The 255099-nt window shown below is 42.9% G+C and overlaps 9 protein-coding genes and 2 non-coding genes across 25 annotated transcripts; 7 read left to right on the top strand and 4 right to left on the bottom strand.

Annotated features, from left to right (window-relative positions):
- Positions 1-10934: 10934 nt before the first annotated feature.
- NUP160 (nucleoporin 160) lies at positions 10935-63659 on the top strand. Of its 2 annotated transcripts, XM_042904171.1 has the most exons (36): positions 10935-11043; positions 11312-11423; positions 16173-16383; positions 16695-16917; positions 18226-18304; positions 19152-19266; positions 19764-19922; positions 25849-25926; positions 26183-26280; positions 27897-27981; positions 29558-29626; positions 32918-33001; positions 33520-33690; positions 34447-34546; positions 34819-34984; positions 35443-35570; positions 35660-35820; positions 38861-38994; positions 39700-39770; positions 40873-41032; positions 41631-41700; positions 43106-43204; positions 44143-44262; positions 48505-48600; positions 48700-48794; positions 48890-48986; positions 49076-49181; positions 53908-54068; positions 55489-55549; positions 56507-56617; positions 56808-56931; positions 57859-57960; positions 58582-58723; positions 59907-60032; positions 61550-61654; positions 62125-63659. In XM_042904171.1, exons 1-36 carry the CDS (start codon positions 10944-10946, stop codon positions 62212-62214), a joined length of 4209 nt encoding a protein of 1402 aa, XP_042760105.1. In that variant the 5' UTR covers positions 10935-10943; the 3' UTR covers positions 62215-63659. The 2 variants fall into 2 exon arrangements, with proteins under 2 accessions (XP_042760105.1, XP_042760106.1); XM_042904172.1 differs by lacking the exons at positions 59907-60032; positions 61550-61654; positions 62125-63659 and having other exon boundaries at positions 58512-58673.
- A 1203-nt stretch (positions 63660-64862) lies between these two features.
- LOC122201510 lies at positions 64863-64964 on the top strand. The gene has a single exon (XR_006194213.1). It is a non-coding gene; the product is annotated as a U6 spliceosomal RNA (small nuclear RNA).
- An 8822-nt stretch (positions 64965-73786) lies between these two features.
- On the top strand, positions 73787-118100 carry FNBP4 (formin binding protein 4). Of its 3 annotated transcripts, none has more exons than XM_042904291.1 (17): positions 73787-74062; positions 75172-75264; positions 81945-82081; positions 82427-82613; positions 84846-84993; positions 85147-85267; positions 88777-89118; positions 90453-90663; positions 93720-93841; positions 95628-95732; positions 97040-97173; positions 98154-98341; positions 103765-104075; positions 104205-104349; positions 104873-105213; positions 113595-113752; positions 117033-118100. In XM_042904291.1, exons 1-17 carry the CDS (start codon positions 73834-73836, stop codon positions 117121-117123), a joined length of 3063 nt encoding a protein of 1020 aa, XP_042760225.1. In that variant the 5' UTR covers positions 73787-73833; the 3' UTR covers positions 117124-118100. The 3 variants fall into 3 exon arrangements, with proteins under 3 accessions (XP_042760225.1, XP_042760224.1, XP_042760226.1); XM_042904290.1 differs by having other exon boundaries at positions 73787-74068; XM_042904292.1 differs by lacking the exon at positions 73787-74062 and adding an exon at positions 74143-74481.
- A 1063-nt stretch (positions 118101-119163) lies between these two features.
- Positions 119164-164844, top strand: AGBL2 (AGBL carboxypeptidase 2). 6 transcript variants are annotated; one of them, XM_042906283.1, is made up of 18 exons: positions 119164-119637; positions 119824-119956; positions 120218-120281; positions 121465-121599; positions 125259-125312; positions 126050-126235; positions 134038-134145; positions 141301-141454; positions 144239-145021; positions 146524-146680; positions 150878-151004; positions 151598-151698; positions 152718-152848; positions 156351-156417; positions 158685-158810; positions 159291-159410; positions 162477-162566; positions 164117-164844. In XM_042906283.1, exons 2-18 carry the CDS (start codon positions 119921-119923, stop codon positions 164288-164290), a joined length of 2613 nt encoding a protein of 870 aa, XP_042762217.1. In that variant the 5' UTR covers positions 119164-119637; positions 119824-119920; the 3' UTR covers positions 164291-164844. The 6 variants fall into 6 exon arrangements, with proteins under 6 accessions (XP_042762217.1, XP_042762214.1, XP_042762212.1 ...); XM_042906280.1 differs by lacking the exon at positions 159291-159410 and having other exon boundaries at positions 119824-119944; XM_042906278.1 differs by lacking the exon at positions 159291-159410.
- Positions 164845-166042: 1198 nt separating this feature from the next.
- On the bottom strand, positions 166043-166154 carry LOC122201498. The gene has a single exon (XR_006194205.1). It is a non-coding gene; the product is annotated as a U6 spliceosomal RNA (small nuclear RNA).
- An 18891-nt stretch (positions 166155-185045) lies between these two features.
- Positions 185046-223117, top strand: MTCH2 (mitochondrial carrier 2). 5 transcript variants are annotated; one of them, XM_042904695.1, is made up of 13 exons: positions 185047-185229; positions 187551-187635; positions 187792-187898; positions 193345-193371; positions 193806-193868; positions 195949-196006; positions 196281-196332; positions 196879-196938; positions 199310-199403; positions 200447-200494; positions 201155-201222; positions 202514-202589; positions 221599-221840. In XM_042904695.1, exons 1-13 carry the CDS (start codon positions 185143-185145, stop codon positions 221752-221754), a joined length of 981 nt encoding a protein of 326 aa, XP_042760629.1. In that variant the 5' UTR covers positions 185047-185142; the 3' UTR covers positions 221755-221840. The 5 variants fall into 5 exon arrangements, with proteins under 5 accessions (XP_042760631.1, XP_042760629.1, XP_042760630.1 ...); XM_042904696.1 differs by lacking the exon at positions 221599-221840 and adding an exon at positions 222971-223117 and having other exon boundaries at positions 185048-185229; XM_042904698.1 differs by lacking the exon at positions 221599-221840 and adding an exon at positions 204419-204624 and having other exon boundaries at positions 185054-185229.
- Positions 223118-223831: 714 nt separating this feature from the next.
- On the top strand, positions 223832-227982 carry C1QTNF4 (C1q and TNF related 4). The gene is made up of 2 exons (XM_042905379.1): positions 223832-223890; positions 226849-227982. The coding sequence occupies exon 2, from the start codon at positions 226854-226856 to the stop codon at positions 227826-227828; it is 975 nt and encodes a 324-aa protein (XP_042761313.1). The 5' UTR covers positions 223832-223890; positions 226849-226853; the 3' UTR covers positions 227829-227982.
- Positions 227983-228641: 659 nt separating this feature from the next.
- Positions 228642-230623, bottom strand: FAM180B (family with sequence similarity 180 member B). The gene is made up of 3 exons (XM_042904690.1): positions 230482-230623; positions 229577-229647; positions 228642-229360 (listed from the first exon to the last, which is right to left on the bottom strand). Exons 1-3 carry the CDS (start codon positions 230618-230620, stop codon positions 228965-228967), a joined length of 606 nt encoding a protein of 201 aa, XP_042760624.1. The 5' UTR covers positions 230621-230623; the 3' UTR covers positions 228642-228964.
- Positions 230624-231767: 1144 nt separating this feature from the next.
- On the bottom strand, positions 231768-236963 carry NDUFS3 (NADH:ubiquinone oxidoreductase core subunit S3). Of its 2 annotated transcripts, none has more exons than XM_042904689.1 (7): positions 236873-236963; positions 236576-236641; positions 235383-235480; positions 235022-235171; positions 234058-234183; positions 233806-233925; positions 231768-232016 (listed from the first exon to the last, which is right to left on the bottom strand). In XM_042904689.1, exons 1-7 carry the CDS (start codon positions 236889-236891, stop codon positions 231849-231851), a joined length of 747 nt encoding a protein of 248 aa, XP_042760623.1. In that variant the 5' UTR covers positions 236892-236963; the 3' UTR covers positions 231768-231848. The 2 variants fall into 2 exon arrangements, with proteins under 2 accessions (XP_042760623.1, XP_042760622.1); XM_042904688.1 differs by lacking the exon at positions 236873-236963 and adding an exon at positions 236742-236866.
- Positions 236908-242357, top strand: KBTBD4 (kelch repeat and BTB domain containing 4). Of its 2 annotated transcripts, none has more exons than XM_042904685.1 (4): positions 236908-236971; positions 237895-238512; positions 240207-240313; positions 240763-242357. In XM_042904685.1, exons 1-4 carry the CDS (start codon positions 236953-236955, stop codon positions 241621-241623), a joined length of 1605 nt encoding a protein of 534 aa, XP_042760619.1. In that variant the 5' UTR covers positions 236908-236952; the 3' UTR covers positions 241624-242357. The 2 variants fall into 2 exon arrangements, with proteins under 2 accessions (XP_042760619.1, XP_042760620.1); XM_042904686.1 differs by lacking the exon at positions 236908-236971 and adding an exon at positions 237213-237433.
- A 349-nt stretch (positions 242358-242706) lies between these two features.
- On the bottom strand, positions 242707-252501 carry PTPMT1 (protein tyrosine phosphatase mitochondrial 1). The gene is made up of 4 exons (XM_042904687.1): positions 252037-252501; positions 251856-251936; positions 244421-244612; positions 242707-243046 (listed from the first exon to the last, which is right to left on the bottom strand). Exons 1-4 carry the CDS (start codon positions 252430-252432, stop codon positions 242888-242890), a joined length of 828 nt encoding a protein of 275 aa, XP_042760621.1. The 5' UTR covers positions 252433-252501; the 3' UTR covers positions 242707-242887.
- Positions 252502-255099: the final 2598 nt, after the last annotated feature.

The following is a 255099-nucleotide window of genomic DNA, read 5'->3' as shown; positions in this document are numbered from 1 at the left end:
TTAAAAACAAAAAATTTAAAAAAAAAAACAAAAAAAACTAAGATCCATATACATGGAGAGTAGAACTCCTGACTTATTCTGATGCTTCTTAAACTGACTATATCATGGAAATAAAGGTCAAAGAAGGCTCCGTAGTCAGGAAATGCTGTGCACTAATAGATACATATTTTTAAAGTTTATTTATTTGGAGGGGAGAGGCAGAGAGAGAGAATCCCAAGCAGGCTCCACGCTATCAGCACAGAGTCTACTGTGGGACTCAAACTCATGAACCGTGAGATCATGACCCGAGTCAAAATCAAGTGTTGGATTTAACCAACTGAGACCACTGAGGCACCTTAGATATTTTTAACATATTGGGAAAATGACAATAAAACAGTGTTTCTGAATTTTTTTCCCATAAAACAATGATCCAATAAGCTGTTCCCTGAAAAGAGTATAAAGTGTCTAGAAAACATCACGCATAAGCCTCTCTCGCAGCTTCACAAAGCACGCTATCATATTAATGTCTCTCAAAAGTTCTGCAGAAAAGAAATATGTTTGACTGTGTTAATCATCATTTCCCATACTTACTTAAACCACCAAATTCTTTTTTTTTAATTTATTTAAATTCAAGTTAGTTAACATACAGCGTAGTCTTGGTTTCAGGAGTTGAACCCAGTGATTCATCTCTTACGTATGACACCCAGTGCTCATCCCAACAAGTGCTCTCCTTAAGGCCCATCACCCATTTAACCCATCCCTCCCCCCAGCTCCCCTCCAGCAACCCTCAGTTTGTTCTCTTTATTTAATAGTCTCTTATGGTTTGCCTCCTTCTCTGTTTTTGTCTTACTTTTCCTCCCCTTCCCGTGTTCATCTGTTGTGTTTCTCAAATTCACATATGAATGAAATCATATGATATCTATCTTTCTCTGACAGACTTAATTCACTTAGCATAATACATTCTAGTTCCATCCACGTTGTTGTAAATGGCAAGATTTCATTCTTTTTCATTGCCAAGTAGTATTCCATTGTGTGTGTAGATTTGTTTTAAATTTTTTTTTAACGTCTTATTTATTTTTAAGAGAGAGTGAGAAAGAGCAAGCGAGCAAACAGGTGAGGGGCAGAGAGAGAGGGAGACACAGAATCCGAAGCAGATTCCAGGCTCTGAGCTGTCAGCACAGAGCCCGATGCGGGGCTTAAACTCACAAGCTGTGAGATTATGACCTGAGCCTAAGTCAGGCACTTAACCAACAGAGCCACCCAGGCGTCTCTTTGTGTTTGTAGATTTCATTCTTTTTCATTGTCAAGTAGTATTCCAGTGTGTGTGCATGCGTGCATCACATCTTTTTTTTTTTTTTTTTTTTTTTTATCGCATCTTCTTTATCCATTCATCAGTTGATGGACATGATAGCACTGCTATAAACATTGGGGTGCATGTGCCCCTTCAGATTAGCATTTTTGTATCCTTTAGATAAATTCCTGGTAATGCAATTGCTGGGTCATAGGGTACTTCTATTTTTAATTTTCTGAGGAACCTCCATACTGTTTTCCAGAGTGGCTGTACCAGTTGCATTCCCACCAACAGTGCAAAAGAGTCCCCTTTCTCTGCATCCTTGTCAACATCTGTTGTTTCCTGAGTTATTAATTTTAGCCATTCTGACAGGTGTAAAGTGGTATCTCACTGTGGTTTTGATTTGTATTTCTCTGATGATGAGTGCTGTTGAGTATCTTTTCACATGTCTGTTAGCCATCTGGATGTCTTCTTTGGAGAAGTGTCTATTCATGTCTTCTGTCCATTTCTTCACTGGATTATTTGTTTTGGGGTATTGAGTTATAAATTCAAAATGGATGAAAGACCTAAATGTGAGACAGGAAACCATCAAAATCCTACAGGAGAAAACAGGCAGCAACCTCTTTGAACTTGGCCACAGCAACTTCTTACTTGACATGTCTCCAGAGGCAAGGGAAATAAAAGCAAAAATGAACTATTGGGACCTCACCAAGAGAAAAGCTTCTGCACAGTGAAGGAAACAATCAGCAAAACTAAAAGGCAACCGACAGAATGGGAGAAGATATTTGCAAATGACATATCGGATAAAGGGTTAGTATCCAAAATCTATAAACTACCAAATTCTCCTTTCAAAGAATATCTCTTAGGTTAGGAAAATCGGCTTTAAACTTCAATTTATAATACCGTTCACTTCTACTTACTTATTAGTGGTGATCTAGAAAACCAAGACATTCTCACAATACAGTGTCAAGTGATAAAAGTATTTTCTTACAAAAGTATCTTTTAATAAAATTTGCTGCGCAAATAATAATCTTAGCAACATTCTGCATTTTGCTTCTAAATGAAGTCACCAAATAACCACTAGATGGCAGTATGATTCCATTTATATTACAGTCATCCCACAGCAGCATAGTAATGGTTCAAAAGATATTTGAGTTTCCTAAGGATTCCTTTGCGGGCTTATTCATTCATTTAGTAATTCCTTCAAACATTTTTAGGTAACTTCTAAGTTTCAAGGACTCTGATGGATGTTGAAGATCAGAAAAGGAATGACAAAGCTCACTGTAAACACTATAATTATTGGATTCCTAGGAAACTGTAAGGCGACACCCATCAATTTAACAAACACTTTTGTGGAATGAAGAGAAGAGAAGAGAAGAGAAGAGAAGAGAAGAGAAGAGAAAGGGAGGAAAGGAGAAAAGGAAAGGAAGAAAGAGATAGAAAAGAAAGGAAGGAAGGAAGGAAGCAAGCAAGCAAGCAGGGAGGGAGGGAAGGAAGGAAAGAAGGAAACTACATAAAACATGCACACTGATTGCATGACATTTTAAGTTATCAACACAGAAATGAGAATACGGCACATGTGGAAAGCCTGGTGATAGACAAGCATCTAAGAAATTTTCACTGTCTGAACTAAGTGTCCCAAAGGCCACAAGTTGTGCAACTCGAGAGTCAATTTTGACCCAGGAAGGACATGCCTGTCCTCAGTCCTGGGGAACTTCTGGAGGGGACTCAGTTTCGAACTCGGAAATTAGGGAGAGATGAAGGTGAAGATCCAGCCTGTCTCTGGCTTTTGGGCCACAGGTCTGGAGCTTCAGTGCCAGAAGAGAACTTGTGGGCGCCTGAGCGGCTCAGTCGGTCAAGCGTCCGACTTCGGCTCAGGCCACGATCTTGCAATCTGTGGGTTAGAGCCCCGCATCGGGCTCTGTGCTGACAGCTCAGAGCCTGGACCCTGCTTCAGATTCTGTGTCTCCCTCTCTCTCTGCTCCTCCCCCACTCACACTCTGTCTCTCTCTTCTCTCAAAAATAAATAAACATTAAAAAGAAGTACAATACCCTCTCCCTTAGAGGCAGGGAGATGGGCAGCAGCAGGTCAGTGAGGCAGGGCTAGAGCTTGAACGCAGGCCTTCCAATGCCCAGCTGACGTTCTTTTCAATATTTCATCACCAATTTTGGAACTTAGAGTAGATCCTCCCCTAAACTCTTTCTCTCCCCTCAACTTTTTTTTGCGGATTCCCAGCTGGCTGAGCATCCTTGGACAAGATGTCATGTGCATGTGTCTCATGTTGGATTCCCCAGGAAACAGACTTGGAGGCAGAGATTTGCGTGCAGATTGCTCTCAGGAACAGTGCCTGGAAGGGACTAAGGGAAGCAGGGTTGGGCAGAAATAGAGGTTGAGGCCTCAGACCCATCCCACTCAGCACCCTGGAGCTGAGATGGTCCTTCAGAGTTGTCCTAGATCAAAGCAAGAGGGGAGGATCTTTCCATGTTGGCCACTCACTGGTTGCAGGGGGCATAATCATAGACAAGGCAGCTCCCTTCAGCTAAAAGCAAAAATCAATGGACTCAAATCAAGGAGTTGGCAGGGTTCCCATTCCTTTTTGGAGGCTGTCGGGGGAAATCTGTTTCTGTGCCTTTCCCAGCTTCTAGAGGCTACCCACATTCCTTGCTCCTGGCCTTCTTGCTCCATCTCAGTCCCTTTCCATCCTCAGAGGGAGATGCTCTCTCCTTTTAAGGACTGTGTGATTAGATAGGGCCTACCTGTGTGATCCAGGCTCACATCTCCACCTCTAGTTCCTCAACCTTACTCACACTTACAACGTCCCTTTTGCCATGTAAGGCAAAAGGCACCCTTTTCAGGTGCCAGGGATTAGGATGTAGACATTTGTGGGGGCAGGGAGGGCATTATTCTACCTACCACAATCTGGATTAAACATTTTTGCAAGAATACTTTATATATTCATAGCAGCATTATTTATAATAGCCATAAAGGAAAACAACTCAAATGGCCAGTAACTGATGAAAAAAATGTAGTATATCTGCACAACGGAATACTGTTTGACCATAAAAAGGAATTTAGTACTGATTCACACTATAACACAGATGAACTTTGAAAACATTATGCCAAGTTAAAGAAGCCAAATGGCCACGTACGTAATATTCCATTTGTATAAGATGTCCAGAATAGGCAGATCTATAGACACAGGAAAGTTGACTTCAGTAGTTTCCACACGCTGAGGAGAGGGGAAATGGGCAGTGATGTTGATGGGTATTGGATTTCTTTGGAGGATGATATAAATGTTTCAAAATTAGATTGTGGGGATGGTTACATAGCTATGTACATATACAAAAATCACTGAACTGCAGACTTTATAGGGGCAAATTTTATGGTATGTTAATACCTTCATCAAGTTGTTTAAAAATCTTCTACAGATGATGCCATATTCTTTCACTTTGCATCACCCAGGAGGCACGTTACACCTGGTTGTTCTTATTAGTGAGTAATGCTAAGATTGAACTCTGGGTTAAGATAGTAACAACTGATAGGAACTATATTTTTAATAAGTGCTTCAGAAAAGTTATCTGTCTTATAGGAATAATCTATCATACAAGGATGTTACAAAAATGAAATGAGAATATGATATATTTAGTAAATCGTAAATATGGTACATAGAAAAATGTCCCCTTTCCCCACAACCCAAGGAAGATGTCCACATACTAATCCTTGGAACCTGTGACTGAGTACCTCACATGGCAAAAGGAACTTTGTAGAATCTAGAGATGAGGAGATTATTCTAGATGATCTGGGAGGCCCAACCTAATCACAGCAGAGAACTTTTCTCTGACGTCAGAGAGAAATGTGACATTGCTGGCTTTGAAGATGAAAGAAGGGGCCACCAGTCAAGGAGAGGGTTGGCATCATGAAGCTGGAAAAGATACGGAAAGGGACTCTCCTATACAGTCTCCAGAAAGAATACAGCACTACTGACCCCTTGATCTTAGCCCAACAAAACCCATGTTGGACTTCTAACCTATGCAACCATGTAAGCCACTAAATCTGTGGTCATTTACTGTAGCAGCAATAGAAAACTCATACAATAAAGCACACTGAACTCTAAGAGCATGACATACACGAGTGAAATAGTTCAATACAGTAATATCCAAATTTCCCCAACCAATGGGTAAAAGTACAATTACATTAAAAACATGAAGAGGGGCACCTGGGTGGCTCAGTCAGTTGAGCACCCGCTTTCAGCTCAGGTCATGGTCTCACGGTTCATGAGTTCAAGCCCCGCGCTGGGCTCTGTGTGGACAGCTCAGAGCCTGGAGCCTGCTTCCGATTCTGTGTCTCCCTCTCTCTCTGCCCCTCCCTGCTCACCCTCTGTTCCTCTCTCTCAAAAATAAGCATTAAGATTTATATATATACATATATATATATATATGTATATGTACATATATGCATATATATGTGTGTGTGTATAAATATAAATATATATATATATGATATATATACACACACACACACACACACACACATATAAAATGAACAAATTCCACTGACTTCTGTGGAAATATATGTTTATATATACATAAATATAAATATATCATATATATATATATGATATATATATATATACACACACACACATATATAAAATGAACAAATTCCACTGACTTCTGGTCCCACCTACTCCAGCTGGCATATTTTCAGTCCCTGCTAAAGAGCCCCGCAAGCATTTCTGGGAGTATCCAAGGAGCATGTGTGTTCATGAAATAATCCATCTCCAAGTAATCCAGGTAATTCCACCAAGTTACTATTAAGAATTGCTGTGCTGGCCAGGCTCCAGTCTCCTTGGGGGAACCACCCCTGCTTTCTAGGACACAAGTCCTTCCCAGGTACTCACCCCACTCCTTTGGTCACCAGACTTCTGGAAGGCACCCCCTCCAATATGCCGGAGGCTTTAAACTGGAAAAACTGCTCTGGGGTCATTTGCACAGGAGGAAGACTGGTTCTCCTTTTTGTGTATCCTCCACATGATCAGTCTTGACGCAGTACTTGAGGGCGCTCAATGTTTTATAGATTTTATAATGTACTTAGTCTTTTTGTCTTCCTAGTTCCCCACTCTGCTCTCCATGGACATCAGATATAAGTCCAGTAGGAACCAGGGAGGTAGGCGAATCACAATGTACTCACAATGATCCCTCCACTACAACTAAGTCCCAAATCAAACTACTACAGGTTCCTTTTGCCCTAAGGCAAACTTTTTTCCCCAAGTCCCTTTTCAGTCCCCTAGCAAGTAGGTTTCGGGCAAACCCATCACACAAGTTTGACAGATGTGCCCAGATATGACCAAATCCCACTTGGACTCAAGTTAAGACTCCCACTGTATGAACAAGGCAGTCTACGCCTGGGACAGTGTAAGTGTTTCTCCCTCAAGGAGATTCAAGAATTTCAAGAAGGTAGATAAGCTTAAATTAGGACAAAGACCTTGGAAGTCAGGGCAACAGGGAGCCCCTGAAAGGCTTTTTTGAGTCCCCGAAACTTTTTAAGAAGTGTTAGAGACTGAATGTTTGTGTCCTCACCACCACCTCCCAAATTAGTATGTTGAAACCTAATCCCTACTGTCATGATATTTAAAAGTAGACTTTCCAGAGGTCCAGTGTGTGGGACTTTTCCACACCACCAGGCAAATTAACTCAACTCCTGTGGACACTGACCAGATATCCCACAAATTTAACTCAATTCTGACACTATCTACCTGGAAATAACATCAGATTTCATAAGTTAAGGGCTCAGTCCCACAACACTGCTCCCATTTCAGATGCCAATTGCAAGTTCAGGTTGTCGCATGTGCTTCTGACCATTGGCTATAAACTGGAGATTCCCACAACCCCTTCCTTCAGTTTGATTAACTGCTAGAGTGGCTCACAAAACTCAGAAAACCAGTTTACTTACTAGATTTTGGTTTATTACAAAGGATACCAAAGGATATGGATAAACAGCCAGATAGAGATACATAGGGCAAGGTCCTGAATGCAAGAGCTTCTGTTCCCATGGAATTTGGGGCACAGTACAATGGGTTTATTCTGGTTCACCAATCTTGAAGCTCTCCAAACCCACCCTTCGGGGCTTTCACGGAGGCTTCATTATATAGGCGTGGTTGATTAGATCATTGGCCATTGGTGACTGAACTCAATCTCCAACCTCGCAAACCTCCCCAGAGATTGGGGGCTGGGGTGGGGCTGAAAGTTCCAACCTTCAAATCACACGGTTGCTTCCCCTGGCAACCAGCCCCCACCTTTGAGTTACCTAGGGACTTTCCAAAAGTCATTTCGTTAACATAAAAAAAAGACACCTTTATCCTCTCATCACTTAGGGAATTCCAAGGGTTTTAGGATCTCTGTGCCCAGTATGATTCCTAGATTTCTAAATCAGGTCACTGGGTACTGATAGGCACATAATCACATAATGGTGTAGAGTGAGATAAAATGAATTAAGTCCTGGATATGTTGAGGTTGAGAGGTCTGTGGGGGAATCCCAGTGATGTTTGTAGGCAGATGAATGCAAAGACTGAGCACTCAAGGGACTGGGTGCCTGGCTGGCTCAGTCAGTAGAGCATGTGACTCTTGATCTTGGCTTCGTGAGTTCAAGCTCTATGTTGGGCCTAGAGCTTACTTTAAAAATGAAAACTCTAAAAAAAAGAAAAAGAAAAAGAATAGGCAGTTGGATGCATAAGGTTGGAGTTCAAGGGAGAAAGGTTTTTACACTGGAGATCTGCATCTGGGAATTATCAGAATGTAGCAATCTAGTATTTAAAGCCAGAAGACTGCATGAAATCCTCAGGGGAGTTATTTGTAGACAGGCTCAAAAACTGAGCTCTGGGGCACTCCAACATTAAGAGGGTTGGGGAAAAGAGAAGCAAATCAGCAAAGGAGCCTGAAAAGAAACAGTCAGTGAAATGGGAGGAAAACAAGAGAGTGTAGTGTGGTGCCCTGGAGGCCGTGTGAAGAAAGTGAGCAAGAAAGCAACTAATTGTTCAAATGCTGCAGATGGTCAAGTTCAGGGTTAAGAATTCAGGGGTGTCTGGCTGTCTGAGTCTGTAGAGCATGCAACTCTTGATCTTGGGGTTGTGAGTTCGAGCCCCACATTAAGTGTAGAGATTAATTTTAAAAAAAAGAAAAAGGAATAAGAGTTCAGAGTTAGATATAATGGATGTCATTGGAGATCTTGAAAAAAGCTGCTTCAGTAGAGCAGCAGGAGCAAAAGCCTGATAATAGTGGGTTTAAGAGAGACTGGAAGATGGGACTGCAAGCTGGTGCAGCCGCTCTGGAACCTCAGTATGGAGGTTCCTCAAAAAACTAAAAATAGAACTACCCTACGACCCAGCAATTGCACTACTAGGCATTTATCCAAGGGATACAGGTGTGCTCTTTCAAAGGGACACATGCGCCCCCATGTTTATAGCAGCACTATCAACAATAGCCAAAGCATGGAAAGAGCCCAAATGTCCATCGATGGATGAATGGATAAAGAAGATGTGGTACATATATACAATGGAGTATCACTCGGCAATCAAAAAGAATGAAATCTTGCCATTTGCAACCACATGGATGGAAATGGAGGGTGTTATGCTAAGTGAAATTAGTCAGAGAAAGACAAAAATCACATGACTTCACTCATATGAGGACTTTAAGACACAAAACAGATGAACATAAGGGAAGAGAAACAAAAATAACATAAAAACAAGGAGGGGGACAAAACAGAAGAGACTCATAAATATAGAGAGCAAAGTGAGGGTTACGGGAGGGGTTGTGGGAGGGGGGATGGGCTAAATGGGTAAGGGGCACTAAGGAATCTACTCCTGAAATCATTGTTGCACTATATGCTAACTAATTTGGATGTAAGTTTTTTTAAAAAATAATAATAATAATTAAACTAAATTTTAAAAAAGAGAGAGATTGGAAGAAAAGAAATTAAACAGAAAGCTCTTGAATTCTGCTCTAACAGTGAAGAACAGCTCTGAGGTAGGAGATAGTAGCTAAAGAAAGCAGAGATCAAATGAGGGTTTCTGTGTGTGGTGAGAAGGAAAAATAACAGCATGTTTGTGTGCTTAGGGAAGCAAGTCAGTAAATAGGAGCAGGGGTTGAAGACGTAGGAGAGAGGATATAACTGCTAGAATGGTGTCCTTGAGTAGGTGATCTGGAAAAAATGTAAAAAGGTTGTCCTCCCGTAAGTTCAGGGACGGTTCAATTTATAGTGGTAACAGTACAGGAAGATAGAGTATGTGGGTACAGATGAAGGCAGGTAGAGAGAGGTGGTAGTGAGGGAAATTCTCTTTCGATTGCATCAATCTTGTAAGTGAAAATGCAAGCTGAGAGTGAGGAGGAGGGAGGAGGTGTTACCGGTTAGAGAAGTTGTGAAATACTCATATCTTGGACCATAAGTGGACAAAGAAGTACGATGTGTTTGTTGGGCAGCAATATGGACCCACTCAAGGTTTAGAAGCCTAATGGAGGTAGAGGAAGTCATCTGTATGATTGCGTTTATTTTATTCCAGCCCTGTTCAGCTGCAGACTTGGATTCAATCAAAGCTGTAGTTTTTACCAGAGCATAATGAAGAGGAAGAGAGCTAGGCAAAGGAGTAATTTAAATGGAACTTAAGCAGAGCAAGAAGGAAACCTCAAGGAAATGAGGGACAGTGAAAAGGTGGAAGAACAATGGACACAGTAGGTGGGATGGAGGGATGGCATCACTAGCGTTGGTGTCCTAGGAGCAAGCTGGAAAGTTAGGCGGGAGTGGTCAGCATAGGATCAATGAAACAGAATGACAGCGAAAGGTTGCAGTCACTGGTAATAGCAAGAATAACAGAATTGCTTAACAAATGTTGACTACTGAGGAAAAAAGAAAAACATTTTCCCCTGAAAATCAGCATTTTCCCCAGTTCTGGGCATCTATTGTGCCCTAGATATGGGCAAAGTCACAATATCTTCCAAACTTCCAGATGAGGAATGGAAGCAAAGGCAAATTCCCTTCACGTACGCAAGTGAGCAGTATTTAGGTAATCTCAGCAAGTTGTATCAATGTTTTATCGAACGCAATATGTATCATTACACAAGATTACAGGAATACAGCCTCTTGAAAAGATTCCAATACAGAAGATTCCCTCTCCCCATTCCACATGTCAACCGAAGGCCAAAAGGGAGACCAGGAGACTTACGGACTGCCCGCCCCAACGCAGGGAAGGGTGACCGCGAACTCGGAAAACCCGGCAGAGGGCGCTCAGCTGCCCCGCCTCCCCGGACCTCGCCCCTCCCGGGAAGCTCAGCTCCACCGCCGCCCGCGCCCGGGTTTTCAAAATGGAAACAAACCCGGCCCCGCCCTGCTCCCGGAGGTCGCCGGGAAAAGGGCACCGCCCCCTGGGGGGCATCCCAGCCGGCCAGGCGAAAGTTCCCGCAAGCAGAATCGGCTCGCGTTTTCCCTTTCCCTTCTGACTTCCTCCCTGCCCACTTTCGTTCTCCAGCCAACTGACTGGAAGCCTTGCAACGAACGGTCTTACCCTCTCTTCTCCTCTGGCTTCCTCACCTGTCCGCAACTCCGCCCGCCCCACCCCCGGAAGTGACGATGGCCTCCCATCCTTGCTTGCGTCCCGTCGAGCCTTGCGGCGGCGGCGGGAAGATGGCGGCGGCGGGAGCCCTGGAACGGAGCTTCGTGGAGCTCAGCGGTGCTGAGCGCGAGAGGCCGAGACACTTTCGGGAATTCACAGTGTGCGGCATTGGTACGGAAGCAGCTAAGGAGGACGCGATCCGGTCCTTCCCCTCGGGCATCTCCTATGGGTCCCTACATGTCTGACCCCTCGTTCATACTCCTAAGTCCACATGCCTATAGCCCCGGGATCAGAGCTTCCGTAGTGTCCTACTTCGCCCTCCTTTCTTCCCCTTCTCTTTGTATGGATTGTCAGTCGTCACCCTCTGCTTTCTCAGTGCCTTCAGTCCCTGTCATCCCTAAAGAGCTAGGTGTGCGGGCTGACCAATCTTCTTTTGCAGGGACTGCAAATGCCTTGGCTGGAGCCGTGAAATACAGTGAGAGCGCGGGAGGCTTCTGTTATCTGGAAAGTGGCAAGTTGTTCGCCGTCACCAGAAACAGGTTCATTCATTGGTAAGTGCTGTGTTCGCCAACCCCCCTGGCAGGTTGGGCTGTTGGACTTCTGACTTCTCATGGCTGTTCCCAGAATGTCATTCTCCGAGGCGGTAATAGACAGGAAAAGAGGACTGTTTTCACATCTGAATCAGGGGAAAATTAGGGAGACGCAGAGTACTAGGAGAGCTGCCCTTCCAGGCAGCACTAAAAGCAGAGGAAATGAAGCTTATGGGATAAAGCCCCAAAGTCCAGTCTTAAACTTGAACTCATTGTGTTTTTATAGTGTTCTACAGCTTCCTTAATTCTTCAAATACATTTGAGCTCTTTCACATCAGGCATCTGAGCATGTCTAGTATCTAAGTTTGCTAGAGATGGAGTGGTGAACAAAAGCAACACCATTTCCATCACGCAAGATGTTGTAGCTGTTTGAAGACGGGTATGGACCTGCTTTTGATGGTGCAGTTTTATGAAGGAAAATACACTAAAGTAAGGGACTGCGACATAGGTGTATAAATACAAATTTTTCATACTTGCCTCATAGGAAAAGTATAGGGGCTGTGAGAGGCTAATGAGAGGACCAAATGTTATTAGTGAGACAGAGAAGGCCTTCAAGGATATCACATTTAACCCGAGATCTGTAGGATGAAAAGTTGGCCGGGCAGGGAGGGGATTGGGGGACAGAGCCGTCCAGCACACAGCATCACCATATGCAAAATCCATGAGGTAGAAGGAACTGGGCAGGTTTGAGGAACTAACTGGATGGAGATCTGTGTGGCTTAAGTACAGTGGGCGAAATGGAAAGTGGTGTGAAGATGCTGAGACAGGGAGTAAGCAGGACTCAGATCATGGAGGACCCTCAGATCCTTTCTAAGCGTTTTGGATTTTTTCCCCCCGAGCACACTGAGTAATCACTGAAGGATTTTAAAGAGTTACTCTTTACTAACATAACCAAAATTGCATTAAGAAAAAAAACAGTTTAGGGGTTCCTGGGTGGCTCGGTTGGTTAAGCGTCTGACTCTTGATTTCAGCTCAGGTCTTGACCCCTTTTCTTTTCTTTAAAAAGAAAAAAAATCATTTTACTCTATGGCAGGTGGATTTCAGTTAGATAGGTATAATACAAAAAAACTGCTTGCTTTAATGATGGCCCACGTGAGAGATGCTGGTGGCTCACTTACGGGAGTAGCTAGGAAAGGAGAAATAGGTGGATTTAAGATGCATTTAGAAGGCAGTTTCACTAGGACTTGGTGACAGAGTGAATATGGGGTAGAAGATGGGAAGGGAAATGGAGGGAACAAAGTCAGTTCCCTGGTTTCTGGTGTGACTAACAAGATATTGGGTGGGCAAGTTGCCTTTTACTAATACAAAGAAGATGGAGAGATGTGAATAATTCTTTCCGATACATTTGAAGTTACCTGTGTAGGAGCCCTTCAGAAATGTCATGTAGGCCTTGAAATGTATAGGTCTGAGGCTCAGAAGAGAGACCTATGTTTGACATACAAATCTCATTTAAGAAATACTTTTTAGTACCTAATATTTTCCAGTCAGTGTTCAGGGACTGAGAATATAGCAGGGAACAAAACAAAGTCCCTGCTCTTGTGGAGGGAAAGAGGCAATAAACAGCAATAACCCCCCAAAACAAATAAATACAGTTTGTCCAGTGATGAGTGGAATAGAGAACAGGGAGGCAAGGTGAGAGGAAAGGGAAATGCCTGCAGGACATGCCAGCAGTTACCTTTCATAGAAGGTAGTCAGGGAAGACCCAGTGAGAAGTTGGCATTTGAGCGGAAGAAGTAGGTATCTGGGGGATGAGATTTTTCAGGTAGAGCCTTCCAAGAAAAAGGAACCAAAAATGCAAGGAACCTCAGACAGGAGCTTATTCATTGTGCTCAAAGAATGGCAAGGGGCCAGGAGTCTGCAGCTGAGTGATCAAAGGGTAGAATAGGAAAGTAGCCACGGGTCAAATCAGGGCTTTGTTGGTAACTTTAAGGCTTCGACTTTTGCTCTGAGTTAGATGAGAAGAAGCCATTGAAGGGTTTTAAGTGGAGGAATGACCTGATCTAGGTTGTGTTTTTAGAGGATCGCTGTGGCTGCTGTATTGAGGACAGGGTATAGTGGGGAAAGGTTGGGAGCAGGGAGACTGATTAGGAGGTTGGTGCCACGGTCCAGACGAGATGCTGGCAGCTTAGAACAGGGTGGTATTGGCAGAGGCAGTGAGAAATATTCTGTTTGTGGATATGTCTTGAAGGTGAGTTTGTTAGAATTACCATTGGTTCAGATATAGGGTATACAGAAAGAGAAGCATCAAGGGTGACCTCCAGAGTTTTGTCTTGAGCAACTGGAAGTTACAGAGATGCCATTAATTGAGTTGGAGAAGAGTGAAGGTGAAGTAGGTGTTTTGGTCTCTTTGTTTTTCAGGTTTGCTAGTCTAGGTGTTCTGTAACAGGTTTCATTTGAAACCCCTGTTAGATATCCAGGTGGAAGTGTTGAGGCAGTAGCCAGTTCAGTGGAGAGTTTGGACTAAAGATATAGATTTGGGAATTGCTGGCATTAGATGGCATTTAAAGCTATTACACTGAATGAGATCACTTAGAGATTGCCAGAAGTATTGGCATTTGGGGCCAGAAAAACCTTTGTTGTGGGGAGCTGCCCTGCACATTTTAGGGTATTGAGTAGCATCCCTGGTCTCTACCCACTACAGGCCAAGAGCACCCCCTCCCCAGTGTGACAAGCAAAAAGTTCTCCAGGTACTATTAAATGTTATTAAGGAGTGGGGTAGATCGTTCCCCTGTTGAGAACTTGTGTAGTGGAGGAAAGTTAAGGTCTGAGGACTAAACCCTGGAGCACTCCAATATTTAGTAAGATAAGGAGACTAGGAAGGAATAGGAGGGAAATAAGAGTTGAACAAAAAGAGAGTGTTATCTCAGAAGCTAAGGGAAATATTTCAAGAAGAATAGTGAAAAACTGTTAAGTACTGCATATAAGTCAGAGAAATGAAAATAGACCTCTGCGTGGTGGAGGTTTGTCAGAAACTGCTCCCACTGTGGTACAAACATCCGAAGTGGCTGGGCTCTGGAGAGAAGATGACAGGAATTGTGAGTACAGAATAGCTCTCTTAAGGAGCACTGCTGTGAGAGAAGCAGAGAACTCCAATTCTCGAAGGAGGGCAAAGCAAGTGTATGGAGGAAGTATAATAGTGTATGTATACACAGTCAAGAGCAATCACTAGAAGGGAACTGCGGAAAGTGAGATATTAGAAAAAAATATAGATACGGGAAAGGAAGTGTGGGAGAGTAACAGTGAGCCAGGAGCTAGTCTTCAAGGAATGAAAGAGACCTGCAGATAACTGCGGTGGGCAGGGGTCGTAGGTGGTATCTGGCTGCACATGCCTCAGAGCTGAGTAGTTCGGGCAGGGAGGGAGGAACAGTGGCGCTGGAGTGGCAGTGGGGAGCAAGCAGGACAGCTGTGCCCCACTTTGAGGCCCCAGCACAGAGAGTGTGGTAGAGAGAGCTTACCACCGTTAGAGAGGACTCTGGGGGGTGTCCTCAGGGCAAGATCCAGGACCCAACTTTAACCATAAAGCAGGAAGGCGAAGCAGGTTTTCAGAGACGAGGTTGAGAGTCCAAAAAATTGTGCTGATGACGTGCCGTGAGTTACCAGAAGCAAAGCAGCCCTAGGAAATTAGAGTTCACATGGTGCGTACAGCTTCGGGGGTGGAAAAGATGCGCTTTGAGAGAATGGGTACAGTAAGCAGATAAGACACCCGAAAATCAAGGTTGGAGGAAATAAAATGCAAGCGTCAGGTCCAGGAGAAGGAGAGGGAATGCCTGGAGACACAGGGAAAAAGCAGGAGAGGGTAGTATCATCGAAGTCAAGAAAGAAACTCTCAGAAGGACAGCATTGTCAAGTATGGGGAATGCTACTAAGAGGTCAAGTAAGAACAGGACAGGAATCCACTGGAATTGGTGTGGTGACCTTGGTAAGAAGAAGGCAGGTTGAAGAGTATGAGGGAGATGAGGAGATAGAGAAGACATGGCCATGGAGGGGAAAGGAGAGATGGTGATAGCCGGATAGTGGCAGGAATGGGGTGATGGAAAGGGAGAGGCCAGGGAAGAGCGTATTTGAATGTTGAGGGAAGGCTTTGGCAGAAGGAGAGAGATGGACACAGAAGGGATATACTTGAGAACATCAGAGGTTGCCCTCGAATTGCTGGAAGGAGACTTGCTCTTCAGGGGAGGATGCAGGCAGACTGGTAAATGAGCCGATGAGAAGGTAGGGCCCTCCCAGCACGGTGTTTTCTATGATCCAGTGCTACCATATGGCAGAGTTGCGCCTGAAGAGGTCTTCCCTGCATCCAAGAGGAAGTCACTGAAAGGGAAAGAGTCACATTTGTTAGGGTCACCGTAGTATGATGCTGTAGTACTGATAGTAGAGGCATTCCACTGTAAGTAATGGGGGTGCATGGTGTGAATTTTCTTTATAGTGGGGTTCAGTTACTTTGAGTATCATCATCCTAAATAAATAAGCCATCAAGTTTGGAAATGCCTCCATTTTAACAGAGAATCATATAGTAAGATTGGAATTTTATATGGTGTTGTGGTTGGCAAATGAATGTATTGTGATGGTTTAGATTCTAAAAGTTGATCTGAATTTGTTTACCCAAAACTTTGAAATTGGGAAAGTTCATCTGGAAGCCACTTCCATATATTTCAAAACAACAGTCAGTTAGGAAAGCATAAACTGTTTAAACAAATGTCTCTTTTTTAATAGGAAGACCTCTGGAGATACATTGGAGCTGGTGGAAGAGTCACTGGACGTAAATCTGTTGAATAATGCAGTTCGCCTCAAATTCCAAAATTGCAGCCTCTTACCTGGAGGGGTTCACGTCTCTGAGACTCAGAATCATGTGATAATCTTGATCTTGACCAATCAGACAGTGCACAGATTACTTTTACCACACCCTTCCCGGATGTACAGGAGCGTAAGTTGGTTAAGAGTAATATCCTTTATTTCCCAAGTTACTCTGGTTGTCACACATCTAATGCTGGAGCAATATCCTTTAGAAATTGAAGGAAAATTGGATTTCTTGGTAGCTCTTACCAAGCATACTTTTGATAGTTACAATTTAAAATGATCAGACACATTTTTAAGTTGAAATAATCTTGATGAAAAAGAACAGCTTTGTTTCCAGGCTCAATTGTTTCTTTTAAAGCTTTTGTAGCCATTGAAAGGAACTGAGCAAAATTCAGCTTATTTTGATTTAACAGATTTTTCTTTTTAATTACTCCACAGGAGTTGGTAATTGAAAGTCAGATGCAGTCAATATTTACTGACGTTGGAAAAGTTGATTTCAGGGATCCTTGCAACTCTCAATTAATTCCAGCAGTACCTGGACTCTCCCCTAATTCTACCTCCTCGGCAGCTTGGCTTGGCAGTGATGGGGAGGCTCTGTTTGCTCTTCCGTCTGCTTCTGGGGGAATCTTTGTTCTTAAACTACCGTCTTATGACATACCTGGTAAGAGTGGGAGCTGAACTTGGATTTAACTTTAAGCAAGGAATGTTGGCAGTAAAACAGACCTTAGAAGACCATACCCATCATACAAGGCAGGAATTGTTTCCCTACTCCCCCTGAAATTGATCATTCAGTGTTGCTTGCCAAAGGAGTCTCTAGTGCTTTTACTGTTTTGTTTTGTTTTGTTTTCTGAGAACGTAAGATTTTATAGAGCGGATGAGGAATTGTAAAGCTTTTTGGAATGTGGGAAGACATAACTGTAAGACAGCCTAGTCTAAGGCCTGTAGTAGAGACGAGTTGACTAGTTATCTACCTTCAGGTTGAGGTACTATAACTAAAATAAGTTAATTGACACAAGGAAGTTCGGCTGCTGATAACCTGCTCCAAGTCACCACTGTCTCCTGCCTGGATTATTGCATTATCTTCCTAAATATCCCTCAGATCTGTTCTTACCCCTCTACAGAAACTTCTGAGATACACTTAAATCTAAGTAGAGTCATGTCACCCCATTGCTCAAAGCCCTCAAGTGACGGTTTGTTCTTCATATCATTCTGAATAAACCCAGAGTCCTTACGTTGGCTTTCAGGGACCTCTTTTTTCCCCTTCGCCTTCTCTACACCAGCCTCATGCTTCTCGCAATTGCAATTCCTTGAACATACCGGGCACACTCTTACATCAGGGTTTTTGCCTGAGATAGTCTTTCTCCAGCTGCCAGCTTGGCTCATTCCCTTAACTCCTCAAGGTCTTCACTCAGTGTTCCCTCAGTGTGTGAGGCCTTCCCTGACCACCCTTTTCCAAATTGCACATACACACGCAGCATTCACTGTATGCTTTCTGTTTTCACTTATTACCATTCTGCTTAGTTTGTGAGCTGTCTCGGCTTCTGCCCTTCTCCCAGTGGAATGTAAGTTTTATGAGGACAGGTGTTTTTTTTTTTTAATGTTTTGTTTACTGCCACATCTTCAGCACCTAGAACTGTGCCTGACACGTGAAAGGAACCCAATGATTCTTTTGGGAAGAATGACTGTTCTGAGCAGCAATCAGGTTACTATTTGTAACTGTTTGGCAAAAATTTTCCCTAGCAATATGTTAGTGCTATTTTTATTAATGCGATAATGATTCAAGATATTTTAAGTGTGATGTATGTGGAAAGGTACATCCTAAAACTCTCTTATTCAGTATGGAAATGGAGAAGCCTGTCCACCTGTTGTAAGGAACTTGTTCATGATTGGATGGATCCTTGTTTTTGAGTTTCTCTGAGTCTGATCAAGAGGTGCCTTGGATGTCACTGGTCTGTTTTCAATCTCGTAGGGATGGTGTCAATTGTGGAACTAAAACAGAGTTCAGTAATGCAGAGACTGCTTATAGGCTGGATGCCAACAGCTATCAGGTAAGTGGTGTCTGGTGGGCAAACCAAAGGGCCCAAGAATTTCATTTTTGCACTGGGCAGGAACTATTAGTGATTCTAGTCTTACTCTAAGGCAGATAAGCATTATACTGGAAAGGAGAAGAGTCTGCAAAATGTCACAGTCCATCTGAGGAGAGCCACACCTCAGACATCTTGATAGCAGAAACTGATTTTTTCTGTATTTTCTCATGATATTCAACTCAGTGCTCTGCCCTGACTCACTAATTTTGTGTAAAATTAGAAGTAGAAAGTTTCTGATGATTAAAACTCTATTCCTTTCTTATGTAGAGCCCTTTAAAGTATATCATAGTGATTGGTTATAGACCAAGTAGAAAATATAGTTATCTGATACCAGCATGTAAACTCTTGGTTCCTTGTGTTGACTAAGAGTGTACATTTATAGGGGCACCTGGCTGGCTTAATCGGTAGATCATGCAATTCTTGATCTTGGGGTTGCGAGTTCATGCCCCATGTTGGATGTAGGAAATACTTAAAATCTTAAACAAAATGGTACATTTATAACTTTATTTTATCTGTTTAATTACAAGTTCTAATAATCTTGGGGTGCCTGGGTGGCTCAGTCGGTTAAGCATCCGACTTCGGCTCAGGTCATGATCTCGCGGTTTGTGTGTTCGAGCTCTGCGTCGGGCTGTGTGCTGACAGCTCAAAGCCTACAGCCCGCTTTGGATTCTGTGTCTCTCCATCTCTCGGCCCCTCCTCTGCTCATGCTCATAATAAATAAATGTTAAAAAAAAAGTTTTTAAAAACAAGTTTTAATAACCTGATAGTTAGAACACTACGAGCCTAAAATTGGGCTTTATGTTTTTAGAGGTGACCAGGGGCCTTCAGATCGTCCCCTCGCTCTTGCTGTTCATTGTGTCGAGCACGATGCCTTCATCTTTGCTCTGTGCCAGGATCATAAACTACGAATGTGGTCTTATAAGGTAAATGCTACATTTATAGTTACTGTAAGTTAAAATAGCCTTGCGAATTGTAAGAGAATTGAAGTCAATCTTGCTGTTTCTGTCAAAGATTATTAAGATCACTGAAGTTTGGAAATTGCAGGCCATTTCTACATTCAGACAGTTTCATTTAGCTTTTTCATACATTTCTCCCCTTTTTATATATTTTTAAATTATGAATCCTACAGAATTAAGATAGTACAGAGAATAATCTTCACTTAAGAGGAATGAATGTGTTTTGTAAATGCAAGTTGATAAAACAGTTTTCAGGATTCATAAGCAAAACAGTTAGATGATCTTATTTATCAGACTTAAGAGACATTTTCATCTCAGACTTTAAAAAAAAAATCTTTAGTGTCCCTCAGCAGATAAAAGAGGAGTGCTAGGTGTGATGAGTGCACATCCTTTCAAAGGGGAAGAAGTTTGTTTTTCCTGACTTGGATATTCTTTGATACTACTTGTTGACTTATCTTGAGCAGGACCAAATGTGCCTGATGGTGGCCGACATGCTGGAGTATGTTCCTGTGAGTAAAGACTTTCAGCTCAGTATTGGAACTGGACATAAGTTACGGCTTGCTTATTCCCCTTCCATGGGACTCTACCTAGGACTGTTCATGCATTCACCAAAACGCGGACAGGTATGAAACAAATAAGACCTGTATCAAGCTACACTGTATGTACTGATGTGGGCAAGTAGCGGGAGATACATTTGAGTCTATTTAAGCTCTTCCCACCAACCTAGGTGTTTCATGTGTTGTTTCTGTGGAGATGATGGGTTTTGTGCTAATGTGTGAATCAAAAAAATCGTGAAGAAGTCGTGGTGAAAGGGAGTAGAGAGTTCAAAGGAACGTGAAAGGTAAAGTTAACCGAAGCTAAATAAGAAAGAGCCAGTTTGGACATCTGGGTGGAAAAATGGAGTTATGAAAGGGATGCAGGTGTTACTAAGTGGTTGGAGGGAAGTTAATTTTTAGAAATAATTTTGCTCGTCTTCCAAACACTAGCTGTTGTATGTAGATGAGGTATTTCGGATGTCATATAATGGTAATCCTGTAATAAACAACCATTCGTTGGATATTCTGTGTTTGCCATGATGCCGGGCCCCTTATGTACATTAATAGCAAATACTTGGACAGTGCTTACTCTGGGCTCACACGCTTTATGCATGTTATCCATTTAATCCGGATAACATTTCACTGAGGTAGGGTCTGTCCTCACTGTGCTGGAGGTGCCCATCCGGGTGCCTCTTCACCCTTGTTGGGCTCTGATGCCCAACTACAGGTTGCCCCTCCATATGGATGCCTTGTTCATGCCTTTTGAGCTGATACTCTGCCACCCCTATTGAGTGGTCACCTTCCTTCCCTGCTTGGGCTTTAATCACCAATACGGACTGCTACTCTATGTGAACACCCTCCTTGTTCTGCTTGAGTTTCCACCCTATACCAGGCCTTCCATATGTGTGGAAGCCTTCACACTCTGCTCATGCACCTACACTCTAAGCCAAATGTGGATACTCTTTTTACCTCCTTGGGCTCTTGATTCATCCATCCTATGACCCTGACCTCGGTCTCAGTTTCCTCCAGTAGTCCACAGAACTCAGGGAAACAGTAACTTACATTTGCCAGTTTACTATATGACAAAGGATACAGGTGAACAACTAGATGAAGAGGTATGTTGGGTGAGGTCCAGAAGGATCCTGAGTTCAAAGGCGTCTGCCCTGTGGTATAGGAGTTTGCCACCCTCCTGGCACATGGATGTGTTCACCAATCTGGAAGCTCTCCTTATACCATACTTTAGGGATTTTTATTTTAGGGATTTTTATGGAGGCATCATGATGTAGGCATAATCCATTATTACTAGATTTCCAGCCTCTCTCCCCACCCCAGAGAATGGGGGTTGGGGCTGAAAGTTCAAGCTTCTAATCATGGCTTGGTCTTTCTGGTGACCAGCCCTAATCCTTGAAGCTATCTAGGAGTCATCTCATTAGAACAAAAGGTGTTTCTGGGGCGTCTGGCTGGCTCAGTAAGTAGAGCATGAGTAAGTAGAGACTCTTGATCTCAGGGTGAGTTCGATCCCCATGCTGGTTGTGGAGCCTACTTGAAAAAATAAAAGGCGGGGGCGCCTGGGTGGCTCAGTCGGTTAAGCGTCCGACTTCGGCTCAGGTCATGATCTCACGGTTCGTGGGTTCGAGCCCCGCGTCGGGCTCTGTGCTGACAGCTCAGAGCCTGGAGCCTGTTTCAGATTCTGTGTCTCCTTCTCTCTGTGACCCTCCCCTGTTCATGCTCTGTCTCTCTCTGTCTCAAAAATAAATAAACGTTCAAAAAAAAAAATTAAAAGAAAAAAGAAAAGGCATTTATCACCCAGGAAATTCCAAGGGATTCTAGAGCTTTGTATAAGATGCTCCTATCATCTTCATCATTTAGGAAATTACAAGGGTTTTAGCTTAGTGCCAGCACCCAGTGGCAGAGACCAAAATATGTTTATTATTATTATTTGATAGATTCTGATAGAGATTATGTTGGTTCTGTAGATGATGCTGGAAAATATTGCCATCTTTGCAATATTAAGTCTTTTGGTTCATAAACATGGAATGTTTTCCCATATATTTACATCTTTAATTTCTTTTTACAATGTTTTATAGTTTTCGGAGTAGAAGTTTTGCAGTTCTTTTGACCAGTTTATTCCTGGGTATTTATTCGTTTTAATGCTAGTGGAAATGAAATTATTGAAATGAAATTATTTTCTTAATTTTATTTTGAGATTATTCAGTGAACGTTTATAGAAATACAGTTGATTTTTGTATCATTGGTCTTGTATCATGCAACCCTGCTGAATTATTTTATTAGTCCTAATAGGGTTATAGTGGAGTCCTTAGAACTTCCTGTATACAAGATAACCTCATCTGCAAATAAAGATAGTTTTATTACTTCCTTTCCAATTGAATCAACTGAATGCCTTTTTTTTTTTTTTTTTAATTGCCCTGGATAGATATTCCAGTACAATATTGAATAGAAGTGGGAAGAGCTGGCATCTTTGTCTTGTTCCTGGTCTAAGGGAGAAAGCTTTCAGTGTTTCACCACTGAGTATGACATTAGCTGTGAATTTTTCATAAATGCCTTTTATCATGTTGAGGAAGTTCCTTTCTATTTCTAGTACTGAGTGTTTTTCTCATGCAAGGGTGTTCAGTTTGGTGCCATTGCCTTGATTCATTATAAGGCACCAGTAATTTTACCCTCTTATTTAGGCTTGTGCATCATCAATGCAAAAATATCAACACAGACATTGCAGATAATGTATTCTTATGAAAAGAGTTTTGGCCTCACTGATCCCCTGAAATAGTCTATGGTCTACATTTTGAGAAGCACTCCTCTAAAAGACTCAAAATTGAGTGTAGGAGTGGTGTGAAATTGAGCAGAGCTGTTATCTCCTTTCTTTTGAGCATTATGATTCTATTAATGAAGCCTAAAATCAGATAAACCTTTTTGGCAGTTAGACCTACTCATGTTATGGTGAACTTGTAGACTTTTTTTTCCCCCTACACATATCCTGCTCTTCAGCCTGTATTTTCCTCTAATAGGCACAGTTGAAATTTATTTTTCCTTTGTCTCTAATATTTATATCCATTCCTATTCATTTATTTCTGGTGTTTCCTTTGGTTCTTTGGATTCTAATTCTTTAGTAAGTGTATTACTTCGGTTATTTCCAGGATCTTGTTCTCATTGATGATACAAGCTGCCGTCTGTATTCCATCTAAGACCTTAATACAACTCTCAAACAGAAGTCCTGTAGACTATGGTGTGTGGTCCACAGACTGGTCCTGGGCCACAAATTCTTGTTTACCAGTTTGCAGTAAGATAGCTACAGAACATGAGAGTGAACTTCCAGATACTTTTATAGTGGTTTGACATTGCTACAGACATCCACATTCAAGATTCCTGTATGTTATAAATAAAGTATCAATCTGCAACAGGTTGGAAATTAAATAAAACAAAAAACTAGTCCTTTACCACAGGTAATTTGAGAAGCACTATATGCTTGGCCAGCATTTTTCCAACAAGAAATACCTTGTTCTGCTATCTACTATACACATATTGTGGTGTATGTGTATACAAAATATGTTGTTACAAAATATGTAACAAAAAAAAATATATGAAACATGTTTACCTTTACTATGAGTGATGAACTGATGAACTTTGATACTTTGTTGTTGTTGTTGTTGTTTGAATGCTGGTTGAGACCTGCTAAATTGATTTATATTCCACTAACAGGTTGAGATCTGCAACTTGTGAAATACAGCTCTAGACTAGGATGAATATGAACACTGCATATATCTTTTGTATTTCATACACTCCAACTTTTTCTCAGAAGGGACTCTCTGTATATTTTTCTTTTTTTTTTTTAATTTTTTTTTTATTAACGTTTATTTATTTTTGAGACAGAGACAGAGCATGAACGGGGGAGGGTCAGAGAGAGAGGGAGACACAGAATCTGAAACAGGCTCCGGGCTCTGAGCTGTCAGCACGGAGCCCGATGCAGGACTCAAACTCACAGACTGAGATCATGACCTGAGCGGAAGTCAGACGCTCAACCGACTGAGGCACCCAGGCGCCCCTGTGTACTTTTCTTTTAGTACTACCCTTTAGTAACTTCTGTGTTATAAAGAGAGAACCATTGTCACTCTTACCAGTTTATAGTGAATTTTCTTTTTCCAAAAAAATTACTTAAAATATCCATAAAGTATCATTTTTGAGTTTGAAATTTTTTGTTTTGGCAATAGAGTTAAATACTACACTTGAATTATTTTACAGAGTTTTGTTTTTAGTAGAAGTTAACTAGTGTTGATTTGTATTGTGCATATGTTTTAAATTATCTCTGGCACTTTGGTAAAAATATAAACTTAAAACAGGCTTCTGACCACAATGAGATACCACCTCACACCCGTGGGATGGCTACTATCCTCCCCAAAAAAACAGAAAATAGCAGTGTTGACAAGGATAGGGAGAAATTGGAACCCTTGTGCACTGGTGACGGAAAGTAAAATGTTGCAGCCACTGTGGGAAACAGTATGGCAGTTCCTTTAAAAGCTGATTGTAGCATTATCCTATCTATGGTCCAGCCATTCCACTTCTGGGTATATACCCAAAGGATTCAAAGCAAGGTCTCAAAGACGTATTTGGGGACACCTGGGTGGCTTAGTCGTTTAAGCGCCGACTCTTGATTTCAGCATAGGTCATGATCTCGTGGTTGGTCATGAGATTGAGCCCCACATTGTGCTCCATGCTTATCATTCTCTCTCTCTCCCTCTGTTCCTCCCCTGCTTGTGCTCACATGCGCATGCGCTTTCTTACTTAAAAGATAGTGTTTTCTTGTAGACAGTCCAAAAAAAAAAAAAAAAATTGTACGCCCATAGTCATCATACTATCTACAGTAGCCAAAAGGTAGAAGCAGCCCAAGTGTTCCTTGACAGATGAATGAATAAACAAAAATGGTATATACATAAAATGGGATATTATTCAGCCTCAAGGAAGGAAATTCTGACACATGCTACAACATGGATAAACCTTGAGGATGTTATGCCAGGTGAAGTCACAAAAAGAAAATACTGTTAATATTCTACTTATATAAAGTGCCTAGAGCAGTCAAGTTCATAGAGACAGAAAGTGGAATGGTGGGTGGAAGGGACTGGAGGGAGAAGGGAGTGTGGAGCTATTTAATGAGTATCGTTTCAGTTTTACAAGATGAGAAAAGATCTGGATTTAGGTGGCACGATAATGTGAATGTATTTAATACTACTGAACTGTGCTCTTAAAAATGGTTAAGATGGCAAAAAAAAAAAAGGGGGGGGTTTACGATGACAAATGTTATGTGTATTTTACCACACCTTTATAAAAATTGGTTTCTAGGGGCACCTGGGTGGTTCACTCGGTTAAGTATCCCACGTAATCTTGGCTCGGGTCTTTTTTTTTTTTTTTTTTTTTTTTTTTTTTTTTTTAATGTTTATTTTTGAGAGAGAGAGAGACAAAGCACGAGCAGGGGAGGGGCAAAGAGACAGGGAGCCACAAAAATCTGAAGCAGGCTCCAGACTCTGGGCTCGAACCCATGAACTATGACCTGAGCCAAAGCCAGACACTCAACCTGCTGAGCTACCCAGGCACCCCTCGGCTCAGGTCTTGATCTCAAGGTTATGAGTTCAAGCCCTGCATGGAGCTCTTGCCATGCAGGGCATGGAGCCTACTTAAAACATTTTTTTAATTGGGGCGCCTGGGTGGCTCAGTCGGTTGAGCGTCCGACTTCAGCTCAGGTCATGATCTCACGGTTCGCAAGTTCGAGCCCTGCATCGGGCTCTTTGCTGATGGCTCAGAGCCTGGAGCCTGCTTCAGATTCTGTGTCTCCCTCTCTTTCTGCCACTCCCCCACTTCTGCTCTCTCTCTGTCTCTCAAAAATAAATAAATGTAAAAAAAAAATTTTAATTAAAAAAATAATTGGTTTCTGAATGCTCATAACTTGTTAGAAAAGTAGCATGTTGATTTTTTTCAAGTTATGAATTATTAATTTGTGTTTTAACAGTTCTGCATTTTCCAACTGGTAAGCACTGAGAATAACCGCTATAGTCTAGATCACATTTCGTCCGTTTTCACTTCTCAGGTAGGTTGGATCATCCTTTGCATATCACTCAAGTATAAGAAAGAATTGGCTGACTTAACTATGTTGTAAAGGGATGGAAATCTTAAAATGAAATATTTACTGATAGATGCAGACCAAATTTCATTTGAGTTTTACCAAGTTCGTGTGGTACTATCTTCTGTTTTTATGCTTTTGACCTCCTATTAATACAAATTTAAGTTGCTGTAAGCTATTCCTCTTTCATATTTTAACCCCTTTCCCCCACATTTCCTCCTAGGAGACACTGATTGACTTTGCCTTAACCTCAACGGATATCTGGGCCCTGTGGCATGATGCTGAGAACCAAACTGTTGTGAGATACATCACCTTTGAGCAGTATGGATCACTTCCTCTGTCGTCTAGCCTCACCCCTAGGGGTTCCATTCTAAGAAAGCAAGAGAGCTTGTTATGTAGAACCGAAGTCAAGTGTTTGCATTTAAAGGATTCAGTCCTGGGTTTGCCTACTGTTAACTATTTTCCAAAATTCCTCCTTTTACATTTTGTGATGTTTCTTACCTTTTGGTTTTAGAACAAAATGAAGGATTCTTAGGGTTGGAATGAGATAAAATGCCATATTTCTTGGGAGCAATAGCACCTATCTAAAATACTTCTAATTTGGGAGTTTACTCTGCTTCTGAGCAGACTATTTCCAGTACCCACAACTTCCAAAAGATACTGCAGCCCCTTTGGGTTCTCAATTTTCTCATCATAAGAGAAATTGATTGCACAAGTATAGTGCTCCTCAAACTTTTTTGTTTTAAACAGGAAACCCTTTTTTTCAAAAGATAATGAACTCCAATATATAAAACTAGTATTTTGTGAGAATAAAATTATAACACAATTTAATGTTATTGTTGGTTATCTCTAATAATAGATATATTTGGTCTCTAATATTTTAATGTGCATAATAGTTTTAAATGTTTTAATAGCTACAAAATACATTTGAAAAAAATTTCTTAATCAGACACTTACATACTCCTAAAACACCCTGTGCAGGATTCCCTGGAATATAGCTTAATGTCTTTGGAACTAAACTAATTGAACTTTAGGGATCCCTCATAATCAGTCCTATACTCTAGACTAGAACTATAGGGATAGTTGCCCCAGATGGTTGAGCCACATCTCAGATAATATGAGCGTACTCCTTATAGATGGCATTCAAACAAAGTGGTGATAAGCAAAGAATCTGGTATCAGATAAGAGTTTGAGTCCACTTGTGAAATTTAGCTGTGACAAAGCCTTACTTTTCCCATCTACAAAATGTGGGTGATACGTCCTTCAGAATTACCATAAGGCTTATAAGAATAATATCCTTAACTGTGCCTAGCATAATATCTAATAATAGTAAATGCAAAATAAAAGTTAGCTATTGTTTGTAGATTTGTGGTTAGAGTGTTCATTTCAGGAAGATGCCTGTTAAAACTGGTAAGAGCAAGGGCACACTTGGCCGGCATAGTGGAGCGTGGGACTCTTGATCTTGGGGTTGTAGGTTCAAGTCCCGTGTTAGGTGTAAAGATTACTTTAAAATAACATTCTCTCAAAAATAAACATTAAAAAAAAAAAAAATTAAGGGGCCCCTGGGTGGCTCAGTCGGTTGAGCGTCCAGCTTCGGCTCAGGTCATGATCTCACGGTTTGTGAGTTCGAGCCCCATGTCGGGCTCTGTGCTGACCGCTCAGAGCCTGGAGCCTGTTTCAGATTCTGTGTCTCCCTCTCTCTCTGCTCCTCCCCCGCTCGTGCTCTCTCTGTCTCTCTCTCTCTGTCTCTCTCTGTCTCAAAAATAAACATGAAAATAACATTAAAAAAAAAAAAAAAATGGTAAGAGCACTTCTATAAAGCCAGACTGTTGACAATAAATTTTACTTATTTATTTTGAAATCTTCAGTAGATCAACAGCATCAGCTTTTAGTCATCATTTTTATGTAGACTGATGGCCTTTTTTGTTTCCCTATAGTAATGTTGCAGGTCAATGGAATTCAGTTTTTATGCACTCTCTGCCAGAGGAAGAGATCATTATCAGAGATGATCAAGACCCCAGAGTAAGCAACATTAAAGTCTTATGTAAGAGGATGATTTACCCTGATCATTAGTTTGAGAAGAACCAGGTGTATTAGTCCGAATCCTTTCAGCTGCACGTGAAAGAAACCCACCTCAAACTGACTTAAGCTTAAAAGGAGAATATTTGTGCAGCTGAGAAATGGAGAGTTACCTGGCTTCACCCAAGGCGGGAACAGTGCCACAATGCCTTCAGGGCTTGATTTCTCCTTTGTATTTTGTTTTCCTTCTTGTTGGATTTATTCTCAGGCAGGCTCCCTGAGCCTATGCATTGTGTGAACTACGCATTCTATGGACCCTAGAGAAGAGGGAGAACCACTGTCCCTGGTCCTGAAGTAGACTCTCATTGGCCTGGCTTGAGCAGTGTGCTGATTTCTGACACAGTCACTCTGATCAGAAAGAATAGAATAATCTGCCTTAGCATGAGAAACATGTCCAATGTGCACCTTGTTCTTGTGGAGGTGGTGAAGTCAGTTGAGTATGGGGAATATGGGTAGAGGAGGAATGGTTCCCCCAGAGGAAGGTAGGGATTTGTTAGTAAAAGAAGGGTAATGGATCCTGGGTAGGCATAAACACTAGGTGTCCACTAGTGTTTATAACCATGTTGGTACATGCATATAAGCTAGAAATCAAATAAATTCTAGTAACAGTATATGCTATGAGGAAAATAACTTTAAAATGCAATTGGGGTGCCTGCGTGGCTCAGTGGGTTGAGAGTCCCAACACTTGATCTCAGCCTTGGTCTTGATCTCAGGGTTGTGAGTTCAAGCCCTGCATTGGGCTCCACACTGGGCATGAAATCTCTTTTTAAAAAGATGATAATTCAGTAGAGAGCAAAACAGGCCAGTCTCCCTATTTTTCAGAGATATCCTCAGGTTAAGAAGAAGAGAAAAAGGCATCAGTTGATGCCTTTATGTTAAATGAGGTAGAAGATTATGGGCCCTGGGTCACCCCCCAGAACCCCAGGAGAAGGAAGGAAACTTGAGTGAAGATTAGTCCGATTTGCTACTTCCTGGCAAATCTGAATTGTGAAATTTGGGCAAAATATTTGGGCAACTTAAGACTTTCCGTTTTTCTTCTCTCTACTTAATCTTCCAAGTAGTGACAGTTTATTGCATTTTTTGTTTGTTTTTACATGTAATGCCTATTGGTTCCTTTTATATGTGAGACATAAGATGAGTACTTTATGGATGGTGGAGAAACCAGTTTAGCTTAATTCTTCTCTTACCAGTGTGTATCACCAATAAACCTGTGTTCGCCTTTCCATATAAGGCTGGCATTTCACAAGCTATGTTTTCCAGTGGAACCCAGTAAAGTACTCCATGAGGAATACGCTGATTTCCTTATAGTATGCCTAGTTGGCTCAAACACACTGTAGTCTCTTCCTTAATGTGAAAATATAGAACTGCTCTAGTACTTGGTATTGCTGAAATACAGAAGGGCCATGTTTTTATAATGGAAACTCAAGTGTTGGCGCTAATGTGATTAATTCTTCCTTCAAATTTTTCCAAATTTTACCTATTTAGGATGATACTAATTTTTGTTTTACTGTTCTAACAGGAGATGTATTTGCAGACTCTATTTACACCAGGACGATTCATAAATGCAGCTTTATGTAAAGCTTTACAGGTCAGCAGGAAAAGATTTAATGTTTATTTAAGACTGTCTCTTGTATAGTCATTGTATAATTAATAATTACTATTAACTTTTGTTTTATATACACAAAACAAACATTTTTGCAGTTACATATGCGTGTGTTTATAAATGTCAGTGTAATTTTTTTGTGTGTTTTTTCCACTAAATAAGACTCCCAACAGGAAGGTAGAATTGTGGGTACTTTCCCAATGACTACTGAAGCATACTAGTAGTTGAAAGAGAAATGTGTGCTTACACTATTGTAAAAAGATACCGTACTATACTGCATATAATCTCTGTACTTGAAAGAAATTGAAAATGTTTTCTTCGTTAGTTTTGATAGTACTCTACATTTACCTTTTTGTTAATACAATGGAGGTCTGACATGTTCAGATTCAAGAAAAATCTGAAAATTGAATCTTCAAAGTCACATGGCTTAAGAGATACTTAATGCTTTATAAAAAGATTCTTTACCTTAAAGTCACTTAGAGGGGCACCTGGGTGGCTCAGTCAGTTAAACATCTGACTCTTCATTTTCGGCTCAGGTCATGATCTCACAGATTGTGAGTTTGAGCCCTGCATTGGGCTCCAAGCTAACAATGCTTTGGATTTTCTCCCCCCCCCCCACCCCTCCCCTGCTTGCACACCCTCTCTCTCTCTCTCTCAAAATAAATAAACTTCAAAAACAAAATTAAAGGGGCGCCTGGGTGGCTCAGTTGGTTCAGCATCTGACTTTGGCTCAGGTCATGATCTCGCGGTCTGGGAGTTAGAGCCCCACGTCAGGCTCTGTGCTGACAGCTCAGAGCCTAGAGCCTGCTTTGGATTCTGTGTCTCCCCCTCTCTCTCTCTGCCCCTCCCCTGCTCACACTCCATGTGTCTGTCTGTCTCTCTCTGTCTCTCTCAAAATAATAACATTAAAAAAATTTTTTTAATTAAAAAAAAAAGTCACGTAGGCTTCCTTAAATTGCCAATTAGTTCGTGGATTTGAAATAGAATAGTGGGGCACCTGAATGACTCAGTCACTAGAGCATGCAACTCTTTATCTCAGGATTGTGAGTTCGAGCCCCATATTGGGTGTGGAAATTACTTAAAAACAAAATCTTGGGGTGCCTGGGTGGCTCAGTAGGTTAAGTGTCCAATTCTTGGTTTTGGCTCAAGTCATGATCTCGTGGTTCATGGGATCGAGCCCCAAGTCAGGCTATGTGCTGACAGCAAGGAACCTGCTTGGGATTCTTTCCCTCCCTCTCTGTCCCTTGGTGCCCACACATGTGCATTCTTTCTCTCTCTCTCAAAAATAAATAGGGGTTCCTAAGTGGCTCAGTCAGTTAAGCACCTGACTTTGGCTTAGGCCATGAATTTGGGTTCATGAATTTGGTCCCCACCTCGGGCTCTCCACTGTCAGCGCAGAGCCCACTTCAGATCCTCTGTGTCCCTCTCTCTCCCTCCCTCCCTCCCTCCCTCCCTCCCTCTCTCTCTCTCTCTCTCTCTGTCTCTCTCTCCGTCTCTCTCTCTCTCTGCCCCTCCCCAGCTCATGTGCTCTCTCTGTCTCAAAAATAAACATTTAAGGAAACATTTAAAAATAAATTAATTAAATATGATAATCACTCATAGACTTGCAAGACCCCTTAGAATCTCCTAACCTGACCCTCCACACAAAGAAACACCTTCTGAGGCTTTTAACAGACAGCTTTTCAGCTTCTAATTGTCTCTGCCTCCAGTGACAAGTTTCTCACTGGCTCTTGTGGAGTTCTTGCTCCTGAGCTGTATAATTTAAAGGTTCTTCCCATTTGGATCAAATTTAGTCCCCATCCTTTTGGTGAATTCTTTCTTTTGGAACTTCATAGAACATGTCTCTCTTCTAGAAAGCAACTTTTCAAATATTTCAAGAATCTTTCCGCATTGTCTTTCTCCAAGTACACGCAGTGCCTTAACTTTCTCTCAGGTGATACCGTTTATAGACCCTTGACCTTTCTGTTACATACATTCTTAAATATCTGGCTATTACATGTTTTCTGTTTTCTCTCTGATAGAACTTCAGTGTGACATGATCACTCTCTCCGAGATGGTTCGTTTGTTTGTTTAAGTTTATCAGTTTATTGGGGCGCCAGGGTGGCTCAGTCGGTCAAGTGTCGACTTCGGCTCAGGTCGTGATCTTATAGTTCGTGAGTTCTAGCTCCACTTTGGGCTCACCGCTCTCTGCACAGAGCCTGCTTCGGATCTGCTCTTTCCCTCTCTCTTTACCTCTCCCCTGCATGTGCACGCGCGCGCTCTCTCTCTCTCTCTCTCTCTCTCTCTCACACACACACAAAAATGAATAAACATTTAAAAATAATAATAAAGTTTATTTAGAGAGAGAGCACTCCAGCAGAGGAGGGGCAGAGAGAGAATCCCAAGCAGGCTCCATGCTGTCAGCACAGAGTCCCACATAGAGCTGGAACTCACAAACCATGAAATCATAACTTGAGCCGAAGTCAACAGTCAAATGCTTAACTGACTGAGCCATCCAGGTGCCCCCAAGGTGTTTTTTCTTTTCCTCTCATCAGCCTTCTTCCTTGTTAACAGCAATTAAATGTGTATTTCTTATGATATCTCTTGCACACGGAGATATTAAACAATCACTAAAGACATTTATTAAATGCTTTCCTTTAGGAGAGTCATTCGTAGTAGAGTGGCCAGCCACATGACTACTCTGGCTTGCTTTTATACCAGTCTCGGAGTATGTGTTTAACATCATTTTATAACTTCCCTCCAGCTAAGCAATGGCCTTTCCAGGGCTTTTTGCTTTTTTTAGTAATCCAAATGTATCCTGTTATAATTCTGTCAGATTCATGGATATCTATAGTTCGTTCTGGTCTATAGAAATGATTTCAGAGGTGCCTGGGTGGCTCAGTTGGTTAAGCATCTGACTTCAGCTCAGGGCATGATCTCACAGTTCGTGGGTTCGAGCCCCACATTGGGCTCTGTGCTGACACCTCAGAGCCTGGAGCCTACTTTGGACTCTTTGTCTCCCTCTCTCTCTCTGCCCCTATCCCCTCATGCTCTATCTCTCTCTGTCTCTCAAAAATAAATAAATATTCTTCAAATAATTTTTTAAAAAGAAATGATTTTAAACTTGCTATGATTTTACTTACAGAAATTATTTGCACAGCATTAGAAGTAGATGGGTATTTTAGGCATGTTCAGTTTCTATTGTATAGTTACGTATTGCCTCCATGCCTTCTAAACTGAAGTTTTTTTCATTCAGTTTTGGATGAAATGTCTCTAAGATGTCTCTCTTAATTTTAGATTTTCTGTCGAGGAACTGAGAGGAATTTAGATCTTTCCTGGAGTGAACTGAAGAAAGAAGTCACTTTAGCTGTTGAAAGTGAGGTGAGGGGGGCACCTGGGTGGCTCAGTCGGTTAAGCGTCCGACTTCGGCTCAGGTCATGATCTCACAGTTCGTGGGTTCGAGCCCTGCATCGGGCTCTGTGCTGACAGCTCAGAGCCTGGAGCCTGCTTCGGATTCTGTGTCTCCCTCTCTCTCTGACCCTCCCCTGCTCATGCTCTGTCTCTCTCTGTCTCAAAAATAAATAAACATTAAAAAAAAAAAAAAAAGAAAGTGAGGTGAGGTTTGGGTAGAGAACAAATGATAATTTCTTGATATAGGGTAGATTGGTACTGGGGAATGCTTCAAATAGTTCACTGCACCTTGTTAGTAGGAAGTATAAATATTTAAACCTTTTAATTAGAGAATATATATATACACACATATATAATCTATGGCATGTAAGGCCTAAGGGATATTCATTTGGTTATAATTTAGTAAAATGATATTAGGCAGTTAGGTTTTGGAGGAGAAAGATCCCAAATGGTATTAACAGTTTCTTTTTTGTCTTCTTCTTTGCCAGCTCCAAGGAAGTGTAACAGAGTATGAATTTTCCCAGGAGGAATTTCGAAATTTACAACAGGAATTCTGGTGCAAGTTCTATGCCTGTTGTCTTCAGTACCAAGAAGCCCTCTCTCATCCTCTTGCCCTGCATTTGAATCCACACACAAACATGGTGTGCCTACTGAAAAAAGTAAGGGAGCTAAAGCTAATCCTTAATCGTCTAATCCTTTAGACGATTCAGTGGATCTTTCAGAGTATCAGTCTGTTGTATGTTGTAGTTAGCTTTTTAGGACTTTGTATTTTTTTTCTTAGAATTCTAGTTCATTTCTATTTAGATAGTCTCCTGCGTTATTTATAATTTTCTTGCATTTTATTTTATGTTATTATATATTGATTTCACATTTAAAGAGCTACAGGAATAGCACAAAGAACTTTTGTATACCCTTCTTCCAGATTCATCGTTTGTTAACTGCCATTTGCTTTCCTTCCTTCTATACGTTTTTTTCTTCCTGGGCCACTTGGGAGTTAGTTGTAGACATTATGCCCCTTTGTCCTTAAATATTTTACCACGTATCTTAAGAACAGAGTATCCTTACGTAACCACAGCACAATTTAAAGATCGGGTAACTCGATACTGATATTGTATCATACAGTTACATTCTGATTCTACCAATTGTGCCCATAATTTTTCCTCTTGATTAGGGTCTGATCCAAGATCTTGGATATATTTGCTTGTCATGTTCATTTAGCTTAATCTAGGGCTTTTGTCAACCTTTCTTAGTCTTTCATGACCTTGATATTTTTTGAAGACCATACCTGTTTTATAAAGTGTCCCTCAGCCTGGATTTGTCTGGTATTTTCTGCTGATAAGAATCTGGTCTCATTTTTTTTTACACCTATAAACATTAATTGAAAAAAAGTATAACTGGAAGATTTATATTTCCAGGGGTACCTGTCTTTCCTTGTGCCTTCCTCCTTAGTGGATCATTTGTATCTCCATCCTGATGACGACCTTTTGGCTGAGGATGAGGCCGCCATATCTGATGGTAATAATAATTACTGTGTCCATATTTAGCCCCTTCCTACATGAACCCTGTGCTTTGTTTCGACTGGATGCAAAAAAACATTGATTGCCACTATGACCTCTCCTGGTCAGTTTACCACAATATAGATGCTATAAGGAAAACTGAAGAGACCTAAGCATCTCTAAGACTTCAGATAGATTCTTGGCATTTAATTATTAATATTTTATTTTAGTATAATGTTAATCAGTAGCTCTTCATTGGCTTGAGTCATGAATATTAACTTTCTCTTATAGATGTGGAGGTTGCTCGGGACGTCATGTGTCTTATAAAATGCCTTCGGCTGATTGGAGAGTCAGTAACTATGGACATGTCAGTAATGATGGAAATGAGTTGTTACAACCTACAGTCTCCAGAAAAGGCTGCAGAACAGATTCTGGAAGATTTGATCACTATTGACGTGTAAGGAGAATTTAGGGTAAAGTGCATTTCCTAATGAAAATTCAGCAATTTTTAGTGCCAGTGTCAGGTTTTTAATGTACATTCAAGTACGGACAATAGTGGCTTATGGATAAAGTGAGCTGTCATGGTTCTAAATAGGTGTTTCCCCTTTTAAGCAAAATCTAACATATGAATTCAGATCTGGAAGCTAACTCATAAGTTATGGTCAGTTAAACTACTAACTGAGCTATGAATTCTAAAACAGAAAAGTATTTTCTCACATTCATTTTCTGTCATTTCTGAAAAAATGAGGAAAAATTCTCTGTATGAAGTAAAGGTATCTTATATGCCAGAGTGATTATCTCCATTTCTTTATTGTGTAGCTGGTCTTCCCGTTTCGTAGAGCATTTAGTTTATGGAACATAAACAGTCTGCGTTACATATTCTCAGTAGTAATGGTTTTCTAATTGTCCTTCTAGAGAAAATGTGATGGAGGATATTTGCAGTAAGCTACAAGAGATCAAGAACCCAGTCCATGCCATTGGGCTACTTCTACGGGAGATGGATTACGAGACAGAAGTAGAAATGGAAAAGGGGTTCAATCCAGGTAAATGGCAAAAAGCAAACATGTCTCTGATTTAGAGAAAGCAATTTAACTTCTTCTAACTTTTCCTTTTTTTTTCCTCTTAATCATAGCTCAGCCTTTGAATATTCGGATGAATCTTTCCCAGCTATATGGTGGCAGCACAGCAGGATATATTGTGTGCAGAGGTGTGTGCAAAATTGCCAGCACTCGCTTCCTCATCTGCCGAGACCTTTTGATCTTACAGCACCTATTATTGAGGCTGGGCGATGCGGTAAGTATGGCTTGAAGGAAAACTTGTAAAATCTACTCACACAGAGCAGAATGTCAGCCCTATGAGCGCAGACTTTTGTCTTTGTCCACTGCTCTGTCACCTATGTTTGACCTGTAGTAGGTGCTCTATAAATATTCGTTGAATTAAGAATGAGTAAACAGTATAATCTAAAATTACAAATTAAGAACGTATATGAAGTGGGGCGCCAGGATGGTTCAGTCAGAAGAGCCTGTGACTCTTGACCTCGGGGCCATCAGTTCGAGTCCATCCCATTTGGGGTATAGAGATTACCTTTAAATAAATAAGTAAATACATACATACATACATAAACAAACAAACTTTTTTTAAAAAAGTACATAAAGGGGCGCCTGGGTGGCTCAGTCGGTTAAGCGTCTGACTTCGGCTCAGGTCGTGATCTCGTGGTTCATGGGTTCGAGCCTCGCGTCAGGCTCTGTGCTGACAGCTCAGAGCCTGGAGCCTGCTTCGGATTCTGTGTCTCCCTCTCTCTCTGACCCTCCCCTGCTCATGCTCTGTCTCTCTCTGTCTCAAAAATAAATAAACGTTAAAAAAAAATTTTTTAAGTACATAAAGCAGATTATTTTATAATTAGCCTTTGTATATATAGCAGTGGGGAAATTTCCCCAGATGGCTTTCCCCAAATTTAATATTGTCACTAACTACTCTGCATGTGGTAGCCAGGTACCATTTAGTGTGGAGAAAAGAGGAAAAAGAAGAAAAAGAATTCTCTTTCTGCAGTACAAAATTTAGCCTAAGCACATTTTTGAGATGGCAGTGTCTTTGGGATCCTCCCAACTCTATTCTGTGCTTCCTTTTCCATCCTAGTCTTGTTAGGCCACCAGACTCTTGTCCGATAGTCCTTGTCTCTCACCCTACTGAAAGTTCCATGTTTGAAGATTGCCTTTCCACCCTCATGCAAAAGTCCCACTTGTCTCTCAGGTGGTCATCTCACACGAACCTTGACCTGAGGAAGCAGTCTAGTTATCTCATGTTAATATGTAAATAACTGAAAGGCGTTTGGGGCTCTCAGAACTAGTCATACTTTTTTTTTTTTTTTTAATGTTGTTTTATTTATTTTGAGAGAGAGCACGAGTGAGGGAGGGGCAGAGAGAGGGGGAGAGAGAGAATCCCAAGCAGGCTCCGCGCTGTCAGCATGGAGCCCAACTCAGAGCTCAGTCTCAAACTGAGATCATGACCTGCGCCAAAACCAAGAGCTGGACACTTAATCAACTGAGCCACCCCGGTGCCCCTGTTTGTACTTTTTAAGTCAGAATTTATTAGCCCAAATATATTGATAATGGTAGAATTTCAGGTAAAAATAAGGAAAAACATTTAGGAAGATGATTTGTTTCTCCAAAGAGAAACAGGAACCTTTCCTGAGAGGCCATTACTTAAGGCAGCCATTATTAAGTTCTTCTCAATCTTTGTAGAATCTTCCATTTCTTCAGGGTTTTTAGTGGGGTTTTTTGTTTGTTTAATTATAACCATTGTTTTTTTCTAAATACAGAAGTAATGGATGTTCTTTATGGAACCTTTATATGTAAGCCTCTCTGTAAACAAAAAGAAATTAAAATTCATCTGTAATTGACGCAGCTGATAACCGCTGTTTACTTACATTTTAGTGTATATCCTTTTTTCTCCTATGCAAATGTTTTGTTTCCATTATTTCTTTTTTTTTTTTTTTTTTTTTTTCAACGTTTTTTATTTATTTTTGGGACAGAGAGAGACAGAGCATGAACGGGGGAGGGGCAGAGAGAGAGGGAGACACAGAATCGGAAACAGGCTCCAGGCTCCGAGCCATCAGCCCAGAGCCTGACGCGGGGCTCGAACTCACGGACCGCGAGATCGTGACCTGGCTGAAGTCGGACGCTTAACCGACTGCGCCACCCAGGCGCCCCCATTATTTCTTTTTTTAAAAATTTTTTTTTTTAACATTTATTTATTTTTGAGACAGAGAGAGACAGAGCATGAACAGGGGAGGGTCAGAGAGAGGGAGACACAGAATCCGAAACAGGCTCCAGGCTCTGAGCTGTCAGCACAGAGCCCGATGCGGGGCTCGAACTCACGGACCGTGAGATCATGACCTGAGGTGAAGTCGGCCGCTTAACGGACTGAGCCACCCAGGCGCCCCCATTATTTCTAGAATTAGAATATGCTACATGGTATTTTTGGAATCTAATTGTTTTCTACTTTACACACCTCATCTGCATTTTCACATGTCATTAAGTATTCTTCTACAAAATTATTTTTTAAAGTTCCCTACACAGTTTTAATTTATTCAGCCATTCCCATCTGTGGCCTGCCAGGTTGTTGCCAGTTTTTCCCTCCTACCTAAATACTTTTGTACACCTCTGACTATATCTCTAAGATAAATTCTCAGAACTAGAATTGATTGGTCACACACTATGCCCCTTCCTTTTTTTTAAATTTATTTATATTAAGAGAGAGCACGAGAGAAAGGGAGCAGAGGGGCATAGAGAAAGGGAGAGAGAGAATCCCAAGCAGGCTCCACACTGCACATCCGTGCAGAGCCTGATGCGGAGCTCAATCTCACAAACCGTGAGATCATGACCTAAGCCAAAATCAAGAGTCGTAGTCTTTTAACCACTGACCGAGTCACCCAGGCACCCCAGGCTATGCACATTTTTAAGGCTTTGGGTGGTTTTGCCAAAATTTTCCTCTAATGTTCATAACTGTCTTTACCCAAGGCTAGTAGCATAAAGAAAGGCTAGATATCCCTGTTCCTGTTCTTGAATTCTGAACCCACACATTCAATGAAAGTTACACTTTTGTTGTTTTCTCTTTCACTGTCAGCATTTTTGCACTATTAAATATTTGGGTAGCTATTTTTGCTACGCTAAAATTTAATGAGTGTGTTGCCTTTATTTATGTACATATGTTGCTTTTTTTTGTATGCCCTTTGTAACTGTGTTTTGTTATTTATTTTACCTCCACCTGACCCTTAAGAGTTATCATCACTAATCACTGTGTCCCATCTCACCCACCCACCCATCATGTATAGGCGATCTTGGGAGCTGATCAGCTCTTTCAAGCCCAGCAAGACCTACTACACCGAACCTCTCCTCTCCTCTTATGTTATTATCTCATTAAGTGGGGAAGTCAGTGCTTAGCAACTGATGTTCCAGTTGACACACTGTGAGTTTCATTATTCTAATTATTTTTAAAATAAATTGCAAGTTTGATTAGTTTTTTCATCATTTTCAAAAAGCTGTAAACATAATGCAGTAACATGATTTGCCTTTAAAATTCAGAGAGCTTTAGATGCTTCATTTTCTAAAGGTTGAAGACAACTTATAAGAATCAAAATACCAAGTATGTATTTATTATACGTATGGCATTTTGAAAAGAAAAAATGTTTATTCTGAAGTGGAAGTGGAAAATATATGTCATTTCTAAAATTTGTCTTAAAAACTGTCGAGATAGGTGACTTTTCACAAATACCCACTTTTTTAATGCTTATTTAAAATTGAAGTATAGTTGACACAATGTTACATTAGTTTGGGGTGTACAGTTATTACATGTGTGTGTGTGTTTAACGTAAAGATAAATCCTACTGAGGGCGAAATAGTTAGATGAGGTCGCAGGGAAAGTCGGACCACACACAAAAACATACCAGTTATTAAAGGTAGGCTGAGCTTCCTTAATAACCAAAATAAAAAGGGAAATCTATTACTTACTAGATTTACATTTTCAATATAAGATAAACCATCCTGTTTGGCAGTGTTCTTTCAGTAGAACTTTTATGTGCAACTTACTAATCAAATTGACAGTGTTTCTGGTAGGAGAGCTTGTTGAAGCAATGTTTTTGTACAACTACTGTCTCTTTGTCTGTTCTCACAGGGAGTCCAACCTCCAACACTTGTCAGTACTGGAACTAACAGACTCTGGTGCTGTAACGGGAAATAAGTTTGGTAAGGACTAGTCTGTGCATGCGTTTGATTTTAAATTGGGCTTTTATTGCATATTCATTAAAGTCCTTTGCCACCTTTGCTGCAGAAAGATTAGGTAAGCTCTGCTTTCATTTGGGGAGGTTAATAAGCTAGCTGTGGCCAGAGCCCTCTGGCTGTGACAGGGAGTCCATGAAACCCCGTGAAGCCCAAATCAGGCATAAATTAAGGGTGTTGCGTATATGAAAATATGTACGTGTGTATTGCTGCTTTTCCATTGTTTATTAATGCTCCAGTGATTAATTCAACAAAATTATTTTTTAAATTTACTAAGTTCATGGGAGCTTTCGTAATCTTGTCTTAATAAAAATTCAAGAGGCGTCATCTCTCATGCTTAAGAACCATTCTGGAGAATTTGTTTTATATTATTTTGGTAAAAGACTTGGAATCTTGGGGCACCTGGCTGGCTTAGTCAGGAGAGCATGTGACTCTTGATCTCAGGATTGTGAGTTTGAGCCCCATGTTGGGTGTAGAGATTATAAATAAATAAACTTTAAAAAAAAAAAACAAAAACGTGGAATCTTGAGACCATATTTATTTATTTATTTTTTTTTTTTTTTCAACATTTTTTATTTATTTTTGGGACAGAGAGAGACAGAGCATGAACGGGGGAGGGGCAGAGAGAGAGGGAGACACAGAATCGGAAACAGGCTCCAGGCTCCGAGCCATCAGCCCAGAGCCTGACGCGGGGCTCGAACTCACAGACCGCGAGATCGTGACCTGGCTGAAGTCGGACGCTTAATCGACTGCGCCACCCAGGCGCCCCTGAGACCATATTTAATGTAAACACTTCCTAAGGAAGATGCTTAGCTGTAGTGAGGTCAGTGAAAAAAAGAAACGAGTGCAATGTTGATTTAAGTGACTTTTTTTTCCGTTTGTATAGTACTGCACACTTTACAAACTGCTTTTATTTATGTTGCCATTAATGACACCCATGGCGCATTTCATGTTTTGAAATAATAAATGTTCTTTATTACAGATATAACATGAATTGGTAGACTATCTTAATTGAAAATTGATATTACTGTCATAAATTGGTGATTGTCATAATTTTTTTCTTTTTAAGTATCTAGCCCTCAGACAATTGTGGAATTATTCTTCCAAGAAGTTGCAAGAAAACACATCATAGCCCATCTCTTCTCTCAACCAAAGGCACCTCTGAGCCAAACTGGGTTGAATTGGCCTGAGATGATTACTGCAGTTACCAATTATTTATTGCAGCTTCTGTATCCTTTTATTTAAAAGCCAGTTAGAAGGCTTTTTCTGTCTAAATAGTCGAAGGCTCTTCTATTCTCCCTGTATAATGAAGTTTTTTAATGAGGTTGAGTGCTATTCCCCCAACAAGAAATGATAATATTTACTATCAGATGTCCTAGTTTTTATTTTCCTCAGGAGTTAGCCAGATTTTATTGGTACACAAATATGTAATACTTAGATCTCTTTTACAACATTATACGTGTATCAGGTGTTTATTGAATGGCTCTGTACGTCAGGCACTATATGCTAGATGCTGGGTGTCCCACGGGCATCAAGAGTATGTGCAATATGCCAGAGTTAGAAGTGATCGTCCAGGGATGAAATATGTGCTTTAGCCCCTAGTTAACTGAGGTCTGAGTTAGGTAACTAGGCTTTTAGTGTATAGCCTTTAAACTATATTTGTCTTATATTAAGGTTATATAGTTATGTGGAAAGAACATGTGCTCTAACCCCTTCTCTTTACCTTCTTTTTTAAAAATTAAGTCATTACATGGAGTTTGATGCCCAATATGTATATGATTTAAAGTTTTGCCAAAAAAAAAAAAAATCTCCTTATCCAGTGACTAGATGGCCTAGCAATCCTGGTTGTCTCTTTATGGAATGTTTGATGGCCAATTGTCAGTATGTACAGTTGCAGGTGAGTACTGTTGAATACTTCTGGTTTTGTTTTGGTTTTTGTTTTAGTCTTTATTTTTGAGAGAGATAGAGACAGAGTGCAAGTAAGGGAGGAACAGAGAGAGGGAGAGGGAGACACAGAATCCAAAACAGGCTCCAGGCTTAGCTGTCAGCACAGAGCCCGACACGGAGCTAAACTCATGAACCGTGAGTTCATGACCTGGGCTGAAGTTGGATGCTTAACCTCCTGAACCACCCAGGTGCCCCAAGTATTTCTGGTTTAGACGTTCTTTTAAAGAATGGATTTCTGGAAATTTAAATGTTACCTGCATTTTAATTGGCTGATAAAAAGAGCCACAATAATTTAAACTTGACTTCACCAAAACATACTCCAGAAAATCTATAGAGAGATTTTCTTTATGTACTTCTCTCTTGACATGTCATTCCTAACATTTTTTTCTAGAGTATCTTGTTTTTTAATCCTATTAGCCTCTCTTAAAAAAAAAAAATTTATGTTTATTTATTTTTGAGAGAGAGCAAGCCGGGGAGGGGCAGAGAGAGAGGGAGACACAGAATTTGAAGCAGGCTTCAGGCTTTGAGCTGTCAGCACACAGCCCAACATGGGGCTCGAACCCACAAACTGTGAGATCAAGATCTGAGCTGAAGTTGGACGCTTAACCGACTGAGACACCCTGGCACCCCCTATTAGGTTCTCTTTATAGTAAAACAAACATAACGTTGTCTTCATATAAATCCTTTACAGGATGGGCACCTGGATAGCTCATTCAGTTAGGCAGTCTGACTCTTGGTTTCAGCTCAGGTCATGATCTCATGGTTCCTGGGTTCATGCCCCGAATCGGGCTCCATGCTGGCAGTGCAGAGCCTGCTTGGGCTTTTCTTTCCCTGTCTGCCCCTCTGCTGCTCGCGTGCACTTGCTCTCAAAATAAATAAATAATTTTTTTTTTTTTTTAAGTTTTACAGAGTGTGTGCATGCAAGCGTGGGAGGGACAGAGAGAGAATCAGGGCTCGAACTCCAGAAATGGGAGATCATCACCTGAGTTGAAACAAGAGTCCGATGCTTAACCAACTGAGGCACCCAGGTGCCCCGATAAATAAACTTTAAAAAAAAATCCTTTACAGGAATCTAGTCATTGAACCAGTAAATAATAAAGTTGGGAAATTGCTGAATTGGAAAAGCATGTGTGTGTTTATATGTGTTGGTATTGAGTTTTGTTCACGTTTTTAAAGTGTCCAACTTAATACAAGAATAGATTAACAGAATTAGATTTTAACTTCTGGATGATTTCAGGAAATACTTTTCTGTTGATTGACCACTATCTTTTCTCCCTCTGTGAAGAGCTTGGGGGTGGTTATCGCATTAAATAGCACTTACTTTCTAATCAGAAAACACCTTTTATGCCTTTCAGGATTATATTCAACTGCTCCATCCCTGGTGTCAAGTCAACATTGGTTCCTGTCGATTTATGCTGGGACGATGTTACCTGGTTACAGGAGAAGGACAGAAGGTAAATTGTATTCAAATGATGAACCTACTTCAGTGCAAAGAGGACAGTTAGTCTCCATCTAACTAGGTGAGGGGGGATGGGGTGGCACAGAATCCTCTAAATAAGGATAAAGACAACTAATTTCAGCAAGAGCCATGTGGGGGTTGTTCAGCTTTCTTGTACTTTTGCAAATTAGTTAGAACATAGGAAAACATGAAGAAGAAAACATTAAAATCCTTTTGCCCCAGGATGAATTTTGTAAATCAAATTTATTACTCGATTACATTGTTTTTATTACATATTTTTTAAAATGTTATGCTGCTTTCTTCCCCCATTATGGTAGTTTATCTAATTTGTTCCCTGACATCCTATTAATGTACATTTTCAGACATGCAGGAAAGTTTAAAGACTTATAATAAACCATCATATACTCACCACTCAAATTCTACAAATATTAACATATTAGTATGCTTATATTAATTTTCTTATTAAAGTTTACCTTTTAATAGCATTTAAGTTAAAAAGTGAGATAAAGAAAAATATTAAATAACGTGTCAGAGGGGTGCCTGGGTGGCTCGGTCGGTTGAGCGTCTGACTTCGGCTCAGGTCATAGTCTCACAGTTCGTGAGTTTGAGCCCCGTGTCAGGCTCTGTGCTGACAGCTCAGAGTCTGGAGCCCACTTTGGATTCTGTGTCTCCCTCTCTCTCTGCCCCTCCCAACTTGTGCTCTGTCTGTCAAAAATGAATAAACATTAAAAAAAAAAAAAAAAAAAAAAAAAAACCTTTAGATAACGTGTCAGAATTTAGAACAGCAGAAAATGTAAACGTAGTCAACAGTCTTAATTTTTCTTTTTTGGCTTTCCTTTAGCACCTGAACCCCGCACCCACCCACCCTAATTGTTAGCACTTAGAATTGAAACAGTCCATTATAAGTCATTTTGTATCCTTTTACTTCTCCAGGCTCTGCAATGCTTCCGCCAGGCAGCATCTGAAGTGGGCAAAGAGGAATTCCTGGATCGCTTGATTCGCTCAGAGGATGGGGAGATTGTATCCACCCCCAGGATGCAGTATTATGATAAGGTACATTGTGGCTCGGTTTGGTCTTTCTTACCTGTGTAAAAATGTATCTGAAATAATGGCTTTGGTACTGGGGGAGAAAAATAATGTGAAAATTAAGTCATTCCCGGGGAGCCTGGGTGGCTCAGTCGGCTAAGCGTCCGACTTCGGCTCAGGTCATGATCTTGCGGTTCGTGAGTTCGAGCCCCGCATCGGGCTCTGTGCTGACAGCTCAGAGCCTGGAGCCTGTTTCAGATTCTGTGTCTCCCTCTCTCTCTCTGACCCTCCCCCGTTCATGCTCTGTCTCTCTCTGTCTCTCTCTGTCTCAAAAATAAATAAACGTTAAAAAAAAATTAAGTCATTCCCTGAAATTCCAAAAGAAGAGAAATGAATTTGCCTTGAGAAATTTAAAGAAATGTGTATTTTAATGAAACTGGTAAATGTTTTTAACTTCAGTGAAATTCCCATTGTGATACCATTTTATTAGCCAAGTCATCACTAGCATTTTATTAATATCAGTCTTGCCGATATCTCAAAGAATTAACTTGAATGTTGTATTCAGCCTTAGTTTATGATTTGGCCCTCCTCTTCTGGCCTTTTTTGCTCTGGTCACTCAGTTGTTGCAAGGGTGGCCTATTATTATCTCATGCAAGCCAAGCACACAGTCTGCCCTCCAAGACCCTTCTACCTGCTGTTCCCCTTTATCCAAAGAGTCAAACCTCAAGCCCGCGTTTCATTGAGATCTCTGTGCATTTGTCACCACCTCAGGGAGTTCCTCTCTGTCTCCCCGTTTAGGATAGCTGTGGTGCTCGTGGGCTGCGTGCTGACCCGTACCACCCCCCCCTCCCACGTGCAGATTGAGGCACTGTGAGCAGTCTCTGTCCTTGCCATCCTTTATTATTTTCCTCATAACATTTAACCATGCTTGTTGTCATATTTTGAGTATCTATTTGTTGTTATCTGAGTTCCCCACCAGAAAGTAAAGGCAGGCTTAACTACTTTGTTCATTGCTGGTTAAAGAGATAAAATGATTTTTTTTTTTTAATGAACTCTACACCCAATGTGGGACTTGAACTCATGACCCCAAGATCAGTAGTCGCATGCTCTACCGACTGAGCCAGCCAGGCACACCAAGATAAATGAAATAGATTTGTAACTCTTCATAACCTTCCCCATCCTACTAATGGGAAAATTATTTTGAATTCTAAGGATTTTTTTAAGGGTTTTGTTTTGTTTTATTGGGGGGTGGGGTGGCGCACAGATGAATGAGGGTCAGGGAAAGAGAGAATCCCAGGACGGACAGAGGGAGAGAGGGAAAGAGGGAAGTGGGGCTCAGCCAGTGTGGGACTCCAACTCACAAACTGTGAGATCATGACCTGAGCCAAGGTCAGATGCTTAACTACTGAGCCACTCAGGTGCCCCAAGATACGCCTATTGTTTTTCTTAATGATCTCCACACCCAATGTGGGGCTCGAACTCATAACCCTGAGATTAAGAGTTGCATGCTCCACCAACTAAGCCAGCCAGGCCCTCTGAATTCTGAGGATTTTTAATCTGAGACTAGATAGATTTGAGGGATTGATAAATCCCCTGAAATTGTGTGCAAAATGTTGCTTGTATTTTTTCTGTGGAGAAGCTCCATAGCTTTCATCAGAAGAAACTTACTGATTCAAAACACATGAAGAATCACAGCTCCAAAAAATGCAAAAAAAAAAAAAAAAAAAAGGACTTAAGAATCACTGCTCTAGTGAACCCCAAAGTGGGCCTTGGGAAGAGAATACTCACAGAAGAATTAAATTAAGATGTGCTAATGTTTAATAGAAAGATCAACCTGGGGCGCCTGGGTGGTTCAGTCAGTTGAGCATCACACTGCCGCTCAGGGCATGATCTTGTGGTTCGAGAGTTTAAGCCCCACATCAGACTCGCTATTTCACTGCTGTCAGCGCAGAGCCTGCTTAGGATCCTCTGTCCCCTTCTCTCTCTGCCCCTCCCTGGCTCATGCGCTCTCTCTCAATAATTAACATTTAAAAATATGTATATAAGGATCAACGCTGGTTGATCCCTGGTGCCCTTATTTGGACCTATTACCAGGTGGTCATTTATCATTTAGTCTCAAAGCAGGTGTCTGAAAGAGTGACGGTGTCACAGCTCGGGTGGGGCACATAGTGGCACCTACACTCCTATATTTCATTTTAGTAGATTATGTTTGATTGGTTAAATTAATTTGCACATTATATTGCTTAATTTTAATGAAAATCACCTTCACAATTTTTAAAAATTCCTTCAAAGAACCTAGATTAAGAAAGTACAAGCAGGGGCACCTGAGTGGCTGGATCAGTTGAGCGTCTGACTTCAGTGCAGGTCACGATCTCACATTTTGTGGGTGCGAGCCCCTCATCGGGCTTTCTGCTGGCAACGTGGAGCCTGTTTCAGATTCTGTCTCCCTCGCTCTCTGCCCCTCCCCCCACTCATGCGCTATCAAAATAAACGTTTTAAAAAAAAAGTACAAGCAAATGAGGACAAAATAGGGCTGACACTTCTGCCTTTGATCAGCCATATGGGAAGGTAAAAACAGTGACAGTCTAGAATCAGGTTTGATAAGAATCAGCTGATAACAGTTGAACTTCTCAGGAATGCTATTTTAAAATAAATGTACCTTGAAATAAAATTTCAATTTAAGATAATATGAAACCATGAAAATTATCAAGGTATTAAACATCCTACTTACCTGTGGTGGAGTGTAAATTGGTGTCAACCACTTTGAAAAACTACCAGTGTCTACTAGCTGCAGTCATTGACATATACCCTCTGACCCAGTAGTTCCAGTTCTAGATCTACCCAGAAACACGTACATATTTACCAAAAGAGATGTGCAGTTATGTTCCAAGCAACATATTCATAACACTCATACACTAGAAACCCAAGTGTCCATTGATAGAATGGATCATTAAATTACGGTATATTCTTTGAATGGAATACAGTATCAGTGAAAGGAATTACTGCATGTAATAACAGATCAGCCTTATAAACATGTTAAGCAAAATAAGGCAGACACACAAAAGAATTCATACCATAAGATTCTGTTCCATGAAATTAAAAACAAAACCAGTACAAGTCAGTAGTGGCTGGAAGGAGTCACATGGGAGCTTTGGAGTACTGCCATAACACAATTCTTAATTTAGGTGCTTGTTAAATGGATGTGTTTACTTTGTGAACATTCAATTAGCTACATACCTAGGATTTATGTACATTTCTAAATATGTTCTTTCAGTGGAAAGTATGAAAAACTAAGCACCTAAAAGATAAATGTGTTTTATACTGTTAATAAAAGAATAAGTACTAATAAAGATAATTTTAAACTGTTTTTTATCTTTATCTTCTATAAATGTATATGTTGAGTGTTTTATATGTATGTATTAGACAGTTGTGTGTATATAAGTAAATACATGTGCACAGGTCTAGGAGAGTATGCACATTGGTTTTTTTTAAGATTTTTTTTTTTAATGTTTATTTTTGACAGAGAGAGAGAGAGACAGAGCATGAGCGGGGGAGAGGCAGAGAGAGAGGGAGACACAGAATCCGAAGCAGGATCCAGGCTCTGAGCGGTCAGCACAGACCCTGATGCGGGGCTCGAACTCACAGACCGTGAGATCATGATCTGAGCTGAAGTCGGATGCTCAACCGACTGAGCCACCCAGGCACCCCATGCACAGACATTGTTAATAGGGTGGACAGTCAGAGAAGTTTGAAGAGCACTGTTCTGTCTTGTTTTAAAAATGGGTTATGTCAAACATCATTCTCTTTAGGGTTTTATAAGGCTATGGCGGCCATTTATTTATTGGGCTTTAAATTCGTCTATGACCTAAACAGTAGGAAAAGTTAGTGAAATTGCCAACCAATACTTACTGAGAGCCCTAAACATTGAGGATGGAGCTGTGAACAAAAAGATCAATAGGAAATTTTACAGTAAGTCTGTTGACAGTAGAATCTAAAGGAAAGTCTTTTTTTTATTGTGTTTATTTATTTTAAGTAATCTCTACACCTAACATGGGTGGCCACCAACTCACAACCCCAAAATCGAGAGTTACATGCTCTTCTAACTGAGCCAGACAGTTCTCCCTAAAGGAAAGTCATAAATATTAACCACATAGTCCTGTCTTGTAGTCAGTATCTTTGATCTTAACTAGTCTTTCTGATTGTTTTAAATCCTATTTCAGTTTGAAGTGCACTACCATATTAATTTTCATGGACACTCTATTTCTCTAGATTTTGCGTCTACTAGATGTTATTGGTTTGCCTGAGCTGGTTATTCAGTTGGCCATGTCAGCAATAACTGAAGCAGGGGATGATTGGAAAAGTCAGGTAAGAACTAACTGTAATCTAGTTATTTCCCTTTAGATTGGTCCTGGATGTAGTATTTCAATTTCTACTCTTCTTTTCCCCCCTATATTTGATATTTAGGCTACTTTAAGGACATGCATTTTCAAACATCATTTGGATTTGGGTCACAATAGCCAAGCATATGAAGCCTTAACCCACATTCCTGATTCCAGCAGGTAGTCAATCCTAGTCTTTTTTTAGAGAGGACAGTTTACCAGCTCTATTTAATCCACTGAGACAGTTTGCCTTCACTCCTTTTTTTGCCTTCTAGGCGGTTAGATTGTCTGCGGCAGCTGGTGGTCGTTCTTTGTGAACGCTCGCAGCTACAGGATCTTGTAGAGTTTCCCTATGTGAATCTGCATAATGAGGTAATTTTACGTGTCCACTGCTGACTGGACACAGCTGTGGTGGTTGTTACACTAGCTACTTTGAAATCTGATTGCTTCCCCTTCCTTAGGTTGTGGCAATAATTGAATCACGTGCACGAGCTGTGGACCTTATGACTCACAATTACTATGAGCTCCTCTATGCCTTTCACATCTATCGCCACAATTACCGAAAAGGTGAGCGGTTGAAGCCGACGGCTTTGTTGGGGGCAACCTTAGAGTTTAGTCATGTTTACAAAAATACTGTTAGACTTATGTAATTCTTACCTTATTTTTACTATTGAATGAGTGTTCTCTACAAGCATTTGGGAAAATTATATTTAATTACAAGATTGGCTTCACCCCTTTGAGATTACCAGCTAGCCTTAAAGAGATGCACTTATCCCATTCTAGAACATTCTTGAGGTATTTCCAGCGAGATGTCATTCCGTCTATATCTTCTGTCTGATTTTAAGACAAACTAACTTTTTTATTAGAGGCGTCTTGAATTCTTGTGGCTGGTGGTGACTTCTTGTGCCAGCTTGCTATTGGCCTTTTCTTATTTTTGTTGATTCTTTTGAGAATAAGTTATGGACATCATTATCTCATGCATAGTTAAGATGTATCTCCTAAGGACAGCTTCTTATTTAATTTCAATACAATTATTAGATTAAGGAAATACAACTAATTTCATGAACTAAATGTAAATATAATACTATTGTGATTTTTTAGTTTATTTTGAGAGAGAGAGAGCGTGCATGTAAGAAGGGAGAAGGGAGAGAGAGAATCCCAAGCAGGCTCTGCACTCACAGTGCAGAGCCCAATATGGGGCTCAGTCTCAGGAACTGTGAGATCATGACCTGAACCGAAATCAAGAGTCAGATGCTCAGCCCACTGAGCCACCCACAGGCCCCTATCATGACTATTTTTGTAGCACATTCCTCCTATACCATCCTTACCCCCTGGTCTAGAATCACAATATTTCAGGGCGCCTAGGTGGCTCGGTTGCTTGGGCATCCAACCCTTGATTTCAGCTCAGGTCATGATCTTGCAGTTTGTGAGTTTGAGCCCCACATCTGGCTCTACAGTGACAGTACAGAGCCTGCTTGGGATTCTCTCTCTCTCTGTCTCTGTCTCTCCCCCACTCTCACTCTCTCAAAATAAATAAACTTAAAAAAAAAAAAAATAGAATCAGAGGCACCTGGGTGGATTGTCGGTTAAGCATCTGACTTCAGCTCAGGTCGTGGGCCCAAGCCCCACGTCGGGTTCTGTGCTGACAGCCTGGAGCCTCCTTCAAATTCTGTGTCTCCCTCTCTCTCTGCCCCTCCCCCACTCATGTTCTGTCTCTCTCTGCCTCTCAAAAAAAAAAAAAAGGTTAAAAACAGAATCACATATTGCATATTTGTGATGTCTCTTTAGTCTCCTTTAATCTGGAGCCCTTCTTTTGGCCTTAATTTGCCCTTGGTGTCATTGATATTTTTGAAGAGTACAAGCCAGTTATTTTTGTAGAATGTATCTTAGTTTGGATTTGTATGATGACTAATGAAGACTCTATCAGAACAGCTAAAATGAGCATAGCATAATGTATAGAGGAGTTGAATCACTGTGTTGTACACCTGAAACTAATGTGGCATTGTGTCAACTACACTTAAATAAAGAGATTTAAAAGAAAAAAAAATTATGGGACACCTGGGTGACTTGGTTAAGCATTGGACTCTATTTCAGCTGAGTTCACGATCTCCCGGGTCCAGGAGATCAACCCCTGCCTGCATCTGGCTCCCTGCATTTGCTGACAGCACAGAACCTGCTTGGGATTCTCTCCCTTCCCCTCTCCCCCTCTCCCCCTCTCCCCCTCTCCCCCTCCTCCTCCCCCTGCTTACACAGGCACACACACCCTCTCACTCTTTCTCAAAATAAATAAATAAACATTAAAAAAAATTTGAGCCTTGGAGGCTTAAAAAAATTAGTCTTTAAGACAGGAAAAAAAAAGAACAGCTAAAATGAAGGGATTACATGTCTATTAGAAGATCTTATTTTACAAGATCACCATTGTGGTTCCCCTTTGGAAATGGTTACATTTTTATACCATTTTCACTCAGAAAACTTTTTTTTTTTTTTTTAATTTTTTTTTTTTAACGTTTTATTTATTTTTGAGACAGGGAGAGACAGAGCATGAACAGGGGAGGGTCAGAGAGAGGGAGACATAGAATCTGAAACAGGCTCCAGGCTCTGAGCTGTCAGCACAGAGCCCGACACGGGGCTCGAACTCACGGACTGCGAGATCATGACCTGAGCCGAAGTCGGCCGCTTAACCGACTGAGCCACCCAGGCGCCCCTCGCTCAGAAAACTTTTAATAAGGTTTCTTGCTGATTTTCATTGGCAAGAATAGATGCAAGTAATTTGTAGACATGCTCTTAATTTTCCTAATGGTAAAACGTGTGTGTATTTCTTATCTCCTTGACCCATACAGAGAAATATAGGTGATTAAGTACCGCTCCCTGTTTGCTTTTATAGTTACAACATCCATTACATCAACTTGTTTAAGACCAGTTTAGCCTGATTAATGTCGAGGTCTTTCTGAAGCAAGGCTTGTTCTTCTAACAAAATGTCTTACATATGGCAGGCACTCAGAAACATTTGTTGGGGAGAAAAAGTCAATTAACTTCAATTTAAATAAAATTGTATAAACTTTAAAACTTGGAATGAAAAATAGTTTCATTTGAAAACTAAAAGATATTTTTAATGCCCTTTGATTTCTGGAGTCTCATGCTGTCTCAGAACAAGGTGTTCCTCAGTATCTCATTCAACCTGTGTAACTAAAGTTTTATAAAAATAATCTGTTCTTGAGCAGAGCATCCAAACATTTCTTGGTCTCATGGTGTGGAATTAGGTAACAATGTGGCTGAAACTAGCCTTCTAAACTAGTCTTCTGTACTGTTTGGGGATGTAGTATCTAAAAGTCAAAAATCGGGGCACCTGGCTGCCTCAGTTGGTAGAGCTTGGGACTTTTGATCTCAAGATCGTGAGTTATCACAAGCCCCACATTGGATATAGAGATTACTTTCTGAATGAATGAATGAATGAATGTCAGAAATAATATTTACATGATCTTTTGTCTTTTTTTTAATTGTAGTAAAATACATACAAACTTTACTAACGTAACCACTTTTAGTATACGGTAATGCTAAGTGCATTCACATTACATGTAACCAATGTCCAGAACTTTTCATCTTGCAAAATGAAAACACTATACTCATTAAACAACAGCTTCCTATTTCCACTTCCTGCAGCCCTTGGCAACCATCATTCTTTCTGTCCATATGAATTTGGCTACTGGAATCATATAGTATTTTTTGTGTGTGACTGGCTTTTTTAAGTTTGTTTATTTTGAGAGAGAGATCAAGTGCAGGAGGGACAGAAGGGGGCAGGGAGGGAGAGAGAAAAATCCCAAGCAGGCTCTGCAGTGTCATTGCGAGTCTGATGTGGGGCTCAAACTCACTAGCTGTGAGAACATGACCTGAGTCAAAGTCGGACACTTAACCAACTCAGCCACCCAGGCACCCCTTTTGACTGGCTTATTTCACTTAGCATAATATCTTCAAGGTTCATCCATATTGTAGCATGTAACTTCTTTTTGAAAAAAAATTTTTTTTAACATTTATTTATTTTTGAGAGACAGAAAGAGACAGAGCATGAGCAGGCGAGGGGCAGAGAGAGACAGGGAGACACAGAATCCGAAACAGGCTCCAGGCTCTGAGCTGTCAGCACAGAGCCCGATGCAGGGCTCGAACCCACCAACTGTGAGATCATGACCTGAATTGAAGTCAGACACTTAACCGACTAAGCCACCCAGGAGCCCACATGTAACTTCTTTTTAAGACTGAATAATATTTCATTATATATATATATGTCACATTTTGTTCATCCATCAATGGATGCTTGGATTGCCATCATCTTTTGGATAATATGAGTAAAGGCTGCTATGAACAAGGGCATACAAATATCTCCTCAAAGCCCTGTTTTCCATATTTGGACTATATGTCCAGGAGTGAAATTGCTGGGTCACAAGGTAATCCCATTTTTAATTTTTTGAGGAATTGTCAATACTGTTTTCCATAGCAGGTACACCAATTTACATTCCCACCAGCAGTGTATAGCAGTTTCAGTTTTTCCACATCCTCACCAACACAGGATTGTGTGTGTGTGTGTGTGTGTGTGTGTGTGTGTGTGTGTGTGTGTGTGTTTTAATGTTTGTTTATTTTTGAGGGAAAGACAAAGCATGAGCAAGGGAAGGGCAGAGAGTGAGGGAGACACAGAATCCGAAGCAGGCTCCAGGCTCTGAGCTGTCAGCTCAGAGCCCAACGCAGGCTTGAACTCACGGACCATGAGATCATGACCTGAGCTGAAGTTGGACACTCAACCAACTGAGCCACCCAGATACCCCAGGATTTTTTGGGGTTTTAAGTTAAACTCAATCTTGTTTTAAATTTTAATATTTGAGGGACGCCTTGGTGGCTCGGTCGGTTAAGCGTCCAACTTCAGCTCGGGTCACGATCTCACGGTCCGTGAGTTCAAGCCCCGCGTCGGGCTCTGGGCTGACAGCTCAGAGCCTGGAGCCTGCTTCCGATTCTGTGTCTCCCTCTCTCTCTGACCCTCCCCCGTTCATGCTCTGTCTCTCTCTGTCTCAAAAATAAATAAACGTTAAAAAAAACTTTTTTTAATTTTAATATTTGATTAGTATAACAAATTCTCTAAAACACATTTTTTAATATTTTATTTTTTAAGTAATCTCTACACCCAACATGGGGCTTGAATTTACAACCCCAGGATTAAGAGTCACATACTCTTCGGGCAGAGCCAGCCAGGCGCCCATCTAAAACACGTTTTTGAAGTTCTGATGTCTGACTTACTATTGCCTCCTAGCTGGTACAGTGATGTTTGAGTATGGAATGCGTCTTGGCAGAGAAGTTCGAACTCTGCGGGGACTTGAGAAGCAAGGCAACTGTTACTTGGCCGCTGTTAACTGTTTACGACTTATTCGTCCAGAATACGCGTGGATCGTCCACCCAGCATCTGGTGCAGTGGTATGAAAACTTTCCATCTTGGAGTTTGGAGATCATTTGGCTTATTAGGGTTGGTCCTTTTGAAACTGGTTTGGTCGTTTAGAAAACATCACCTCATTTTGCTTCATTTCATTTAAAATTTCTGCTGGGATATTTGTGAACTTACCTATTTTTGCAACAATTCGGTTCTGTATTACTACCCCTTTAGTTCTCAAGTTTAGAATTATTATAGGAAGAAGTATTGCAGTGTGGTTTTGGAATTAGACCTAACTTCAAGCAGATTACTTAATGTTTTGGTGTCCAGTTACCCTTTTGCATAAAATAGGGATGATGATGATGTCTACCTTGTAGGATTTGGGGGGTGCTAAATGAGATCATTCATGTAGATTGCTTAGAACAGTGACAGTGCCTGACCTGCAAAAAGTGCTCAGCAAATGGTCACTGCTTCCATTTCAGTCATTTTTGTTAATTAAATCTACAATTACTGTTTTAAAGAATGTGCACTTTGAGTTTTTCTTGTCATGCTGATGGGGTCATATATGCACAGCTACTTGTGCTTTGTATAGTTCCTGCATTACTAGGCTGGTTAGGGCTGGAGAATATAACTCTGGAACCAAGGAAAGTCAAGTCGTTTATATGGGGGTTAAATCCATGTCCTTAGACCCAATAACATGTTAGAGCTAAGTTGTCCAACTTGGCAAACAACTCCTGTGTCTGATAGTTACAGTACCTTTGTAAGAAGAGCTGTGCTGGTTGAAATAAACATAATTTATGTGGAGAGAATTTAAGCATGAGAGCTCTGGATCAGTTAATGATCTCAAAATACAGCTGACCCTTGAACAACACAAGTTTGAACTGTACAAGTCCACTTATACACAGCTTTTGTTAGTAAATACAATAATGTAAATGTATTTTCTCATGATTTTTTTGATTTGCTTCAGCTCATTTCATTGTAAAAATATAGTACATAGTACAGGTAACATACAAAATATATGTTAGTCAACTCTTTATGTTATTGGTAAGGCTTCTGGTCATCAGTAGGCTATTAAGTTTTGGGGCGAGTCAGAAGTTATATGCAGATTTTCTTTTTTTTTAAACTTCTTTTTTTTTTTTTTTTTTTTTTAATTTTTTTTTTAACGTTTTTTATTTATTTTTTGGGACAGAGAGAGACAGAGCAAGAACGGGGGAGGGGCAGAGAGAGAGGGAGACACAGAATCGGAAACAGGCTCCAGGCTCCGAGCCATCGGCCCAGAGCCTGACGCGGGGCTCGAACTCACGGACCGTGAGATCGTGACCTGGCTGAAGTCGGAGGCTTAACCGACTGCGCCACCCAGGCGCCCCAGATTTTCAACTGTACAGGGGTTTGGCGTCCAACCCCCACATTGTTCAAGCGTCAACTGTACTAACTTTTCACATTTAAGCACTTGTTTTGTCTTTACAGTGTGATCGCCCTGGCGCGTCCCCTAAGAGGAATCATGATGGAGAATGCACAGCTGCTCCAAGTGAGTTGGACATCTCCCGCGGATTCTTTGCTGGACAATAATTATATTGTTATGTTACAGTATTATTTGTATTAAATGTGTGTTTTTGTATAGTAGTTGTAAATTATGTACAGTACTGTAAAAATATTGTGAAGTTCCTTCTTTTAGCTTATTTTCAAGATTTTAATCTGCTAGAAGTTGGCTGGTAGCTCTTGGAAAACTTCGTATGGCTGCACGAGAAATGAAGATGCTCAAAAGAGAGTGCTTGTTTTTGTTGCTTGCTGTATTTGAATCAGCTTAGTGTCAAACTTGTTTTATCGGGCTCCTTGCATATTACCATGGAGGCATTGTATTGGTTCTTAAAAAGCCTGGGCTCCAGAGTTGGACACACCTGGTTATAATTCTGCCTTTCTCACTGTGGGCATGTTCCTTTCATACTGATGTAGATAACTGCATCTCAGGGTTGTAAGAGTTAAAGGAAATTCTGTGTAAAGTACCTTGTAAGCATCTTCTCAACTGCAGCTGTTATTTGAGTACTTTGATTTGGCTCAGCTGCATGCTGGACACAGGGCTATTGCTTTATTTATTTATTTATTTTCTAACGTTTATTTATTTTTGAGACAGAGAGAGAGACAGAGCATGAACGGGGGAGGGTCAGAGAGAGGGAGACACAGAATCCGAAACAGGCTCCAGGCTCTGAGCTGTCAGCACAGAGCCCGACGCGGGGCTCGAACTCACGGACCACGAGATCATGACCTGAGCCGAAGTCGGCCGCTTAACCGACTGAGCCACCCAGGCGCCCCCTGTTGCTTTATTTTTAAGTTCACTTTTATGGAGCCCTGTGTTTTCCCTCCAGTGCCTTTGGAATTGACACTGAATTCATGTTTAGTGGAAATTGACAGACTGAGTTAATAGGCACTGATGAGACACACTTCCTTTGTACTTTGGGAATTGAAAACATTTTTCTTTGGCTTCTAGCCAATCGGCAGATTGAAATTCTGGAACTGGGAGACCTGGAAAAAGAGTGTTCCTTGGCCCGAATCCGCCTCACTCTGGCTCAGCATGACCCATCAGCAGTTGCAGTTGCAGGTAGGAATGAGGCATTCTGGGAGCACTGGCAGCACGCTTCGCTTCAGGCCGGGCGGTGGACACAGTAGGCTAGACTGGCCAGAGCCTCTCACTCTTCCTCTGAGATGCTCATACCAGGGGCGGCTTTGGGGCTTTGGGTCATCCACATACACCATTGTTTGCACTAAAAAGCTCTTTTCCATTTTCACAGGAAGTTCATCAGCAGAGGAGATGGTCTCTCTCTTGGTTCAGGCTGGCCTTTTTGACACTGCCATATCCCTCTGTCAGACTTTTAAGCTTCCCTTGACGCCAGTCTTTGAGGGACTTGCTTTCAAGTATGTACGAAATTGTCTTTCCATGGTCTTCATTTTCTTTCTTTTTTTTTAACGTTTATTTTTGAGAGAGAATGAGTTGGGGAGGGGCAAAGAGAGAGGGGGACAGAGGATCTGAAGCAGGCTGCACACTGTCAGCACAGTACCTAAGCCAGTTGTGCTTTATTTATTTTTTTTAATTTTTTTTTTTAAATGTTTTATTTTATTTTTGAGACAGAGAGAGAGACACAGCATGAACGGGGAAGGGTCAGAGAGAGGGAGACACAGAATCTGAAACAGGCTCCAGGCTCTGAGCTGTCAGCACAGAGCCTGACGCGGGGCTCGAACTCACGGACCACGAGATCATGACCTGAGCCGAAGTCGGAGGCTTAACCGACCGAGCCACCCAAGCGCCCCCCAGTTGTGCTTTAAAGAAATGCCTTTGTCTAGTCTACCACAGTGATTTTTATAATTTCTTTTAATTATGATTTTTTTTAATCTTGATTTATAGCTTCTCTTGAGAACTCAAAAAACCTGGCATTCCTAGGCCTACATTCCCACAGGACAGTAGATAATGTGGCGTCAACACTGGGGTCCATTTTAGAAAAGGCATGTATTCAATCCTTTAGGCCCCTGTAAGCATTATTAAAAAGTACTTTTTATTGAAGTAACTTGTACCTAAATATTAGTCAAGTAGTTTGTGAATTGGAAATATTTTTTAAACTCAGAATTTTTCCCTTAGAAGTAAATTCTCTCTTAACACTTACCAATGGCCTTGTGGGTCCTCCAGTTATGTGGCTTTAAGGAGAGGAAAGAGCCAGTATTCCCCAGTAGTGAATTCAGCAGCAGACCAGAGCTAAAGTTATCACCTTATCTCTAGTTTTGGTAACAAAATAATGTGATTGTTTTCAGCAGATTAGTTTATGGCGTGTGGAACCATTTTCGTTGCAGATGCATCAAGTTGCAGTTAGGGGGCGAGGCAGCCCAAGCAGAAGCCTGGTCCTGGCTAGCAGCCAATCAGCTCTCATCAGTCATCACCACTAAGGAGTCCAGGTACAGCTCTAGTGCTCCTCTGCCCCAAAGGGCTTACCTTCCAAACACTTCCCCTAGTGCCCAATTCATGTCTACCTGAATGCACTTCAGTTTCTTTAGAATCCTTCTCTAACCCTAACCCTCAGTAAAATTCCCTTCCTTGAATCGCATTTACAATTTGTATTACACAACTTTAGAATTGGGGCGTTTAACGATTTGGCAGTCCTCTGACATTAGTTTTCAACCCCTAAATTAGCATACCAATATCACTACTAAAATACAGATCTATTGCCCTCATTTTCTAAAGCAGAACTTCTGCATGATTCTAATGCTTGATCGGGTTTGGAAACAGTGATGTGAGCCTGTTTCCTTGTTTTAGAATCCATAACAAAGAAGTTCAATGAATTGTGTAGTTGAGTAAAGATGTGATTAGTGGGAGAGATACAATCCATGTCATTTGGTTTCTAGTACTACCCCTAAGTCACATTGACCCTGATGATATTAGTTGCCATGTAGTTATATTTTCAGTTCAGTTGTGAGCTTCTAAAGATTTTTTTTCTCCTTGTAAATAGATGCTTTGAATGGCGCTGTAAATATCTGTTAAGAATCTGGAACTCATTAGTCCTTTCTGCTTTTATCAAGTGCTACAGATGAAGCATGGAGACTATTATCAACTTATCTGGAAAGGTACAAAGTTCGGAATAACTTATATCACCACTGTGTAATCAACAAGCTCTTGTCTCATGGAGTGCCTCTACCTAATTGGCTAATAAACAGTTACAAGGTAAGTGGTATCTTAACTCGTATAGAGTAAGAAGCTGGTCGTTATCAGTATGAATAACTTCATGAGATGATTAAAAAGTAGAGGTGATAATTTATGGAAACATACTGACATATACTTTGGGCAACTTCTTAAAGTTAGCTAAAAACACTAAGAACAGCTGAACTTGAATTCTGTATGAAGTACTGGGTGTTTAGAATTAAAGTTCTACAGGTTAGTGATTAAGTTCATGCCTGCTTGTGTGCTCAACTGAACAATGACTATATGCATGACACTGTATTTACTGTTCGTTACGCAAAAAATTCACGGGAGTGAGTGGAGTTGTTTTCAAAACTGCAGCAGGGTTTAAGTTTTGTCAAAATTGGGTTTTTGGAATGCCTGCATCAGAATTATTTGGGTAGTGGGCTTCTTCAAAATACAGATTCCTGAGCCCCATTCCAGACTTAGAGAATCAGGTTATCTGGAGCCAGGATCTGGGATCTATATTTTAACAAGCTCCTAATTTGAAATAATGCACGCTGAAGTGTGAAAGCTATATCTGAAATACATAGAGTAGAATAGGGAAAGAGAGAAGGTAATGCTTAAAATCAGGAAAACTGATCTTTTTTTTTTCTTTTTGGGTTTTGTCGTTGTTGTTAAATTAGAAAGTAGAAAAGCAGCTAAGATGATGAAAGTTACAAATGTGATCATATCAGAATATGGAAAGCATAATTACATAGTTAGTAGAGCCCTTCCAAACTGAGGTTGTTTTCACTTTTGTTTCACCCTGAGTTAAAAAGATTTAATTCAGGTACTGAAAGTTGGTAATTCTTTTAACTTCTTTTGCATTTGTCACTCATATATTTCTGGGAATTAACGTGAATATATCATCTCTTCAGTACTCAGCATTTCTGAGGTTTGTTGACTTTTACTACTACTGTGGACACTGAAGTAGAAAAATAATAAAATGTGTCTTAGATTGCAAAACAGGGCAGGAAGACCACTTAACAGATAAAGTCTTACAAGGTACCCAGAAGTAATTGGGCTCTTAGGAATCCAACCCTTGTCCCAGGATAAGTAAACCAAGATGCTCATTTACTTATATTGAGAAGTATAAATCCCAGGGAATTAGACACTCTGCATCCTTTGGTCACTGCCCAGGTAAGATGGAAATAGGTAGATGTTCTTAATCTCTGACTCTTTACAGAAGGTCGATGCCGCTGAGTTGCTCCGTTTGTACTTAAATTATGACCTTTTAGAAGAAGCTGTGGACTTGGTTTCAGAATATGTAGATGCTGTATTGGGGAAAGGACATCAGTACTTTGGAATTGAGGTAGGCATGCATACGTGTTTCTGTATTATCACTCTAATAAAGTCAGGATGTGAAAGTAGATTGAGCTATAGAATAGTGGATTTACCCTTTACTATTTGTAGTTGAACGATTAGTTATTTCGTTTTTGTTGTTTTTTAAGATTTTATTTTTCGGGTGCCTGGGTGGCTGAGTCAGTTGAGTGTCCAACTCTTGATTTCAGTTCATTTCATGATTTGACAGTTCATGGGATCGAGCCCCACATCAGCTCTGAGGTGCCAGCTTGGGATTCTCTCTCTCTCTGTCTCTCTCTGTCTCTCTCTCTGTCTCTCTCTGTCTCTCTGACCCTCACCCACTTGCATGCATTTGCACACTCTCTGTCTCAAAATAAAGAAAGAAACTTTAAGAAAAAAAAAAAAAAAGGTTTTATTTTTAAGTAATGTTTATACCCAGCATGGGGCTCAACTCACAACCCCAAGATTAAGAGTTGCATGCTTCACCAACTGAGCCAGCCAGGAGGCCTCACGACTAGTTTTCCTTATAATCAGGAACTGGCACTGTAGGATTTCCCAATTTCCTGTTTATAAAATGGAAATACATTTCATTTTTCTCCATCAAAGGAACGTAGCTTTAGTTAGTATTTAGAGGAAAGAGGTAATTAAGAACAAAATGCTATTTTCTGTGTTCCAAAACTGTGCTGAATTTCTGCAAGTGTTTTCTCGTTTAATCCTTACAGCCACCTATGGGAGATTGTTTTACCCCCCCCCCCTTTTTTTTAAACCCACAAAGAAACAGAGGTTCAAAGGTTAAGTAAGTTGCCAAAGCTCACACAGATGGTAAATGGAAGAGCCAGGTCTAAAATCTGGGTCTACAAAGCCAAGCTCTTAAACTCTCAGAAAAGTATTCAGAACTTTGAAAGGTGAGCTTTCCTTTTCCAAACTTTTCTTTCCAGTTAATTTGAATCTATATTTCAGACTGCAAATAGAAGCATTCATTGACAATTTAGAGTTTTATTGAGTGTATTTTTCCTTGATAGGCCTTAGGGTTACTTTAAGAGGTGACATGAATTTAAAAATACATTTGGGGGCGCCTGGATAGCTCGGTTGGCTAAGCATCCAACGTTGGCTCAAGTCATGATCTCATGGTTTGTGGGTTGGAGCCCTGCCTCGGGCTCCATACTGACAGCTCAGAGCCTGGAGCCTACTTCAGAATCTGTCTTTCCCTCTCTCTCTCCCTCCCTTCCTCTCTCTCTCTCTCTCTCTCTCTCTCTCTAAGAATAAAAATAAAAAAAATAAAACATTAAAAAATTTTTAAAATACATTTGATTTCACTAAGAAAAGGACAAGTTTCCCAGTTGAAAAGAGAAGCGAGGGGGTGGGGGTGGTACAAATGTGTGTCTGTGTACATGTACATACATACACACACAGTTTCTTACTGTGAAAAAAAATTAGTAGTTTATGTTGTCCAAACCTATGAAACTACCCAGAAGAAATGGTCCACTTTTGAGATTTTCTTCAAATAGAAGATATTTTTCTTTCCAGTTTCCATTGTCTGCAACAGCTCCGATGGTGTGGCTCCCATACTCTTCTATTGACCAGCTTCTCCAGGCTCTGGGAGAGAACAGTGCCAACAGTCACAACATTGCTGTAAGTCGGTCCTTTCATGTGGCGGGGCAGGTGTCTTTTATGAGCCCTTGCACTAGCACTCCCACCTGAAGCTGGCTCTTCAGCTCTCAAGGATTAAGGGGAGAACAGAAAGCATTTGTTGCCCTTAACATGCTGCTCCAATCCCTTTATAAAATGATTAGTTAAATCACATGTAGTCTCTCCGGTTCTGAGAAGATAGCCAGTAATGCATTTATTAAAATACTGATGTGATTTGCATGTTTAGAAAATTCATTAGAACAGGAGTGGGATAGTGTGTGTGAACAGTGGAATCCAATTTTATCAGTAGAATCACAGAACACACTCCGGTACTGAATGTTGAGTAAGTGAAGCAGAGTGGCGGACATCTTTATTAGGGGGAAGCTAGTTGGTGAAGTCAAAGTGATGACTAACTTCAGTCTTTTGTTAGTCCTTGACCTATTCTGTAACGATTCCCTTCTTTTCTCCTCCAGCTGTCCCAGAAAATACTTGACAAATTGGAGGACTACCAGCAAAAAGTTGATAAAGCAACACGAGATTTATTATATCGTCGGAACTTGTGATCTGGATGATTGCCTAGCTTTTGTAACCGCTTGGTGCCTCTTAGGGCTTAAGACTTTACCCTACAGGAACCCTGGATTCCAGGACAATTTTTATACCTGCAAATGGTGTGTGCAACATCGAGTCTGCATCCTGCACAAGAGAAGAGGGCAGATGAGTCACAGAACCTGTGCTTGCTGGCGGTGCTAACACACAATTTCTGGTTCTCAACCTTGGTCTCAAACAGCTGCTTTTGTATATGATTCACAAGCTTTTTTAGAGTTTCTATTTTTTTAAACAACCGAAGACATTCTTTATCTGCAAATTGAAACCCACCCTCACTTGCCACAGTAGCTGATGGTGGTGGTTGGTTGTGGCCAACCACTGGACGCAGCCACTACAGACCCTTTCATTCTTCCTGCCACTGTCTGTATTTCAGTGGAATTATTTTGGTCCAGAACTGACATGTATTTTCTGTATTGCAAACAGAGGCTAATGATTTTGCATACTCTTTTCATTATTTATTGTGGAGTTTTTGTATGATCTTCAGTAAAGTATTAAATAACTTGCCTAAATTAAACCTAAAATTATGATCAGCTGTGAAAGAAGCTGGTTTTGAATCTGGTTCTGAGGCTAAAGTTGAGTAAACTCTTAGCTAAGAAAAAAATAGGGGATTTTACCTACAAAAGTAACCAATTTTCAAGGTAAATTCTGTTAACTTCTATGATTTATGATAATCAAGCCGGACTTGATCATACAACTTGTCTAATAATGTATTGGACCAAAATATAAACTTTCCTGGTCGGATTCAGAGTATTCATGTCCACAGATTTGGGGGGATCATGAAAAGTAAAATCTTGGATTTTATTCTGTATATTAAAATGTATCTTTTAAGGAAATGATCTGTATATTACTTACTTGTATGCCCTTTGACCTCTCTTGAGTTTTTCATAAGCCTTTAATTTTTATACTATCAATACCATAATTACATTATATATTTTAAATAACAATGTGAGCTTCACTGTGGTATTGTTATTGGTAGATATTGAGATGTATGGCTCTTTTTTCATTTTAGCTCTGCCAAGATTAATGTGAAGTGTTTGATGTAATTGGGACTGGAAGAGCCCTTGCCCTGCCAGAGCTTCATAAACCCGTGTGGCTCCCAAGTATAGCAAGAAATACACATTTATAACCAAATATACACATATAAAACCAAAAGAAAGGTTTCACAGAATATGTATTTGTTGCTGTGTAACCTAACGCTTTCATGAATGACTAATGGATCATAAGCCACAGTCTGAAAAAATCAAATCCTCTTGTAGCCATTTTGGAGAACAGGAAGTAGCTTGAGACTGGCCCTGTTCCAGAAATTTAGCCACCTGTGTTGCTCATCAGAGCAGTAGCTTCCATGGTGGCAGTTCACAAGACCCTGACCAGTTTTTCCTGTTGTCAGTATTTTGGTTCAAGACCCCACCCATGCTGGAGCAAACCCAGCTCTTCTGTCCTTTTCCTTCCTTTCTTTCTTTCTTTCTTTCTTTTTTAATGTTTATTTATTTATTTTGGGGAGAGACCATGGCTGGGGGGGGGGGGGGGGCAGAAAGAGAGGGAGAAATGGAGAATCCCAAGTAGGTTCCACACTGTCAGCACAGAGCCCAACACAGGGCTCAAACTCACAAACTGAGAGCATGACCTGAGCCAAAATCAAGAGTTGGATGCTTAACCGACTGAGCCACCCAGGCACCCCTCTTCTATTTTCTCCCACCTTCTTCACTTTGGTTTCCAACCAGAACAGATGATGGAAATTCTTTGGCTTCACTTTTCTCTCCACTTTAGTTCTGCATTTTTGTTTTCCTGGACTATGTGATGTTTTCATAGTCCATAGTAGCATCATTATTCCTTGTTTTTCCCACACCAAAAATTTCTGATTACAAAATGTTACTAAAAGAGTTCCTCTTGGGGAGCCTGAGTGGCTCAGTCATTAAGCATCCAGCTCTTGGTTTTGGCTCAGGTCATGATCTCACTCACGGTTTGTGAGTTTGAGCCCCACGTTGGGCTCCACACTGTCAGTGCTTGAAATTTTCTCTCTCCACTGCTCGCTCTCTCTCTCTCTTTCCCAAAACTTAAAAAAAAAAGCTCCCTCTTAACGGGCACATAGCTAGCTCAGTCAGGGGAGACACAACTCTTGATATCAGGGGATATCAGGGTTGTGAGTTTGAGCCTCACGTTGGGTGTAGAGATTACACTAAAATGAAATCCTAAAAAAAAAAAAGCTGCCTCCTGTGCTCACTTCGGCAGCACATATACTGAAAATTGGAATACAGGATACAGGGGCACCTGGATGGCTCAGTCAGTTAAACGTCCAACTTCAGGTCATGATCTCATGGTTCATGGGTGTCAACACAGAGCCCGCTTCAGATCCTCTGTCCTTCCCTCTCTCTCTCTGCCTCTTCCCTGCTGGTTCTCTCTCTATCAAAATACATGAATAAACTTAAAAGCCACCTAGATGGCTCAGTCGGTTGGGCGTCCGACTTCGGCTCGGGTCATGAGCTCACAGTTCGCGGGTTCGAGCCCCGCGTCGGGCTCTGTGCTGACAGCTCAGAGCCTGCAGCCTGCTTCTGATTCTGTGTCTCCCTCTCTCTCTGCCCCTCCCCACTCATGCTCTGTCTCTCTCTGTCTCAGAAATAAATAAACAAAAAAAAAAAATTGGAACAATACAGAGATTAGCATGGCCCCTATGCAAGGATGACACAAATTCGCGAAGTAGTCCATTAAAAAAGAAAAAAAACAACTCCCCCCTTTTTAGTACTTAACTGCCATTAAATAAAGATAAGACTCTCAAACGGAAATTTTATCATTCTTCATGTAACAAGGTGTAACTGATAAGGTCCCTACCTTAACAGCCTGTGACAATAAAATATTTCCTGTGGTTAATAGAATTAATGATACACATGAGTTTCATATTGACCATTCTTACCAAGTTTATCACTGATTTTTGTGACCTTCCAAGAAAAGCTAATCTGTTCTATAAATACATTGTGCATTGTCACCTCTGCCAGTCGTCCTCACTAAAACACTCGAGAATCCCGGGGGTCACCTCTCACCAGCTCACTATGGGTTTTTCTCTCCCCATTCTGATTCCCTCCCAAAGTCCAGGCTGTGTTGTCTCTTAAAACTGAAACTGCGCTGAGCACTTAGGAGTAAAGAAAAACAAAAGCTTAAAAAAAAAAAAAATTGGATGTAAATTTTTAAAAATAAAAAGTTACAAGATATGGAAGGTTCTAGAAAATACGGACTGTGTGCATCCCCATAGATTGTACTATTTGCCCACCCTTTGGGTGCCAGGCTGTTCTGATGTGGCTGATACCAATATTCCCCTCATGGGGGGGGGGGGGGGGTTAATATAAATGTAAATGAGATTTCTGTTTAATCAATAAGTGAAAAGTCTTATTACAGTCTATAACAATTACCCTAATTTACCTCAACCTGGTGCATTTAAAAAAAAAAATTTTATGTTTTTATTTATTTGAGGAGAAAGAGAGGGAGACACAGAAACCAAAGCAGGCTCCAGGCTCTGAGCTGTCAGCACAGAGCCTGATGTGGGGCTTGAACCCACAAACCTCGAGATCATGATCTGAGCTGAAGTGGAATGCTTAACCGACTGAGCCACCCAGGTGCCCCCATTTTTATAGATAGAACACAGTATGATAGAATACAGTATAATAGAAAGAACACAGTATAATAGAAATTTCTAAAGTGTTCTTTAATCTTCACAGTTCTTTCCAATTTTGTCTGTACCTAGAAACAGTCCTGTATTAATGTTTTTTCACAAACTGAGACCTTAATAAGTAACTCATTAACCCCAATCTACAAGAATATACCTTTCCACATCTGTATGGAATTCCGTCATCAAAAGACGAATTTATTGTTCAAATAACCTATGGCTGTCTGTATACACTAAAAATAGCTATTTCTTCCAGTAAGTGAGGTTTCATGGTTTAAATGAACTTCTATAAAACAAGTCAAATAGTGTAGTATAATAAAGAATGTATCTGGTTGGGGCACTTGGTTGGCTCAGTCAACAAAGCATGGTGACTCTTGATCTGGCGGTCATGAGTTCGAGCCCCATGTTGGGTGTAAAGATTACTTGAAAAATATTTATATATATATGTTTGTGGGGTGCCTAGATGGCTCAGTCAGTTAAGTGTCCAATTCTAGATTTTGGCTCTGGTCATAATCTCACGGTTAGTGAGTTTAAGCCCCGAATAGGGCTCCACACTGGCAGTGTGGAGCCTGCTTGGGATTCTCTCTCTCTGCCCTTCTCCAAGTCACTTTCTCTCTCTCTTAAATAATTTTAAGAAAAAGAATATATATATGTGTATATATATATATATGAGTATATATATATATATATATATGTGTATATATATATGTGTATATATATATATGTGTATATATATATGTGTATATATATGTGTATATATATATATATATATATATACACACATATACATATATATATTTGTGTATATGTATATATAACATATATATGGGTGCCTGGGTTGCTCAGTTGGTTAAGCGTCCTGCTTTGGCTCAGGTCATGGTTTTACGGTTCATGATTTCCAGTCCCATGTTGGGCTTGTGCTGATGGCACAGAGCCTGCTTCAGATTCCCTGACTCCCTCTCTCTCTGCCCCTCCCTTGCTTGCGCTCTCTTTCGAAATAAACGAACACTTAAAAAATACATGTATAGGGGCGCCTGGGTGTCTCAGTCTGTTAAGCCTCTGACTTTGGCTCAGATCATGATCTCATGTGAGTCTGAGCCCCACGCTGGCCTCAGCACTGAAAGTGCAGAGTCTGCCTAGGATTCTCTCTCCCTCTATCTGCCCCTTCCCCACTTGCGTGCTCTCTCTCACACGCACAAAACTAAACTTAAAAAATACACGTATATGTATACACATATAGATAGAAGTCTTTGTTATGCTAATCAGGTGAGTAGAGGGGGACCCTTAGATAAGTTCAGAATAGGGCCAGTTACCAAGAAGACCAACCCTGTGATGGTGAATCTAGAGTTGGAACTTTGGGCCAGGCCAACCTCCTGGGAAGACCGGGAACCGGAGATGGAGTTCATCGGTCACACTGGGCAATGATTTAATCAACTGTGCCTGTATAATGAAGTCCCAGTAAAAGCTGTACACCAAGGCTGAACAGAGCATCCTGGTTAAGGAACATTTCGTTGTGCCTGGAGGAGTGATATGCCCTAACTCCACGGGGGGGCAGGCAGCATGGGAGCACTGTGCTCCCTCCCAGACTTCCCCCCATGTTTATCTTTTATAATAAAAGTGTAGGGGCACCTGGGTGGCTCAGTTGGTTGAGCGTCCGACTTTGGCTCAGGTCATGATCTCACGGTTCGTGAGTTCGAGCCCCACATGGGGTTCTGTGCTGACGGCTCAGAGCCTGGAGTCTGTTTCGGATTCAGATTCTGTGTCTCCCTCTCTCTCTGCCCCTCCCCCGTTCATGCTCTGTCTCTCTCTGTGTCAAAAATAAATAAACATTTAAAAAGAAAATTTTTAAGTGTAATTGTAAGTATAGAGCTTTCCTGAGTTCTGCGAATGGATCTAGAGAATTATCGAACTTGTTGAGGTCGTGGGAACCCCCAATCTTATAGCCAGTCCAAAGTGTGAGTGTCCTGGGAAATCTGAGAGCTGGCTTCTGAAGTAAGGGCAGTCTTGTGGGGAAAGTGAGCCTATAGAATCTGATGCTAAATCCCTAAGGGGGGGGAGGAGTGCTTACTGTCAGAATTGAATTGATCAAAGTGCACCCAGTTGGGAGTGAGACTGATAAAATTTAGATCACACACACACACACACACACACACACACACACACACACACAGCTTCATTCTACCCTACTAAAGCTGAGACTTCTGTAGACAGTCCATTTCTATAGGTGACCTCCTGAAGTTCCAAAACCTAGAGCTTTAAAAATTTTTTTTTAACATTTATTTATTTTTGAGACAGAGAGAGACAGAGCATGAATGGGGGAGGGTCAGAGAGAGAGGGGGACACAGAATCCGAAACAGGCTCCAGGCTCTGAGCCATCAGCCCAGAGCCCGACGCGGGGCTTGAACCCACGGACCGCGAGATCATGACCTGAGCCGAAGTCGGACGCTCAACCGACTGAGCCACCCAGGCGCCCCTAAAACCTAGAGCTTTAAAATGAATTCAGGAAGGTCAACTTTTGACGTTAACATCAAATACTGAGTAAAGACATCACCCCATTGCACATCAAATAATAATTATAATTAAATATATATTTAATATGTAAACACACATCTATTTATGGAAGTTTATTTATTTTGAGAGAGAGAGAGTGAGAGAGAGAGAACACATACAGGTGGGAGAAGGACAGAGAGAGAGGAAGAGAGAATCCCAAGCAGGCTCTGCACTGTCAGTGCGGGGCTCAATGCAAGGCTTGAACTCAAGAACTGTGAGATCATGACCTGAGCCAAAGTCTTACACTTAACTGACTGAACCACCCAGGGGCCACTGAAAATGTTTGTTTACTTAAACGATTGTTCTTCCTAGGTTTTACTTGTCAAATGTCAGCCCTGATCATTTGGTTTTACTGAAACAACATTATCACCACAACCAAAAAATCTCAGTAATTCCAGAGGTGCTTAAGTCCCCAGTAAACAGGAATCAGGCCTGATTTTTCTTTAAAGGGAGTAACTTTGACCACTTTTAGTCTAGATATATGCAAACTTTTCTGTAAAGAGCCAGATAACATTTCAGCCTTTGTAATCTAAATATGGTCTCTCTCACACATTCTTTGATTTTGTTGTTTGTAGGACCCTTTAATTTTTTTTTAATGTTTATTAATTTTTGAGAGAGAGAGAGAGAGTGAACAGGGGAGGAGAAGAGAGATAGGGAGACAGAATCAGAAGCAGGCTCCAGGCTCTGAGCTGTCAGCACAGAGCCCAATGCAGGGCTCGAACTCACAAGCCATGAGATCATGACCTGAGCTGAATTCAGACGCTTAACTGACTGAGCCACCCAGGAGCCCCTTTGTAGGACCCTTTAAAAGGTCTGCTTTAGGGGTGTCTGGGTGGCTCAGTCGGTTGAGCTTCCAACTCTTGATTCCAGCTCAGATCATGATCCCAGGATCATGGGACTGAGCCCTTCATCAGGCTCCGTGCTCAGTGTGGAGACTGCTTGGGATTCTCTTTCTTTCTCTCTCTCTCCCTAGAATAGAATAGAATAGAATAGAATAGAATAGAATAGAATAGAATACAATACAATACAATACAATACAATACAATACAATACAATACAATACAATACAATACAATACAATAGAGGTGCCTAAGTGCTCAGTTGGTTAAGCATCCAACTTTGGCTCAGGTCATGATCTCACAGTTCATGAGTTTGAGCCCCGCATTGGGCTCTCTGTTGTCAGCACAGAGCCTGCTTTGGATCCTCTGTCCCCCTTTCTCTCTGCCCCTCCCCTGTTCATTCATTCTCTCTCTCTCTCTCTCTCTCTCTCTCTCTCTCTCTCTCTCAAATAAATAAATATAAACTCTAAAGGGGTGTCTGGGTGGCTCAGTCAGTTGAGCATCCGACTTTGGCTCAGGTCAGGAGCTCACAGTTCCTGAGTTTGAGCCCCGCCTCAGGCTCTGTGCTGTCAGCTTGGAGCATGCTCTCTGCCCCTCCCTCACTCATTCTCTCTCTCTCTCTCTCTCTCTCTCTCTCTCTCAATCTGTCTCTGTCTCAAATAAACATTAGGGGCGCCTGGGTGGCTCAGTCAGTTGAGCGTCTGGCTCCAGCTTAGGTCATGATCTCATGGTCCATGAATTCAAGCCCCTCATTGGGTTCCGTGCTGACAGCTCAGGGCCTGGAGCCTGCTTCGGATTCTGTGTCTCCCTCTCTCTCTGCCCCTCTCCCATTCGCACTCTGTCTCTCTCTGCCTCTCAAAAATAAAGAAAGGTAATAATTAAAAAAAAAAAACTTTTTTAAATAAATAAATAAACATTAAAAAAACAAAAAACTTTAAGGGGCTCCTGGGTGGCTCAGTAAGTTAAGCGTCTGACTTCAGCTCAGGTCATGATCTCACAGTTTGCAAGTCTGAGCCCTGCATTGGGTTCTGTGCTGACAGCTCAGAGCCTGGAACCTGCTTCACACTCTGTATCTCCCTCTCTCCCTCCCTAGCTTGTACTCTGTCTCTCAATCAATCAATCAATCAAACTTTAAAAATAATTATAATAAAATAAATAAAAATAAAATAAAAGGTCTGATATAGCTATAATTTGCCTACTCCTGGTCCAGATCCCTAACACCTTCTCTGAGGGCAATAACAGCAGACTATGTCTCCTTCAAAAGCCAGTGGTTCTCAACCCTGGCTAAGCATTAGAATACTATAAAGAGTTTTTAAAAAAAATAATTCATAGGGGTGCCCGACTGGCTTAGTCAGAGGAGCATGCAACTCTTGATCTCAGGGTCATGAGTTAGAGCCCCACGATGGGTGTAGAGATTATTATAAATACATACATACATACACACAGACAGACAGACATAATTGATATTGGGATGCCTGACTGGCTGGCTCAGTCAGTAGAACATGCAGCTCTTGATCTTGGGGTCCACGCTGGGCATACAGCTTACTTGAAAAGAAAATTTGATATGGGTGGGCCCCTGGGTGGGTCAGTTAAGCATCAGACTTTGGCTCAGGTCATGATCTCACAGTTTGGGCATTGAGCCCCTCGTTGGACTCTCTGCTGTCAGTTGGGGGCTGCTTTGGATCCTCTGTCCCTCCCTCTCCTTCCGCCCCTCCCCCGTTGGTTCTCTCTCTCCCTCTCTCTTTCTTTCAAAAATAAATAAATAAACTTTAAAAATTCTTTCAAATAAATAAATGCATATTTAAAATTTTTTTTTTAACGTTTATTTATTTTTGAGACAGAGAGAGACAGAGCATGAACGGGGGAGGGTCAGAGAGGGAGACACAGAATCTGAAACAGGCTCCAGGCTCTGAGCAGTCAGCACAGAGCCCGACGCGGGGCTCGAATTCATGGACCGCGAGATCATGACCTGAGCCAAAGTCGGATGCTTAACCGACTGAGCCACCCAGGTGCCCCAATAAATGCATATTTGAAAAAAAATTGATATGAGCTCTGTACTCCCACCCCCAATCCAACTGATTCTGATTTTTATATTGCTTTAGCGCTATCCAGATGGTTTTATGAAGAGACAGCATTGAGAACCATGGTTATAAATATTACAGTTATTTCAGTCACCTCCAGAAATATAAGTTCCCCAAGAAAAAAACCTTTCCCATTTCTGTGCACTGTGATTTAGCTCATAATCTCAACTTGGTTCCAGCCAGTTTTATAATAGGATCTAGATTTTTGTATAAAGGCTTATTAATAATAATAGCTACCATATAACGATTGCTTATTTTGTTCTTTGTACAAGGCAAAGATCTTAAAACTATGTTCTAATTTAAACTTCACGACTACCCTAAGAATACTGTTACTAGCACATTGTATAGCTGCTGAAACAAAATTTAGGGTTGTTAAGAAACTTATCCTGGGTGCCTGGGTGGCTTAGTCGGTTAAGCATCCGACTTTGGCTCAGATCATGATCTCACAGTTTGTGAGTTCTAGCCCCACATTGGGCTCTGTGCTGACAGCTCAGAGCCTGGAGCCTGCTTTGGATTCTGTCTCCCTCTCTCTCTCCCTCCCCCGCTTATGACCTGTCTTTCTCTCTCAAAACAAACACTAAAAAAGTAAAAAGAAACTTATCCAAGCAACCACATCTGGAAGGTACAGAGGGTGTTTTTGAACCAAGATGTTTGGCTTCAGAACTCCTATGCACAACTACTATATTTCAATGCCTCTTCCCTAAGAAATGTCAGAAAACTGATAATAGCTTCAAAGCAGCAAATTATCCTGTTTCTAGCTGCTAATTTTTCAGAAATTTGGGGAGTCTAATCTCAGGACACTAATCCAGATATTTCTCCCATAGGCAAGAAAGAATTCTTGCTACTTATTTCAAGTTTGTACATGTTTACATACTATATTCATTAAAAAAATTGAGTGCTTATGTTCCAGAAAGTGCGTTTCGTAAACAGGGAACAAACTGGATAAGTCACGGTTATCATGGCTTTTACATCCAAAAACTGGCTGGCTCAGTCAGAAGAGCCTGTGACTCTTGACTACAAGGTCATGAGTTCAAGTCCCATGTTGGGTGTAGAAATAATAAAAAAAAAAAAAAAAAAAAAAAAAAATGGCGGTGCCTGGCTGTCTCAGTCAGTAGAGCATAGCCATCTTGATGTCAGGGTTGTAAGTTCCAGCCCCATGTTAGGTGTAGAGATTACTTAAAAATAAAATCTTTGGGGCGCCTGGGTGGCGCAGTCGGTTAAGCGTCCGACTTCAGCCAGGTCACGATCTCGTGGTCCGTGAGTTCGAGCCCCGCGATGATCTCGCGGTCCGAGAGTTCGAGCCCCGCGTCAGGCTCTGGGCTGATGGCTCGGAGCCTGGAGCCTGGAGCCTGTTTCCGATTCTGTGTCTCCCTCTCTCTCTGACCCTCCCCCGTTCATGCTCTGTCTCTCTCTGTCCCAAAAATAAATAAAAAACGTTGAAAAAAAATAAATAAAATCTTTAAAAATAGAAAATTTGAGGGGTTATCTATACATTAGGGGTTATCTACCATACAAGGTTGTGGTGAGAAAATACAATTTTACGTGTAAAGCGCTTAGGCAGTGAGTGCCGCACACACAGTTAAGTGCTCAGTGAACGTTAGTTTACGGAATCTCGAGTGCACTAGGTCTTGAGTAATGGAGAATTTCCCATTGCGATGCTGTATTCCAGCTAGCGTCCAAGTGGCTGGCTCCAGAGGAGGGAAGAAGGGGAGAAGGAGAGGGAAGAGTGCTAAAGGACGATGAAGCAGGTTGAGGACACCAATGGGCCAGATTGGGAAAGCTGTAAACCACCGCAACAATTTAGGACTTTCCCTCTTATGAAGTACAATGTCTAGTGATTTTTTTTCCAGCTGGTAAGTAACCCAATGAGACATCAGATTTGTGCTCTAAGAAAACTTACAAAAGCATAAAAGACCCACTATTTTATTCAGTGTTCAACATTACACCCCAAGTAACCCACAATAATCAGGACGAAACTCGGAAGGACTCGGAAAGCACGGCAACCTCCCAAGGCACACACACACACACACAAAAAAAACCAACCGCAGGCAGAGAATAGGGACAAGATGGAGGACAAGGGGCATAAAGAAAAGACTCCGCAAAAGACGCATGGGTGGAGTTCGTAATGGGAAGTCGTTCTAACTCAGGCTCTTCCGCGCTATTGGCTTGACTCTCACTCTTTTTCCTTTTCCACTGGCTACTGGCTCCTTCAATGGATCAAAACAGCCAATCGCCTAGCACCGTGGGTAAAGCCCGCCCTGCCTCCCTGGAAGGAGGAGCCAGAATAGCGTACAGGACCCAGGGCGCTTGCGCGGGCGCGCGCTCCGCCGGTTAAAAGCAGATTCTCTGAGGAGGCGGTGTCGCGGTGCATGAATATTGATTACGCAGCGCCGCGCCGAGCGCCCGCCCCTCTCGGCTGCCCGACGCTCGCGGCTCGCGCTCAGGCTCGCGATGGGGAAGAAGTCCCGGGCGGTACCCGGCCGCAGGCCTATTCTGCAGCTCTCTCCGCCGGGTCCCCGTAGCAGCACCCCGGGAAGGGACCCGGAGCCGGAACCCGACACGGAGCCGGATTCGACGGCGGCGGCGCCCAGCCAGCCAGCTCCGGCGGCGCCACCGACGACGACGACGACGACCACGGTGACTACTGCCGCCGCGGCCCCAGACGACTCGCCTTCAGAAGGTAAAGGTGCGCGAGGGAACTCCGGCACCTAGGTGGGGCTTCCGAAACTCGAGCTCGGGGCTTGCGGCCTAGGGCAGGGCCCTGGGAGGAAGAGAAACCCGGGCGGGCGGGTTTGCTCCGCATCCGAGGCCTGCTGCGTGGGTCCCGAGGGGAGGACCGATGTGGGCCCCAAAGGCGGCGGAAGGGGCCGGCGGCGCCGCGCGCGGCCCGCCCGCCCGAGGGGCGCCATCTCTGGTGCAGGGGTTGGCCTGGCCTCCCGAGTCTCCTCAGCGTCGGCGCTCGGGTTTGCATAACTTCAGAGGATATTTGTGAGAGTCCGGGCTTCGCTTCCGAGGCCTGGAGATAGGAAACCTGCCCTTTTCTACACGTCCTGTGCTTTTACCTTCGTTTTTGTTGAAACTGAGAGGGACCCTTTAGAAGTGAGTACGCCCATTTTATTATGCCAGCCAAAGCGAACGTAACTCCAAATGGGTAGGTAACCCCAAAATTGCTGCAGAAGTGGCGCTTGTGGGTTCCCAAGTACTTTTTGGTTTCTCCCCGGAATGGTTGTTGGATTAAGAGTAACTGTTCAGCGCGCTGCTACGGGGCCAGACGCCCGAGATGCCGGGACCTTTTCAGGCGCTAAAATAACCCCTTGGTAGTTACTGTAGGGGGGAGAAATGCTATGGCTAGCCTTGCTTATTTTTATTTTTTATTTTATTTTATTTTATTTTATTTTATTTTATTTTATTTTATTTTATTTTATTTTATTTTTTAAATATAACTTAAATCGGTTTCCATTGGCTATGCTTGTTTAAAGGCCCAGTGGTATCCCCGAGAAGATTTGTTCTGTGTCTGTGTATTTTTAAAATTTTGAATGACTTAAGGTATACTTTTATGTACCATCCTCGCGTCCTTAATGTTAAAGTCGCTAGTCACGTGGAAGAGTCTAGCTCTGCTTGTTTATCATCTCCCAGTTATTTGGGTCAGTGATGGATTTACACATCCTGTTTTCAAGTTGGTGAAATTGAGATTTGAAAGGTCAAATCAAAGATTGTTTTGTCACCTGTAGTGTTTTCTCTGGTCCACCGTCTAACTGTAGTTTTCTTTTGTACCTTTTTAAAATCCAGATGAACAGGAAGTGGTGGTGGAGGTTCCCAGAGTTCAGAATCCTTCCAAACCACCAGTCATGACCACCAGACCTACAGCCGTTAAAGCAACAGGTACGCTTTTTTTTTTTTTTTCCATCTTTTCTACAAGGTCTTTCATTAGGGTCAGATTGGGTTTGTATATATTTTGTTGAATGCTTCGGTGCTGCTTACATTTCTCCCGTAAAATGGAAATTTAACATTTTTGAAAATAAAGTAAATTTTTGTATGTGATGGCTTGCTGGTATGTACACTTAAACCAAAGTAAGGTTTGTTGTTGCTTTTCTTTCTGTAGCCAAAATACCTTTTACTATTTTTCTTCTAATCCTGTTTTGTAATTTTCTGGCTCCCCCACTAGCTTGATGTTCTTTAGGGATACCAAGGATGTCTTTCATTCTGTGCATTTCTTTTCCAGCACTATGCTTTGGTTGGTACCTAGCAAATGTTTGTGGAGCTGAAAATTGCTCTTATTAAATATTTTTTAGGGGCACTTGGCTGGCTCAGTCAGTAGAGCCTGTGACTTTTTTTTTTTTTTTTAAATATTTGTTTATCCTTAGAGAGGGAGAACATGAGCAGGGAAGGGGCAGAGAGGGAGATACAGAATCCAAAGCAGGCTCCAGGCTCTGAGCTGTCAGCACAGAGTCCGATGTGGGACTTGAACTCACGAACTATGAGATCATGACCTGAACCAAAGTCGGACACTTAACCAGCTGAGCCCCCCAGGCGCCCCAGAGGGTGTGACTCTTGATCTCAGTGTTGTGAGTTTGAGCCAGACCTTGGTTATAGATATTACTTAAAAGAATAAAGTCTTAAAAATAAATAATTATTAAGTGTGAAGGAATATTTGCAACAGTGGTTTTGTAGATAAACCTGGTCTCAAATTGGCATTCTAGCATTAATGCTAATACCTTGGGAGTGCATTCATCCATAAAATAAATCTTATGGGAGGGCACCTGGGTGGCGCAGTTGGTTAAGTGTCCCAAGACTTGGTTTCCATTCAGGTCATGATCTGGGGGGTCATGGGATCAAACCTGGGGTCAGGCTCTGTGCTGACAGCTTGGAGCCTGCTTGGGATTTTCTCTTTGCCTCACTCTGCCCCTCCCCTGCTCACTCTCTCTCTGTCTTTCTCTCTCTGTCTTTCTTTCTCTGTCTCTCTCAAAATAAATATTACAAATAATTTTTTTTTTCTGAATCAGCCAGCCCTAAGTTGTTTTGAAGATTAAATTGAACAGGGTACATGAAGTTCAGATACACAGCAAGTGCCAAGAATGTTAGTTTTTGCTAGTCTTTATATATCTTGAAAGATCAAAATATGTTTTGATACTAAATTTTTTTTTAAGTTTATTTTTTGGGAGAGAGAGAATCCCAGGCAGGCTCCACGCGAACGGCACAGAGCCCAACACGGAGTTTGAACCCACAAACTGTGAGATCATGACCTGAGTTGGATGCTTAACCAACTGAGCCACACAGGCACCCCTTGATACTAAATATTTTATAATTGGTAATAATTTTATTCTTTCAGTTTGGAGTTCTGTCCAAACATGACACCTGAGATAATAGAAGTTTGTTCTCCTTTCCTCCCAGTTGCCATGTAAAAAAAATAGGGTCGTTTAGAAAAGCTAAAACTTGGTTGTAAGAGAAATTTCAGAACTAGGAAATGCCATTTTATATTTGTAAACTATGTATGTTATTTTGAGTTTTCTATGATGAATAGAAATTTAATGTTCCAAGAAGAAATTTCTTGAATTGCTCTGTCAGCATTTCAGCCCTTCATGTGCCTTGTGAATAGAACTATTTTCATTCTGTCCAACTTCATCCTGAAACATAAGGTATCTGCTTTATTCAGTTCTTAACCTACCAGTTGTGATACTCCGGAAAAATGTGTCAAACAAAACCCAAAGTGAAACCATTTTCTATTATTTGTATGGCTTCTATAGCTATTAGAGTAGATACTCAAGAATTTTCCTTTTTTTTTTTTTTTTTTTTAGATGATTTTAAAGAATTTTACTTTTATCACTAGAAACATGCCAGATTTCTTTCCACAGAAATGAAGTATAAATGTTAAGTTGTTAAAGTATGTTTTTATAATACAGTAGAGCACCTTGGTGGCTCAGTTGGTTGGTCAAGCCTTCAACTCTTGATTTTGGCTCAGGTCATGCCCCCCCATCGGGCTCTGTGCTGACAGGGCAGAGCCTGCTTCCGATTCTCTCTCTCCCTTTCTCTCTCTCTGCTCCTCCCCTATACTGATCACGAGAGTTCTCTCTTAAAATAAATAAACTTAAATAATACAGTACAGCAAGCATAGCTAATATTTTCATGCAGAAGAATATTATGGTAATATGCATATGAAATTAAGAAAAATTCAGGGGCGCCTGGGTGGCTCAGTCGGTTGGGCGTCCGACTTCGGCTCAGGTCATGATCTCATGGTCCGTGGGGTCGAGCCCCGCGCCAGGCTCTGTGCTGACAGCTCAGAGCCTGGAGCCTGTTTCGGATTCTGTGTCACCCTCTTTCTCTGACCCTCCCCTGTTCGTGCTCTCTCTCTGTCTCAAAAATAAATAAATGTTAAAAAAAAAATTAAAAAAAAAAGAAAAATTCAGAGTGAACTCTGAAGTTAGATCAGTTGACTACTATGATAGTCATTGATATTTCAGCATCATCTAGGAAAGGGTAATGTAGCTCCACTGATGAGTGTCAGAAGTCTGTAAATTGGCTAAAATTCTACACTCAGGTGTGTTTTCCTGGAAGAGGGTCGATAGTTTTTATTATATTCATTGTTAGTAGTTTCTGTAACCAAAAGGATTGAAACACTGTTCGAACGATGTTTTGAGGCAATTGTAGACTTATTAGAAAAATAATAGTTACTGTTTGAAGCTTATCAAGTTAAGTTTATACCTAAGAAATAATTTTCTACCTAATGTAGTTGATTTGCACTATAAATTGTGTGGCACCATCCATTAAAGGTAAGCCTATTGAGGTTTCAGCAGCCAGCACCCGTTTCAGTAAAAGACTGCTAAGGACTATGGCTTCAAAGAATGTCCTGGTTTTATTTTATTATTTTTTTTTTAATTTTTTTTTTTAATGTTTATTTATTTTGAGATAGAGACAGAGCATGAACAGGGGAGGGGCAGAGAGAGAGGGAGACACAGAATCTGAAACAGGCTCCAGGCTCTGAGATGTCAGCACAGAGCCCGACGCGGAGCTCGAACTCACGGACCGTGAGATCATGACCTGAGCCGAAGTCGGACACTTAACCGACCAAGCCACCCAGGCGCCCCAAGAATGTCCTGGTTTTAAATAGCTGTATCATCTCAATAGTAGTCTGGGTTATGGTCCTATGAAGCTTTTGTTTATTTATTTTTTTTAAGATTAAGCAAGTTTACATAATATTAGGACTTTATTTTCAGTATCAGCTCTAAATTCATTCCTATTCCTTATCATTGATGGAGTAAATTTTCATAGGTGTGATTAGAACTTAACATGCATCTCATGGCTTGCTTTTATCTTCCTTTTATTCCTTTAGTGTTTAGTTTTTGTCCCATTAGCGTTTTTGCATGTAATCCTGTAATCTGATTAATCATAAATTAATATTGCATCAGGTTCCATGCTATAATTTGTTTTGCCAGTCCCCTATTTGAGAGCATTTGAGTTGTTTACAGCTTTCATTATTTAAATAAAGTTGCCAGAAGCTTTGTGTGAAATTTTTTTTTTAGTTATTCCTTGGGGTTGTATTCTAAAAGATGGGATTATCTATCTTAAAGAAACTTGGAGTTTTGTGGCTTTTGGTATGTGTTACCAGATTATTCTTTTTTTTTTTTTTTTTTTGTTAATTTTGTTTTAACGTTTATTTATTTTTGAGACAGAGGGAGACAGAGCATGAACGGGGGAGGGTCAGAGAGAGGGAGACACAGAATCTGAAACAGGCTCCCGGCTCTGAGCTGTCAGCACAGAGCCTGACGCGGGGCTCGAACTCACGGACCGCGAGATCATGACCTGAGCCGAAGCCGGCCGCTTAACCGACTGAGCCACCCAGGCGCCCCGTTACCAGATTATTCTTAAGAAATAACCAATTTAGGGGCGCCTGGGTGGCTCAGTCGGTTAAGAGTCCGACTTCAGCTCAGGTCATGATCTCACGGTCCATGAGTTCGAGCCCCGGGTCACGCTCTGTGCTGACATCTCAGAGCCTGGAGCCTGCTTCAGATTCTGTGTCTCTCTCTCTGGCCCTCCCCGTTCATGCTGTGTCTCTCTCTGTCTCAAAAATAAATAAACATTAAAAAAAAAAAAGGGGGCGCCTCGGTGGCTCAGTTGGTTGGGCAGCCGACTTCGGCTCAGGTCATGATCTCGCGGTCTGTGAGTTCGAGCCTCGCGTCGGGCTCTGTGCTGACAGCTCAGAGCCTGGAGCCTATTTAAGATTCTGTGTCTCCCTCTCTCTGACCATCCCCTGTTCATGCTCTGTCTCTCTCTGTCTCAAAAATAAATAAACAGTAAAAAAAAATTTTTTTTTAAATTAAAAAAAAAAAAAGAAATAACCAATTTAGGGCACCTGGGTGGCTCAGTCGATTAAGCATCCAACCTCGGCTCAGGTCATGATCTCACAGTTTGAGTTCGAACCCTGTGTCAAGCTCCATGCTGACAGCTCAGAGCCTGGAGCCTGTTTCAGATTCTGTGTCTTCCTCTCTCTCTGCCCCTCTCCCACTCGTGCTCTATCTCCGTCTCAAAAAGAAATAAATGTAAAAAAAATAATAATAATTTATGGGGGCTCTTGAATGGCTCAGTTGGTTGAGCATCTGACTTGATTTTTGCTTCGGTCTTGATCCCAGGGTCCTGGGATGGAGCCCCGCGTCGAGCTCTGTGCTGAGCTTGTGGCCTACTTAAGATTCTCTCTCTTTTCCTCTGCCCCTCTCCCCTGCTCATTCTCCCTTTCTCACTTAAAAAAAAAAAAAAACACCTTTTTAGGGCATCTGGGTGGCTCAGTCAGTTAAGTGTCTGACTTCAGCTCAGGTCATGATCTCACAGCTTATGGGTTTGAGCCCCGCATTGAGCTGTGTGCTGACAGCTCAGAGCCTGCTTAGGATTTTGTTTCCCTCTCTCTCTGCCCTTTCCCCACTCACACTCTGTCTCTTTCTCAAAAAATAAATAAACATTAAAAAAAAGTCTTTCTAGTCAGCTTTGAATATTTTAGAAATTTGGGGTGCCTGGGTGTCTCAATCGGTTAAGTGTCTGACTCTTGATCTCAGCTCAGGTCATGATCTCACAGTTCGTGAATTTGACCCCCAAGCTCTGCATCTAGCACTGTGGTGATGGTTTAGAGCCTGCTTGGGATTCTGTCTCCTCCTCTCTGTCCTTCCCTACTTGTGCTGTCTCTTGTGTGCACTCTGTGTGTCTCTCTCTCAAAATAAATAAATAAACTTAAATTTTTTAAATTGGTATTTAGTGCAAGAACTTTACCTGTATGGTAAAGATAATGAAGGCAAGATTGATAGGACTAAAACAATGAATGTGAACCCCTATGATAAATGAAGCAACCTAATGTTTATTTTTAGATGATCTCATGAATTCATTTATGGAATTATGATACAACTAGATTTTACTTCCTGATAAATCTGTTCATTTACCAAATATTTACAGAGAACATAGGCTGTTGCCAGACCCTGGGAAATTTAGTCTTAGTGATAGCTGAAAAGTTGGCTGGAGTTTAACATTTAATGTATCTGTTACAATAAAATTAGATGTAAAAAGAATATATTCTTGCTTAATTAAAATTTTTTTTAATGTTTATTTCTGAGACACAGAGAGACAGAGCATGAGTGGGGAAGGGGCAGAGAGAGAGGGAGACACAGAATCTGAAGCAGGCTCCTGGCTATCAGCACAGAGCCTGATGCGGGGCTCGAACTCACAAACCGTGAGATCATGACCTGAGCCAAAGTTGGTCTCTCAACGGACTGAGCCACCCAGGCGCCCCTATGCTTGCTTAATTTTAACATTAGAGTGGCCACAGGTCGTACAGAGGGAAATGGCATACATAGCAGCATTACAGAAGCTATATCTGATACCTCTTAAGTTTGAGGAAGACATTGAAGATTGGTTCTGGCTGGGTTTTTGTTGTTTGTTTTGGTTCTAGCACTTTGATTTCCATTATAATTAGTCCCTTCTTGTTTGAGGAAAAATTGGAAAAGATTTTTAGCTTTGAAAATCTGTTTCATCTACTAAACCCTAATCGGCTTTGTTGTTTCAGATGGACACATAAATCAACAAATTCCTTTTTTTTTTTTTTTTAATGTTTATTTATTTTTGATAGAGAACATGTACAAGCAGGGGAGGTGCAGAGAGAGAGGGAGACAGAATCCCAAGCAGTCTCCGAGCTGTCAGCGCAGAGCCCAATGTGGGGCTCAGTCCCATGAACCACAAGATCATGACCTGAGCCGAAATCAAGAGTTGGAAACTTAACCAACTGAGCCACCCAGGCACCCCTACGAATTCTAAAATCAGGATTTACTCTGTGCTATTTTGAAAAAGGATGAGGTTGATTGATTGTGTATTTTGAGAAGGATGTCAAGTAGCTATGTGGATGGTTTTATTAGCTCTAAATGCATATTATAATTTCTATCTCTGTGGTAGTTCAGTGATGACTCATTTTGAGGCTGTGTTCTAATCTGTAAGTAAACTAATTGTAAACTCTGACTGAAGAACAAGGTCATATTTTTCTTCCTGGAGCATACTGGCATTGTTGTCACTAACATTTACCATTTTCTTTCTAGGAGGTCTGTGCTTACTTGGTGCATATGCGGACAGTGATGATGATGAGAGTGATGTTTCAGAAAAACCAGCACAGTCCAAAGAGACAAATGGAAACCAGTCAACCGATATTGATAGTACATTGGCCAACTTCTTAGCGGTTAGTGGTGCTTTTGTTTGGCTTTTTAGCTATTGAAGCCACTTTGGGACCTGGATCTCAAGTGGTTAGCCTGCTTGTCAGTTTCGGTGTTTCTGTCTTCTTTCTCCCCTTCCACATCTCTTCCTTAGTCCCTCCCCATCCCAGTCATCTCTTTTTTGTAAAGGTTGTAAGGAGGAGAAAACTGGAGAATTAAAGTGTTTGGGGATCTTTTACATAATTGGAAATTGAGAGTTTTGATTTAAGCTGAGAATTGATCATGTAGAATTTTTTTTATGGTGATTGTCATTTTCTCAGTGTTCTAGTTTTGAGGTTATTAATGCATTTGTTACTATTTCCATACTAAAGGAGATTGATGCTATAACAGCACCTCAGCCTACAGCTCCTGTAGGAGCCTCTGCTCCACCTCCAACTCCACCTAGACCAGAGCCAAAGGAATCAGCAACATCTGCCCTTAGTTCTACCACTTCAAATGGAACAGACTCCACTCAGACAGCAGGGTGGCAATATGATACTCAGTGTTCACTTGCAGGAGGTAAGTTTGATACTTTGATTTTTTAAAGAAGTCTGAAGTGTAATTTTCAAAGGTGTTCTAGGCATTGAAATTCCCAAGGATGAAAGCCCATATGCTTTAGCAGACTTTTAACCAGTTGCAATTTTATGCCAAGTGAATAATTAAAGCCATTATTTATTTTATTTACTTGTTTTTTTTAATGTTAATTTTAGAGATAGAATATGAGCAGAGGAGGGGCAGAGAGAGAGGGAGACACAGAATCCGAAGTAGTAAGGCCATTATTTTAAAGGTTCTTTTTTGGGGGCACCTGGGTGGCTCCGTTGGTTAAGTGTCTGAGTTTGGCTCAGGTCACAATATCATCGTTCATGGTTTTGAGCCCCGTGTTGTCAGTACAGAGCCTGCTTTGGATCCTCTCTCTCCCTCACTCTGCCCCTCCCGCTCCCCTCAAAAATAAAACTTAAAAAAACCCAAAAAACTCCAGAATCCTTAAATAATTCTTTCTTTTTTTTTTTAACTTTTTCGAAATGCTTATTTATTTTTGAGAGAGAAATAGAATGTGAGTGGGAGAGAGGGAGACACAATCTGAAGCAGGCTCCAGGCTCCCAAGTTGTCAGCACAGAGCCCGACATGGGGCTTGAGCCCACGAACTGTGAGATCATGACCTGAGCTGAGGTTGGACTCTTAACCATCTGAGCCACCCAGGCACCCTTGTCAAACTTTTTTAAGTAATTTGTGCAAAATGATTTGGGAAGGAGGAGTTAGACCTCCAGGGGACATTTGACTGTGTCTCTAGACATATTTGGTTGTTACTCCAAGGGGTGGGGAACTGTTAGTGCATCTAGTTGGTAGAATCCAGGATGCTAAACACTACATGGGACTACCCTCACCACAACAAAGAATTATCCAGCCCAAATGTTAACATTGCTAAAGTTGAGGAACCTTGTGTTAGATTGTTAATAGCTTTAGAGCTGAGTTGGGGTATAAAGTGAGAATTGTGGAGAAATTTATGCTTCCTTTTTTAATTTTTAAAATTTTTTATTTTAATTCCAGTATAGTTAACATACAGTGTCATATTAGTTTCAGGTGTACAGTATAATAATTCAAGATTCTATCCATTATTTTGTGCTCGTCAAAGTGCACTTCTTAATACCTATCACCGATTTCACCCGTTTCCCCTCCTCCCGCACCCTCTAGTAATCATCAGTTCTCTATAGTTAGTCTTTCTTCATTTGTCTCTCTCTTTCTTTGCCTTTGCTCATCTGTTTTATTTCTTAAATTCCACATGAGTGAATTATCATATTTGTCTTTTTCTGACTTTTCTTAGCATTGTACTTTCTAGCTCTGTCTGCATTGTTACAAATGGCAAGCTTTCATTCCTTTTTATGGCTGAATACTATTCCATTGTGTATATACCACTTCTTTGTTCATTTATAAATAGTTACTTGGGCTGCTTCCATAATTTGTCTATTGTAGATTATGCTACAATAAACATAGGGGTGCATGTATACTTTCAAATTAGTATTTGTGTTCTTTGAATAAATACCAAGTAATGCAATTACTAGATTGTATAGTAGGTTTTTTTTTTTTTTTTAATGTTTATTTATTTTGTGAGAGAGGGGGTACTTGTGCATGTGCTGGTGAGCAGGGAAGGGGCAGAGACAGAAGGAGAGAGAATCCCAAAGTGGGCTCCGCGCTGTGAGCACAGAGCCCACCACAGGGCTCAATCCCATGAACCCATAAGATCATGACCTGAGCCAAAACCAAGTTGGACACAACCGACCGAGCCACCCAGGGACCCCTATTTTTAATATTTTGAGGAACCTCTGTACGGTTTTCCACAATGGCTGCACTGGTTTATATTCCAGCCAACGGCATGGGGAGGGTTCCTTTTTCTCCACATCCTCACCAACGCTGTTTCTTGTGTTTCTGATTTTAGCCATTCTGACAGATGTGAGGTGACACCTCATTGTATTTTGACTTGCATTTCCCTGATGATGAGTGATGTTGAGCGTCTTTTTCTGTGTCTGTTGGCCATCTGGATGTCGCCTTTGGAAAGATGTCTGTTCGTGTCTTGCCCATTTTTATTTGGATTATTTGTTTTTTGCTTGTTGAGTTGAACAAGTTCTTTATATATTTTGGATACTCACCCTTTATCAGTTATTTCATTAATAAATATCTTACCATATTCAGTAGGTTGTTTTTTAGTTTTGTTGATGAGAAATTTTTGGTTTTTAAAATTTGTCTTTCTTCTAGTTGGAATTGAGATGGGAGATTGGCAAGAAGTCTGGGATGAGAACACAGGATGCTATTATTATTGGAACACACAAACAAATGAAGTGACTTGGGAGTTACCCCAGTATCTTGCCACCCAGGTACAGGGATTACAACATTACCAGCCCAGGTAAGAATAGACTTACAGGAGAAATTACCTAGGAAGAAGTTAGAGTCTTTCTCTTGTTGATAATATTTGCCTTTTGTTTCTCATACTAAGTGTATATCTATATCTATATCTATATCTATCTATCTATATATATATATTTTTTTTTTTTTTCAGTTCTGTAACAGGTGCTGAAGCTAGTTTTGTGGTTAATACAGATGTGTATACAAAGGAGAAGAACGTTTCTGTTTCCAGTAGTAAAAGTGGACAAGTCATAGCCAAGCGAGAAGTCAAAAAGGTGAGTTACAACATATCTCATTTGCTTGCTTGCATGCTTATTTATTTCTTTATAAATGCTTATTTATTTTTGGCGGGGGGAGGGAAAGAGAGAGGAAAGAATCCCAAGCAGGCTCTTACATGGGGCTCATACCCACAAACTGCGAGATCATGATCTGAGCTGAAATCCAGAATTGGACGCTTAAACGACTTAGCCATCCAGATGCCCCTCATTTGCTTATTTTAAATCTTTTTTTTTTTTAATTTTTTTAATGTTTATTTATTTTTGAGACAGAGAGAGACAGAGCATGAATGGGGGAGGGGCAGAGAGAGAGGGAGACACAGAATCGGAAGCAGGCTCCAGGCTCTGAGCCATCAGCCCAGAGCCTGACGCGGGGCTCGAACTCACGAACCGTGAGATCGCAACCTGAGCTGAAGTCGGACGCTCAACCGACTGAGCCACCCAGGCGCCCCTGCTTATTTTAAATCTAAAGAACTTGACTCTTGCTCTGGAACAGGTATAGAAGCTTTCTGTTAGTATTTTATAACTGGATGTGAAATAGGACAAATGTTTCTTAAAGCTTTATTTGATGTTTATGTTTAATATGTAGCCCTTATAACAGTTACCCAGTTCATTGGTTCTTCTGGAGCTTTAGGGTGCCAAAGAGGCTCATTGGGTCATCATGAAAAGGATGTGGGAGCAGGCAGGCTTCAGATCTCCTTCTCTAGTTCAGAATAGTTCTATTTTGGGAACCCACATGTTTTTTTTTGTTTTAAGCCGAAATCTAGTTGGACACTAAACCCACTGAGCCACCCAGGCTCCCCATATCTTGAATTTTTTATTTTTTTTAATGTTTGTTTATTTTTGAGAGAGACAGAGCGTGAGTAAGGGAGGGGCAGAGAGAGGGAGAGATAGAATCCTTAGTAGGTTCTGAGCTGTCAGCTCAGAGCCTGACATGGGACTCAAACCCACGAACTGTGACATAATGACCCAAGCCAGAGTCAGACGCTTAACCAACTGAGCTACCCAGGGGCCCCATGTACCTTAAATTTTTAAATGATGGGTTTAAATAGGAGGTATATTAACATATATTTTTAGGGGGTGCCTGGCTGGCTCAGTCGGTATAGTATGCCACTCTTGGTCTCAGGGAAGGGAGTTCAATCCCCATGTTGGTGTGCCGCCTACTTAAAAATACATACATACATACATACATACATACATACATACATACTTTTGGAACAATTTGGTTTTTACAACTCCAGGCGGGAGATAGACTATTTTTCTTTTGAGGTGGACTAAATATTATACCAGTGAAAGAAGTGAGCAATATAGGTATAACAACACATTTCACTTTTCTCTTTGTCACTTTCCTAACATACCTCTTAGGTTATGTCATCTTACAAAAGAGAGTAGAGATTTATCCAGTTATATAACTGACAAAACTTAGATTTTATTTAATTGTTTAAATCTGCTTCTTGCTAACTTGCCTTTTGACTTGGGAGAATAGGTGGAAGGATATGTGTGAATCGCACCCAGAACTAGGTTCTAGTTCAAACACTGCTTTCCTTGTATGGAAAGATCCCAAATGTCCATCGATTGATGAATGGATAAAGATGTGGTAGATATATACAATGTAGTATTACTCGGCAATCAAAAACAATGAAATCTTCCCATTTGCAGCTACAGGGCTGGAACTAGAGGGTATTATGCTAAGCACAGTCAGCCAGAGAAAGACAAATATCATATGACTTCACTCATATGAGGAATTTAAGATGCAAAACAGATGAACATAAGGGAAGGGAAGGAAAAATAATATAAAAACAGGGGGACAAAACATATAAGACTTCTTAAAAAAAATTTTTTTTTTTTACATTTATTTTTGAGAAGCAGAGCACAAGTGGGGGAAGGGCAGAGAGAACGAGACACAGAATCCGAAGGAGGCTCCAGGCTCTGAGCTGTCAGCACAGAGCCCAATGTGGGGCTTAAACCCACAAACCATGAGATGATGACCTGAGCCAAAGTCAAGACACTTAACTGACTGAGCCACCCAGGCACCCCAAGAGACTTCTTAAATATGGAGAACAACAGAGTTACTGGAGGGGTTGGGGGGGGGGGGGGATGGGCTAAATGGGTAATGGGCATTAAGGAATCAACTCCTGAAATCATTGTTACACTATATGCTAACTAACTGGGATGTGAATTCAAAATAAAACAAAAAAAACCACTGCTTTCCTCAAGTAACAACGTTTGCATTTTACACTTGTAAGGAAAATGGTACAAATATATATACTAGTCTGTTGGCCGTTTGTGGTTTTTAAGAACATCCCATGGTTGGGGCGCCTGGGTGGCTCAGTCATTTAAACATGCAACTCTTGATTTAGGCTCAGGTCGTGATCTCATGGTTCATGGGTTGGAGCCCCACATCAGGCTCTGTTCTGACAGTGAGGAGCCTGCTTGGGATTCTCTTTCCCTCTCTGTCAGCCTCTCCTCTGCTTGTACATGCATGTGCTGTGTCTCTCTCTCAAAATAAATAAAAAGGAAGGTTGATAATTAAAAAAATATATATATATTTATATTTATATCTATATTTATATTTATATTTATATATCCAGTGATTGAGGGGTGCCTGGGTGGCTCAGTCAGTTGAATGGCCAACTTTTAATTTCTGCTCAGGTCATGATCTCACACTTTGTGGGACTGTGCCCCGCGTCGTGCTTTGTGCTGCCAGTGGGGAGCCTGCTTGGGATTCTCTGTCTCCCCCTCTCTCTGCCCCTTCCCCCCTTTCAAAAATAAATAAACATTAAGAAAATAATATGCACTAAGTGGTGCAGTTGCTCTGGAAAACAGTGTGTGAAGGTTCCTCAAAAAATTAAAATAGATCTACCCTATGACCTAGCAATAGCACTGCTAGGAATTTACCCAAGGGATACAGGAGTGCTGATGCATAGGGGCACTTGTATCCAATGTTTATAGCAGCACTTTAAACAATAGCCAAATTATGGGAAGAACCTAAATGTCCATCAACTGACAAACGGATAAAGAAGATGTGGTTTATATATACAAGGGAATACTACTTGGCAATGAGAAAGAATGACTTCTGGCCATTTGTAGCAACATGGATGGAACTGGAGAGTATTATGCTAAGTGAAATAAGTCAGGCAGAGAAAGATACCATGTGTTTTCACTCATGTGGATCCTGAGAAACAGAAGACCATGGGGAGAGGGGAAGGGGGGAAAAAGTTACAGAGAGGGAAGGAGGCAAACCGTAAGAGACTCTTAAATACTGAGAACAAACAGGGTTGATGGGGGGGTGGTGAGGGGAAAGGGGGTGATGGGCATTGAGGAGTACACCTGTTGGGATGAGCACTGGGTGTTGTATGGAAACCAGTTTGACAATAAATTATATAAAAAATATGCAGTGATTGAAAAACAGTCATTTTTAGCATGAACAATTGTGTGTGTTATATTTATTCAGGTAAAGTTTTTTTATTTTTTCATTTGAAAAATAAATGAGATTATTTTATTTATAGGAAGTAAATGAAGGAATTCAGGCTCTCTCAAATAGTGAGGAGGAGAAGAAAGGGGTGGCAGCATCACTGCTTGCTCCTTTGCTGCCTGAGGGAATAAAAGAGGAAGAAGAGAGATGGAGAAGAAAAGTAATTTGTAAAGAATCAGAGCCCGTTTCCGAAGTGAAAGAAACCAGTACGACAGCAGAAGAAGCAGCAACAATAATAAAGCCACAGGAAATTACATTAGACAACATGGAAGATCCTTCTCAGGAGGATCTTTGCAGTGTTGTTCAATCTGGAGAAAGTGAAGAGGAAGAGGAACAAGATACCCTTGAATTGGAGCTGGTTTTGGAAAGAAAAAAAGTAAGTTTTTGTTAAGTACATTTTTTCCCCTATTACTATCACACTCTCGGGTCATTGTGCTCTGTTTATAACCATTACCAGGATTTTGTTTTTCTCAACCTTTTGTCTACATATGTTTAAGCTGATGCAATAAAAACCTTAACTATCGAGTTATAGTTCTTTTGGTTCCTGATGATGCTTTTGATAGTTGACTAATAAAGACTCACATTGCTCTGATTTAATGATAGCTAGATACAGTGAGGAATGACTATCTTTGATTTAGACTCTTAACAAATGAGCATGGTAGATTCTTAGTGATAACTTGGTTTTTAAATTAAAGTACAGGTTGACTTCCAGTGATCCACCTATGGCGTTATTTAAATAGTTAAATGGGTCTTATAAGATAATAGATTAAGAGAAACTCATAATTTCATGTGCTTCCTTTCAAAAAAGATGGTCCTCAGGAAATTTTCTCGATTGAGAAGTTGATTTTTACAATTTTCTGCCCTGATTTTTTTTTTCTTTTTCTTTTTCTTTTTCTTTATCTTTTTCTTTTTCTTTTTCTTTTTTTCTTTCTCTTTCTCTTTCTCTCTCTCTCTCTTTCTCTTTCTCTTTCTCTTTCTCTTTCTCTCTCTCTCTCTCTCTCTCTCTTTCTCTTTCTCTTTCTCTTTCTCTTTTTCTTTTTCTTTTTCTTTTTCTTTTTCTTTTTCTTTTTCTTTTTCTTTTTCTTTTTCTTTTTTTTTAATGTTTATTTTTGAGAGAGTGTGAGTGAGCCAGGTAGAGGCAGAGAGAGAGAAGGAGAGGGAGAATCCCAAGCAGGCTCCATACAGTGCTCATCATGGACCCCCACACGGGTCTTGATCCCACAACCACGAGATCATGATCTGAGCCAAAACCAAGAGTCAGACACTTAACCGACCGAACCACCCAGGTGCCCCTGCCCTGATTTTTCTTGAAACAGTTTTGTCTGCTGTTTGGAGTATGAATCAGAAATGTAACAGGTGTTATAACGGCAATATCTCCTTTAAGCTTTTCCACTTTTGAAAAATTTAAAGCTATCAGGGACAAGCTACATTAGACTCTATCTATTGTGTTCATGTACTGGAAACTTTGTCTCAGTGAATCTCTAGAAACTTTTCCCTTTCAAACTGGTATTTGTTAACTACAATCATGAATAAGTGTTTGCTGAGTAACGAGCATAATGCTTGGCGCTGATGGAAAAAATGTATTAAATACTTCTGTCCTCAAAGGATTTTAATTCTGATAATGCACAGTTATCATTCTTGGTCTCACAGATGCTTAAGTGTTGACGAACAGGTAATAACACTCTAACTTTGTTGTCATGTTCATTGTAGGCAGAGTTACGAGCCTTGGAGGAAGGAGATGGTAGTGTGTCAGGGTCTAGTCCATGTTCTGACATCAGCCAGCCAGCGTCTCAAGATGGAATGCGTAGACTTATGTCTAAAAGGGGGAAATGGAAGATGTTTGTTCGAGCTACCAGTCCAGAATCTACCAGCCGGAGTTCTAGCAAAACTGGACGAGAGACTCCAGAAAATGGGGAAACTGGTAATTTGTGTTTTACGTTAAATTTGCAGAGTTGAAAGATACAAAGGGGAAATCCTTAGCCTTTTTTTGTTTTGTTTTGTGTTTTGTTCCCTTTTCAGCAAGAAGGAGGTAGCACTTGCATCCTTTTATGGAAGTGCTGGAAAGGGAGCTTCCTTTCACTTCTTTAACTGCTCTGTGAAAAGTAGAGAAGTGAAAGGAAGCTCCCTTTCCAGGAGCTTTGGTTGGGGATTCACTACTGATTGGGGACTACCTCTCCCTCAAAAACAGAAAAGCAAGATTCACTCCCTTTTTAAAAATCTTGGTACAGTAACTGCCTTATCTGTATTTTTTTAAAACATTTTATTCATTTATTTTTGAGAGAGAGAGAGAGAGAGTAGGACAAGCAAGGGAGGGACAAAGAGAGGGAGACACAGAATCTGAAGCAGGCTCCAGGCTCTGAGCTGTTAGCACAGAGCCCAACGTGGGGCTCGAAGTCACGAACTGGGAGATCATGACCTGAGCTGAAGTCAGACGCTTAACCCACTGAGCCACCCAGGTGTCCACTGCCTTATCTGTATTAAGTCCATGAGCTCTCATTAGCTCACTGTTTCTGTTTGTAAGCAAGGCAGGCAAGGACTACCTCTGCCAAGCCCAGCCTCCTCTCTACTCTCTCTCTGGTTTTTTGTTTAGATAGATTAGTCTTTTCATGAGGACCCAACTTATCTCTATTCAGGGTAATGTAGTAGAGACCCTGCTGCATCTTTCCAATCTGTTAATAGAACTAATATCTTAATCTCCATTTGACCCTGATTCTTTAGTGGAAAATTAGCAGTAAGATTTGAGCACTAGACCTTAGTTTGGTGTACTTAACAAAAGATACTTTTATGGGTTATGGTCAAAATACGATAAATAAAAACACAGTAATAAGTAAATGCAGACATCCTTGTTCGAGATTTTTTTTCAATCATATAGAAGAATATGAAGTGAAAATCTTAAAGTCCCCCTTCATCTTTTCCCGATTTGCATTCCTTACCTCTGAAGTCCATTTTCTCTGTCCTTTACCTATATCTTTCCAGACCTTTTCCGCTGTATTCATTTGTGGTCGTGTGTATATGTGTAATCTGTACATGTGCATGTGTAATTTTTGCCATAGATGAGATTAACCATGTGGATTGTTAAACATACTTAAAGTGTAAAATTACTGTTTTTAACCACCAAGTACAAAAGATATTTTCGTTTAACTCTTCTTCATCAGTGGACATTTGAGTTGTGTCCATGTTTCACTTTTAAAAGTAATACTGCAGTTGTATTATTAGGTAATACCAGCAAGCCATTCAAGTGTCCATCCAGGGTAGAATGGATAAATTGTGGTGTGTTCTTGCAATTGAATACTAAGCAACCATGAAAAAAGGTCAATGGTCTACAGTTAATATGCATTAAAGTGAATCTAAGAAACAATAGTGTTGAATTTAAAAAGCTACAGGAGAACGCATATGTTTGTATTCTCTGTATGTAAGTTGGAAAATCGTAAAAAATATTGTGCTTAAAGATCTTTCCGTGATGGAACTAGAGGAAGGCACTTAAACCACAAGGGTAGAGATCACGTTTGATGTGGATGTGATGGCAGAGGCACTGTGAACTTTAGAAGTGCCTGTGATAGTTTTCCACTAAGCTGGGTTGTGGTTTCTTGAGTTCTCATTTCATTCTTTATATTTATTATATACATACAGTACTTCACAATAAAAACAATGTTGTAATAAACATCTTGGTATATATATCTTTATGCAGATTTTAGTGACATTATAGTATAGATTCCTAGTGATATAATATTATTAGGTCCAGGGGTATATAGATCCTATCTAATTGCCCTTTGAAATAGGCAAAAGTCTTAGAGCACTAGTAGTGCTTTAAATTGTTAAAGTCTTTTACCTGCCAGCAAATGTAAGATGTCTAATATACAAATGAATTACAAACTGGTAAGTGGGGGGGGGAGAGATTTGGTTTCAAACAATTTTTTTTTAATTTTTTTTTATTTTTACATTTATTTTTGATAGAGCACAAGTGGGGGAGGGGCAGGGAAAGAAGGAGACACAGAATAGGAAGTAGGCTCCAGGCACTGAGCTGTCAGCACAGAGCCTGATGCGGGGCTCAAACCCACAAACTGTGAGATCATGACCTGAGCTGAAGTCAGACGCCCAACCGACTGAGCCACTCAGGTGCCCCGGTTTCAAACAATTTGAAAACGCAGAAGGAATATTAATAAGAGCAAGGCCATTATATGATAAGATTAAGTACTTAATATAAACTTTTAGGCCAATAAAAGTTATTGAAAGTGATGTTAAAAGTCACATTATTCTTTACATCAAAGATTAACCAGAGTCAAGAAAAAGTATTTAAATTTAGTTATTTCTTAAATCACTTGATAGCCTCATGACAGAATGATTTATATCCTGTATGCGGACTAGTTTGATAAGCACACATCTAGGTGGTAAGCAAACATAACAGTTTGTGTCTTTTACTCCATTTAAGTTGATGGTAAACCTGTTCTCTTTCGAAGATTCCCACTAAGACATCACCAAGCAGAAGAGTAGTTTGGTCCGATATAGATTGTCTACAGGTCTTAACCAGTTTAGAAAGGAGTTTATCAGGTAGTTTAAAATTAATGCTGCTGTGATAGTGAAACCCTTTTTTTCAAAACTCATATTGTGAAGAAACTTTATGTATCCCAGGTTTGATAACCTAGCTTTTATAAGTAATTGAAGTAATGGTATCCTGGAATAGATTAGAAAAGATAAAATAGATGAATGTGAAAGGGAAACTAAAGACTACAGGGTAATGTGGTAAAACAGATTGTTATTTATAGACATTTTAAGAAAGGGGATTATAGAGGATAAGGTTTTTTGGCTTTTTAAAGACAGGTGGATAAGTCATTACGGTTTATTTAATAAAGAAAACAGGCAAAGGAAAAAGAACTAAAATTTTTTTTTCAGATATCGCTGCTATAGGAGTAAGAAAAGTTACGTGATGTACTATATTAGTATTCCTTTTGAATTAATTTTACATGTTTTCTTTTGTAGTAATTGGTGCTGACACTTCAGAAAAAATAGATGAAAATTCAGACAAAGAGATGGAAGTCGAAGAATCTCCAGAGAAGACAAAAGTACCAACAGCACCTAAAGAAGAAGAACAAGATTTGAAAGTATGTATTTAACATGGCTTGACAAATTTTTAAAAAAATATTTTTAATGTTTATTTTTGAGAGCGAGAGAGCGTCCAAGAAGAGGAGGGGTAGAGAGGGGGGACAGAGGATCCGAAGTGGGCTCTGTGCTGACAGCAGAGAGCCTGATACAGGGCTCAAACTCATGGACCATGAGATCATGACCTGAGCCAAAGTTGGAGGCTTAACCAACTGAGCCACTCAGGCGCCCTGACAAATGGATATTTTTAAAGTTTGTTTTTCTTTTGAGAATGAGTGTGTGCATGAGCAGGGGAGGGGCACAGAGGGAGAGAGAATCCCAAGCAGGCTGCACACTGGCAGGGCAGAGCCCAAGGCAGGAGTTGATCCCACAAACTGTGAGATCATGACCTGAACAGAAGTCAGGAGTTGGATGCTTAACTGATTGAATCACCCAGGCACCCGGACAAATATTTTTAAATTGGGCAACTGTTAAACTACATTCTTTGTTAGCAAGTACTGAAAGTAATCTTTGCTATCTCCAAATATAAGTCATTTATTTAGTTATGTGAAAAGGTCATATTTCAGGCTGTAACACTGAGTTAGAAGACTGACTTGATGTAGAGAAATTACCTAAAAATAAATTCTAAATGCTTTAATTGCTTTCTTTTAAAAGTTACGCCTTCTGGGGCGCCTGAGTGGCTCAGTCGGTTAAGCATCCGACTTCGGCTCAGGTCATGATCTCACGGTTCGTGGGTTCGAGCCCCGCATTGAGCTCTGTGCTGACAGCTCAGAGCCTGGAGCCTGTTTTGGATTCTGTGTCTCCCTCTGTCTCTGCCCCTCCCCCACTCACACTCTGTCTCTCTCTGTCTCAAAAATAAATAAACATTAAAAAAAAAATTAAAAAAAAATAAAAGTTATGCCTTCAGGGGCAACTAGGTGGCTCAGTTGGGTAAGTGTTCGACTTCTGCTCAGGTCATGATCTGATGGTTTATGGGTTTCAACCCCACATCAGGTCTTCTGCTGTAAGCACAGAGGCCACTTCAGATTCTCTGTCTCCCTCTCTTTGCCCCACCCATGCGCACGTGCCCATGTCCTCTCCTCTCTCTCATAAGTAAATAAACATTAAAATATGAATAAATGAAATTTAAGCCTTCATTGGAAAGCAATAATAGTGTATCAATGTAGGCTCCTGTAGTTTGGAAGTACTGAAGAGACTAAAAGTCACAAATTTAATTTCTGCGTGTACTTCTCTTTACATAAAGGCTAACTCGGTTCCAATTTTATTTCTAGCCTGATGTCAAGAGAATTGGACCATATAAATATGTGGCTATTTAAGGATGGTCTGTTGGAAATATCACATAGTACATTCTTTTGACTCGAAAGAGTTTATCCAGTCACTGGCTAGTGTACAACCATGTGAAAGGGACTGGGAGAATTAATTTTGTTCAGTGCGTAGCTGATAAAAGCACTTAGTAATAATTAAATGATAGTTTGGACACTATTGGGAGTTACATCATTTAGCATCTATTTTCACCTGTTTAATTCTATATTGTCTCAAAGTATACATTCAATTTCTCTAGGCTTGTCCTTATTTATCACTTGTTATGTGAAGTATTTTAACATAAATTAGAGTTTTCTACATAACTAGAAATAACTATTTTCATGACTGTTCAGATGCAACTATTTAAGAAGGGCTGTTTCTAGGCAGACCCTTTTTTTTAGTATGTTTAAGAACAAAATAGTTTACATAATACAGAAAAATGTTGCTGATTCAATTTTATTTTTCTCTTTCTTTCCTACATTACAGTTTCAGATTGGAGAACTGGCAAATACCCTGACAAGTAAATTTGAATTCCTAGGCATTAATAGACAGTCCATCTCCAACTTTCATGTGCTGCTCTTACAGACTGAGGTAATTTAGGCATTTATGTATAGTTGGTCTTTGAGTAAAATGCTCTATGTGTAAGGCATTTATCTTATTTTTTTAATCCTAAATTAAAATTTTTAACATTGGTGCAAATCTGAACGACTAACCCAGGAAACAAAACTGTGTATTAGCTAAAGCAAAACGTAACTATGAAGATAAATACTAAGATTTTATGTGTGGGGATACCACCTTCAGTAGGCATATATTCTATTTTATGTTTAAAAAATATTTTTTTATACAAAAATGCTGATTCAAAGGGGGCACATGTGCCCCAATGTTTATGGTAGCACTGTTAACACTAGCCAGATTATGGAAAGAGCCCAAATGTCCATTGACAGATGAATGGATAAAGAAGATGTGGTATCTGTATACAATGGAATATTAGCAATCAGAAACAATGAAATCTTGGCATTTGCAACAGGGCAGATGGAACTAGAGTCTATGCTAAGTGAAATTAGAGAAAGACAAATATATGACTTCACGCATATGTGGAATTTAAGATACAAAGCAGGTGAACATATGGGAAGGGAAACAAAAATAATATAAAAATGGGGACAGGGACAAAACATAAGAGACTCTTAAATATAGAGAACAAACAGGGTTGCTGGAGGGGTTGTGGGTGGGGGGATGGGCTATAAATGGGCAAGGGGCATTAAGGAAGACATTTGTTGGGATGAGCACTGGGTGTTACATGTAAGGGATGAACCACTGGATTTTACTCCTGAAATCATTATTGCACTATATACTAACTAACTTGGATGTAAAATAAATAAATAAATAAATGAATGAATGAATGCATTAAATAACACAATGAGCCTAATAACAGATTCACATCAAACTAAAAATAAAAGTTTGGAGTCCTTTTGTAACCTGAATAGTTTACAACATGGTAGAGCAGGATGCAGTAAGGAACTCCTGTAGGAAGCTTACCTCCCTAAGTATTGAACCTTTGCTTTTGATTACTGAACCAAATGAACTCTCTACCAAAAACTAAAATTGCTAGGGAATTAATATAGTCCAAAGGAGAAAAACAAAACTGCTACTCATTTTCACAGATACTGGAGAGCTGGCAGTATAAAAATGTACTAAGGTCCAATCTTGTTTTTCAGAACTGTGTAGAGCAAACAATATTTTATATGAAATTAAGACAGTATTTCTGTGCGTTTTGGGCCTACTTTCCTTTTGTGAGAGTATAGCAGTACAGTTGTGGACCAGAAGACCTGTCCCTTTTATTTCTGTCTTCTGATGTAACAGTAAGCCTTTTAACTTATTTCTCTGTTTGTTGATTCTAGACTCGGATTGCAGACTGGAGGGAAGGGGCTCTTAATGGGAACTACCTTAAACGAAAACTTCAGGATGCAGCAGAACAACTAAAACAGTATGAAATAAACGCCACTCCTAAAGGCTGGTCCTGCCACTGGGACAGGTACGCACTCTTCTCCCCTTTTCACCTTTCACCTTTGACATCTCAGACATGATTTGTGATCACCACCACCTGACGACATGACAGCCTGTCCGGAGACTGAGAGCAGCTGCAGTTAGCGGTGCTGGGCAGGCAGAGCACCGCAAGCACTTACAGTTTGGGCCAGCCACACGGAGAAACAAAAAGCAATGTTTAAAGTGTTCCATGTAACGGATTTTTTCCCAAGATGGACAAAGCTGGTTTTTACTCTCCAGAGTGTTGTTGCACGGAGTAGGGCGGGCTTGGGGGTTAAGCGCATGCGAGAGCTCTGTGCGCTTTACAGGACCTCTGGAAGCAACTACTCCTGATTAACCTCGGTGAAGTTAAGGAAAGCTTCGTGCCAGAAGATGTGAATGAAGAACAAGATTACTATCTTCTGCCAGCAGGTCAGATGAAAACATTTCTTTTTATATTTGGCTTTTCTTGATTTTTTTTTTCGTTATTTGAAATCTTTGCTCTTTTATTTTTCAGCTCCCAGATCCTCTCCCTCTCTTTAGCTTTCACTGTGTTTGATATCAAGAGTATGAAATGTGAATTCCACGGTCCAAGAGGGGAAGAGTCACCTTTCGCAAACTTCGTTGTTCTCTTCTTTGGAAGGGAAATTAGTGTTCTAGGAGATTGAGTCCCTTCGTTAATGAAACTTGAAACCCTGTTAAACATTGGCAAAAAACAAAACAAAATGTGAGAGGTGTTTTCTAAGTCATCTGTTGGAGTGAGGGCTCAGGGCTGTATTCACAGAGCTGCTGGCAGTGCAAATAGCTTTGAATTATCCTTGGTTCTTCATCCTCAATTGTCAAAGCTCTTTGTTGCCTTTGTGAATAGCAGTCCATTAAGAAGAGGTTCGTCCCTGTGAGAGCAGACTGCTGTCCTGGGACAGGACCAAACGGAAGTGTCTTTGTAGGAGAATGGGTCTTAAAACGTGTGTTTTCTTTCTTGTAATTTAGGGATCATAGACGATATTTCTATGTAAACGAACAGTCGGGCGAGTCTCAGTGGGAGTTCCCAGATGGTGAGGAGGAAGAGGAAGAAAGCCAAGCACAAGAAAGTAGAGACGAGACTCTTCCTAAACAGACCTTGAAAGACAAAACTGGCACTGATTCAAATTCTACAGAATCTTCTGAGAATTCCACAGGTGGGACAATTTACCCTATATTAATTGGAAAGAAATACTTTTGGAGAAAAAAAGATTTGTGTTAGTTGGTACCATAAAAGAAGAAAGTAATTCAAATCATAGCGTAAATTTCTAGCTAAAAAATAGTGGCTTAACATAAAAATACAAGAGTTAATACTGAAGAAAACTAAGGCAGGGACTGCTTAGAAATCAGCAGACTATTAATATCAGACTTTGCTAAAAAATAAAATGATGAGCCAATATATTTTGATTTTTAAAAGATTGTCCCATAGGAGCTTCCATCTGCTTTCTAGATAGGATGCTCCTGATTCAGGAATCATTTAATGTACCCAATTAGATCTAACAACAACAAAAAGATTGTCCTATAACCACTCTGTCATGCCACAAAGCCGTGTATCCACTAACAGGAATGTTAATGTTGAGGAACTAGTAGCTGAATTGTCAATATCTTTGTGGAGTGATAATAGATTTGTTTTCCCTTTCTGTGGAAAACTTAATCTGTAGATAGTGCAGCCTCATTTTTGCACTCCACTATTCTTACAAGTATGGTTGTTGTAAATCAAAATATTCTGAAGAAATGGTATGAAACTAGGACCATTATTTCAGGGAAGCAAAATAATCATTGGAAATTGCCAACAATATTCTAGCATAAAACAGTCAGGATGGCTCAACCCAGTAGATATTCTCCTAGAGGTCTTTAGTTTTGTTGTATACATTAACTTATTTTTACTTGTGTATTTATTTTTTGAGAGTGTGGGGGAGAGGGGCAGAGGGGAAGGGAGCATTTTAAGCAGGCTCTGTCCTGAGCAGGGGGCTCGATATGGAGCTCGATCCTATGACCATGGATCATTACCAAAATCAAGAGTTGGATACTCAACCGACTGAGCCACACAGGCACTCTTTATTTTGTTGTATACGTTTTTAAAAAGGCTTTCATAGCTCCTTAGTTAATAGGAGCTCCTCTAAAGAGGAGTGGCTTGATTTCCACATCTTGGAAGATGCATTTTTGCCCCTCTAAATCCACCATTCTTGGAATGACAGAAATAAGTGAATAGTGAAGCCTAGTCAAGGCTATGATTTTTCATTCTAAAAAACTGGTAGCTGTTTGTTAAAATGACAGTATGTGAAACAGGAGTCTGTGATTTGGCTTTTAAAGTAATAAACATTTAAAGGTAAAGGCATGGAATTTGTTGGTAACATAGGGAGTGGACAGCTGAATTCTTTTGTCCTCTGCTTACGAAAAATGATGTTTTGTATTCTGTTGCTCCCTGATCCCAATTAAAAAGTTCTGATAATGTACCAAATGAAACTGATCATGTTAGATGATTTTTTAATTTCTAAAATAGCCTAGGGGCAGTTATCAGATCACTAAACAAAAAACCACATTTGGCTGCAGTGATAATTTTGCATGAAGCAAAAGGGTGGTTTTATTTTACTTACTATTTCAGAAATATATTTTCTGAGTTACAGGGTGTCTTAATATTTTCACAAAAGGATTTTCTTTTGATTACTTTCCTCATTCTTTTCTTTTGGTAGTAATGATAGATATGTCTAATAAGTTAGTTTTATCATGTTAACTGAAGTTAGTCCAGTGAAGGCTTGATGGTGGTTCTGGATAGGAGATTCCACTCCTGACTGCTGTCTAATGTCCCTTTCTTGTATGTTACAAAGCTGAGTATTCTAGAATTACCAACTCTTAGGTGTTCTGTGAACACCTTAGAATTATTTTCTCACTTTGTTGAAGACACATAAAGTTGGGTACTGTCTGGTTAAAGGAAGACTGAGACATTCCTATCTGAGTAAAACAATTATGCTGTAGGAAAAAGTCACTGATAAACTGTTTATATTCTTAAGCCTCTTTAATGAGAGCCATTAAAACTTGATAATCTTGATCTAAGTAAAACCCAGATCTTGTACTAAGGTTTTTGGGATTTAAGAGCAATACTGATGGTTATTTAAGCCTGTCAAGAAAGTTTAGTATATTCACTTTGTCAGCCCAGTAGTGGTTAAAATCATGTTTTAAATAAGAAAAATTACTACACTGTGGGGAGCAAGGAAGTTTCAAACTTCTGTTCATTTCAGTCTTCGTTCATTGTTTGAATTTAACATCCTGTCTCTAAAGATGAGTGATATTTCAAGATACCTACTGTGTCTTACTAGGCTTTGTCACTTTGGTTAAATTCAGCTGCTTTTCAAAAGTCTATGGAACTATTATTTATACAGTAACTGCTAAACTGGCCTCTTGGTTCAGAATACTAAGCAAAAATTTTCTTTTTGGAGAAATACAGGAAAACAGTAAAGGGAAGCTTGCCTAGAAATAGAAAAAAACAGGTTCTTGAAGAGCAAAATTTGTATCCCCACACTATTTATTCTAAGCCTGTAACTTTCAGATTTATTAGCATATAATAAACGCTGTGTTTACCTTTATGTTTTTAATTTTAATTTTTTTTTTAATTTACGTTGTTAGTATATAGTGCAATAATGATTTCAGGAGTGGAATCCATTGATTCGTCCCTTACATATAACACCCAGTGCTCATCCCAAAAAGTGTCTTCCTTAATGCCCCTTGCCCATTTAGCCCATCCCCCCACCACAACCCCTCCAGCACCCCTCAGTTTGTTCTCTATATTTAAGGGTCGCTTATGTTTTGTTCCCCTCCCTGTTTTTATATTTTTGCTTCCCTTATGTTCATCTGCTTTGTATCTTAAATTCCACATATGTGTGAAGTCATGATATTTGTCTTTCTCTGACTAATGTCACTTAGCATAATACACTCTAGTCCCATCCTAAAAAAATTTTTTTTTTAGTTTACTCTTTTTTGAGGGAGGGGGAGACAGGGACAGAGAGAGGGGACACAGAATCCAAAGCAGGCTCCAGGCTCTGAGCTCAGCACAGAGCCTGACGTGGGGTTCCAACTCAAGAACAGGGAGATCATGACCTGCGCCAAAGTTGGCCACTTAATCAACTAAGCCACCCAGGTGCCCCCAAAACTGTGTTTTTTAATCTCTCCTTGGATTTCAGACTTGAAAGTTCGCTTAAATGGCAAAATATACCAACTGGGTTATATTTAGAAATGAAGAGAAGCATCGTGTAGAAGGATATCTATTAATATCCAAACTTTGTGTTTAAGCTAAAGGAAGCTATCAGTGTTAAGACACAGCTTTTATGTTTTGAGCAAACTTAGTATGGGATTCAAATATTAACTAAAAATGCTCCTTGTTTGCTGCTAAATTTATCTCCTTATTGACAGTTTAATTAATTCTGATTATCTTTGCTGGAGGTTGTAAACCCCATTTTTAACCTTGAACCTGTATTTCCTTGAGTTGCTTTGCATAGTAGCATTTTGCCATCATAAACATTTCTGTGTTGCATTATGATTTTAGACGAGAGTATGTAAAATTTAGCTTATTCATTTACCTACCAAATGTTGTTGAAGGTTTAGTAGAAGGAAGTTTGATAAATTATTAATTCTCAGTACTTATTACCTTAGTTCTGATGTAATCTTGATGTTCTATTATTATGTAACATAGTAAACTGCCTGGCCATACCCAAACTTTATTCATCTAAAGGTCAGTGTATAAATTCACATTAGATATGACCAAATAAAAAAGTTAATGAGACTTTTGAAGTCTATTAGCTGGAAAACTGCATTCTTGTTTTCTGGTGAATTTTTTCTTTCAGTGCTCCTTTCCTTTGCTAAGTAAGCAACATCTCAGAATAATTACAGTAACCTTGTAAATCCTATTCTTAAAATCTTTTGTGTAATATTTTTACCTGCTCCATAAAAAGTAAAGCTATCCTAAAAGCCAAATGGTTCATAATGGCTTAGGTTTTACCTTATTGAGAACAGCGTGGTATCTTCAAGCCAAGTAAATAAAGGGTTTTATCCTTGTCATAGAGACTTTTGTTTATGGTATATGGTTATACCATCACTTTTGACCATGAAATTTAACAGGTGATTGCATTTAGATCTCTATTCCATGAAAAGTGAGATTTATTTTTTGTACTATTAAAAAATTTTTTTTCTTAATGTTTATTTTTGAGACAGAGCATGAGCGGGGGAGGGAGGGGCAGAGAGAGAGGGAGACACAGAATCCTTAGTAAGCTCCAGGCTCTCAGCTGTCAGCACAGAGCCTGATGTGGGGCTTGAACCCACAAGCCGTGAGTTCATGACCTGAGCCGAAGGTGGGACACTTAACCAACTGAGCCACCCAGGTGCCCCAAACTGAGATTTATTTAACTGTGATTTCTAAATCTGTTAGATCCCTGGTATTTCACCAAGACTTCTTGGTAAAATAGCACTAGACTAGGAGTCAGACCTAGTCATTGAGAGCTGTATGATCTTGGGCAAGTCATTTCCCTCCTGGGTTTCATTACCTTTGAAATCAGAGAGTTGAACTAGATGATTTCTCATGTCTCTTCTACTCCTAAATTCTATGATTTTTAGGGAGAAAATTCCCTTCAGCATTCCTGGGATATATATCTAATAGTCCCATATATTGTGAAACTTCCCTATTGACGATAAAGAGGGATGGGGAAGGCTACAAGTAAGTATATCCTCCTATTTTCTCTAACCTTTAAAACTTTTCCCAGGAGAGAAAGGACAGTAATTAACTGGCTTTTGCAGAATTTGAGGAAAGCTGATCCTGCAGCTTTTCAGCTATAATTTCTTAACTCAGACTTCAGCAACTTCAGATCTTCTGCATCTTCAAATACCTCTTTTGTGTGTGCCTTTGTTATCCTTTACCTTGAAGATTTGTTTTTCTAAATTTCCCTTTCTCATCACAGAAATAAAAAAAAAATACCTTCCTTGATTTGTGTTGCTGTGGTTTAGCAAATAATTCATACAAAGGTACAAAGGAATGATAGAGTTGACAAGACCACCTTGCAAATGGATTTTTAAAACTTAGTAATAACCCAGATTAATAAAAGGTATTTTGAATGAGTACTTCTCTGGGTCATCCATGATCAGTTATCTACTCGCTAAAAAATAAAATAACACGGAATCAGAATCACAAATGTACATTATTTACTCCCCTCTTCTTTTTTGAAATAAAGACCCAGAGCATTCCCTTCTAGTTGTGTATGTTGAAACTGTGAATGTTTGAAATAAGAAACTTCAAGCTCAATGACCAAATTTCTCATTGAATTGATGTGATGTACTTCATTTATTTATCCATAAATCTGGGCCCAAAGAACACACTAGTATATAACAGCTAGGGCAGGTGCTAACTGTGGGGTTCATAAATTTATCTTTCTATGGAAGCATTTTTGAACTGAATTGCTTAATATTTCAGTAGTATGAGTGTAGAGAATAGATGCCTGTAGGTCCAGTTGTCTCACTAGGCAGTTGAACATTGTTGTGAATGTAAGCCATGGAGCTTTTGTCTTGCCCTTTTCCTGACTCCTATTTATTTTCATAGGTTCTCTTTGTAAAGAGTCCTTTTCTGGCCAAGTTTCTTCTTCATCACTCATGCCACTTACTCCATTCTGGACTCTGCTTCAGTCGAATGTGCCTGTGCTTCAACCTCCATTACCTTTGGAAATGCCACCACCCCCACCTCCACCCCCAGAGTCCCCTCCTCCCCCTCCCCCTCCCCCTCCTCCTGTAGAAGATGGTGAGATCCAGGAGGTAGAGATGGAGGATGAGGGAAGTGAAGAGCCTCCTGCCCCAGGAACAGAGGAGGATACTCCATTGAAACCTTCCACACAAACCACAGTTGTAACTAGCCAGGTGAGAAATGCTCTTTGGCATTCCGAAGGGTTTCTGGGGACTGGGGCATGACTGACACCATGTTTTATATTAGAAGAGGATGTTTAACCTAGAGCTTTTAGCCACTGACTAGATTCTCTTCTGTTTCAGAGTTCAGTTGATTCTGCCGTCTCTAGTTCTCCTTCCACTAAAGCGATAAAAAGAAAAGCCACAGAAATTAGTAATGCAGTAGTTCAGAGATCAGCTACCATTGGTAGTTCTCCAGTCCTCTACAGCCAGTCAGCTATAGCTGCAGGTAAGCATTGTGATTGAAATCTGTTTTCCTGAACATATTACATCTTTGTTTTTGGAATTAGGTGTCATAAAAGGCTTTTAGATATCATGTAAAGGCTTTTCATTTCAAGAACTCCTTATATGTTTTTCTTTCAGTTACTAAAAACTACTGTTAACAATTTGACATGTTCCATATTGTTTTCTGTGCACTTACATGACATCAGTAATTTTGATAATTTAAGTACCTTAATGCTGAAGTGCCTGGCTGGCTCAAGTCCGTAGAACATGGAACTCTTGATCATGGGGTCATGAGTTCAAGCACCACGTTGGGCTTAGAGCTTTTTTTTTTTTAAAAGAAAAAAGTACCATAATACTAAAGTATTCAGAAATATTTTGCTGCCAGAAAATGTGGCTGTATTTTTTGAGGAGAAGGTATATTGGCATCATTTTATAGGTGATCTAACCCCCAAATCCCTTTTCTATCTTTGTTTCTGCTTTGTCAAAGTGTCCTTCTTAATAGTTTTATTTTATGGCTTGTATGTTAGGTCATCAGGCAGCAGGGATTGGACACCAGTCTGCAGGGATTGGACACCAGGCAATATCTGTTAGCCATCCAGCAACAGGAATGGGTCATCAAGCCAGAGGAATGGCCCTACAGTCAAATTACCTAGGACTAGCAACAGCTCCTGCAATCATGAGCTATGCTGAATGTTCTGTCCCAATGGCAGTGACTCCCACATTGCAGCCAGTCCAGGCCCGAGGTGCTGTGCCTACCACTGCCATTATTGAACCACCACCTCCTCCTCCTCCGCCACCACCACCACCACCGCCGCCAGCTCCCAAAATGCCACCATCTGAGAAGACAAAAAAAGGAAAGAAAGATAAGGTACAGTAAATCTCTCCCAAGTTTTTATTTAAAAATTTTTATTATTGAAGTGATATTCATGTAAAAACCAACATTTTAAAGTATATAATTCAGTAGCATGTAGAAGTATGAGTTCTCCAACTTTGTATGTAATTTTCAATATTGACTATTTAGGCCCCCTTGTAATTTGATACGAATTTATTCAGCTTTTCTATTTACGCATAAAAAGCCAGTGGAGTTTTGATAGGGATTGCATTTCATGTCTGAATTGTTTGGGTCATACTGCCATTTTAACAATATTGGATTTTTCAGTCTGTGAACACAAGATTCTTTCCATTTATTTAGGTCTTCAGGGTTTTTTGGGGGGGTTTTTTTGGCAATTTTTTGTAATTTTCAGTGTAGAAGTCTTTTACTTCCTTTCCTAAATTTACTCTTAGGTATTTTATTCTTTATTCTGTTGGATACTATCATAAGTGATCGTTTATTTGGTTTACAGTTTTAGCATTATATAACGTCCTTTTTCATCTTTTGTAACAGTTTTTTACTTAGTCTCTTTTACATTAATGTTGTTAACCCTTGCTTTCTTTTGGTTACTATTTGCATGGAGTCTGTTTGTCCTTTTACTTTAAATGTGTGTGTATCCTTAGATAGAAAATTAACGTTTTACAGACATCACCACTTCAATTCTGTTCTTTTGTTTATTTGTTTTGAGGGAGAGTGCGCACTTGCGGATGGGGCAGAGAGAGAGAGGGAGAGAATATCTCAAGCAGACTCCACCACTGTCAGCATAGAGCCAGGCATGGGCTCAATCCACAAACTGTGAGATCATGTCCTGAGCCAAAATCAATAGTCAGACCCTTAACTGACTTGAGTCACTCAGGCTCCCTATTCAGTTCTGTTTTTTTAAATCCATTCTGCCAGAATACATCTTTTAATTGGAGAGATTTATTTACATCAGTAAATTACTAATTTATTATCAGTAGTTACTGACAGGGAAGGACTTACTGTTGCCATTTTGTTACTTGTTTTCTGTATGTATTCTGAAGATTTTTTTGTCCTCATTTCTCCTCTCACTGCCACCTTTTGTGTTTAGTTGACTTTTTTAATGACACATTTTGATTTTCTTGTCATTTCCTTTAGCATATGTTCTATATTCATTTTCTTTATTTATTTATGTTTTTTATTTTTATTTTTTAACGTTTATTTATTTTTGAGACCGAGAGAGACAGCATGAACGGGGGAGGGTCAGGGAGAGAGGGAGACACAGAATCTGAAACAGGCTCCAGGCTCTGAGCCATCAGCACAGAGCCTGATGCGGGGCTTGAACTCACGAACCGTGAGATCATGACCTGAGCCGAAGTCGGACACTTAACCGAGCGAGCCACCCAGGCGCCCCTCTTTTTTTTTTTTTTAAGATCTTTTTAAAAAGTGTTTTGTTTTTTTTTAATGTGTATTTATTTTTGAGAGAGAGACAGAATACGAGTGGGTTAGGGGCAGAGAGAGGGGGAGACACAGAATCCGAACCAGGCTCCAGGCTCTGAGCTGTCAGCACAGAGCCCGACGTGAGGCTCGAACTCACGAGCTGTGAGATCATGACCTGAGCTGAAGTTGGACGCTCAACTGACTAAGCCACCTAGGCGCCCTTATATTCATCTTCTTTATGAAATCATGGGTATTATATGTAATGTGCTTAATAAGTTATAATCAGTTTTAAACTGACACATTCTATTGCAGACAAAAACCACTCCTATATAGCTGCATCCCACTCCATTATGTTATTGGTGTTATAAATTATATTTCTACATACTGTGTGCCCAGTAACATAGCTTTGTAATTACTTTTTATGCTTTTGTCTTTTAAATTCTGTAGAAGAATAAAAAGTAAGAGTAACAAACCAAAATCACAATCCTACTGATTTTCATATTCATGTGTTTACCTTTATCAGAGAACTTTATTTTTTTGTATGACAACTTAGGTATTTAGCATCATTTCACTTCAACTTGAAGAACTCCCTTATGCATTTATTGTAGGATAGGTCAAGCAATAATGAACCCCAGAGCTTTTGTTTATTTAGGAGTATCTTAATTTCTTCTTCATTTTTGAAGGAAAGTGTTGCCTGTACAGAATTCTCAACTTTTTTTTTTTTCTTTGATCACTTTAAATATATCATCCTGCTGCCTTTGGCCTGCACCATTCTTCCAGAAATCCTGATAATCTTATTGAGGAACCTTTGTACATGACAGGTCATTTTTCTTTTGCTGCTTTCAAGATTCTCTTTGGTTTCTGACAAGTTATGTGTCACAGGGTGATCTTTTGGGGCTTATTCTACTTGGAGTTTGTTAGACCTCTTGGGTATGTATATCCATGTCTTCATTAAATTTGAGTAGTTTTTAGCTATTATTTCTTTTTAATTTTTTAAAAATTTATTTTGGAAATAGAGCATGCAGACAAGCAGGAGAGAGGGGCAGAGGGAGAAAGGGAGAGAATCTTAAGCAGGCTCCATGCTCAGCACAGAACCCAACATGGGGCTCAGTCCCACATGACCCTGGGATCATGATTTGAGCCAAAATCAAGAGTTGGATGCTCAACCAGCTGAGACACCTGGGTGCCCCTTGGCTATTCTTTTTTTTGTTTATTTATTTTGAGAGAGAGAGCATGCACACTAGTGGGAGAGGGGGAGAGACAGAATCCCAAGCTGATGCCACACTGTCAGTTAAGAGCCCAGCATAAGGGTCGATATCACAAACCATGAGATCATGACCTGAGCTGAAATCCAGAGTCAGACACTTAACCGACTGAGCCACCCAGGCACTGTGGCTTAAAATATTTTATTTCTTAAAATAAGTTCTGCCGTTTTCTTTCCATATTCCTAGGATTCCCATAATGCATATATTAGTCCACTTAATGGTGTATTATAAATTACTTAGATTCTGTTCACTTTGCTTCATTATCTTTTTTTTAATCTCTGAAAATGCACTTATGTATTTTCTTCAAATTCTTATATAAATTCTAATTAGTTAACATATACAGTGCAATATCGGTTTCAGGAGTAGAATTCAATGGTTCACAGTGTTTTTCTTTTTGCTCTGCAGACTCCGTAATTTCAAATGACCTACCATCAATTTTGCTGATCCTTTCTTCTGCCTATCAGAGTTGGCTGTTGAGCTAATGAATTTTTCAGTTCACATTTTTCAGCTTCAGAATTTCTATTTGGTTTGCATTTTCTTATAGCTACCTGTTTGTTGATAATCTCATTCATGTGTAATTTTCCTGATTTCCTTTAGTTCTTTGCCTTTATTTTTCTTTAGCTCTTTGAATACATTTAAGACAACTGTTTTAAGGTCTTTAGTGAATCTGAAGTATGTATTTATGGTTGGTTTCTAGAGATTTATTTTGTTCCTTTGAATGCACATGTTTGCCAGTTTCATCTGTGCTTTGTGATTTTTTTCTTTGTTGAAAATGAGGCATTTGGCAAAACAACTGTCTCTCCCAGTCTTTGCACATGCGTTCTCTTTGTGGAAAGACCTTCATTAAGAAGCCCAGCATGAAGGTTTAGATCTCTTTGGGCCTTTTCTGGGCATCTATATCCCCTGTGTAGATTTTTTTTTTTTTTTTTTTTTTTTTTTTTTTTTTAATTTTTTTTTTTTCAACGTTTTTTATTTATTTTTGGGACAGAGAGAGACAGAGCATGAACGGGGGAGGGGCAGAGAGCGAGGGAGACACAGAATCGGAAACAGGCTCCAGGCTCCGAGCCATCAGCCCAGAGCCTGACGCGGGGCTCGAACTCACGGACCGCGAGATCGTGACCTGGCTGAAGTCGGACGCTTAACCGACTGCACCACCCAGGCGCCCCTTTTGTTTTTTTTTTTTAAGAGTGTGCAAGCATGAGAGAGAGGTAGGGGGGAGACAGAATCTTAAGCATGTCCCAAGTTCAGTGCAGAGCCCGACGCAAGACTCAGTTCTACGACCCTGGGATCATGATTTGAGCCAAAATCAAGAGTCAGACACTCAACCAACCAAGCCACCCAAGAGGCCCCCCATCTGTATACATTTAATTTATTATTATTATTTTCTTTTGAGTTTATGTATTTTGAAAGAGAGAGAACTTGTGTGCGAGCAAGCAGGGGAGGGGGAGAGAGAATTCCAAGCAGGCTCTTTGCTGTTAGCACAGAGCTGGACGTGAAGTTCGAACCTGCAAATCATGAGATCATGACCTGAGTTGAAACCAAGAGCCGGGTGCTCAATCAACTGAGCCACCCAGATGCCCCTAATTTTCATCTTCCTGTCTTACACCTTCTTTTTTCCTAGGAGCTTTATATGTTGTTTAGTATTCCTCTGCCCATAATCTCTGCTCCTAGGTATCCACAAGACTGCAGTTTCCCTGTGGTTTTCACAGTGCTGCAGTACCTGCTGCTGCCTTTCATGGCTTCCAACCTGAGATTCAAAATATGCTGCCATTACCGCTTGAGCTCCAAGTTAGTCAATGTACCGAAACCAGTCCTTCAGGCAGCCGCAGACAGAAGAGAGAATATTTTACTCTTTTCCTTCCCTCCTCAGGTAGGGAACTGAGAATTGGGCTGTTTCATCCCAACCACACAGGAGAGGGTGGTGCAAAGGCAAGCAAACATGCCACAAAATCTCCTACCGTTTTGAGTGTGACTTTTTTTTGTTGTTTTTTGTTTTTTTTTAGATTTTATTTTTATGTATTCTCTAGACCTAACATGGGTCTCAAACTTAAAACCCTGAGATCAAGAGTCCTATACTCTACCTACTGAGCTAGGCAGGTGTCTCAAGTGTGGCTTCTTGATTGAGTGTTCTCTTGTTTGCTGCAGATCTTCATCTTGTTTCCAGAGTTCCCATAAAGCAATTTTAGTCTGTATTTGTTTTCATAATGTTTCCTTGGGGAAACAGGGCCTGGAGCTTCATGGCCTTCCATTTTACTGATGTCACGTCACATTCAGTGGCCACTTTTGAATGCCCTGATTACCCAAAGTTTCTCATCGGCTTTTTCTCTGTGTTGGCACTTTATCTGCCTGAACCAGAATCATTTCTCTAGGGATCAGCAGGGCAAATTCATTTGCCTTACCATGGTTAAAGGAACCTTACTGAATGAGATATGTGTTCACACAGAATAGGCCATGTGATTCCACTTGAAACCCCTTGTCCAGGTTAGTATTAAGGTTTCAGAAATTATCCGGAAACAAAGTAAATATTATGGAAGTCAATGATAACAATTAGAACACTGTCTTTAATATAGTGTCAAGGTCTATACTATAGCATATATGGTTCTCCTGAGCCAACATACTGTTTACCACCTCCATATCTTTGCTTTGTCTACCAGTCCCACTACTTTTTGTTCTTTACACAATTAAATGTTAGAACAACGAGTGCTGGGGAATCATTTCTTGTACGAAGCCTTCCTTGACACTCTTTGTCCAATTCTCCAAAGATTTCATGCAGTAAGTAATTTCTTAGCCGGTCATGCTTTAATGGTTTTGTAAATAATACTTTAGGAAATCCAGAATTCTAATTTGTTAATATGTCATTTTTTATGTACTTCATATTAAGACAACGATAATCTTATCTTATCTTGTTACAGGCCATTTTAAAAGAATATAAAATAATATACTTCCTTGGATGTTTAAGAATATTTGAAATGCATGTTTTCAATCTTGTTGCTGAAGAATTTTGTGTGCAGCTTACTAGAAAATAAGCTAGGGGCGCCTGGATGGCTTAGTTGGTTAAGTGTCTGACTCTTGGTTTCGGTTCACGTCATGATCTCACAGTTCATGAGTTCAAGCTCCACAGCAGAGCCTGCTTCAGATCCTCTGTCCCCCTTTCTCTCTGCTCCTCCCCTGCATGTGTTCTCTCAAGAATAAAATAAAACATTTATTAAAAATATCAAGTGTCCTAGGGGCGCCTGGGTGGCTTAGTCGGTTAAGCACCAAACTTCTGCTCAGGTCATGATCTCAAGGTTTGTGGGTTCGAGCCCTGCATCGGGCTCTGTGCTGACAGCTTAGAGCCTGGAGCTTGGTTCAGATTCTGTGTCTCCCTCTCTCTGTACCTCCCCTGTTCACGCTCTGTCTCTTTCTCAAAAATAAACGTTAAAAAAAAATTTAAAATACCAAGTGCCCTTAAAAAAAAAAAAAAAAAGGCTAGAAAACAAGTCCTAGCCATTGGATCTTTATTCATCTGACTGCCTGTTCCCCTGTAAAAATGTGCTGGAACAGCCATTGCAGGGGCCCCTGGGTGGCTCAGTTGGTTAAGTGTCCAAGTTTAGCTCCAGTCATCATTTCATGGTTCTTGTGTTCAAGCCCCGTGTCGGGCTCTGTGCTGATAGTCTGCTTGGAATTCTCTCCCCCTCTTTCTGCCCCTGTCTAACTTGCACTTTATCTCTCTCAAAATAAGTGAACTTTAAAAAGAAAAAAACAGCCAGTATAATTCTTTATCCATGGTTTTGGATGTGATTGGCAATAAATAACTTCTAAAACAACTTATTTTCCCATGACAGGAATCAAATGTGATAAAAATTTTTTTCACAAAACCCATAGAAGTCAAAAGGAAACAACAGTGACTCTACCTAGAGCTTTGGATTTTAGTCATGTTTGACAGTGTTCAGTGAGAGGTCATACCTCACCGAGCCCTCTGTCCACATATGACCGTTACTAGTTCATGTTACTTTTTACATGTATGGTTCCGTGCTAACCCCAGGTGGGCTGTTTTGGAGCTTGTTGGCAGGGTATGTATGCAGTGTGTGAGGCTGAACCACAGGTGAAATGACAGCCTAGAGTGTGGGGGTGTGTGGGGCTAAAGGTGTAAACACAACAGATGGAGCACTAAGTTCTCCAGAACGTTAAGAACTGTCCATTACAGTCAAAATACGGTATTGAGCAGAGAGCAAAGTAATAGAAGAAAGACTGAAAATCTAAAACTTACTTTCTCAGATTTTGGGGAATTAAGAAATATCTCACAAGTACAGGCAGGAAAAACAGGGTGGGCCCCCATACCTGGTCCAAGATGAGCCCAGCAGCGGTTAATCACACCTACCACTCAACTGCTTGTTGTGTTTCTAGTGTAACCTGGTCAGGTCTTCAAGTACATAGCTCTTCAAAATATAGGGATAAAAAACATGTTTCCCCCCATGTCTGATACAGGAGCCTTTGAATTTCCCATAACTAATCACAGATTCAACAAATTTGGTTTTTGGTTTTATTTATTTTTTTAACATGATCAGGTTTTTTTTTGTTTTTAATGTTTATTTATTTATTTTTGAGAAGGGAGTGTGCAAGAATGAGTAGGGGAAGGGCAGAGAGAGATGGAGAATCCGAAGCAGGCTCCAGACTCCGAGCCGTTAGTGCAGAGCCTGATGTGGGGGTTCTAACTCATGAACTGTGAGATCATGAACTGAGCCAAAGCCGGATGCTTAACTGAGTGAGCCACCCAGATGCAGGTGCCCCTCAACAAGTATATTTTTGAGGCATACTATTTGTCAGGCATTCTCCCCAGAAGCTGGGGACGCAGAAGTGAATCAAATGTTTGTGGGGGAATACAAAAGAATACAAACCAAAGAAGTGGGGGAATGGGGTCGGGGAGACAGATAAGCAAATGCATACATGTTTGGTGCTTTAAAATGCAGTGAGAAAAAACAAGCAGTGTCAGGACAGAAAGTGGTCTTTGGGAGGTGGTGCTGTTTCCAGTTAGGTTGGTCGGGGAAGGCCTCTTTGCTAGGGTGCCATTGATCAGAAGCCTGATGATAGTGATAGAGCAAACCGTGTTGGATATATGTAGGCCTACTTTTGCTACTTTCACAAGATTTTTTTTTTTATTCTGAAAGTAAATACTTACTATAGAAAAAATTTAGAAAATGAAGATGAACCAAAAAACTTTTATTATATCTCCTCTTAGAACCATTAATATTTTGATACATCTTGCTTTGTAAATATTTGTTGTCATTGACTTTGTTGCTGTTTCCAGGAAAGCTGGTCATTTGTTTCTCAGCTCTATTTTACTTAATGTGAACACTGCATTTAGTTAAAATTTGCAAGAGGAAACACTGTAATTCTGAGATAAGGGCAACAGTTTTGAATTCCATAGAATAATGAGGCTGAAGGAAATTTTTCTGACCTAATTTTATAAAAACACATTTATGGGTTTGTTTTTTTTTCCAGTTTTTAGAATTTTGACCAAGCATTAATTAGATTTATAGTTGGTAGAAATTTCAGGCAAGAATTTATAATAGTATTTATTTTTTGTGTTTCTGTCCTTTTGATTTTTTTTTTTTTTGTCCTTTTGATTTTAAAGTTTACTTATTCCTTAGATGTAAGAAGAACCTTGACCTTGTGTGGATCTTATTTCCATATTTTATGTATTTTCTTCCTTCTGACCTTTACCCTTTGTTCTAGGCAAAGAAGAGTAAAACCAAAATGCCGTCTTTGGTAAAGAAGTGGCAGAGTATCCAGCGTGAGTTAGATGAAGAGGAGAACTCTAGTTCCAGTGAAGAGGACCGGGAATCAACTGCACAGAAGCGAATCGAAGAGTGGAAACAGCAGCAGCTGGTCAGGTAAACAAAAGCCCCCAGATGAGTGGGTTATGGTGGTGGTTTTAAAGCAGCAGTCATATTCTTTAAATCACAATCCTTAATTTTTGATATATTTTACAAACCTTTATCTAAAAGTTTATAAGTCATAATGATTATTTCCCTGTGAGAATTATGATCTACCCTTTTTCAAAATTATAGATATCAAGAGTTTAAAATTTTTTTTAATGTTTATTTTTGAGAGAGAAAGACCATATGAGTGGGGGAGGGGCCAAGAGTGAGGGGAGACACAGAATCCAAAGGAGGTTCCAGCCTCTAAGCTGTCAGCACAGAGCCAGACCCAGGGCTCAAACCCACAAACTGTGAGATCATGACATGAGCTGAAGCCGGGCACTTAACCGACTGAGCTATCCAGGCATCCCAGAGATAACAGTTTTAATACTTTATCCTACTGATTGTTTCTCTTAAGCAAAAAGACTGTCTTTAACATACCTGTCTTAGCATACCAGGAAAAATACCTGTCCCACTTATCATGTAGATCCAATAGACCCTTTCATAAATTTTTTTTGAAATTATTTTACAGGGGCACCTGGTGGCCCAGTCGGTTAGGCATCTTGATTCTTGATTTCAGCTCAGGTCATGATTTCACGGTTCATGGGATAGAGCCCCACGTTGGGCTCTGTACTGATAGGGCCTACTTGGGATTCTCTCTTTCTCTCTCTGCTCTCTCCCCCTCTCATACTTTCATGCATGCCCTTTCTCTCTCAAAATAAATAAACATTTAAAAAATTATTTTGCAAATAATTTACAGAAGTTAAAGGGAGGGGGAGGGGGTGTGCCTGGCTGGCTAGTCAGTAGAGAATACAACTCTTAATCTTGGGGTTGTGTTCAAGCCCCACTTTTATTATTTTTTTAATATTTTATTTATTTTTTAGAGAGACAGAATGGGAGTGGGGGAGGGGCAGAGAGAGAGGGAGACACAGAATCCACAGCAGGCTCCAGGCTCCGAGCTGTCAGCACAAGAGCCTGATGTGGGGCTTGAAATCTTGAACCGTGAGGTCATGACCTGAGCCCAAGTCGGACGCTTAACCGACTGAGCCACACAGGCGCCCCTGTTCAAGCCCTGCTTTGAGTGTATAGCTTACTTAAAAAAAAATTTTAAAAGGGGAGGGGAGAAAACTTCATTAGAGATTTTTCTAAGAATTTAAGCATAGCTAACTCAAATTTTTTTCTTTATTTTCTTGGTTTTAAAGGTGTCCAGACTAAAATGAGTAACATTCTTTGGATGCAACTAATTGTTTAGTTGTTACAACATAACCTGGAAGATACTCATCTCATAAATAGTGCTGCCATATTTCAGATTCATCTTTGATAGGTTCTAGCTTATCATTGCTTCTGGTTCTTAACATTTGCAACATTCATAAATGTAATACTTAACGAAACCATTTGGAAGAGGATAGCCATCTTTTGTTTCCTAATTGAAGGCATTTTTAGTTTTAGATATATAAACACCAATTAGAATGGTCACTGTAAGAGGTTTTTTGTTCCTAAAATATCTATTTCTGCAGTCATTATATACCTGCTTTCAGCATTTGTCTACTTATAAACCCTCTGAAATGAATTTTAGCATACAGCATCATAAAACCTTAAGGATTCCTGTCGTGTCATTTTAGGGAAATGACATAATCCTGGTTCTTTTTGTTTGTTTGGTTTTTGTTAATATTTATTTTTGAGAGAGAGAGAGCATGAGCAGGGGAGGAACAGAGAGGGAGGGAGACACAGAATCCGAAGCAGGCTCCAGGCTCTGAGCTGTCAGCACACAGCCTGATGTGGGACTTGAACTCACAAATCCTGAGATCATGACCTGAGCTGAAGTCAGGTGCTTAACTGACTGAGCCATCCAGGCACCCCAGTCCTGATTCTTGTTACAAAATAATTGGGTGGTGGTGTTCCTTTCTAATGAGAAAATTATACTTCTTTTTTTGTTAGAGATACACTGTTCACACATGAATTTCAAATTTGAGAAAATTCATCTAGGATGTGGTCCTCTTCATACCCATAGTCTGAAATGTTACTTACCCAATAAGTTTTACCATCATAATTATTAGAATGTACAGTGCCACTGTCTGTTTGCTTTTATCCTTTGGTTTGTTTAATACTTGCAAAGCAAAGCAGGGGCACCTGGCTGGCTCAGTCGGTAGAGCATGCAACTCTTGATCTCGGGGTCACGAATTCAAGCCCCACTTGGGGCATAGAGCTTACTTATAAATAGTAATAGTATGGGGGAGGGGGGGCGTACTATGAATGAAGATGTTGCCTCCAGACTCTTTTACTTCCTTGAAAGGTTACATGCTTTTGGGGGGCAACACAATAAGAAAGCTGGGGATGCTGTTACTGACAATTTGTGCTTTTGCCTCATCCTTGTAGGTGATTCTGTTACTTGGGTTTTCTTATTATTTTAGTCTTTTTGGTATTGCTGGAAATTGAGTAATGATTAATTCCTAACAATGATGAAATAGGAAACTATTTCAAAATGATAGGTGGGGAATCACAAAAGATACTGTATTTAGATTATTTTAGATTTATAGAGATTTATAAAATGGATCCAATGCACCCATTCTGGTAATTATAGTGTCTGAGTTTAACGTATTTTGAAGATGATTGAATAAGCTATGAGATAGCAATGCTTACAAATAGTTAGAACTGTTCGAAAGAGAATTTCAAAAACATTATATCCAAAGGTCTTTGATAGTAAGTTGAAGGTTAAAATATATCTTTCCTAAAGAATTGTAACTCCTTGGGGCTAAGAAAAACTTTCACAAGAATTGTTGTATTCCTTCAATGTGACTTTAATGGTTACTGGAGATAGATAAAACTAAGCATGCACTCACGTATCCATAAAACTGTAGAGAGAGTATATCTTTGGTTAACCCATCAGAATTAAGAAATTTGATGAAGAATATGCTGGTACTTAGCTGAGAAACTGTTCTTTAAAACTTTATTTTTGAGAGAGAGAATGAGTGTGAGTGGGGGAGGGGCAGAGAAAGAGGGGAAGGAGACTCTGGAGACATCAGTGCAGAGGCTCGATCTCAGTTCTTGACCTCCTGACCTGAGCCATAATCCAGAGCTGGATGCTTAACTGACTGAGCCACCCAGGCACTCACTCCTGAGAAACTTTTGAAGCATTGTAATGAACGTAGTTGTGATGGGTCAGATTTTCAGTGTTAGGCAGTGGCTTTTGTTAGGAAATAAACAGTTTCATATTTTTTCTTTCCAGTGAATAATCTGTATGTTGTTTTCACAGTGGCATGGCAGAGAGAAACGCTAATTTTGAAGCGCTTCCTGAGGATTGGCGAGCAAGACTGAAGAGAAGGAAAATGGCTCCAAACACATAGTTTGGGGTGGGGTGGGGGTGCTTTTTTTATAGGTTGTTTTTGTTTGTTTTTTTGTGCATTCAGTTCAGAGTCTTAACCAGTTTTACTGTCGTCAGTAAACAAAATGTTATGAGGGAGAGCATATAAATTTCCTGGGCAAAAGCATAGACATACAAAGTTTTCACATTTGTGAAATGTAATTTTTCTGTTTTGCTGAAGGGTGAGGTGAGGTTGACTGAATGCTTTGACATGGCTGCCTTTATTTTCACACTGGCAAACTCAGCGTATTAGGTACATTAACCTCTGATTGGGAACATGTGGTTCATGAGTATAATACCTCAGTGGAGGACTCACTGACAAAAAGTGAAGGATTTTCCTGTCTAGTAGAGGCTCATTTAGTTCCTAGTGTGGCTCTCTCTCATTAACTTCTACTCCAGAACAAGTGCAATTAAGAAGGCAGCTCTGTATTCTGTTTTGCTTAACTGGGATTATCGGAATCTCTGACGTCTTCTTCTAGCCTGCCACCCCTGAAGTGCTGAGGTATATTGAGGTGTTTACCTTGTGCTGACAGATGGCCACACTCTTTAGAGGATTCTCACAGATTCTAGAACTGATAGCTCAGTCATTTCACACACTAGTGGCATATTTAAATCTCAATACAGGCAGCAGCAGGTGTTCATATCTTTAATTTTGAGGACTTCCCCCCTCACATGTGTGGCAGTAAATGTAACAAGAGCCACTGTATGTATTAATGTGTCTCCATTGTCTTAACCTTGTTCCAAAATTCACCTCCCTTTTATGTGAATGTACTCTCCATAAAATTCCAGTATTTAAAAAGCAGTTTACTGTTCTGTACTTTCTATTGTATCACAATCAGGTAAAAGTCACTTTAAACTGAAGAAAAGGCAAATTGTGTTTTAAAGCTGTTTGTATTTCTCCAGTTTCTGACCTTGTAAATTTGTATATATGCACTAATAAAGCTTTTTTTATACTTCTGATTGGTTATCCTTGCTCTTCCAAGCCTGTTATATCATGATTGTACAATCAAGACTTTGTAAGTCCAGTCATACTTGTCTTTTATCAAATACAGCATAACGCATGTGTAAACACTGAAGAGAACAGCTCTTGGGAAAAAGAGCAGCAGGATCTTGAGTCATTTGTGGGTGGGAGAGCTGTGGGGAGGGTGAGAAAACAGGCTTCTAGCACCAGAAGGTACTCTGTGACTTAAATTTTGGAGCTTGTATACTATAATATTAGCTAACGTTTGACCTAAAATCCTGGAAATGATGTAATGTGGTTAACATTTTAAGATTGCTTTATTCCCTCTGACTATAAAAGTAACCTCTACTTTGGTTATATTCCTATAAAATTAACCAAAGACAACAGTTAATAGTTTGATTTTTATTCCAGTACATTTATATGCATAGGAGTTTTACCTACTGGGTGTCCTGTATATCAGTGTGTTTTATTTACAATTAATGCAAGTGTTGGGGTGACATTTTGTATATAAACTTTTTCTTATAATTTTACTAGAGCAAATTTCTAGAAAAGCTACCAACTAGCAAAGCTTTTAACTCCCTAGCAGTTCTCTAGACGTGTAGGAGTTGTTGCAGAGCACCAGTACGTTTGTCATTACCTTAACAGAATGGAGCACTTTCCAAAGTCAGATAATTCCATGGTCAAAATGTGTGGTTTCAGTTTTGCAATTTTTCAATTCTAGCTATGGGCTGCTGAGACTATAAGGTCAAAGAAAAGGGGAATCCGCTCCATCTGAGCAACACTTACCAGTTACCTAAACCTAAGGAATGGCAAAGAAGTCTGGAATTACTCTTGAGGCCTGCTAACTGATACTGTATTCACCGGTCTAATTTTGGTGCCCCAGAAGCGGGGCTGCAACTGAAAGGAGGAATCAGTGTGAAGAGCTGGAGGCTGGCCAGTCTTCCACCTTTTCTAGGTTCCTCCCTCATACCCTGGAGGCGGGGCCTCGCTCCCCGGAAGCGTCCGGCCACCCTGCTCTCCTACTTCCGCTCCGTCGTTGCTAGGCTACCGGGGCCCTAGCAGCAGAAAGCCGCGGCAGGCGAGTGCTGCAAGCGTGTTCTCTGGGCGCTGAGCGTTTCGGCCGCTGTCCCTGCAGTGAGGTGGCCTTCCGCCTGGCTTAGGCTCCTTTGTCCGGGACGGGCCGGGGAGCGGAGGCGATCGCACCCTTCCCCTGCCTTTCTAGGAAATCTCCACGCCCCCGCCCCTATTCTTCGGGAAACTGCCCCTCACCTCCTTCTCCAGCACCAGAAAGCCCTGAACCCCTGGGTCCCGTTTTCGCGGGCCCACACTGCGGGCCCCTGACCTTTCTTCTCTACCCCGAGGCGACTCCGTCGCATCCCTCTACCCCCCACCCCCCATTCGCAATTCTTTCACTTTCCTGTTGCGTCCTGGTGGTGGGCATCTCCCTCCTCGGAGAGGGAAGCATGGGACCAGCACGGGTCCAGGCGCCTCCGGAGGCAGAGGCTGGAAGACAAACCGCCCTCCCTAGTTCCTCAGGTGTGCCTCCGAGCCTCAGAGTGGGAACCAGTAGCCAGGTGCTTGTATGTGTGAGAAGCTGGGTTGGCAGGGAAGAGGGAGCGATGCGGCAGGGTTTCCTAAAATTCGCGTGAGAGCCGCGCAGGTGGAGGAGGGTGGGGGAGGATATCGGCAGTTTTTTTCAGTTGTCCTGTTCTGGTGTTTTAGCTTCTGTGTAATCAGCTGCCCTTTTGGAAATCGGGCGGGGGTTGTGGCTGGACGCCGGTGTCACTGACTTGTCTTCAGCATAGAATGCAGAAGTAACATGTTCCCAGCACTGGAAACAGAGGTAAAGCAGGAGGTTGGTACACTCCCCTCTCCAGGAACTCCACAGAAATCCAGTACTTCTATATCAGAAGGTATATTCTGGTGGCACCTTTTTCCGGCAGGAGATCTTGATCCCCAAGATAGAATAATTTGCATGAATGTCTTTCACTCGGTTTGTTTACGGAATCCTTGGGTATACTGTCCTTTGCAACAAATACTTCTTGTGTGCCTTTTGTTAAGAGTTCAGTATTACTTGAAAGGACTTTCGTGATTGAGATGACTTTTCCTTTCACAGTCTCTTCCTGATCCCTATGAAGACTTTATGTACCATCATCTTCAATACTATGGCTACTTTAAAGGTAATATCTCATTCTTACCTAGCATCACCTTTTCTGCCTTCATGGAGTAAATGGTTTGATTAACTGGAAGAGTTGCACTTGGATGAACTAATGGCGAATTTTTCTAGCACTATAAGGGAAAGGTGAAGGGAAGTGAAAAGTACTTCCTTTCTCCATTGCTGTGCTGCTGTGTGTCACCTCTTTTGAGTGTGTATATAAGAGTCTGTCTATCCTTGGGCCAATACCACCACCCTTTCTTAATTATACCATATGGCATTTAAATAGTCTTGATAATCTGGAAAGACATGGCCTGCATCTTGTCCACAAGTCTCTTGGCTGTTCTTACCTTTTCCATTGTATTGAATCTGTAGATCAAATTTCAGAAGAAGTGAGAATTTTCTAATACTGGTTCTGCAATCTATGAATATACTCTGTTTCCTCGTCTACATAGGTGTTGTTTAATGTCTCCCAATAAAGATTTGTAAATTCGTCATGGGACTTTGTATCGTTAGGCTACCATAAATGGTATCTTTTTAAATTTTGATTCTCTTTGTTCCTAGTATCTAGAAATAAAATTAAGTTTCATTATTGATTTTATTTCTATCAACCTTGTTAAACTTTCTTATTAACTGTTTCATTTTTAAAGTGATAATTTGTGGGGCACCTGGGTGGCTCAGTTGGTTAAGTGTCCGACTTCGGCTCAGGTTACGATCTCACAGTTCGTGGGTTTGAGCCCCACATCGGGCTCTTTGCTGACAGCTTGAAGCCTGGAGCCTGTCCCTCTCTTCTGTGTCTCCCTCTCTTTCTGCCCCTCCCCTGCGCGCACTCTCTCTCTCTCAAAAATGAATAAACGTTTAAAAAATAATAATAAAGTGGTAATTTGTTGAAAACAATTTCCAGTTAGCCAGATTCAAGAGCCCTCAAGACAAAGCAGCTTTGGGCACCTTTCTCTTTCCACTGTACCATGCTGCTTCTCAAGTCTCTCCTCACTGTAAAATGGAGAAAATGATGCTTAGCTCACGTAAATTGGAATATGAAAGCTTTTTGGAAAATAGGACATGTTCATTGTAAAAGCCTGCCGTGGGTGATGGGTGGTGACAGAAGTAGTGGCGGGTTTGGTAGTGGTCGTGGTTTTGGTATTAACCTAGATGTTACAGGTGATGAACTAGCCTTCCAGCACCTTTGTTTAATTGTCTATTCATAGGTCACAGAGGTAGTTTACCAACCTCAGCTACACACCAGCATGTTTGGAAGAATAATCCTCGATACCTGTTGAGCGGCTCTTTTGGAGAAAGACAGGGTATGGTACCAGACCCTCTGCAAAAGGAGAAGCTTCTGTGTGAGTAATAATCAGTGTCTGTGAACCCCAGAATTCAGTTGCCTTGAGCAACTCCTTCAGGTATTGAGGAGAATATGGCCTAACTCGAGAGAAGCCAGAGAAGCAGCCTCGACCACCGTTTCCTGACATCACTCAAAAATGTTCTATCTAGATCCACTTTGGAGTATAGGTTTTAAATTAAAATACTATACCTTCTGGATTATCTTTTTCTTCAAATTGTTGGAAAATTTGTTAAGACTCTTTGGTCAAGAGGAGCACATTGATTTTTACACAGATTTGATGGATGTATTTGTTAAGGCAGTTTGCATAATAGTGGTGGAAACCAGGGGACTCCTGGGTGGATCAGCCAGTTGAACCTTCCAACTTTATTTCGGGTCATGATCTCACAGTTCATGGGTTCAAGCCCCACGTCAGGCTCTGTGCTGACAGCTCAGAGCCTGGAGCCTGCTTCAGATTTTCTGTCTCCCTCTCTCTCTGCCCCTCTCCCACTCATGGTCTCTCTCTCTCTCTCTCTCTCTCTCTCTCTTTCAAAAATAAACATTAGAAAAAATAAAAAAAAAAAAAGAATGGTGGAAACCAATTTCAGCTAGCTTAAGCAAAAAATAAGTTTTCACAAGGATTTTATAGGTTCCTTCTGGAATCTAAGGGCAGGTGTGCAGTTGAATTTCTCCCTCAATACATATGCAACCAAAAGTCAATTCACTTTTCTTTTCCCCATATCCTCCCCTGATCCCAGTTTAAGCTGCCGTCATTTCTCATTATTGAAACAGCCCCAGTACTTGGTCTCCTGAATTCTTCTCTTGTTTCATGCTAACCCCTTCCAGTCTGTTTTCCACACAGCATTATTCTTTTTTATATGCAAATCTGATTGTGCCCTTTTTCTAGTTAAAACCTGTGAATGACATGACTCAAAAGCCATAAAATACTGTGAAGAAAGCAAAATAACAAACTGAAAAAGAAAAAGTTTGCGACAAATATGTCAAAGGATTACAGTCCTTAACATAACAGGCTCTTACAAATCAATATGTAAAAGATGACCAGACAGGAAAATGGGCAAAGACAACCAAAGCAGAAAAAGACATGAGCAAGCCTTTCCTAAAAACAAATACAGTCGACAGGCTTATGGAAAGATGCTCGATTTCACGTCCGATTAAAGATACAAATCAAAATGTCAAGGTGCCGTTTTTTTAATTATGGGATTTGGGAAAAAAAGCTTTTTTTAATGACACCTAGTATATATAGGTCAGGGTATGGGGGAACACTCCTCCACTGCTGTCAGGGATGTGAACAGGTAGACTATTTTAGGAAGGCAATTTGACACTACCTGGGAAATTTAGTACAGTGCACGACCCTTGACGCAGCAATTCTGTTTTAAAATCTATGTCTGCGCACATCCCAGTGCCCTGAAGGCTCTTCCATTCTGTGTCCCAGGGCTCCTGACAGGGAGTTAGAAAGGCAGGGGTTGAGCGAAGGAGACTCATCTGGGTGGGATGGCTTAGGAGCCAGCTGATTGCCCCACACCCTTCAGTTTCCTCCTGCCCCATTTAACTGACACTCAAGATAACATTCATAAGAAATGATTGCCAGGCTCAATAGAATAAAAAACATGAATGCAAAATCAGCTGGTAGAGGCAACAGTGTGAATGAGGTTTAGAGTGTGATTGATAATAGGATGTGCCCGGGAACCTGTGGGTGGACTTATAGAAGTCTCCTCCTACGATAAGTTCATCTCAGCCTTACTGCTTCTGTCCACTTTGTTCACAGTAAGGGGTAGTCCTCACAGGACAATGCAGCTGTAAATGCATGATCCTTATAGTAAATTGAGAATCTCAGTGGTATTAAGGAAAAATGATCTTTAGAGCAACCAGACTCCAGACTTTTTTTCCTGTTTTGGTCGTTGAAGTAAAGATCTTTTTGCATCATCTTTGTAGCAAAGTATTTTTATGCTGTTGGTTTTTTAACCAGAAAAGAACAAAGAGAAAAAGGAATGGGTTACAATACAATCTGCTTATTTAAAAAAAGAAGAAAAAATAATAAAGAAGGGCACCTAGGTGGCTCAGTCAGTTACAGTTAAGTGGTCCAACTTTGGCTCAGGTCATGATCTCATGGCTCGTGAATTGGTGCCCTACATCGGGCTCTATGCTGACAGCTTAGAGCCTGGAGCCTGCTTTGGATTCTGTGTCTTTCTCTCTGCCCCTCCCTCACTCATTCTCTGTCTGTCTCTCTCTTTCACTCTCTCTCTCTCTCAAAAATAAATAAGCATTAAAGAAAGTAAATGAATAAAACAAAAGAAAAGGAATATATGTGTAAAGTTGCAAATTCAAATGGCAGAAAAAAAGGAAAACTAAAAGCCCTCCGTGCCCTACTCCTGATAAAGTCATTATTGTCTTAATTCTTTTCATATATCCTCATGTATCTGTGTATTCTTGTCTTTTTAATTACTCACAGGAGATACTATACACAATACTATAATACTATAACTTTGATATTTTTTTTTCCGTTTAATAATACACCTTACAGAGCTTTTTCAAATGAGCACACACACAATTTTTTACCTCATCTTTTTTTTTTTTTAACGTTTATTCATTTTTTGAGAGACAGAAAGAGAGCATGAGTGAAAGAGGGGCAGAGAGAGAGGGAAACACAGAATTCCAAGCAGGTTCCAGGCTCTGAGCTGTCAGCACAGAGCCTGACATGGGGTTTGAACTCACAAACCACGACCTGAGCCAAAGTTGGACGCTTAACCGACTGAGCCACTCAGGCACCCCTACCTCATCTTTTTTAAGGGCACCTACAGTATTCCACCTGATTAATATGTCATAATTATTTTAACTTCCCTTTTGATGTTTTCGTTGTTTCCACATTTTTGTTATTTGAACATTGCTTCAGTAAGCGTCTTAGTATGTGTAGTTTTTTTCTTTTTAAGTTTATTTATTTATTTTGAGAGAGAGAGCGAGCAGGGGAGGGGCAGAGAGAGAAGGAAAGAGAGAGAATCCCAAGCAGGCTCCACACCATCAGCACGGAGCCCGACATGGGGCTTGAACCTACGAGGCATGAGTTCATGACCTGAGCCAAACCAAAAGTTGGGCATTTAACCGACTGAGCTACCCAGGCGTCCCTGTATGTGTATCTTGATGAATTTTTGTGAGAAAATATATAAAGTAAATTCTTAGCAGTGGGATTGCTGGATCAATGGTTCTGTATTTTAAATGTTACTAGATAAACTGCCAAACTGCTTTCCAGAAAGTTTGTACCGATTTGCCCACTTGCCAGCAGGTTCTGAGAGTACCTGTTTACTTAACACCTGTGCCAGAATGAATGTGAAAACACATAAATGCTTTTTGTGTCTGTTAGGTAAAAAAGTGGTATTTCCTTGTCATAGTGGTTTACATTTCTTGATGTAAAGCTGAGCAGCTTTACCATCTTTCCAAATGTTTATGATCCCCCCTCCCCTCATTAAACTAGGGAAAAAATTAAGAGACAGAAAAAACAGGGCCCTGAAATTAAAAAGAAAAAATTTTAGAGAAAGAAAAGAAACAAAGAAGGAAAAATGGGGCCCTAAATGGGGGTGGAGGATGGAAAGGGATAGGGAAAGAGGGAAGAAAAAAGAAAGTCACAGATCCCTAGGACAAACCATGCCTCCTTCTTCCTCTTTCTAGGTCCCACCTGTATATCTTCACCTGTGCATAGACAGATAGAAGCTGTGAGCAGAGGTATTCCATGTCCTTCCAGACCCGAAAACTCATGCTGCTGCTTTACAGAAATACATCTTCACTCCCTGCTCTCCCCTCCAGATCTGGCACTCACCACACCCAGGGGCTTTTGGCCTTTCCTTCCCCCTCTCCTTGCCTTTCTTTGCCTTCTTCCTCTCATTTCTCTTCTTTTTCTCCGTCCTGGGAGCCTCTTTTCCTCCTTTCTTTCTCATTCTTTTTCCCAAGAGCTCATCTTTCTCTCCTGCCCCTGCTCGCTCCTCTTCGTTAGTTTCTGTGTCCTCTCAACCATTGTATTTTGAATTTGAAAGTTAATTTGTAGATTATTTCTACAAATTAGTTAATAGTTATTAGTGTTGTTAATAAAGTCTTACGTACTTTTCTCTAAAACGCTAACGGATGAAATGCAGTTTCCTCTTTTGCCTCTCTCTAAGCAAAAATAATATGACATAATTTGATTTAAAAAACAAAAAAGTTTCTTCTAACTTACTCTAAACCTTTACATTTAAATATTTAATAGACTGTGTAGAATTTTAATAATGTAGAATTTTAACTTTGCATAATGTCAATGCTGTCGTCTTGGACTAAATCTCCTTCTTGAAGGAGACACCTGTCTTAGGATTGTGCACCTGTGCTCATATTTTAATACAGTGCTTCAAGTTACTTGGTTGTCACATTTGATCTGTAAAGTCACCAAGGAGAAAAGGAAAGCTGTTCACTCATTCCCTTTCTCTCTGCAGATTCTCTTATGCTTAGTTCACCACTTCTTAAGAGCAGGCAGCTTCTTCATGATGAATTTGGTGAAGTCAGCCCATGTCTTCGAGAACCCCGAGATCTCTTTACCTTCTTCTCTAGCAGTGGGCCTCTGCAGGCTCCGAGGTGGCCAATAGAATGTGAGGTCATCAAGGAAAACCTTCATCATATTGGTAATGTGACTTCTGTGTCGCGGTGCTGTCCTGACAGACATTATTATGAGAACCTATTAAGTCCAGCATACTGAAGTACAAGGCAGGACAGATTCAACATCTGTTAGCTCATCCTGAAATGATTAAGCCCTGGGAAACTGATATACACTGGTCAAAGTAAAAGTTACACTAATGTGTAAGCTCAAATGCTTCAGGGTTTATTGGAATGGAGGGATACCTTTCTAGAGGCCGAAATATATCAGTACTTACATCTGCCTCAGTATTAATATGCTTGAGTTTTAGGAATTGTATTTTTTTTTTGACTCAAAATCACATGATGTAACATTTTTTTTTTTTTTTTTACTTTTTTTAACTATTAGAATTTATTTTTTAAATGTTTTATATGTCATCTTTAGATATTTTCTATTATGATCTTTTTATTTGTTTATTTTATTTCATTTTATTATTATTATTTTTTAATTTACATCCAAGTTAGTTAGCATATAGTACAACAATGATTTCAGGAGTAGATTCCTTAGTGCCCCTTACCCATTTAGCCCATCCCTCCTCCCAGAATCCCTCCAGTGACCTCCTGTTTGTTCTCCATATTTAAGAGTCTCTTAGGTTTTTGTGCCCCTCCCTGTTGTTGTATTATTTTTGTTTCCCTTCCCTTATGTTCATCTGTTTTGTCTCTTAAAGTCCTCATATGAGTGAAGTCATATGATATTTGTCTTTCTCTGACTAATTTCACGTAGCATAATACCCTCCAGTTCCATCCTCATAGTTGCAAATGGCAAGATTTCATTCTTTTTGATTGCCGAGGAATATTCCATTGTATATATATACCACATCTTCTTTATCCATTCGTCCATTGATGGACATTTGGGCTCTTTCCATACTTTGGCTATTGTTGATAGTGCTGCTATAAACATGGGGGTGCATGTGCCCCTTTGAAACAGCGTACCTGTATCCCTTGGATAAATACCTAGTAGTGCAATTGCTGGGTCGTAGAGTAGTTCTATTTTTAATTTTTTGAGGAACCTCCATACTGTTTTCCAGAGTGGCTCCACCAGCTTGCATTCCCACCAGCAATGCAAAAGAGATCCTCTTTCTCCGCACCCTCGCCAACATCTGTTGTTGCCTGAGTTGTTCATGTTAGCCTTCTGACAGGTGTGAGGTGATATCTCATTGTGGTTTGATTTGTATTTCCCTGATGATGAATGATGTTGAGCATTTTGTCTTGTGTCAGTTGGCTATCTGGATGTCTTCTTTGGAGAAGTGTCTATTCATGTGTTTTGTCCATTTCTTCACTGGATTCTTTGTTTTTTGGGTGTTGAGTTTGATAAGTTCTTTATAGATTTTGGATACTAACCCTTTATCTGATAGGTCATTTGCAAATATCTTCTCCCATTCCATCGGTTGCCTTTTATTTTTGCTGATTGTTTCTTTTGCTGTGCAGAAGCTTTTTTATTTTGATGAGGTCCCAATAGTTCATTTTTGCTTTTGTTTCCCTTGCCTCTGGAGACATGTTGAGTAAGAAGTTGCTGAGGCCGAGGTCAAAGAGGTTTTTGCCTGCTTTCTCCTCAAGGATTTTGATGGCTTCCTGTCTTACATTGAGGTCTTTCATCCATTTTGAGTTTATTTTTGTGTGTGGTGTAAGAAAGTGGTCCAGGTTCATTCTTCTGCATGTCACTGTCCAGTTTTCCCAGCACCACTTGCTGAAGAGACTGTCTTTATTCCATCAGATATTCTTTCCTGCTTTGTCAAAGATTAGTTGGCCATACGTTTGTGGGTCCATTTCTGGGTTCTCTATTCCGTTCCATTGATCTGAGTGTCTGTTTTTGTGCCATAGGAGTTGTATTTTTACTAGCCTTGGTATAGCTGATGAACACTATACATACCAGAACATAGTTTTTACTGTTGTTTTGTTGTTGTTGTTGTTGTTAGATTTTTTTGTTTTTTTTTTAAGTAGGCTTAAACCCACTGTGCAGCCCAGTGCAGGGTTTGAACTCACGATCCTGAAGATCAAGACCTGAGTTGAGATCAAGAGTCAGACAGACACTTAGCTGACCGAGCCACACAAGCGCCCCAGTTTTGGCTGTTTTGGTTTTTTTAGAGAGAAAGAGAGGTAGGGTGCAAGTGAGAGAGGGGCAGAGAGACAGAGAATCCCAGGAGGGGCAGAGAAAGAGAGGGAGAGAGAGAAAAAGAAGCAGGGCTCATGCTCGCCTGAAGCAGGGCTTGTGCTCACACGAAGTGGGACTAGAGCTCACCTGATGTGGGAATCAAACTCATGAACCCCGAGATCGTGACCTGAGCCAAAAGTCAGATGTGTGACCATTAAGCCACACAGGTGTCCCAGTTTTGACTGTTTTTAATTGCATTTTGAGTTTATTGGAGTGTTTTTGTGGAAATGGTGGAGACTAGTTTTGTGAGATTGCTGGTCATACGTTTGAGCTCTTGGTGCAGATACAATCTTCAGCATTCATTATGTGAGGGTTTCAGAAGTGGGTTGCATTGAAGTGGAGACTTTTCTAATGGCTGGGATACCTACGTCTATCAAACATTATGTCTCTGCTTTAGACTGCTAGATAAACAACTGGATGTTTCTTATTCTCACACTTCCCTCTTATAATATTCATTCAATATATATTTAATAAGCATCTGCCATCTGCTAAGTGCAGTGCTTGGTGTTACAGATATAATGATAAACAAATGGAGACACCGAGAGTTCACATACTGGTGGGGTTGTTGAAGATACAACCAGGCAATTGCTTAGAGTTTAGTCCCTCTGGGAACGCTTAACACCAGCCTGGAAGATTAGGGAGGGTTTCTCAGAGGAGACGACACATATACTGAGATCTGAAGGATGATAAGTTACAAGTAAGCCACCTGAGAAGGTCAAAGAAAATATTCTAGTTAGAGGACATAGAGGAAGAGCATGGCATGTTTGAGCAACCATGGAGCATTGAGCATGAAAGACAGGAGATAAAGCTGAAAATAGAGGGAACTTCTCAGTGTCTTAACTGGGCACAGGATTCTGCTCTTAAGGTGTTTGGAAATGGAGGGTGAATTTTGAGTTCGTATAATAGCTGAGAAGTCCTAAGATCAATTTTTAGATAAAAGTCTAAGTTGATGTGGCTGAACAATAGGATTTTGCTTTTCTCTGTATAAAATAAGCAGAGAAAATTCCTGTGAGGATTTTGGATGCAGTTCCAAGAGGGGGAAAAGGTGGGAAACTGGAATTAAATAACCACGTTATTGCAGTGGTAATCCACAAAAGCACTAGATTTTTATTTATTTTTTTAAGTACTATGCCCAACGTGGAGCTTGAATCCAGAATCCCAAGATCAAGAGTTGCACCCCAGCACTAGATATTTTAAAAGGCAATTCTTTTTAATTTCAAGGAAATTTGATAACAAGCACCTTATTGTTTAAACCAAATTGACACCCTCATCATTTCCCATCTCTTTAAAGATAAGAAATTAGCATTGTTTTTTTAAATTTTTTTTAATGTTTTATTTTATTTTTGAAAGAGAGACAGAGCACAAGTGGGGGAGGGGTACAGAGAAAGGGAGACACAGAATCTGAAGCAGGCTCCAGGCTCCGAGCTATCAGCAAGAGCCCGACTCGGGGCTCAAACTCACGAACCGTGAAATCATGTCCCTGAGCTGAAGTCAGACACTCAACTGACTGAGCCACCCAAGTGGCCCAAGCATTGTTTTTTAATGAGTTGCATCTTTATTATTTATTTTGTCTTTATTTTTTTATATTTAGTCAGTCAGAAGATAATATTAGAAGCAGTAAAGAACTGCAGGGTTTTTTTTTCATGTTTAGTTTTGAGAGAGCACGCATGTGAGTTGAGGAAGGGCAGAGAGAGAGGAAGACAGAGGATCTGAAGGAGGTTCTGTGCTGTCAACCCAGAGCCCAGTGTGGGGCTTGAAATCATGAACCCTGAGATCATGACCTGAGCCAAAGTCAGATGCTTAACTGACTGAGCCACCCAGGTTCCCTAAGAACAGAAGTTTTAAGCACAGATTTTGGAGTGATTCCAATGAGGTTCTAGGCCCAGATCTGCCACTTACTAGCTGTATGACCTTGAGCTCATTTTTTTTTTTTCATTCAAATTTATTTAAACTGAAAAAAAAAAAAACAAAAAACTGGTTACCCATTTCTCCTGTCTACCTCTGGCAACCACCAATGAGCTTATTTCTTTGGTTTTGTTGTTTGTTTTGTTTTTTAAATCCAATATGTAAGAGAGATCACACAGTATTTGTCTTTCTCTGTCTGACTTATTTCACTTACCACAATGTCCTCAAGGTCTGTACATGTTGCAAATGACAAGATTTCATTCCTTTTTTATGGATGAATAATATGTCATTGTGTATTTGTACCACAATTTCTTTGTCCATTCATTCATCAATGAACACTTAGGTTATTTCCATATCTTGGCTATTATAAATAATGCTGCAGTGAACATGGGGGTACCCTTATGTTTTTGAGTTAGTATTTTCATTTTCTTTGGATAAATACCCAGAAGTAGAATTGCTGGATCATATGGTAGTTTTATTTTACAATTTTTTTTAAGTTTTTTTTTTTTTTTTAAGACAGCGAGAGAGAGCACAAGGAAGAACAAGTGGGGCGGGGGGCAGAGACTGAGGGAGAGAGAGAATCCCAAGCAGGTCCCGCATTGCCAGTGCAGAGCCCTACACAGGGCTCAAACTCAAGAACCATGAGATCATGACCTGAGCCAAAATCAAGAGTCAGATGCTTAACCGACTGAGCCACCCCTATTTTATAATTTTTTTGAGGAACCTCCATACCATTTTCCATAGTGGCTGTACCAATTTACATGCCCTGCCAACAATAGGGTTCTCTTTGCTCCACATCCTCACTAACATTTGTTATTTCTAGTCTTTTTGATGATAGCCATTCTAACTGGTATGAGGTGATTTTCATTGTAGTTTTGATTTGCATTTCCCTAATGATTATGATGTAGAGCATTTTTTCATGGCTCTGTTGGCCATCTGTATGTCTTCTTTGGAAAAATGTCTATTCAGATCCTCTGCCCATTTTTTAATTGGAATGCTTATTTGTTTGCTATGAAGGTGTATGAATCCTTTATATATTTTGGATAGTAGCCTCTTATCAGATATATTATTTGCAAATATTTTTTCCCATTCACTGGATTGCCTTTTCATTTTGTTAATGATTTCCTTTGCTGCACAGAAACTTTTTAATTTGATGCAGTCCCACTTGTTTATTTTTGCTTTTGCTGCTTTTGCTTTTAGTGTCAGATTTAAAAAATAATCACTAGGGGGCACCTGGCTGGCTCAGTCAGTAGAGCATGTGACTCTTGATCTTAGGGTTGTGAGTTCAACCCCACATTGGGCATGGAGCCTACCTAAAAAACATCATCACCAAGACCAATGCCCAGCAGCTTACTGCCTATGTTTTCTTCTAGGAGTTTTATGGTTTCAGGTCTTAAATTCAAGTCTTTAATCCATTTTGAGTTTAATTTTTTGTATGGTGTCAGACAGTGTTCCAGTTTCATTCTTTTGCATGTGACTGTCCAGTTTTCCCAACACCCTTTATTGAAGAGACTGTCCTTCCTCATCATATATTCTTGGCTCCTTTGTCATCAATTAATGGACCATGTATATGTGGATTTACTTCTGGGCTGTCTATTCTGTTCCATTGATATATGTGTCTGATTTTATGCTAATACCATACTGTTTTAACTACTGTAGCTTTATAATATAGTTTGAAATCAGGGAGCATGAAGTCTCTATCTAGCTTTGTTCTTCTCTCACGATTGCTCTGGCTACTCAGGGTCTTTATGGTTCCATAGAACTTTTAGGATTCTTTGGTCTATTTCTGTGAAAAAATGCCATTAGAATTTTTATAGTGACTGCATTGAATCTGTATATTGATTTGGGTAGTATGGACATTTAAAAATATTCTTCAAATACGTGAGCATGAATATCTTCTAATGTATTTGTGTCTTCTATTTCTTTCATTAATGTCTTATAGTTTTGAATATACAGGTCTTTCACCTCCTTAGTTAAATTTATTCCTAGGTATTTTATTCTTTTTGATACAGTTGTAAATGGGATTGTTTTCTTAATTTCTTTCTGATAGTTCATTACTAGTGTATAAACATGCAACATGTTTTTGTATTGATTGTAGTGATTTTGTATTCTGTATATTTACTGAATTTATTTATTAGTTCTAGCAGTTTTTTGATGAAGCTTTTACTATTTGGGGGAGTTTTTGAGAGAGAGAGAGGGGCATATGAAGAGGGAGAGAGAGAATCTTAAGCAGGCTCCACACCCAGCACAGAGCTCAACGCAGGGCTCAGTCTCACGACCCTGGGATCATGACCTGAACCAAAATCAAGAGTGGGACGCTTAACCAACTAAGCCACCCAGGTGCCCCTTTAGTGTTTTTTATGTACAGTATCATGTCATCTGCAAATAGTAACAGTTTGACAGTTTTACTTTCCTTTCCAATTTGGATGCCTTTTATTTATTTATTTTTCCTTGCCTGATTACTTCAGCAAGAACTTTCAGTACTATGTTGAGGAAAAATGACGAGTCAGCATCTTTGCCTTTGCCTGATCTTAGAAGAAAGGCTTTCAACTTTTCACATTTGAGTATGGTTTTAGCTGTGGACTTGTCATATATGGCCTTTATTATGTTGAGGCTCCCTCTATACCCACTGTGTTGAGTTTTTATCATAAATGGATGTTGAATTTAGCCAGATGGTTTTTCTGCATCCGCCAAGATGATTGATGATTGTTATCCTTCATTTTGTTAATGTGGTGTATCACATTATCTAATTTGCTGATGTTGAACCATCCTTGCATCCCTGGAATAAATCCCACTTGATCAATGTATATGATCCTTTTAACGTATTATTGAATTTCATTTGTGTCTTTATATGCTGTTGGCTTTCATCAATGGCTACTGTAGTTAAAATGATACTGAGAGTTGCCCAAGTCACATACGAGAAATCTTTTAGAATTGAGTGTTACTGAAAAAGCTTTGTTTCTTCTGAAATAGTTGATATACTTGTTCCTCTATGGTAATATAAATTATGTAGCTGATCATATTTTCCTGCCTTTAAAAAGAACTTTTGGGCACCTGGCTGGCTTAGTCAGTAGAGTACATGACTCTTGATCTCAGTGTTGTAAATTTGAGCCCCGTGTTGGGTGTAGAGATTACTTAAAAATACAATCTTAAAAATAATTGCCAAAGAGAAAGAAGCTCAGGGCCAAATTTTGAAGAGTTGTTAGAGCAACTATAGATCAACTATATTGACCTTTCTGGCTTATTTTTAAGTCTTCTATTTAAAGTTTATATTTTGGGGCGCCTGGGTGGCTCAGTCGGTTAAGTAGCCGACTTTGGCTCAGGTCATGATCTCACAGACTGTGAGTTCGAGCCCCGCGTCAGGCTCTGTGCTGACAGCTCAGAGCCTGGAGCCTGTTTCAGATTCTGTGTCTCCCTCTTTCTGACCCTCCCTCGTTCATGCTCTGTCTCTCTCTGTATCAAAAATAAATAAACGTTAAAAAAAAAAAATTAAAAAAAAAATTTATATTTTTGTTGTATATACTTTTTGTTAAAAATCTCCTCATAATCTTTATGGAAAGAAGCAAGACATAATTTACAAACAAACTGGAGACTTACTATGAGAATTTGGTTTGATTCAACCAGACTAACCACATGAATAATAATTATTATATATAATTTTACATTAGTTCTGGATAAAATATGTTGCTTTTTATGTTGCTTCTTATTTTGTACATTTTTAATGTTTTCTTTCAGAGTGGGTTCCACCTCAACCAGAATATTTCTATCAACCTACAGGAAATGAAAAGTTACCAGAAATTGTAGGAGAAGAAAAAGGCACAGTTGTCTTTCAATTAGATTCAGGTATTGTTATTACACTGAACAGTCAGTGATAATCATGACAATATTGTAATAAACATATTTTCTATAATAACAGTTATTTTTAACAAACTATAGTTTAGTGATAAATAAACTGTCCTTCCAGACCAGCCTGAATAGGAGCCATGATATTAATGGCTAATCAGATTTAAAATTTCAGTTGTTTTTTGGGGCACCTGGGTGGCTCAGTAGGTTGAGCGACTGACTTCGGCTCAGGTCATGATCTCACGATTTGTGAGTTTGAGCCCTGCATCGGGGGCTGTGCTGACAGCTCGGAGCCTGGAGCCTGCTTCAGATTCTGTGTCTCCCTCTCTCTCTGCCCCTCCCCACTCATGCTCTGTGTCAGAAATAAACATTAAAAAAAATATTAAAAATAAATAAATAATAAAATAAAATTTCAGTTGTTTTTTAAAATGACAGTACCTTTTTCTTAATAGTTCTAAGCCCATTTTAGAGGTTCTTCTGTATTGGGGAGCCTGGGTGGCTTAGTCGGTTGAGCTTCCGACTTCAGCTCAGGTCATGACCTCACAGTCTATGAGTTTAAGCCCCACGTAGGGCTCTGTGCTGACAGCTTGGAGCCTGGAGCCTGCTTCTGATTCTGTGTCTTCCTCTTTCTCTGCCCCTCCCCCACTCATGCTCTGTCTTTTTCTGTCTCAGAAATAAATAAACATTAAAAAAATAAATTTAAAGGTTCTCCTGTGTCACTCCACTTCCTAGAAATCAGATATTGGATATTCAGGGGAACTTGCTCTTCTTTTCTCCATCTCTGTGTTCTAGTGAGTTCTTTGTAGTATGTGCGTATAACTCTCATTTACCATGTGGTTTAATTGATTTCCATTAATTTGCAGCCTTCCTATAGGTAGAATCCATCTCTCTCTTTTAATGTTTATTTTATTTTGAGAGAGAGAAAGAGAGCGCAATTGCAAGCAAGGAAAGGGCAGAGAGGGAGAGAGAGAATCCCAAGCAAGCTGTACACTCAGCACGGTGCCTGACACGGGAATCAATCCCACAACCATGAGGTCATGACCTGAGCTAAAATCAAGAGTCGGACACTTAACCAACTGAACCACCCAGGGGCTCCTAGAAAATATTTTTAGGGGCACCTGGCTCAGTTGGTTAAGCATCTGACTGTTGATCTCAGCACAGGTCTTGATCTTGGGATCGTGAGTTCACACCCTGTGTTGGACTCCTTGCTGGGCATGGAGCCTACTTAAGAAAGAAAAAAAAGAATGAAATTTGGGAAATATACAAATACTCAGAAATTAAATCGCATATATATATATTTTTTAACATTTGTTTATTTTTGATAGAGAGAGACAGAGTGTGAGCGGGGGAGGGGCAGAGAAAGATGGAGACACAGAATCTGAAGCAGGCTCCAGGCTCTGAGCTATCAGCACAGAGCCCCATGTGGGGCTCAAACTCATGGACTGCGAGATCATGACCTGAGCCGAAGTCAGATGCTCAACTGACTGAGCCACCCAGGTTCCCCTAAGCAGCACATTTCTAAGTAACCCATGAATTAAAGAAATCATAAGAGATGAATATTTTGAGCTGAGTAAAAATAAAACAACATATCAAAATTTATAGGATGCAGTTAAAGTACTGCAAGGTAAACCTATGGCTTCAAATGCCTATATTTGAAAGGAAGAAAGAGCTCCAATTAATTACCTAAGCTTTCATATTAATAAATTTGAATAATAAGCACAAACTAAGTCCAAAGCAACCAGAAGGAACGATATAATAAAGATAAGGATGGAAATCAGTGAAACAGAAAATAGGAAAACAATGTGGAAAATCAAACCAAAAGTTGGTTCTTCGGAAACCTCAACAAAACTGACAAAACTTTAGCTAGACCAACCATGAAAAAAGAGAAGGAAACACACACAAAAAAAGAATTACCAGTTACAACTTATTGCCAAAAAATTAAACAACATAGATGAATAGGAAAAATTGTTAGACACAACTGACTCAGGAAGAAATTTTAAAAATCTGAATAGATGAAAACAAAGAAATTGAGTTAGTAATTAAAAATCTTTGTGCAAAGAAATTCCTTGCCCAGATGGCTTGACAGGGTTTGTTTGAATTATATCAAACTTTTAAAGGTGAAATAGTACTAGTCCTTCATCAGCTCTGAAAACAGTAACAGGAGGAAACATTTCTAACTATTTGTGAAGCCAATATTCAAAGTTAGACAAAGACATCACAGAAAAGCCGTATTCCTTAAGAATATAAATGCAATGTTTTGATGATTTTTTTTTCTATCCAGGTTCATAACTGTGGAGACTTAGATAATAAGTATTTTAAAAATGAGGACCTCTAAAAAAAATAAGTAAATAAAAATAAATAAGTAAAATCAGGATCCCTAATAATCATCTTTAGGGCAGAAACGTTTCCTTGCTGATGGAGACTAAGGACATTTTACTCTTTTCGTTTTCAGCGCAATGATTGCAGGTTGCCTTCAAAATCTTGATAATTCACTGTGGCTCCTAACGTTCTAGAATCATAGAGGTGGAAGGCATACTGTGTTCTCTCCTTGCCTCTCCACCTTCCTTCCATAATACTGGGCTCCACTATGTGTATCAGTAGCAAACATTTATTAAGCAGTTACTATGCACTGCTATTTTTTCTGCATGCAGTCTTAAAAATCTCTTATCTTGTAAATGAGAAATGAGGTAAAATCAGGAAAAGAAGAGGTAAAGAAAAAGATTTTTAAATAAAGAAAATAATCTATTGCTTAAAAAAAAAAGAATAGAAATGCAAAAATCCTCAACCAAATATCAGTAAACCAATTCCAACAGCATATTAAAGGATTATACAGCGTGACCAGGGAGCATTTGTTCCAGGAATGCAAGGATGGTTCAGGCTAAAAACCATACACCAACGTGGCACACCACATTAGAACAAAGGGAAGAACACGATCCTCTCAAGTGATGCAGAAAAAGCATACGAACATTCAAAAAACTAGGAATAGAAGAAAATTCCTCTGCTTGAAAAAGGTTATGGAAAGGATGAATCAACTTCACACTCACTAAAATAGCTATAATAAAGGCAATAACAGGTGATGGGTAGGATGTGAAGCAGGTGGTAATAGAAACATTTAAGACAGAAAGGACATAAGGGCACCTGGCTAGTTCAGTTGGTAAAGCATGCTAGATCACGCGACTCTTGATCTCAGGGTTATGAATTCAAGCCCACATTAGGGGTAGAGTTTACTTAAAAAAAGAAAAAAAAGGAGATATAATGTTCAAGAGCAATGAGTCAAGAAAAGTTAATAGGAACCCTCCCAAGGATGAGGAATTAAGTTTTAAATTCATAATCTCAGAATGTGAAGTTAGTCATAGGGAGGGACATGGCAAGCTAGAGAAGCTTTCAATAAGGGCATCCTTTTTCATCACCAAAAATCATCTGATGCTTATTGTATATATAGGTACCAGAGTTAATTAGAAGTGTTTTTTTTTTTAATTTATTTATTTTGAGAGAGAGATAGACCACGAGCAGGGGAGGGGCAGAGAGAGAGGAAGAGAGAATTGCAAGCAGGCTCTGCACTGCCAGCATGGAGCTCAATGTGGGGCTCGAACCCACGAATCATGAGATCATGACCTGAGCCGAAGTCAGACGCTTAACTGACTGAGTCACCCAGGTGCCCCTAGAACTTTTTAAAAGGGGTTCTCTGAGATTGGGAAATGTTGTATTCAAGAAATAGCAAGAAAAATATTCTCACAATTTGAAAATCAGTATTTGCTATACAGTAATGATCAGAAAGGAAATCAATTTTATTGGAGGAGGAATATGTACCAAGTTTAGTTAGTAGAAATAAAATGTGTTAAGTCAATGAAATCAGGGTAGGCTTCTAGAGAAACAACCAGAACTAGGAGGGAGGGACCGCAGTGTTCACATTTCCACAACTGGAAAAATGAAATGAACCGATTCTAGCAGGTGGCCCAACTTCGAAGTAATTTCATATGCTCTGCTCCCAGTTGCCTTGATTATGAGTGCTTGTGTTAGTAATACCGTGTTGGGAAAAGCTACATGTGGGGAAGTGAGTGAGGTGAAGCAACTTACAGTCTCCCTAGCTCCACCTACGGAGAGTCTGAGAAGGAGTTTGGGAGACATTAAAGTATAAGGTCTTAAGTGGATAGACTTCAGTCATAAATAATGGAGGATGTACTGCTCCTGGAACCTCAAGAAAGTATTGGGCTTTTTTTTTTTTTTTTTTTTAAGATTTCATTTTTAAGTGGGGAGCCTGGGTGGCTCAGTTGGTTAAGTGTCCGACATCAGCTCAGGTCATGATTTCACAGTTTGTGAGTTCCAGCCCTGTGTCGGACTCTGTGCTGACAACTCAGAGCCTGGAGCCTCTTCAAATTCTGTCTCTGTTTCTCTCTGCCCCTCCCCCTGCTCATGCACTCTCTCACTCTCGTCCCCAAATATAAATAAACATTAAAAAAAAGAAAAAAAGGATTTCATTTTTAAGTAACGTCTATACCCAAAGTGGGGCTTGAACTTCACAACCCCGAGAACAAGAGTTGCATGTTCAACCAACTGAGCCTGCCAGGTGCCCCAAAAGTCTTGGGTACTAGAAGTCTATTTTACCTCTTGTTGACCTGGTGGTAGTCATTTTCAACAAACTCCTTGACCTTGAATTCAATTGCTTTACGTGTTCTATTCAGAGATGTTTTCTGCCTAGGAGCAACCCCTAGGGCTGAGAGCTCACCCTCCCGAGGGCAACTTTTGTGAATTTTCCTTATTGTCCTGTTAATGCGCAGTTGTGGCAGTGGTCTTGATCTTGTCCTTTGGATTCACCAAGGAGAATTGAGCCCACCCTGTTGGAGGAATGAAGAAACAGAAAATGGAGAAGATGGGACTCCAGGGAGAATTTGGGAGTTTGTCGGTTTACCTGCTATGAGAATAATGGGGAGAAACAAGGAAAGAGGTTTTATTTTTGAGAAATGTTACTGTGGACTATGAATTGGATCATCTTTAATGTTTTTACCTGAGAGACTCAAAAAAATGTCGAAATTCCTGTATTAATTACATCTGGTTGCTGGTCTATAACTTTGTGCTTCCATGAAGAGACTGAACCACGTAGGTCCCCAGCTTTTAGTTGCATTACGTGACTCTGCTCCTGCCTCCTCTGTGCTTGTTTTTTTCTTTTACTCGCTTCTTTATATGCTTGCTTTTCTCTTTTGCTCTCATTTATTATCCAAATATTTATTACCTAAGTCTCCACAGCGACAGAGTTGCCTATTGAAACAAAAGCTGTCGTAACATGAACAGATTTACTAATAAATTAGACTTATATAATCAGTCCCCACATGTCAGCATATTACTGTTTAATGCTCCCATCTGCCCTGCCCTGTGGTCAGCATCTTTGTTAATATCAGTCACTTGCCAATTGGTGGATATTGTTAATATGTGACAATATAATGCAAGTACAGTAAAAATCAGCCGCAAAGTGAAATTATCCTTACAAGAGATGCAGGATTTTATGAAGCTGATGGATGTTAAGGAATTGTTTGAATCACTTGCAAAGCCACTGACAAATGAGAATCTAGACATTTTTTTAGCAGTTAACAACAGTTGAAGAGAAAATCAACAAAAGATGACGAAATAGGCTCTTCTAGACATAATGATAAGAATATGGTGGTACAAAGTCTTTGGGAAAACTACAAAGTTTTACAAATAGTTTTGAAATAGTTTTGCAAAAGAAACTGTAAAAATCAAAGATGTCAGATGGCAGTCTTACTGAATTTGTCTGAAAAGTTGCAACCCCACTTTTTTTTCTTTTTTTTTTTAATGTTTATTTTTGAGAGACAATGAGAGTGGGGGAGGGGCAGAGAGAGAGGGAGACACAGAATCCAAAACAGGCTCCAGTCTGAGCTGTCAGCAGAGCCCAACAGGGGACTTGAACTCACAAACCGTGAGTCACAAATCACACTCACAAACCAAGTTAGATGCTCAACTGACTGAACCACACAGGTGCCCCTCAACCCCACTTTCTAAAACAAATTAACAATTGATTATTGCAAGGATTAGAAAGAGATGATTATAATCTAAGTTTTGTTAAATAAAATAAATTTTATATATATATAAATATATATATATATATTTGTTGTTTGTTTAGCATCATTTTAAAGATAAAATTTCAATCATAACCTTTTCACTATAATTACTATAGATATTTTGGTTCCCTTCTTAGGCTAATTCACCCATGCCAATTCTTCTCAAACTTCTCTTATTTTTTTATATTTAAATCTGGAAGGATATACCAAAAAAATTATATGAAGTATACTTTCTTTCTTTGTTTTTCTCCATTATCTTTTTTTTAATGTTTATTTTTTATTTTTGAGACAGAGAGAGAATGGGAGAGGGGCAGAGAGAGAGGGAGACACAGAATCTGAAGCAGGCTCCAGGCTCTGGGCTGTCAGGATAGAGCCCGATACAGGGCTTGAACTCCTCCCAAACTGCAAGATCCTGACCCGAGCAGAAGTCGGAAGCTTAACTGACTGAGCCACACAGATGCCCCTCTATTATTATTATTATTATTATTATTTTTTTTTTTTTTTTTTTTTTTTTAATTAGTAGATGCTCAGTTGGTTGGGCGTCTGATTCTTGGTTTCGGGTCAGGTCGTGATCTCACAGTTTCATGGGTTCAAGCCCTGTATAGGGCTCTGCACTGGCAGTGCAGAACTTGCTTGGGATTCTCTCTCTCCCTCTCTCTGTCCCTCCCCTGCTTGTGCTGTCACTGTCTCTCTCAATATAAGTAAATAAATTTTTTTAAAAGTTAAAAAATAATAGATGCTATTTTTTTAGAATAAAGGTTGTAAATGTTTTCAGATGCTCTATGTAGAATCTCATTTGTTTGTCAACGTCCTTTCAGATTAGGGCTTATGTGGGTACAAACAGTATCTGAGATGCCAGGGGCAGCCGTGCAGCAAAAGGAGGTGCTCTACACCACTTTAAAGGTCTTCAAAGAAATACAATGTTTAAAATTAAAAGTCTCAGCAAGGACCCTTGAAAATCTGAATATTCATTATCGTTAACCTAGAATGGCAATAAACACACAGAGGAGCTCTGTGAATATTGGCTGGATGAATAGATTCTTAGTGGAACCTGCTCTAAATAGGTCTGTCTCCTCTGCAGTGCCCACCGAAGGTTCCTATTTCACTAGTTCCAGAGTGGGAGGCAAGCGAGGGATCATCAAGGAGCTTGCTGTTACGCTGCAAGGACCTGAGGACAAGACTCTCCTGTTTGAGTCAAGGTTTGAGAGTGGGAATCTGCAAAAAGCTGTCAGAGTGTGAGTAACAGGAATTTCCCAAAGGGGTGATCGCTGGAGGGACTGACTCACATCTTCAGGAGTCATATTAGGAGTTAGGGGTGTTTTTGGAAAAGAGAGAAGTCGTGAGAAATGGTATGAGGACGAAGAAAAATTGAATAATTGTGACTCATATTCCTTCAGGGTAAAAATTTACCTACATTTTTTTTTCTGCTTATGAAAGAAATTAGTATTAATTTAATTTGTATTAATAGGGGTGCCTCGCTGGCTCAATCAGAAGAGCATAATCTCAGGGTCGTGAGTTCAAGCTCTGTTTTGGGTGTAGAGTTTACTTAAGTAAAACTCAAGAAGAAATTTGTATTAATAAAAATACATAACATAAAAAATTGAAGTTCTGTAATCGTACCTCTCAGATGCAGAAACTGTTAACAGTTTGATATACATGCAGTAACTTTTCCCCCTTTTACTGTGTATGTATAATATACAGAAATTATTTTGTTTTTAAAAATAGGATGATGGTATACATACCGTTTTGCAAATTGCTTTTTTCCACATAATAAGCTTTATATTTTTCCTATGGCAATACTGCAGATTTATCTCATTATTTTTTTAATTTTATTTTTTATTTTTTAAAATTTACATCCAAATTAGTTAGCATATAGTGAGACAATGATTTCAGGAGTAGATTCCTTAATGCCCCTTACCCATTTAGCCCATCTCCCCTCCTACAACCCCTCCAGTAACCCTCAGTTTATTCTCCATATTTATGAGTCTCTTCTGTTTTGTCCCCCTCCCTGTTTTCATATTATTTTTGTTCCCTTCCCTTATGTTCATCTGTTTTGTCTCTTAGTCTTCATATGAGTGAAGTCATATGATTTGCGTCTTTCTCTGACTAATTTAACTTAGCATAATACCCTCCAGTTCCATCCACGTAGTTGCAAATGGCAAGATTTCATTCTTTTTGATTGCCGAGTGATACTCCATTGTATATATATACCACATCTTCTTTATCCATTCATCCATTGATGGACATTTGGGCTCTTTACATACTTTGGCTATTGTTGATAGTGCTGCTATAAACATGGGGGTGCATGTCCCTTCAAAACAGCACGCCTGTATCCCGTGGATAAATACCTAGTAGTGCAATTGCTGGGTCGTAGGGTAGTTTTATTTTTAGTTTTTTGAGGAACCTCCATACTGTTTTCCAGAGTGGCTGCACCAGCTTGCATTCCCATATCTCCTTATTTTTAATAATTCATATTATTCTATTGTATGGGTGTTCCATATCATGTGTAACCTGTGCCCAGCTGATAGGAAATGAAGGTATTTACTGTTTTTTGTTTAATGAATTAACAGAATTAATACTCTTGGGCACTTTTAAAATTATATATATATATATATATATATATATATATATAAAATTTTTTAATTAATTTTTAAGTTTACATCCTAGTTAGTTAGCATATAGTGCAACAGTGATTTCAGAAGTAGATTCCAGTGATTCATCCCCTACACATAACACCCAGTGCTCATCCCAACAAGTGTCTTCCTTAATGCCCCTTACCCATTTAGCCCATCCCCCCTCCCACAACCCCTCCAGCAACCCTCAGTTTATTCTCTATATTTAAGAGTCTCTTAATGGTTTTTCCCTCTCCCTGTTTTTATATTATTTTTGCTTCCCTCCCCTTAGGTTCATCTGTTTTGTATCTTAAATTCCTCATATGAATGAAGTCATATGATATTTGTCTTTCTCTGACTAATTTCGCTTAGCATAATACCTCTAGTTTCATCCATGTAGTTGCAAAGACATTTATATTTTTAAATATTTGTGATGTTATGGGATACATTCTAGAAATATAATTGGGGGGCCAAAGGGTTTGAACACTTTAAGTATTGCTGTTTTTTGCCAAATTACCCTCCAACATGATTTGAGTTCCCATCACCGGTGTATGAAAGCGACTGTTTCCCAAAGCTGGAATATGCATGAAATGGAGGGAGAATGACTTCCTATTTTAATTTGCCTTTCTTGCATTATGCCTGTGTGGGAGCATCTTTTCAGGATTTAGTATTTGTATTTCCTCTTCTGCTACTTTTCAGTAAGGTGAATGCATTCCAGAGATGCCCCCTCATCTTCAAACTGTTGATAATCAGAGCTAAAATAACACCTGAGGCTGACAGTTCTCCTCCATAGTGGTCATGTCCAGGAGGTAGCTAACAGCCAACAGAGGGCTCTGGCTTCGCTGCCGTTAGGTGTGGTTCTAGAAATGTGTTGAAGTGGTTGGGAACTGCAACTGAACACTCCAGAACGATACTAAAAAAACTCACAGAGGGGCGCCTGGGTGGCTCAGTCGGTTAAGCGTCCGACTTCAGCTCAGGTCACGATCTCGTGGTCCGCGAGTTCGAGCCCCGCGTCGGACTCTGGGCTGATGGCTCAGAGCCTGGAGCTTGCTTCCGATTCTGTGTCTCCCTCTCTCTCTGCCCCTCCCCCGTTCATGCTGTGTCTCTCTCTGTCTCAAAAATAAATAAACGTTAAAAAAAATAAAAATAAAAATAAAAATAAAATAAAAAATAAATAAAAAACTCACAGAGCTCCCAAATACCCCAAATAAACTTGGTTGACCCATATTTCTTTCAGCCTAATGTATGAGTTGAGGAACTAGGTACACTAGAAAATTAATGTTTGAGGTAGCAGGCTTTCCTGTTGAAATAAGACCTATTTTTGCCCAGGTAAAACATTTTTTAAGCTTTGTTTTTTGAGGGGGGATGTGGTGTTACAGAGATATTCTTCTATTTTCTCCACTACAGAGATACCTATGAGTATGAGCTCACCTTGCGAACTGACCTCTACACAAACAAACACACTCAGTGGTTTTATTTTCGAGTGCAGAACACTAGAAAAGATGCCACCTACCGCTTCACCATTGTCAACTTGCTAAAACCCAAGAGCCTTTATACTATAGGGATGAAGCCACTCATGTACTCCCAGTTGGACGCCAAGACCCACAACATTGGCTGGAGAAGAGAAGGAAATGAAATCAGGTACTATAAGAACAACAGGGACGATGGGCAGCAGGCCTTTTACTGTCTCACGTGGACCATTCAGTTCCCACACGACCAGGACACTTGCTTCTTCGCACACTTCTATCCATATACATACACTGACTTGCAGTGCTACCTGCTGTCAGTGACAAACAACCCCGTCCAGTCTCAGTTCTGCAAACTCCGAACTTTATGCAGGAGCCTTGCAGGAAATACCGTCTACCTGCTCACCATCACCAACCCATCCCGGACCCCTCAAGAGGCAGCTGCAAAGAAAGCTGTGGTCTTGAGTGCCAGAGTCCACCCCGGAGAAAGTAACGGCTCCTGGATCATGAAAGGCTTTTTGGACTTCATCCTGAGCAACTCTCCAGATGCCCAGCTCCTCAGAGATATCTTTGTCTTCAAAGTGGTTCCTATGTTAAATCCAGATGGAGTGATTGTGGGGAATTACCGGTGTTCATTGGCTGGAAGGGACTTGAATAGACATTATAAAACCATTCTGAAGGAGTCTTTCCCTTGTATCTGGTACACCAGGAACATGATCAAAAGGTGAGCCCCTTTATCTGTTGATCTTCCTCCGAATGCTGTGAGTGCTCTCTGATGGGTGCGAGGGCTCTCTTTGATGTAGCGATCAGATACGGCTTGAGAGAGAGTCTGCCATTCTCTTTGCAGTCACATGAGTTCGTTCAGTTTCAAACGTTTAAGTCATGTTTTGTCTCTGGGGTTAAACTGAACATGCAACATTTCTGCCAGGGGTTGTTTGACGTATAAGTGAAACAATGGAATAGAGAGGTCAGAAGTCAGAAGTTCATAGGTCTTTGTCAGGAGGCCTGGCAAATAATAATAATAGTACCTAACTACTAGGCAGTGTTTGTGTATAGGGGACAGGCGGTATTCTCAGTGCTTTACAGATACATGACCCATGTAATCTTCACATTAACCCCCTGAGGTAGGCACAATCAGTATCCCCATTATATATGGTGAGGAAACTAAGGCCCAGAAAAAAGTCACTTGCCCAAGGTCATAGAGCTAATAAGCAACAGAATAGATAATTTGAATACACGCTCTCGGGTTCCAGAATCTGAGTTCCTTATTACCTCTTATATTTCATCGCATAAAGAAAGAATAATAAAAAAGTCAGTTAATATTTTCCAAGCCTGTGTGAAAGCAATTGAAGACTATGATGTAATAGTACCCACCTTAAAGGAAATGAAACTACAGCGTGTAAGATACGTGAATGCATACACCCTCTAACCTTATCTGTGTGAGAGGGTGGGGGGAGTGTTGGGCTGGCAGGCAAGATGGCTAGGGGCATGTGCTTGGGAGTCAAGACAGGCCTGGCTTTGAGACGTGGTGTTACTACTGGCTGGTTCTGTGACCTTGGATGTGATTGCACCTCTCTGCACTTCAGCTTTCTCATCTGTAGAGGAGGGTAATCTTACCTGCCTTGGGTAGTTACTTAAGAGAATTAGATGAGGACCCCTGTCATCTGTTTAGCGCAGTGCTCAGCACATTGTAAGTGTGTGGCATTACTGTCATCCTCTTCATCCTATCATTATCATCATGGAGAAGGTGACCGTGATGGAAGACTGAGGAGGTGTCCTGGGTGAAGAGGAGACAAAGAGGAGCTGAGCCTTACAGGAACCGGTACTGGAAAGTCAGGGACCCAGGCTTTCTTCGTTTCTCTTTTTCATCCCTCCACTTACAGCCTCTTCCCTTCTCTTTCTCTTTCCCCAGGTCTGCCCCCAGAGGGGGCTTTCTTTCTGTTGATTTCCTCCACTTCCTTGTCAACTTATACAGGGCCTACCCAACACCCCTTTCCACATCGGGGTGTTTTCATTTCAAGTCCCTCTGACTGGCAAGGGTGAGGAGTGCTGGTGGCATGTTTACAGCAGTAGCCGAGGGTGGGGACAGGGTCCTTTGAAGGGGTTGGCATTTTCTTTAGTGGGAAGGTAGCAACAGACATACTTAAGGAAGAGACTGTAAAAGATCCTTGATTATTTTCATGCATCTGGATGTCCACTAAATCTTTTGTTTGCCCCTCTCAATAGACTTCTTGAAGAAAGGGAGGTTCTCTTGTATTGTGATTTCCATGGCCACAGCCGTAAGAATAATATCTTCTTGTATGGCTGTAATAACAATGATCGCAAGTACTGGCTTCATGAGCGAGTCTTTCCTTTAATGTTAAGCAAAAATGCGCCAGATAAGGTAAGCACACAAGGTAAGCACATAAGGTAATCTTCCGTCCATTGACTAAGGAGGAAAGGAGTTCGCTGCATCCTGTATGTAGTGTTTGATCTGCCACTTCACATTTCTTTTCATTATCTTGGGTAAATCTCAGCAGCCTGGACCTCAAGACTTTACTCTGGTTTTCGTTTACAATATAATGATTCAACAGTTCTCTACAGTATTCAATGTTCATCGTAAGTGTACCCTTAATCTCCTTTATCTATTTCACCCATCCACCTCCCTCCTCCCCTCTGCCAACCACCAGTTTGTTCTCTATACTTAGGACTCTGCTTTTTTTTTTGTCTCTTTTTTCTTTGTTTTGTTTTTTAAATTCCACATATGGTTGAAATCATATGGTACTTGTCTTTCTCTATTTCACATAGCATTTTACCCTTTAGGTCCATCCTTGTTGTTGCAAATGGCAAGATCTCATTCTTTTTTATGGCTGAGTAATATTCCATTGTGTATCTATACCACATCTTCTTTATCCATTCATCTATTAACAGACACTTGGGTTGTTTCCATATCTTGGCTATTACATATGGGTGCAATAAACATATGGGTACATGTATACCTTGGTATAAACATATGGGTGCCATAAATATATGGGTACATATATATCTTTTTTGAATTAGTGTTTTTGTTTTCTTTGGGTAAATACCCAGTAGTGGAATTACTGAGTCATATGGTAATTCTATTTTTAACTTTTTGAGGAACCTCCATACTGTTTTCCACTGTGGCTGCACCAATTTACATTCCCACCAACAGTGCATGAAGGTTCCTTTTCCACATCTACACCCACCCTTGTTATTTCTTGTCTTTAATTCTAGCCATTCTGATGGGTGTAGGTGATATCTCATTGTGGTTTTGATTTGCATTTCCCTGATGATGTGTGATGTTGAGGATCTTTTTATGTGTCCATTGGCCATTTGTACATCTTCTTTGGAAAGGTACTTCAAGAATTTAGAAAGGTGTGGCTTTAAGAATTACTCTGTGTACATCCACAAAAGAACAGATAAATAATATATAGTATATCCACACAATGGAATGTTATTCAGCAATAAAAAAATGAGGTGCTGATATGCTAAGACATAGGTGAATCTTGAAACATGCTACGTGAAAGAAGCCAGACCTAAAAGGCCACATTTTTGTGTGATTCCATTCTATGAAATGTTCAGAAGAGGCAGATCTGTAGAAACAGAAAGTAGTGATTAGTCGGTGGGGAGGGGGAGGTGGCCTGACTGCTAATAAGTACTGGGTTTCTTTTTGGAGGTAATGAAAATGTTCTAAACAGAGAGTGGTGATGGCTGCACAACTGTAAATATACTTACATCCTTGAATTGTGTACCTTAAATGTGTGAATTTTACAGCATGTGAGTTATATCTCAATAAAGATGATATTTTTAAAATTTTTTTAATGTTTATTCATTTTTGAGAGACAGACACAGACAAAGTACGAGCAGGGGAGGGCAGAGAGAGAGAGAGAGAGAGAGGCAAAGAATCCCAAGCAGGCTCCAGGCTCTGAGCTGTCAGCACACGGGGCTCAAACCCACAAACTGTGGGATCATGACCTAAGCTGAAGTCGGACGCTCAACCGACTGAGCCACCCAGGCGCCCCTCAGTGAAGATGAGTTTTGAAAATTGCTCTGGCTGCTTTTCCTGGGCACAAGTTCAAACTCTTAGTAGGTAACTTATTCTCTTTAATCCTGTGCTTGGCAGTGGAAGAAGGGATTGAATGATACACAAAATACTAATATTATATGAGTCTCCACAGAAAAGTTTATATAAGACAAGATTACAAATAACTGTAAGATAGTAAATGGCTAATAAAAACAACTTAAAAGTCTTTACCAGTTGGCTGAGTAACAGCTCTGACAGTTAGGCATAAACAGAGGATCTGCATTGGCTTAGGCGTTGGTTTTCAGCATCATAAATAGATCCACAAAACATAATTTCATTAGAAAGAAGAAATTAGGGGTGCCTGGGTGGCTCAGTCAGTTAAGTACTCAACTTTTGATTTTGACTTAGGTGGTGATCTCATGAATCGTGAGATTGAGCCCATGTCAGGCTCTGCACTGACTGGGATTCTCTTTCTCTCTTTGCCCCTCCCACACTCACATGTGCGCTTGCTTTAACAAATGTTTGTTTATTTTTGAGAGAAAGAGAGGGAGCAGGGGAGGGCAAAGTGAGGATCTGAAGCAGGTTCTACACTGACAGCCAAGAGCCCAATCTGGGCCTTGAACTCACTAACTGTAAGATCATGACCTGAGCTGAAGCCGGTCACTTAACCGACTGAGCCACCCAGGTGCCCCATCAAATAAATAAACATTTACCAAAAAGAAAGAAGAAATTAGGTTGGATTTAGAAAAGTTTTTAAATGATAGTGTACATTTTCTCCTATAAAGATATGTGACAAATATTTTATATCTACTATTCTTACATTAAAAAGAAAAAGGAAGCTTTTCTTTCTCCCTCCATTTTTTTCTTCCTTCCTTCCTTCCTTCCTTCCTTCCTTCCTTCCTTCCTTCCTTTTCTCTTTGTTTTTAAAAAATCTTCCTGTCTGTGTTTGCTAGGGATCTCTTTAAATAAAATGGCATCCAAATATGTGTCTTGTTAAAAAAGATGTTTTTTTAATTAAAAATAAATGACATCCAGGGGCACCTGGGTGGCTCAGTTGGTTAGGCGTCTGACTCGATTTCAGCTCAGGTCATGATCTCTTAGGTTTTGGGTTCGAGCCCCATGTTGGGCTACATGCTGACAGTTCAGAGCCTGCTTGGGATTCTGTCTCTCCCCCCACCTCTCTGCCACTCACCCACTTGCACTCTTGGTCTTTCTCTCTCTAAATAAATAAGTATTTTTTAAAAAATTAGGGGTGCCTGGATGGCTCAGTCTTGAGTGTCCGACTTTGGCTCAGGTCATGATCTTGCGGTTCATGGGTTCAAGCCCCACATCGGACTCTGTACTAACAGCTGGGAGCCTGGAGCTTGCTTCAGATTCTGTGTCCCCCTCTCTCTCTGCTCCTCCCCCACTCATGCTCTCTCAAAAAATAAAATAAAAACATTTAAAAAAAAGTTTTTTAATTAAAAAACAAATGACATCCAGAACCCAGTATCTAAAACAATTAAAAACAGAGCTATACTAATTAAAGAGGGATGGCAAGCTTGGAACCTTGCCCATTCTGGCTCCTTCAGTCTTTGTGGCCTCCTTCAGTCTTTGTGGCTTGAGGCTCCTCAGTAGAACCCCTGGATTCCAGGGTGCACCACTTAAAAACCACTAGGTGGTGAAATGCCTTCCCACTGTAAAGCATTTTCAGCAGGATAGGATAGGTCGGGATAGGTGCCAAGTGTACATTACAAACTCCAAGTAAGGAAAAAGGGTTGGGGTGGTCATGAAGGACAATGGAGGATATTGAACTCCGAGCCAAGAACATTAAGTATGAGGAAGTGAGACAGTTCTAGGCAGATTATAGGGGTGAGGCATACCCAGATCATATATAGAGGATAAACCCAACTGGATCCAAGGGCTCAAGTTGCAGAGGAGTAGAAAATAAATCTTAGAAATGTGGCTAGTGTCTTGAATGCCAAAGTAAGCCAGCATTCCCAAACTGGAGTTCAAAGAACCGTAGTCCTGCAAAATGTCCCTGGAAAGGTAGGGAAGGGAAGGAAGGCTTCACGGGCAATAAGGAACAGAATTTACTCTCTCCCCTTTGGAGACTCACAGTCTACAATAATGAAATGCTTGGGAGAGGGGGTGCCTGGGTGGCTCAGTCGGTTAAGCATCTGACTCTAGGTTTCTGCTCAGGTCATGATCTCGTGGTTTCATGGGTTCAGGCCCCACGTTGGGCTCTGTGCTGGCAGCGTGGAGCCTGCTTGGGATTCTCTGTCTTCCATTCTCTCTGCTCCTCCTCCACTCGTGCTCTCTCTGTCTCTCTCAAAATAAAAAAAAAAGGTCCTGCACAGGAAGACTGTGTAATTTTGTTAGCCCCTCATCCTCCTGACCAACATGACCATAGCACTAATTTTCTCCTCTGTAATCCCTTAGAATTATTACTATTTTATGGAACATACTTTAGGAAATAATATATAGACCCCAAGGAAACCATTCTTATATTAATGAGTCATTGGCATCTTACATTTGCCAGTTTATGATTAACAGAGGATTTGGGTTTCTCTTTAGTTCTCTTTTCATAGTTGTAATTTTAAGGTCCAAAAGTGCAAAGAAGGAACAGGACGAGTTGTAATGTGGCGGATGGGAATCCTGAACAGCTACACCATGGAATCTACCTTTGGGGGGTCCACACTGGGTAAGCTCTCTTTTGTATATCATAGGTCAGCATGACAAGGGGAAGCCAAGCAAAGCTCTGAGGACATGAAGTCCTTTTGAATGTTGGGGAGATGATTGACCTAGAGAGTTTTCTTAACTGCACCTTATGCCAAATTTGACTAACCTAAATATGAGTGTGAAATATAACACTTGGTGGGGCAGTATAGCCCCAAATATAATACTTGATGGGGAATCAGGCAGATCTGGGTTCGAATTGCCTCTCCATTTCCAAGGTGTGTAATCCTGGCTCAGTTACTACATTTACTCTTTGAACCTCATTTTTGTTTTAACTGGCAATAAAAGTAATACCTGCATTATAGGTACTACTTAATGCACGTAAAGCCCTTGGCATAGTGCCTACCACAGAGTAAAACTTCAGTAATCATGGCCATCATGATTGCAAATTTTTTCATTGTCAGATTCTTCTGAACCAAACCAGATCTAGAAGGAGAAAGACCCTGTCCAGAAGCACAATATTCTAGAATCAGAGGTGGCGTTTCTAAGGAGCTATTGATAAATTAGATTTGCATTTGCTTATTATTTAGTGAGAAATGTTTATGGATTTTTTTTCAGGCAATAAAAGAGATACTCACTTTACTACTGAGGATCTAAAGTCTCTAGGTTATCATGTTTGTGACACCCTTCTGGATTTCTGTGATCCTGACCGAACCAAGGTAAAAATGGGGTTCAAGAAATGTGGTGGTGCTACTGTGATCAGTTTCACATGGGTCCAAAGTCAGCCTACTGAGATTATAGGTGGTCTTTATTTTCCTCTTAATATCGTTCTGAAGTTTTTATAATCAGTAAAAGAAAGCCCCCAGCCTGCACACTGTCCACAAATAGCAACCTCATAACTCACCAAGAATATAGAAGCCTTCATGCCAACCCTCCTTCAGCACACCTCTCCCTCATTTTGCTTTCCAGAAAAGCAGGAGTTCTTCCCCTTCTCTGAAACTAACCCTGCCCTTTGTGCACCCACCAGCCCCTCAATCCATGGCCTCCCTAAGGTCTTGCCTTATTAATTACCTCCTCCCTTTTCTGTGTCCTCAGTTTTTTCCTCTTCTTACTTCTTTTTTTAGTTTATTTATTTATATATTTTTAATATTTATTTACTTATTGTGTGTGTGAGAGAGAGGGGGGGGGGGGTGGGTCAGAGGGAGAGAGAGAATCCCAAGTAGGCTCCAGGCTGTCAGCACAGAGCCTGTTGGGGGCTCGAACTCACAAACTGTGAGATCATGACCTAAGCCAAAATCGAGAGTTGGACACTTAACCAACTGAGCCACCCAGGTGCCCCTTTAATAAAAAAATATTTAAAGGAGAATCAGCCACAATACGGCCTGTTATATCACATCTGCCATAAGCCAAAATCTGAACAACCCCATTCTAATGTTTCCTTCCTTGCTATTCACAAAAATACAATAAATCAGACCGTTGAATTGTTTAAGAAGTTTGTTATTGTCCATAGCCAGGGAAAAGCACCTAAAGCATGAAATTCACTGATGTTCTGCCCGAGAAACACTTTTACTGCAGCTCATGTAATTTATATGTTAACATGTCCTTAGAAGCAGAGGTTACCACTCACACATCTTTATGTCCCCAGCAATAAATAAAGTGCCTTTCCACATATGCTTAGTAAATATTTGACATATAAATAAGTGAATAATCAAAAATGTCCTTTTATTGATTTCCACAGTTCATGCAGTGCCTAACAGAGCTTAAAGAGCTCTTACAACAAGAAATCCATAAGAAATTCAATGAGCTTGGACAAGATATGGATTTAGAAGGAAGTTGGAGTGACATCTGCTTGTCTGACATTGAATCCAGGTAATGAAATGAAACTTCATTTCAAACAAAAACCAGAGAGGGGCACCGGAGTGCCTCAGCCAGTTAAATGGCCAGCTCTTGGTTTTGGCTCAGGTCATGATCTCACAATTGTTGGTTTGGAGCTCCGTGCTGACACTGACCACGTGGGAGCCTGCTTGGAATCCTCTCTCTCTCTCTCTCTCTCTCTCTCTCTCTCTCTCTCTCCCTCTCTCTCTCTGCCCCTCCTATGTACGAGAGCACTCACTCCCTCCCTCAAAAAAAAAAAAAAAAAAAAAACACAAGGAAAAACCAGACAAGTTCTATTTTTTTATTGTTTTCGTTTGCTCTGTTGTTTCGTTGGTTGAGCCAAAGGTGCAAAATATTGAATAAATCGTAGCGCACTTAAATATATATCATTTCTTCACCAACTACGAATTGAGTGCCTGCTCTTTGACAGCATCTTTTCTAGGTTAGGGAGATGGGCAGGCCGTGCGTGTAGGGCCTTGAGGCAGTTGTAAAGCCTTTGTCTTTTACTCCAAGGGAGACGGAAAGCTTTTGGAAAGTTTTAAATAGAGAAGTGTCGTGTTCTGACTTGGGTTTTAGTTTCAGTGGGAATACCCTGGCTGCTATGTGGAAAATAGATTGTAGAGAGGAAAGGTGTAAGCAGGGACATGCATTTGGAGGCTCTTGCAATAATACAGGTAAATGCAGGTGGTGGTCTAGACATGAGCAGTTGTAGTGGTTGGGGGTGTATGAATTGGTTGGATTCTGGATATATTTTGAAGTTTCAAACATTAGGATTTTCTTATGGATGAGATATGGAGCATGAAAGAAAGAGAATGAGTCCATAATTGATTGGATGGAGTTGCCTTTTAAGTGAGATGGGAAAGATTAAAGTGGTGGAGAAGTTTAGGGGAGCGGTGAAGGTCAGGAGGCTAGTGTTGGGCATGTTCAGTCTGAGACGTCTATTAGGCATCTAAATGGAGATATTAAATAGGCAGTTGAATATATGAGTGTGTAGTTCGCTGGAGACGTCAAATAGAGTCATCATTGGATAGATGATGTTTAAACCTTAAGACTAGGTGAGATCCCAAGGGAGTACGTGCAGCTCGAGTAAATAGGAGGTCCAAGTCTAAGCAGGGTACACAGCGCACAGGTCACAAAGATAGGGAGAATCCAGCAAATGAGGTAGAAAGACCAGGACCCTACAATGGCTGACAGGCTATAGGATCTAGGCACCTGACACCTTATAACCTCCACCCTCACCCTTTCACACACCTCTCTCTGTGGCTACACTGGCCTCATTCTTCTTCAGACTTGCCAGGCCCTCTTCTGCCCCAGGGCCTTTACACTAGCAGTCCCAGCTGCCTAGAATGCTCTTCCCGCAGATACCTACATGGCTCATTCCTTCACCTCCTTCCAGTCTTTGTTTAAATGTAAAATTTGTCAATGTGGCCTACCCTCATTACTCTAATGCTGCCACTTGCTCCCCTGCCTTTGCCCTCCTGCCACTATTCCCTATCTCCCTGAGGTACTCTACTTTTTTTCCATAGCATGTTATCACCTTCTGTCTGTCTTAGGTCATTTACATCTCTATTGTGTTTATTATGTATTATCTGTTTCCTCCTATTGGATGTAGGTCCCACAAGGTCAGAGATCTTTATTTTGTTCACCTCTGTATCTCATGTGCAGAGTACCCGGCACATAGGGAGAGCTCAATAAATATTTGTTGAATTAATTTAGTTTGTAAGGTCTCAGCCCCACACTCATAATCTCTTCAACTATTTTAGGAAGCCTACCAGGTGGGTGAGTATCTGACAGGTGGGCAGGAACACCTTCTACTCCAGCTTACTGGCCAAGGTGCCTCATACCCATCCCAGCTGCCCTCAGTCAGAAGATTTCTGGGCTGGACATGACAGAGGCTGCGCTGTAGACTGTGGTGGACAGTTGAAGGCTCTCCTTCCTACTCTCTGTGGACATAGAGTTGACATCTGGGCCCTAAAGCAGTTCTGCTGGCTGAGTCTCCCAAATGTGTCCTTAGGAACCTCAAGTCAGACCATCAGGCCAGGCAGTGTGCCCCATTCACCATGTTGCCTCTTCCACTCTTCCAGAATTCTTTGCCTTGCTCTCCAGGACCACTGCATGAACCACTCTTCATCTCAGCCTCAAAAACAAAATGCCCCTGCATGTCAACCTCTTGGTACCGAGCCCGGGGGGAGTCCACTCCGAAACAGGGAGACTGCATCCTAGCTGGCTTAGCAGGGACACATTTAGTTAAGATACATTTAGTTAAGAATTATTGAAACCATTTTGCCGGCATCTGAACAGGAAGCCAGCTATCACGGGCCTCCATGGGTCTCCACCTCTCCATTCTCACCATTACCCAGAAAAGCAGACTGCGAGTGTCCAAGCCCAGTTTGAGTGTGCCCTGTGTGTGCACGTCCATGGTTTTCAACATTTTCCGTGGCATGCCGCATCTAATGTTTTTATCCCGTTGATTAATAGTTTTCCGTTATCTCCAAAAGGGACTTCAGAGACTATTATCCAGTAGTGACCTCAAAGGCTATTCCTCAGACTAGAAAAGCCTTTTGAGAACAGGGAATTGGGAATTAGATCTGAGAAGAGAGGGTGTTCTTCCCGCTGTCTTACCGTGGGGTTCCTCATTGTGGACTGAAGGGAGGGAGGTGGAGCATGAACAGGATGAAAGGCCTGAGCAAAAGAATGGTTTGAAATGCTCTTTTCCCAGGAGATCTGAGTTTTGTGCCTAAGACACTTTTTTGTACATGGAGGCCATGTTCTAGAGCCCAGCTCTGGCTTCTGGCCACGCACACCCTGGGAGAGGGGGATGTATGATGGGACACTTAAACAATGGACACGATGAAGGACACAGGGATGGAGAATCCAAGTGCTCATTCATCCTAGCCCTTGAAGGAAGGGGGAGCTGGCCCTCTGTGGGGGAAGACTTCAGATCCGTCTGGACCTGCATCCACAACTTTTGAAGTGGGAATTGAGATAATAAAAGTAATATTCCTGTAGGTAATAACCTACAGATTCCTTGTTATCAAATATGTTTATGTATATATTCAACGCAGTTTTAAAGAGTACCCGGGAGGCTCCTTGCTCTCTGAACTGGACCTGGCCAGACAGGAATGAATGAAACAAGCCCCGCTTTCAAACAAATCATAGTCTGTTATTCTCTAGAGCTGCACAGCGTCCCACAGTCACTGCCACGGGCAGCTTTGCCCACCTGGCCAGTACTTACTTTGCCACATGGATTACAGACTCCTTGGGGCCAAGGGCTTGGTCATGCTCATCTCTGCGCTCGATGCCCTGCCTGGCACGTAGTAGGTGTTCAGAATGAATGAATGAATGTGCTTGTCCGGAATTGCTGGTCATCGAAATGCAGGCACTGGGAGCAAATAGCGGACTGGATATTCTACTCCCACGCTGCCAGTCTGGTAAATGTATATGTCCTAGACATTAATAACAGGCATCTCCCTTTCTTCTTTCCTCCTGGAAACAGCACCAGTGGTTCTGATAGTTCCCTCTCAGATGGTCTCCCTGTTCACCTACTGAACGTAGCAGATGAGGTAAGATTATCAGACTCTTCCACTCAGGAAGTAGCAGCCTTAAGGAAAGCATGAGTCTCCTGGATAATTTGGTGGAATTTTCCAACTATCCTAGAATCTATAGAAAATATAGCAATAGCATCCTAACTGGTTACCCTGCCCTGGAGTCTTTCATTTTGTCCTTTATCACTTTCCTTTTATTTATTTATTTAAATGTTTTATTTATTTTTGAGAGAGAGAGAGAGAGAGAGCAAGGGAGGGGCAGAGAGAGAGAGGGAGACACAGAATCCAAAGCAGGCTCCAGGCTCTGAGCTGTCAGCAGAAAGCCCGATGTGGGGCTCAAACTCACGAATCTTGAAATCATGACCTGAGCCAAAGTCGGTTGCTTAACTAACTGAGCCACCCAGGCGCCCCTATTTATTTGTTTTTAATAACTTTCCTTTTAAAATCCAGGAGAAAAAAATGTGAAGACTCCATGTTGACTACAAAGTCAACAAAATTTTTTAAAAAGTTTAAAACTGAAAAGCATCTTTTTTAAAAAATTGTTTTTACTCTTGAGAGAGAGAGACAGAGTACGAGTGGGAGAGGGGTAGAGAGAGAGAGAGAGAGAGAGGATACACAGAATCGGAAGTGGGCTCCAGGCTCCAAGCCATCAGAACAGAGCCCGACATAGGGTTTGAACTCAGGAACCATGAGATCATGACTTGAGCCAAAGTCGGACATTTATCCAACTGAGCCACCTAGGTGCCCCTAAAAGTGAAAACATCTTAAGAGATAGAGGTTGTCTCTTGATCTTGGGGTTCAAGCCCCATATTGGGCATAGAGTTTACCTAAAAAAACAAAAACAAAACTATTTCAATAGATAGAGGTTGTTAAAAAGACCCATACTTTAAAAAAAAAAAGTGTTTCTTTTTTTAAGTTTATTTTATTTATTTTGAGAAAGAGAGAAGGAGAGAGGAAGAACATAAGCAGGGGAAGGGCAGAGAGAAGGGGAGGGAGAGAATCCCACGCAGGGTCTGCACTGTCAGCTTGGAGCCCGAGTCGGGGCTTGATCCCATGAGCCGTGAGATCATAAGCTGAGCCAAAATCAAGAGTCAGATGCTTAACCAATTAAGCTAGCCAGGTGCCCCAAAAAAGTGTTTTTTTATTCATATAGTTTTAGATAGTTTTTTATACTTCCATGTATTAAATTTTCTTTGCCCCATCTCATTCACAGATCTTTTTTTTTTTTTTTAAATTTTTTTTTTCAACATTTTTTATTTATTTTTGGGACAGAGAGAGACAGAGCATGAACGGAGGAGGGGCAGAGAGAGAGGGAGACACAGAATCGGAAACAGGCTCCAGGGTCCGAGCCATCAGCCCAGAGCCCGACGCGGGGCTCGAACTCACGGACCGTGAGATCGTGACCTGGCTGAAGTCGGACGCTTAACCGACTGCGCCACCCAGGCGCCCCTCATTCACAGATCTTATTACATAGATGATATATTTGTTGTGGTTCATTATGCACATAATTTCATAGTTGCATTAATAAATACCTCCATCATACAAGGCGCCTGGGTGGCTCAGTCAGTTGAGTGTCCATCTCTAGATTTCAGCCTCGGTCATGATCCCAAGGTCGTGGGATTGAGCTCCACGTCAGGCTCCGTACTGAGCTTGGGATCTACTTGCTTAAGATTCTCTCTCTCTCCTCCTCTGCCCCTTTATCCTACTCACTCTCTCTCAAAAAAAAAAAAAAAAAAAGGGAAGAAGAAGAAATAACTCTCTCATAGGGTGAGATTAAGGCTGTGTCAGATGGAGCCTGCCAAATCAGACTGGACCCTATAATTTTTTCAGCTGCATTTACAACATCGATATAAGCGTCGCCACTCAACAGGTCCCTGGAAAATCAGTCCTGAGCTTCACTTGCTTAATTATTAAAGCCACCTTGTGTAACAGCCAAACTGACTCTTAACTACACACCCGATATCAGTATTGTCTGTACCTGACATTATTGCCACAAGTAATCTGGTTTCATATTGTAAAGCACAGATATTTGGATATTGATATAGATGTCCCTTTGGCAGCATACCTGCAATAGTGGGATTTGGGGGTGTTAAATGGGGAGCGGACTCTGGTAACAAGGCAACTGAACTGTTCGTCCCCCGAGCCAGCAGCAGTTGGGCACCTGTGAGGGCCCACGTCCCGGGGCAGCTCTCCTGTCTTGAGTGTTGTGTAAAAGAGTGCTGCACGCAGGTGGTCATTGCCTCCGGAATCCTCAACGACTAGGTTCTCTGTGCTTTTTGGAACAGTTGAATCAAAAGAAGAAGATGTATAAGAAGAAAAAAAAGAAGCTGCTTCAGACTAGGAAACAGCGAAATGAACAGTATCAGAAAAATAATTGGATGCAGGAGTTAAAGTTAACAGAAGATGCCCTGGTAAGAAGGCTCTGTTGCCTACTTCTGTGGTCTGGTTAAAGAGAATTCCAGAGCGGGAGCAGGACAGGGGGTTAACGTTTACTCTCAACCAGAAGGGGAATGGGGAATGGGGTAGAGGGAAGCTATTTTGAGTTCAGAGCTCTTCCATGGGTCCTCTGGACATCTCTGAGCAGATTTCCACCCTGGCCCCTGCACTACCCTCTGCCATGGCACTCTGGTCTGGATTTTGGCCATGTCTGGATTTCCAGAACAAACGGGGGTGCTGGAGAAGTGGTGGCTGGAGCTAGCCCAGGGTTGCTGCGTGGCGGAGGTGTCAGGCCTCGTCCAGGCTGGCTCCTTCCCAGTCTTCTCCCAGCGGCCATTGTTTCCTAAAGATGAAAATGCTTTCCGATGTGGGCATTTTACTGTTGGGTGGATCGGGTCGATTATAAGTAGATTAATTGCAATGGATCAATTGAAAAATATTCTCTTTGCACTCAGTCCTATCAGGAAAGGGCAGGGTTTGCTTCTTCTACCCTGCAAAAACAGCCTACCTTTTTCAGAAATTCAGAGAATGCCAGTTCTTCAGCGATGAGAAATGAAAAACCGAGGTTGAATGAGGTAGTAGTTTTGCCTGACCTTTTTTTTTTTTTTTAACTTCCACATGGAGAATGTGTCAAAACTTTTAACTCCTACACAGAGCGCCTGAGTGGCCCATTTGGTTAAACGCCTGACTCTTGATTTTGGCTTAAGTCATGAACTCACAGTTCATGAGATCGAGCCCTGAGTGGGGCTCTGGGCTCACAGTGGGGAGCCCACTTGGGATTCTCTCTCCTTCTCCCTCTCTCTGCCCTTCCCACTCTGTCTCTCTCTTGCTTGCTCTCAAAATAAATAAACGTTAAAAAAAACACTTTTGGGGGGTAATATATTTAAAGTGTACAATGTGATATTTGATATCTGTACACACTGTGAGAAGGTTCCCACCACTTCACATAGTTACCATTTTTTTTCTTTAATAACTGAAAGTTTATGGTCTTTTACCATCTTCTGCCTATTCCCTCCACTCCCCAGCAACCACCATTCTACTCTCTGTTTCTATGAGTTTGACCTTTTTTTTTTCGGTTCCACACGTAAGTGATACCAGGCAGTGTTTGTCTTTTTCTGTCTGGCTTATTTCACTCAGCACGATGCCCTCTAATTACATCCATGTTGTCACAGATGGCAGGATTTCCTTCTTTTTTAAGACTGAATAATATTATTTGCAAATATTTTCTCATTCCATAGGTTTCCTTCTGATTTTGTTTTTTTTTTAGGTTCAAAAAAATTTTTTTTAAGTAATCTCTACCCCCAACATAGAGTTTAAACTCACAACACTGAGATCAAGGTTCACACGCTCTACCGATTGAGCCAGCCAGGTGCCCCTGCCTTCTGATTTTATTGATGATTTGCCGTGCAGAAGCTTTTTAGTTTGCTCTAGTCCCACTTGTTTATTTTTGCTTTGGGGATCAAATCCAAAAAATCATTGCCTAAACCATTGTCGAGAAGCCTACCTCCTGTGTTTTCTTCTAGGAGTTTGACGGTTTCAGGTCTTAAGTATAACTCTTTAACCCATTTTGAGTTGACTTTCATGTATGATACAAGATAGGGGTACAGTTTCATTATTTTGCATGTGGACATCTAGTTTTTCCAATACTGTTTATTGAAGAGACCATTTTTCCCTGTTGTAAATGCTTGGCTCTTTTGTAAAAAATTAATGCACCATATATTCATGAGTTTATTTCTAAGCTCTCTATTCTGTTCCATCTTTGACTCTTTGTTGTAGATTCTCTGATTTTTCCAATTAGCACATCTGTCCCACAGGCTGAAGAATACAATAGCCCCCTATGTCACTCTTCCCTGTCAATGCCACCAGGAGCAGGGAAACATTAAAATCAGTGGGGACATTGACACTGCTTTGGAGTAGACACCACTGAAGTCTGACGACGGATATTGGTGGTTTGTGATTTTTTTACCCAGAGCATAAGAACAGGTGGTTTCATCATCTGTCTACCCCTGCAGTCAACAAATTGTACTGTGTGACCCCACATGCCACACGCTCTCCTGTGTGCTGGGAATGCAACATCGAACAAAACACCATCTCTGCCTTAGGGACCTTAGAGTCTACTGGGGATTTGAACAAAGAAGCAGGAAATTACATCACAGAGTAGGATGCAGAAGGAGCACAGAGGAAAGGCACCCAATCATTTTTTTAGTACTTTGGAATTATGTACCTATAAAATACTTGTGTTTTTTGGGGGGCGCCTGGGTGGCTCAGTCGGTTGAGCGTCCGACTTCAGTTCGGGTCATGATCTCGTGGTCAGTGAGTTCGAGACCCGCGTCGGGCTCTGTGCTGACAGCTCAGAGCCTGGAGCCTGCTTCTGATTTTGTGTCTCCCTCTCTCTCTGCCCCTCCCCCACTCATGCTCTGTCTCTCTCACTCTCAAAAATGAATAAATGTTGAAAAAAATTTTTTAAAAAATGTGTTTTTGATGTATAAAAACAAGTTTTGGTGGGGTGCTTGCCTGGCTCAGTCAGAACAGCATGCAACTCTTGATCTTGGTATCATGAGTTTAAGCCCCACGTTGGGTATAGGGATTACTTAAATAATAAACTTTAAAAAAAGTAAAAATAAAAAAATAAGGGCCGCCTGGGTGGCTCAGTCAGTTGGGCATCTGACTCTTGATTTCAGCTCAAGTCATGATTTCATAATTGGTGAGATCGAGCCCTGTGTGGGGCTCAGCGCTGACACTGCAGAACCTGCTTGGGAGTCTCTCTCTCTCTCCCCTTCTCTCTGTTCCTCTCCTGCTCACACGAATGCTCTCTCGCAAAATAAATAAACGTTTAAAAATTTTAAAAATAAATAAGTTTTCATATAATAGTATACAACTCTTAGTAGACAGGGTGCAAAATAGGCCCTTTTCCTGCAGAATGCTACCCTGTGTTTAACAGTGACATAATGAGGTCTCACTCTGTCACACCAAAGAACCCCCACCGAGCTGGCTCTGTTAGGCATGGAGGGCAATTTGGTGTCTGGTGTGACAGTGGCAAGATCACAGCTTTCAAGTCCCTCTTGAGTTCAAATTCCAGCCTTACTGTCACTTTCCTTGAGTTACTGAACCACCCTGGGACTCAGTTTCTGCCTCTAAAATATTGGAGTAATAATCTCCACATCATAAATGTTGAGAAAAGTAGATGTGAAACTGTGTAAAATGCCTGGCATCTGGTAGGCAGTCCATAAATAAGTAGTTTCCTTCTTTTCTTTGAATTATTGTTCATTTGTGTCTTGACTCTCTTTCCGTGTTACAGCATTGTAATGAATTAACATGTGTGAATAAAAAAACACCTAGTGTAGGGGCGCCTGGGTGGTTCAGTTGGTTGAACATCTGACTCTTGATTTCAGCTCAGATCATGATCTCATGGTTTGTGGGTTCGAGCCCTACATTGGGCTCTGTGATGACAGTGTGGAGCATGCTTAAGACCCTCTCCCCCTCTCTCTCTGCCCCTCCCCTGCTCTGCTCTGACTCTCTCTCTCTCTCTCAAAAATAAATAAACATTAGAAAAAAATTTTTAAATGCTATTCAATGTATATTCTATATAATCACACTGGTGCAAGTGGAAAATGTAGTGAGAAAGTGCTCATCTATTTCAGTCACAGTTACATGGAAGAGACAAGGGCACCTCGCTGGACCCATCGAAAATGCCCTCCTTGATTCTGACTAAGAATAAAGAGAGAATGCAGGTATGTCACTAATCTATATATACACACCTATACGCCAGCAATTAATTTGACTTGGTTTTCAAGTGCCTTGTGTGATCCGGGGGGGGGGGGGGGGGGGGGGGGGTGGTGATCCATGGTGCACAGTTCACCTCCTAGGGTTGGTGTTGCTCGGGGCCGGGCTGAGGCGTTTTGCCCCCGCGCAGCTACTGAGCCCCTGGCCACCAGGGGGCGCAGCCCACGAGGCACCGCAGGATAGGAGGAATCCCTCCCCGCTAGAGCTCAAAGCTTGCCGTGGAGAATTTAGTTTTATTTCAACAAACATTCGTTCGGCGGCTATTCTTTTGTAACTCCATGGCAGCATTTCAGGTGAAACAGCGATAGTGAATAACGCATTGGTTCTCAGCCCTAGGAGATGGTAACTACAAACCCGGGCGCCGCCCTCAGTCTCAGTCGTGAGGTGTGCCTCCCGGCCAGTGTTACCAGTGATCGTTCGATACCGAGGATTGTGAATGGTTTCCTTTTTGAAAGGACTAAGTTAGAACGAGTTCATCGTTATCCCCTAATAACATCTCTCTTGCTCATTTGCACTGGCATATTCCTTCCTGAGAAGGAGGAAAAAGAAGTGGAGAAACAGCTAGTAAGCCGAGAGCTCTGGGTATGTCTCTGGGCGGGTGCTGCTCACGTGTGCCCGCGGCGAACAGCGTGAGCACCGCTGGAGTAACGTGGGCAAACCAGAGAGAATGGACGGCTCTCCCAGGGTGACGTCCCTGCTGGCTTCCCAAGGCTGCTGTTCGGGACTTCTCAGGTTGGCGCTCCCGGGTAGCCATCAGTAGCTTATGGAGAGTCTACGAGGGGCAGGGCCCCTTGAGGACTGTAAGACATAATCCCTCCCTTCAGTCCGCCATCCTCCGGGAGGATGAAGTCCAACCCCCGTGGCCTAACAGAACCGGGACAGCAGTGGGAAGAGAGGTACAGGTGGATCAAATCAGAGAGGATTTCGGTCCTGACAGGCAGATGAGCCACGAACTGCCCCCTCTCGTCTTCAGCATTCGCTCAGGACGTCGCCAGGTTGCTCACACCTTATCCCACAGCTGAAACCTGCTAATTGGACAATAACACGTAACGGGGGATTCCGTTAAACCCAGATGGCGGGTGAATGCCATCCAGACCTCTACCTTCCTTTTCTTACAATTTCTGGTGGAACGTTTCTCTAACGTGGGCGTTTAACTTGCAGGTATAGGTAAGCAGAAGTGAAAACAATGGGGCAGCCTCCACCTTGAAAGACTTTCTTCCCTCTGTGTAATGTCTCTAGACAGCTTATGAAATGTAGTCGTTGAACTCAGGGCAATTAAAATATTGCCCACGGACCAACCCTTCTTCGGCTCTCTGAAGGATTAGGGCAAATGCTTGATTCCTCTGTGCTCTGGAACAACATCAATGACTGTACTTCGGCATTTGGGGAGAAACGCAAATACTTCTCACTAACTCCTCGTTAAACCAACCCCGACCCTAACTATAACTTCAGAAATCGCAACATAAAGTGATTCAACTTTTATATCTTGTTTGCCCAGACGGAGAAGCCAAGATCCACAGTGTCGTGCTCTCCCAAGAGAAGCACAAACTCCAGCCAAGAGCCAGCTCCAGATATGAAGTCACACTGGTCCAGGAACAGATATCCTGCCACAAAGAGAGGCCGCGCCGCCATGACGGTTTACCCCTCCTTGCACATATACACGTACCCATAGGGAGCCTTGGCCACACAGGAGCGTCATTGGCAGTGGGGCTAGACACGTAATGAGGGGAGTTGCGTGACTTGGGGTACACTGCGTTGCGTGCTCATGGTGCACTGACCTTACGCTGTGTGCTTACATTGCATGCATGCCCTCGGGACTCATACCTCATGAATCACGTTTTTTTTTATAAAGTGAAATTATATTATGATGTATACAAAAGCTTCCTTTATCAGAAATTGAGGTGTGTGTTCATGAACCCACAGCACAGATATACCTCATTCTAACCAATAGATAGTCTTTCTAAAATTATGTGCAAATTAACTTTAAGAGCTCAAATTCTGTTTTAAACCTATTCTGGGAGTGTGCTGTGTTTAAAAAGTCTTGCGTCAAAGCTTTCTAGCAATGAATGGTCAGACTGTGATTATCAGATTGGCTCATGGTGGCTCATTGGCTCATACCACACAGAGAGAACAATTCGTGTATTCGCCAGTTTAGTCTTACATCTATTATGTTCAACACGGTTACGTATGTTTTTTAACCCATTGATTAAAATTCTTTCTCTCTAACCAGTTGTTTCCTTTGATTGATCGACTGCATAACCTTTTTTTTAACGTTTATTTATTTTTGAGACAGAGAGAGACAGAGCATGAACGGGGGAGGGTCAGAGAGAGGGAGACACAGAATCTGAAACAGGCTCCAGGCTCTGAGCTGTCAGCACAGAGCCCGACGCGGGGCTCGAACTCACGGAATGTGAGATCATCACCTGAGCCGAAGTCGAATGCTTAACCTACTGAGCCACCCAGGTGCCCCTTCGATCGACTGCATAACCTTAAGTGAACAGGTGTTTTATATTTTAGATCTCTCGTGAGCACCGAGCACAGTCAGTGGACTATAGCCTGTCATGTTAACAGGCTGGAGTCATGTTGAAGAAGGGCCACTCTGGCTCATGCCAGGCCTCCTGCTCTGACTTTCCCCTCTTCCTGTCACATTGGATTGAAAGTTTCCTGGTGTGTTTTTCACGATCGCCTGTAAACTCCTTCAGCCTCCACCCCTACCTGGATGACTAATGATTAGGACAACATGGCAACACAAATTTTATTACAATTCCAGTATCTGTGCCTTTTTAAAAAGTTAATAGACTTGGGGCGCCTGGGTGGCTCAATCGGTTGGGTGTTTGACTTCGGTTCAGGTCATGATCTCGCAGCTGGTGGGTTCGTGCCCCACGTCAGGCTCTGTGCTGGCAGCTCTGAGCCTGGAGCCTGCTTCTGACTCTGTATCTCCCTCTCTCTCTCTGACCCTTCCCCACTCATACTCTGTCTCTCCGTCTCTTAAAAATAAACATTAAAAAAATTATAAATAAATAAATAAATAAATAAATAAATAAAATTAATAGACTTTATTTTGAGAACAGTTTTAGATTTACAGAGAAACTGAGGAGAGAGTACAGAGAGTTCCCCTATATTACCCACCCTTCCACCCTCCACATACACGGTGTGTCATTTAAAAAAATCTTTTTAATATTTTGAGAGAGAGCATGTGCACATGAACAGAGGAGGGGCAAAGAGAGGGGAGAGAGAGAATATCAAGCAGGCTCCACACTATCAGCATGGAGCCCGACGTGGGGTTTGATCTCACAAGCATGAGATCCTGACTTGAGCTGAAATTGAGTTGGACGCTAAACCGACTGAGCCACCCAGGTGTCTCTATGTGAGTCTTTTTAAAGGGAATATCTGCTCGAGCTCTTTTTCATTTGTTTGTTTGGTTTCTGATATGGAACGCTTCAGGAATTTTCATCTCTTCCTTGCCCAGGGGCCATGCTAATCTTCTCAGGATCTGTATCCATTTTAGTATATGTGCTGCCGAAGCAAGCAGGCACCTGCCTGTTCCACACCTTACACCCTAAAACCTAAAGCACATCCAAAACCCCACTTTTTGTCCCTAAGAGGATATCTTTCAAGGACAAGTCCCCAGACAGCTACAAACTGCTGAGGGCAAACCTTTGTATGAAAGTTGTTCAGAAATACTTGTCTCTTTTGGAGAAAGTTTATAAAGAGCACCCCACTATGGTGATGTTTTTGGAATCAAATATCAGAATATACGATCAGATTTTTTTTAAGTGCTTTTTGAAAGCAACAAACTCCCAGGGGAGTGGGGGAGAGCTTCCTGAGAGATGTGGTCTGAATGCTAAGATATTGAAAGGGAAGAAGGAGAGAATCCATGTAATCCAGACACGGCCTCCACATCCAATAATTGCCAAAACATTGTGGCAGTTCCATTTTGAGACCTGCTCAGCTCACAGTCAGGCCTGCAGAGGGGTAGCTGTTTGTTTTCTTTAGAAGAAAGCAAGCCTTCCTGCTTGGATGGTTAGGAAGAAGTGCCTCCCCCCAAACACACACACACACACACACACACACACACACACACACACACACACAGATTTACATGCTGCAGCATCTAGCAGCCAGTGTGCCTTTCTCATTTTGCTTTTGGTAGGAGGTTGCAAAGGGTGCCTCTAGCTGGAAACTTATTATTTTTTTTTAATGTTTATTTATTTTTGAGAGGGAGAGACAGAGCATGAGCAGGGGAGGGGCAGAGAAAGAGGGAGACACAGAACCTGAAGCAGGCTCCAGGCTCTGAACTGTCAGCACAGACCCTGACTCAGGACTCCAACGCATAAATTGTGAGATCACGACCTGAGCCGAAGTCGGACCCTTAACCGGCTGAGCCACCCAGGCGCCCGTAGCTGGAGACTTTATTTTATTTAATTAAAAAAAATTTTTTTTAACGTTTATTTATTTTTGAGACAGAGCATGAATAGGGAGGGTCAGAGAGAGGGAGACACAGAATCTGAAACAGGCTCCAGGCTCTGAGCTGTTAGCACAGAGCCCCTCTCGGGGCTTGAGCCCCTGGACCGTGAAATCATGAGCTGAGCCAAAGTCGGCCACTTAACCGACTGAGTCACCCAGGCGCCCCGCGTAGCTGGAAACTTTAAAATGACAAACTAAGGTAATTGATTTTGTATGAACATAATAAATCTCATGCTGCAGGAGAAACAACCCAAAGCATCTTGATCACTAAGAGTTAATCATGAGAATGGAGCATTTTAGTCGGGTCAGAGACCAACATCTACCTTATATTCAAGAGCTGTCAACAAAGGTTAAAGGCGGCAGGGTGTTGCCTGGCTGGCTTAGTTGTTAGAGCATGTGACTCTTGACCTCGAGCTCAGGAATTCGAGCCCCACCTTGGGCAAAGAGATTACTTAAAAAAATATATATATATATTTAGGGGCACCTGGGTGGCTCAGGTGCTTAAGTATCCAACTCTTGATTTTGGCTCAGGTTTGTGAGTTCAAGCCCCACGTCAGGCTCTGAGCTGACAGTGTGGAACCTCCTTGGGATTCTCTCTCCCTCTCTCTCTGCCCCTCTCCCTCAAAATAAATAAATAAATAAATAAATAAACAAACAAATAAATAAATAAATAAATAAATATTTTTTCTAAAAAGGGAAAAATAATCTATATCCTATTTTGTCTATAAGTTAAATACACAATCACTAATGGTATGTTTTAAGATTCAAGAAGTATTTCAGGTAAACCTGTTTTCTTTAGAAGCCTTACTTTTGGGACCATGTAGTCACAACCAAGGTCCTGTGGCAGTACTCATTTCTGTTTTTGGAGAAGTGGCAACTCTTGAACGTGGTAGAAACAAGTCCAAACAGGTAAGGTGATGACAGTAAGCATTACTCTTAAGTTTCTGATGGAACATTAGATACAGGAACTCTGTATGGACACAGAGGCTCCTTAAAAAAAAAAAATCTAGGTATTTTTTTCCCCCATTTGTCAATGTGATCTTTGGTTTAGTTATGTTGTCACCAATTTTGATCCCAGCTTTTAGCAAAAATGCTACGCAGAAGGCTCTGCTTTGCAGAAATAGAACTGCTAACTTCTGGTTTTCCAGGTTGTTCTCCGACTAGTTCTGCTTTAATTACCTAGAATGGCAGAGATGTTTCCAGAGCACAGAGACTTGGGGCCTTCTGCACAGGATGCCTTTGATGCCACAAAGCCTACTCTGTCCTTTAAACTACAAAGACAAACTGTAAGGCATGGCTAGGTTTAGCTGAGCTACATTCCACCAGGGACACTTCTATTTCTTAGTGGAATATTCCTGGGGAAGATAAACTCACCCTTGTTCATGCTTGCCGAGGTCCAACATCTTTTATCCCCTTGCCCTCACCTCCATGCTGCCTGATCAACCACAAGGAAGCTCAGAGGTGATTTTCCTCTTTAAGCGGGTTTCAACTTAACTCTGTGCAGCTGGGTCACATGGTCTCTGAGAAATCAGCTTCCACACGACATTGGGTTCGGAAAGGCATTGTATTAATTAGCGTGTCTACAAGACAAAGCTCTAGTGACAAAGCGTATACCACATGTCCAGAGGAACAGTTGCGCAGTAAGGGTCAAAAGAAAGGAAGATCCCTAAGAACATAGAAAGAAATAGTAACAACTTGAAAATTCAGACTCCCTGCTATACTTCTTCCCTAAGATATGTGCTACTCCCACAAATCCATCGGAAAGAACGCACTGAGCAGTGACTGACTTGGGAACGACCGAGAGTGCAGAGACGCGTGAGACGCCATTCCTGCCCCATGAAAAACTAAGACTTGTTCTGCGCTAAAGCTTTAGAACATGGTAGTGGGTTAAAGACAATCACCAACTTAAATTTAAAACACCTGGGTTTGAATCCCATCCAGGCTGGCGGGGGACGGGGTGGGGGGGGTGCAGTTGCTCAACAGCTCTGGACCGTTCCGGTGAAATAATCTCTAAGGCCTCCTTGTTTTTCAAAATCACATTTTTGGGAACACTTCTCACAGCCGTCAATCATGCAATAATGTGCCCAAAACAGCCTCCCTCTTCAGCCCGGGGCCAGCACCCGTCTCCTCTCTCCTCCTTGGGGAAACAAACACTCCGGTGGCTCAAAGGATAGCCCCTCCCGTCTTGCCCACGGCCAGATTTGGCCCAGGCCATCTCTCCTCCCGGTCCTTTGAACTGGCTATTCCCGGACCGACCGTAGGATTCGGTGACCGGAAATTACTTCAATAAACCTCTTGGCAGCCCAGCTCAAGCCCCAGCCGCTCTCTTTTCTCCCTCTTGGCCTCACTTGCTCCGCCATTCAGCTCAGACTCCGGGGCACAGATGTCAACCACTCTCTTGCCAGCACTCCAGAGTCTTTGCTCTCTGTCCTTCTGCCGCATCCACCTGGTAGTTCCTCGCCTTTGGATCAGCCTAGCCAACCCAACCATCTGTCTTCTCCACTCCTACACCCAGGCTGCCAACATGGCTGCAGGAAACCATGCCCCCAAGAGAACTGGAGCCACTGCTCATGGATCCCCTCCAGCCTCTGGAATTAACTCTCTGTTTCTGAAACTGAAGTTCCCTCATCCTTCCCCACGCAGGGCTATTTCACACCACCTCCAGGTTCCTCAAGTGCCCTGTCCCTCCCTGTTACCATCACCCTGCCAGCAAACAACCTTATGAGGAGGTAGTGGTTGAGAAGGCAGGCTCTGGTGGTGTAGGGGTAGGAAGAAAAATTCAAACAAGTTCTGATCTGTCTCTAGTGGGTTTGTTTATGTGTCGGTATTGGTAAAATGATTCTGAAACTTTTTCAGATGTATTCTAGGATTTGAGCAAACGAATACAAGAGTTGATGTTGAGTCAGATAGAGGGAGTGCTGGAGTTCTGTAACCATCACAGTGAAATGCACCAGGCAACACTCATCCTTGGAGGCCAAATTTAGGAGGAAATACGATGAGGAGGAGGAGGAGGTTTTAAAGTGTCCACTCAGAAAACAAACAAACGGTCTACTCAGATTGCATATTAGTTCAAAGGGAAAAAATATTAACTATGTCATGGAGAAATTGGATGCACATTGACAGAGTGACCACCGAGGGGCATAAAAGAAAGAAAGATGTTCTCTTCCATCCGGCATTGTTCCATATAGTGCTTTGCCTGAATCTGCTACAGCTGTGCAGCCAACAAAGCTGGACAAAGTCGGCACCAAAGGCAGCAGAGCTGGAGGATGGTAAGGCCGCATCTCTGGAGGCGTCAGTGAGCCGCTGAATAAATTAACCAGTCCTGGAGATGCCCTGCGTCTGGACTGCTTGTTTATGTGAAGCAACAATTGCCTTTTCTTTGAATCTTGTTGTTGTCTTTTCTTTCCCTCTTGTGGATTGTACTTGAAATCCTTCTGGTTAGGAAAGGCAGCCAAATACACAAATTGGTGCACTGAAGTGGTCCAGGTGCTGAGGTAGAAGTCTGTAGGATGCAAAGGAAGGATTGGTGAGATCTGCCTGGGAAAAACCATCAAGACATTTCACGGGGCGCCTGGGTGGCTCAGTAGGTTAAGCCTCGGACATTGGCTCAGGTCGTGATCTTGAGTTCAAGCCCCGTGTCGGGCTCTGTGCTGACAGCTCAGAGCCTCGGGGCTGCTTTGGATTCTGTGTCTCCCTTTCTCTCTGCCCCTCCCCTTCTCTGTCTCTCTCTCTCTCTCTCTCTGTCTGTTTCTAAAATAAACATTATTTAAAAATTTTGGGGGCGCCTAAGTAGCTCAGTCGGTTAAGCATCTGACTTCGGCTCAGGTCATGATCTCACAGCTTGTGAGTTTGAGCCCCGCGTTGGGCTCTGTGCTGACAGCTCAGAGCCTGGAGCCTCTTCAGATTCTGTGTCTTTCTCTCTCTCTCTGCCCCTCCCCCACCCACACTCTGTCTCTCAAAAATAAATAAACATTAAAAAATTTTTTTTTAATTTTTTTTAAAAACACACAAAACGACCAGTTTGGCGATCTTTTCTTAAAAACTGATATATCACTGAGCTGAGTCCTGAAAGGTGACAAGTGTTTGGGAAGTGGGCACGGGGGTGGTGGGCATGGAGGGAGCAGGGAGAGCCAGTTAACGTTCCAGATCCGTAAGGAACAGGGTGGACCCAGCGTTGGAGGCTGAGAGGGCTCAGGGCCATGTCACAGATGGACCATCCTGCAGAAGGGAGGTGCCGGGCAAGGGGACCAGCATGCTCAGATTTGCCTTATCATGGGCTCACCCCAGCCCCTCTATCAAAGGAAGATCAGGATCCTGAAGACTAGAGGCCGGGAGGCCAGACTGAATCATTTAGGAGAACTATGATAACCTGAAGTTCTTAGAATGTTTATGGAGAGAGGGTTTTGGATTTACTTAGGAGGTAGAGGCCACAGGGTGTGGTCTCTGGACACGGAGGGGAAGGGGAGGGACTTATAAGCAAAGTAACAACAAGGGTGTGACTGTTTAGCAAGACAGAGGATATAGAGGGAGGCTCTGGTTTAAGAAAAAGAAAACGGAGTAACTTCACTTTGGCCATGTTCCCTTTGAGGTACAGAAGAGAACGAAGTGGCGATGGAGGGAGACTGTCGAATCTAGGAGAAGCCTTTCCCAGCATCAGCATGGCATGCAGATACTAAGAGCAGGCGGAGATCATCCAGGCAGGGTATGTAGAGGGAGACGCCCCAGTACCCGGGATACATTCAGGGAGCTAAGATAAGTGGTGTTGCAGAAGACAAAAGGCCATATATTTCATGATGAGATGAATATTCTAGAACAGTGCTTGCCCAATGGAAATATAATTCCAACCACATAATTCCAATATTTTAGTAGCTACCTCGGAAAAGTAAAAAGAAACAGGTAAAATTAATTTTAATAATATAGTTTATTTCACCTGAAATATCCAAAAAATTATTTCAACACGTAATCGGTATAAGAATATCAACGAGATCTTTTACAGTGTTTTTTTCTTGGGCAAAGTCTTTGAAATCTAGTATGGACTTACACCGACCGCACACCTCAGTTTGGACCAGCCCCATTTCAAGCGCCACCTGTGGTTTGTGACTGCCTAATCGGACAGTCCCAGTCTGAGGCAGATCTAGGTTTAAATCCTCCCTGAGCCCAAGTTTTCTCCTCTGTGAAATAGGACAGGATGGCTACCTTCCATGTAGGGTAAAGTTCATGACGCACAGCAGGCCTCTAACCAAAGGTGGTTTTTACAAAGGGAGGGAAGAGCTTCAGAAGGGGGGCAGTGGAGATGGTAAGGAACGGTTGAAGGTTTTATGTTTTCTTTAAGGCCGGTAGAGGCTTGGTATGTTTTTAGGCTATGGGGAAGTTGCTGGTAAAGAGGGAGACCTATGGAAGAAGGGATAAAGCAATGCAGAAAGTTTGAGAAGACACTGGAGGAGATGGAATTGAAAATTAGCCTTAAACCCAGAGCTGGGCACTTCTTTCTCTACGAACAAAGGGAAGGAAGCCAGGGTGGCCAGGAGCAATGCTCGCTCCCACTGTGTGGGGGGCAGTCTGTTCGGTACGTTGTGTGCGTTTTCCCATCCAGTCCGCCCAACTACCCTATAAGGTGGGTCTTGCTAGTGTTCCCATTTACAGATGAGGAAATGGAGTCTTTCAGAAGGTAGCTTTCCTATGGTCGTAAAGCCAGTGGAGCCAGCATTTGAACCCAGGCATTCTTTTCTTTTTTAAGTTTTTATTTAAGTAAACTCCACACCCAACGAGGGGCTCAAACTCTCGACCCTGAGGTCAAGAATCACATGCTCTTCCAACGGAGCCAGCCAGGTGCCCCCAAACCCGGGCATTCTGATGCCAGGGTCTAGAGCCTTCTTTCTGGTAGAATGTTCATTATTTTGACCTTGCCTTATGTTTCTTCATGATCAGATTCAGGGGATGCATTTCTGACCAGAATACTACATAAGTAACATGTCCTTCTCAAGCATCACATCAGAGGGCACATGATGTCTATCTGCCTCTCAATGGTCACTCTGTCTATAGTCAATGTGGTGCTTGAACTCACAACCCCAAGATCGAGAGTCACACGCTGTACTCACTGAGCCAGCCAGGCACCCCTGTGACTTTTCTATACGTTAAAAACTGTTTTGGGGCATCTGGGTGGTTCAGTCGGTTAAGCGTCTGACTTCAGCTCAGGTCATGATCTCACAGTTTGTGAGTTCGAGCCCCACACCGGGCTCTGTGCTGACAGCTCAGAGCCTGGAGCCTACTTCGGATTGTGTCTCCCTCTCTCTCAACCCCTCCCCACCCTGCTCATGCTCTGTCTCTCTGTCTCTCTCAAAAATAAATAAACATTTAAACAAATTTTTCAATAAAAATTGTTTTTATTTTGGAACAATTTTTATAGAGATTACTTAAAAATAAAATATTAAAAAAAAAGCCACAAAGATAGAGTTCCCACATACCCTCACTCAGGTTGTTTCTCGTAATGTTATCATCTCCCATTACCATGGCCCATTTGTCAAAATCAGGAAGACATCAGTACATTACTATTAAACTCCAGACTTTCTTCAGACTTCACCGTTTTTTCTTTAAAGTCCTTTTTCTTTCCCGGATCCAATCCAGAACATCATATAGCATTTTGTCGTCATGCCTCCTTAGCCTCCTCTTGTCTGTTACCGTTTCCCAGTCTTTCCTTATTTTTCATGACTTTGAAAAGTTTTGAAGGGTCCCAGTTAGGTATTTGGTAGAATGGTCCTCAATTGGTCTGACGTGTTCCTCGTGATTTGACTGGAGTAACGGGCTTCTGGAAAGAATACCACAGAGAAGTGTCCTTCTTATCACATTACAGAAGCTTTTAAAATTTTGTGGGCAAGTGTGTAGATCGTCTTACAGCCACCCAAGACAAGCTTCATATGTAAGTTCCCTTGTTGAATGGCTGTCACCAGCCTGGAGTGGCCTTTCTTTGGTCTCTCTCTGCCCTCAGAATATGGGGGGTGATGTTAGAGTTCACCTGGGATGCACCCAAGGTGGTTGCAAACCAACACCGTGTTACTAGGTCAAAACTAAAAACCATATGACTGACCATCTCTAAAGATGCTAAAAGGGGGGCACCTGGGTGGCTCAGCCAGTTCTGATTCTGGCTCAGGTCATGATCCCAGGATGGTAGAATCGAGCCCTGCATCAGGCTTTGTACTGAGCGGTGGAGTCTGCTTAAGATTCTCCCTCTCTCTGTCTCTCTGTCTCTCTGTCTCTCTCTCTCTACTGCCCCCATCCCTCTCCCCTGCTCGCACTTGCTTTCTTGTGCTCTCCCTAAAAAAAAGTTAGGGGCACCTGGGTGGCTCAGTCAGTTAAGCCTCTGACTCTTGATCTCGGCTCAGCTCATGATCTCACGGTTGTAAGCCCAAGCCCTGAGTCAGGCTACACGTTGTCAATTCAGAGCCTGCTTGGGATCCTCTCTCCATTTCTCTCTGTCCCTCCTCCACTTGCTCTCTCTCTCTCAAAATAAAAAAGGAAAACATTTTTAAAAACCAATAAAGAAGAAAGCAGATCTGAGAGATTAAAAAAAAGCTCAGTCCAGGTAACATTCCCTAAACTCCTGCATGCAGCCATGCCTGAAGCCATCTACTTGTAAGAGTCAATACGTTCCCTTTCTCCCCCACATGCCCACCATCCCACCATCCCAAAGCAGATTGGGTAGGATTTTATATTACTTGCACACAGAAAGTCCTAATTAAGATACCAGATGAGTATTTCAGTTGAGATAAGGCAATTTAAAAACCTTCATGAAGGGACATCTGGGTGGCTCAGTCGTGAAGCATCTGACTTCAGCTCAGGTCATGATCTCATGGTTCGTGAGTTCGAGTCCCACATTGGGTGAGCTCATACCCTGCTTTGGGTGAACACAAACCCTGCTTTGGGTGAGCCCTGCTTCTCTCTTTCTGCCCCTCCTGGGATTCTTTCTCTCTCTCTCTCTCTGCTCCTTGCTCACTTGTGCCCTCTGTCTCTCTCTGTCTCTCTCTCTCTCTCTCTCAAAATAAAATAAAATAAAATAAAACATACATGAAGAAACTGTGAGATACATAATCCCATCTATAATTAGCTGAGGAACATGAAGGAACTCAGAGGAACAATGAGCAGGATGGACCTGGAAAGGACCTGAAATACAACAAATATATATTGAGTGCCTAGTATGTGCTTGGTATTGTTCTAGGCACTGAGGATACTGAAGTGAACAACAAAAAGACAAAAATCCCTGCCCTCTTGGACATAATTCTAGAATGTTGGGGGCAGGGGAACAAATTTAAAATTTATATAGTACTCTAGAAGGTGATAAAGGCTAGGAAGAAAAATAAAGAAGGGAGAATAGAGAATGCCAGCTTGTTTCTGAAATCTTCACAAGTGAGCCCGTGAACGAGTGCTTATTCATCACAACTTTAGCACAAAGAGGTTAAGTGATTTGCTCACAGTTGTCAACTGCAAGTGGCAGAATGGGAATCAGAAAATAGGAAAGAAGTTATAGGACCTTTAATCTCTCTCCCAGGTTAGACTGCCTCCCAGCCCAGGAGTCTTTTAACTGGCAAATTCATTCATCTTTCACTGGGGTTCATTATTATTATTGATCTCTTGTCCTGTGACCTGAGGTCATACATGGGTAGAAATGGCTTTTGACATTACTGACCATCCTTCCTCTTCCAAACCTTTCTCTTGACCTCAGTGACACTGATGTTCTGGTCCTGTTTCCCTTCCCCTCAAGGGACAAATTAGTTTGCCCCTTTTGATTCATATTCCTCTCACCACAGGAATATGGGTCACCAGCTAGAACTCACCATATTGAACTCTATCAGGGAACACGACTCATTTATATCATAGTCTTGTGAGTCGTTCAGTATGGAGCTTGGGCAGCGGTATACAACAGCCCTATACCTTTTGCACTTCCCTTATCTATGCTCCTGGCTTCCGTTCCGTTTCTGCAGATTCTCCCCAAATTTCATGGGTAGCTTCTGCCCTGCACCATTGGAGAAAATGGTAAAGCACCCTGCATCCCCACCCACCCATCCTTGCGAAAGGTTCTTTACCTCTCTGTGCCCACAGCCGTCAGTGGGGGCAGGGACGGTGGATATTTTGTTAGCACCGCCAGCACACAAATCCACAAAGAATTCTTTTGGTAGATGGTCTCTAAGGTTAGATATTGTCTCGTTAGACACAATTGTTAGATATAAATTGTATTGACATCTAAATAATTTCTGGACTTGGTTAGAAGCAACTTGGAAGCTTCTTATAACTCTAAAACCTACAACTTGACATATTTCTGCGTGCCAAGCTGGGTAGGTGTATTATTTCATTCAATCCTCATAACTGTGTGGAGGAGACATTACATTGCTCATTTGTCTAAGATTCAGAGAGTTCCTGTGATCTAAGATCACGCACTAGTAGAAACAGAATTTGGACCCAGTCCGTTGGACCTCAAAGATCATGCTCCTTCTGGTTGTGTAAGCTGCCCCCAGTATCACCTAGCACCATGCTGAGTACAGGACAGTAATAATTAAAACTATTTCAATATACAGCTAAAAAAAAATCTTATCCTATGCACAATTCCACTTACCATTCAGTAATAACCCTGAGAGGTAGGTAGTAGTGTCATCCTTAGATTTTGATACAGAAACTGAATAACAAAAGACAAAAAGTTTTCTGAATCATTTAGATACAAAGGAGAGCCAGGATCCAAATGCAAGTCTTCTCCAGGTACTTCATTCTGAGCCATGCTCTGTGTTGTTTGATACAGAACATGTGAGCTAGGGAATGAAGGGTTAAGGACAATGCCTTTTTCCTTTAATAGCCTGTAGCCTCCTAGGCACTGAAGTATGTGTTCATTCATGCAATATTTACTGAGCACCTAGTATGTGCCAGGCGCTGAATATGAAACAGTGAACAAAGGCTGTCCCAATCACTGAACTCCCGGAGCTTGCATTCTAGTGGAAGACATTTTCAGACAATAAGTGCTACAGGACAATGTGGTAGGAAATAAGGGGTAGGTAAATTTAAATAGAGGTCAGAGAAGCCATTTCTGAGGAGGTAACATTAAATGAATGCATCAAGAGGCAACCTGCTGATGGATTCGTTGTTTGATATCAAACTTAACTAGTTTTTGTTGGCCATTAGGCTGTTTATGGGTTTGAATACCCTTTGTACCTCATATTGCAGATGCCCTGTTATGCCCAGAATTCGTGATCCCCAAAGACCACCAAGGAGCCGAGTCCGATGCAAAAGCAAGGAGCCTTTATTCGAGCTATCTCGAGCTCAATCTCCTACCTGCACCGACGCAGCGGTGAGATGCCGGAGAGAGAGCGAATTTCAAAAGCACAAAGGCTTATAGGGGTCTAGGGGCAGTTGGTGGGGTGATGGTCGTGGCCTTAGCCGATTAGCTGGGGAAGGATCAGAGTCCTGTTGCGCAGGTTGCCGGGTATGGTTTGAACGGGAAGTTTGAACAGGTGAGTGGGAAGTTACTCAAGGGGAGGTGGTTTTAGTGGGTGAGCGGGAATTTCTTTCTGCGGGTTTTCCCAGAAAAGGGGGCCATGTCGGGGACAGTCACTCAAGATGGAGGACACAGGACAAAATGGAGTTGGCCGGCCTAGGTCCGCTCTTTCATTCCCCCCTTGTCATGTAGCTTATGGACCCAATCATGGGACCGGCTGCATTTCTGTTTTGTCTTCTTCTGTTACTAGGGGCTTGTACTGAGCACGGAGGACCATTAGTTGGATGGCTCCCACGCGGTCCCTGACAAACTGGACCAGCCTGTTGATGATACAGGGTCCGAGGGTTACTAGTAGGAGCAGGATGGCGAGGGGTCCAGCAAGGGCCGAGATGAGGGTAGTTAACCAGGGAGACCAGTTTAACAAAGACTCGTACCAGGACTGAGATTGTTCTCTCTCTAACTTTCATTTTTGCAGCCCTTCCCTTATGAGGGCCATAGATTCTTTTACGACCCCTGAGTGATCAACATAGAAGCAACATTCTTCCCCTAGGGCTGCACATAGTCCTCCTTGCTGCACCAATAATAAGTCTAATCCCCTTCTGTTTTGCAGTACTACTTCTGATAAAGAAGTAAGGGATTCCTGTAAATGAAATTGATTTCTCAATTCTTTCTATGTCTAAGTCAATGGCTGCCCTTAGGGTTCCGTAGTTTTTGTCCTGGATGACGAGTGAGGATATTCCAGTCCCTGACCCCGCTAATCCCAGTCCCAAGAGCGCAGCCAGAGTTAGGGTCGTAATAGGCTCTCTTTTACTTCGGGGGTTAGTAGAGCCTAACCTGTTAAGAATTTTTTCCCCTGAATGGTACACTAGCTTGGGGATCAAGTGCAGGAGTATGCAGAAGCCTTCCTTCGAGGAGTTAAGGACTTGGGAGTGGACGCAGGGAGCGAGGTCGGTGGAACAGGCCCACCATACATTTTTGGGGGGAAGTAGATACACTGTCTCCCTCGGGACTGTTAGGGTTTCATTACAGAGATGTGACTGCCCGGGGGGCACGTGGCCTATGCAAGTGCCCTGTCCTGTTATTGCCTGGAGGGTTAGTCTTACAGTAGCCTGCTGCCATCTGCAGGAGTTAGAGTTGGAGGCTGTTGTAAAATTGCCTTTAATGGCAATATCTTCGTAATATGGGGGCCGGACATCTAGACAGAGCCAACAGGACTTGGTCGGGTCAGGCCTAGAAGTGTTTAGTACCTGGTATGCTCCGTGCTCCATAGGGGGTCTGTATCAGATAGTAAGTTGTGACCCGGGGCAGGAGATGTGGGTGTCGCTCCGGTAGGGACAGGGGATGTGGAGGGCTGTGTGGCCAGAGCCTGGGTGTTTCTGGGCGTGGCCGTCCGGGCAGGGGCAGGTCGGGGAACTAGTACTTGGTTGGGTCCTACCCCTGTGGGCGACTGCTGGGCAAGGGGGGTTGCTTGCATTCGGAGGGTAAATAACATTCCTTTATCTCTAGGCCCAAGTCTGACCTTGTCATAAAGCCTGACCCCCCAGGTTTTTCCAGCTTCCCACCCTGTTGCATTTTTTCCTTGTTCTGTGAAAGATATTGACACAGGATTACCATGGCCCGAGACATATGGTGGTCGGGGGCCACTGGGCCGTGTCACCACGATGAGATCTCCGGTGCGTGGTGGGGTCCACCAGATGTGTCCAGTGGTGACACATGACCAAGAGGCGCAGAAGTAGTCTGCCGCATCCCCACAAGCGTCCCCATGGTCTTTTCCACCGGGACAGACATAGAAGTGAAAGTCTTGTCGCCTGAACCCTGTGGTATCAACCCTGGGGTGGCCGGTATAAGGGGGAAACAGGCTTTCTAAGTCTACTCGTAATTCCGGGAACCATGTGTCTCTAGGGTGGGTCTGGGATGTCTGATTAAGTATTGTCCCTGAGCTGGTGTCTACGATCTGCCAGGTAATGTTTTGGGGGGCGTGGGGACTCCCAGCAGCATGAGCAATGACAAGCAGAGTTAACAGAGTTACCAATATCAGGTGGGTCAAATGCGCTATAGCTTGAGCTTGAGCAGGTTGTGTTGATCCTGATTGACGGCCCATTGCGTGACGAAGTCCTTCCGGATCGTGGGGGGGGGGGGGTCCGCTGGCCGAACGTGGGTGTGATGGACCCAGGTCGCGATACCGTCTACTTTGAGAGCGGTGGGGGTTGTCAGCACCACGATGTAGGGTCCCTTCCAGCGCGGCTCGAGGGTCTCTTGCCGGTGCCTCTTGACGTAGACCCAGTCTCCCGACCTGTACTGGTGAGGTGTCAGGGTTGGGCCGGCCTCGTAGATGGCACGGAGGCGCGGCCAAATGTCCTCGTGCGCCTTCTGGAGCCCTCTCAAGGAAAGAAAAAGTTCTTGATCTTTAAACTCAGCAAGAAGTTCAGCTCAAAGGTTGGGAATAATAGGGGGTGGCCTGCCAAACGTGATCTCGTAGGGAGTAAAACCCAGGGTGTAAGGAGTGTTCCTAACCCGGTAAAGGGCGTACGGTAGGAGAGTCACCCAGTCCTCGCCAGTCTCCATGGTTAATTTGGTAAGGGTCTCTTTTAGGGTTGTATTCATTCTTTCTACCTATCCTGAGCTCTGGGGCCTATAAGCACAATGTAATTTCCCCCCCCAGCCTTGGCTACTGCCTGCTTTACCTGCAAGATAAGAGCTGGCCCCGTTTCATGCTTGGTTGGGTATGCCTCCACACAGCCAGAGAAGGTGTCTGTAAATACTAAAAGATATTTATAACCATACTTTCCTGGTTTAACTTCATTGAAGTCGACCTCCCATTGGGCTCCCGGTCTGGTGCCTCTGAGCCTGCTTCCTTTTTTATTTGATGTGGCTCTCGAGTTGGTGAGTTGGCAGGTCTTGCAGGCACATACAACTTGCTCTATTTTGGTGTCCTGTTGGTGAATCTTGATTCCAGCATGTCGGATTAAGTCTTTTAATTTTCGGGCCCCCGTGTGAGTAGACTGATGCATGTGCTCTGATACTGAGACTCCGAGCCGGTCTGGCAGCACGGGCTCCTTGTAGGTGTATACCACCATCCCTTTATCTCCTGGGCCATGGGGAGTTTCTTGATCCGCTGTAACTCCTCCTGGGAGTATTTGGGCTGGTCTGGTAAAACTGGCTCTCCCGGGTCCAGTAGTTGTATGGTCATGGTGGGAACTGAAGTAAGGCCTACTGCCTTGGCTGCCTGGTCAGCCTTTCGATTACCTCTAGCTACCGGGTTATCAGTTTTCTGGTGCCCTTGGCAGTGGATAATGGCCAGCTTGGCAGGAAGCCATAAGGCCGTAAGCAGGTCAAATATCTCCTGCTTATTTTTTATAGTCCGTCCTTCTGCCGTTAGTAACCCCCTCTCCTGATAAATTGCCCCACGAATATGAGCTGTGGCAAACACATAACGGCTGTGTGTGTAGATGTTAAGCCGTTTTCCAGCTCCCAGTGTCAGCGCCTTGGTGAGGGCGACGAGCTCTGCTTGCTGGGCTGACGTTCCGGAGGGTAGAGCCTCCGCCCATATGGTGTCCGTTTCAGTGACTACCGCTGTACCCACATACCTGTGTCCGTCCCGCACAAAGCTGCTGCCATCAGTGAACCAAGTAGCCTCGGCATCAGGGAGGGGCCCGGTCAGTCAGGTCCGTCCGGAATCCATGTACTTGCTCCAGGATCCCTGCACAATCATGTAGTGGAGCACCTAGGTCAGGGTCGGGCAGCAGAGTTGCAGGATTGAGGGCCGCACTGGGGTGGAACCGCACCCGTGGAGGGTTGAGTAGGAGGCTCTGGTAATGAGTCACATGTGTGTTGCTCATCCATCTATCAGGAGGCTGTTTCAGGACCCCTTCAATGGCGTGTGGGGTCATGATCCAGATCTGATGTCCTAGGGTCAGTTTGTCTGCGTCCTTGACAAGGAGTGCTGACGCCGCAATAATTCTTAGGCATGGCAGCCAGCCGGCAGCCACTGGGTCTAGCTTCTTGAACAGGTAAGCCACCGGGCGGTTCCAGGGGCCTAAGGCTTGAGTTAGAACCCCTTTTGCTATTCCCTTGTGTTCGTCTACAAAGAGGTGGAAGGGCTTCATAATGTCTGGCAGGCCCAGGGCTGGGGCATCTAGGAGGGCCTTTTTCAACTAATTAAAGGCAGTTTCCTCTTTTTCAGTCGATTCAAATGTTTTTCCCTCTTTGGTAGCTTCATATAGGGGCCTGGCGATCTCAGCAAAACCCGGGATCCAGAGGCGGCAGTAACTGGCCGATCCTAGGAATTCCCTTACTTCCCTTCGGGAGGTGGGAGTAGGGATCTTCAGGACAGATTCTTTTCTGGCATCTGATAACCGCCGCTGTCTGCCCTCCAGGATGTATCCCAGGTAACTTACCCTCTCCCTGCATATCTGAGCCTTTTTCGCAGATGCCCGGTACCTTAAGGCCCCCAGGGTAGCCAGCAGGTCCTGGGTCCCTTGCTCGCAGTCGGCCGTGTCGGCAGCAATCAGGATGTCATCTACATACTGTAGGAGGGTGAGGCCAGGGTGCTCCTTTCTGTACTCACCCAGGTCCTCGTGTAGTGCCTCGTCGAAGATGGCGGGAGAATTTTTGAACCCCTGAGGCAGCCATGTCCAGGTGAGTTGCCCGCTGTAGCCCTCCTCTGGATCATGCCACTTGAAGGCGAACAAGGGTTGGCTTTGGGGTGCCAGCGGCAGACTGAAGAAGGCGTCCTTTAAATCTAATACAGTATACCAGACCCTGGAGGGTGCCAAGGAGCTCAAGAGAGTATGTGGGTTGGGAACAGTTGGGTGTATGTCCGTGACCCTCTTATTTACTTCCCGGAGGTCTTGTACCGGTTGACAGTCATTTGTGTGAGGCTTTTTGACCGGCAGTAGGGGGGTGTTCCAGGCAGACTGGCAAGGAACTAGTACCCTTAGGCTTCATAGTCTCTGGATGTGTGGCTGGATCCCCTTCTGGGCCTCCTGAGACATGGGGTATTGTTTGATCCTTACGGGACCTTCTCCTGGCTTGAGCTCTACCAGGACCAGGGTCCTGTGGGTGGCTAGTCCTATTCCCCCACTCCACCCCCCCATCTCTGCCCAAACTGAGGGGAATTCTTGTAGCCATCTGTCTATATTATCCTCTCTCGGGAGCACCTCCTGGTGGAAGCTGTATTCATCCTCTAGTTTTATGGTCAGGACCTGGATGGGGTGGCCCTTGCCCTCAGTGACCTGAGGCCCCCCTTGTCTGAAAGTTATCTGAGCTCCAATCTTGGTCAGTAAGTCCCGTCCTAACAGCGGGTAGGGGCATTCTGGTATTACCATAAAGGAGTGGGATACCTGACCCTTCCCCAAATCTACCGTTCTTCGGGTAGTCCATGAATACTGGCTCATACCAGTTGCCCCTTGTACCCAGGACTTCTTGCTGGCTAGTCTTCCTTGTGGGGTGTGGAGGACCGAATGTTGCGCTCCAGTGTCGACAAGGAAGTCAACAGGGGTCCCCTCCACTTTAAGAGTTACCCTGGGCTCGGGGAGAGGGTCTGAACCCCGACTCCCCTAATCACTCAGTTCATCTAGCTCTAAGACTTTTACTCAATCAGTCTTGCTTCCCTTCCCGCCGGCCTTTTTGGACAATCTCGGGCCCAATGCCCTATCTCCTTGCAGTATGCGCACTGATCTTTCTGCAGCCTCTGCTTCCCCCCCTTGGTGGTTCCTTTACCTCCTCTTGAGTCGTCCGCCAGCTGCCGGAGATGGAGGTCTCGTTCCTCGGGGGAGTCAGCAGTGGTAGCTAGTAGTATTCGGGCCAGGTCTCGAGTCTGCTTACTGCTGGCAGCCGCCATGGCGCGAGCCTACTTATCCTCAGGAGGCTCCCGGTTATTATATACCTTTTCGGCTACTACCAGTAAGTCCTGCAGACTTTTTTTCTCCTAGTCTATCTATTTTCTGTAATTTTTTCTAATGTCTATGGCCGATTGGTTTACAAAGGACATGATAACAGCTGCCTTGCTTTCTGGAGCCTCTGGATCCATGGGAGTATAAGTACGGAATGCCTCCATGATCCGTTCTAAAAAGGCAGCCGGAGATTCATCTTTTTCCTGTTGCACATTTCCTACCTTGGCCAAATTGGTTGGCTTCCTAGCAGCCATTCGGAGACCCCCCCCCCCCCACCCCATTAGAGTCTGGCGGTAGACCCGGAGCCTCTCCTTACCTTCTGCCGTGTTGAAATCCCACTTGGGCCGAGTTAAGGAGAAGGAGGCATCTATCTGAGCCTGGTCGGTGGTGGGATTCCCGTCTGTGCCCGAAACTAGTTTTCGGGCCTCATTGAGGATTCTTTTTGTTTCCTTGGTTGTGAACAGGACCTGCAAAAGCTGCTGGCAATCATCCCACGTGGGCTGATAGATAAAAAGAACAGAGTCTAATAAATCAATAAGCCCTGCAGGTTTCTCGGAAAACTTAGGATTCTGAACTTTCCAATTGTAGAGGTCACTAGTGGTGAAAGGCCAATAGTGATAGGGCTGATTCCCCTTCGCGTCTGGGGGTCCGGTGGCTCGCAGGGGCAGAATAGACCACGCCAGGCACTACCAGAATTTCAGAAATGAGCTCACACAGAAGAGACAGGGAACGGACAGACACTAACGGTGGCCAGTCAAGCTCTCTGGGTTGGAGGGGGGGGGGGGGGTCCCTCGGGAGTCTTGGGGATCCTGGAGGAGCTCCCAAATGTTATGCCCAGAATTCACGATCCCCAAAGACCACCAGGGAGCCGAGTCTGATGCAAAAGCAAGGAACCTTCATTTGAGCTAGCTCGAGCTCAATCTCCTACCTGCACCGACGCAGCGGTGAGATGCCAGAGAGAGAGTTTCAAAAGCACAAAGGTTTATAGGGGTCTAGGGGCAGTTGGTGGGGTGATGGTCGTGGCCTTAGCTGATTGGCTGGGGAAGGATCAGAGTCCCGTTGTGCAGGTTGCCGGGCATGGTTTGTATGGGAAGTTTGGACGGGTGAGCGGGAAGTTACTCAAGGGGAGGGGGTTTTAGCGAGTGAGCAGGAATTTCTTTCTGCGGGTTTTCCCAGAAAAGGGGGCCATGTCGGGGACATAGTCACTCAAGATGGAGGACACAGAACAAAATGGAGTCGGCCAGCCTAGGACCGCTCTTTCAGCCCAAAGTGCAACTGTCCAGGCAAAGCATAACAGAGAACTCTCCAATTCTTTTATTCCTCTGACCTTGCCTTTGCCGTCAGGGTCACTGACGCCCCACTGCCACGCCCATTCTTCTCCTACCGCGGCTCCCAGCCTGCGCAAGCGCAAAAGAAACTGCCTTCCTTAGTGGAGGGCGCGGATCCCACTACAAAACGCATGCGCCCCTGGACTGTAAGCCCCGCCCCGACCCCTGCGCTGGCTCGCGAGCGCCTGCCGTTTCTCCGGGCGGGGTGGTGGGCGGGGACTGGGCGGAGAGGCGCGCGCCGGTGCGTGCGTGTGTGCGCGCGCCGCGGGCGGGCCAGTGAAGCCGGCGGCCCTGGCACGTGATACGGGAGCGGCTCGGTCGCTTGGTGGCTTGGTCTGTCTGTCCGTCCGCGGGTGCCATCATGGCGGACGCAGCCAGTCAGGTGCTCCTGGGCTCCGGCCTCACCATCCTGTCCCAGCCGCTCATGTACGTGAAGGTGCTCATCCAGGTATGAGTCGTCGCCATCCCTTTCCCCGCCCGGCGCCTTGTTTAGTCGCCGCTGCCCTCCGCGCTTGGCGATCGGCTCCAGCCTTCCCGGGCCTTCAGTCCCCTGAGATGCTGCTTTTTCCCTGCTGTCCCTTCCTTCCCCGCAGGGACAGCTTCCACTGCCCGCGCCTCTTCCACTGCCCATGGGCCTTCCCCAGGTCTCGCTTCCTTCCTGGGGAAGGCGGGGAGGCCCGATCCTTTCCCCATAGCCAACTGCCGTCCTGCCCTGCCCGGTGAACTTTGTTTTTTCATCCCTGAGGTTGATACTGGCCAGTTGCCACCAAGAGCTTCCCAACCCTCCCTGCATACCCCTCTGAAATTAGCATTCACCTCCTCCCCCGGCCCGAACTCAAGACATTAAATATATTAAAGACAAATTTGATATTAAAGGGGAGCCAACACTTGATTAGCGTTTTTTTTTCTTCTTTTTTCTTTGCTACTGTTACTCTTCTGAGATTTAGCACCAGATACCCAGGTAAACACAAGGAGCTCATTCAGAAGTGAGAGGATTCACTGAGCTCACTGAGCACTCTCCCAAGAGCAGCCCTTGTGACTCATGACAGTGGAAACCACATCTGTCTGAGCTTGGAATAGTTCAGATGAAAGAGTTGAAGCATATATATTAGTTGCTAATCTACTGTGAAAAAATCCTTAAGTGACATTTTACATTCGCAGGCAAGTAACCCAGGTTTTAACTGATGGTACACTATTTGATAGTGTTTTCAGTTGCCTTTCTAGAATTCCCTGTGATGGGCATGTCATTTCATTTTTTTAAACTCTTGTTGAGAGTTGACATAATTATGTCATGCATTATTCCAAGGAAGGGAGCAGTGATTAGAACCCCTGTCCTTGCCATCTGCCTTTCTGTCAGAAACATGCAAGACCCTAAGGAGGGCCACATTTCTTACTATTGAGTTGATGCTACTCCGTATTATGTGTTGCTTGGCTGACCCATGTGGATTCAGATTCCATACGTAAAAGGCTATTATAAAGTAAATTATTTTAACTAAGAACAAAGATTTTGATTGAAATGTGGTATGACATCTAAAACAGAATTGGCACATTTGTAGCTAAATAGTGTCTTGAGATGACATTTTGCAGTAAATCTGCTATGAGCTCAGTACTTCTTCAGGAGACAGTGTTTTTTTAGTGACGTCTAGAGCTCTTGTCTCAAAAATTTTAATATCCTCAGCCCTGATTACTTAACTTCTGTGTGTTGCCAAGTGTCTTTAAGGGTTTTGGTGAAATTTCCAAATACTCAGCTTTATTTATTTATTTTTTTAGTTTATTTATTTATTTTGAGAGACAGTGGGAGAGGAGCAGGGAGAGAGGGAGAGAGAGAGAGAGAGGGAGAATCCCAAGCAGACTCCGCACCGTCAGCATAGAGTCTGATGCGAGGCTGGAACCCGTGAACCACGAGATCATGACCTGAGCTGAAGTCAGATGCTTAGCTGACTGAGCCACCCAGGTGCCCCCCGAATACTGTTTTAAAAATAGTTGTATGGTAGCACTTTGAGGGAGCTCAGTCAGGAGTTAATTGAACAGGTTAAAAATCACGGCAATAACGAGTCAAAACCAAGTCCTATGGCATTCGTTCTCTCAACTTTCTCTTTAGCACTAAGAATGCTGAATATATTGTAGAAATAAAATGATAATCATTAACTCTAAAATGGTCTTCATTAGATTATTAATGACAATCAGCTTGTTTAACATGGATTTAGCTTATAATCATTTCCCACATGACTTATCCAACCGTATCTGCATTTGCCTTTTGAGTGTTTCATCTTGATAGCCAAATCCATAGTGGATACTGGCTTAGTCTTCTGTTTTGTCCAAATATAAAAAATGTGTTTGGAGAGCGTAGCTGGCTTAGTTGGTATAGCATGCAACTCTTGATCTCCCAGTTGTGAGTTTAAGCCCCACATTGGGCATGGAGATTACTGTATTTAAAATGTGTTAGATTTTCTTTAGAAAATATTTTTGAGCCTCAGTAAACTGTAGCTTTCCTAACACAAAAGTTCCCTTACTCTGTTTTCAATTTGATACTAGTCCAGCTCAGCTACATGGCTTACTTTGTAGAATTTGAACCAAACAAAAGGAAGCTTGGAGTTCATTGAAACTAGTGTTATCAGTTGAGGGAATAAGAAACTGACAAGGATGATACTTCATCATTGCCTCGGAAAACATATGCTGTATTTTAACTGAGGTTAAAAATTATAACTTTACAACCAAGGTATTTTGGGGAATATTGCTTAGTATTGATACATCCTATTGTTTTTAAAGGTGGGATATGAGCCTCTTCCTCCAACAATAGGACGAAATATTTTTGGGCGGCAAGTATGTCAGCTTCCTGGTCTGTTTTGTTATGGTAAGTGTTTTTGATTTATTTGGAATTGGAGGACATTGAGGATGATGATAGGTAGGCAGGAGGTATGGAAAGAAGATATAGAAAGCCTCTTGACATGAAATTTCTATGTAACTATTTCTTTCAGCTGGAATTTAAATCTCTGACTTGTGTTCTTAGCTCAGCACATTGCCAGCATTGACGGGAAGCGTGGGTTGTTCACAGGCTTAACTCCAAGACTGTGCTCAGGAGTCCTTGGGACCGTGGTCCATGGTAAAGTTTTACAGGTAAGAACATCAGTTCATCTTCCCAAAGATTTAGATTACCTTTTATGCAGTTTGTTCTACTGACCAAGAGCAGGGTTATTTTTGCTTTTTGTTTTTTTTTAATAATTGTTTACTTTTGGGGGGAGAACACAAGTGAGGGAGGGACAGAGAGAGGCGGGTAGAGGATCCAAAGCAGGCTCTGTGCTGACAGGTTGACAGCAGTGAGCCCAATGCGGGGCTTGAACTCAAGAACAAGGAGATCATGACCTGAGCTGAAGTTGGATGCTCAACTGACTGAGCCACCCAGGTGCCCCAAGAGCAGTTTTAAAGATATATTTATGACCGTGATCTTTCTTCCTCTTGAAAACATTTTCTTCAAATATCCATTTTTTTTTCTTTTTAAAAATTTATTTATTTTTGAGAAAGAGAAAATGTATGCACAAGTGGGGGAGGGACAGAGAGGGAGGGAGGGAGGGAGAGAGGGGGAGAGAGAGAGAGAGAGAGAGAGAGAGAGAGAATCCCAAGCAGGCTCGGAGCTGTCAGCCGAGAGAGAGAGAGAGAGAGAAAGAGAGAAAGAGAGAGAGAGAATCCCAAGCAGGCTCGGAGCTGTCAGCCGAGAGAGAGAGAGAGAGAGAGAGAGAGAGAAAGAGAGAAAGAGAGAGAGAGAATCCCAAGCAGGCTCGGAGCTGTCAGCCGAGAGAGAGAGAGAGAGAAAGAGAGAAAGAGAGAGAGAGAATCCCAAGCAGGCTCGGAGCTGTCAGCCGAGCCAACGCAGGGATCCATCTCACAAACTGTGAGATCATGACCTGAGCCAGTGTCATGAGTCAGACACTTAACCGACTGAGCCACGCAGGTGCCCCCAAATACCCATTCTTAATTCTTTCCTGGGACGCAAGGGGAATTTGTATAAAATGAAGCATTTGACTTTGATCTACACAAACTTCGTCCTGTGAATCAGTCATTCTGAGAAGAAAATGAATGCAATTATTCGATCTCCTGCATAGCTCATTTGATTTCTTTGAAGGAGGAAGGAGGCTGATTAAAACATACATATTTCTTTCTGAAGTTATTTTTTTCTTATCATTACCCCTAGTAAAATGTTTTCTGTTACAAACTTATTTTTTATGTATTTATGTTTAAAAGGTTTTTTTATTGATTTATATTTCAAAGTAAGCTGTGTGCCCAATGTGGGTCTTAAACTCACAACCCTGAGATCAGGAGTCGCATGCTCTACCTGTTGAGCCAGCCAAGTGCCCCACAAACTTATTTTCTTAAAAAACTTAGCAAGATAAACATAAAAGTCAGGATAGTGGTTATCTGTGGGAAGAGGGAAGGGAAAAGGGACCATGCATGACATTTGGGGGTAATGGAAATGATTTTCCTTGACCTGGATCATGGCTATGTGGATATTTGTCATGTGATTATTTATTCCATCATTTATATTTTGTGCACTGTTTCTGCAAATGTGTTAATGTTAAATAAATTAAAAAAAAATTTTTTTAACCACCAAGGTCCATGTCAACTGCAGGGCTGTAGAAATTTTGGGGAAGTAGGGGAAGAGGTGAGAGGTGGAACTTTGGCTATCTGTATCTGAGGCATTTGATTTTAAGAAAGCCAGAGATCTGAAGTCTGACACTTAACCAGCTGAGCCACCCAGACGCCCCACTAACTGCTTATTTAAATAGTACTGGGCACAATCCTTCATTTACTTTTGTAGGCTTTCACATTACCCCAGTTCTAATGTTTTATCATCTGATGACCATGTCTTGATTTTGTTAGTTTCATGATCTAATTGGCCTCGATTTCATTTTTTTAAAAGTTTTTATTTAAATTCCAATTAGTTAACATACAGTGTAATATTAGTTTTGGGTGTACGGTGTAGTGATTCAACACTTCCTTAAATCGCCCTCTGCTTATCACAAGTGCCCCCCCTTAGTCCCCATCACCTATTTCACCCATCCCCCACCCCGCCCACCTCCCCTCTAGTATCTATCAGTGTGTTCTCTGTAAAGAGTCTGTTTCCTGGTTTGCCTCTTTTTTTTCCCCCCATGATCATTTTTTTTTTAATGTTTTATTTATTTTTGAGAGAGAGAGACAGTACGAGCAGGGGAGGGGCAGAGAGAGAGAGAGAGAGAGAGAGAGAGAGGGAGACACAGGATCCGAAGCAGGCTCCAGGCTCTGAGCTGTTAGCACAGGACCCAGTGTGGGGCTTGAACTCGTGAACCATGAGTTCGTGACCTGAGCTAAAGTCGGATGCTTAACCAACTGAGCCACCCAGGTGCACCCATTTGTTTTGTTCCTTAAATTTCATGTATGAATGCTAATTGGCTTCAATTTTAAATTCTCTTCACCCTTCACTGATTTTTGAGTTGAAAAGGTTTTCAGTAGATTCCTCACATGGAAGCTGTTTCACCCTTTAGCCACTTTATTATTCTTTACACTTATTCTTTTGTTATGTTTTTAAGTAAGCTCCACTCCCATTGCGGGGCTTGAACTCATGACCCCAAGATGAAGAGTTACATGGTCTACCCACTGAGCCAGCCAGGCGCTCCACCTTATACTTATTCTTGTTGTCATGCCTGTGGGCTGAATGTGGAAAAGTGTGGGTAGCCCGTGGGTGAGAGTAATGGAGTCCTAATGGGCAGGTATTTTTGGTGGATTGATTACTAGTGTTTCATTCCCAGCCACACCCTCCCCCGGGCTCAGTGAAAGTATTGCCCTTACCCGAGTGAGATTTACATATGGAAAGACAGCTGTCCTCTAGTGGGCTTCATGTGTAGACTTAGAGCAAAAGTGAAAGTACTACTTGAGAACAAGGTCCTGTATGTTCCAGAAAGTAATAAACTCCCGGTAATCAGGTACCCTGAATATATGTTTCACATGTAGCCAAATGAAATATAACAGGGGATTGGTACTACACTTAGTATCAAAAGCAGCTCCATACAATCAGGAAGAGAGACCAGTTCAGGGTTGGTGAAACTGTTAGCCTTTTATAAGAAAGAGTTCTGTATATTTGAACCAGAATGAAATTAAATTCTGTTCAGAATAGTATAGAAAGGACAGGAGGAAATTTTTATTTTAAGTTTCTTTTTTTTTTGAGAAAGAGCAGAGGAAGGGCAGAGAGAAGGGGACAGAGAATCCCAAGTGGGCTCTTCCCTGACAGCAGAGAGCCGGATGCAAGGCTTGAACTCACAAACCGTGAGATCATGACCTGAGCCGAAGTCGGACACATAACTGACTGAGCCACCCAGGCGCCCCTAGAAATGAGTGAAAATTTTATTTTATTTATTTTTTTTTAATTTTTTTTTTTAATGTTTATTTATTTTTTAAGACAGAGACAGAGTGTAAACAGGGGAGGGGCAAAGAGAGAGGGAGACACAGAATCTGAAACAGGCTCCAGGCTCTGAGCTGTCAGCACAGAGCCCAATGCGGGGCTTGAACCCACGAACCGTGAGATCATGACCTGAGCCGAAGTCAGACGCTTAACCGACTGAGCCACCCAGGTGCCCCATGAGTGAGAATTTTAAAATACGCCTGAAACCATTAGAATTACTCTTAACTAAAGACTTGGAATTTGACCCGAAAACATCATATTGCTTAATCTTAACATTTACTCCCTTTCTTCTGATTTTTCTTTTAAATCTTTTTTTAATAGGAAGTATTGTCTGTTTTTTAATCTGGTATAACTAGTGACTCAATTGTCTGCTTCTTTTATTTCACCTAGCCCATCTTCTATTCCTGAAGTATCCCACAAATAATATTTCCTCTTCCAATCTAGTTTGAGCCTTGGCAGTGTTCAAGTTCTCTAAAAGAGAACAAAATCTTCTCTCGCCTGTTTTAGAAACAGTCAGATACAAAAGGAAAAGTGAAGCGATTTTAGCTCTTCAGACTTGGCACCAATTCTCTGTTCTTTTGTGCAGTGAAGAAAAGAGCCTTGCCCTAATTTGATATTGGTACTACTTTCTTTTTTTTTTAAGTGAGATAAAATTGGTACAAAACATATGTTTCAGGTGTACAAAATTATAATTCGACATCTGTGTTCATTACAGAGTGATCGTCTGGTTACCATCCATCACCATACATTTGACCCCATTTGCCCATTTCACTCATCTTCCATCCCCCTTCCCTTCTGGTAACCTGTTCTTCGTGTCTATGAATTGGTTTGGTTTGTTTGTTTAAATTCCACATGTGAGTGAAATGCAGTTTTTGTCTTTCTCTTTCTGACTTATTTCACTTAACTTAGTACCCTGAAGGTCCATCCATGTCTCAAATGACAAGATTCATTCTTTTTTATGGCTGAGCAATATACTCCATTATGTACATATACCACAATTTCCTTATCCATTCATCCCACCGATGGCCATTTAGGTTTTTATATCTTGGCTACTGTAAATAATGCTGCTATAAACGTCAGGGTGTGTATATCTTTTCAATTTAGTGTTCATATTCTTCAGATAATCCAGAAGTAAAATAGCTGGATTTCTATGGTAGTTCTTTAAAAAAGTTTTTTTATTAACTAATCTCTATCCCTAACATGGGGCTTGAACTCACAACCCTGAGATCAAGAGTCTCATCCTCCACCAACTGAGCTGGCCAGGCACCCCCGATAGTTCTATTCTTAACTTTTTGAGGAGTGTCCATACTGTTGTCCACGGTGGCTGCCTTAGTTGACGTTCCCACCAACAGAATCAGGTCATTTTTCTCCACATCATCTCTAACACCTGTTATTTCTTTTTGTTGACAGCCAATATAACTGATGTGAGGTGGTATCTCATTGTGATTTTGGTTTGCATTTCCCTGCTGATGAGTGATGTTGAGAATCTTTTCATTTGCCTGTTGGCCATCTGTATATCTTGTGTGGAACAATGTATATTCATATTCTCTGCCCATTTTTTAATTGGGTTGTTTGGTATTGGTTCTGCTTTTTCATGAAAAAGCCATGAGGCTTTTTCCATAACCTTAGGCCTAGGGTATGTTTATACCACTTTATTTCTGCTAAACATGTATGTTTAGTAAATAATACCCTTGGGTTTCTGTTTTGGTTTGTTGTCCTGTTTCATTTATTTATCTGTCTGTTTATTTATTTACTTACTTACTTACTTACTTATTTATTTAAAAAAATTTTTTTGAGTAGGCCCCACACTGAGGCTTGAACTCACAACCCTGAGATCAAGACCTGAGCTGAGATTAAGAGTCAGATGATTAACTGACTGAGCCATCCAAGCACCCATTTCTTCTCTTAGATGAGAGTTTTCATGAGCATTTGCCTGTTCCTCTAGCTGGCCAATATGTTAAACTTAGTAATAAGATATCTTAGAGACACTTACTTCCAACTGATAATAGAAATAGAAATTATTGGAGATATTCAACAAAAAAAAAAACCCAGAAACTTTTACTTTCATTTTATGTCCTCTCTCAATGACACTATGACAGCCCTAATCATCCTTTCTTTTCTTTTCCTTTGTAGCATTACCAGGAATGTGACAAGGTTGAGGTATGTTGGAGCCTATTTATATGCATGGGTGGCCCATTTCCCTTGCAGATTATTATTGCTCTTTGGTCCTCTTTAGGAGAAGGGACAAGCAGTCAGTTTTCCTTTCATCTCAGTGAGCGTTGGTGTACAGAGTGGCCAGGTGTTGGAACAGTTTTATTTAAAACCATCAAGATAGAGGCACCTAGCTGGCTCATTTGGTGGAACATGTAACTCTTAACCTTGGGGCTGTAGGTTCAAGCCCCGTGTGGTATGTAGAGACTACTTAAAAAAAAAAATCTTTAAAAAAATTAGAAACAGAAAGAGAGAAAGAAAGAAAGAGAAAGAAGGAAGGAAGGAAGGAAGGATGGAAGGAAGGAAGGAAGGAAGGAAAGAGAAAGAAAAAGAAAGAAAGAAAGAAAACTTTCAAGATACCTGTCTTTCGTATTGATTTCCAGGATTTAGGCCCTGGGAATGTACAAAAAGAAGTCACACCTTCCTTCGACCAAGTTATCAAAGAGGTAAGAGACAAATTATGTCCTGTGCTATTTCCCAAAATCACAGTGTATGCAGTGTGGCATTTTGTGGAATTAGGATCATCAGGCCTGTGTGTTCAGCGTTTGTTCCAAATGAAATCAGACCTTCGATTTAATTTGGGCTTTTCTATATAGATATCATAAAAAAGAAAAAAAAAAGCTATTTGGATTGCATGCATTTGAAGGAAACTAATTTTGTGGTCATCTCATCTTTAAAATTGAAGAGGTTTTCCCTGAAAGTTTTCTAATGGAGTTGTAAACATCTGGCACAGTGTTAAATTAGTGGCCAGGTCCTTTGTGAATTGGATATTATCCATCTCTCTGGAAAAGCATTTTTTTTTTTTTTAATGTTTATTTACATTTGAGAGAGAGAGAGAGTGTGAACAGGGGCGGGGAGGCAGAGAGAGAGACAGAGACAGAATCTGAAGCAGGCTCCAGGCTCTGAGCTGTCAGCACAGAGCCTGATGTGGGGCTTAAACTCACAAGCCATGAGATCATGACCTGAGCCAAAGTCCTCAATGGACTGAGCCACCCAGATGCCCCTCTATCCATAAAAGTTTTTACAGTGTTATTCTGACTTAGGGGATTGTTCCTCACACCCATTTTCCTCTTCCCATCTCCTACCTTAGGGGTTTGTTTCATACCTGACTTAATGTTTATGGCTTTCAAAAGTACTCTTTGATTTCTTAGTCTTCACATTGTCTAATTGTTTTTAGTGAGGTTGCAATTTTCTCGTAAATGCTGCTTTCTTTTAAAAAAAAATTTTTTTTAATGTTTGTTTATTTTTGAGAGACAGAGCGAGAGCAGAGGAGGGGCAGATAGAGAGGGAGACACAGAATCTAAAGCAGGCTCCAGGCTCTGAGCTGTCAGCACAGAGCCCAACGTGGGACTCAAACCCACGAACCGCGAGATCATGACCTGAGCTGAAGTCAGACGCTTAACTGACTGAGCCACCCAGGTGCCCCAAATGCTGCTTTCTAAAATATATATTCCAGGGGCACCTGGGTGGCTCTGTCAGTTGAACTTCCATCTCTTGATTTCAGCTCAGATCATGATCCCAGGGATCCCAGGGATCCCTGTGCTGAGCATGAAGCCTGCTTGGGATTCATTCTCTCCCTCCCTCTCTCTCTGTCTCTCTCCCTCTCCCTCTCTCCCTTTCCACCCCTCTCACCACCCCCCCACTGTCCCTCCCTCTGCCTCTCCTCTACTCCCACATGTACATGATCTCTCTCTTTCAAATAAATGGAAGAAATTAGTTTTAAATAATAAGTAAAATATATATTCCAAAGCAAATCTTACTACAAGTGTAGCTATCAGATGAATCAACTTTGTTTCCATAAAGTTTCTACTTTTATTAAAAAATAGAGGAACATGTATTAATATACATTTTGTATTTTCTTAACTTCAGTTGGCCCATCCTGTCCCACAGGCTCTTCTCAGGACTACCGTACCATGAGGGCTGTCTTAACTAAATAACTGAAGATAATGTTTAAATGCATAAACGAATGACCTGGTGTATTTACAACCTACCTCCAAGTATTGTAATTTAATTTTCTTTGCTACTTCTTTGCAGAGTCCTGGACAAGAAAGATAAACTAGGATAAATAGCATTTCTGAGATATTGCAGTTACATGGTTGTGGTGGAAAAACAAATCAGAGTTGTTGTGTTGGTACAGATTAACTAGAGCCTGACATTTGAATAATGTAGATATCAGAGTGTGAAATCACTCATAGTGAGAAAGTGACTTCAAAATCTAAAACACAGGCCTCACAGTTTTCTTCCAGCTTGGTTACCGTTTGCTAGTGATGACCCTCCCTGTCTTTTTGCCTTTTTTTTGTCCCCCAATCTGTAAAATCGAGAAGATAACCGAAATCTGCTTTGCACATCAGTTTTGAGAAGTAACCCCAACAGAACGTTGAAATCCACGACTGAGCGGTCTGAGATGATGACAGTGTGTTACAGTATCACGTTCAGGGCAGGAGGGCCCTGTCGCCCACATTACTTCTCACAGGAATTTGAATGTCATTTATTTAGATCTCAGAAGTGTGTGTTGATTGTTTCTAGACAACTCGAGAGATGATGGCTCGTTCTGCTGCTACCCTCATCACACATCCCTTCCACGGTATGTTTGCACTTGGTAACTGAAATCTGATTTGTGACCTTACTTTTTAGAGCATGATCTCTCCTCTCCAACTGCTTAGACAGATTGATGTGGGAGTTCACTTAAGTGCCTTGCCTGTGTGTTTTTTGTTTTTTGTTTGCTTACTTGCTTTGGCACTTATCCAGTTTACCCAGAGAGCAAAGTGTCTTTAGGTGGAAAAAACTTTTTTTCTTTTTCAGGGCTATCAAAATTTATGTCGACGTAGTTTTAAAAATCTTTTCTCTGTGTTCTGCAGTGATCACTCTGAGATCTATGGTACAGTTCATCGGCAGAGAATCCAAGTACTGGTAAGTGTTTTTATTTCCAAGGATTCAAGGAGATCAGTTGAAGTGCTTTACATTTTTTTTTTTTTTAATCTTTATTTATTTTTGAGAGAGAGAGAGACAAAGTGCGAGCAGGGGAGGAACAGAGAGAGAGAGGGAGACACAGAATCCAAAGCAGGCTGCAGGCTCCAGGCTCTGAGCTGTCAAAAGTGCTTTCCATTTTTATGGTGCCTTAGATATATCATTTTGATCAAGTTGATATATCATTTGATATGCACACACACAGAAAAGGGAAAATAGAAGAAAATGGCCTGGGCATGTTTAAGAAGCTACCCAAGATCTCAGAGTAAGTTGCAGAGACACTAAAGCCAAAATTCACCCTGACTCCATGTAACTAGGTAGTAATATCTCCACACCTGTCCCGAATTCAACTGTCTTTACAGAGTGAGGGTGGCAGAAAAGGGGGTGGGATATAAATTTGACCTTGTCAAAAGTGATAATTGAACGTTTTCTTTAGTAGCTCCAAAATAATCTTCATGTATTTTTGCCTTTCCATCTTCTGTACGTTAGTGGACTTTATGACTCCATAGTAACCATCTATCGTGAAGAAGGCATCCTAGGATTTTTTGCGTGAGTAAATTGTTGATTTGTGTGTGATTATTTGTGGGAATGGAAAGCTTTAATGAAGATAAGGACATGACTGTTTAATCCCTGGAGAAAATGTACTCTCTGGGTTTACTTCATGTTAAACTCTATTAAGGTCCCTCTGACTTAAATTCTCTTGTAAAGATCCCAAACTTTTACTTCCAGACATCTAAAACACTGGAAATTAGAGGGTTTTGTTTTTTGTTTGGGGGATTTTTTCATTTTGTTTTAACAAAAAAATTTATTCCAAGTTTCTACCTTTATAATAAGTTCCTAATGATGTACAGTTGATAAACTAGGGAAACTTAATTTTTGAAAAATGGGAGAATTACCTAACATGTATCTTCCTTATCCTGTGAGTAACATGTTTTTGCAAGGCTATATCCGTTCCCTTGAATTTCCTTTAGAAGAACTTAGACTACTACTGTCATTCTTCTGTTAACAACAGAAACTGTAAATGGTCCTTTTTCATTTTCAGAGGGTTTCCATGTCACTGATTTTATTTGAGCGTCCTAGTCTGGGAGAGGGGCGCCTGACTGCCTCAGGTGGTGGAGCACACGACTCTTGAGTTCAAGGTTGTGAGTTCCAAGCCCCACGTTGGGCACGGAGCCTACTTTAAAGAAAAAAAAAAAAAAGTAAAACCAAACAAATCGCCTGGGAGATAGGCAGGGTAGTTACTATTATTCTCATTATAGAGGTGAAAAAAAGTTGATGCTCTGGGAATTTCATTTGCTGCCGGTCACGTAGCTGATAGGTAGTGGAAGTGGCATTTGAACCCCGGTCTTCAGTCTGTGGGGTAATATTCATCCTGCAATTGCATACTGCCTCACCTAGGTCACCCAGGCCCTGGGAATGTGTTTTTTGATATCCCTCATCTATCTCTGGGCCATTCTTGTTTTGTTTTGTGATTTTGTAGCCATTTTTGGCCCTGTCGAATTTAAGTATCAAATACCTTAGCCAAAATTATAAATTATATGTATTTTTAAAATTATTATTCATTTATTATGATTTACATGTTTTTTATTCCTAATCACTTATTATGCATTCTTTTTTATTATTTTTTTTTTAACGTTTATTTATTTTTGAGACAGAGAGAGACAGAGCATGAAGCGGGAGGGTCAGAGGGAGAGGGAGACACAGAGTCTGAAGCAGGCTCCAGGCTCTGAACTGTCAGCACAGAGCCCGACGCAGGGCTCAAACTCATGGACCACAAGATCGTGACCTGAGCTGAAGTCAGACGCTTAACCGACTGAGCCACCCAGGCGCCCATACATTCTTTTTTTTTTTTTAATTATATCCAAATTAGTTAGCATATAGTGCACCAATGATTTCAGGAGTAGATTCCTTAGTGCCCCCTCCCACAACCCCTCCAGTAACTCTCAGTTTGTTCTCCATATTTAGGAGTCTCTTCTGTTTTGTCCCTCTCCCTGTTTTTATATTATTTTTGTTTCCCTTCCCTTCTGTTCATCTGTTTTGTCTCTTAAAGTCCTCATATGAGTGAAGTCATATGATTTTTGTCTTTCTCTGACTGACTAATTTCACTTAGCATAATACCCTCCAGTTCCATCCACATAGTTGCAAATGGCAAGATTTCATTCTTTTTGATTGCCGAGTAATACTCCATTGTATATATATCCCACATCATCTTTATCCATTCATCCATCGATGGACATTTGGGCTCTTTCCATACTTTGGCTATTGTTGTTAGTGCTGCTATAAACATTAGGGTGCATGTGTCCCTTCGAAACAGCACACCTGTATTCTTTGGATAAATACCTAGTAGTGCAGTTGCTGGGTCGTAGGGTAGTTCTATTTTTAGTTTCTTGAGGAACCTCCATACTGTTTTCCAGAGTGGCTGCAGCAGCTTACATTCCCAAGCCAAAACTATATTTAAGTCTCTTCTCTGAAGCAGGCACATTTTTGTCCCCTCTTGCTTATAGTTATTGATAGTAAGATGAACCATTGGCCAGAGCTCCAGGATGTATAGCTGGTCTGCATTTGAAAAATGGAAATTGGGTTGCTTGGGTGGCTCAATCCATTAAGTGTCTCAGTCTTGATCTCAGCTCAGGTCTTGATCTCAGGGTCGTGAGTTCAAGCCCTGTGTTGGGCTCCATGCCCAGCGTGGAGCCTCCTTTAAAAAAAAAAGGGGGGGGGAAATGGGAAAGTCATTAGAGATTAGCCTCTAGTATAGTTACATTACGTAGAATGAACTAGTTAGGACTAGATTCTGGCGGTCAGTGTCTTTTCAGTTCTCTAGAAGACTTTAAAATCTGTCTTTGAGAAGTGTTTGTATTGAGTGGATTATCTTTTTACTGATCACATTTTTTGGCTCTTATTTTTATTGTTTTTCATGTAGGGGTCTTATTCCTCGCCTCCTAGGTGACATCATTTCTTTGTGGCTCTGTAACTCACTGGCCTACCTCGTCAATACCTATGCACTGGACAGTGGGGTAGGTTGTGATCTTGATGAGATGTGCTGGTGCTGACTTTATTGTTTTCACTGGGCAGCTTGGGTAGCTTTAAAGTAAGGTGGTGGGTCACCTGGCTGGCTTAGTCTGTACAGCATGTGACTTGGGGTTTTGAGTTCAAGCCTCACATTTGGCATGGAGCCTGCTTAAAAAAAAAAAAAAAAAAAGATAAAGTAAGGTGGCACTTTATTACGTGCCAGACTCATCATTATATAGCTAAACATTATCAGTCAACTTTTCAAAGGCTGATGGAGTGACCTATGCTATTTACCATGAAAAGATGCACCTGAAAAGTCCTTAGGGTATGGCTGAGTCAGCCTAAGAAATCTAGCCCTGTCTCTGTGCTGCAAGGAGATCACATCTGTATTGGTACATAATTTTGGAGGGCAGTGCAAAGCAGGACAGTTTTATAGCATATTAATGGTGTTTCATCTAATCTGAAGTGTTAATGGGACTCCTGGTTTGGGCTTTTTAGAAACCTCAGCCTGGGAAGTTTTGAGAATTAGCCTTTCCTGGAAGCTGCGGGCCTCTGTGCACTGGCAGCCCCATAGCATAGTGGGAAATAGAACACACACAGAGGGAGGACTGAATCCACGCTGTCCACTTCTAGAGTACGGAGACTTGTCTCTGCAGCATCTGGTGCACAGCTGGGTGTATGTAGAGGTAGTGACTTGTCCCTCAGGTGTACCACAAATGTAGTTTCCAGGGACTGGATTTCTAGGACATCAGAAAAGGTTACTTTTCTTTTCTTTTTTTTTTTTTAAATCCTGGGTCTATCACATTTGTTCCTAAGCCATCGTAGTCTAATGCAAATTTGTCTCTTAATGTTGAATCAAGTTGATGATTTAGTTCACTGCCTTTTTATGGTCACAGTCAGTATTTTATGTTTTCATCTCAAAATTAATTTTTAGGCTGTCAAAGAAACTAAAAATTTAGAGATCGAATATATTGATATGAGTGGGGACAATTAGCTGTTAGCATCATCTTAATTTTCTTATTCTGAAAAGGCTTTATTCCTGTTTTAGGTTTCCACCATGAGTGAAATGAAGAGTTATTCCCAAGCTGTCACAGGAGTGAGTTTTTTAAAACCCCCTTAACCTTCTAGTTGTGTTTTGTTTTCTTTTCAATTTCATCTGGGTCGTGTCATCACAGATGTCTCACAGGAATGTCTCTCAAGTTCATTAATGTTTCTCAGAGGTGAGAATGACCCAGGGTCCCCTTGTCACAGGAGCGGCATTAACAAGCCCACATGGTTTGGTCTATGCCACCGTGCCCCCAAGTCTCAGGCCTGCTGCTCGCGGCACCCCACTGATCCTGTACTGGACAACTTCACCCTCTTGAGTCTGTGGAGTTTTCCAGTAGTTGACTTCTGAAGTAACTTCCATCATTTTTGGAAGGACCTCATGTTTTCTTACTTTCTTCAGGGGTGTTTTGAAATGCTTCATTGTATTTGATTGCATTTACTTTTTCTCTTAAATAATGTAATTCAGTTTTATTTGAAGGAGGACTCTGTCACGGTACGGGATGCCTTCTGGCCTTTTGTTAAAGTGTTGGGTGTATCGGTATGTTAAGAGGAGGAAGCATCTCCAGGCTCAAAAATGTGAGCTACTGAGAAAGCAAAGCTAGTGGTGGAGTGTTGCCCACAGTGGCGCTAGGGCTTTAAGGGAGAGGAAGGAAGAGAATAAAGATTCAGAATGACCTAATAACTTAGCTGTCTTTTTACCACTTCACAGTTTTTTGCCAGTATGTTGACCTATCCCTTTGTGCTTGTCTCTAATCTTATGGCTGTCAACAACTGTGGGTAAGTGCCCTGCATTTCTTATTCTAGTAGTTGGCTGCCTGTATGTCTGCCCGGCAGAGCAGTCCAGGGAGAAATTTGGGGAGGAAAAGTACAGTTGATGCCGTTACTAGGTTTCCTAAATCTTTTCCCTGTATGCCCCATGTACCAGCGGTGGCATCAATGTATGTTTTATTGTAAGCAGCCGTCTCATATCCTCTGTTAGAATATCTCTCAAGTACTTACAGATAATATTCCCTTCCCTGTAGTTTAGGTCCTCTTCTGAAAAGGTGGGATTGTGATCAAATGACTCTATTTCTATATCTTTCCTTTATTTGAAGTCTTTATCTTCCTTTTAATGAAACTTACAAAGGTTATGTCAGGGGTTGAGTGGCAGCTTGTAGGGGCTTCATGGAGAAAGTAAGTTTCTTTCCTAGGGACTTCATGGAAAAAGGAAGTTTTAAAGAAAGAAAAGTAGGAGATTTGGTCCATAGAAAGTTTCTTTCTTTTTTTTCATGGGAAGTTTTTTAACCTTTCACTGTGTTGGTTGGGAAGGATGGATGGGGGTACGGTGGTGGACACCACCGATTTCCAGCTTCTGGACGCCGAGTAACGACCGCATTGGGCAGGAGTTTTGCCTCTTTCTTTAAGTCAGGACAGTTCCAGTGCAGTGCCTGGCGCCATATGCCGTTAGACGTGTCACTGTTTTCAAACAGGGTATCAAATAGATAGCTGTGTGGAGATTCGAGCATAGTTATCATACTTCCTGTCATGTCACATTCTGGTTGTTTTGTGCCCAGTAGGGCACCTGCCACATCTTAACCCAGAGCGTAGTAAAAGAATGAGTTGAGGGTATTACTGTCCCTGACAGATTTTTAGGGAGGAAGAGATTACGGGTTATATCTGAGTAAAGTATGTAGTCACCACTGTTTAGATTCGTTGCCATATTTAGGCTCTGTTGAACATCACTTAGCTTTTAAGTCTCCTTGCCCTGCTTTTATAATTGCTGTGTTCTAGAATTATATTTGTTCACAAATTAAAAACCCAGATGTTTTAGAAAATGCCTAATTGGTTGACATTTCTGTTTACTTGCTGTTTCAAAACCTAAATATGAGGGAGGAAAATCCTTTTGGGATGCTTGCTCTTTTTTCCCTTTCTGAATATTTGTTTCATTAGAGCTAAAATTGTCTCTTGGGGAACTTTCTAGGTAAGAGAGTATTTTGACAAAGATTTATTGAACTCTTGAGAGAACGCTTTGTAAATGTTAATTTGAATAGCTAATCTTTTTTTTTTTTTTTTTTTTTTCCTGTTTCAGGCTTGCTGGTGGATGCCCTCCTTACTCCCCAATATATACTTCCTGGATAGATTGCTGGTGCATGCTGCAGAAGGAGGTACTAGTGTCTTACTCTCTCTCTCCTTCCATTCCTCCCCCCCTTCCTCATCACCCCTCCTCTCTATTTTCTTTTATTTTGTTTTTGTTTGTTTTCTTAAATAACGTCTCTGGAATCCCAGGTTAATTTTTGTAGCTTACCCTTTAACTACCAATTAATGCACCCTTTCCAGTGTTCCATGTATCGCTCCAGCATAGTCATAAAATGTGCTGCTGAGAAGTCATCAGGAGGGGTAATGAGGAATTGAGAATCTCTGGATGTGACCTGGAAGCCATTTGAGCGATCACATTCAAATTACAAGTAGGGTCCAGGTAGACAGTTATCCTGGTGGTTAAGATGATGGCCTCGATTTCAGATTATTTTTTTCCAACCTCATCTTTTTTCTCGTAACTTCCCACAATCTCCTTATATATTCAGGTGTTTTCCTGCAGTAGAGAGGAAACTGAGAAACAAGAAGCTGTTTGTTTTACGACATTATTTGTCACAGTGATGTTGATGGAGCTGGCCTCTTACTTCTGGAGTGTTTTTAGAGAATGATTTTGTCCAGACTCCAGTTTCTGGGTTTGTTATTGTGAGGTGTGTCATCTGCAACCACAGGTCTCAATCAGTCTGGCCAAAGCTTTATTAGGTTAGGAACCAAAATGGGTGGCTGTGTGCTGAATGTAACACGGGATCACTTCTAATGGCCATCAGTTTAAAGCTGTTTTTAAGCGGGAAGCACTTTTTAGAGGATTGTAGAAGATAGCGTATGAGGAAGCTCTTTGTTGCATTTTGTTATGGCACTTGTAATGCGTGTGAGAAAGGCCTTTGTTCATAGAGCTCAGCCTAAACTGTGAATGAAAAAGGCTTAAGTGCTACTGTAGCTGCCTTTTTGCCCAGTGTGCAAGCCCAGCAAGCCCTGTGTGAATCCAGGCTAGAACACGAATGATTGCCATACACACCTAACATGAACGTTCTGGGTTCCGTTCTGAGTCTTACACTCTCTATTGGGCAGTCTCTTATCGTGGTCCCCATTTAAAGGAAAGATGGCCTTTCTTTCCCTGCTTTCTAACTAACCCCCTGCTGTCGGAAGAAAGCAGATAGAAAATGTATTAGGGTATCAGACACCTTGTCGAGGGAGCAGTCAGTCCCATAAGTGCTTAGGACAAGAGCAGCAATCTTGATGGGGTATTTGCTATATATCAGGCATCGTGCTGAGAGCCTGTATCAGCTCGTGCAACTCTCAAAATAACCATATGAGGAGGATGCATAGGTACCATTCTTTATCATCCCACTTCCCATCTGAAGAAACTGGGACTTTGAACCATTAAATAACACTAATTATATAACCCAAGGTTATAGACTCTGTATTTGTGAGAGCGGGATCTGTGTGCAGCCAGTCTAACTTGAGTCTAGTCACTTAAGCTCCTAAGGTTATTACTTTAATTGTAACATTTTAGAAGTACTTCATAGAGACCTGACCATTCCATTAAAAAGTAAATAAAATCTAGCACTTGGCGAGTGGTAGGACTGTCTCCGCACTTTATATGTACTGACTCATTTGATAACCCAGCCGGCAAGTGGCAGAGCCAGAATCCAAACTGGGAATTCTGTTGAAATAAGTCAGAAATTCTTGCCTTACCCGCATGGCAAAACTAAGTTAGTTCCACGAAAGCTCGGCTTGAGTCAGAGTGCACATTGCTGCTCTGTACAGTGATAGCCCAGTCTTTCCTGGCCATTTTAGTCACGTCTCCAGAAACGTGTCCAGTTGGATCTCTCTGCTGATTTGGACTGGCTGACCTCATGTTCACACTAGACTTTATTTGTTTTTATTTTATTTTTTTTTCCAGGGAAATATGAGCCGAGGAAATAGCTTGTTTTTCCGGAAGGTCCCCTTTGGGAAGACTTATTGTTGTGACCTGAGAATGTTAATTTGAAGATGTGGGGCAGGGACAGTGACATTTCTATAGTCCCAGATGCACAGAATTATGGGAGAGAACATTGATTTCTATACAGTGTGGCGCGCTTTTTTAATAATCAATCTTGGGAAAATGGAGGTGTTTGGTGTCTGCCTTTTTTGTTCTTTTTCCCAGCACTACGTAATTTACCACTGAGAGTTCCCCTTAGTTACTATTCTGAAATGGGATGTTTGTGCCTCAGATTCCTTACTTAGAAAACAAAAGTTGCATTTTCCTAAAGGTATAGGCAGGTGGTCATGTGACTTGAGTCTTAATTTTAAGGCTTTTAAAATGTAGAGTACATTCTCAAGAAAGAAATAGTTCTATAAAACTTAAGAAATTTAATAAGGTAAACTATGTGGGAGGTTATGAATACCTTTTCTTTAGCAGACCCTAAAACCTCAGCATCCACCAGAATCTGCCTCTCATTATCTGCTTCTAAGCACATTTGATTCACCCTCTCCTTCTTCAAAAAAAAGACCATTGCTAAATTACCTTGGAAAATCTCTACAGGGGTATCCACTCCTTCAGTTTCTTATTGCAAAGTAATAAATTGTTGCCAACAACAAAAAAAGGGAAAATTACAGAGAACAAACAAGATTTGGAAAGGAAGCGTAATGGCTTCTTTCCCCCCTCCAAAGAAATTCTTATCATATAAAATATGAAAAGCAAATACAGCAGCGGTAGCCCCCCCTTTTTTTCAGTAGCCCCCTTTCTTAGAAGTCTTTGCCGAAGTCCCTAAATTATTTTCATTGTATATAATTTTTCTATGTGATTATAATCTTATAATATTTTCTTCAGTCTTTAATTTTGTTTCTTTTTTGTTGTTGCCGAAGGTGAGTAGTTTACTTTTCATTCCTAATGATGCCCTTGGAAAGTGTACTTATAACTCCTTATCTGATAACGCAGACTTAAGTCCGCAGGGTTCTTAGGATGTTGACCATCTCGCATGTCATACCCTCAGTTAAGCATGTTAACATTTATAGGAGGAAAAAAATCACTTTAGAAGGAAATAATTTCAACTCAAGCATAAAGCTCCTATTTACTCAGGCCTTTTTAAAGCAGGTTAAAATGCTCTAAAATGAGAAAGCATATGGTTTCACTACTTAAGTAATCCACTGGATGTTGCCAAATGAGCAAGCACTTAATTTGCTGCTCCTCAGACTTCTCTATCAAAAGAGCAGCGCCCATAATATTAGTGTGAGCACGTAGGGGTGTCCTCCCTCCCTCAGGGTTTAGGAATACAGCCTGAAGTTCATGAGTAGCCTACCTTGAAATGTCTTTGATGTCTCTTACTTTGTTGCAAGAAGTAATGTAAATTTTATATTCTATTCAATATTATATGCATTTGTTTTAATATGAAAATGTTTTTGCATTACCCACTCCCCCCTCCCCAAAAAATCTTCAGTAAAGATGATCTAGGAAAATGTGCCATGTTTACTATCCTGTGGCTTCTGTGCTCATAATACCTGCCTGTTTCTAGTCGAGAAGCTTATTGGACTCTAAGAACCAGTCTGCCACCAGAGGGCGCCAAGACTTCGGTTTTGCCTATGCAAGTTGGGCCGTGAAAAATTTTAGGAAAGCCTGGGATTGCTCAAAGTGCTGTCCCATCAGTTAGTCTAACTGCATCCAAGGTATAGCTACAATAAGGGTACTATACCAGTGGTCCTCCATAATATTATATAAGCTGTTAACATAATGAAACATCTATAGAGTTTATTCAGGGGTTAGTTAAATGCGTGTAAGTATTCTTAAGATACACCTGCAAGAAATAATGAACTGACTCATTTTGTTTGTAAATAGTACAAACCTAGATAAAGATCATCTAGTAAGCTGCACCTGTGAAACTGGGCAAGTGGTTTGGCTTGGCAAGTGCTGAGCTAAGTTCCCAGGAAATATTCCCCCAGGGGGTGTGATTGTCATTGAAGCAAAGAATCTGGGATTTTCTGCAACTTTTGGAGTGGCTCTATAAACTGCAGAGTATAAGAGCAACCTTAGGGTGAAAGAAACTAACCGTAGCTCTCCATTCCAACTTCTTACTGATACCTAAGCATAACCTCGGCATTGCCTCTAATTTTCTACTCTAGGAATACCTTCCTTTCCCTCTCCTCATTGAGATTTTCCCCGTACGGTGAGATTCCATCCCGGTGCCATCTCTCTGTGAAGTCTCTCAGTCTCTCAGTCCTCCCAACCAGATGAGGTCTGCCTTCAAACTCCCCTGCCCCAGGGCTTGTAATTACAGTACAGACTAGTCTGACAAAATGGAAACTGCATCTGTTACTTACTTCTAAGTTCAAGGCTTACAGAGCAGTGGCATTACTTCTCTCTGATCTGAAAATATGTGAAGAAAAAGAAAAATCCTCTTTAGCCCCTTAAAGCAGGCCCACTAAAACATCAGCCTTGCTGGGCTTTATAGAAAAACTAGCCTTTCACCTAGCAGTACATGCAGTTGGTCAGTTTGAGGTCCTGTGGCAGGTTAAGGGAGCAAGAAGAGAGAACGAGTATTGGGAAGTCGTGACTGTCAGGCCTGTCATGTAAGTTTTCATTCTCAGAATCTTTGGTAGAATAAATATCCCCGCTTTAGAAATAAAATGAGGGGGGCCTGGGTGGCTCAGTCGGTTAAGCGCCCGACTTCAGCTCAGGTCATGATCTCGCGGTCCATGAGTTCGAGCCCCGCGTCGGGCTCTGTGCTGACGGCTCAGAGCCTGGAGCCTGTTTCGGATTCTGTCTCCCTCTCTCTCTGACCCTCCCCCGTCCATGCTCTGTCTCTCTCTGTCTCAAAAATAAATAATAAACGTTTAAAAAAAAAAAAAAAAGAAAATGAGAAAGAAAATTTAGAAATAAAATTAGTAACTCACTCAAAATTACATAGGTAATTCTGAGTTAGATTCAGATCTGAGTCTTTAAGTCCAAGCTATGTTTTCTGCTTCACGAAGGCTATGAAATGCTGAGAAAACCAAAGAACATGCCTCCCACAGAGTGAAGTGTAGAAAGGTCTTGCCTCTGCAGAATGACAAATATGAGAAACAACCAAAAATAGAAATGATCGCCATTACTTTCCCAACCATTACAAAAGTTTATGTAGATGGAAAGCTGAGTTACCGCACAGTCAGCATTCCTAGGAGTACCATCAGTCCATGTATGTGGCCTCCTACTGTCTTTGGAGAATAACATCTCTGGAGAGTGATTTACGTGTCAGCTCCTCTGATGGATTCTTCTAGAATATCCCAGCATATTGAATGGGTTCATTCAGGCTGCCTCCCTAAGTGCCATAGTGATTTATGTCTTTGGAGTTTTTTGTTTTTTAGATACAAAGATACATGTTTTGCATCACCTTTAGGCTTACCTAAAGATGTCACATGTGACTTCTCATTAATTTTTTTTTTTTCTCCTGTTGATCTCTCATCTTCCTGTCTCTTTAGACTTGAATGATCCAGAATCTTGCATTCTGGCTTTTGCCCTAGAGGGAAAGTTGTGAATGAAAGATTCTTTTGTCACCAACCAAAAAATACCTTCTTTCCAGGAAAATATCTTTGATGGTAATGGCGATTAATTTTATAAGGTAACTGAGTGTTTTCCTTCCAAATACCTTTGTGCATATCCAGCAGCTTCCTCGCGTTTGCTGCCTAAAACGATGTCTGGAGGAGGGCCCCTAGCAATGCATGTGTGAAGCCTCCCCAACATGCCCTGCTAGTCTGCCGGGACTGTGTGGCCAGGAGCCAGAGTCTTGAAAAGCCCATTTTCCCTTGGTCTCATAAGTGGGTTCCTCTGAGGTCCAGGCCCTGACTGTCCTGGCTGGGTCCAGTGAGGCAGATTTTGCATTAAAACCACAATTGTTCTGGAACCACCTCACTGCAACCCTGAAAAAGGATGCTTTCAAATAGATGCAGATCAGTGCCTTACACCTAAATGCGGTGGGAGAGCAGACAGCTTAGAGAGCAGCAAGGAAAAGAGGGAGAGAAATGTGAACCCGGGGTGCTGGTCAAGACGCCCCACCTTCCTGAGAGGGACAGTGGATGATGGAATGAACCTTGTCCCTCCGAAAGCCTGCAGCATGGCAACGGGTGAGAAAGTCTCCAGCGCCAGCTCCTGTCTTGCTAAGGCAGCCAGAACGGACTCTTCCAGTAACGCTACATTTTCATGGAAAACCTATTAGGTACTGCGGTTTGTTTCCAGAGCAGCAGAAGGAGCCAGAGGTTAGATAGGGACAAGAGAGAATTGTACCTACTTGCTTCCTATCCAGTCTGCGGCCCTGCCCTCCTGGCGTCAAAAGACTGGAGAGAATGTGCTTTGGCTGAAAACGAATAAGGAGGGTGAAAATGGAAAGAACAGAGCCGCACCTCACTTCAGACTGCTCACCTCCCACTGGAAAGCTCCATCTCATGCCTTTCCTCCCCCAGGAGGCCCACGTTTAGAGTCTGCAAGTGCAGCGCTCAGTTACCAAGTGCACAGCCCGCACGTAGTCGGTCCTGTGCTGGGGGCAGCGGGGAACCGAAGGCGTGTGACAAATCCCGTCCCATGGCACTTGCTGGGCAGTGAGGGAGGGGTGCAGTATGACAAGGACATAAAAGCTAGGGATGTTGGGAGGATTAAACGGAACCATGTGTGGAGCAGCAAAGCCTGGTGTGCTGCAAGGGCCCTCCCCGAATCTCCACGCCCGCCGTGTGGCTTGCACAGAGCAGCCTGCGTGCCAGCAGAAGCTGAAGCCAAGCCCCGTGGGATCCACGGGAGGGCACGCTCACAGCCTGTCGGGGGGACTCGGGGAGGACTTCACGAAGGAGTGGCGTCTGAGGTGGTTTTTTTAAGGACATTGAGGATCCTGGGAGCAATTTCCAGCCTTGTCACTTAGCAGCCGTGCGGACTTGGGCAAGTCGCTTGATGGTTTTAAGCCTCGGGCTCCTCGTCTCTAAAATGAGAATACTACTTTTCTTACTGGAGTGTTAAATGTAGCGCGGTGTCTGATGGGGTACATTTGGTTTTGGGAGCTGTTGTTATTTAAAAGATTAAAAGGGGGGGGTGCTTTACAAGTACAGACGATAGGGACAGGGTCACAGGGTCAGCAGAACCTAGAGTTGAGGGCAAGGGACATTGCGTCTCTGTCAGCCCTACCCTTTCCTCTAAGCTGTGTTTCTGCCACGAAATGAACACCCAGAATGGACTCTGACGTGGGACGCAGTAAGGGTTGAATGAATGGACGTCCTTCGGGAACCTCAGACCGAGATACATCTGAGCCCCTCTCCCCAAGCCTGCCCTGGTGGTGCTTGCATTCTCGAACTTGACTCGACCCTTCGTGGTCGCCCTGTTTCCCAGACTGGAAATCCTGGAGAAGACTTCGAGTCCTCTCTGCCTCTCCCCCTGCTTCTGAGAAGTCCCAGCTGGATTCCCAGAAATGCCTCTTGACTTTGTCATCCCCGCAACCCCAGCGCCTGGGTGTACGTCTCTGCCGGGCAGCAGCCTTCTATCTTGTCTTCCTGCCGCCAGCGCGGGCCAGGAGGCACTAACCAGATAAAGCTGGGGCTCCACAGCGCGCCCCGGGGCGGGGGGGATGGCGGACCCCACGGCGTCTCTCTGCCTCCACGGGCCTCCAGCGATGGATAAAATGCCCTTTTTGACCCAGCTGCCCAAGACTTCCCCTCGCATCCTTAGATCATTCCACCCTGAGCACGAGCCAGTCCCAGTTTTCCTCCTGCCACCTCCCCTGCGCCGCACATGTTTGCCTAGCAGCAGCTGCTCTCTGTTATCTTCCACTGAAGCTTCGTGCAGGCGGAGCCAAGCTGAGAGACAGGGATATTTATAAGTAGCAAGTGGGTGTCAACTTCTGCAGTCGCCAACGTTTTAAACAAGCCTGATTCCACCTCTCCTCCATTCGAACTTTGAAATTCCCGTCCACCTCCTCCTCTCCCATCTCTTCCCAAAGCCTGCGGAGTTCCTGTCCTCGATAAACCTGGAGACCTTGGTGGCTAAGAGATGTGATGTGGGAAGAAGTGTGGGAGACACTAGTGAATTCAGGATCTGTAGACCGGTGGGCAGAGTAAAAGGTATTGAGAACTCACATAAATGTACCTACCACCTAATAGTAGGATTGTTTCGGTGGTCTGTTTACATGTCCTGCCCGTGTATTAGCCCACACCCACAAAACACCCACGTAAGCAAAAATCCCCAGGTAATCCCCGTTTTCCTGCGGAAAGTGAAGCTCAGAAGGGTTATGTCGCCTACTCCAAACTGGTAAATGACAAAGCCAGGATTCAGACCTGGGTCTGCAAGTCTGAGGAATTTCTAAGTGTGCCATGTATATGCTAATTTTGTCTGCATAGATACAGGGGAGCAGACTTAAATGAGGAGTCAAACGTGAGACCTGATGAGAGGGAACTCGTGACTCTACGAGTGAAAGGGTCAATGGCGTAGGTCATGCTTGCATACTCAGAAGCCCAGCAAACTGCCTTCATTAAGAAAAGGCATTTATTGGCCCACGTCACAAGTGGCCAGTGGTTAATCCAGCGGTGAAACACGGGCATCAGGGTTCCCATTCTCATCCCTTCGGCCCACCGGCCCGTCTGCCTGGATTCCCACACAGGCTCCCTCGGCATCGCAGCAAGAAGCCAAATGACAGCTCTGCTCACGTGATTTCTTAGAGCTCGTAGTTCCAGAGAACAAGCAAACATCTTCTAGGGAAGCCCCAGTAAAAATCCCCTGGAGGACTTTGGCTCAAAACACAGGTCAATCTGTAAACCACTCAGTCTGTCTGGAGTACTCCACCACTCTCCTGGCCAGACCTGGGTCACAGGCCCAGCCTGCAGGGGTCAGGATCCAGGGTCCACCCCCACTGGAACTATGTCCTTTGAGCTCGAGGAGCATGGCGCATCCAAGAAAGGTTCTCCAAGTAAAGACACCACAGCCTGACCAAAGGAAACAGTTTGAAATAGAAAGGGAAACAGTCCACCAAGGGCGTATATGCACCTCCGAAAACCCATGAACCTGAGATGAGCACAGGGGTAGATGTGAAAGCTGTGCACCGGAATGTACACAGATTATTTCAGTCACCCCGTCAGCCAGATAATACCATTTGTTGAGGCGTGCAAAAGTGGAGCTCAGTTTCGAACAGCTTGCTAGTAAGGAACTGCGCTAGAATTTACACCCAGATACGTTTGACTCCAGATCCTGTGCAGTTGACTCTGCAGCTCACTGCCAACCTGGGGGAGACCAGTCACAAGGAGCCTTTGAGTGAGACTGACAGATGAGCGCTTGGGAGCCCTGTCCCCGGGGGAGTTCACTCCTGACTGCCCGGCCGTGCTCAGAGGGCAGGATGGCACCGGGCTGGGAGAGCCCCTGCTCTGGCAGCCTCAGCCCCGCACAGCTACTAGCTGAGCCGCTGAGAAATGCTTACGTGCATCAGTACACTTTCCTCTCAGTGGGAAGAGAAAGCTACCAGGGAGCTGCCCGCCCCCCACCCCCGTGCTCACTTTTCCAACCAAGGGAATGAATTGCCTGGTGCAGCTGGTGTCCCAGGGACCACAGGAGAAAGTTGGTTGGAGAAGGAAGGGCAGCGTAGGGCATGGCATGAATGGATGAATCATCTTAGAAAATCAGTTGGAAACGTTGGAGAAAAGTTACGATCCCACGTTTAGAGACTTCAGTGGGCATGTGGCATGAGAGGGATAAAAGGCTCTAAAATGGAAAATTAGGACGAGGCCTCTGCGGACATCCTTGCACAGTAAAAGGCGGTGAGCTGAGGAGACCGACTTGGCTCTATAGAAAGCTCTCTGACAGACCCAAACATCAAAAGGGAGGGTGTAAGAGATGGAAGGAAGGAAGGGAAGTCCTGGACAAATTGAGACTTGGAAAAGGTGCAGACAATAAAAGATGCCTTTGGTTATGTTCAGAGCGAGAGGAATAAAGAGAGAATTTATTATATAGGGTTCCACTTGGGGCTGAAGGTGTCAGGTTAGCAGTCAGAAAGCAAAACACTCAGCCCCGATTTGCTTCATTCTCCCCTGGGGGAAAGCATTACTAAATTGTGTCGAGTAAAGCAAAATATAATTTAAAGGACATCAAAACTCCAAATAGAAGGTAGTAAGAGAAAAGCCTAAGCACCTCGCCATTTAAAATGAGCTGCAAGTCCCAGAGCATTGAAAAGCCTTTGCAGATAAGATCCTGGAACCCTTGCCAAGGGAGGTCAGAACGCGGGGGAGAAAAAGAAAGAGGCCACAGTGCCTGAAGGTTGCAGATGTACTGACATTGAGAAAAGAGGAAAAGGTAGATTCTGGAAACTCGAGGTAGGTATATTTGAGGTGAAGTCCCCCCGGATTTTTTCTAGAATGTAATATTAAACTGTGGGCTTGAGAACACCTAGAAAAAGAATTGGTGCCTTCGCTAAGAACAAGATATGGTAGATGACAACACCAACAATAATCTATTATTTATTTGGATGGCCACTAGGAAAATTCCCTGTATGTGGTGTGCCTTGTTTCCAGTTAGACATCAGATGTTTCCCGACTGAGGAGACAGCTAGGGAAACCGTGATCTCAGAGATGGCCCAGTCAGGGGGATTTATAGCCCGTTAATCACTGTACCCCTCCCTTTCCCCCCAGTTGGTTACTCGCTTGATGCACATCTGGGGAGAAATCTTACAGTTCCCTGCTTCTGACTGTGCATTTGGTCAGCTCAGTAGTTTTCCGTGCCTGCTACACTCACCATATTAGCAGATGGCACTGCTATTGGGAGGGAAAGTTAACATTTGGATGTCAGAATCAAGATTCTAAAATATCTTGAAAAGGGGGGGCTGAAACTAACGGGATGAATTAACAAGCAGTGGAAACACTTGCGTTTCTTTTATCTATTTATTTTAGCTTAAAACAGTACAGCTGTATTGTCTTCTAGTTCTGCAGGCCACAAGTCTGGAGATGGGTCTTAACAGGGTTCAGATGGAGGGGTCGGCAAGGCTGCATTTCCCCTGGAGGCTCTAGGGCCGTATTATGCCACCGCCGTGCCAAGCTTCTCAAGGCTGCTGTGTTCCTTGGCTTGTGGCTTCTTCATCCATCCTCAAAGCCAGCAGCGTGGCATTTTCCAGTCTTGGAAAGACCTGCATTTAGATTTTCTTTTAGTTTTTAATCGGCTGCACAAGCACAGAGTGAAGGAATTTTGACTTGACGCTGGTGCCCGTGGAAAAGGCTGAGGGCTTCCAGCCAATGTCTGTTGGAACAGAAACCAGTAGGAATGGAGTAGCTACCAGAACAGACAGTGGTTTCTCCCCACCCCTTCTTATTTTAGGTGCAAAAGGATGAGACTGAAAAGTAACTCTCCCTCCTTATAACCATGCCTCCCTCCCCAGGAGGACTCCGCCTCCTGTTAATGGTTTATAGTAGATCCCCTGAGAGGTAGTCGATGCAAATGCATCCCCTTTTTTTTTTCACCTAAGTGATCGCATACTGTATACTGTGCACTTTGTTTTTTGTTGTTGTTTTTTTTTTCTTAACAGTAAATCTTAGACATTGTTTTACATCCCATATATGAAATGATTCGTCATTCTTCTGTAAAGGGCGCATAGTATTCTATTGTGTGGAGATATATCAGAATTTATTCAGTGGGTCCTCTGTTGCGGGACATGTATGTTATTTCCGGTAACTCTGCAATGACAAACAATACTACAGTGAAGAACGTGTCATTGCAAACGTGCGGGCAAGTATCCGAGAAACAGCTTTCGAGAAGTGGAACCACTGAGTCAAAGAGCACGTATACTTTTAAATTTTGTAGGTATTGTCCAGTTGCCCAGAACTGTTCCAGTTGACGCTCCCCCTAGCAGTGTATGAATGTGTTTTTCCACCTCCAGACCAATAGTGTGTTATAAACCTTGCTGTTTGACAACCTGAGAGGGTCGAAAAAATAGTGGCATCTTACTGTGATTTTTTTATTCTAATAGTTACTTGTAGTTTCTTTTTTCTTTACTATATTTTTTACCACTTTCCCACTGAGTTGTCTTTTCCTCAGAACTCTTTATATACTAAAGACATTTGCTCTTTGTGATATGAGTTACAAATGTGTTTTCCTTCTTGTAGTTTGTCTTTTGATTTTGTTTCTGGCAGTTTTGCCATGTAAATATGTTTCTCTTCTGAGCTGTAGGAAAATGGATGCATTAATATTTTTTATGACTTCTGGATTTTGTGTCATACTTCAAAGTTCTTCACTCTGGGGGCACGTGGGTGACTCAGTCGGTTGAGCCTCCGGCTTCAGCTTAGGTCGTGATCTCACTGTTAGTGAGTTCGAGCCCCACATCAAGCTCTGTGCTGTCAGCACAGAGCCTGTTTCAGATCTTCTGTCCCCCTCTCTCTCTGCCCCTCCCCAGCTTGTACTCTCTCTCTCTCTCAAAAATAAGCATTTTTAAAAAATTATTTTTAAAAAAGTTCTTCACTCTGAAATTTAAAAAAGTTATCACTTGATTTCTTTCAGTCAGTCCGTTTTTGGTTTCATTTTTACATTTGAATATGTGATCCATTTGTTACTTGTTTTGGTATAAGACGTGATGTATGGATCCAACTTATCTTTTTTCCAAATGGCTACACATTGTTTACATACAATTTATTGATCCTGTGTCTTTTCTTCTCTGACTTAAAATCCCACTTTTAGGGGCGCCTGTTTGGCTCGGTCAGAAAAGCATGTGACTCTTGATCTTGGGGTTGTGAGTTCGAGCCCCACATTGGGTGTAGAGACTATTAAAAATAAATAGACAAACAAACTTAAAATCCCACTTCTATAATATTCTAATTCCAGTATGTATTTGAATCTAATACTGGATTTTACATTCCATTCCACGGATCTACATCTTTTGATACATTTGAGAGAAATTGTAGTTTATTGATATTTTAAATTACATTTCAAATGAAATCAATAAATGTAAAAAGTTTGGGACATAGAAAAAATATACGGAAAAATAAACATCACTGAGCCTACCATAAATAACTAAATATTTTGGTGTTTATTCATCTGATCTTTTCCTGCGTAATTGTATTTTTACCGAACTGATGATACTATGTAAGTCTAATTTTCCATCCACAAAATCTTGTGTGATCTAAATGCCCGACGTGGAACCACTCATCATCTTACCCAGACTGAGTCCACTCCTCCTTCACTCTCCTCCCAGATAACTGGTGCAAGAGGTAGACTCTTCCAACTCCTTCCCGACCCCTTCATTCTAGTCCCCACACCCTCTTATTTTCCCTTCAGAGACTCACAGGCCCTAGACTGTGAAGAAGACTCAGAGAGGGGGAACTAACTTGTAAAGGCTAGAATACTTTTAACTGCAAGAAACAGGATTCAGCACACTTGGGTGGCTCAGTCGGTCAAGTGTCCCACTTCGGCTCAGGTCACGATCTCACAGTTCATGAGTTTGAGCCCCACATCGGGCTCTCTGCTGTCAGCACAGAGCCCACCTCTTCGGATCCTCTGTCTCTGTCTCTTTCTTCCCCTCCCCCACTTGTGCCCTCTCTGTCTGAAAAATAAATACACATTTAAAAAAAAAAGAAAGAAACAGAGGATTCAACTCACAACGGCTCAACCAAAAAGTGGATTTCTCCTCTCCCATAAGGAGAGGTCCATAGATAGAGTGAATCCAGAATGTGTTAAGTCAGTGGCTCGGTGATATCATCAAGTACCATGATACTTGACATCTCTGTCCATTCTGTCATCCCCAGTGTATTAGCTTTTGTCCCACACTTTCCCCCACGTGGTTGTGAGATGGTGGCAGTAGCTCTAAGCATCGTCTTCTCACAAAAGGTTACATAAATCCAAGAGGAGAGAGCATGCCCCTTCCTAATCCCATATTGCCCAAAGCAGGAGGTGAGGGTGGTTAGGAAATGTAGGAGGGCGTTTTTGGTTGTCACAATGATTGAGGGACACTCCTGGCATCTCGTGAGCAGTAGCCAGGAATGGTAGACGTCCTATCATGTTTAGGACAGTTGATAAAGTGAAACATGAGCTCTCATTCCTTACAACACACACACACACACACACACACACACACACACACACACACACACACACTGTTTCTACATACGAAACAAGCTTTTTGCATAACTTTAACGTACACTGGATTTTCAAGGAATATAACTTCCGTGTAAATTGAGGAAGGGTTGTAATTTGTTTTGTCTGAAGTTTCACCAAGAATCATTCACTGTTTTAGACATAATGATGGTACTGGGGGCTCTGGACAGCGCACCTTTGTATCCGCCTGTGTTTGTAGTTGTTGCACCCGTGGTGATTCTACGGAAGATTCTATGCTAGAAGTATGAACGTCCATCTATTTGGTATTTATTCTAGTGTGGCAATGTGAAAGTATTTGCGTTACTGAAAAACATTTTATTAAAATTGTTTTTTCTCCTTTATATCACACTTGGAGCGTTACCTTGATTTTTTTTGAAATTATGTGCCAATAGACTTCATTCTCTATGAATTTCATTTCAACGTAGGAAAGGAGGCATTACAAAATACTTGCAATAAAAGAAATTAGGTCAGACAGGATTGAGATCCACTGGCTACCAGGATAAAGTCTAGACAGCTTAGCCTGGCACTTAAAATCCTTCATGATCAAACTCAAAACCCATTTTTCTGGACCTGCCTCCTGGCAACATCCCTGGAGTCCGTACTACAAGCCACACCAAGATTATTCTTCATTTTTCAAACACACCAGGCAGTAGTGATAGCACATACTGAGTGCTTACAACAGGCCGGGCTCTGTGCTGAATGTATTTACACTGAGTGTGTAATACTCATATGTGCTTTACATTGAGTATGTCCTTCAATGCCGTCGACAAGACAATGAGGTACAGATACTTTTCTTGTCCAAATGTCACAAGTGGGGGAACTTGAGGTCACACCATTAGCGACCGAGCTGGGATTCAAACCCAAGCCGCCCGATGCCAGTCACTGCTCTTTACCATAGCTGTATCGCCTCCTGGGGGATTCCCCTGCTCCCTGTCCTTTCTCCAGGATGCTTTTCCCATCTCTTGGACCCGTCAAGGTCTAGCGCAGACTTCATGACTTCTTTAGGTGCCACTTCATTCATTATCTCTTGCTGACTCCCTCCGCTTGGAATTAGTTTGTTTTCCTAGTGCTCCCACTGCACTTTATCGGTGTTTTTTTTCCTCTGGCTACTCTTTTTTTTTTTTTTTTTTTAATTTTTTTTTTTAAGACTTTTTTTTTTTCAACTTTTTTTTTTTTTTTTTTTTTTTTTTTTGGGACAGAGAGAGACAGAGCATGAACGGGGGAGGGGCAGAGAGAGAGGGAGACACAGAATCGGAAGCAGGCTCCAGGCTCCGAGCCATCAGCCCAGAGCCCGACGCGGGGCTCGAACTCACGGACCGCGAGATCGTGACCTGGCTGAAGTCGGACGCTTAACCGACTGCGCCACCCAGGCGCCCCTGGCTACTCTTTAAAAAACAGGTGGCAATGATAAATTGCTCCGTGTCACTCATGTCTCTCCCTGCCCCTCCCCTCCTCCTCCAACCGTCACTCAGCTGGGCTGTGGGCAATGTTCATGTCCCCAGCTCTCCCCAGCGATCACCCAGGACCCTCCTGACCGGCCGCTGGCTGCCACCGCACTGGAAGACACAAGCAAAGTGATTCAAACCCCACCCGCACCGCTGCCGCCACGAAACACGCACACGCGCGCGCGCACACCCCCCAGTCAGAATCAGAATGCAATGCCTGTCCTCAGAGGACACTATTGTCAGAAACAGGGATCGACATGCCACGGGGCCACGGGGATACTCTCCCTTCCCCACCTTGGCAGGACATACCTTTCCTTTCCTCCTCTGCCTCCTCTCCTTCCCGGCACCTGTCACTCCCTGAGGCTCCTGCGAGTCCCCGAGACCTAACTGTTGTCTCCTGCCAAGGCCACTGCCACCACTGTTTTAGCTCATGGAAGAGTGGGTCTTGTCCCAGCCTTATTCCAATTGAAAAGCTGACATCCACCCCCAGGGATGTGTCACAATGTCAACATCCAGCGCTCCATGGCCAAACGTACGGGATTTGGGTCTCCAACGGTCGGGAGTTATTTGTACCTCCGGTTTTCTCTATCAACATGGACCAAAGAGAACTCGCGCCAGCAGCTCAGAGAATGAGCCTGGGTTTGGGGAGAACTGTCCCACGTCTTCATCCCAGTTTCAGCCCCCAGTATTCTATCTGCTGCTACAGTAACCCAAAAGTTACAGCTCCAAACAATCCTTTCTACCCCCTGTCAGCCTGGCACATAGTTGCAGGCAGGGTGGCCGGGCACAGAGTGGTCTTGAAGGCTCCCTCAGACCGTGAGCAGGCGACGCTGGAACCCCCGCTAGGGTCAGGGCCAGCTTCTTGGGATGCAGCCTTCCAAGGGCTCAATGCCTGGTTGAATGCTCTATTGTCACCATTTAAATTCTTAATTTGGGGGGGGGGGGCGCACCTGGGTGGCTCAGTCAATTAAGTGTCTCACTCTTGATTTCGGCTCAGGTCATGATCTCACAGTTCCTGAGTTAAAACCCCAAGTCGGGCTCCACACTGACAGTGAGGAGCCTGCTTGGGATTCTCGCCCCCCGCCCCCCCACCCTCCCCCACCCTCTTTCCCTCTCTCTCTGCCCCTCCTCCATGCTGGCTGTCTCTCAGAGTAAGTAAACTTAAAAAAATACTTTAATTTTTTTTAATGTTTATTCATTTTTTGAGAGAGAGAGAGAGAGAGAGAGAGAGAGCAAGCATGGGGGAGGGGCAGAGAGCGAGGGAGACACAGAATCTGAAGCCGGCTCCAGGCTCTGAGCTGTCAGCTCAGAGCCCAACCCAGGGCTTGAACTCACGAACCGTGAGATATGACCTGAGCCGAAGTTAGATGCTCAACCGACTTAGCCACCCAGATACCCACCCCCCCCCCCCCGAAAAAATAAATTCTCAATTTTTGAACAAGAGGCGCAGCATTTATATTTTGTACTGGACCTTGCAAATCTGGGAGGTGGTACTGGGGGCGGCTGTTGGCCACCACATCTACATGTGGCCTTTCCATGGAGCCTGGGCTTTCTCACATCATGATAGTTTCAAGATAGAGCCTCAGCACCAGGCAGAGGCAGCACCACCCTTTATGACCAACCCAAGTCCTCCTCTTGGGAGTGGCAAGGTCACAGAATGAAAAGAGCATGGGGGGGTGGGTGGGAGATACTGTCACAGCTGTCTTTGGGAAATGCCATTGTCACATCCGGCCAGGAGCGGGTCACCTCCCCATCCAGGGCCTCAACCTGTCTATCTGCAAAAGGAGGCTGGGGGTTCAGTTCCCCCTCTGGGAAAAGGCCAAGGCAGAGTTGGGAACCTGATCCTCACAGCCAGTCCCAGCTCTCCCCGGCTGGGCTCATTTCCCAGGCACTCAGGAACTCCTGGAACCCTGGGCTTTGGAGCCGGAAGCCCTACCCAGGAGCGCTAAGTTCTATCCCCCTAGTGGGTTGAAATCTCTGAACAGGGCGGAGACTCTGCGCCCTGACATCTGTCTCTCCCGCCGGCTTCTCTGCGGGGGCTAACAATTCCTCCTCTATCATTTCTCCCTGGGGCGTGTTGTTGTCTTTCTCATTAACTTCCCCTCAACTCCCAGCAAGGTCCCTAGTCTCTGAGCTCTGCTAATTCCCCTGTAATCCACCGGCAAACCAGGAAGCTAATTAAATTGTGAGCTGGTGCGGGTGCTCTCTCTCTGTCGCTGAGTCTCACTCTCTCTCCCATCCGTGTCCTCCCTTGCTTTTCCTTTCTGACTAGCCCCGTATAGTTTAGATTCATCTGCACACTTCGAGTGTTTTCTTGCAGGTCTCCCTGGTTCGGTCTCCTGTCTTTCAGCCAGAGTAATCTTTACGGCTCTGAGTACTGTCCCCTCTGCTGCAGGATAGCCCGAGCTCCTTAGCTCGGCATTTAAGCCCACACAGCTCACCTGCCATAGCTTCCACTCACAACCCCTTCCCTCCTGAGCTGAGCCATGCGAGGTCTCCTCCCCAAGCCCTGTCTATGTCACCTCCACACCTTTGTTCCTATTCTTACCTTTGATTGGATCCCACCCCTCACTCTTCCATCTCACTGTCAAATCCTTGCCATTATCTAGAAATCGCCTTCTCAGGGCGCCTAGGTGGCTCAGCAGCCTTGATTTCCACTCAGGTCATGATCTCATGGTTCGTGAGTTCCTTTGAGCCCTGCATCGGGCTCCTCACTGACAGTTTGGAATTCTCTCTCTCTTCCTCTCTCTGCCCCTCCCCTGCTTGTGCTCTCTCTCTCTCAAATACGAAAGAAAGAAAGAAGAAAGAAAAAGAAATCGCCTTCTTTATGGGGCACCTGGCTGGCTCAGTTGGTGAAGCATGTGACTCTTGATCTCAGGGTTCTGAGTTCAAGCTCCATTTTGGGTGTAGAGCTTACTTAAATTTTTTTTTTTTTTTAATTTATTTTTGGGACAGAGAGAGACATAGCATGAACGGGGGAGGGGCAGAGAGAGAGGGAGACACAGAATCGGAAACAGGCTCCAGGCTCCGAGCCATCAGCCCAGAGCCTGACGCGGGGCTCGAACTCATGGACCGTGAGATCGTGACCTGGCTGAAGTCGGACGCTTAACCGACTGCGCCACCCAGGCGCCCCGAGCTTACTTAAAATTTTTAAAAAGAGGGAGAGAGAGAGAGAGGAAAGAAAGAAAAGAAAAAAGAAAAGAAAGAGAAAGAGAGAGAGCCTCCTCTGGGACATCTTCCTTAATCCTCCAGTGGAATTTCTCCCTCTCTGAGCTCTTGTAACACTTTGTAGCTCCCTCTTGGAGCTGATCTCTTTCCACCCACTATGATTCTTTCAATCCACATCCAGCCGCTCCCACTAAATGATTAGCTCCTAGAGAGTAGGGTCTCTAGGTGTTTTTCATCTCAGCTTCTTCCTGAGCACCTACCTAAGACTGCACCTTAGAACACTTCATTGTGTCTCCTGGCCCAAGATGGCAACTGGGGCTCCAGCCTTCGTGTATACATTCCAAAAAGGGGGAAGAGAAAAGGGAGGGCAAAATAAAGGGCCTCTGAGCTGAGTCCATCCCTTTCAGGCACTTTCTCTCCCAACAGCTTCTGATTACACCTCCTCGACCATGCCTAGCTTCAGAAGAAACTGAGTACCTTGTCTCCCTTCAAACTCAAGAGCCCATCCCTTGTTTTACAGATGAAAATGTAAGACCCAAAGAGGATCAGAGAATTAGGGAGGCTGCTGAACATAGTAGTTAAGGACCTGGTCTTAGAGCTAAACAGACCTGGATTTGAATCTTGCCCCCACATATAACCTCTTCATTCCTCATTTGTAAATGGTATGTACTTCAGGAGATGTTAAGAAAATTAAAGTAATGGATGTGAAAAAGCACTTGCCACAGTTTAAGACCCAGTTATTGTTCATTGTCTTAGTTTGGGTTCCCCCCAAAACACACCTTGAGACAAAGATTTGGGTGCAAGTAGTTCAAAAGGTGATCCCAAGAAGCAGGGTGAAGGAGTGGGGCAGTGAGACAAGGAAGGGAGGAAAGCAAATAAAGCATACAGAGATGAGTAGGTTTTTCACATGGGCAACTTCAATTTCATGCTAGAGTCTCTCTGAGACTGGAACATGTCTGGCAATTGGGAATTGTCCTACCGAGGGATTGAAACCTGGAGTGTTTATCCCCTGGACCCTGCTTGGTTTAGGGTTCCCTGCGGGATGTTAACTCACCCTGCCTCATGCCCTCCCATAGGCCTGTGACCCAAGCTTTTCAAACTGGTGAAGGGGACAGTCATGATCTAATGGGGACTAGACAGGTGCTTTACCCCAGGCCCCAAATACCCCCAGGGCTCAGTCCAAAATGTCTCCATTCATTTCTTTCCATTGAGGCACGTATTCATTCGTCATTCACCTAACACCCTGACGAAAACTTAATAAGCCCATTATCATTATCAATGCCTTCGTGAGGACTAACCTGCATCAGACTAACTGGGGTCACACAAGTTTTGAGAGTTCCAGAAGGAAAGGTCCAGAGGACAGAGGGCTTCACAGGGCACTAGGCTTCTCTGGGTCCACACACAGGGTCTGTGGCAGAGCAGGGACTAGAGCACAGGCCTTCTGTGTCAACCAGGTGCAGGTGGAGGGCATCCGCTCCTGACAGCTGAGAATGCGGCCTCTTCTAAAGCCATCCACTCAGTCAACACTTACTGAGTGCCGGGTGGGGGACAGCTCCACAGCTGTTGTGGAGATCAGCAGCCCCGATGAGGGGGTCCAAGAGGGCTGCAGGGATCAAAGCCCAGAGCGGAGGACTTTGGGGGCCTCTGATAAGTGCTGAGGTGCGGGAAGACACCTGCTCCCAGCCCTGATGTCCCACTAGATTCTGCGACGCTGGCCCCAGCTAGGCAGGCTGGCCCTCTGCAGACAGGCCCTTTTGAGCCCTCCCAGTGCCTTTCTCAACCTTCTCCCTTCTTGCAGGCGCCCTGGAAGCAGCCCGCTCAGCCAAAACCCAGTTCTGCCCCAAGGATCCCTTCCTTTGCATCCCCTCCCCAGGGGGTCCAGGCTGACCCTTTGGTGTCTGGGGGCTTGGTCTTCCTCCTTCCTTCCTAAGCAGCAATGGGAATTTTGAGATTCGGAGGTAAGGAAGAAAAACGAGGTCACTTTAAGCCCTTTCTTTACTGGTGACATTGACCCATTTTATCCTGCTCTTCCTCAGACCCCCCTCCTCCAGTGTCACTCAGTCTGGACATCTGTCCCAGCCCAAATCTCACCTTCTACTGTCCTTGCAGCCCAGGGGCTTGTCTAGTCGGTGTCCTGCTGCAGTCCCCTCTCCTCAAACCAGACAGGAGGCTCGCCTGAAGAGTGCCCTGGGCCACCCCCAGTTTGGCCTCTGCCTCAGGCCTCAGTTTCCCCATCTGCTAACTTGGGTTGATGATGCGTGTTCTGTGGAGCCAGAGGGTGAAGCTCTAGGGAGGTCACGGATGAGGAAGAGCCCAGGGCTCTGCACAGCCTGCGCAGGGGCCTCCTCCGTGCGGTGCCCCTAGGCCCTGCGCGGCCCCCCTTCCTCGGCGCGCCCCTCCCTCTCCCTTCTCCTCCCCTCTCCCCCTTCCCGCCGCTCCCCTGCCACTCCTCCCGGCGGTCTGCTCGGTTCGCTCTTCAGCCGTCCTTTTTCCCCAGCGTCTCGCTGCCCCGCGCCCGCCCCGGGGTTCCGGGGTCCCGGGGTCCCAGCGCCCCGCAGCCGCCGCCGCCGCCGCCGCCACCGCCGCCGCCCCCGCCAGGCCCGGCCCCGCCGCAGCGCGGGCGGTCAGTGCGCAGCCCCGGCGCCCGCCCGGAGCCCGGAGCCCGGAGCCGGATCGCGGGCTCGGAGCGAACCCGACCCGAACGCCGCCCCCAGCCAGGTGAGGGCAGCTCCCGGGCGGGGAGCCGAGGTTTCTCCCGTATGGAAGCGGGGGTGGGCGAAGGCGCGGGGGAGTCGGGTCCTTTTTTGCTGAAAGGAGGACCTGGGAGCCTTTTCATCAAAGAGGCTCAAGGGCTTTCACTCCGAAGGGATGGATGAAGGAAGGATGGGATGGGGGGAGGTCTGGGGTACCCCTTCCTGAGAGATTTATTTTTTCAGGAGAAAGGATTAATTGCTTCTGTAAAAGGGGGACTTATCTTTTGGGGAACATGAGGGGCTTTCAAGGTGGGAGGAGGTTCTGGCGGGGCTTGAGGGAGGGGGTCATTGGGGAGTGGGGTTTGGCGGGGAGCGGGGCTCTGAGATCCCCTTAGCTTGACATCGCGGCACCTCCCCCGTCGGTTCCGGGGCTCTGGGTCTGCCCCAGCTCTGTGTGTCCCAGTTTTTTCTCTTTGAAGATGATTATTTTGAGCCTCACCTGGGCAGAGCCAGGATCAGCCATTTCCTTTCCTGGAGCTCTGAGGCCCACCTGACACCCTCCCACCTCTGACCTGCGCGGGGAAGGGGTTTTAAAGAGGGATGGGGACCTAGGGAACCTGGGAAGTGGGCAGTGGTGGGTGAGAAATGGGCAGACGCTGGGTACCGTACACACACAGGAACACCCTCTGACCCTCGTGGGGTGCACCAGACTCTGCAGGGAGATTGTTGAAGGCAGGGTGGGCAGGTGCTCCTGGGGTAGGACCCGCTAGGGGAGGAGCAGGGTCAGGAAGAGTAGTGATGTTCCCATACTCCCAGAAGGCAAAACGCTAGAGTTTCTGCTTGTCTCGTTGGTTTTATTTGCTTTTTGCTTTCTTTCTCCTTTGCCCTGGATCCCAAGATTCATTTCACTTACCTCTCCTCCTCTTTTTGCAAAAAGGGAAACTGAGGCTAAGGACAGGTTGGCTGGAAATATATATGTCTAGGAGGAAAAGATGGTGGAGAGAAAAGCATACTGAATTTGGAACCGAAAGACCTTGGCTCAAGGTTGCCTCAGTGGGCATGGTAACCTTGGGCCAAAATGCTTCCCCTTGTTTGGGCCTTGACTTTCTCATCTATAAAATGGGAGAGGGCCCCCTGCCTTGCAGGGTTGCTGTGAGACCAGATGTGTCCAAAGAACTTTGTAAAAGGGAATACTCATGAGGTGCAATCTTCACCACCGTAGACGGGTCCCCTCCCTCTTCCCTGCCTTCATCATGGGTATTGGCTAGCCCATGGGCTGCCTTTGTAAGAAAGGCATGTACTCTGGAATGTTCAGCTAGGTTAGGGACTTGGGGTCTTTATTATGAAAATTAGAAAGAGGCACACTTTTCCTTCCCCAGGTGCAGCAGCTCCGCACCATCGGGCAAGTAGAATGTGGGCTAGGTTCCAGTGCCCACGCACCCTAAGGTGAACGGCGTTGTGTAGGGTGCAACTGCACCTGGCAACCCTTCTCAGCAAGCCCCAGGGTCTCTAAGAGACACCAAACCACACACACTCCCGGGGCACCTCCCATGGAAGCCCAAATCCTAGGCTGTTGCCAGCTCACTTTCTTTCCTGCTTTGTCTCCACTTCAGGGCTTTTGGGTATTCAAGCCCCAGAGCCTATGCCCTACTAAGAAGCATGGTGGAGTTAAGTGTTGCCTTCACAAGCTCCCAGAGAGAGGAGTTACTGAGTCCCTAATTCCTTATGTCCAGAACTTGATCAGAGTACTTTTTTCAAGGCCGAGAACAGAAGCATCTGCACACCTGGCCAACAATGCCCTTCGCAAACTATGTTCACACCTGCTATCTCAGAGCACCCTCAGTAAGATTGTGAGGCAGGTCTCCTCCCCATTTACATAAAGAAGGCCAATCCCAGAGAAATTAAGGAACTTGCCTTAGGTTTCACAGCATTTAAGCAGTAGAGCCAGGAACGGAGTCCAGTCCTTCACTCCACGGCTGCTGAGAAACAAAGCTCCTGAGCTCACAATCTTGCCAAAACCTTGCTGGAACCGTTGCTCTATTCACAGCAGCCCCTCGTTCTCCCCTTCCCCTCAGTGACCAGCCCTCAAGCCCAGAGGAAGAGTCACTGTCTCTTCCTCCGCTTTCTTGGGGGGAGGGACCTATGTCAAAGCCCAACTGTTCTGGCCTCTTTGCTGCAAGAAGGGCCCCTGGGGAGTCCAGAGTGGGAGCTGACCCTTGAGTGGGTCAGAGGCCAGGAAAGGGGTCAATGAGCAGCTATGTCCTGTCCTGCCCAGATGGGGGTTGAAACAGTGGCCACCAGGGAGGACATCAGTACAGAGAGCTAGTGCCTGAGTGAGGGGCAGGCTGAGGTCCATAGTATAGCCACAGAAAATGCAGCAAACCAGGCTGAAGGAAACTCAGAGACCCCCTGACGGTCCACTGTGTTGCTAAGGTGGGGAGGGGGTAAACCCAGCTGACAGGACTATAGGCCTCTTAAAGCATTTCTGCTTGGACCTGTGGTACAGGTGTGTGAGCTTTCACTTGAGAAAGGGGTTCAGTTTAGTGCTTACAAAATAATAATAATAATAATAATAATAATAATAATAATAATAACAATAATAATAATAAAGGAGACTCACTGGCCTAATCTAATGGTTATTCCCAAAGTGTGGTCCCTGGACCAGTGGCATCTGCCTTGCCAGGAACTTGTTAGAAATGCAAATTCTCAAGCCTCATCCGAAACCTAGTGAATGAAAATTTGGGGGTGGGGGCCCAACAATGTGTGTTCTAACAAGCTCTTTACCGGACCCTGAGGCCGGCCGAAGTTTGAGAACCGCTGATCTAGTCCAAGTCTGTAGGAAACCGAGTCCTAGTTGTGAGTCAAGGTCAAGGGCAGGGCTGTGAAGATAACTCGTCTCCCAGTCTCGGAACTCTGGGCATTTGGAGGCGCCCCCCGCAAAACCGCCCACCCTCCTCCCCCTTTTGCCCGCCCCCCTTCCCAGGCACCATGCTGCTACTCCTGCTGGGCCTGCTGGGCCCTGCCGCTTGCTGGGCCCTGGAGCCGGCTCCGGGCTCGACGGAGCTGCGCTCTGCCTTCTCGGCGGCACGCACCACCCCCCTGGAGGGCACATCGGAGATGGCGGTGACCTTCGACAAGGTGTACGTGAACATAGGCGGCGACTTCGACGCGGCCACAGGCCAGTTCCGCTGCCGCGTGCCCGGCGCCTACTTCTTCTCCTTCACGGCTGGCAAGGCCCCGCACAAGAGCCTGTCGGTGATGCTGGTGCGCAACCGCGACGAGGTGCAGGCGCTGGCCTTCGACGAGCAGCGGCGGCCAGGAGCGCGGCGCGCCGCCAGCCAGAGCGCCATGCTGCAGCTCGACTACGGCGACACGGTGTGGCTGCGGCTGCACGGCGCCCCGCAGTACGCTCTCGGAGCCCCCGGCGCCACCTTCAGCGGCTACCTGGTGTACGCCGACGCCGACGCGCCTGCGCGCGGGCCGCCCGCGCCCCCCGAGCCGCGCTCTGCCTTCTCGGCGGCGCGCACGCGCAGCCTGGTGGGCTCGGACGCCGGCCCGGGGCCGCGGCACCGGCCTCTCGCCTTCGACACCGAGCTCGTCAACATCGGCGGCGACTTCGACGCGGCGGCCGGCGTGTTCCGCTGCCGCCTGCCGGGCGCCTACTTCTTCTCCTTCACGTTGGGCAAGCTGCCGCGCAAGACGCTGTCCGTGAAGCTGATGAAGAATCGCGACGAGGTGCAGGCCATGATTTACGACGACGGCGCGTCGCGGCGCCGCGAGATGCAGAGCCAGAGCGTGATGCTGGCGCTGCGGCGCGGCGACGCCGTCTGGCTGCTCAGCCACGACCACGACGGCTACGGCGCCTACAGCAACCACGGCAAGTACATCACCTTCTCCGGCTTCCTGGTGTACCCCGACCTCGCCCCCGCCGGCCCGCCGGGCCTCGGGCCGCCGGAGCTCTGAACCCCGACCGGGAGAGGAGCCCAGGGGCGGCCCGGGGCGTGTATGCCGAGCCGGGCCGTGGCCTGAAAGCCTCGCCGGCGCGAGCATGACGGCCCGCCCAGTGTGGCTGACTCTGCCAATAAAGTGGGCCTGCGTCGGCGCCTGTCTGCCCGGGGTCCTGCGCTCTGTCTTGTCTGCGACGCTGTCGTCTCGGGCTGGCGGGACGGGAAGGCACTGACTACTGCAAACCGGGGGGTGGGAGTCGGAGGGCAGAAGGCAGGGTTTGGTCAGGCGCTGGGAGGGCGAGGAGATGGGAATTTGATTAAACTGAACCCTATTCACCCGACCCCTTGCGGGCCTCCCCTTCAAATCCTTGTAACTCCTTCCCACTGATCTACGACGTCATTCTTAGGGTCTGGCTGGTTCCTTCTTGTGACAAGGGGCCACACCCTGCTAACTTTCTGGGAGGATGGGATTCAAGGAAACAGAACATTCCTTCTTCTAGCAGGGCGTGTGAGGAATGAGTTGATACCTGGTTGCCCCAACACCTGCCTTCCCAGGACAGGGAGGGTGTTTTGCCCAGGACAAGGGTTAAACAACTTACTCTGGCATAGAAGGACACAGGCTCCAGGAGGCCAGAACAGAACATTTAATGGAATAGCTACACAGGATCAGGACTACACTAGCCAGCCTCAGCTTGTCTCTGCCCTCACAGCCTCACTCCCCACTCGAGGTGTTCATTTGAGCCTTGTTGAGATGGACCAAAAAATATCCGCTTCCCTGTCTCCACCCGCCCCCTCCAGAAAAGGTAATGTTTCTCCACCTGCTCTCCTCCTCTCCTCCTCCAACAGACAGGACTAAAGATGTCTAGTCTATGGCTAGTCCAAATGGGGAACTTGGGGCTCAGGGACTCCGAGCACTAGTTGGACTTAAAAAACCCTGACCCCAACACACACACATACACACACACATATACACACACCCGCGAGTCTGTGCCTGCTGCCTGAGACCCAGGCTCTTAGCCTGCCAGGGCTCAGGGAAGAAAATGGGGAAGGGGTAAAGTGGGTTCCAGGGTACAATCCAAGGCCAGAGATCTGAACACAGTGGAAAGAACACTGCCCCGGGTGGGTCTGGCTTGGGGTAGGAGTTGGGGAGGGTCAGGGAAAGGGGTCAAGGATCAAGGCCCAGGGTCCCAGAGAAGGGGGCTGCCCCTGGGGGCAGAAACCCTTGCATAGGTCCCAGAGTGTTTCCTGTGCCAGCAGGGCGAAGACCTGGGCCCAGCGACCTCTTTCCTCAGCCTCACTAGCCTTATGGAGCCGGTAGACACAGGACAGGCTTGTGAGGAGCAGGTGTTCAAAGTCCCAAGGGCTAAGAGGAGGCCCTTTCCGCAGGTCCTGGAACTGCTGCAGCCGCTGCTTAGCACCCTCCAAGTCACTGGGCACGTGGTGCTGCAGGAGGAGCCTGAGTCGGCGGCCTGGGCGTGTGGACGCCAGTTCCTCGTCCTGGATGTGCAGCTGCCCTATGACATCCAGCTCCAGCCCAGCCCAAAGCAGCTGTAAGGGGAGCCGTGTAAGGGGTGGGCTGGGGCCTGGGGGTGGGGGCAGGGCAGGGAGCAAGAGTGGGCTAGGGGGGGCATAAGCAGGCAGTAGGACCCATGCTGGGTGGCCCCCCTCCCCCAGCAGGCCCAGCTTAAGACATCCCCCTTCCCAACCCTGAGCTTAGGGACCTCTGGACATTCCCACCCCCATATCCCAGGCTGGAGGAAAGACCTCAAACATCACTTCCGGGGCCTCTGGCTCCTGCAGGCCACCTCCCACGCTGGCTCTGTTCATGGGCTGCCCTGGGGCAGCAGAAAAGAGTCAGGCCCCTGCCAAGCTCCACCCTGAACACCCCAGCCTCCCAGAAGTGCCCCTTAGCTCCTTGGTAGGGATGCCAAGAGGTTCTTCTATCTACAAAAGAGTAGGAGTGCCACCCCATGTCCTCCTTTCCTTACAGACACATGCACATTGACATCCTCCCTCCCAGGCATAAGTCTTGTGATCCCAAAATCATCATCCCAAACCCAGATACCACCTCGGCAAGTGTCCAGGACTCCTCCTTGAACTTCTGCAGTTCCCTTGGCAAAGAGCTCCAGACCATTGGGTCACAAGACACTTCACTTCCCACTTCCCCTCCCTGTAATCATCTGGGACAGTGTGATCTAAAATAGTGTCAGTGACTCTCCCCAAAGGTCGAGGACCCCTTTTGGAGGAACCTGCTCCTTCCTTGCTCCTCAGTAGTGCTCATGTGGAGGCCAGGGAAGCCAGGCCAAGGCGGGTTGTCTGCTGCAGCTTCCTTCATTTCACTCTGGTCTGCTGCCCAGCCCTTAGAATGATTGTCCCAAGCCCAGGGCAGGTCCAGAGGTCCTGCTTTGCACACCTAGAATAAGGCCACTGCCCAGCTCTGTCCAGGGCTGGCACTGAGGGCACCTAGGACTACCTCCCTTCATTTCACTTGGACCTTTCTGATTCTGGGGTTGGGGCCCAGACCATTACCACGCGCTGCACAGGTCAGTCTGGTACCCACCTTGCCCACAGTTTCTAGGCCCTGCTAGGTTCAGATAGAACCAAATTTAACTGCTGTCAGCCGACAGCCTTCCTTGGTTCCCATCCACCCCACCCTAAAGCCCAGGTACCTGGATAGTGCTGGGTTGCAGTTACCCCAGGGAGAAGGCAAGTGGCTACTATTAGCCAATCCAGGAACTGCATCGTCCTAGCTGTGCCCCACCACGTCCTTTGAGTCTTTCTCTCCCCAGCTGCTCTCTGCTCCTGCATCCGCCTGCCACACACCGCAGCTCCAACTTTCCACTGCAGGCGGCTCAGGCGTTTCCTATTTTGTGTGTCAGCCTTCAATGCTAAACAGGGAGGGGCTGGCTCTGACTTCCCAGGACCTTTCCATCCCATGGAAAAGTGGAATCTTAAGTTGTTGGCAGTAGAAGCCTGGCTCCCTGCTTGTCAAGCCCTCAGCCTGTTCCTGCCCAGATGGGCGGGATGCTTAGTTAATAGAAAACGGAGCTTGGTAGCAAACAGCTCCAGCTTGCCCCACCCTTCCCCCCACCCCCCAAGAGGTAGGAAAGAGCCCAGCAGTAACCCTACCTTACTATCTGTCCTCACCCCCAAAACATCCTGCAGCTGAACTCAGGCTTCAACACCCAGTCAGGCCCAGCCCAGCCTCCAGGGAGCCCCTCAGCAGCCAAAAGCATCAGCTGCAAAGCTTGGTCCTGCAACTGCATTGGTCCTCCAATGGCATGGTGAGCTGTTTGGGTGGTCTCATGGACAGGCAGAGTCGAGCACTTCCAACTTAGGTGCTCAGCCACCAGCCAAACAGGCCCCAGGCTGGCTGGGGTAGGGAGTCCTGTCCCCTGGAAGATAGAGCTGCAGCTTCCGAGTACGTTCTGCACCAGTCCTGGGACCTCTTTTGCTTGCTTACAACATTCTCAGTTCTGGCTAGAGTCTAGGAAGATTACCTTAGCCCAAACATGATGGGCTGTTAGATTGCAAGGAGGTTTCATGGCTCAAGACTCAAAAATGAGTCATGGCTTATGTGGATGCTTAGATGAGATGGGGGGGGGGGGTTCCCTGGTTCCACCCAGGCCCCTCCATCCATCAGCTGCCACCAGACGGTCGGCTGTAACAAGGAGTTTTCTCCTCTAGTTGTTAAGGGCCCTCCAGTTTTTAGGAAATGCCATGCCACACCCACCCTAAGCCCTGTGGACCATGAGAACTTTCCATTTCAGCTCCAGAACCCTCCCTCAGAAGTACATCCAGGCTTGCAGGTCACCATGACTGCAACTGCACTATTCAGTCCCATTAAAAGAGATTCTTGGTTTGGCAGAGTCTCTTTAAGGGAGAGGGAAAAACCCCTGCTGAATCTTCCCTTTCCCGAGTCAAGCTTCACGTCTACCCAAAAGCACACAAGAAGTGGTTAGTCTAAGGATTTTATTTACAGGGACGCTTAGTATAGATTAAGGCGTTTTCCAGTATCCACATGCCTTCCCTGGAGCTACTTGGTTTCAGGTTTCTTGTCCCCAGCTTCAAGCTTGAGACTTTCAGGGGGCTGCCGATAGGCAGGGAAAGCCTCCCAAGGGCTGTTCAGGTCAAACTTGCGGAACTCCTGGGCCAACTCCACTGGCTCAGCCACCACCCGCTTCACCTCATCGTCATAGCGTAACTGCAGAAGAGAAAAGCAGGCTTAAGCACTGAGGAAGACCTTGTTCAGAGCTGCTAAGGAGCCTACTTTCCCAAGGCTATGGGGGACTTCACCAGTCTCTTTACTTCCCTGTCCTTGACTGCTATCCCAGCCTCTGTCAACAAGTCTCCAGGCATGTCTGTATTACCAATCAAGTCCCATCCCAACCACAATCCAAAATGGCCTGCAATCACCCAGTCAGGCTCCCCTGCTCACCATCCCCACATCATAAGCTCTGAGCTGCTTTTGCAGCACAACTGACTTTGCTCACCCATCCACTCTTATAAGGAAATGCTTGTAAGCATTTGTTGGGGATTAGGGAGCAAGTCTGTGGCTGAAAAGAGTAAACCTAAATTGGGAAGCACTCAAGTTCAGACCATGTGGCTTTGGCACTATCACTATAAAGATGCAAGGCAATAAATCTGGCATAGCTTTTCTTTTCTGTTTTTTTTTTTTTTGTTGTTGTTGTTGTTGTTTATTCATTTTCGAGAGAGAGCGAAAGAGAGAGAGAGAGAGCGAGAGAGAGAGAGAGAGAATGAGTGGGGGAGGGGCAGAGAGGAAGGAGAAACAGAATCTGAAGCAGGATCCAGGCTCTGAGCTGTCAGCACAGAGCCTGATGCAGCCATGAACCGTGAGATTGTGACCTGAGCTGAAGTTGGACACTCAACCGACTGAGCGACCCAGGCATTGCTGGCATGGCTTTTCTTGTCTGGAGGATCAGCTGGATAAAGTAAAGACAAACAGGTGAAGAGGCAAACCAGGTAAGGGAGGCCAGACAGTGAAAATGAGGAGAGGGAAGGAGTCCTGACCAGAAGTAGCTTGAGAAGGAAATGGGACCATGCAAAACATGAAGAAAGCAGGCATATGTCGGTACAGAAGGGGGGATTGCCACTATCTCAGCATTTCTAAAAAGTTACTTTTCTACAAAATGACACATATGTTTGTATGCAATGGACCATCTTCCTGCTCATAAACAACCTGTAGCACAAGGGTGGTAAAGCAAAGCACTGAAATTCTTCGTAAGGCCCTTGTAGTCACATGTTACTAGTCCTGCCTTTAACCATCCTCAGGGGCTAAACATTTAGTGTCTTCCCTGTCAGCTGCCTTCTCAGAGATCCAGGGCAGGGTAAAATGATCCTCCACTTTCAGATCTGTGGACAAAGTGTGTCCTCAAGGTTGCCTTGGTCATTAAAATGATCATTATGATAATGGCTAATGTCAACTGAGTAATTACAATACACTAGGCTTTAACATCATTTAGCTCAATGTAAATCTTTTAAGTAGATTTTTATTTATTATTATTTTTTAAATTTATTCATTTATTTTTGAGAGAGAGAGAGAGCACACTTGAGTGAGGGGCAGAAACAGGGAGAGAGAGAATACCACGAGGTGCAGAGAGAGAGAGAGAGACAGTGGAGCTCAAAGCAGGGCTTGAGCTCACCTGAAGCAGGGGCTCAGGCTCACAAACTGCAAGATCATGACCTGAGCCCAAGCTGGATGCCACACGGCTGAGCCACCCAGGCACCCCTAGCTCACTGTAAATTTTATTAGTTAAGTACTACTGTTCCTGTTTTGTAGATGAGAAAACTGTCATAGATAAATTAAGTAACAGACCCCAGATTACAAAACTGGGACTAGGATTTGATACAGAGCCTATGCTCTTAAATCACCACAATTCACAGACCATTATTTCCTGCCATGCTCAGCACACCCCAGGTTCCCTGCCAGTCTTTCCCTGAGGCCATTTGCCCTAGTTCAAGGTTCCTCCTACCTCAACGTAGCCAGATAGGGGAAAGTCTTTCCGGAAAGGATGTCCCTCAAAGCCATAGTCTGTCAGGATCCTCCTTAGATCAGGATGGTTAGCAAAAAAAACTCCAAACATGTCCCAGATCTAGAAAAAAAAGGCCCTCAGGCAACTCAGTCCATCAGCCAACACACGGGTGAGGATGCACTGCATGCAGTTATTTCAACTAATTCTGCAGCTCTGGCCCAGAGGCAGGATCCACTATGTCCAGAAACTCACCTCCCTCTCATACCAGTTAGCTGCCTTATACACAGGAACAGTGGACTCAATGGGTGTCAGCTCATCTGTATAGGTCTTCACACGGATCCGGGAGTTGAAGCGCAGAGAGAGCAGGTTGTAAACAATCTAGAGAGAACAGAGGAGCTGGAAGACCAAGATGGCCACAGGGTCTGAGGCACGAGGTGGGTAAGGGTTCTACCTGTGAACCTGCCTTCTATCCTGAAGCTCAAAATCCTCAAGATTCTTATATTTACAACTACTTCCAAAGGCCTAAGCTATGCTATACCTTAGGATGTCAGCATGCCTGTCTTTGCTCATGCTACTCCTGGCCCCAATCCTTAGCAAGCTAATTCCTGATCTCTTGGTCATCCTTTAAGATTCAGCACATTCTCTCTCCCTTCAAAGAAGCCTCCCATACAGGACTCTGAGAGCCCCTCTTGCAGTCTCATAACATCTAACATCCCATGCATTATATGTTATTACAGTAAGCTCTTTATGTGTCCTTCACCCTCACTAGAGCGTGGGGGACTCCTTGAGGGCAGGTGTTGGGTGCTACTTCTCCCTTGATCCCAAGATCTGGCCAATAGTAGATGATCAGTAAATATCAACAGCTAAATATATGGAGAACTTGCTCCATGCTGGCAATCCACCTGTACGATCTCATTTCATCCTCACAGCCACTCTGTATAAAGTAGGGACAGTTTCACATATATTTTGCACATAAGAAATCTAAAGCTTACAAAAACTAAACAAAATGCCTGAAGTCACACAGCCTGTTAGTGGCAGAGCTAGGATTCAAACTTGAGGTCTGCCTAATCCGAGGCCCCAGTTTAACTGCTGTGTTGTATTGTCTGACCCAAACCGAAACTGAGGAGGACTATGGTTCCCGTTGGTAGCTGTCATCCTAAAACTTGTCTGTCCCTTTTCTTTCCTTTACTCCCCAAACCTTCTCAAATCTCCTGACCTCAAAACGGTTTTGCCGGGTGGGGATGTCCACTGCTGTCAAGTCAGCCAAGGATTTGAACTGTGCATTGGTGTGATCCCTGAGGAAAGTCAGCACTGGGATGACTCCATCAGGATGGATACAGATCTCTAACTCATTGAAGCAAGACACCTGCAGACGTGGAAAGGGAAAGGTGAGGGAAAAAAGAGCTATTGAGAGAGCAGTTAACTTTAGCAGGAGTCTCCTGGTTGAGGGCAGAGAAAGCAGTCCAAGTGGGGTAGAAGAGTCTTTGGTTTCTTTGATACCAGGCTGCCTACTCCTACATGCCCTGAGAACATGGTTCTTTCTTGACCCATGACCAAACAACAATAGTGAATATTACCTGAACTTGTTGGACATACTTGGGCAGGATTTCAGCCACATACTCTCCAAAAGCTGAGAGCTGCTTGTGGGCCACATCATTCCGTGGTCGGACAGTGGCTGGAAGGAGAAGGCATATTTAACAAAGGAATGGAGAAGGCAGCAGCCATGCCTACATTCAGTCTCCTGGGTCTGTAAGGGGTATTGTCTCCCAGCAGGGCTCCCTGCAGAATCCTGAGGAAGGTGAGAGTGGAGAGTTCCAGGGAATAGGAAATGATGAAAACTTAGGGAAAATGTCACCTACAGAGTCCACAAAGACTCTCCTTATTACTACTGCGTTTGGGGTAAGCTACTCCCTAGTTCTTCCTTCACAATGCCTGCATTTTTGTTAAGCAGTGTGTCTCAATTCTTTTACCAGACCAGGAACTCTTTAAGGGTGGGAACGAGAATTTCTGCTTTTCTGTATCTCCTTATCACCTGGCTCACAGCAGGCTCTCAAGCTAAGAGCTGCAGGGCTGAAGAGCCCTCACAGATTAGTCAAAACCCTTTCCCCCCACCATTGAGGTAACTGAGGGCCAGAAAGGGGGAAATACCAGGTCTCTTGACTCCCAGTCTACTTATGTTGATTGTAATATATCTCCATACACGCATGCATGCAACCCTAAACCATGAGTACCCACACATCATAGACTGCACACATCATGGTTAAGTGTTGTCTGACTCTGGCAGCAGACAGGCCTGCTCTGTCACTCGCTAGTGCTGTGACTCTGGGTAAGTTACTTCTCTGCATTGTTTCCTAATGTATAGTAAGAAGAGCACAATGCTATCTACCTCGTTAAGACTGTCCTAAGGACTAAGATCCCTCGCTAAATCGCTTAGCAAGGTGCTTGGCACACAAGAAGCACTCAATTAATGTGAATTACTATCATAATGGCTCTGAGACCCAAACGTTGTTTCCTGATCTCAAAGAGCTGACAGTTTAATCGGAGAGAAAAGGAATCATGGAAATGGACAGGGGTCAATCAAGGCCGTAACAGGGAGCTAAAAGGGCACAGCGAAGAGTTCGATTCTGCTTGCAAGAGGACCACTGCAGTCAGGTCTCCACAGAGATCTGCCAAAGGACGCAGGGAAGGGCATCCCAGGACAAGGGCAAATATCTAAAAGAATGAAGGGTCCCCCGCCTGTAGTCCCGAGAAGGGCCCGGCCCACACATACGGCGCGTGTCTGCCGCGACGCTTTCCCTCCTCACCGGCAGCAACAGCACCGAGGGTCGCCCGGCCACTGTACGGAAAAATAAGCGCAGAGTGAGGCCTGATAGGCTCCCTGCGCCAGGCGCGCCTCCGCTCCCGCCCAGGGCCTCAGCCAGCTGCCCCCTGCTTACCCCTGGCCAACGCCACGGACCCTACGAGACCCCGCCACCAGCCCCTCGCAGCAGCCGCCGTCGCGGCCATGTTCCAGGTTACAGACCAGGCATCCAAGACCCGCAGGACACGGAACCCCAAGGGCACGGACCGGAAGCGGAAGCATGCATCTGATTTTCTTCCGGGCGGACGCGGGGCTAGAAGCAGAGGTTCCGGGTTCCGGGCTTCGGAATGAAAGGAGGGAAAACAGGTGAGAAACCGAGGCAGGCAGGTGGGGAAGCCGTGAGGTGAACGTAGCCCGAGTTTGGTGTGGTAGAGACTGTAGAGAAGGCGAGGACCCTAATGAACCGGAGGGGTGAGAGGAGGGGAAGGGGCAGGGGTCTGGGTTCCACATTCCACACCCCTCCCCCGCTCCCTGAGCTAAGCTTTTGACGAGGGCCGGCGGGCGTGGCCGGGAGGGGGCGTGGAGGGGACAGGGGAAGGGGGAGAGAAGAGTGGTTTCCCTAGCGACCGTTTCCCAGGCGACTCCAGGTGAAGCGGGGACACAGTACTTGGCGTTAGGCCTACTAGTGCCCCTTGCTGGGACGGCGGGGCTTCGTCTCTAGTTCTGGAACGGAGTCTTGGGAAGTCATCAGGGCGTGAGGGGGGAGAAGCTCAGAAAAGAGAAAATGTGGAGCTAACAGATGTCCCAGGCCAAGCCTCATATTGGAAGGTCTGGACTCCATGCACGTGGGGGAAGAGGGGCCTCGACCAGAAGGTCGCTGGGGTCTATTGGGTTCTCCTGCCCAGAGCCTCACTAGTTTTATGCCCAATAGTCATTTGGTTAGTAAGGCTTTTTGCCCGGCTTTTAATATCATAGATTTCCTCCAGTCGCTTGCTCTCATGTGTTGACCTAAATAGCCAGGTTTTTATTACATCATGGAAAGGAATATTGTTTTTATACGGAAACACCCAGAGTAGGACGTTTTATCGATTTCATTAGGAATGGAGTGTCACTGCAGGAAAATGAACCCAGCTTCGGTTGAAGGAGAGTTTCTGAGATGTCATTAGGGCCAGGACCAAGGCCAATCTTGGCCCACTTTGCTCTCACTTTTACCTTCTCCCTCCATAAATTGAACAGTTGGATTCATAGACTGTGAATTCCCCATTACTCAGGGTGGTATTGCTTTGCAGACAGCTGGCAGAGAGAGAAGTTGGCTGCCATGGAATCACCAGAGGAGCCTGGAGCATCCATGGATGAAAACTACTTTGTGAACTACACTTTCAAAGATCGGTCACACTCAGGCCGTGTGGCTCAGGGCATCATGAAACTGTGTCTGGAGGAAGAGCTCTTTGCTGATGTCACCATTTCGGTGGAAGGCCGGGAGTTTCAGCTCCACCGGCTGGTCCTCTCAGCTCAGAGCTGCTTTTTCCGGTCCATGTTCACTTCCAACCTGAAGGAGGCTCACAACCGGGTAATTGTACTGCAGGATGTCAGTGAGTCTGTCTTCCAGCTCCTGGTTGATTATATCTACCACGGGACTGTGAAACTTCGAGCTGAAGAGCTGCAGGAAATTTATGAGGTGTCAGACATGTATCAGCTGACGTCTCTCTTTGAGGAATGTTCTCGGTTCTTGGCCCGCACCGTGCAGGTGGGGAACTGCCTTCAGGTGATGTGGCTGGCAGACAGGCACAGCGATCCTGAGCTGTACACTGCCGCCAAACACTGTGCCAAGGCCCACCTGGCCCAGCTGCAGAGCACAGAGGAATTTCTCCACCTGCCCCACCATCTGCTCACTGATATCATCTCGGGTAAGTTGAGGGATGGGGCCCGTCATACTCAGCTACTTGCATATGCTGTTTAGTGGACATTCTAGTTCAGGAGAAAGGAGCCTTCAGGCTTTCTGGTGTTAATTTACGTTATTATTCCTGGTAGGAATTTAGATGCCTTCTGAGAGATTCAGCTGCGAGTTAGCTGTTGTCACAGGCAATCCCTTTTAGGGGAGGAAACCTGGAAAATATAATAGTACTGTGCAATACACTGTTAATCCCTGAACGACGTGGGGATTAGGACTGCCAACCTCTGTGCAGTCAAAATTCCATGTGTAACTTTTGACTCCCCCAAAACTTTACAAATAGCCTTCTGTCGACCAGAAGCATTATCAATAACAAAAACCGTTAACACATATTTTGTATGTTGTACGTGTCATGTACTGTATGTATTGTGTTCTTACAATAAGGCTAGAGAAAAGAAAACGTTATTGGGAAAATCATAAGGAAGGGAAAGTAAATTTACAATATTGTACTGTATTTATTGAATAAAACCCGCATATAAGTGGACCCACATAGTTCAAACCCATGTTTTTCAAGGGTCTATATACAAGTGTTGAATTAGAAAAAAAGCAGGGCTCACCCCCAAAATGTAGTGAGGAGCTGTTTGTATTTATACTCTGGTATCTTTTGTGTATAATTGTTCTCATCTATCCTGTACTTTGCACGTACTTGTGGGACTAGTTATCTAAGTAAATTGATGGGTCAAGGTATTTACATAAGGAACTTTTTTAAAACGAAGCTTACTTTGGTGGTGGGGGGATGGCTCAGTTGGTTAAGAATCTGACTCTTGGTTTTGGCTTAGGTTGTGATCTCGAGGTTCATGGGTTCGGGCCCTGTATCAGGCTCTGCATGTATGGCGTGGAGCCTGCTTGGGATTTTCTCTCCCTCTCTCTTTCAAAATAAATAAATAAATAAATAAAATAAACTTAAAATTATTTTTAAAAAACTTATTTTTTTAAAGTTTATTGAGAGAGAATGAGAGAGAGAGAGAGAGAGAGAGAGAGAGAGAATCCCAAGCAGGCTCCACATTAACAGCACAGAGTCCAACCCAGGGCTTGATCCCAGAAACTGAGATCATGACCTGAGCCAAAACCAAGAGTCGGAGGCTTAACTGACTGAGCCCTTACATAAGAAACTTTTTAAGTGAGGGGCACCTGGGTGGCTCAGCCAGTTAAGCATCCGACTTCAGCTCAGGTCATGATCTCGCAGTCTGTGAGTTCGAGCCCTGCATCAGGCTCTATGCTGACAGCTCAGAACCTGGAGCCTGCTTCAGATGCTGTGTGTCTCCCTCTCTCTCTGCACCTCCCGTTTGTGCTCTGTCTCTCTCCCTCTCAAAAATAAACATTAAAAAATAAAATTAAAAAAAAGGAACTTTTTAAGTGATGCGGCAATTGTAGGTAAACAATCCTGGCCCTGCTAGTGAGGTATGCTATACTTTAGCAGGTGTGAGCTCTGCAGCCTGTAGACTGCTTCCATGGCAAATATGAGCATATCAAGTCGTCCATTCTGATTAAAAGAAATAATGCAATGTAGGTTAACTTCTTATACACACGCACATACATACATGGTGGTAGTATAACAAAATGGTTTGTATCTTTAAAGCCACTGGCTCTAAATTTCCCTTTTGGATTGTTGGATTGCCATTGACCATGCCTTTCCTCTGGCTCTCACAGATGGAGTTCCATGTTCTCAGAACCCAACAGAGGCAATAGAAGCCTGGATCAATTTTAATAAAGAAGAAAGAGAGGCTTTTGCAGAGTCACTCAGGACTAGCTTGAAGGTAAGGCAGATTTCGCTTTAGGGTTGGGACACCATAATATCTATACATTCCAGCCATCTACTGATCTGGCCTCTTTGATACCTGGTGATGGTGATTAAGTCACCTCTGGCTCAAAGTTAAGAACTGGGGAGGAGGATGTGTGCATGAGCCTAGAAACCATAGCTCAGCCTCTGAGCTCCATAAAGTTCCTTGAGAGAACTACTTTCACCATTGCATTAATCCTAAGCACCTTTTTCCTAAACCACCAGCTCAGGATGAGAGCAACAGATTCTCTGCCCCAGCATATAATGACTGAAAGGTGAGAGTCAGGATGGCATACAGTAACCAGAGGGAAGTAGCGGGTTAGAGCAAGATACAAGTGTGTGGTCCAGAACCTTTAGAGCTGTGTCTCAGCTGAGTCTTAGCCTAGAACTGATAGATGTCATCTATAATTTTAATTTTGCCAATAGGAGATCGGGGAGAATGTGCACATTTACCTGATCGGGAAAGAGTCATCTCGTACCCACTCGTTGGCTGTGTCCTTACACTGTGCGGAAGATGACTCCATCAGTGTAAGTGGCCAAAACAGCTTGTGCCACCAGATCACTGCAGCCTGCAAGCATGGTGGAGACTTATACGTGGTGGGAGGGTCCATCCCACGGCGCATGTGGAAGTGCAACAATGCCACCGTGGACTGGGAATGGTGTGCACCTTTGCCCCGGGACCGGCTCCAGCACACCCTGGTGTCTGTGCCTGGGAAAGATGCCATATATTCATTGGGTGGCAAGACACTGCAGGATACCCTCTCCAATGCAGTTATCTATTATCGGGTAGGTGATAACGTCTGGACAGAGACAACCCAGCTAGAGGTGGCTGTGTCAGGGGCTGCTGGTGCCAACCTTAACGGGATCATCTACTTACTAGGGGGGGAGGAGAATGACCTGGACTTCTTTACCAAACCTTCCCGACTCATCCAGTGCTTTGACACAGAGACAGACAAATGCCACGTGAAGCCCTATGTTCTGCCCTTCGCGGGCCGCATGCACGCAGCTGTGCATAAGGATCTGGTGTTCATCGTGGCTGAAGGGGACTCCCTGGTGTGCTACAATCCCCTCCTAGACAGCTTTACCCGGCTTTGCCTTCCTGAGGCCTGGAGCTCTGCCCCATCCCTCTGGAAGATCGCCAGCTGTAATGGGAGTATCTATGTTTTCCGGGACCGATATAAAAAGGGGGATGCCAACACCTACAAGCTTGACCCTGCCACTTCAGCTATAACTGTCACCAGAGGCATTAAGGTGCTGCTTACTAATTTGCAGTTTGTGTTGGCCTAAGGCTATAGGGGAAAAGCAGCTGACTTTTGCCCTCCCCTTTTCCAGCACCTATCCATCCAAACTCGAAGTCTCTGCGGCCCCGATCAGAGTACTATGTTATTTTTTTGGCACATGTTAGAAAGGGCAGCCCCTCAGTCCCTCCTGAACCCATAGGGGTGTTCCATTTGGGGCTTTTAGACTGCTGCTGTTGAGCTGGCTGCTTGAACGGAGAGTAGACAAGCCTGTCCTCTGCCGTCCCCTGGTAATCCTGTGCCTCATAGAACAAGCCTTTTCTCAGATCATAGGCACAGCCTCCCCTCTTTACCTGATCAGTGTTAAGTAACTTAAGCACCTCTGATCCAGGACAGACGGAAATGTGCCCCATCTTCCTTTTTTCTATAGCCTGCAAAGTGGGTAGTTGGTAATTTTTCCACAAAGAATTAGGTGTTAGAGTTTTCCTTCAGGCTTTGGTTGGGAGAATGCTCTAAGCTGAAGGTGTCCTTCACCAGCAAGCATCAACTCTAGAATTCAGGACTTGTGTCTGTTGTTTTCTCATCTCTGTCAGGAAACGTACAATATGGTTTTATTTTTGGCTTACTCCAAGGGGTAAGCCAGAAAGAAGTAGAAAGGATTATTTCTGATTAATAGCAGAAACTTTTTTCAAACTTAAATATATAAGGTCTCTACTCTTTTAAAAGCTCTAAGATAAACTAAGAGCTAGGAACTGTTCGTACAAATAAAAGTTTTTGAAGGGATCTGTGTGTCTGTTTTGAATTCTGAAGGAGTGACTTCCCTAGGGAAAATTGATTGCATACCCACACATTTCTAAGCTGCTTGGATCCCATACTTCCTTTTCTACATCCAGAATCACTGTTCCAAAAGGGAACAGAGCCCTGGGGAGCCAGTGAATTGGGGTCTGACAGTGGCAAAGAGCCTGAGCTGAGTATTTCTCCTCTCCTTCCTAGTGTTTAAATGTCTTTAAGTTGGGCTAAGTATCATTAGGCACAGTGTTAGATACACAGTCGAGTTCTTTGACCCTATTCAAGAAAACAAAAACCCTCATTCCATATCCCCTTAGCCAGTGAATTGAAGCCACACTAAATCTCTCTCTTAGCACACAACAGTGTTACTTCAGGAAAGTGAAACAAGACAAGGGGAGTGAAATTATCCATTACTTAGCACATTCCTGCTTTGTCAAGTCTGGGCTTAAGCCCCCTTGGTCCTGTTACACTATTTGATTCTGTAGCAAGCAGGGTCGTCTTGAGTTCTTTCTAATCTGTGTATTTCACGTCTGTGATGTGTGGTAAGTCTCCTTCTTTGCTGCCCCTGCAGTAATCTCCTTGTGGAACTCTTTAAGAACTTCCAACTGGCCAGATCTGATGTGGATGTGTGACCGGATCTTGGTGATGGCTCTTATGGCCTCCTCTGGACTCCAATTGTACACCTGAAGTACAGGATTGGGAAATCAGAGAAAGAAAGGAGGAGGTGTTAAGGTGTTCTTGAAGTACAGGATTGGGAAATCAGAGAAAGAAAGGAGGAGGTGTTAAGGTGTTCTTGACCTAATAACAGATGCTAAAGGCCCTTAGAATTTCATTATTTTAAAAACTCCATTTTGAGGGGAGTTAAAAAACATGCCCCATATATTATAAATGGCGGGGGTGGGGGGCACTTTTATTCCCTCGGCCAACTAGTCCCACAATACTTGCAATGGGCTGGGAGGTCAAGTCAGTCTTTCTACCTAATTCTTGCTCTGCCAAACCCTGAAAAAAGAAGGTTGAACATGCAAAGCTGAGATCCTATTTCAAGCCGGCATAGGCCTATCAGATGTCCTCTGGGAGCTGGGCTGTTGGTTAGAAGTTTCCTGGAGAGAGTACGTGGTAGATGTTTTTATGTAACTTGTCACCGTGGCTGGGAAAACAGCACTTTTTAGATTTACCAGGAGGGTTATCTTTGTGTTCTAAGGATACATATTGGTTTAGAACTCAAAAGAACAAAGAATCTACAGATTTCAAGCCCTCTGAGTCAATTCTCACTCAGCCCAAAATATCCTCCTGAGAACCCATTTCCAGTAAATGGAGTCCTAATGATCAAAGCTTTAATACTGTTAAATCATGTACTTACCAGTCCACAGTAACTCAGAGCGATGCCTATTACATGTACATTTCCTTTTTCCTTAAACTATCCACATAACTTAATAAATGCTCTACAGGGGCCAGATAGGTAACAAAAATGAGTCAAGTTGGGGGGTGTATAACAGGTAGTAATGGACTAAAGAGCATTTGCTTGTAAATACTCTTGAAAGTATCACACCTACCAGTCATAAGGTGATAGGCAAAATTCCATTGGAGCCTCTGTTTCTAGACACAAATGTCTAGAACTTTATTCTGAAATACTTTAAGAAATCTTGAGTACTATAGGGCTATAAGTGATCAGCACTACTACCTAAAGTACTGGATTTCCTGAGTGCTATTTATAAAAAGTGCTTTAGCCTTTTACTGGTGTTAACATCCTTTGCGCTTCATTTTTTGAGTGCCTGCTGTAGGTCAGTGCTTGACATACTTTCTCGTTCAAACCTCAGAACAAATTTAGTTTGAGGAAACTGAGCATCAGAGAGGGGAAGACACTTTTGCCTAAGGTCACACATCTGGTAGGTAGCAACGCCAGAGGTCAGCCTATCCGCAAAATCCAGGTGCTTTCCATCTCCCAACAGCCTGTAACTGGGGACATGGCTCCTTCTTGGAAGGCCTGCCAATAGACCATGCTACTGAAGTTCTAGAAATCTGCTGTAAATGGACCAGTCCAGAAAGACCTTTCCTACCTGAATCAGATACGCTGCGACCATAGTAGCACTTCTGGAACGCCCAGCCTTACAATGCACGTAGACACACTGGCCCAGCGACTGATACTTGAGAGCAAACCGGACTCCTTTCTGGAGGTCAGCCAAGGTTGGGACTCCAGTCATGTCTACTGTGCTGAGTCGCAGCTGCTCAACTCCTACATTCTTCCACTCCTGGAACCAGGTCCACCAGCATAAAAAAGAGAATGAAAGAAACCTGACATGAGTGCTATGAATATGGGCTCCTAAGAAGCAGCAAAACAACAAGGAAGCTTCAGAGTTTACTACAGTGTGAATACACTGTTCACTTTTTTTTAAACAAGAAACTTCTTACAGAAATGCCTTTAAAATGGCTGACCTGCATGGTTGGTCTTTGATCAAACAACAGCTGTGCTACTGATTTAGAATTATGTCTAATATTTAAAAAAAATTTTTTTTAAGTTTATTTGAGACAGAGCGTGAGCAGGGGAGGGGCAGAGAGAAAGGGAGAGAGGGAGAATCCCAAGCAGGCTCCATTCGGTCAGTGGTCAGTGAACAGAGCCCAACACAGGGCTGGAACTCACAAAACCATGAGATCATGACCTGAGCCGAAATCAAGAGTCGGATGCTGGGGCGCCTGGGTGGCTCAGTTGGTTAAGTGTCCAACTTCGGCTCAGGTCACGACCTCACAGTTTGTGGGTTCGAGCCCCATATTGGGCCCTGTGCTGACAGCTCGGAGCCTGGAGCCTGCTTCGGATTCTGTGTCTCCCTCTCTCTGCCCCTTCCCTGCTCACACACACACTCTCTCTCAAAAATAAACATTAAAGAAAAAAAAAAAAAAAAGAGTTGGATGCTTAACCGAGTAAGCCACCCAGACCCCTAAAATGTTCTTAAAGTACACATTGGGTATTTTATCTTCAGCTGCAAAATATTAGCTGTATTAAAATTCATCTACAGGGGCGCCTGGGTGGCGCAGTCGGTTGAGCGTCCGACTTCAGCCAGGTCACGATCTCGCGGTCCGTGAGTTCGAGCCCCGTGTCGGGCTCTGGGCTGATGGCTCGGAGCCTGGGGCCTGTTTCCGATTCTGTGTCTCCCTCTCTCTCTGCCCCTCCCCCGTTCATGCTCTGTCTCTCTCTGTGCCAAAAAAAATAAATAAAAAACGTTGAAAAAAAAAATTTTAAAAAAAATAAAAATAAAAAAAAAATAAAATTCATCTACAAAAGTTGTGTAACTTTATGGATAATCTTGGCACCCGTGTAGTGACGCAGCTGCAGGATTGGGGTACTATATTTTGCAAGAGCTTTCTATTTCTTTATCTATAAGTGTCCTTTTTACTTTACCTTTTTTTTTTTTTTTTTTTTTTGAGATTGCATGGTAGAAAATAGAGTTACCATTTTAAAATTAAAACAATGCACCTACCTTTATTAGTGCAGTATTATCACTTCAGAAGAAGAAAAGAATAAGCAATAGGGGAAATAAGCCCTCTGGCATTATCAGACTATTTATTTATTTGAATTTTTACCTTGAGACTCCAGATAGGGGGGCATCTGGCTGGCTCAGTACAGCATGTGACTCTTGATCTCTAGGTTAAGCATGTGACTCAGTAGAGCATATGACTCTTGATCTCTAGCCCCATCTTGGGCATAGAGATTACTTAAAAATAAAATCTTTAAAAAAAAAAAGAGAGTCCTGATAGGCTCCAGCTAATGGTTATTAATCTGTCTAGCTGGAACCAAAGACTTTATCACTGAGTGAAGGTCAATATTTTATACTGCGTATGAAATTAACACAAAACAGCAATTTTGCAGCATGTGACTTTGTATCAATTATACCAGATATACCTAGGGAGCTTGCTAAATATTCACATTCCTGGACCCCACCCTAAAGTTCCCAAGTCATAATTTCTCAGGGGTTGTACATAGGAATCTGCTATTTTAACAAGACTTCCAGATAATATTTAGGCTTATTAAAATGTGAGAACCACTGCCTTGGAGATTTTTTTTCTCTAGGCTAGTTGGATAATATAGCTGCATCATACAAGTGTCAATGCCTCACAGCCAGAGACCAAGTACTTTTTGTGACTCTTGTTCCACAGGAATGATCACACTAAGGAACATTTACCATTTTGGCTAATAATTCCTGAGGCCTTGTAGCAAAGTACTTTAGGAAATCCAAGGAACTGTTGTCCATTTCTTAAAAATGTATGTCATCAGGGTGCTTAGGTAGCTCAGTCAGTTAAGTGTCAGGGGCTCTTGATTTCTGCTCAGGTCATGATCTCACAGTTTGTGAGTTGAGCCCTGTGATGGGCTCTGCACTCACAGTGTGGATCCCGCTTGGGATTCTCTCTTTCCCTCTCTCTCTGCCCCTCCCGCGCTCTCTCAATAAACTTTTTAAAAAAGTATGCCATCACTAATCAATGTATCTTAAATGTGAGTCCATTTTTAAGGTTACAAAAAAAACCTACCAGTTGAAATAACAGCATCTTCATTAGGCTGTATCAGTACAATAAACAAGAAGGACAAAAAAAGTGCTAATAGATGGCAAACACTATAAAGACAGGGCAACATCTTTACATAAAGACAGCACAATGTCTAATAACCTTAGTTCCACAAACAAGCTTTCAAACTCAATGAAAATTATGTTTTAGGTCTGCACTCTTTTACGACAATTCTCTGGAGTTCCATACATCGTTAACATATGAGTAAAAATTCCATCAATGCCAAATGAATCATACACTTTTTCAATGGGTTGTTTTATAAATTTCTCTTGGGGGCTGGAGGTGGCTTTTCTTCTTAGAGTTTATAGGGCCTTCATCTTAAATGCCTAAGACAATGCCTGACCTTAGTGCTGAGTGAGTGTTGAATGAATGAAATCAGCAAGCCATAGAGAAGTTGCCTTTCGGTTTGGTTACTGACTTGAGTTACTGAAATTAAAAATACCTTTGTGTACAAAGGAGTAGTCAGACTTTGTCAATTCTACTTTATATATATACACACTTATTTATTTCAAGAGTGAGAGAATCCCAAACCAACTCTCACCATCAGTGCAGAGCCCTATGCAGGCCTTGTGAGAAATAAGCCTACTGGCCCATTTAAAGAAGGGACGCGGAGACTCAGAGCACAGTGAGGCCAGGGTTTAATCAACATTCTTACGAGAGCAGGTGCCTGATGGACAGGCACACTCGGGGCAGTTGCAGCAGGCAATTTATCTCCTAGCATGAAGTCGTTCCCCTGATTCCTCATTGGCTAAGTACTACAGAGATTACAGCCTTACCTGGAAGTCGCCTATGCCCATGTAAGGCCAAAAAGTAATCTGATTGGAACAAATGTACATTCCTTGAGGTGATGCAGAGACCTCAGTTCTTTGGCACGTGCTCATTGCAAAGCCTGCGAAAAATAAGCCGGCAGAAGGAGAGGGGAAGAAGAACCAGGAAGTGAAAGGTCTCCCAAAGGAGATTTGGGACTCCATTGTGCTGGGGTGAGGGGTTCGTATATATTTCCGATAGGGTCTAAACCTATTGTTAACTAGACAACTCAGCTTATATTTGGTATTTCTGAAAATAAATCCTCTCACTTAATTTCTCACAATCCCTCCTCTTCTTTTCTAAGTAGATTCTGTTTTCATTTTTAGGTTATTTTGGGCGCAAGGCACAGACATTTGTTTCTTAAGAGTAATCTTCCTCCCCTGCCCCCAGAGGGTTTGCTGCGGCTGCACTCCCAGCATTGTTCCAAAATGTGTGTGTGTGTGTGTGTGTGTGTGTGTGTGTGTGTGTGTTTCCACCCAGGGACCTCAGGTCCTAACCTTTCCCTCTCTGCCTACTGAATCCCATCTTTTCATATCATATTCCCCACTTTGAACACGTGACTCCTAATTCCCATTAGGAATTGGGATGATGACTGATCTTAACTGCTTCCTGCTGAAAGGGTATGGCAGTCAGGGCAGGTTCAGAGGTCAATCCAGAGGTCCAAAATAATGAGAGGGTATTTGGAACGTCTTAGGTTAGCAAAATTTTCTTATTTTTCTGGCATATGTGCAACGGCTTCTACAAATGACATACAAAAAGAATATTAGATCAACAAGCATTAATATTCCAAACGCAATGCCTCCTAGGAAGGAGGTCACACCATGGGATGTAAAGATGTACTGTAGCCATCCAAAAAGTTCCTGAACCGTCTGGTCAATTTTTTTTTTTTTTCCAACTATAGCTTTTCCGCCCTCTTCCATATTTATTTGGATCTTGTGATATTGTTGCTTAGAATAATTAAGCTTTTGAACTGGCTTTTGGTTCTCAGTCCTCAAAATCTTCCTTTGCCCATCAAGTTTCCATAGGAACAACTCCATAAGGCGTATTTAATTTTACCTCAAGGAAAGACTGATCTTTGATATCCAGATTACTATAAGTTTAGGCAACTGTTTATCCGTCCTGGAGGGAGTAGCACTATAGTCCCTAATTCAGTCATAATGTCTTTTTCTAGCAAGGGAGTGGGGCTCTTTGGCATTATAAAAACAAAGAATGTGAAAAAAAAAAAAAAAAAAAAAAAGTCTCCCTGTATACACCCCAGAGGCTGAGAGAAAAAGTTAGTCTTAAGTTTTCTGGAGACACCTCTAATCGTTACTCTGCATTTGGATGGTTGGCCGGGAATGGAAAGGACAGAAAAGGTGGCTCCAGTGTCAAGAAGGAAATCAACTGGCTTTCCTTCTATTTCCAGAGTTACTTGAGGCTCTGGGTTTCCAATAAAGTTGGTTCAGGGGAGCCAACCATGAAGAACCTCGGGCGAGATCAGTTCTTTTCAGGGGCACTGGTTATTTGAGCCTTTCAGGTCCCCGAGGGCATTCAGATTTTCCAGTGACTGACTCCACACCAGGGGCAGGGCTTATGGGGGTTTCAACTTCCATTGCCCCTTTGAGGACATTCTTGTTTCCAGTGCCCTAAATAGCCACATAAATGGCACTGGTGCCAGGACCTTGGGAAGCCGAATGAGTGACAAATTTGTCCTTTAGAATCATCTGAGCTTTGGGGGGGGGGGGGGGGGGGGGGGGGTAACAGGGGAGATAGCTGTATATTTAACTTTAACCTTTTCAGGAAGGTCACCAGGCTTTCATCCTGTGTCTGTAAAATAGTGGCTAATTTAGCATGATTTAAGATTTTAACCTTCGACCTCCTTTGATTTCTTGGAAGTGGCAACGATACCATTCTGCAATGGGATTATCATAGTCCCAATTAAGATCTTGGGGAGGAACTGCCTGAACGCCAGTAGGGAACTGGGAGCTCCCTATAGGACCTCCAGTCCCATGATAATCAAGGAGTCAATCATCCCCATATCTCTCAGCTGCTGCCAAAACAGAACGCTTCTCTATCTCATTAAGAGTCTGATTCAACAAAAGCATTATTTCTTTCCAGGCCAACTCAAAAAAAACATTCCTAATATTCTGAAAGGCCTCTATATTTTATCCAGATCATCAGAAAATTTACCTATTCTTTTACCTGTGTTAAACCTTGCAATGAAAAAGGTACTTGTGATCTTATCATGGTGGTGTCTCCCTGTGTTTCTCCTTCTGGCACTCTAGCTTCTCGTAGGGGAGGCCCGCCTGTTACAGGGAGGGCCTGGATAAGGTGGGCAACAGGGAACAGAAGTTTTTCTTTTGTTGTTGTTGTTTTTAATGTTTGTCTTTGAGAGAGAGACAGAGCATGAGCGGGGGAGGGACAGAGAGAGAGGGAGATACAGAATCCAAAGCAGGTTCCAGGGCTCGAACTCAAATGGTGGTGAGATCATGACCTGAGCAGAAGTCAGACACTTAACCGACTGAGCCACCCAGGCGCCCTTAGAAGTGCATGTTTTTAAGTACAAGTCAGCACACACTGGGCTAAGTGTAGCAAAATGGCTCCCATGTATCCCAGTAAAAGCCCTTTGTATGTTATAATCCTCCATACCTCATATGCCTTGCAGAAATAACATAAATGTGGAGCATTTGGAAGCCCGCAGCGAGGGTATTGCCACCATTTCCCCAGCTTTTATTATGTTTATTTTTATTTTTGAGAGAGAGACAGAGCATGAGTGGGGAGAGGCAGAGAGAGAAAGGGAGACACAGAATCTGAAGCAGGCTTCAGGCTGTCAGCACAGAGCCGGATTTAGGGCTCACACTCACTAGCTGTGAGATCATGACCTGAGCCCAATTTGAAGTCGGATGCTTAAATGACTGAGCCACCCAGGTGCCCCTCCCCAACTTTTAGATCAGAGGAGAGGCAATTTAAATTTTCTACCAGTGTACTTTTAAAATCCATTCATTTTAACTTTAGTCTGTCCTGACCACATAATATTCCTTTCCAAAGATTTCCCTTCACAAACCTTCTACAACTTTCCTTTGCATTTAGATTTTGTCCGAAGCCATTCCTCTCCAAACTACTAATCTGATTCAGGACAAAATTATTTTTTTTTTCTTTTTACCTCCAATAAAAATGGATTTCTTTTTTTTTTTTTTTTAACATTTATTTATTATTGAGAGACAGACACAAATCGCGAGAAGGGGAGGGGCAGAGAGAGGGGGAGATACAGAATCCGAAGCAGGCTCCACGCTCTGGGCTATCAGCACAGAGCCCGCCCCGGGGCTCGAACTCACAAACCAGGAGACCATGCCCTGAGCCAAAGCCGGACGCTTAACAGACTGAGCCACCCAGGCGCCACTCCTTTTTTTTTTTTTTTTTAACATATCTACTTTTACATACAAAGTTGCTTTCCTTATTTCCATCAGCATTAACTGCATTTAGCAGAATTTTAACTTTTAGAAACTTTAGTCTCCAGTGAAAATTAACCATTTTAAGTGTCTTTTTGCCAACAAATTGCAGCTGAGATAACATAAGCTTACTTGACTTTTAGTAAACCTAGGTAATAAAAACATTAAGGCAGCCATGAGTTCGAGGAAGGTCATGTTCCGCATGTTTCAGGGGTCTATCAGTGGGCAGCAAGCTGTAAGGAGATTTATTTAAGAGGGCGGGGGTATTTCCAATAGGTTGTAAGCCTATTGTTAACTAGACGGCACAGATTTTATTTGATTATTTCTGAAAATAAATCATCTCACTTCTCAATGCTCCAACTCACTAACAGGGGATCAAGACCTGAGCCCAAAGCGGGGGGGGGGGGGGGGGGGGGGGGGGTTGGCCCTTACCCGACTGAACACCCAGGCGCCCCTCAATTCCACTTTTAAATGCCTTTCATATCAGTTTCTTTTTCATAATTAGTTTCTACCTCCAGCCGCAGTCATTAAAGCTTAGAGGACCAGACCCCCCTCCTGAAGCGGCGAAAAAGCCTGGGGCACGTGTCTCACGGGTACGAGCACCCGCAGCTCCCTCTCCCCCAACCTCCTCCGGCTCTCCTAGACCCAGGGTGGCGGTGTAGGCTGGCGGACGCCGCTGCCCGAGCCCCCGCTCCTGGCCCCTCACCTTTGAGGAGTTACACAGGAACCGCGTCTCGTACTCCTCGTTCATGGTGATCACCCCGCGCACGTTCTCGTCCTGTACCAGCTGCCGAGGCAAAGACAGGGCTCAGAGAGGGCCGCCGAGGCGCGGGCGGCGCTCGCCGGCTCCCAGGCCCGGCTCGGCCGGGCCTCCCTTCCCGGCTCACCCGGCGCGTCATGCTCCGCAGCGGCAGCGCGCCCAGCAGCACCGTGGGGTCGATGCGGTGGTACCAGTCGCGGCGCGCTCGGCCAGGCACCTTACCGCGGAACAGGGTGTACAGCAGCGTCGGGTAGAAGAGCACCCGGGCCAGGCCGGCCTCCAGAAATGTGCCGGCCGCCATCCCGCCCCACCCGGCCTGGCAAAGCGGCGGCCTGCTCGCGCCCAGGCTCGCGGTCGGCGGCCGCGAGGAGAGCCCCGAGGGCGACGAGGACGAGGGCGGAAGGTCGTCCGCCGCCTCCCGCGAAGGCGACGCGGTCTGCGCGGCCGCCTCGGACTCGGAGACTTCGGGCCTGGCCTCCGGATGCTCCGCGGGAGAGCCCGGGGCCCCCGGGCCCGGCTCCATGGCTCCGGAGGAGGGGCCGCCGGCCTGGGGGAGGGACCAGGATTTCCTGGCGGGCTAGTGGGACCCCGGCCGTGGGAGGGCGCGTCCTGGACCCGCGGCCTGCGACTCTACCGCTGGTGAAGCAGGGACCCATGCCCGTAGCCGGTGCCCGCCCGCCCCCCGCCGCCTTCGCGAGGGAGGGAGTTGCGACCCTAGGCGAGGGGAGCTCTGCCCCCCTGCGTGTGCGACCGCCCCGGGAGGAGGAAGGGCGGGTCCTGGCCACTTTTCCGAATCCCGGGCCAGAGGGAAGGGGCTGCGACCCCAGGTAAGGGTGAGACCAGACCCGGAAGAGACCCTGTGGTGGGGGCCTGTGGGTATGGTGGAAGGGGAGAGTGGAAAAAGGGGCTTTGGGCTGTTAGGCAGGGGAGCTACTTTGGAGGAGAGGGCTGGCAGGGCACCTGGGTTGATATGGCCCTCCCCCCATTCCCCACCCTCCCGATCGGCCACAACTCGTTGCTCCCTCCTGCCCAAACCGCAGTATGTATGCGTGTATGTATATAAAGAAAAAATATATAAATATAATATCTGCAACAAATTATGAAGATATATTAAGAAAATACTGTGATAAGCTTGTATGTAAAAACTGCAACCTACAGAGAGGTAAGAGGAATGGGTCTAATGCTGGCTATTTACATTTAAATGGAATGTGCATCTGGTGCTTTTTAAAAACGTTTCTTTTCAACTTGTAAAAGTAATACATACATATTCAGGATGCCTGGCTGGCTCAGCCGGTGGAGCGTGAGACTCTTGATCTCGGAGTCTGAATTGGAGCTCCACCTTAGGGATAGAGTTTACTTAAGAAATAAAAAATAATACATACTCGTAACAACTGGAAAATACAAAGAAGTCGAATTTATTCTAATTACCTATAATTCCACCACCTCAAATACATGTTTTCTTCCAATTTCCTATGGGTACCACTAGAAAAACCTTTTTTTTTTATTTTATTTTTTATTTTATTTTTTAACGTTTATTTATTTTTGAGACAGAGAGAGATGTAGCATGAACAGGGGAGGGGCAGAGAGAGAGTGGGACACAGAATCCGAAACAGGCTCCAGGCTCTGAGCAGTCAGCACAGAGCCCGACGCGGGGCTTGAACTCACGGGCCGCGAGATCATGACCTGAGCCGAAGTCGGACGCCCAACAGACCAAGCCACCCAGGCGCCCCAGAAAAACCTTTTTTGTAACAACTTTACTGAGATATAATTCATATACAATTCACCCATTTAAAGTGTAGAGTTCCCTGGTTTTTAATATATTCAGAGAGTTGTGCAATCCTCACCACAACCAATTTTAGAACATATTCCTTAATACCCACAAAATCCCATATTCCCCTCCCCCCAGCCCTAGGTAACTACTAATTTACTCTTATAGATTTGCCTGTTCTGGACATCTCAAATAAATGGACTCCTACAATATGTGTCCTTTGTGTCTGGCTTCTCTCAGCATACTGTTTTCACGATTCATCCATGCTGTAGCAGGTTCAGTGCTGTATTTATTGCTGGGTAATATTCCATTGTATGGATATACCACATTTTGTTTCTTCATTTATCAGTTGAAAGATATTTGACTGTTTCCACTTTTTGGCCATTTTGAATAACGCTGCTGTGAACTTTCATATACAAGTTTTTGTGTGGACATAAAAAGACATTTTCATTTCTCTTGGATATCTACCTAAGAGTGGAATTGTTGGTCATATGATAACACTATGGGGTGTGTGTATACCATTAAAAAAAAAATCATTGGGCTCCTGCATAGCTCAGTTGGTTAAGAGTCCAACTTCTCCTCAGGTCATGATCTCATGGTTGTGGATTCCAGTCCTGTGTTGGGCTCTGTGCTGACAGCTCTGAGCCTGGAGCCTGCTTCAGATTCTGTCTCCTTCTCTCTCTGCCCCTTCCCCATTCACACGCTGTCTCTCTCTCAAAAAAATGAATAAACCTTAAAAATAATTAGGAACACCTTTAAAAAAAATCATTGTAATCATGTTGATAAAATTTTGTATCACAGTTTTTTTCATGAAATGTGCCATAAGCGTTTGCTGTGTTATTACACTGTCTTTACCATTTAAAATGAACCTAATTACTATACCATGTGATCATTCTATTACTGGACATTCAGGATATTTCCAAATGTTTTTTATAATTCCAGCATGAAATTTTTTTCTATATTTCTATATTTTCCATATTTAGAATTACTATATTAGCAGGGTGCCTGGGTGGCCACTCAACACTGGTTTAGTGTCTGACTCTTGATTTCAGCTTAGATTGTAATCTTGCATTTCATGGGTTTGAGCCCCGCATCACGTTCTGCACACAGTGTGGAGCCTGCTTGAGATTGTCTCCCTATCTCTCTCCCCCTCCCCTGCTTTCTCTCTTGCTCTCGCTCTCTCTCTCTCAAATTAACTTAAAAAAATTATTAGGATAGGCTCCTAAAGTGGAATTACTATTTCAAAGGATCATTTACAATTTTTGCTTTATATGAAGTACATAGCCCAAAAAGCTCCATCCTTACCCCCAAGCTCACTCTTCAGAAATATAGATTCTTAGATACATATATTTTCCAACATTTTGTGATGAACCGTCTCATGATAAATTAAAAACTGAAAAAGGAATAAATTGAGCAGGAAAA

Source organism: Panthera leo, chromosome D1 (assembly GCF_018350215.1).
Source record: "Panthera leo isolate Ple1 chromosome D1, P.leo_Ple1_pat1.1, whole genome shotgun sequence".
Taxonomy (NCBI): Eukaryota; Metazoa; Chordata; class Mammalia; order Carnivora; family Felidae; genus Panthera; species Panthera leo.
The sequence above is the reverse complement of the archived record's forward strand: the minus strand, read 5'-3'. Positions and strand labels throughout refer to the sequence as shown.

What these genes read in the sequence shown, in the direction of transcription:
- NDUFS3 (XM_042904688.1), bottom strand. Translation starts at nt 236,811, where the DNA reads ATGGCCGCGACGGCGGCTGCTGCGAGGGGCTGGTGGCGGGGTCTCGTA. An exon ending in CGTCGCGGCAGACACGCGCC is followed by an intron (nt 235,481 to 236,575) that starts GTATGTGTGGGC and finishes TTCTCCTTCCAG; the next exon opens with CCACTGTCCGACCACGGAAT. An exon ending in CTAACTGGTATGAGAGGGAG is followed by an intron (nt 233,926 to 234,057) that starts GTGAGTTTCTGG and finishes TTTTTTTTCTAG; the next exon opens with ATCTGGGACATGTTTGGAGT.
- PTPMT1 (XM_042904687.1), bottom strand. Translation starts at nt 252,432, where the DNA reads ATGGAGCCGGGCCCGGGGGCCCCGGGCTCTCCCGCGGAGCATCCGGAG. An exon ending in TGCGGAGCATGACGCGCCGG is followed by an intron (nt 251,937 to 252,036) that starts GTGAGCCGGGAA and finishes TTGCCTCGGCAG; the next exon opens with CTGGTACAGGACGAGAACGT. An exon ending in TCCTGTGTAACTCCTCAAAG is followed by an intron (nt 244,613 to 251,855) that starts GTGAGGGGCCAG and finishes ACCTGGTTCCAG; the next exon opens with GAGTGGAAGAATGTAGGAGT.
- AGBL2 (XM_042906283.1), top strand. Translation starts at nt 119,921, where the DNA reads ATGTTCCCAGCACTGGAAACAGAGGTAAAGCAGGAG. An exon ending in TTGTCTGACATTGAATCCAG is followed by an intron (nt 152,849 to 156,350) that starts GTAATGAAATGA and finishes TCCTGGAAACAG; the next exon opens with CACCAGTGGTTCTGATAGTT. An exon ending in AGTTAACAGAAGATGCCCTG is followed by an intron (nt 158,811 to 159,290) that starts GTAAGAAGGCTC and finishes CTTTGCACTCAG; the next exon opens with TCCTATCAGGAAAGGGCAGG.
- NUP160 (XM_042904171.1), top strand. Translation starts at nt 10,944, where the DNA reads ATGGCGGCGGCGGGAGCCCTGGAACGGAGCTTCGTGGAGCTCAGCGGT. An exon ending in GGCTAATAAACAGTTACAAG is followed by an intron (nt 58,724 to 59,906) that starts GTAAGTGGTATC and finishes GACTCTTTACAG; the next exon opens with AAGGTCGATGCCGCTGAGTT. An exon ending in ATCAGTACTTTGGAATTGAG is followed by an intron (nt 60,033 to 61,549) that starts GTAGGCATGCAT and finishes TTTTCTTTCCAG; the next exon opens with TTTCCATTGTCTGCAACAGC.
- C1QTNF4 (XM_042905379.1), top strand. Translation starts at nt 226,854, where the DNA reads ATGCTGCTACTCCTGCTGGGCCTGCTGGGCCCTGCCGCTTGCTGGGCC.
- FNBP4 (XM_042904290.1), top strand. Translation starts at nt 73,834, where the DNA reads ATGGGGAAGAAGTCCCGGGCGGTACCCGGCCGCAGGCCTATTCTGCAG. An exon ending in TGGTCCTGCCACTGGGACAG is followed by an intron (nt 97,174 to 98,153) that starts GTACGCACTCTT and finishes CTTGTAATTTAG; the next exon opens with GGATCATAGACGATATTTCT. An exon ending in CCACAGTTGTAACTAGCCAG is followed by an intron (nt 104,076 to 104,204) that starts GTGAGAAATGCT and finishes CTTCTGTTTCAG; the next exon opens with AGTTCAGTTGATTCTGCCGT.
- FAM180B (XM_042904690.1), bottom strand. Translation starts at nt 230,620, where the DNA reads ATGCAGGAGCAGAGAGCAGCTGGGGAGAGAAAGACTCAAAGGACGTGG. An exon ending in TGCAACCCAGCACTATCCAG is followed by an intron (nt 229,648 to 230,481) that starts GTACCTGGGCTT and finishes CTGCTGCCCCAG; the next exon opens with GGCAGCCCATGAACAGAGCC. An exon ending in CCCCGGAAGTGATGTTTGAG is followed by an intron (nt 229,361 to 229,576) that starts GTCTTTCCTCCA and finishes CTCCCCTTACAG; the next exon opens with CTGCTTTGGGCTGGGCTGGA.
- MTCH2 (XM_042904695.1), top strand. Translation starts at nt 185,143, where the DNA reads ATGGCGGACGCAGCCAGTCAGGTGCTCCTGGGCTCCGGCCTCACCATC. An exon ending in AGGAATGTGACAAGGTTGAG is followed by an intron (nt 193,372 to 193,805) that starts GTATGTTGGAGC and finishes ATTGATTTCCAG; the next exon opens with GATTTAGGCCCTGGGAATGT. An exon ending in ATGGCTGTCAACAACTGTGG is followed by an intron (nt 201,223 to 202,513) that starts GTAAGTGCCCTG and finishes TTCCTGTTTCAG; the next exon opens with GCTTGCTGGTGGATGCCCTC.
- KBTBD4 (XM_042904685.1), top strand. An exon ending in GCTCACTGATATCATCTCGG is followed by an intron (nt 238,513 to 240,206) that starts GTAAGTTGAGGG and finishes TGGCTCTCACAG; the next exon opens with ATGGAGTTCCATGTTCTCAG. An exon ending in CACTCAGGACTAGCTTGAAG is followed by an intron (nt 240,314 to 240,762) that starts GTAAGGCAGATT and finishes TTTTGCCAATAG; the next exon opens with GAGATCGGGGAGAATGTGCA.